The 224343-nt window shown below is 35.8% G+C and overlaps 29 protein-coding genes, 1 long non-coding RNA gene, 2 other non-coding genes and 8 pseudogenes across 58 annotated transcripts; 19 read left to right on the top strand and 21 right to left on the bottom strand.

The window, feature by feature from the left end:
* Nucleotides 1-12997: 12997 nt before the first annotated feature.
* Nucleotides 12998-16832, top strand: LOC104719347 (transmembrane 9 superfamily member 4). Its single transcript, XM_010437260.3, has 8 exons — nucleotides 12998-13353; nucleotides 13659-13699; nucleotides 13788-14373; nucleotides 14466-14603; nucleotides 14695-14851; nucleotides 15419-15903; nucleotides 16223-16495; nucleotides 16590-16832. Exons 1-7 carry the CDS (start codon nucleotides 13211-13213, stop codon nucleotides 16440-16442), a joined length of 1770 nt encoding a protein of 589 aa, XP_010435562.2. The 5' UTR covers nucleotides 12998-13210; the 3' UTR covers nucleotides 16443-16495; nucleotides 16590-16832.
* Nucleotides 16833-19882: 3050 nt separating this feature from the next.
* Nucleotides 19883-21818, bottom strand: LOC147936331 (uncharacterized). Its single transcript, XM_087469122.1, is given in 2 exon segments — nucleotides 19883-19973; nucleotides 21200-21818. Coding segments are annotated over 2 exon segments (693 nt in total). The 5' UTR covers nucleotides 21802-21818.
* A 6079-nt stretch (nucleotides 21819-27897) lies between these two features.
* On the top strand, nucleotides 27898-29404 carry LOC147936330 (uncharacterized). The gene is made up of 6 exons (XM_087468688.1): nucleotides 27898-27927; nucleotides 27994-28030; nucleotides 28372-28436; nucleotides 28647-28779; nucleotides 28898-28980; nucleotides 29065-29404. Exons 1-6 carry the CDS (start codon nucleotides 27898-27900, stop codon nucleotides 29245-29247), a joined length of 531 nt encoding a protein of 176 aa, XP_087324814.1. The 3' UTR covers nucleotides 29248-29404.
* Nucleotides 29405-31390: 1986 nt separating this feature from the next.
* LOC104719346 (wax ester synthase/diacylglycerol acyltransferase 1) lies at nucleotides 31391-34063 on the bottom strand. The gene is made up of 7 exons (XM_010437257.2): nucleotides 33710-34063; nucleotides 32920-33492; nucleotides 32754-32820; nucleotides 32393-32484; nucleotides 32088-32297; nucleotides 31859-31996; nucleotides 31391-31718 (listed from the first exon to the last, which is right to left on the bottom strand). The coding sequence occupies exons 1-7, from the start codon at nucleotides 33890-33892 to the stop codon at nucleotides 31548-31550; spliced, it is 1434 nt and encodes a 477-aa protein (XP_010435559.1). The 5' UTR covers nucleotides 33893-34063; the 3' UTR covers nucleotides 31391-31547.
* A 5526-nt stretch (nucleotides 34064-39589) lies between these two features.
* LOC147936329 (uncharacterized) lies at nucleotides 39590-41048 on the top strand (annotated as a pseudogene).
* A 12053-nt stretch (nucleotides 41049-53101) lies between these two features.
* Nucleotides 53102-55629, bottom strand: LOC147936328 (uncharacterized). Its single transcript, XM_087468687.1, has 4 exons — nucleotides 55552-55629; nucleotides 54364-55518; nucleotides 53314-54282; nucleotides 53102-53230 (listed from the first exon to the last, which is right to left on the bottom strand). The coding sequence occupies exons 1-4, from the start codon at nucleotides 55627-55629 to the stop codon at nucleotides 53102-53104; spliced, it is 2331 nt and encodes a 776-aa protein (XP_087324813.1).
* A 1625-nt stretch (nucleotides 55630-57254) lies between these two features.
* LOC147936327 (uncharacterized) lies at nucleotides 57255-58159 on the top strand. Its single transcript, XR_015568036.1, has 2 exons — nucleotides 57255-57684; nucleotides 57771-58159. It is a non-coding gene; the product is annotated as an uncharacterized LOC147936327 (long non-coding RNA).
* Nucleotides 58160-58558: 399 nt separating this feature from the next.
* On the bottom strand, nucleotides 58559-60425 carry LOC104719345 (uncharacterized). Of its 2 annotated transcripts, none has more exons than XM_010437255.3 (7): nucleotides 60277-60425; nucleotides 60074-60188; nucleotides 59936-59972; nucleotides 59550-59623; nucleotides 59357-59450; nucleotides 59150-59232; nucleotides 58559-59063 (listed from the first exon to the last, which is right to left on the bottom strand). In XM_010437255.3, exons 2-7 carry the CDS (start codon nucleotides 60143-60145, stop codon nucleotides 58881-58883), a joined length of 543 nt encoding a protein of 180 aa, XP_010435557.1. In that variant the 5' UTR covers nucleotides 60146-60188; nucleotides 60277-60425; the 3' UTR covers nucleotides 58559-58880. The 2 variants fall into 2 exon arrangements, with proteins under 2 accessions (XP_010435557.1, XP_010435558.1); XM_010437256.3 differs by having other exon boundaries at nucleotides 60287-60425.
* A 4256-nt stretch (nucleotides 60426-64681) lies between these two features.
* LOC104719342 (protein REVEILLE 2) lies at nucleotides 64682-66775 on the top strand. 3 transcript variants are annotated; one of them, XM_087469880.1, is made up of 7 exons: nucleotides 64755-64884; nucleotides 64983-65046; nucleotides 65130-65216; nucleotides 65366-65437; nucleotides 65534-65645; nucleotides 65750-66081; nucleotides 66168-66775. In XM_087469880.1, exons 6-7 carry the CDS (start codon nucleotides 65881-65883, stop codon nucleotides 66546-66548), a joined length of 582 nt encoding a protein of 193 aa, XP_087326006.1. In that variant the 5' UTR covers nucleotides 64755-64884; nucleotides 64983-65046; nucleotides 65130-65216; nucleotides 65366-65437; nucleotides 65534-65645; nucleotides 65750-65880; the 3' UTR covers nucleotides 66549-66775. The 3 variants fall into 3 exon arrangements, with proteins under 3 accessions (XP_087326005.1, XP_087326004.1, XP_087326006.1); XM_087469879.1 differs by lacking the exon at nucleotides 64983-65046 and having other exon boundaries at nucleotides 64682-64884; XM_087469878.1 differs by lacking the exons at nucleotides 64983-65046; nucleotides 65130-65216 and having other exon boundaries at nucleotides 64682-64884.
* Nucleotides 66776-67053: 278 nt separating this feature from the next.
* On the bottom strand, nucleotides 67054-67952 carry LOC104719344 (uncharacterized; annotated as a pseudogene).
* Nucleotides 67953-70024: 2072 nt separating this feature from the next.
* Nucleotides 70025-72523, top strand: LOC104720514 (tocopherol cyclase, chloroplastic-like). The gene is made up of 10 exons (XM_010438406.1): nucleotides 70025-70263; nucleotides 70364-70608; nucleotides 70779-70858; nucleotides 71015-71091; nucleotides 71178-71347; nucleotides 71496-71593; nucleotides 71734-71838; nucleotides 71908-72024; nucleotides 72129-72278; nucleotides 72398-72523. Exons 1-10 carry the CDS (start codon nucleotides 70025-70027, stop codon nucleotides 72521-72523), a joined length of 1407 nt encoding a protein of 468 aa, XP_010436708.1.
* Nucleotides 72524-73263: 740 nt separating this feature from the next.
* On the top strand, nucleotides 73264-77480 carry LOC104719341 (uncharacterized). The gene is made up of 9 exons (XM_010437253.3): nucleotides 73264-73643; nucleotides 73780-73847; nucleotides 73946-74378; nucleotides 74470-74679; nucleotides 74793-75224; nucleotides 75398-75673; nucleotides 75766-76956; nucleotides 77037-77064; nucleotides 77149-77480. The coding sequence occupies exons 1-9, from the start codon at nucleotides 73526-73528 to the stop codon at nucleotides 77270-77272; spliced, it is 2880 nt and encodes a 959-aa protein (XP_010435555.2). The 5' UTR covers nucleotides 73264-73525; the 3' UTR covers nucleotides 77273-77480.
* On the bottom strand, nucleotides 77462-83502 carry LOC104719340 (sucrose synthase 5-like). 4 transcript variants are annotated; one of them, XM_010437251.2, is made up of 13 exons: nucleotides 83165-83502; nucleotides 82274-82428; nucleotides 82011-82194; nucleotides 80730-80848; nucleotides 80323-80635; nucleotides 79782-79955; nucleotides 79555-79671; nucleotides 79276-79442; nucleotides 78965-79189; nucleotides 78199-78765; nucleotides 77963-78101; nucleotides 77787-77872; nucleotides 77462-77693 (listed from the first exon to the last, which is right to left on the bottom strand). In XM_010437251.2, the coding sequence occupies exons 1-13, from the start codon at nucleotides 83381-83383 to the stop codon at nucleotides 77648-77650; spliced, it is 2511 nt and encodes an 836-aa protein (XP_010435553.1). In that variant the 5' UTR covers nucleotides 83384-83502; the 3' UTR covers nucleotides 77462-77647. The 4 variants fall into 4 exon arrangements, with proteins under 4 accessions (XP_010435553.1, XP_010435554.1, XP_019086776.1 ...); XM_010437252.2 differs by having other exon boundaries at nucleotides 77462-77690; XM_019231231.2 differs by lacking the exons at nucleotides 82011-82194; nucleotides 82274-82428; nucleotides 83165-83502 and adding an exon at nucleotides 81072-81702.
* Nucleotides 83503-84257: 755 nt separating this feature from the next.
* LOC104719339 (large ribosomal subunit protein uL6) lies at nucleotides 84258-86052 on the top strand. 8 transcript variants are annotated; one of them, XM_087468351.1, is made up of 6 exons: nucleotides 84521-84669; nucleotides 84836-84909; nucleotides 85017-85073; nucleotides 85229-85359; nucleotides 85577-85668; nucleotides 85851-86052. In XM_087468351.1, the coding sequence occupies exons 3-6, from the start codon at nucleotides 85042-85044 to the stop codon at nucleotides 85935-85937; spliced, it is 342 nt and encodes a 113-aa protein (XP_087324477.1). In that variant the 5' UTR covers nucleotides 84521-84669; nucleotides 84836-84909; nucleotides 85017-85041; the 3' UTR covers nucleotides 85938-86052. The 8 variants fall into 8 exon arrangements, with proteins under 8 accessions (XP_010435552.1, XP_087324482.1, XP_087324483.1 ...); XM_087468354.1 differs by having other exon boundaries at nucleotides 84537-84669; nucleotides 85264-85359; XM_087468352.1 differs by having other exon boundaries at nucleotides 84566-84669; nucleotides 84821-84909.
* A 1406-nt stretch (nucleotides 86053-87458) lies between these two features.
* Nucleotides 87459-91676, top strand: LOC147936326 (uncharacterized). The gene has a single exon (XM_087468350.1). The coding sequence runs from the start codon at nucleotides 88387-88389 to the stop codon at nucleotides 90253-90255; it is 1869 nt and encodes a 622-aa protein (XP_087324476.1). The 5' UTR covers nucleotides 87459-88386; the 3' UTR covers nucleotides 90256-91676.
* Nucleotides 91677-94291: 2615 nt separating this feature from the next.
* On the top strand, nucleotides 94292-94392 carry LOC147936325 (small nucleolar RNA Z103). Its single transcript, XR_015569682.1, has one exon. It is a non-coding gene; the product is annotated as a small nucleolar RNA Z103 (small nucleolar RNA).
* A 70-nt stretch (nucleotides 94393-94462) lies between these two features.
* Nucleotides 94463-94560, top strand: LOC147936324 (small nucleolar RNA Z103). Its single transcript, XR_015569680.1, has one exon. It is a non-coding gene; the product is annotated as a small nucleolar RNA Z103 (small nucleolar RNA).
* A 175-nt stretch (nucleotides 94561-94735) lies between these two features.
* Nucleotides 94736-96312, bottom strand: LOC104719337 (uncharacterized). The gene is made up of 4 exons (XM_010437248.2): nucleotides 96017-96312; nucleotides 95793-95868; nucleotides 95511-95683; nucleotides 94736-94960 (listed from the first exon to the last, which is right to left on the bottom strand). Exons 1-4 carry the CDS (start codon nucleotides 96127-96129, stop codon nucleotides 94879-94881), a joined length of 444 nt encoding a protein of 147 aa, XP_010435550.1. The 5' UTR covers nucleotides 96130-96312; the 3' UTR covers nucleotides 94736-94878.
* Nucleotides 96313-96568: 256 nt separating this feature from the next.
* Nucleotides 96569-98449, top strand: LOC147936323 (uncharacterized). Its single transcript, XM_087467923.1, has 3 exons — nucleotides 96569-96713; nucleotides 96813-97711; nucleotides 97845-98449. Exons 2-3 carry the CDS (start codon nucleotides 96824-96826, stop codon nucleotides 98286-98288), a joined length of 1332 nt encoding a protein of 443 aa, XP_087324049.1. The 5' UTR covers nucleotides 96569-96713; nucleotides 96813-96823; the 3' UTR covers nucleotides 98289-98449.
* Nucleotides 98450-100759: 2310 nt separating this feature from the next.
* LOC104720513 (glutathione S-transferase T3-like) lies at nucleotides 100760-101686 on the top strand (annotated as a pseudogene).
* A 1883-nt stretch (nucleotides 101687-103569) lies between these two features.
* Nucleotides 103570-106764, bottom strand: LOC104720512 (putative ATP-dependent helicase C29A10.10c). Of its 4 annotated transcripts, XM_087470745.1 has the most exons (6): nucleotides 106562-106678; nucleotides 105966-106478; nucleotides 105604-105893; nucleotides 105228-105531; nucleotides 104261-105116; nucleotides 103691-104172 (listed from the first exon to the last, which is right to left on the bottom strand). In XM_087470745.1, the coding sequence occupies exons 1-6, from the start codon at nucleotides 106676-106678 to the stop codon at nucleotides 103691-103693; spliced, it is 2562 nt and encodes an 853-aa protein (XP_087326871.1). The 4 variants fall into 4 exon arrangements, with proteins under 4 accessions (XP_087326868.1, XP_087326871.1, XP_087326869.1 ...); XM_087470743.1 differs by having other exon boundaries at nucleotides 104261-105531; XM_087470746.1 differs by lacking the exon at nucleotides 106562-106678 and having other exon boundaries at nucleotides 104261-105182; nucleotides 105276-105531; nucleotides 105966-106061.
* Nucleotides 106765-107681: 917 nt separating this feature from the next.
* LOC104719336 (putative helicase MAGATAMA 3) lies at nucleotides 107682-110942 on the bottom strand. Of its 6 annotated transcripts, none has more exons than XM_087468345.1 (6): nucleotides 110658-110910; nucleotides 110029-110550; nucleotides 109336-109938; nucleotides 108709-109245; nucleotides 108292-108616; nucleotides 107682-108208 (listed from the first exon to the last, which is right to left on the bottom strand). In XM_087468345.1, the coding sequence occupies exons 1-6, from the start codon at nucleotides 110775-110777 to the stop codon at nucleotides 107727-107729; spliced, it is 2589 nt and encodes an 862-aa protein (XP_087324471.1). In that variant the 5' UTR covers nucleotides 110778-110910; the 3' UTR covers nucleotides 107682-107726. The 6 variants fall into 6 exon arrangements, with proteins under 6 accessions (XP_087324471.1, XP_087324472.1, XP_087324473.1 ...); XM_087468346.1 differs by having other exon boundaries at nucleotides 108709-109278; nucleotides 109393-109938; XM_087468347.1 differs by having other exon boundaries at nucleotides 108709-109302; nucleotides 109393-109893; nucleotides 110029-110544.
* A 2277-nt stretch (nucleotides 110943-113219) lies between these two features.
* Nucleotides 113220-114536, bottom strand: LOC147936322 (uncharacterized). Its single transcript, XM_087468686.1, has one exon. The coding sequence runs from the start codon at nucleotides 114534-114536 to the stop codon at nucleotides 113220-113222; it is 1317 nt and encodes a 438-aa protein (XP_087324812.1).
* A 17-nt stretch (nucleotides 114537-114553) lies between these two features.
* Nucleotides 114554-117878, bottom strand: LOC104720511 (uncharacterized). Its single transcript, XM_087468685.1, has 4 exons — nucleotides 117320-117878; nucleotides 116861-117166; nucleotides 115923-116185; nucleotides 114554-115660 (listed from the first exon to the last, which is right to left on the bottom strand). The coding sequence occupies exons 1-4, from the start codon at nucleotides 117876-117878 to the stop codon at nucleotides 114554-114556; spliced, it is 2235 nt and encodes a 744-aa protein (XP_087324811.1).
* A 4149-nt stretch (nucleotides 117879-122027) lies between these two features.
* Nucleotides 122028-123873, bottom strand: LOC147936321 (uncharacterized). Its single transcript, XM_087468684.1, has 9 exons — nucleotides 123678-123873; nucleotides 123502-123607; nucleotides 123293-123417; nucleotides 123080-123161; nucleotides 122872-122989; nucleotides 122633-122778; nucleotides 122444-122550; nucleotides 122194-122357; nucleotides 122028-122120 (listed from the first exon to the last, which is right to left on the bottom strand). The coding sequence occupies exons 1-9, from the start codon at nucleotides 123871-123873 to the stop codon at nucleotides 122028-122030; spliced, it is 1137 nt and encodes a 378-aa protein (XP_087324810.1).
* A 1904-nt stretch (nucleotides 123874-125777) lies between these two features.
* On the bottom strand, nucleotides 125778-126311 carry LOC109126977 (uncharacterized). Its single transcript, XM_019230998.2, has 2 exons — nucleotides 126027-126311; nucleotides 125778-125943 (listed from the first exon to the last, which is right to left on the bottom strand). The coding sequence occupies exons 1-2, from the start codon at nucleotides 126233-126235 to the stop codon at nucleotides 125874-125876; spliced, it is 279 nt and encodes a 92-aa protein (XP_019086543.1). The 5' UTR covers nucleotides 126236-126311; the 3' UTR covers nucleotides 125778-125873.
* A 1260-nt stretch (nucleotides 126312-127571) lies between these two features.
* On the top strand, nucleotides 127572-130628 carry LOC104720510 (cation/H(+) antiporter 24). The gene is made up of 2 exons (XM_010438401.2): nucleotides 127572-128067; nucleotides 128164-130628. Exons 1-2 carry the CDS (start codon nucleotides 127768-127770, stop codon nucleotides 130444-130446), a joined length of 2583 nt encoding a protein of 860 aa, XP_010436703.2. The 5' UTR covers nucleotides 127572-127767; the 3' UTR covers nucleotides 130447-130628.
* A 52-nt stretch (nucleotides 130629-130680) lies between these two features.
* On the top strand, nucleotides 130681-131651 carry LOC104719334 (SWR1 complex subunit 6-like). Its single transcript, XM_010437244.3, has 4 exons — nucleotides 130681-130898; nucleotides 130992-131097; nucleotides 131179-131285; nucleotides 131367-131651. The coding sequence occupies exons 1-4, from the start codon at nucleotides 130683-130685 to the stop codon at nucleotides 131568-131570; spliced, it is 633 nt and encodes a 210-aa protein (XP_010435546.2). The 5' UTR covers nucleotides 130681-130682; the 3' UTR covers nucleotides 131571-131651.
* A 560-nt stretch (nucleotides 131652-132211) lies between these two features.
* Nucleotides 132212-136769, top strand: LOC104719335 (helicase sen1). Its single transcript, XM_010437245.3, has 6 exons — nucleotides 132212-132332; nucleotides 132430-132516; nucleotides 133567-133685; nucleotides 133772-134284; nucleotides 134478-135897; nucleotides 135976-136769. Exons 3-6 carry the CDS (start codon nucleotides 133596-133598, stop codon nucleotides 136413-136415), a joined length of 2463 nt encoding a protein of 820 aa, XP_010435547.1. The 5' UTR covers nucleotides 132212-132332; nucleotides 132430-132516; nucleotides 133567-133595; the 3' UTR covers nucleotides 136416-136769.
* Nucleotides 136770-140808: 4039 nt separating this feature from the next.
* Nucleotides 140809-142098, top strand: LOC104720508 (protein ANTAGONIST OF LIKE HETEROCHROMATIN PROTEIN 1-like; annotated as a pseudogene).
* Nucleotides 142099-143890: 1792 nt separating this feature from the next.
* Nucleotides 143891-145832, bottom strand: LOC104720507 (putative glucan endo-1,3-beta-glucosidase BG4; annotated as a pseudogene).
* A 3616-nt stretch (nucleotides 145833-149448) lies between these two features.
* Nucleotides 149449-151612, bottom strand: LOC109126878 (putative disease resistance RPP8-like protein 2 pseudogene; annotated as a pseudogene).
* Nucleotides 151613-152047: 435 nt separating this feature from the next.
* LOC104719333 (auxin response factor 8) lies at nucleotides 152048-157220 on the bottom strand. The gene is made up of 14 exons (XM_010437243.3): nucleotides 156234-157220; nucleotides 156030-156139; nucleotides 155769-155867; nucleotides 155609-155665; nucleotides 155366-155521; nucleotides 155194-155278; nucleotides 154830-154920; nucleotides 154577-154741; nucleotides 154379-154501; nucleotides 154188-154263; nucleotides 153905-154052; nucleotides 152736-153736; nucleotides 152470-152660; nucleotides 152048-152382 (listed from the first exon to the last, which is right to left on the bottom strand). The coding sequence occupies exons 1-14, from the start codon at nucleotides 156274-156276 to the stop codon at nucleotides 152265-152267; spliced, it is 2463 nt and encodes an 820-aa protein (XP_010435545.2). The 5' UTR covers nucleotides 156277-157220; the 3' UTR covers nucleotides 152048-152264.
* Nucleotides 156366-160768, bottom strand: LOC147936320 (uncharacterized). The gene is made up of 6 exons (XM_087468683.1): nucleotides 159421-160768; nucleotides 158571-159371; nucleotides 158359-158483; nucleotides 158185-158247; nucleotides 157516-158112; nucleotides 156366-156434 (listed from the first exon to the last, which is right to left on the bottom strand). The coding sequence occupies exons 1-6, from the start codon at nucleotides 160766-160768 to the stop codon at nucleotides 156366-156368; spliced, it is 3003 nt and encodes a 1000-aa protein (XP_087324809.1).
* Nucleotides 160769-163735: 2967 nt separating this feature from the next.
* LOC147936319 (uncharacterized) lies at nucleotides 163736-165870 on the top strand (annotated as a pseudogene).
* A 2117-nt stretch (nucleotides 165871-167987) lies between these two features.
* Nucleotides 167988-170435, top strand: LOC104719331 (uncharacterized protein At1g65710-like). Its single transcript, XM_087467919.1, has 2 exons — nucleotides 167988-169322; nucleotides 169462-170435. The coding sequence occupies exons 1-2, from the start codon at nucleotides 168237-168239 to the stop codon at nucleotides 170308-170310; spliced, it is 1935 nt and encodes a 644-aa protein (XP_087324045.1). The 5' UTR covers nucleotides 167988-168236; the 3' UTR covers nucleotides 170311-170435.
* Nucleotides 170436-178561: 8126 nt separating this feature from the next.
* LOC104719330 (FBD-associated F-box protein At1g61320-like) lies at nucleotides 178562-180863 on the bottom strand. Its single transcript, XM_087467949.1, has 3 exons — nucleotides 179935-180863; nucleotides 179109-179276; nucleotides 178562-179032 (listed from the first exon to the last, which is right to left on the bottom strand). The coding sequence occupies exons 1-3, from the start codon at nucleotides 180817-180819 to the stop codon at nucleotides 178730-178732; spliced, it is 1356 nt and encodes a 451-aa protein (XP_087324075.1). The 5' UTR covers nucleotides 180820-180863; the 3' UTR covers nucleotides 178562-178729.
* Nucleotides 180864-182180: 1317 nt separating this feature from the next.
* LOC104720506 (syntaxin-125-like) lies at nucleotides 182181-185752 on the bottom strand (annotated as a pseudogene).
* A 2068-nt stretch (nucleotides 185753-187820) lies between these two features.
* Nucleotides 187821-190700, bottom strand: LOC104719329 (ATP binding / protein kinase). Its single transcript, XM_087470360.1, has 6 exons — nucleotides 190001-190700; nucleotides 189267-189887; nucleotides 189022-189132; nucleotides 188732-188897; nucleotides 188444-188652; nucleotides 187821-188340 (listed from the first exon to the last, which is right to left on the bottom strand). Exons 3-5 carry the CDS (start codon nucleotides 189068-189070, stop codon nucleotides 188619-188621), a joined length of 249 nt encoding a protein of 82 aa, XP_087326486.1. The 5' UTR covers nucleotides 189071-189132; nucleotides 189267-189887; nucleotides 190001-190700; the 3' UTR covers nucleotides 187821-188340; nucleotides 188444-188618.
* A 4058-nt stretch (nucleotides 190701-194758) lies between these two features.
* Nucleotides 194759-197554, bottom strand: LOC104719328 (putative glycosyltransferase At3g07620). 6 transcript variants are annotated; one of them, XR_015569288.1, is made up of 5 exons: nucleotides 196572-197554; nucleotides 196338-196468; nucleotides 195758-196103; nucleotides 195328-195667; nucleotides 194759-195222 (listed from the first exon to the last, which is right to left on the bottom strand). XR_015569288.1 is itself a non-coding variant. In XM_010437237.3 (5 exons), exons 1-5 carry the CDS (start codon nucleotides 197085-197087, stop codon nucleotides 194880-194882), a joined length of 1665 nt encoding a protein of 554 aa, XP_010435539.1. In that variant the 5' UTR covers nucleotides 197088-197554; the 3' UTR covers nucleotides 194759-194879. The 6 variants fall into 6 exon arrangements, 4 of the variants coding, with proteins under 4 accessions (XP_010435539.1, XP_087326839.1, XP_010435540.1 ...); XR_015569289.1 differs by having other exon boundaries at nucleotides 194759-195107; XM_010437237.3 differs by having other exon boundaries at nucleotides 195328-195656.
* Nucleotides 197555-224343: the final 26789 nt, after the last annotated feature.

The raw sequence follows: 224343 nt of genomic DNA, 5'->3' as shown, positions 1-224343 counted from the left end.
TTTTGCATGGTAAATGTTATACAAAATTTTAGACACTCTTTACTTTAAAATTTACATACTCAAAATAACATATAAACAACAACAACAAAATTCACAATATTTACTTTTAACATATGAACATTTTCATTTTTACCCTCTTTTACACAATTACAATATGTTAAATTAATTTTTAGAATTTTTTTTAAGGTTTTGGTTCTCTATTTTACATTTAGGATATATTTAGGAAATATTTAGATTTTGAATTAACATATAAACAACAACAAAAATTCACTATATTTACTTTTAACATATGAACATTTTCATTTTTAACCTCTTTTACACAATTACAATATGTTAAATTAACTTTTAGAAATTTTTTTAAGGTTTGGGTTCTATATTTTACATTTAGGATATATTTAGGAAATATGTAAAACAATATTTAGATATTGAATTAACATATAAACAACAATAAAAAAAATTCACAATATTTACTTTTAACATATGAACATTTTCATTTTTACCCTCTTTTACACAATTACAATATGTTAAATTAACTTTTAGAATTTTTTTTAAGTTTTGGGTTCTCTATTTTACATATAAGATATATTTAAAAAATATATAAAAAATATTTAGATATTGGATAGAATATTTTTAAATAATAAAAAACCATAAATGATTGAATATAATAATTTCTTTTTTTTTATTTTTTTTATTTTAGAATTTTTTTTTGGTCAACGTCGGAGTCAACACCGGTCTTCACCGGAATTAATCAATCAGTGTACCAGATTGTATGTCTATGGTGTTGAATACATAACGTCATATAATTCATGTATGTGTCCATGTAATACATATACTTGATGTAGTTGAGTATACAATAATAGACTTTTAATCTAAATAATAAAAGTTCAATATAATACTCTGTTTCGCTAATGAATGTGATGTGACATGTTAGAATTGGCGTAACACCTTTCGTTTAACTTGTTTTATTTAATACTAAAATATTGTATGTGTAGACAACCTGTAAAATAAAACTATATAATCATATTTTTGTAATTTCAAATCGCCCTACCACTTGACCCGCGAGAATTTAAATTTTGTTTTAGGAATTAACAAAATATTTTAAATATTTGTTAAACAGTATTTTAATTATGTGATACTAATTTCTTTATTAAGTATTTTAGGCTCTTTCAGTTGAGTTTCTAATTCTAGATTTTTGTCAAAGGATTGGACTAATATGTAAGAGATAAGCGCATTTAAAATATTTAATCATGTTTCATTCTACATTACAGACGGTTATGAACTGAATTCATAAAATATTAAAATCTATTGTTTTTTTTTTAAATGAATGAGTATACATACCTACGTAAAATGATGTGTGAGTTTTTTTGCAGGACCTTCACTTCCCCTGTAGGGTATCACATCTCTAATGCGATAAGAAGAATATGAAAAATGAGGTAACTGCTCGGTGATCTGAAGGGATGACTGAAGAGTGATATTTTAATGACTTTAAATAAAGTAGAAAATGAAGGATTCTAAGAGTTTGTTAAAAAGTTTTTTAAAATGTTGCTGATTTGTTTTTCCTAATTTTGTAAAATGTTTTCATAAAATCTTTCACAATATTTCTATTTGATAAAAGAGTTTTCAAGACTTTTGTTATAAAGTAAATGATATAAAATCCTAAACCAATAACATAATATTTGAATTCATTAACAATCCAAGATTTTTTTGTTTTACTTGAATAACATAAAACTTTTAATGACTTTATAAAACTCTTAATCCAATAACACTATATTTATCAAGATTTTAAATAACTTTTTACAAATCTACAACTAATAACACCAAATTTTAAAAAAGTTTTAAAAGATCTTGATTAAATAATAACATATTTTACAAACTTTTAAAGTAATTAAAATTTTCTTTAAATCTCAAACCAATACCCCCTCTTAGATACGATAAACAAATAAGGATTCTTCATTAAAATTGACAATGAATGATACCATAGTTTTAGGCAAGATTAGCATGTTAAGAACTTATGTTATTGTTACGATTGTTTATGATTGAAGATTTAACGCTATTTTGTTAGAAAATACTATATGAAAACCCTATATGTAAAGAATATAATCGAATAAAAAAAGAATATGTCTTTTGATAAGATTTGTAATAACTCATTAGTTTATTCGGTTTATTTTTAGGAAATATTTGATCCATTAGGATCCATGATGGTATCCTAGTTTCACGGGATCAATTGTTTATTAACATTTTTGATATGCTCCTGGATTTTAATATCATATGAAGGCCCAAACAAACATAAGGCCCAACAAACACACGTGAATCCTATCATCAACGCCTAACGATAAAACTCAACACAATATCGCAGATCCGGTCCGTAACGGGTCGGGTAAACGGATAAACACGCGGACCCTCCAGCCAAACGGGCGGATCATTGGTTTCCAGTTTTTTATTACAAAATTACCCTTTTCAATTTTAAATAAGCTTTTCCTTCTTGTAACATTGGATGGCAATTTTAGTAAATAGAGTGATGATTTCGACATTTACACAAACACAAATGTACTACCCTTTTAATTATAAGAAAATGTGATATATGTTAACTAGGATTTAATCTACGATGTAGATTTTAGTTTATTTTTTTTCCTATATAATGAATTAGTTAGTAATTATCATGTTCTGAAATTTTCTGTTTCAATATATATATTTTTCTTTTGGTAAGAGTATACATATACACATTTAATTTTAAAGCTTTACAATTATATATTGTGTAAGATAAAAAAAAGAAGATATATGATTATCGTTTTTGTTTTTGTCGTATTTCCAATCTTTAGTACTTTCAGTCTCTGAACGGTTAGTGTGTTTTTAATAAGTTAGTTTACTTATTTACTAAGTGCATGTTTGTTTTTTCTTTTACAAAACAACTATAGAAGATAATCTATTTAGTTCATTTTTTAATTCAGGAAAATATTAAACTGTAAGCTATGATTGAATTATAATATATTTTTAATTAAATAATTAGTTTTATGGTTAATTTATGTATCATAATACAAAATCTTATGACACAATGTGATTTGTTAGTATTTTTCTTAAGGGCAATTGTCATAAATACCACTAAAATAGGGTTTTATACCAAAAATAACACAATTTAGTTTTTTTTCCAAAAATACTACATAATTGAATTAAAGTTCTAATACTAAAAACTAATTCCTAAATTCTAAATACTAAACCCTACCCCTAAAAACTATACCCTAAAACTAAATGTGTCAACCCAAACCTAAAAAAAAAAAAAAAATCTACATCCTTAAAAATCATTTTTTTTGTGTTTGTGGTAATTTTGGAAAAAAAACTTTTGTGGTATTTTTGGAAAAAAAAAAACTAAAATGTGGTATTTTTGGAAAAAACCTTTTTAGTGGTATTTAAAGGAATTTCTCTTTTCTTAAAGTGTTTATTATTAATCATTATCGATTGAATTTTTGTTTCTTACTTTTTTTTTCTTGTTAAAAATATTTATATAAATATGCTTTCAAGTTTTAAATTTAGTGGTAATTGACTATATTCTGGTTACTTACAAAAACACACATATATATATGGATAAAAAAATCTAAGATTTGATAAAACTACAGTTTTATGAATATTTAATATATTTGTATAAACAAGCCAAATTAAATCAAATAAAAATTATTAAAATTTTCTTACTCAGTCATATTTAGAATCATTTTTTCAACCACCACCAAAAATGTTTAGCCGAGGTGAGAAGTTTATTTCTCACATTTTTTTTATTCACTAAATGAATAAATTATATATGCTCTTAAATTATGAAAACGATATATAGAGATTTTTTATTTATTATGTGAATTATGTATTGATTCAAATGTATGCTAAATACAATCAAATAAATATCTGAAATTCAAATTATTTTTGCAAAATTAGAGGGAGACAATTATAAAATTTCCTTAAATCGAATTGACATTACTTATGATTTCAGTTATTTTTCACATTCAAAAAATTACTTCTCTTTTAATACATAAGATTATCATCGTTTTTTTTTGTAAATTTATTTAGTGTTAATTTCAAAAATTTAACGCATAAAGCAATATTCATATGTACATGTTTTGAACATTATTTTATTATATGTTGCTGTATCTAAAGCAATTGACAACATTAGTTTTTTTTTTTGGGTCCATGTGAATTTAGAGGAGAAAAAACTTCACTAGATTGTTAAATGTTTCGAGAAGAATTTGATTGAAAAGCAAAAAGTTGATTTTAATTTATTATGTAAATTTATTTGTTTTGCCATTTGGTCACAACATTTGGACTAGTACCTCCTAAATGATTGTTCTTAAGGGTGACAATATATATGTTAACAAAGTATATGTTAGCAATTAAATGAAAGACCTTAAACATTCATGAGACAAAACCGTACCAAAATTAAATAAAAACCAAGGTGAAGCCAATATGGAGCTATAAAAACATAGGAAAATTTGATCTATTCGAGCCATAATATTGCATTAGGTTGAAAAAGCTTTTAATGGTATAAATCACATTTAAAATAAAGGGAAAATTTCTTTAAAAACCTCAAATTATTCTTATTTGGACATTTAATACCTGATAGTTTTCGGTTGGAATAAAAATATCTGATGTATTAAACCCGTGTCACGCAAAACTTTATTTTAAAATCGTTGGTGGATTTCAACCCACGACTTAACAGATGTCGATGGTCGTTACGGATTTACTAACGGCTGCTAAAGATTTTTTTTTTTAATGCAAGTAAATCTACCTTCTAAGTTTTTGTTAAACTGATTCCTTGTTTTTAATATCATGGAAATATTCAATTTTTTTTTTTAATGCAAGTAAATCTACCTTCTAAGTTTTTGTTAAACTGATTCCTTGTTTTTAATATCATGGAAATATTCAATTTGTTCACATTACGTATTTGATTATCAAATTAAAACATCAATACCAACAATGTGGGCTTGGACTTTGTAAATTTATAAAATAAAATAAAATAATAATAACTATATGGGAAGGTATCGGTCCAAACAATATGGAGGCCCCAAAAATTGTTAAAACAAAAATATACATTTTAAAAGGTGACGATAATAATATCATACATTTTATGTTATAGTTTTATGAATCTCAATCATATTAATAAATAAAATAATATACTATGACAAGTAAAGCTCACAACAAACTCTAAATAATATAAACAGTCACATATTTAAATTCTAAAAAAGAAATAAAAAAGAAATCAATATGGAAACCTTCATTTTTTTTGCTTTAATGTATTTTTAAACATTTTTATCAATCGTAATAAATAATTAAATTAAATTAAATTAATTAAACAAGTATTTAAATCAAACCAGCATAGTTTAACTATTTCTAGTTGACGGCTATTACTGTTCCGTCATCTTTCATGGTGGTGCAAATAGGAAAGTTAGTTTTAAGGTTTAAAGTGTTAGTGAAACCATTTTTAAGATTTATAGTGTTGGTGAAAAAATCTCAAGCTTGATATGTGTATATTTTATATTTTACCATTTTTAACCACTGTTTATTCCCATCTTTTACATGTTTTATTAGCTCATTTTGTCACTTTCATATAGTTTAAGGTCTGTTTGTGCATTAGACTAGGATTTGCATTGCATCTGCATAGTTTCATGTTTAAGCAGGTGAATTGGACCCAAAGGGGATGGAAATGAAGCATAAGAAGAGGAGAGTGCAATCAGTGAGACAAATGGGAGCTGAATCAAGCTGGAGACCAACTTTTGGAAGCCACTCGACCCCAACACCCGGAAGCACTCGACCGTGTGCTACTCAACAACTCAATCGTGTGCTACTCAACCACTCGACCGTGTGCTGCCGCTGGGCTCAACTGTTTGGAAGAAGAAGAATGGACCACTCGACCCCCCCCCCCACTCGACCGTTTGTGGTCGAGTGCACCTTGGCCGCCTTTCTATTTTGTCTGCTACCCAAATCAGGGCTTCCTTCCCTTCAAGTGCACCTTGGCCGCCTTTCTATTTTGTCTGCTAGCCAAATCAGGGCTTTCTTCCCTCACTATAAGTACTCCCCATACCCCATGGCCGCCAGAGACAAGCAGTTAGGTCAGAAACAATTGTAGCCACCCCAAAAACCTAGTTTTTACCCGTTTTAGGTTTTTAGCTTACTTTATTGTTTATCTACTTTTGTTCTTCATTTTTCTCAAGAATTTCAATACTTTGTAAGCTTCATAACTTTCAGTGTATTGCGAATCTGAGTTTTCTTCTTTATAGTAATTTGTTGTTCATCATCTCATCTATCTTATCATGATAGTTTCATCATTTTCTGGGTTTGAGTTCATCATCATCATGTTCTGTTCATCTGAGTAGTGAGTTAGGATTCTAGGGATGGATTAGGCTGGTTTAGGGTTGTGGTTATTGGAATGGTCAAGCTTGTTTGTTTAGATATCTCTTCTGGGTTAGATATGCTCTATGATGTTCTTATATCTGAGAGGGTAAGAATAGATCTTTAAGCTTCTCTGCATCACACCAATGTTAGGGTTGCTAGATAAGGCTAATCTGGAGATTATCATGCTTGTCCCAAGAGATTGGTTTTGATTTTGGTTTTTCATGGATTTCACGGTGGTTTACTCGGGCTCTTTGAGCGTAATCTATACTTACTATTTATGGAAATTGGATTTTAGATCCGATCGGAAAAGGGGAAAGTCTGGCGGTGTGGGGTATAGCGATTTTCTTGATCGCATCTTGATCATATCGTGGATCCTCAGTTATGTGATATATTCTATGTTATTTATAGAAACGGAAAGCTAATTGGTTGTCACTCTGATTGGGTTATTCCCCAAATTAGTTTTTTCGATCTAATGGTGGATTTTGGTTTCCATTGGTCTCGGCTTTCGTATGTTTGTCCAAATCGGGATATTGATGGTAAATGGATTTGGCATCATTTGCGGGATCTGATTGTTGGTACCTTGATTGTGAGGATTGATCCGATTGCTTTGCGGATCATGATGGTCTCGGTGTATAAATGGACATCTCTCATAGTTGAGCAACTCCATCACATACATCACTACTTCTTATCTTTTGTCTCCTCTGGGTTTTGGCTTCTCTCTTCTTGTGTTACAACGTTTGTTGAGTGTCTCTTTGCGATGTCTCAAAGTATGGTTTTGGGTCCAGTCTCGGCCTCAAGTGGTGCTCCTCCCGTTGTGGTGAAGCGTAAGGTCAAGATACCGTATTTCGATAATACGGCCTTGATTGAGGGTTACTCTAAAACGATCATTGGAAGACGTATGAATCCACGTTCACAAGACATGAAGATGCTCTTGTTCATGTTTCCAAGAATCTGGCATATGGAGGGCAAAGTTGTTGGAAAATGTGGGATGAGCTGTGATGTTGAGTGCGCGCTCTGCAGTTTTTTGGTAAATACCATTAACCATGTCCTCTTTCAATGTCCTCTAGTGAGGTAGGTTTGGGCTTTGTCTCCCTTTCCAACAATGCTGGACGACTTCCCATTTGAGTCCATCTTTGCAAATATGGACTTCTTATTTTGGCGGGTCCAGCAGTCCCATATCTGGGATATGTATCCATGGATCTTGCGGTATCTTTAGAAGGCTCAAAATCCACTTGCGATTTTGCGTTTAGCGGAGGAAGAATCTAAGACTTTGTCTCGGGCACAGATGGACGAAGTGGTGGATACATCCTCTGTTGTACCACGAGCAACGTTTGGTTACGGACGTATTCTGGAGTTTGATAAGCCTCTCATAGGTTATGTTTGTATTGTAAATGGATCTTGGAAAGCCAGTGACCCTTTTGCTGGGCGTGGCTGGTATTGCACTTCTTCGATGGGGGAGGCTCCCATTATGGGGGCTGCTAATTTCCGCCGTAGTATCTTGCCTCTCCATGCAGAGATGGAAGCGCTTATCTGGGCGATGCGTTGTATGATTGGCGCGGATTACCAGGAAGTTCTTTTTCTTACTGAGTACTCTGACCTGGTGAAGATGGTGTCTTCGCCCTCCGAGTGGCCAGCTTTCAAGGCGTACTAATAAGAGATTGAAGCTAACAAAGAGGAGTTTAGTTCTTTTTCCATCGATTTAGTTCCCGCTTCGGTCAGCCTCGCATCAAGTTACTTTTGTAAACAATGTTCATTTTCATTGGCTCGTTTGAGCTAATCGTTTCCCATTGTTGTTAAAAAAAAATGTATAGACATAGTTGCATATGTTGTTATGGATTCACATTAGACAAAATAGGATAAATACATTGAAGAAAGCCAAAAAATGGTAATTCTTAATCCGTAAATTAAAAATATATGTAAATAGTACAATTTCTATATGTTATAGAGAGATTCCAGTTTTAATATAGTTCATTAACCTTTATTTGATATCATATAGTTCATCTGCCTAGCATGAATATGCAATAAAGTAATAATATCATATTATAAAAATAACATAATATCAACCCAAATTTTTTTTAAGGAGCAAATCCAATACAGTAGAGTTAACTCATAAAATTTCTGGTTTGAAGAAGAGTCAAAAAAAAAAAAAAAAAGAACGATAGTCTTTTAGGCGTGACTTAAATGAAGTTCAACGAATTATTATGTATGTAATTGTTGTAGTTAGATTAATACAAAGTATATTAGGTTTTATAGTTTGCTTGTTGTTGCTATTTTTATAATCGTTCTTAAAATCCATCACTAATTTGATTGAGCAAAAAAAAAAAAACCGGAAGTAAAACATGATTGCAAATCTTTAGAAGAACATTTTATTATTTTGTATTGTTTAACAAACTAGTTTTTTTTTTTGGGTGAGAACAAATTAGTCTTTTTGTAGGCAATTCCTACACTATTTTTAGAAGCAATTTACATGTAACTTCACAAAAACAAAAAGAGTGCAGTGACCTTTCAAATGGGCTTAGTGGAGGACTAGCTTTATTTTGGAAAGACCTGTATGTGGTCGAGGTTTTGCATTCTGATTCGAGAATGATTGATACTAAAATCATTAAGGGAGATCTTATTTTCTTCATCACATTTGTATATGGAGACCATGCTCGCCATCTAAGACAGGAGGTCTGGGAGAGACTAATGCGGATAGGGATTCAACGAGATGAAGCTTGGATGCTCACTGGTGACTTTAATGAGATTATGGACAATTCTGAAAAGCTGGGAGGTCCTAGGAGACCAGAGAGCTCCTTTTATCCATTCCGTACGATGGCAAGAACATGCAGAGTTAAAGAGATTCCAAGCTTTGGGAATCGGTTGTCATGGGGTGGTAGAAGAGACAACGTCTGGGTCCAGTGTAGGTTGGACAGGAGTTTTGGTAATAGTGAGTGGTTTACTCTGTTCTCTCGGGTGAATACTGAATACTTGGATCTCTTGGGTTCTGATCGTAGACCAATTTTCACTAGATTAGTTGGAAATGACACAAGTTACAAGGGGAGGTTTATCTTTGATAAACGCTTGATCAATAAGCCGGAAACTGAGGATATCATCAAAGAACAGTGGAGAGTGGGGAATCGGAGCTCCAGGAGCTCAGTGACAGGGAACTTAGCCAAATGTTGTTGTGCTTTGTCACGTTGGAAACACAGTAATCTGATGAATTCTTCATTGCAGATTCAGTTGCTTAGGAAAGATTTGGAAGATGAATCAACTAAGCTGCACCCTAATTTCCAGAAATTAAGCCAGATAAAATGGGCTTTAGCGGTAGCCTTTCGTGAGGAGGAGGTGTATTGGAGACTTAAGAGTCGAGAATCCTGGCTTCAGGCTGGTGATAAGAATACTGCCTACTTTCATGGCAGTGTCAAGTATAAGAGGTTAAAGAACCGACTGATATCACTGGTTGATAAGAATGGTGCTGAATGTTTTGAGGAGGGCTCTAAAGGTACTGTGGCGGCAAAATATTTTTCTGAGCTTTTTAAAACCTCTAACCCATCTGGATATACTGATCTCTTGGAAGGTATGGAACCACGCGTGACTGAAGATATGAACTCTTTACTAGTGGCTCCAATCACGGATCATGAGATTAAACAGGCGGCTTTTAACATCAAAGGGGATAGTGCTCCGGGTGCTGATGGCTGGACTGGTGCTTTCTTCCGTAAATACTGGGCAATTGTTGGCCAAGATATCACCAAGGAGGTTCAAGGGTTTTTCAACACTGGTTCTTTACCGCAAGACTGGAATCACACTCAGCTGTGTTTGATCCCCAAGAAGCCAAATGCCAACCTTATGTCGGATATGCGACCAATAAGCTTGTGCTCTGTTCTTTATAAGATTGTGTCAAAAGTCCTTTGCACACGTCTCAAACGATGCTTACCGGGTTTAGTCTCAGAAACACAAGGCGCTTTTGTAGTAGGGCGGTTGATATCTGACAACATTCTGATCGCACACGAGATTGTTCATGCTCTCCAGACGAATGCAAAGTTTAATGAGAGTTTCATTGCCATCAAGACAGATATGTCGAAGGCGTACGATAGAGTTGAGTGGGACTTCCTGGAGCACCTTTTCATCAAGATAGGATTCCATAGTCAATGGATTTGTTGGATAATGGTTTGTGTTCGATCTGTTACGTTTTCTGTGCTCATCAATGGGTGTGACTATGGATTCATCAAACCGGGTCGTGGAATCCGACAGGGAGACCCACTTTCTCCTTTCATTTTCATCTTGTGTGAGGAGGCTCTAGTCCATGTGATGCACCGTAGTCAGATTCAAGGATGCTTAACGGGGTTCAGTTTCAATGATTCCTGTCCAGTGATACAACACTTACTTTTTGCTGATGATAGTTTCTTCATTAGTCGAGCCAGTAAAGAGGAGTGTGAGGAGATTATTCACTGTCTTCACCTGTATGGGAAGGCGTCTGGGCAAGTAATCAATTTCACCAAATCTGCAGTCACTTTTGGGAAGAAGACACCTGAGGAGGTTAAGGTGATGGTCAAGCAAACGTTGACTATTTTTGAAGAAGGTGGCACAGGTTCATATTTGGGGTTACCGGAATGTTTCAGTGGATCAAAGCAAGCACTTTTGGGGTTCATCGGTGATAAGTTACAATCTCGTTTTCAAGGATGGTTTGCGAAATCTTTGTCCTTGGGAGGAAAAGAAGTCCTTTTGAAGGCGGTGGCGATGGCACTTCCGGTTTATGCCATGTCATGTTTTAGATTGAGTAAGAACCTTTGCAGGAAGCTCACAAGTGCCATGTGTGAGTTTTGGTGGAGCAATTGTCAGGGGAAGAGGAAGATTGCGTGAGTTGCGTGGAAGAAAATGTGTAAATCCAAATCAGAAGGTGGTTTAGGGATCTTGGGGATTTTAACCAGGCCTTGTTAGCTAAACAAGCATGGAGGATTCTGAATAACCCTGAGTCTCTGATTGGGAGATTCTATAAAAGCATATACTTTCGTAAATCTTCATTTCTTGAATGTGGCTCTGGTTCGAGACCGTCGTACGCGTGGAGAAGCATATTACATGGGCGTGAGTTACTTAAACAATGTTTAATGAAGACCATTGGGGATGGATGTGATACCATGGTTTGGCTGGACAAGTGGGTTTTTGACAAGCATCCCAGAGCACCCTTTAGATCGCAAACCTTTTTTCAAGTCAATTTGCGTGTGTCTGAGCTTCGGATATCTAATCAGTCTCAGTGGGATAGGGAGAAAGTGAAGGCTTTATTCCCCCCGGATGATGCAAATCAATTCTTAGCAATGCCTATCAAGGTTGGAAGCCGGGATCGTCATATATGGCCATATTCTAAGTCGGGCTCCTACTCTGTTAAGAGTGGTTATTGGTTGAAACAAACACTTCCATCAATATACGAACCTACTGATGCAGTTGTGAATCATAGGAATAAGCTCAAAGCGAATGTATGGAAGATAAAGACAACTCCCAAAATTAAAACTTTCTTGTGGCGACTGCTCTCAGGTGCTCTTGCGGTAACTGAACGTCTAGCATCGCGAGGTTGTGGAGGAGATATTCGGTGCCCGAGCTGTGGTTTTCAAGCAGAAACTATATGTCACCTGTTCTTTGACTGTCCGGTAGCTCGTCAAGCCTTCGCTCTGGCAAATGTCCCACTTCCAAATGGTGGTTTCTCCCCGGTAGATGTGGATAAAAACTGGGAACACCTATGGTCTCTGATCCAAAATGATACAATCCCAGAGGAGATACGTTATGCTATACCTTGGTTGCTTTGGGGAATTTGGAAACATCGTAACACTTTGGTCTTTCAAGGGAAACATGGTGATCTTCGACATATGGTGCTCACTGCGCAGGACAACTCTTCTCAATGGTTTGCGGTTCAGGCTCTACCTTCTTATGCAGATCATCCCCGAAGTGTAAGGCAGAGCAAATTGGAGATCAAGTGGTGTAAGCCTCCAATGGGTTTTGTCAAGTGCAATATTGGTTCTTCATGGAGAACAGGATCCAGGTTGTCGGGTGGATCTTGGATCATGAGAGATTCTCAAGGACAAGCACTCTATCATGCTAGAGATGCACTTACAGCTCCAGACTCACGGTTCCTTGCGGCTTTGAGAACCTTCCTGTGGGCAAGTGAAGCGGTCTCAATTCTGCAAATACCTAAGGTAGAGTTTGTCATGGATAATTCTATGGTCAGTGAGGCTGTTAATAATCCGTCGGTTTGGCCTCGGTTTCATCTGATATTGAATGAAATACATATGGCGTTGTCTAAGTTCTCTGCCTGGAGATGTTACTCGGTTGCAACTACTGCCAACAAGGTAGCAATGACGATTGCCACAAGCGTTACAAGAGATGGTCGGTTCCATCCTTATCTTTCACTTGGAGGGCCTTCTTGGCTTCATGATCAAGTGAGGGGTGAGGCGTTATAATGTTGTTGTTTCTCTGTTTATGTTTATGTGTTTTATCTTTTTCTCTGTTCAAACCTTCCCATTTTGGTTCTATTTGAAGATAAAAAAAAAAAAAAAAAAAAACCTTTACTCCTAATTTCCCCATTAATCCCAACAATCTGAGAGTTAAAATATCATTATCGTTAATAAAAATATAGTATATGGAGTAGTATTTTTCTTCTATGAAAAAATATATATAATAAAAGTTGGGGAAATCGAAAATGACAAAAAAGTGGTTTCTACGTTTCAAAAAGTAGGAATTTCATGACTTTGCATTGCGGAGAACCGAAAAAAAATTGAGTCTCAATCTCTCATGATCATAATACACCCAACCGCTTTAAACCTCTGACTCTAATCGCTAATTTCAGTATCTCTCTCCATTAGTACTGCCGGCGATGACGTCGCTTCTTCTGGTCTTCTTCTACATCTTCCTCTTCGGCGTTTCTCCGGTTATCTCCGACGGTTCCGATCACCGTTATAAGGTCAGCGATGATGTTCCTCTTTACGCCAACAAAGTCGGACCGTTTCACAATCCCAGGTCTAATTCTATTTCAGATCTGAGCTTTTGGTTTTCTCAATTTCGTTTTCCAATTGCATGAAATATCTCTCCGTGTTTCTGATTTTGAATTTCCTGAATAAGAACAGTCTCGAGCTTTGATTCGTAATTATTGGACTGTGCATTAGGATTTGGTGTATATGAATGTCCCTGGGGTGTGTTCTGTATCGTTTCAAGCTTTTTGAATTTTAGTAAAATTGGTTTGAATGTTAGTGTAGTCTAAGCCTCTTTTATGTACATCATTACTAACTCTGTTGTGTTAATATATTTTTTTCTACTTGTTGCAGTGAAACATACCGATACTTTGATCTCCCATTCTGTTCATCAGGTATGTATTGATGATAAATTGTGCTTAATTTCATAGGTGAGTTTTTTGTAATTTTATATAGATGAAATGAGGCATATCTTTTTTACAGCTCCTGTTAAGGAAAAGAAGGAAGCTCTTGGGGAAGTTCTCAATGGAGATCGGTTAGTTAGTGCACCCTACAAACTGGAGTTTTTGAATTTCAAGATCTCTGTAGTTGCATGTAGAAAGAGGTTGAGTAGAGAAGACGTTGCTAAGTTTCGTGATGTCATCTTGAAAGACTACTACTTTCAGATGTATTATGATGACTTGCCCATCTGGGGATTCCTTGGAAAAGTTGTCAAGGATGGCAAAACTGACCCATCTGAGTACAAATACTACCTCTTCAATCACCTGCAGTTTGAGATTTTCTATAATCAGGACCGTGTTATTGAAATTGTTGTGAGAACAGACCAGAACTTTCTTGTGGACTTGACTGAGGACAAGGAAGTCGAAGTGGATTTCACATACACAGTTCGATGGAAAGAAACAGAAATTCCATTCGAGAAGAGGATGGAGAAATACTCGCTTGCTTCTTCAATGCCCCACCACTTGGAAATCCACTGGTTCTCTATCATTAACTCATGTGTCACAGTTCTTCTCTTGACTGGTTTCCTTGCCACTATTCTGATGCGAGTCTTGAAGAATGATTTTGTCAAGTAAGATATTAATTAAAGTGCATATCACAATTGAATTTGTGACTTTCAATATGTCTAGTAACTTACCCTGTAGACTTTTGTACTTCATATAGGTATGCTCATGATGAAGAGGCAGCTGATGACCAAGAAGAGACTGGGTGGAAATTGATTCATAGTGATGTATTTAGGTTCCCAAAACACAAATCCCTGCTGGCTGCGGCCCTTGGTTCTGGCACACAACTGTTAACACTGTACGTTTTCACATTGAGTTGTGGTGTTGTTGCTTGTTATAGTGTTTTCTTCTCACTTTGTAACACACACTTTTTTTTTATTTGTATGCAGAGCTGTTTTCATCTTTATGCTTGCGTTAGTTGGTGTCTTTTATCCTTACAACCGTGGAGCATTGTTTACTGCATTGGTGGTCATATATGCACTTACTTCTGGGATTGCCGGATATACTTCTGCTTCTTTCTATTGCCAGCTAGAAGGAACTAAATGGGTAAGTATGGATGCTAGTTTATGGGTTTTTGTTTGTCTTAGGATTTTTTTTCTTATTCGTATCTTCAGTAGTCAGTCAAAAGTCTTACAACGTGGGCGCAATTAGTAAGTGTAGTTTCTGCACATGTGATTAGATGCCTGTCTACAGTGCGTAAGTGATATACTAGGTAAATATAGTAAAACAGTACCGCGGCAATGTGTTTAAGCATTCACCACCAACATTATTTGTTCCTTTACTAACTGTCTTTTATCTGGAAAATATGTGTGTACCAGACTTAGGTAAATATGTGTCTAGTTGAGGTCTGACCTTACATGCAATTAGATGATTAGATTTTGAGTTTTCTAGTTCTTTTTGCATGATGGGTTTTGGCTCACAGTTCTGGACATTCATTTTTAGCATTTTGAAGAACAGCTATGGCCAGTTGCGTTTTATCTTGTTCTCATTTGCAATGGGTTATTTAGTTTTTCTCTGTTATTCATATTACTCCAAATGGTTTTGATGTGAGAATAATAGCATCGACAAAGTGAGTGGTTAAAAAAGCTGATATTGATTGTCTTGTCTTGACAGGTGAGGAATCTTATACTGACGGGAAGCCTCTTCTGTGGACCTCTTTTGCTCACTTTCTCCTTCCTTAATACTGTTGCAATTGCTTACCAAGCCACTGCAGCTTTGCCATTTGGGACAATTGTGGTTATTTTCCTTATATGGGCACTGGTTACTTCACCATTGTTAATACTGGGAGGTATCGCCGGGAAGAACAGAAAATCTGAGTTTCAAGCTCCTTGTCGTACCACAAAATATCCAAGAGAGATCCCACCATTGCGCTGGTACCGGAGAACACTTCCGCAGATTGCTATGGCTGGTTTTTTGCCGTTCAGTGCCATTTACATCGAGCTTTACTACATATTTGCCAGTGTTTGGGGTCACAGAATATACACCATCTATAGTATTCTTTCTATCGTCTTCCTTATTCTCGTTATAGTCACTGCTTTCATCACAGTTGCGTTGACATACTTCCAACTTGCTGCTGAAGACCATGAGTGGTGGTGGAGGTAATGTCGTCTTCTCTATTTCTTTTTCTGATTCCATTATCTATCTTCTTGTATTTTTAGGGAATATATGAATTAAGTTTCCAACTAATTGAAACTACTTCTCTAGAGGTTTTTCGTAACCTTTTAACAAAGACAGATATAGTAGTTAGAACACTTGATTCTTTGAAAATGAGAATCCCGTAAGTCAGTAATTTTTGTTTCATTTTGTCTTTGTGATAGTTTCATAACCCTAATTATAGATCAATGCTTTAGCCTGTTCGTCTATAAATTGTTGATCTTTCTGTGAATCTGACTTTTTTTGTATCTTCTGCATTGAAAGATCATTGCTATGCGGTGGATCAACGGGCTTGTTCATATATGCCTACTGCTTGTATTACTACTATGCACGGTCGGATATGTCAGGGTTCATGCAGACTTCCTTCTTCTTTGGCTACATGGCGTGCATCTGCTACGGATTTTTCCTCATGCTCGGGTCAATCGGATTCCGTGCTTCCCTTCTCTTTGTTCGTCACATTTACCGCTCCATCAAGTGCGAGTAAAACTTGAATATTCTTCACTCCTTCAACGACACCTTCTCTAGTGGTGGTGATAGGTAAGAACATCATATTAATGTTTGGACTTTGACTTGTTGATATCGAAGTTATGGTGCCAATGTTTACTTTTAACCTTATTGATCATTGTAACAGCGATGGTAAAATGCGGCCGAGGGCCATCGATCCGGTGAAGTTGTCTATTTTTGGTTTTGGTACACCTATCATTTTTTTACAGATCTTTCATTGTTTTTTCTCCGTTGGGATGATGTACTTGAGAACGATCGTGAGATAGTAGTAACGAACACTCAAGTTTTTCGTAAATATTTTCTTCTCCATACTAGTTAGTGACTAGTGGGGCTATACTATATCAATACAATAAAAGAAGGATATGTTCCATTTATGGTGTGACACATCAGCTTCCAATTGAAGATGGTGTTGATAGGTTAAATTCTCTAACCAATCAGATTATAATATACTAGAAAAGAGGAAGAGAAAGACGCAAAGAGACTACCTTGGAGATGTTCTAATAAAGAGATAATTATGTGACCTCGCAAAAAAAAAAAGCTGTATATTATTTATTATAATTTTATTGGCTAATGTTGTGTAAACGTATCTTGTCATCAATTACACAATTTATTTATTTATAGATCCACCGGATTGTTTCTCATTTTAATTTTTTGTTTATTTTTAAAAATATTTTATTTTATATTTTCTAAAAGACTAATTTTGTATGTTGTTTGTAATCAAAAATCACTATGAATATAATTTAAGAAAATGATCATTATTTGTTATTATTTGTTGCTGCATATTTTTGTTTATTATCATCACTTTCAAAACCATTGAATGTGTCTTACTGATCTTCTCTCTTGCTCGACATGCATACATCATGAAGTAAAAATATTAATTCACCCATTTTAACGTTCACTGCTTTTTCAGCCAAATGTTTTTAGAAATATATGGTTGGGTTTAGTAGTGTAATAGATGGGAAAAACAATTACTCTGAACCAATTGAGTTTGAACCGCTAGTCTAGTCATAGTGATCCCACCAAAACCTCATAGAGTGGTAGACTAGTAATACTCATTATGTGACCAATTTAAATCTGCAGAGATAGAGAGAGAACCACCTAACTAGATTATTGGACTATAATAACACACGTAAATATTAATATTTTAATGGTTGAGTGAAGAGACATAAAGGAAAAAGTTTTTTAACAATTATACCACGTTCTAAAACCAAACTCAAGGATTCTACCACATATACTAACTTATTTCCAGTAATACCACAAGCATAATTATAGTGAAAGATTAAAACAACCCTCATTATTTATTTCCTTTTATTAAAAAAAAAGAGTTTCGATTTTGTTTTTTTGTTTTGTTTCTTCAACTTTTGTGTCAGACCAATTCCAAAATAAAGTGAACGAACCAACGATTATCTCTTTCTTCTTCCATTAATTGTTTTCATATCTCTCCAAATTCACAAATTGAAACACAAAAAACCTCTTTTCCGGTCATATGTTTTAATTTTTCTTTCTAAAAATTTTATACCCACAGAACCAAAGGAGAACTGGAGCTCTTCTTGCCACCACCATCGTCGGAGCTCTTTTGTCGGACCAACCGGAGCCGCCAGATCGCCTCCTCATATTTATCTCTTGGCCCTTGCCTTTAGTTCTGTCGCTGGTCTTACTTTCACTACCAGATCTGACCATTTGTGGCCGACAAGTCTTCCTCTCCTCCTTGCAAGGCCGATTTGTTTGGAGCACAAGCGAGGATTAAAATTCGGCTTGCTCTTGGACTGGGATTTGACTATCTTTGATCACTTTGATGACGATTCCACCTTACCTTGTGTTGAGGTCTCTGTTAGACTTGTTCTAATATGACATTTGTCTCTTTATAATAGACCAATCATAACTATGTTTGTTTGATAGACGATTTGTATTAGGGGATTCAGCTGATGGACCAATTAAATGCACGAGATTGTCCACTATTAATCTTGTCATGGACAAGTTATTTACAAAAACAATACTTTATTTACTTGAAAGACAAGTTTTACACTTGTCCAAAACCTCCATTTTTCCTCTCTTAATTTTGTCATGCACTAGATGATTCACAAAAAAATTTGTAGACAACTTTTGTATTAACTCGGTGGACCAGTTTTAAACTCGCACAAAGGAGGGACAACTAGTCCTTTATTTATTTATGTCATGAACAATTACTTTAAGCTAATGGACAAATTTGTACTTCTCAAATTGTCTATGAAACACACCTTATCAACAAAACCAAATTTTGTTCACCGTCTTGTGCTATTTTAACAAATGTCGTGGACAATAATTATTTGTCCTTTGGTCCAAAAAGAAGCAGATCTCCATCGTTAATCTTTTCTTTTATTTATTTTTATATTTTTAAATTAATATCATTCTGGATTCCACGTCAAATAAAAAAACACAAAGTTTCTCTCTCTATAGGGATAGTTTCGTCATCTATCAAAAGTTAATTTGTGGTAGTTTAAAATATATATTTCAAAGGTGGTATTTTAGAAAAGTTTTATATAGAATGTGGTAGTTTCCACTAAATTTCTTAGAGGAAATGTGAAGTAACTATTTTGCATGCCAAAGGGATTTCAGCTTTATTGAGAATTCAGCTTTATGCATGCTGTCAATCAATAGAAAGATACAACAATATTGACAAGATGTGAGCAATAATTATAGAGAGTAAGATATCAAGTTCACTAATAACACTAGCCTTCATACATAGCTTCTACCCCCCACTCCTTTGATGCTTCAGTTATTATGAAATGATTTCTGTTTTTACTTCGTACGCATGCCAGTTTTCTTCACTCAGAATTCAGCTTTCTTGAGATATCATGGTGGTTGGTGGTTGAACCAATGAAAAAATTGGTGTGTTTATTAGAGTATTAGCTTCCCAATGGATGATTGGATACATTAGATTTTCCAGTCGACCTATATAGTCAATATAGTAAATGAAATAGTAATTTATTACTAACCCATCTCGCTATATTTTAGCTTTATTGAGAATTCAAATTTATGCATGATGCCAATCCATAGAAATATACAACAATAAAGGGAAGATGTGAGCAATAATTATAGAGAGGAAGATATCGAATTTTCGGTCTCCTCTTCAATAACACTAGTTTTTGTACGTAGGTTTTGAGTAAGTGCAGATCATGCTAGAAAAGTGCAGATTATGCTGATTGAGCAGTCCATATTATATGCTTGAATGGTAAAAACATAACAAACAGTGTAAATCATATATTAAACTGTAAATTATTTAAAAAAACACTAAATTCAGCAAATTTATTTAAACAAATGATAAAATTATTGTAAAATGAACATTTTTTTTTAATATAGGTTATTTTCTAAAGAATTTCACAATTTGAAAACAATAAACACAAATTATCCAAATGCAACACAAATAAAACTTAGAATAGTTTAATGAAAAGTATTTTGATTTGTCCATAACATATCTGTAATATTTTCTCTAATGTTTGTCATTTGATCTCCATCAGCTATTGATATGCTCAAATTAAAACCCTAGAGCTACTCTCTCAAATTAATAGATCACTATAGTACTTAGGGGTCGAATCCACAGAGACTCAAGATCAAACACAATAATTTATAGAGTTTTATGATTATGCTAAACAAGTTAATTTAAAATTAAAATTAAAGCAATGCAAAATACTAAATGTGTTGTAAATTCAAAAGATTAAAAAGATAGGTCTAGGGAATTTCTCAGGTAATTATGAATTATCAAATCAATAAATTAATTAGGATTCAAGCAAATAAAATCAGATCTACAACTCTAAACTCTTTTGTAAAATAAATCAGTTCTCACTGCAAATATTATCTAAATTTAAAACTAGAAAATCCAAATTTCTTTGTAAAATTCTATGTTAAAAATCAGCTTTAAAACAGGTTTAGATAAGTTCACAAAATTACTAAATCAAATCTTTTTGCAAGAAATAATTTTGCTCATCAATGGTTTAATCAGGAAAATCAAATATATTCTCATATCAATTTATTTTTCTAGGTTATTAATTCTAGGTGATCAATCAAGAATTAATATGAAGAACAACAAGAGATGATGATCATAAAAGATAATGAACCCTAAAAATAATAGATCTAATAAACCATAAAAACCCTGTAAAAAACCATGAACCTAACAAGCAAACTACTCAGACATGTTTAACGAAACACAAATCATATTCTGAATAAATTGCATTAAGAGATTAAAAGAAGAAGAAAATGAGTTCTTAATCTTCTCTGAAGGAGTCTTGATTCTTCTTTGAAGAGTCTTGATTTTTCTCTCCAAAAGCTCTCTAAAATCTCTCAGGGTTTTCTTTCTCAAAAGTTGCAGGGAAGATAAAACTTAAGAGTTTCTAAAACCTAAACAACACTATATATATGTCATAAAACACATCAGGGACTTGTGTTGCAATTATAGAAAACTTCAGGAAATTTTGTAAAACTTCCAAAACTTGGCTCGTGTGTCGGCTTATATGGGTGTCGACCTCCACCCAAATGGTGTCAGTCGACGCTGTTCCTCTGAAACGATTCCAAATTGATTTTCTCCAGTTAAATGCCCCCAAAATGATCCAAATTACTACATTTCGCTCCACCTGTGCCAAAGTCCTAGATAACCTGTAAAGACTCTAAAACATCCTAAAAAAAATCAAAAGACTCAAAAAGCACACTTATATCATAATTAAAAACCGTAAAAATCATGATATATCAGCTATAGCCATAGTCTCCATGTCACCTTCATCATTCTCTGAATTTGTGTCGCTAATATCAGTATGCTCCATTACTTCATCAAAATATTCATCAAAATAATTAGAAATTCTGATAAAGTTATGTAGTCTCATTGTAGCTATCACCACTCTTTTTTTAACATGAGTGTTATATCTAGGAAACTCACAAATAATCCTCTATTTCTTCTCCTAAACTCCAAATGTGCTCTCAATGACAGAACGTTGTGATGCATGGCAACGATTATATAGTTCTTGTTTGTTTCTAGGAAGACGACCATTGTAGAACTGTGACATATGATACCTAACAACCTCATTCTGTGAAGGTTTATAAGGAGCCAAAAAACTTTGTTTATTTGGATAGCCAGAATCAACTACATAATATTTGTCTACAGGAGACAAAGGAAATTCAGCATCATTATCTTGCGCCATCGTGAGAACTTCTGTATCGTGACATGATCCTGGTGCTCCATTCCAAACATATGTGAACAACATATTTAAATCACATATCACCATTATATTAAACGAGGTTCTATCATGGCGATTCCAATACATTCCTTGGAATTCAGGTTTAACTTTTACACATACATGAACTCCATCCATGGCTCCAACAAATCCACTAAAATATGGCCAATATCTTCAATCCATTTGCAGTCATTTAGGAATTTGATGTAGCTCTTGTCTCGTTGGAGTCTTGATATAATCACAAGCAAGTAACTCAGTTGCTCTAAGGACTTTAAAAAAAAAAAATTGCACTATCTCTTGCGTTCATCCAAATTGCAATCCAACATCTCTTTGAACTTCATTGTGGCCATATATTCGTAAAAACATGGTCACTCCCTCTTTGATGCTTACATTCATTGTAGGTTGTAACCCATAACTCATTTTTAACTTATCACACAATAATCTAAAACCATCAAGTGACATTCTTAGTAACTGAAGACATGCAGCATTGTCTTCTTGGACTTGACGTCATATATTTTTCCATCCTAAACCGTTATCTGTTTGCACTGGACCTCTTTCAAAATATCGATTATAGTATCTCAATGACGGTTGAATTATTAACTCTTCAAATTGTTCAGTTTCCAGATTCCACAACTGAACTCTATCATCGTAGTTTAGATTGTGGGCACCTTGTGATCGCAACTGACATATAAGAAATGTCTGAAAGTTTATAAAGATAACGTAAAACTAAATTAAATTGATGAAAATTATATTATCCAATAATAATTAAAACATAACATAACTTTTAACAACAAAGTACAAATGTTATAAAGTAATACGTTCACCCTAGTCTTCTCTCCTAGGCACAAAGCCCGAGGCAGCCACTTGCTGAAGATATGGTCTTTCCCATCCTCCGATGTCCTCCCACCGCCCACCTTTCTGCTTAATCGGTCCGCTTCTTCTTCCGTCGGTAGATCTACGATGCCGACGAAGCTTGTCTCCATCTCCATGACTCTGGTTCAGCTTTTCCTGCTTTCAATGGGCTCTTTCTGTCCAAGACCACCAGATCTAGCGCTGCGGGTGAGCTGCTTGTCTCCTCCGGACCCGCCAGATCCACCAGATCCACCAGACGACGAGTTTACTTCACCTCGGTCGTTGCCGTTCTGTGGCTCTTGTCTTCCCAAGGAGTTCAATGGAGAGTGGTTCTCCTTCTTTCTTCCTCATGTTTCTCCCCTGAAGGTGCTCATTTATCTCAGTGGGTCTCTTGGTTGGGGCTGGCCCTTTCTCTCGGTTGATGAATCAGTCCTCTTCTCAACCTCTCCAACTGCTTTTCTCCAGCAGTTTGTCCCCTTCTCTTTGCTTAAGGTTGTTCTTCCTCTTGAACCACTTTGTCGCAAGGTTAGAATCACTGTTGTTGGCTCCTTGTCCGCCCATCTTTGGCGGAATTGGTTCATCGGATACTCCTCTGATGTAACCTTGCCTGTTTGTGTCAAGACAAACACCATCTCTGTTGGCTTAGCTTCTGCTGTGTTCCAACGATCTTTGCTCATTGGATACTCCTTCAGCTTCAACCTATTATTGTATGAGGTAGTTCTTTTAACGTCACACTGTATGGTGACTAAATCTGTTCCAGTTGATGTCTATGTATTGATGGCTACTTCTTTCATGGGTGTTCTTGTGATAGTTAGTTTCAATACTTCTCCTGGTGCCCTATCAAGCATTTCCAAGTTTGTGTTTCTATGTTTGATTTATGCTTTAGTTGTTTTATCTTTCAAGTATGCTGTTCGGGAATGTCGGAATATGCTTCATCTTTCTAATTCTAATCTAAGTTTGGGTGATAAAAAAAAAGAGTATAAATGTTATAACTAATCATCAGATCCTGAATCACTTTGCTGAGTTTCATTAAATTTGGTCCTTCTTTATTTCTCCAAATTTTGAATAATCCTCCTCGTCTACGTGATCGTGATGTTTTCCCTCCTGATGCATAATTCGTGAAACCGAATTCTCGTGAAACTCCTCTAAAACCGTTATCAAAAGAGGGTACTTCTATTTCATGTGAAAATCCTTGTTTAGCATTTGTGGTAGTCTCTACTTCTATTCAATGTCAGCTATTTTTACTCTTATGTGGACAAAGTAATAACCAATCAGATTATAACATTAATACATCTCAGTTGTTTTTACTCTTATGTGGACAAAGCAATAGGAGAACGAGAGAGGGAGCGTTTTAATCAATTGCTCAATTTCTTCTTCTTCGTCGTCGTGATGATACCATGGTCCGACTGTGCTGCTGAATGCTCGATTTCTTCTTCTTTTCTATTTCTCTTCTTTTCACTGTGACCTCGAACCCAATGTTCGTAATTATCTATGAGAAGCCATGATTGATCCGGAGCGTGGGGATTTGAAGATATCTCTGAGGTTTTTGCAACTCAATGACTCTGGTGGAGGACGATTTGAAGATGTCGATTGGGGAGGGTTTGAGTAAGAAGCTTCGAGAAATGAACAAGGACCAGATTCTATTAGACAAGTTATGGATGTTTGAATTTTGAATATTTTCTTGATGTTTGGTGTTTGGCTGAATCTGAGATAATTGTGAGATTGAAATTGTGGTTTCTGATTCTACGACGCTATCTTGGGTGTTTAGCTGAATTTTTGTAGATTGGGGATAGGATCTTGTTGGGTTCATACATTAATCGCCATGTGAAAGTACCATAACCTATTGCTTTAGTTTGGTTTGGAGGCTGTTTAATAAACTCGTTATCTTCGATCATATGTTACTCTCATGATGTTATTCTGTTCATTAAAGAATAATAACCTGATGATTTGTTTCTTCTGTATTGTTGATTGGTTTTCTTACATCTGATGATAATTAGGAAATTATTTATTTTCAGGTCATGCTTTCAAAAGAAGAGTTTAATGTAAATGATTTGGTGTTGTCACTGAGAGATAAGATTGAAGACATGTTAGATATTAGTCTTTGTCTCTTGATGATGTTTACACTGCCTATTAATTTTAATCTCATAATCTTAGTGTGCTTAGATTCAGAGTATTGTTCCTATTTTGTTTGGTATCAGTTTTGTTCCTAATTATTGCTTAACTTGCATAATATTGCATTAGACGACTGTTGTGGATTTAGTTGGTCAGTCACATAATGTGATTTGTTTTTTTTCCTTAATTTCTACAGCTAAAGTTTTAGTCTTTTTTAAAAAAATAAATAAATTCTTGAAAATGTTTTTGGCTTTGCCATGTTAACATGAGTTTTGAGAATGCACATTGTTCTCTTCTCGTAATAAAGTTTATTTGAAGTACATTTATATCAGTTCTCGGGCTATTTTAAGATTTGCAATGCTTTGCTAAAAGAGTGCATATGATTTTTAGACAAAAAAATATTTGTTTTCTAATAGGTGAATTACGCAATTGGGGTTTTGTATTACATGTGCGACTATAACAGAGCAACAAGAGAGCAGAAGTGGTGGATCTCATAGAGAGGTACGCAGCTGCTGATTCAGTCAGTGTAAGCTTTAGTAACTTGGCTAAGGCGTTTCTTGACAAGCATGCTCATGCATACACATGAGATTCTTGAATATCATCATTTCACGATGAAGTAGTTGGATTCAGTTTGGAAATACCAAAGATGGCGATTTCGCCAGTTTGGGCCAAAAACGTAAACGGTGCGATGAATGTTTTGAGGATTGGGAAATTATTTTGTTAAAATTATTAAATTTTAAATACATTATATAATTTTCTTAGTTATTTAATTAATTTTTTATATAACATTTTATGTTTCCTCGCAAATTCCTAGCAGAAATATAATTTATTTTCAATCAAAAACATAAATATACTATTTTTAAAATTGTCGCAAATGAATAGTAATAATTGCGAGGGATTTACTAGTCAAACTTTGCGAGGGATATGTTATGGAAAAGTTTTCTCGCAAAATTTGCGAGGAATTTACGAGATTTTTTAATTTGTGAGAAGCGAATTGCGAGGGATGGTTGTTTCTCGCAAATCCCTTGCTATAGGCTATTTGCGAGGGAATTGCTAGGAAATTTTCCTTCGCAAATCGCTTGTTTTCTTGTAGTGGAACCCATGCCAAGTGGTATGAAGATATTAAGAGTTTGGATACATTACATGAAATATTGTCTATGGAGTGCATACAAAATTAAATGTAAATATGTAAGGGATTTACAATATATCTATCTTAACATTTTTGAAATACATTTTTGTGTCATCCTCTCTTATCTATGTATCCAAACTCTTATTTTTGTATCCAACTCTTATCTTTGTATCCAAATTCTCTACAATCCTTACAACCAAACACCATCATTACCATATTTGATAATATTAATTTCCTAAAAACTATCTACCTAACTTAAATCAATATGTTAGACTAAAATATAATTCTCCTTGCACTTTTATTTAATCTTATATTTAATTATTTTAATTACTATTTAATACATAAAGTTAATAAATTTTTAGATTTTTTTCAGCATATGATGTGATTTGAATTTTTATAAACGGATATATATTTTAAAATTTTTCTTAGGATATTTATAACCAAACAAGTATATCTACATCTAGAGCTCGAAATACATTTTTAAAGTACAATAGGGTGCCATCCCTTTTTGGCTTTTTGCCAACTTCGGGTCAGATTTTTAACTAAAATTATAACCGATTCAATTATCCGGATCCTCTTTAAGATTACTGAATATATTGGGCCGGTTTTTAATCTATAGCGTACTTATTTACATTCAATTAATGTCAATTAATGCCCATTGTATCTTAGGAAATATCTAATTTACATGCCGAATTTTTTGGGCTGAGTTTGACAAAAAGAATTGACAACACAAATTCTGTAATCACATCCCTATAATATAGCAACTAATTCAAGATGAACACATCTTAGGAAATATCTAATTTGCGTTTAATAAACGATTACATTTTTACTAAGTTCTTATTAGCTTTAAATGTACACTATTAATCCAATAATATCAATTGAGAATCAAAATAAGAATACAACATATCATTTATTCCTAAATCATAACTAACCAAATCATAAAATGTATATTCTCAACTTGCAAATCAAGAGTTTATACAAAACTTATCTACAACCGTTAACAGTATATATAGATGCAATTCACCATCGACTACAAACACCACAAAACTATTACAATATCATATTAACAAAATAATAGACCCGTGGTGTACCACGGGGTAAAACCTAGTTTATTGTGTAAAACTAATACTCGTATATGTAACGTGTATTTATTAATATATGAATTGGTAATAATGTAGTAAAATAAAAGGAAATTCTCAAAAATAGCACCAAATCAAGTTTCTTTTTCCAAACTTAGCACAACATGTTTGTAATTCCAAAAATAACACCAATTAATTTTTAAAAATTAAATTCTAAATTCAAAATACTAAATCCTACCCCTCAAAACTATACCCTAAATATAAAATTGAGAACCCAAACCTAAAAACAAAATTCTAAAAATTAATTTTAAATATTTTAATGTGTTAAATAATGTTATTTTTGGAAATTTATAGAATATGTGCTATAGTTGTCCATAAAACTTGTTTTAGTGCTATTTTAGGGTATTTCTCTAAAAAAATTAGCGAATTAATTTATATATATTTCATGTTATAAATTGTAAATACTACTATATAAATTTTCAAAATAAAATTGTAATAATAAATTAAATTAAAACATATTATTATTTTGTCGAAATAAACATCTCTTAAATCTATTTTACTGTCAATATTATTTTCCAATTTTAATTTCTCTTTTTTTTTTAAAAAAAAATATATTTTCTCTCTCTCTCTCTCTCTCTCTCTCTCTCCAATTAACAGATCCGATTTCAGTGTAATTTTCTCCATTTGATTAAAAGAGCTGTAAGCTTAAGAGCTCTCTCTCTCTGTCGATCGATATTTGGGATCCCTAGCCTCCAGCAGGTAAGATATATCAGCTGCTTAGCTTTCTCATTTTTCAGACTAAGAGCTCTCTCTCTCTCTCTCTCTCTCTCTCTCGATTTTGATTTTGATTTTTTCGATTGGGCTTCCGATTTGTTTATCCTGAGTTGATTTTGCACTTTTGGATTATTCAGAATATCCGTATTTGGCTTCTGATTATAATGATTGATGATCCACTCACGTTAATATATAGTCTTTGCAGAAGAACAATTCCATAATTCATTCGTCTCTAGTGAGAAGGAATGTTTACAAATAAGGGAAGACAAGAAGAACGTACAGGAAAACATGGACACACAAAGGCTTCAATTTCTACAGGTCTCTGTGAAGAAGCATTGTTGTTGTTGGAGCTGAGTTTTTGTCTTCTTCTATTAAAATTTGCAGGAGCTTGTGAGTCAGTTTCAAATTGCAACTGATCAAGGTAGGCATGCTGTACTAGCTTTGGGTTTTAGTTGTAGACCATAATAAGTAACTGATTCATGTTTTTGTTTGAACATTTAGAAAGTATTGTTGCATAGGACTTGCTTTGGTGCTTTCTTGTGATTAATATATCTGTTGCCATTTGTTTTTAAGGATTGTGTGTGTGTGTGGCTCATATGGAACATTAGGGTACTTAAAATAGAAGATACGGTGGTTTGTGTTAAACATTACTGTATCGGCACATATCGAACGTCAGTCAACAGTGCACATATCATAGAATGTGCAAACCCTAGATATGGGATTGGCAATTTAACTCTTGTTTTGAAATTTTGAGTTATGTAGATTGTCCTACATTATCGATACTTCTGCCTTATGGCAAATTGCTGTCATCACTTTCAAATGCTTCTGTTAGACTATAGATTTAGCTTAGCTAGCCTAATTTAGTATTTCTCTGGTTTTTTTCACTTTAGTTTTGTCAAGTTATTTTGAGACACAATTGTTGTTTTTGCACCTGCAGATACAAAGGAGAAAATTGTAGCAAACTTTGGGTAACTCTCTGAGTATGCTCATGTTCTTCTATCGTTTCCCATGGAGAACCCAAATATCCCCCACTTTAGTCTTCTCACGATGAAAATGTTAATGGTGTACTCGAGCAGCTAAATGTCTTGGAACTATTCATAGACTGTCTAACAGAGCCAAATGAAAAGCTCGTGGAATTTGGAATAGGAGGATTATACAACGCTTGTGCCGGTAAAATGCCTTGAATATACAATTTTACTCTCTGATTCTAAACTGTGTTTTTGTTGTTGTTGCCATAACTGCAATTTACTGATCATCAAACCAAATGCTCTTTTCTCTTCTTGTGCAGACCCGAAAAATGTTGCTACAATTGTCGAGGCTCATGGAATTCCTCTTATAATCAAATGTTTATCAAGTCCTGTGCGGAACACTGTGAGTCCACACGAGTTTCTCGCCTTATTAATGTCTCTCTGGTGTTTAAATGGAAACTCAAAATTGTTTTTTTTCTTCAAATAGGTGAATTACGCACTTGGGGCTTTGTATTACATGTGTGACTATAACAGAGCAACAAGAGAGCAGATCTTGAGAGCAGAAGTGGTGGATCTCATAGAGAGGTACGCAGCAGCTGATTCAGTCAGTGTAAGCTTTAGTAACCTGGCTAAGGCGTTTCTTGACAAGCATGCTCATGCAAACACATGAGATTCTTGAATATTATCTTGTCTATTTTTGGTTATATTAAGTAGTTGGATTTAGCTTGTATAGCAAATGGGCCAAAACACAAACGCTACAATGGATGTGTTGATTTTTGATGTCTTGTGATAATGTAGATGAGTAATATAAAGGCTAAATTGATCCAGTTGGTGGTCGTAGTTCATATTATATGAAAACTTCATAAATTCGAGAACACTTGGCGTTGTTTGGTAAGATCATGGCTAATCCCATTGTCGAAATGGACAGTGAGATCTGTCACAGTTAAATGGGACGGGTCTAATGGTTAAATTAAATTGGTTATCCCACAACTGTCGGACGATTGGGATATGTTTGGGTAGACGCAACCGTCCGCAAACTTCAAATTCTACACTTGCGGAGCTAACTTCAATTAATTTTACCCTTTAATACATGACAAAGAAACATACCCGCCATGTTAATATGAATATACAACACTCATTTATTAAACGGGTATCCCTATATATTAATAGAGAAACATTCTAAAAAAATGATGATGTGTCGTCGCCAGAGAGCTAGAAGCACATTTTAGCAAATAATCCTCATTAATTAAACTAATTACATCTATGCTACTATAAATTTAAATTTAAATTCATTACATAAATTAAAACTTTTTATAGCCATTTAATTTGAATCTATATTACTATTCTTTCAAAAACAACAAAATATTTTTTTTAATTGATAATTATTTATATTTTATTAAAATAAAGTCCATACAAATTTCTCCACCACGTTAAAATTCTTTTCTATATTCAAATAACGGGTGAAATGTATTTTTACACAAAATAATCGCAAATTTGAATAATAATAAAAATTAGTTACATATTTTGTTTTATACAAGCGAATCTTAAATTTCAAATAATAATTTTACTCATAATAATTTTATTTGAATCGATTTATCCGCACTATGTGTGGGTTGTTTACCTAGTGTTGAATTAAAACGAACCCATTTAAACCCATAATTTTTTTTTGTCATAAATGGGTTTAAATGGATTTATTTTAATTCAACATACCCGCCAAAACCGTAGACCCAAGTTTTCCCATCAAAATCGTACAAACGTAATTTCCCGCCAAAAATACAAAATTGTCTTTTGTTATTAAAATTATTTTTTACAAAACAGTTTTCCGCTCAAACCGAGAATCCGAGTTTTTCCATCATTAAAAAAAATTCTCACAAAAATACAAAATTGCATATTAGCACCAAAGTTATATACTTAAATGGGTTTGATGGATTTAAATGGGTCGATGTATGTTTAAATAGGTACAGTTACGTTAAATGGATTTTCAAAACTAAATAGGTTTATACTTAAATAGAATGGATTTAAATAGGATGGATTTATCCATTTTAACATCCCTAACCTTGGGAGAGGAAACTAATGTATACACAACTATGAAAGTTGACCGAGGGAAGGAGCACAAGCGTATACCGCCTAGACTACACGGGAGATTCATGGTGTATCGCAAAACACCCATTTTTCAATGTATTCCAGAATGTGACATGATGTCCAGCAAAGAGGGATGGGATCTTTTTCGATGGAAATAAATGATAAAAGATCAAACTGACTATTATAAGAAGTTAAGAACCATGAACGGAGAAATAATGAGGGATGGGATCCTTTTCCATGGAAAATTGCCTATCCCATTTCTCTCTAATAAATTTTCTCATTGTAATTTGGAAACGTCTTAATGTTTCTATTCATTTCTTGTTGGTTTAATTTCATAACAAAATGCTTAGCCCACAAACTAAAAATCTTGCATCAACAAACGACTAATTTCTTATTTGCGAATTAAAGGAATTTCAATTTTCGGTGTCGCATCATTGAATTTACATAAATGCATATGGGTTTATTTGATTGTATTATGGTTTAAAATTCGTAAAAATAAATAAATAATAACTTTAGTAGTTCAAAGTTTTTACTTTTATCAGTATATTGACGTTTCTGTTATTATGCTATTGAGGCATCATTTTCACAATACCTTTTTAAATTAAAGTTCTTGCCAGATAGATTTTAATTGATTTTAAGCTGAGTTCATGATTGACTTCTAAATTATCTTCAATGATGTGTTTTTTTTGGCGATTTTTTTTTTTTTTGGTTTGCCGACATTTCTCAAAATGTTTCATAAAACATATTAGATCAAACCAAATTAACAAACTTGCACTACATCACATATATATATATATATATTATTTTTTTTACATTTTTTAACTGAAACAGAAAAGTTCATATTTGTTATACATTTCATAGGTTTGATCAAACATCAGGTGATGTTTTTTAAACTTCGCTTTTACGAGATCTTTTCTCTTGCATGGCAGCATATTTGATGATCTTGAGTGCTTCTACCATATCATCACATAGTCTATGTGGATCTGGAATAGTTGTTGTGTCAACAGCTAGATTGATGACAATCTTGTTTACGTAGCTTATGAAATGGATATTGAGAGCCTTAAACATCACAAAAACAAAATAAAAGAAACAATTAGTTAATTTAACTTCATCAAAAGTTTCATAATCTTTTAGAAGAGTAAACAAATGTACTTCATAAAAGGAATGATTTAAGTATATATGAAATCAGTTGTACTTACTTGTGATCCAACTAATGCACTTCCCGCGATATATGAAATCGGATGGTGAAAAAAACTTATTTCTTCATCGGGACCTTTCACATTTGAAAATGCCAAGGATGTGTGACCAAATATCCTCTTTCCAAAATCTTCTACTACCTGTTAATTTCTTACAGTAAAAGAAAAATTAGTTAAATGCATTAAGTTGTATCGAATAGACATTGCTCATATCGGTTTTGTATATTTTCACCTTTCCTCCAAACAATTTCAAGGTGAATTTTATGATTCCATAGAAAATAAACGCTTCGAGAGATATTTTTTTCCTATCCATTGTAGCTTTGGCTCGTCGGATGTACTCCAATGGATCATTCTCGAATTTCACCCACAAAGGAAATATGATAGTTCCTATGAAGTTTCCCCACCTACACTTTGAACCCTTCGCCATCATATCAGCCAAATCCTACATTTTCATATTTTATTAAACTTTACACTTAAAATTAATTAAAATTTTGGTTTTGTATGATTGTATATAACTATGAACATGATGACTATCACCTCTATCCTTGTTGCTGGTCTTAAGTTTATAGCTACAGCACCACGAACACGGAGCTTTTCTAAGATCTCTTTCTTCTCGGCCTTTGATCCATCTGTCAACAATGATCAAATATTAGAAGTATTATTGAGGATGTTCAAATACTATGAATTATGATGTAATTATGGTTTGAGTGATTGAGTACCTCTGGTTTTTAATATTATAGGAAGTGATTACATATCGAAAATAAAATAATTGAAGAAAAAAAATATTATAGGTAATGTGGTGTGTGGATTTTTTTTATGGTAAAAAAAAATAATTGAAAAAAGAAGGTATATGGTAAATGATAGATACTGATAAAAGGAGAAAGGAGTTTGAATTAACCATATTTGCTACTCAAATATCGTGAAAGACCTGCTTGTGTCATTCCAAGAAGAACATCATTCACCTTCTGAAAATTTTTGAATATTATGAAGTTGTTAGATAAAGTGTACGTAAAACTGAAATGAGTGATCAATATATAAAGCAAGATAATAATTACTATACATACCATGTTCATTGTGTCCTTCACAAACTTGACATCATCAAAACTTATTATCCGATTGATAAGCTTCCAAGATTGAAATCCATCACTGGGATTACCCATAATAGGATTTTTGGTATCTTGCATGAAGCATACTGTAAGAATTAACTTGAAAAATTCAACAATAGTGGTGAAGGTGACTCTTATTAAAAACAAAAACCCAACAACCAACCACCAAGCCATGGAATTAACAGGTTTCTTTGTAGCCACGGTACTAGAAATTAGTGCGTCGGGGTCTGATGTTTTTCGTGAACAAGCAAGTAAGAGAGACATAAGAGACATTCCATCACCAACTGAGTGATGTATTTTTGCTATAGCCAAAGATTCTGCTTTTGATGTCTTTACGTTGAGCAAATGAAATTCCCAAAGTGGTTTGGACATGTCCATTGGAATGTTAGCAATTGTTGAAATATAATCTTCTATGAACTGATCAGGATTTTCAATATTGGGATAGTCAAGATCCGGCACAATTATATGATCTTCTACTCGAACTTTAACAGGAATCCACACCGGTTCTCCTTTTCTCTTGTAGTCTATCTCCTGAAAAGGCAAGAAAAATTATGATCCCTAAATAATATACTTGTGATATTTGCATACTAAAGAGATAGAAACAAATTTAATTCTATTAGTCAGTGAAGAATTCTTTATATATATCTTATTCAGTATGTTTATACTTATTATATGTATATACCAAAATTCTAGCTATAGTATATATATAACAAAATGCATGCGTACGTATAGAATATTTATAAATTACCATTTTGCTAGAGAATCTGGGAGCATTGATCAATGAGTTGTTGATGCCTTCAACAAATTTCGATGGGTTGCATCTAATTTTAAACCCAAAACTTATAACAATGAAGAAATTTGGGGAACTTAGCATATGTGACATTGGGCTAAGCGGCTCCATTGGCTCTTCTCTCTCCATATATTTTTCCATTTTTATGGTTTTTTTGTTTATGATTCTCCAACCTTTTGCAGTACTACTTCGATTTTATAGCATTCATATTTTGTCCTTCTGTCTTTTTTTTTATATATTATTATAAGTAGTAAATGAGGTTTGGTATGAGGTTAGGGTTTTGTGGTTGCTACCTTCGTGGGTTCCTTTTATGTAGTTTTTTAAATTAAGTCCTTCCATTTTATTTATAAAAACCATTTGGTTTCTAAATATCATTTCATAATAGCTGTTGTTTTAACAGAAATTGTCTTCATAAACTTCAAATTGATCAACAAATTAGATAGAGAAATAATTAAGTATATGCTGAAATGACCATAATGTAGTGGCCAATAGTAAGTCTTTAATGCATAAGGCACCATCACACCAAGGATCGAGTTTCGTTCTCTACAAATGTAGGAATTAGGCTAATGGGCTGGCATGTTGTGGTCCAATGGTTGACAAAAAAAAATTAGAAGAAAATATATTAAATAAAAATTATATGTGGAAAATAAGAAAACCGAAGAGTATACTACTTGGACATTTTGCTATTACTATTGTACATCAGTAATTATAAAGATAGTAACAGAGGACAAAAATTAGATTGGAGTTGCCTTAAATTTAAAAGAAAAGAAAAAATATGTACTTGTACGTTAACCATTTGCAAGAAATGAAGTCTCTAATAGTTTTAGTCATACACGTACGTGACGTTATGTATGCAGTTTGTCCAACATAAATTTATTAGCAATCGTAGCCCAATAAATTTCTATACAAATCTATCAGATATGTTTTAATTGCCCATTTGATTTTTTTTTTTTTTTTTTTGAAAGTTCAACATATTTTAGAAATCAAAATACACTTTCATGCCAACATGTGGAAGCGTATTAATAGAATGCGATTCCATTAGTACTGTTCGAGCTACATTTATGTTATTTTGGTGTATACTGTTGACATAATTGTTGGTCCCTGGCTACTATAACTTTTTTTTTTTTTAACTATTTGTTGTAGGTAAAGATGCATCCATGAGGATATAACGTTTTTTTAAAAAAAAATGTAATTTATTATATCTAACTACCCACATAATGTATGATGTTGATATAAAACAAAACCCGATATATACTGATTTAAATGGCATACACGTATGAGCTGGCCCCGATTATGACCCATTGAAGAAGTGGACATGTCTGGTGTCGACCTACGCTAAGTCGGTGTCGACTTACGCTAGGTCGGTGTCGACCGATACAGGCACGGCCATTTTGTTGACCGACACTTAACAGGTGTCGATCGATACCACCTTCACAGATACGATTTGCAAGAAGTCGAACGTCGAACCCCTGTTTCGAATCGCCTCTAATTCGTTCCAAACTCTCCCAAATGTTTTAGGAACCTATGGAAACATGAAACCAACCAACCCACACAAGCAAAGCACCACAAACAACAAAGAACAGCCAAAACAAAATGGATCTAAGGCTTAGATCAGCTATGACCAAGCACTCACCTCTTTTGCAGGAAGATTTGGTTGAGAAACGGTGGAAACAACACCTTAAGAAGCTTCTCCTTCGTTCCCAGCAACAACTCTCCCTTCCACAACCACATATATCACCAAAATCACTAAGAACAAGCCAAAATCCTCTCAACTCACAAGTTTTCGCCTTTCTCTCTTTTCTTCTCGCAAGCGGCCACAAAAACACTCTCCAAACCCTCAACTTCGTTGCTTCTCTGCTTATATACTCGGTTTGGACAAACCAATCAAACCAAATCAATCCAAAATTGCGAATTAAAATAACTTGGTCGGACCAGAAGAGCTGGTGTCGATCGACACACCCCTGGTGTCGATCGACACCCATCCCCAAATTCCGCTCGTGGATGTTACAATTATATGGATAATTTTACAATTAATGTTAAAATATTTTAGCTATGTTTGGTTATATGGATAGTATTGGGAATTAATTGTAAAGTTGTTTAGATACATAAATATAATAATGGCATTGTAAATATTTACTAAAACAAATATTTTCTTTAAAATATACTTTAAAAATGTTAATGTAGATGCAAAGTTCATCTCTTCATTTAATGAAAATTCACATATTTATTCAAAAAAACTTGATTTAATTTTTGCGTTATAAAAGAAACTAATTAATGTCCCTACCAAGAAACTTAACAACAAGGCTGAAATTGGGTGGTCTCTACATAACGCACAATGAAAATGCATCCTTAAACATTTTTCAGCTATAGAACCCACAAGTTCACCACTTGAGACAAAGCCGAGAAGAAAAAGAAAAAATAACTTTTTATCTTGGGCTTTGAAACTTTTTGTTAGTTTAAATATAAACAAAACTTAAATTTTTGGCACCTTGGTTTGAACTCCACTTGTTCGTTTTGGTGCTAGATCGTTGTAGCTTTACAGAAAAAACTATTGCACTAAGAATTAATTCTGCTCATGTCTATTTGAATTTAACCAACTCGCTGATCTTTATGATCCAGTTGAATTTGTTTAACATTGATCTCAAGTTCGTATTTATCATTTTTTAATAATTTGATTAATGATCTATACTTTACTAATTAATTAATACTGTATGCTATTGTAGTGTTGGCATGGAGAGAGATAAGTTTCGAGTAGTTGAATGGCATATATAAGACTTAAAAGGGTACAATATCGACCACACAACTCATCTAATTACGAGCCTGCTCAGATCTTTAATTTGGTCCATGAGAAAGATGTGAACGTGTTCACAAATATTTATGAACAATTAATTTGTTGGCAGGAAGGAGATGAATGTTGTACCTACCTACTATATTTAATTTCATACCAAATACTGTTGGTTTCATATAATGTTCTTCTTCATAGAATATGCAACTTAAAACTAAAACTCAAAACTGATTTCCAAAACTTGTGAACGAGTCGGGTAATTGTTACTGACGGCACCCACAATAGATAAGGATAGTTGAAATCGCAGTGAAAAGACTCGAACCTTAGTCTTTTAGATACGTTCTAAATTAAATATGAATGTTGAATATAATTAAGAGTAACTAATTATATAGAGGGAGTAGCTAGGTAGGGTTATAAGAGACTAATTTATATATACATTTATGAAGTACATTTTCGGTTATATCCTTTTAATTTTGCTTATTTAAAATTTTAGTCCCTACAAAATTTCACTAAAAGCAATAAGTAAAATATGGTAAATTGATAAAATAAAAAGCAATAAGCAAATTTCTTTTATATATATGTGTCCCAAAATAAAATAAAAATAGAAAAATCAATCATTAAACTCTACACACTGAAAAATAAACAATCAGTTAAATTAAATAATTATATCAAACAAAACAATAATATAGTATTATTTTAAATAAATAAAAAATAGTATTCTGATTAATTATACATTATACAAACAGTTATAATTCATAATTTTAGTGTTTTATCCTGATAAAATTATAATATTTTAAGAATAATTGTATCACCGCTTAAATATAAAAATATAAAAAATTAAAAATATATAATTTTATTACTAAATTAAATACCGCTAAAATAAAAAAATATTATAAATAAAATTAAATCATTGTCCCCTGGTGTACCACGAGTTAAATACTAGTTGCAGTATAAAAAAGCTGTACATAATTAAATAGATCCATAACATACGTTAATCATAGATATGAGAATATTTTTGATACACCTCAAGATGTAAGGACTTTTATTTTTGATATTTCTTAAGATGTAAGGACTTTAGTCGCGCCAATCATGAAACAAGCCTTTTGAAATTGAGTCCTAGGTAACGATTTTGTCAGTCCATCTGCTAGCTGATCATGGGTTGACATGAGAGACACACAAATTAAAGCACCCACTTGAATGAGATTCTGAATGATGTGAGAGTAAGGTGTTCTTTTATTGATCGCTGCAATAGCGTCTGCGACTGAAAATTAAAGAGGGGGAAGCTGAACGGACGACACAGTTTTTAAAAAAATCAGTCGCTGAGTTTTTTGGAACTGATGACGTGAAAGTAGTTTCTGATCGCTGGTTTTTTTGACGACTCCTAAGTCGCTGTATCCCGCTTCCAGCTTTTTTAATCCCACTTCCATTTTCTCCGGCGTCACCTTTATTACAGTTTTAAATTGTCGTTTTGCTTTCATAATTTTTACGTTCACCATCGTTTTACACAGTCACAGTCGCTATTTCAGCTAAAGAACAAGGCCTAAAGCGATATGCTTTATTCTTAAGTAAAATTCCGGATTGCACAAAGATATGTGACACCAATATTATCACAATATATCATAGTTCACAGGATGTATTTGCAACAAATCGATATTCAGCTTCCATCGGCGATCAAGCAACTCCTTTTTGCTTTTTGGAAGACCAATAGAACGTATTGGTAGAAACAAAGTCATCAGTATCACCTGTCCAAACCGTATCTGAGAAAGCATGAAGAGTCATTGGTGAATCCTTGTAGTTGTGTATAAAAGTACCATGGTTGGATGTTCCAGCAAGGTAACGAAGAGCCCGTTTGGTAGCCTATCAATGGTATGAAGTTGGGCAACGCATAAATTGCAAGAAAAACGTGTGACAACATAAGATATGTCTGATCCGGTAAATGCTAATTGAGGCTCCCTACAACTAAATGATATTGACATAAACTAGTACGTAGGTGAAAGAGCAGTTATAGAGAATTCTAGGACCACAAGCCCAAATTTTTTTTTTTGGATTTGAACTCATGATATCTAAGATGTTTATATTACACTGTTTTTACCACTAGGACAAACAAACTTTTCACTAGAAAGACCGATTATGTAACAATATATTTAACGGCCGCAACCAGCAAGTAGATGCTTCATCCAATATAAGTATAAGTAACATACTCCCAACTTTTGGCATAACATGTTGAATGGTTTATTTAAGCTATAGGTACACTCGATTCTCGATTACCAATTTTACTCGGCTTTCTACTGTTGTTATGAAACATTATTTCATTTTTATGGAGCAAGTGACTTCGGATGATGTATGCAAAGAGTGATAGATCTTTCAAATTCATTATAGTAGAATTTTTTTATATATTTTTAAATTTATAATAGAAATTTATGAAACAATCTCCAAAATGCCCTCGATTGTACAGTACAATCAACGATTTTAACTTTGCTCACGAATGAACTACATATACGGAACGAGTTACACTTATGTAAAGATTTAGTCATAAGTACATCCTAAACTAGCGAAGATGTTTTTAATTGATGTGCTGAATGAGGCGAACGTAGAGAGGCATAGGGTGGGGCACGTGCCCAGGTTGTTTAAAAAAAAAAAATTATGTATGTATTTTTTGTGAGGTCTTGGCTATTGATGGAGAGTCTATAGGTGTTGAGAATGATGTTTATATGATTACCAATTTGCTATATATATACTCCTTTCCTTTCTTTTAAGTTGTCGTTTTAGAGTTAAAATTTTGTTTCATACAGTTGTCATTTAAAATTTTTAATACAGATATGTGATAAAGTTTCTAATTTTATTCCAACTATTTTAATGTTTTGATCAACTAAAAAAATTAAAAAATTATTAATAAAGACTAAAACAAAAATTTTAATATTTTTTTTAATTTGTGTACAAAAACCTTAAACGACGACAAATCGACAAATAAATTGAATCGGAGGAAATATTATATTTCCTTTATTTTATTTTATTGGTCAATATTTCCTTTATTCATATGTTCACAAGTACAAATGGGAGAAAAGGAGGCGACTAGGGTTTTGGGGATACATGAGCAAGATGCGACGATGGAGGATGCTGGTGAGCGAAGTAGGCCTCCGGGAGACCCTCCTGATGGGCAGGGTTCTTGGGTGGCTCGAGTGAGGGGTACGAATATGGGAGGTATGAAGACTCCAGAGGATGTCCTTGATGCTGGTTTTGTCTCGGAGAGGATACGGCTGGAGTTCCCGAATGGGGAGGATGGGGAACCGGTGGTTACGATAGGAATAAAGTGATGGAGGCTATGAATGGGTTGTGGGAAAGGTGTATGATCGTTAAGGTGTTGGGGGTGAATGTTTCGATTGCGGCTTTAAGTTGTAAGCTACGAGAGCTATGGAAGCCGAAGGGAATGATGTATGTTTTGGATCTCTCTCGGCAATTTTCATGATCAGATTTGAGTCGGAGGAGGAGTATGTGGGGGCACTCACTGGAGGGCCATGGCAGACGTTTGGTAGCTACCTTATGGTGCAGGCTTGGTCTCCAGAGTTTGACCCCATGAGGAATGATATTGACACGACGCCGGTGTGGATTCGTTTGTCGAATTTGCCAGTTAACTTTTACCATAACCAAATATTATTGGATATTGCTAAAGGTTTGGGGAACCCCCTCAAGGTCGATGCTACGACACTAAACTTTGAACGGGGATGTTTTGCTCGGGTGTGTGTGGAAGTGAACATGAAGAGATCGCTGAAGGGTACCATTTTAATCAATGGGGAGAGGTACTTCGTTGCATATGAGGGGTTAACTAGCATTTGCTCTGGTTGTGGCTTGTATGGACATATGGTTCACTCCTGTCCGCGTAGGGTTAAGGAGAAGGTTGTCGAGCACCAGTCGCAAGCTATGGTGGTATCAGAGACTATGGGTATGAGGGAAGGCACGCCGACCGGGGGTGAAACGCCGTTGGGGGATGGTTTCACTCCGGTGAGGAGGGCGGGACGTCGTACAGCTATGGGGTCGAATAAGGAAACTTCTACGGGGGTGACCACAAAAGGAAAATCGGATCGTGTGTTAAGGGAACCTCTTAATGGTGGTGGATCTGATAATATCCCTGTGTCGAATAGTTTTGGCATGTTGGAGGAAGATATCGCAATGTTAGAGCTAAGGAAAGCTTCGAGTGAGGGAGGAGGAAATAAGGAAAATATGAATACACTGAATCATATGAAAGATGGGAAGCGTGCGGTACAAGCGAAACCAGTAGTGTTTGGAGCTACTGCCGAGTTGGGACGGAGTGGCCCTCGTGAGGGAAATAAAGGTAAAACAGGTGTTACGGGGAAGGGAGTGAAGAGGATATCACACAAGGCCCATCATAGAATTGTTGGACCAACTCGAGGATTAGTCTTTGGCCCAATTACGGGAGCGGAGGAGTTGTTTGTTAACGGTAACGGCTACGAATGGAATCGGAGCATGTTAGTCGCCCTGGTGTGGGAGTCGTGAGTAAAGATCCTATGGTTTGGGATGATAAGAGTCTGGTTCTCACACCGGTGGAGGGGATGAGCGCTCGCCAATTGAACCACGAACAGGGTTGCCGAGTTCAGTTGTGGCTGGTGGGCAAGGTCCGGTGGAGGTGGAGAAGGGATCAAGGAGTACATAACAGTTCTCCCCGGCTTTTCTGTTGGAATTTTAAAAAGAAATCATGAATTGTCTAATGTGGAATTGTCGGGGGGCGAAGAAACCCAATTTTAGGATATCTATTCGATACCTATTGAAGAAATTTAAGGGGGATGTGTTGGCGGTGTTTGAAACGCATGCTGGTGGGGATCGTGCGGGCCAGATTTGTCGAGGGCTCGGGTTTGATCACAATTTTCGAGTTGATGCAGTAGGTCAGAGTGGAGGTCTTTGGTTGTTGTGGAGGACCGAGGTCAGAGTTGTGGAGGTGGTTGAAACTTCATATCAGTTCATTCAGGCAAAAATTATGAATGGGGAGGAGATCCTCAATTTAATTGTTGTTTACGCTGCTCCGACGGTGAGCAGGAGAAGTGGTTTATGGCAAAATATGACAGAGGTGGTTCGGAGTGTGGTTGGACATGTTGTAATCGGTGGAGACTTTAACTCAATTGTTCGGTTGGACGAAAGAACTGGAGGAAATGGTCGTTTATTGCCAGATTCTTTAGCTTTTGGGGAGTGGATCCATGAGTTGTCTTTAATTGATTTAGGCTTCAGAGGCATCGGTACACTTGGCGACAGGGTCAAGTGGAACAGTCCTTTGTGGCAAAGAGATTGGATCGCATTCTATGTTGTTCTCACTCTCGCTTGAAGTGGCAGGAAGCTAGAGTTACTCACCTGCTTTTCCTTGCATCAGACCACACTCCTTTGTACTTGCAGTTGTCACCTGAGGTCGCTATGGATAGGAGAAGACGTCCTTTCCGCTTTGAAGCAGCTTGGCTGAGTCATCCCGGGTTTAAGGATCTGGTGGATACGTCTTTGAATAGGAGTTTGACGACCCAGGAGGCATTGTGTAGTTTGAGAAGAGTCTTACAAAGATGGAATAAGGAAGTGTTTGGTGAGGTACAACAGCGAAAGGAGAAGTTGGTAGGAGAGATACAAGCGGTACAAGGCTTGATTGAGCAATTCCCTAGTGATGAGCTTCTGGAGAGAGAAACGGTTTTATTAAAAGAGTTTGATGTGGTGTTGGAACATGAAGAGCTCCTTTGGTTCCAGAAGTCAAGGGAAAAATGGGTGGTTCATGGGGACAGAAACACTCAATTTTTTCATGTGTCAACAATTCTTCGACGGCGCAGGAACCGTATTGATATGTTGCGTGATGCTGAGGGAAGGTGGGTCTCTAATGCTAAAGATATTGAGAGGTTAGCTGTGGAGTACTTTCGACGGTTATATTCTCTAGAGGATGTGGAGCAGGAGATTGAGAAGTTAGCAATACTAGGCTTTGCACGGCCGTCATATGATGACAAACTGTTGTTGAGTAAACCTTTAACAAGAGTGGAGGTAGAGTGTGCGATGAGCAGGATGGGGAAGTATAAAGCTCCGGGACCGGATGGTTTCCAACCTGTTTTTTATCAACAATGTTGGGACGTGGTTGGGGAGTCAGTAGTACGGTTTGCATTGGATTTCTTTGAGACAGGTACTTTACCACCAAAGGCTAACGATGCGTTGGTGGAGTTGATTGTCAAAGTGGTGAAGCCCGAAAGAATCACTCAGTTTCGACCGATAAGCTTGTGTAATGTATTGTTCAAGATCATTACCAAGACTATGGTGGGAAGGTTAAAATGTGTTATGTCTAAGTTGATAGGTCTGGCCCAAGCAAGTTTCATTCCAGGCGGGCTTAGTACAGATAACATTGTTGTGGTCCAGGAAGCAGTCCATTCTATGCGTCATAAGAAAGGCACAAAAGGGTGGATGTTGTTGAAGTTTGATTTAGAGAAGGCTTATGATCGAATCATGTGGGATTTTTTAGAGGATAAGCTCAATGCTGCTGGTCTCGAATCAGGTGGGATTTTTTAGAGGATAAGCTCAATGTTGCTGGTCTCTCAAATCTATGGATCCGTTTGATTATGGCTTGTGTATCAGGACCATCAATGAGTTTGCTGATGAATGGAGAGTGTACTGAGTCGTTTAGGCCATTAAGAGGGTTAAGACAGGGAGATCTTTTGTCTCCCTATCTCTTTGTTCTCTATTTGGAAAGGCTCTGTCACTTGGTAGAGGGATCAATCGAGGATAAAAAATGGAAGCCACTCAGTTTTTCAAGAGGGGGTCTGAGGCTCTCGCACATTTGCTTTGCTGACGATTTAATCCTCTTTGCATAAGCGTTTGTCTCGCAGGTTCGTGTGATACGCGGTGTGTTGGAAAGATTTTGCGAAGCTTCAGGGCAGAAGGTGAGTTTGGAAAAATCAAAAATATTTTTCTCTGGGAATGTTTCAAGAGAGTTGCGGTTGCGTGTTAGTGAGGTGAGTGGCATTCAGGCGACAAGGAACCTCGGTAATTATCTAGGCATGCCAATCCTTCAAAAGAGGATAAATAAGGAGACATTTGGGGTGGTTCTTGAGTGTGTTTCTTCGAGGTTATCAGGTTGGAAAGGGCGCCTTCTGAGCTTTGTCGGACGACTTACACTCACCAAAGTTGTTTTATCTTCGATTCCTATCCACTCGATCAGTACAATCAAGTTACTAATGAGCACTTTGAATCAGTTAGATCACGTTTCTCGAGATTTTCTATGGGGGAGCAGTGTGGACCAGCGTAAACAACACTTAGTGGCGTGGGATCGCGTTTGTTTACCGAAAGAAGAGGGTGGGCTTGGCATCAGGAAAGCCTGTGACATGAATAAAGCTCTGTTGCCTAAGATTGGTTGGCGTCTCTTACACGACCAAACGAGTTTGTGGGCTAGGATTGTGCGGAGTAAATATAAAGTGGGGGACATCCATGATATTACTTGGATGAATGTCTGAAGCAACTGGTCTTCTAATTGGAGGAGTGTAGGTATCGGTTTGCGGGAGGTGGTGCTTAAAGGACAAAGGGGGATGGGAGGAATATAAAGTTTTGGACTGGTAAGTGGTTATGGGTGAGACCACTGGTGGATTTGGTACCCGGGGATATTCCAAATGGCATGCAGAACTTGATGGTGAGGGATTTATGGCGAGAGGGAGTGGGTTGGGACATTGCTCGCATCTCACCATATGTTTCAGAGAACCAAATGTAAGAATTGGCAGCGATAGTGGTGGATAATGTTACTGGGGCTCGTGACAGATTGTCTTGGTGTGGGACTGCAGATGGTAAATTTACTGTTAAATCAGCCTATGCTCTGTTGACGAGGGATGATACTCCAAGACAGAATGTGTCATGGTTCTATAAGAGAGTGTGGCGGGTGGCTGTACCGGAAAGGGTGAGAGTATTTTTGTGGCTGGTAGGGAATCAGGTGTTGATGACTAACGAGGAGAGGTTTAGAAGACATTTGTGTGACACGAAGATATGTCAAGTGTGTCATGGCGGGGTGGAGACTGTATTGCATATTCTTCGTGATTGCCCTGCTATGGGCAGGATTATGGACTCGTCTTTTACCAGTGATTCAGGTACAAGCGTTTTTCTCTAAGTCGCTCCTTGAATGGGTATATGCGGGTGTGTGTCAGGAGGACCAGATGGCTGGACTGGGAGCTACTCTCTTTGCTATAGCAGTTTGGTGGGGCTGGAAATGGACGTGTGGGAATATTTTTGGAGAGACTAGGCTTTGGCAGGATCGAGTTCAGTTTGTTAAGGATCAAGCGAAGGAGGTATCTCGTGCTAATGAGAGAGTTGGAGAGGGTATGGCCACTAGGGACAGGGTAGAACAGCAAATACGATGGGTACGACCTCCGAGTGGCTGGGTAACCCGGGTCCAGCGTCTGATGGGGGTGTTCTGAGGGATGAGCAGGGGCATTGGTGCGGTGGCTTCGTCTTAAACATTGGGCGGTGTTCGGCTCCTTTGGCAGAACTATGGGGAGTTTACTATGGTTTATACATTGCTTAGGAGAGGAGGATTACGCTGTTGGAGTTAGAAGTGGATTCGAAGTTGGTGGTTGGTTTCTTAACAGCGGGGATTTGGGAATCTCACCCGCTGTCATTCCTGGTACGGTTGTGTCATGGCTTTCTTACGAGGGACTGGGTAGTATGTATCTCACACGTGTATAGGGAGGCCAATTGTCTTGCTGACGGATTGGCGAACTATGCGTTCTTGTTGCCTTTAGGTTTTCATTCTTTTGATTTGATCCCAATGGAGCTTGTTCCGATTTCTCGGAAGGACGATGATGGTCTGTTACGATGTCGTTTAGTTGCTGTGTAATTTTTTCTTTGGTTCTTAATAAAATGGGGTTTTCCCCCTGTTCTTACCAAAAAAAATATATGTTCACAAGTAGGTTTCTTTCATATAGTTGTCTTTTGTGTTTCACTTTTAAATTATTAAAATAAATCACTACATTCTAATATAGTAATATATATATAAATATAAATATATATAATTTAGTAATTGCTTTTTAGGATTTTTAATATCTTGTAATGTAAATATTTTTTCGTCAAAGTTATGTAACATTTTAGAATCTAAATTTAGTGTGATATATAAAACTAATATATATTTAAAATAGATATATGTATATAAGAGATATAAAAATCAATCAAAATTATATTTATATTATAAAAGTTATGCAATTTTCAGTAACTTTGTAAAAATTAAATTTTACAAATATATTCACTACTCAAAATGTGCCCGTACTAATTTTTCTTTTGGATCCGCCATTGGTGCTAATTTATATTGGCTTGTTAACCAGATAATATTAAGATCTTAGTGTACTGTCTTTCTATGTCCGAGAATCTAATCCTTCTTTATCTTTTTATATTAGTTTTTGTTTCACTAATAGTAAAGAAATATCCTAAAATACCATCCAAATGGTTTTTCTTCCTTAAATACCACACATTTCTGAGCTATGTTGCTTTAAGATTTATCGTTCTGAGATATATGATTCTTTTATATATATCAACATTTTAAATGCTGAGCTCCTAACTGAAATTTCTCAAAATTCTTTTCTCCATGTGTAGTGATATGCTCAAATTTACCCTAGAGCTACTCTCTCAAATTAAGAAGTCACTGTAATACTTAGGGGTCGAATTCCACAGAGACTCAAGATCAAACACAATAAATTATAGAGTTTTGTTATTACGCTAAACAAGATGATTTAAATTAAAAAGGCAATGCAAAATATTAAATCAGAGGTTGTAAATTCAAATGATCAAAAATCTAGGTCCAGGGAATTTCTCAGGAAATTACAAAATATTAAATCAATAAATTAATTAGGATTTAAGCAATTAAAAATCAGATCTAGAACTCTAAACTCTTTTGTAAAATAAATCAGTTCTCACTGCAAATATTATCTAAATTTAAAACCAGAAAATCCAAATCTCTTTGTAAAATTCTAGGTTAAAAATCAACTTTAAAACAGGTTTAGATTGTTCACAAAATCACTAAATCAAATCTCTTTGAAGAAAGTAATTTTGCTCATCAAAAGGTTTTTGTCAGGAAAATCAATTATATTCTCATATCAATCAATAGTCCTAATATCCAAATCCAGATGACTAATCAAAGATCTAGCATTAAGAACAACATATGATGAAGATCTAGAAAGATAAAGAATCCTAAATAAACAGATCTAATAATTCATAAAATCCCTGTGAAAAACCTTGAACCTAACAAGCAAACTACTCAGACATATTCAATGAAGAACAAAACATAATTCTGAATAATAAGCAATTGAAATTAAAAGAGTAAAGAGGGAGTTCAAGAATTCTTCTCTCAAAGTAGTTCAGATCTCTCTCCCAAAAGCTCTCAAAATCTCACAAGATTGTAGAAACACGTCAGGGACTTATGTTGCAAATATGGAAAACTTCGGGCAAGTTTTGTAAAACTTCCAATTTTGAAGTCTTGTGTCGGATCAGCTTGGTGTCGACTGATGCTCCTTTGGTGTCGGTCGATGCTCTTCATAGGATCAGACTCCAAATTGATTTCCTCCGGTTAAATGCTCCAAAACGATCCAAATTGCTTCATTTCGCTCCATCCGTGCCAAAATCATAGATAACCTGTAAAGACTCAAAAACATCCTAGAAAACAAATCAAAAGACTCTAATAGACTCTTTATATCATGGTTAAAACCCACAAAAACCATGATATATCATGTAGGCATAGGGAATTAATACCTTGGTCACATGACTTTCGGTAATATATCAAACGCTGCATCATGTCCAACCAAGTGTGTTTGAGTTCTCCATTTCTGCAATTTCTTATCCAAGTGTTGTTCACATATTCTCATGTTTGTTAACGTCAAGTTTTCGTTAGACTTTTAAGCAAAAATGAAAAGAAGCATGTGATACCCTAACCATTTACAATGTGATAATATATTGATTAATTTGCTATTATTTGGGCTTCTATTAATTTTCAGTTACATATTTTAAATATTTACTTATAATGTTAACCAGTTTTTAGATCTTAAATACTATCTATTTTGACCAAAACAAATACCAAAATATAACTAAATGTGCAACTAACACCCATGGAGACAAAACATGTACTAATTATATTATACTTTACTAAAAATATAAAAAATAGAATTCATAACTGTTTGGATAAAATCAGAAGACAGTTACTACATCAAACTTAACAAAGTACTTTTATAACACATGAACTTTTTAAACAAATTCAGAGATTTTTTTTTACATTACTTTGAGATATGAGCATGGACAGGTTGGAACAAGGAGTTATAGAGCAGATTGAACCTAAGAAGCTTCTGCCGAAAGAAGAAGGCGTTCTTCCAAAAGAGGAGTGTGTAATATCTTCTAAACTTGTTTATTTCTTAGTGAGTCATATCTAAGTTATACTCAATCTTGTAGTCTAAGAGATTCCCATCTCTCTTGGAAGTACAATTCAATCCCCCTTCAAATCCCTTCACCGTCATTGCCATTCATCTATCAATTATGTTGCATCACCAAAGTTCAATCCATTGTTCATCATCATTTCGTCCATCCCACTCCACAACCTAGAAAAGTGAGTCCTTGGGAATAGATCCTCACCCAGGAGCCTATCATGTGGTATCAGAGCCACTTTGTGTCAGGTTGTGTCTAACAAACTCTTCACCTTCCGATTTGTGTTTATTTTGATTTAGGGTTTGTTTTTACTGTTCTTGTTAGATTTGTTGATGAAACTTGTTAGATCTATTATTTATGCATTAGATCTGTAGGAATCTTGTGTTTTTGGAATCTGACCTTTCAACTTCTTCTTTGAACAATCACTTTTGCAAAGAACTTTTCACTTGTTTTCTGTTTTCAACTCTTGCAGAGGCATGGGGGATGAGGAAGAAGAGGAAAACAACTACAACCACTACAACAAGTTGTTGATTGAAGCTCTCACAACTCACTCCAGGTCGTGGGCAAAGAAACCATACTGATGCTGAGGAGTCAGGAAGCTATTACAGTCAATCATCATCTAGAAGGAACAACCACATGAGGAGGAGGCGTGAAAGAGAAGAACCCGTTCTTCCTAAGGATAATTTAGCTGGGCTGAAACTTCGAATTCCCTCTTTCCGAGGAAGTAACAATCCAGAAGAGTATCTGGAATGGGAAAAGAAGATTGAACTTGTGTTCAACTGCCAAGAGTACACAGAGGAGAACAAAGTAAAGGTGGCTCCAACAAAATTTCAGAATTATGCTTTGAGTTGGTGGGATCAGTAGGTTACTACAAGAAGGCGTGTAGGAGATTATCCAATTGAGACATGGACTCAAATGAAAACAATAATGAGGAAGAGATTCGTGCCAAGTCACTATTACAGGGAGCTGCACACCCGCTTGAGAAATTTGGTCCAAGGAAACAGAAGTGTAGAAGAATATTACAAGGAAATGAAGACTTTGATGTTGAGGGCTGATATTCAGGAGGATCAGGAAGCCACAATGTCTAGATTCATGGGAGGCCTGAACGAAGACATCAAAGACAGATTCGAGGTGCAACACTATGTGGAATTAGTGTTACACCCCACTCCCAAATTACACCAAAAAGAAGTACAAACTTACGTAGCTATTCACATTTATCTCCTGACCTGAAGAAGGGAAAAGAGAAAGGGGTGAGAAAAACGAGTTTACTTAGTGAGGAGATCAACTCTGCCCACTGGTCATATAGCAAACACGTTCCAAACATAGACACGACCATTACTTAGCATAGAATCAGAATGTCTAACCATCAAACAATCATCACATCGACGATATGCAACACATAACTCATTTATACTCTTCTTTATCATGCAATCATGCAACTTAAACATCACACTCAGAGCAAGGCCCTTGAGGCACAACTACTCCCACACTTAGAGCAAGGCCCTTATGGCACAACTACTCCCACACTAACATTCTCATTCTCGTTCTCATGCATATGCTTATGCCATTCATAAACTTGTCTTAACATATATCCTTAAACATTAACATCACACTTTCAAGTTACTAACAAGCTAACTTCATCAAGTAATCACAAACCACCCAAAGACTATTCTCGAGCCTATACTTAGCAACTATCGAAGAATATATAAGGAAAGAGGCTGCTGCATAACCGCAAATACCACCCTCACCTGACTCTAAGCTGGCCAGAACTGGAAAGAAAGGCTGAAGCAGCTAGCAACAATCTGAAACTTGCAGCAGAAGAAAAACAGTTCAACACAGATTAGGGTTTCTGAATCCAGAAATTAACCAAGTGTTAGAATCAGTTTTCAGTTTCAACTTGAGGTTTTGGTGGAAGAATTTCGGCGATACCTGAGCAGTTCAAGCCAGTTCGACGGTTTTTACAGATATAAGGGGTGTTAGGAAAGCCACCTGAGCCATCATTATCACCGGAAAAGGTAACCCTTAGCTTTTGCGTTGGTTGCTTGTCGGTCAAGAATCATCTGCTTCTGTCAAAACCCAGAAACCCTAATCTGTGTTGAACTGTTTTTCTTCTGCTGCAAGTTTCAGATTGTTGCTAGCTGCTTCAGCCTTTCTTTCCAGTTCTTGCCAGCTCAGAGTCAGGTGAAGGTGGTGTTTGCGGTTATGCAGCAGCCTCTTTCCTTATATATTCTTCGATAGTTGCTAAGTATAGGCTCGAGAATAGTCTTTGGGTGGTTTGTGATTACTTGATGAAGTTAGCTTGTTAGTAACTTGAAAGTGTGATGTTAATGTTTAAGGATATATGTTAAGACAAGTTTATGAATGGCATAAGCATATGCATGAGAACGAGAATGAGAATGTTAGTGTGGGAGTAGTTGTGCCATAAGGGTCTTGCTCTAAGTGTGGGAGTAGTTGTGCCGCAAGGGCCTTGCTCTGAGTGTGATGTTTAAGTTGCATGATTGCATGATAAAGAAGAGTATAAATGAGTTATGTGTTGCATATCGTCGATGTGATGATTGTTTGTTAGACATTCTGATTCTATGCTAAGTAATGGTCGTGTCTATGTTTGGAACGTGTTTGCTATATGACCAGTGGGCAAAGTTGATCTCCTCACTGAGTAAACTCGTTTTACTCACCCCTTTCTCTTTTCCCTTCTTCAGGCCAGGAGAGAAATGTGAATAGCTACGCAAGTTTGTACTTCTTTTTGGTGTATTTTTGGAGTGGGGTGTAACAGTTAGAAGAGTTGTTGCATAAAGCGATCATGTTTGAGAATCAGTTAAAGAGAAGGAGCTCCAAGTCTGGTTCTGGAACAAGTAAGACTAACTACCAGCGGGAAGAAACAACAGGTTCTCAGAAGGACTTTAGGCTGTATGTCAAACCAAAGGTGGAAGATCTTGACCTAAAGGAAAGGGTAAATCCGTGGTGACGCATTCTGATCTTTTTGAGGCGTTAACCGAGTACATTAAAATCGAGAAGATAAATGCTAAGTCAACATCTCAACCAAAGAAGGACCCTGAACAGATTATCCTTCATGAGAAAAGTCTAAAACCATTGCTTGAACCAAGTGGTGAACCGATGCAATATCAAGAAAAGGAGGATGAGTTCGTAGCTGAGGATGATCATGTTATACATACTGAACCTACAACTCCATCTCAAGCTAAGTGTGATATTTCTTTTATCAAATCTGAATTTGTGCTTGAAAAACTAATGCATTTGGAACCGGAGAAACCGAGTAGCATTATTTCCTTTTTACAGGTTCAGGAAGAAGAATCACTAGAAACAACACAAATGAGTTTGCCATTAATTAGTGATTTGGATCAGATCAACATTGTGTCAAATCCAGTCCCTATACCATATCGTTGTGACTACCCAAGAAAGCACTGTAAGGAAATTGATTTGGTTAGGACAAATCCTAATTATTTTGTGATGATTTCTGCTCAAGATGAAAAACGCTTTGGTTTAGAAAATGTGAAAGAATTTTGTGTTTCAAAATCTGTTTTTGACAAAATGATTCCAACTTTTGAAACATTTGCCCTTGAAAATTTCTTTAAGCCAAAAGGTTTGTTGTTTGAAAAATTTCATGAATTTAACTCTTCTTTGAGAGTTTCTTAATATAACATTCCAGTGGAACTATTTAGAACTAAAACTGAGCATGTAATGGTTAAAACTTTTTCTGAAATAAGAAATTTGCTTGATAAAGAGTTGTGTGATTTTAAACCGTTCATTGAGTATTGTGAACCAACGGTGAAAGATCATGTTTTTGATTTCTCTATTTCAAGTATAATGCACTTGTTTTTTTCCATGATTGCTATGAAATGAACATATTACAAGGAGAAACATAAGTACTTGGGAGAAGAAACATGTTTTGTTCAAATCAAGGAGAAACCACCAGATATATGCCAACAGATGATTTATCATTTTGGAGTTAGAAGTTGGAAGTATCTCAGGAAAACAATTTCGATCGCTCAAGGATGCTCCATTTTAAAACTCCATTTTGATAACAACTACATGAATATCTGTTTGATCTTTTCCTATGTGCCTAAATTGTTTCCTTTTTATTTAGGAGATCTTGCGGAGTATGGAGAAGTAGTTAAAGCTTCCTCAACGCTTAAAGATGCTTTTATCCAAAAGCACACATATATGATTCGTTTGTCTTTGTCAAAAGAGCCAAATACAGATTTTAGAGCAGTCATGAAGCGCATAAGAAAAACTGAAAAAAAAAAAAAAGTGGGAGACAAACGATTTAAGCAACCTGATTTGGATCAAGATGAGCACCAAGATGTTAGCAGCTTCAAACTGATCCAAGAAGAAACCCCAGATCCACTTCCTTTAACCATGATGACCATCAATCATACCCAAGGCATTATCCAGCTAAGTACAAAAGAGCAGCTTCCAGATTTAGCAGTTCTTCCGTCCAAAATCTTTGCGAGAACTGGAACTGGAGATGTTTTGATGCATGATCTTAAATCCAATGGTTGTTTTAGGATGATATTTGAGGTTGGAGAACAACTAATGGTACACTTGAAGAGTAAACAATTTCCAGCTGAAAAGGAGTCAAAACTAGTCCCAAAGATCGATGGACCATTCAAAGTGCACAAGCTGATCAACAACAATGCCTACTCTTTGGATCTACAAGGTAAGTATAATGTAAGTAATACCTTCAATGTTGCTGATCTTAGGGAAAATGGCTATTTAATTCCCCAAGTATTTGCAATTAACACTTTTATTCTCCAACTTACACATTAATTCCTCAATTCGTATTTGACTTAACAATTTTAGACCAGAAATAGTCCACGTTAATTAATTAACAGAGTCGTTAAGAAGTGATTGAAACGTAATGAACCCAGAAAAATCCACAAAAAACTTTCTCCCAAGTTGAAATTTTGGGTTTGTAGGCTATTTACAAAAATTGAGACCAAGATAGATTTCCTGACAATTCAACAACAACTCGAAGCCATGAAGAACACAAAGAACAAAAATCTTTTTCCAGAAACGTTATTAATGTAAGACTTATCTCATAATAAGATTTTGGTATATGAAAAAAATGGAACAAACTGTGAACTGTACATGAAGTCTTAAAAAAACACATAAACAGTCTAAAACATAAACTGCATGGACTAGAGAGAGAACCCAAATCTTCCTTGTGATGATCCACCTTGTGAATCTCTTACTTGAGAAGAGCCTCCTTGTGATGATCCAGCTTGAGAATATTCTTCTTGAGAAGTTCCAACATGAGATGAACCTCCCTAGAATCAAGCATATAATTAGACCACCAAACAATTAAAAAAAATCATCAATCATTTACAAACTACTTAAATATATAAACAACCTGCTCTTTTCTTGGACGACCTCTTGGCCGTTTAGAAGGAGGAGGTGCAGTTGGATTAGGACACCTAGTCTTATTATGTCCTTCTTTTCTACAGTTTGAACATGTTCCAATACGACCATGGCGAGTTAACCTGTACTTATTAGATGAAGACTCATGAGGAGACTTTCTCCTAGCCCGATCATGTGGTCGTCCTCTGTTAAATCTAGCTGGTGGTGGTAGAACAGGCAACCGACCTAACCGTCGCCACAGATTTATGCCTTGGACTGGTTTTATTCCTTTCTCATACAATAAACGCCATCTTGAAGTCAAGTAGTAATCCGAGACATGATCATTAAGATTTAACTTTGTGGTTGTGATGACACACATTGCATGCATACAAGGTATGCCATTCAATTGCCAATAGCCACAACCACAAGTTTTTTTTTCCATATCAACACAACAAACATCAACTCCATACTCAATCTCATGCAAGTTTCCTGTGGTCATGTATCTTTTGCAATCCTTAGCTTTTTGCCTATTTAGTTCAATCTCCCTATCTGCTCTTGGTGTGAACCTCTTCTTCCACCTTTTAGTTATAATTGTCCTCTTTGCATTCCTCTCCATACATTTCCTCCTTACTTCTGTTAAAATATCAAGTAATGGCTTCCTTCTTGATTCCCTCACATTCCTATTGAAAGACTCTAACAGGTTGTTGAGATTATCATTGCAACAAGATCCAAGTTTGAAGAAAGCCCGAGACCATGTTGTTGGTGCAGTGCGTTGTAGTGAGCCATAAGCACCTTGGTTGTACCTCTTTAGTATTTCTAAATTAGTAGCAAAAGATGCGGTTGTATAACTCCTTGCTATTTTCCAAAACATACGCTCAAGCTCAATATCTTTGTTTGTTTTCTTCCAGTTTTCCAAAATGTGTCTAGCACACAATCTATGTTCAGCTTTGGGAATCTCATCATGAACTGCATTTAGCAAACCCTGTCACCACATGTAAACTTTATAAAAAAACATTACAAGTTATCATAAATCTTATAAGTAACAACTTAACAGAAATTTTACATGATGTTTATCTGAAATGATGGTAATGTCAGCTCCATCTTCAAGTGTCAAATCCTTTTTTAGAAGTTTCACAAACCACACCCAATTATCTATATCCTCCACCTCTACCACAGCCCAAGCAATTGGAAATATTCTATTATCACCATCTCTACCAACTGCAGCTAACATTTGACCTTTGATATCCCATTTCATAAATGCAGTATCTAATCCAATAATAGGTCTACATGACTGCTTCCAAGATGTTTTCAATGCTTCAAAACATACATAGAGACGGTAAAATCTTTGCAAGCTACCAGGAACTGGACCAGGAACTGTCTCAATCTCCATAGTTGAACCATCATTAGAGGTACGTATCTCTTCTTGATAATCCCATATTCTAGCAAAATGGGATTCATGGCTTGCCCTTCTTTTAAGTTTCAACAGCTTCTTAGCTCTCCTACACTGATGCACACTAACTATCATATTATACTCTCTTTTGATTTCATCTACCATCTCCTGAGATTTAATCTTAGGGTTCACTTGCAGCCTTTCCTCATACAGTTGTGAAATAGTTCCACTTTTTAACAACTTTGTGTAACCAGATCTTACACAAACATGCTCATTCTGATAGATATTTATCATAAGCTTGTTTTTCCTCTTCTCAAAAGAACAGTACACTTTCCATGGACACTTATCTTCGATGTGTTGTGTGCACTTTGCCCCAAGCCTGTTAGATGATGACTTATACATTCTGATATCGTATTGAGTTTTTAGAGAATACCTGAGGAGTGCATACTTGAATTCATCTGCATTGTTGAATGTCTTATGCAATGCTAAATAATCATCAGGTCGATCTTCATGAGTGAATGGTCTCTCAGCTTCCTCTTCGTCATCATCAGATAATGGATCCGGAATCTTCTCGTCGTCCCAAATGTCATCCCCACTATCATCAGAATCATTACCATTTGTTGCATCTTCACATGCATCAGACCCAAAATGGTCTTCTAAGTTGTTGCAGATTACAACATCGACGAGCTCATCATCTTTTTCCTCTTCATTTCCAGCCAAACATAGATCCACCTCTGTATATCCTCGGTTGTCGTCGATGATAAATGGACAATCATCTTCGTCAACACTTGAATCATGAGATTCTACTCTGTCGTTTTCAACTTCGGCCTCTACTCTCTCGTCTACAACATCGACATCAACTCTCTTCCCTGCAACTTCGGCTACGAATTGGGCTTGTGGTTCTCTTCGAATTTGAAGCTTACGCCTTTTTGTAGTCATGATTTTCTCTTTGAGATATATGAAATCGATCTCAATCTCACTTATCTTAGTTCTTTTAATCGCTTAAGAACCCTAGGTTTATGAGTTCATTAGGTTTTAGTCGAGTTTTTAATGTCTCCGTTAATTAATTAAAGTTGGTTGTTTTCTCGTCTAATATTGTTAAATCAAATATAAATTAAGGGATTAATGTGTTCACGTATAAGTTGGGGAATAAAAGTGTCAATTACAAATACTTGGGGAATAAAATGGTCATTTTCCCGCTGATCTTATCCCTTATTTTGCAGGTGAAACAGATTTGAGGACAAATCCTTTTCAAGTGGGAGAGGATGATATGAGCATGGACAGCTTGGAACAAGGAGTTATAGAGCAGATTGAACCTAAGAAGCTTCTGCCGAAAGAAGAAGGCGTTCTTCCAAAAGAGGAAGACGTTCTGTCCAAAGAAGAAGGAGTTCTTCCAAAAGAGGAAGACGTTCTGCCAAAAGAAGAAGGCGTTCTGCCGGAAGAGGAAGATGTTCTGCCGAAAGAAGAAGGCGTTCTTCCAAAAGAGGAAGACGTTCTGCCAAAAGAAGAAGGCGTTCTGCCGGAAGAGGAAGACGTTCTGCCGAAGGAAGAAGGCGTTCTGCAGGAAGCCTTGTATGTTTCGAACGGTCCCTTGACGAGGTCAAAGACAAAGCTGCTAAGTCAAGTCATCACTACACTTCTACATCAAGTTCAGGACAGTATTGAGTGTGTTTATCCAACCACTCTGGTTGTGATTCAAGCCTCTTAAGAAGGATGCAATGGAGGTGTGTGGACTTGTACTCTTTTCCCTCCTCTTGGTTTTGTCCCACTGGGTTTTCCAAGGGAGGTTTTTAATGAGACAAGCCCACAAACTTATTCCAGAGGCCCATTGTGATCCATTTAATTAGGCTCATTTTCTATCTCTTTTATTCAAACTTTGCATTTAGTGTTTTTGTAATTTCCAAGAGACATTGTATGCTCTTGCATGTCTTTCTTTTCTCCCCTCTTCTCCTTCATCCTTCATCTTCTATATAATCTCCCTGTATTTCTCTTTTGTAACTCATCAAACATTTTAATCAAAAACTTCTTTCTACTTGTTTGATCTGAGGAGTGTGTAATATCTTCTCAACTTGTTTATTTTTTAGTGAGTCATATCTAAGTTATACTCAAGCTTGTAGTCTAAGAGATTCCCATCTCTCTTGGAAGTACAATTCATTCCCCCTTCAAATCCCTTCACCTTCATCGTCATTCATCTATCAATTCCGCTGCATCACCAAAGTTCAATCCATTGTTCATCATCATTTTGTCCATCCCACTCCACAACCTAGCAAAGTGAGTCCTTGGGAATAGATCCTCACCCAGGAGCCTATCACTTTGTCTAAAGTTCACAATTTTCTTTTTTGATTAACAAAAATTTGAATTTAAAAGAAGAATTTCCAAAAAAACAAACATTTTTTAAGAGGAAAAAAAGAAATTGTAAAATATTGGCCAGAAAAGGTATGTGGTTAGTGGTTACCAATTATTGTGTGGACATAGATGATATATAGTTTTGTCATATGGTTTTTGACCTCTTTCATATCTAATATATTGGGTCTTGGAAGCTTTTTGTTTTTAAGCTAATTTCAGTAAACTCGCGCGATATCTAGTAGGTATAAACATTTATGTGTGTTTGCTTTCTATGTCAACATTAGCTCTTCACTGTTGGGCTTTCTTTTTGCAGCACTAATGACGTGTTCGTCAGTGATGTCGTAACCAAGGTCAAGAAACTCTTTGCATTGAGGGAGAAACCTCTAATGCATGGACAGGAGACAGAAGCAGCAACAACAGTATTAGTCAATTCGCTTGATGATGATGACTTATTCTAGTCCCAAACTTCGTTATTACAAGCACTAGATCTTAAAACTGCAGAGCTTGAAGGCTTCACAAAGATTCTAACGGGTCTCGTTTCTCTGAGGCTGAAGGGCAAAACTCATCTTGTGTTCCTCAACTTTAGTTCTACTGAGAATTTGGTCCGATTTCAGCGTTCTGATCGACTCATTCAAATTCTTCGAAAAGGTTTTTCACCAACCCTAATTTTCTTTCTCCATCTCAAGCAACTTTCGTGTTTCACACGACATTCTTTTGGTATTACTACAATACAGGAGCTTGCTTTCAGTCCTCCGGGTGTCATTAGAATAAGAGACTGAAAGCATAAGGCCTCAAGTCCATGACGAAAAAGCAATTATGAAACAAGGCCCATGTGATCTCAGTCCCTCTCGCCAATATAAGAGGACAAAAGCAGAGAGTCTTGCTCTGCAACACAAGGACACAAATGAAAAACCGATGCAGAGGGCAAAGATAGCAAAACCAGCTGGCTCTCCCACAATCGTACTATCTAACTGTTTTGATCCTATCCTATCAGAAGAGAGTAGGTAGATGCTAGAAAAAGTGTCAACACTGGGTATAGATTGTTCCATTGCTAGTATAAGAATAAGCATCTTGTATCCATAGTAAGGCAATCGATGGAAATCCAGTAAAGCATCATTCACTAACTTTCTTCTTTTTCATTTATTCACAGAGCCTTCTTCTTTGGCCTAGCCTTCAAGAAATTGACAGAGGATACAATTTCGGCAGAAACACATGTTTTGAGATGGATTTAGTTGAATACAGGACGCTCATAAAGCACTTCTTCTTTGCTTACAAATGCTTTATATTAAGATGCAATATTTTACGGGTTGGGATGCAGAAAGAGCCACAGTGGTAACTAACGAGTAGTTGAAATGGCACAAATATAAATCAATCAACCACTCAACTTGTTTTATAAACAAGTCTTATATCTTCTTTTGGTCTACGAACTCTTGTGTTGAAAACAATAAATCTATGAACAAATATTAAAATTGGTTGCACGATATGTATAATCTACCTTGCTTCTAGACTATGATAATAAACGTTTAAAAGCTGAAAAAGTTTGATGTTATTAAAAAATAATTGAGGCCTATGAAACTAGTACACAGCCATAAGTGATAAATGTTGACACATTGAATATACAAAAAACGTTTTCATTGGTGTATGAAAAATGTCTCTCCAATTCATTAATTTAACATTTTCATTACTCAACTACATTCCCACTAGACGCAACTAAACACTTTCCCAATCCTCAAAACATTCATCCCACCGTTTGCGTTTTTGGCCCAAACTGGCGAAATCACCATCTTTGGTACTTCTAAACTGAATCCAACTACTTCATCGTGAAAAGATAATATTCAAGAATCTCATGTGTATGCATGAGCATGCTTGTCAAGAAACGCCTTAGCCAAGTTACTAAAGCTTACACTGACTGAATCAGCAGCTGCGTACCTCTCTATGAGATCCACCACTTCCGCTCTCAAAATCTCCTCTCTTGTTGCTCTGTTATAGTCGCACATGTAATACAAAACCCCAATTGCATAATTCACCTATTAGAAAACAAACAATTTTTGAGATTCCATTTTAAACACCAGAAAAAACACATTAATGAGGAAAGAAACTCGTTTGGACTCACAGTGTTCCGTACAGGACTTGATAAACATTTGATTATAAGAGGAATTCCATCAGCCTCGACAATTGTAGCAACATTTTTTGGGTCTGCACAAGAAGAGAAAAGAGCATTTGGTTTGATGATCAGTAAGGTGCAGTTATGGCAACAACAACAACAACAAAAACACAGTTTAGAATCAGAGAGTATATTTGTATCTTCCAGGCTCTTTACCAGCACATGCGTTGCATAATCCTCCTATTCCAAATTCCACAAGCTTTTCATTTGGCTCTGTCAGACAGTCTATGAATAGTTCCAATACATTTAGCTGCTCGAGTAAACCATTAACATTTTCATCATGAAGAGAAGAACAAAGTGCTGGATTGGGTGTTCCATGGCACCATGTTGATAGTGTACTTGAACTTACCTGACGTAAAATAGTGTAGTTGTAAGGGTCATATGCGAAATTCCCCAAGTTTGCTACAATTCTCTCCTTTGTTTCTGCAGGTGCAAAACAGTAATCGTGTTAATATAACTTGACAAAACTAAGTGACAAAGCCAGAGAAGTATTGATAATGTTGGACAAACTACACAACTCCAAAAAAATGCAAAATAAGAGTTAAACTGCTAAATCCTATTGCTAGGTTTGCGCATGCTATGAAGCCTACTATCATATATCCTCATTCATACCTAAGTACCCTAAAAATCCATATGAAGCTGCACAGATTCCTCAAAAATCACAAGAAAGCACTAAAGCCAGTCTTATGCAACAATACTTTCGAAATTTTCAAACAAAAGCATGAATATAGCTACCTTGATCAGTTGCATTCTGAAACTGACTCACAAGCTCCTGTGCAATTAAAAAGAAGAAGTCAAAACTCAGCTTTAACAAAAATGCTACTTTAGATTCATTGGCACAGAGGTTACAATCTCAGAAACATTAAACCAAACCTGTAGAAATTGAAGCCTTGGTGTTCCATTTTTGCCAATACGTTCTTCTTGTCTTTCCTTATTTGTAAACATTCCTTCTCACTCCTTTTATCTTCTCCAATTACAAAATCAAAGCCTACAGAACATCACAAACTATGAGAATCGCAAAGAGAAACAGAATCATATAATACTATGAGAATCTAACAAAACAAATAAATCAGAACCGATTCTAACTTCGAGAGAAACACCGTCCGTTATGGCACCACCACCATGTCGTCTCGAGACACGGTGAAGCAAGCGGCAAAGACTCCGGAGATGCGAGCGGCCGAGAATTATGAGCAAAATTTGTTGGACCCATAACGCTTACAAGATTGGGCCTTCTTAAACTGGCCCAATTCTGACTTATCTAACCTGAGATAATAATAAACCCGTGATTGAAAAGCACATGTCACACATGATATGTTTATTGCATAGTTGTCAACTTGTCATATCGTGTTTACATGGTTCATCATTAATATATATAATTTTGAATGTTTTAAAGTAATATCATATGGTAAAGATATTTTCGTCACAAAATTAGGTTATCTAGTAGCTCAATTAGCATATTTTGTCATGAATTTTCAATCGTTCGATCGGCTTCAATTTTTGAGTTTGACTTCTTTGGATATAAAACAAAGTAAAAAGTATAAAACCCTTTCTCAACGACTTTAGGTTCAATTTACAACACATACCATATACCAGATATTTATTTTTCTTCCCTAAGTTTTAGACTATTGAGAAATATCTCGATTGATAAAAACCCTCTCATCACATGCAATAACTCGATTAAGTAATAATATCTTCTTTATTTTGTCAATGCTTCAGTAATATCTATCGATTTGAATAGAGTCGGTTAATGATTGATATCAAACGTAATCACGTATGTGTTTTCAACAAATTGTTTTTATCAAGGGGAAAAAAAAAAAGCAACAAAAATACATGAACCAAGAACTTCTTAGTGGCCACTACACCAGTATTTTACTGGTAGAATTTTTTTTATAAGAATATTTTAGATCGTAAGATCTGAAATAATAATGTAAAAATACTTTTTTAATAACGATTGATGAAAGAAAAAAAAAGATAAAAGCAAAAAAAACATAAACCCGATAGCTTAAAATACCACCGAACGAGAAACGAGTGGGCAAGAATTATTTGGTAATTAATAAATAATCGAGTGGCGTAAAATTACAAACCAAGCATGATCCCTATCCTTCTTCTTCTCTCTCTCTCTTACCGTAAACTCAACGCCACGTGTCTGACTTTTGGAACATCCCAGAGGACAGCGCTTTTTGTTCTGACTAGACCCAAAAAGTGTAAACAAAAAGCTATGTTTTTTTTTTCTCTCTTTCATTTTGGGACAAATTTTCTAATTTGGATAATTGGTTTTTTTTTGTATGACTTGCAAGATATTTATATTTTACAATTTTTGTCCTTCACATAAAATACCTATTTAATTTTTGGATTGAAGCTGACGGCTACTGAATTTTAAATATCTCTTTCTTCTTTCAGAACAACGCTCGTGTATGTTTCTATTTCGCTACTCGCTTTCTTTGCCACATACTCTTGGTCAAAAAAGAGAGCACTCTAAGAATATATAATTATGATCTGTCATTAAACCTAATTAATCTCATTCCTGATAACTCTTAGGTTCCTAGTCTTTAAGTTTTTGGCTCTAATTATTTATTGCCCTGCTGAAATAAATGAACAATGAAAATGACAGAAATGTACTTCATATGTTTCTTAAAGATTATTACACAAATTAAAAAACAATGATTACTAACTAAAAAAATACATTGTTATTTTTTACTAAAAAAATATTATATAATTATAGACTAATGACTATTCAGATTTTTCAATTTTTTTAATGATTATTTTTTGATGTTTACAAAAATTTAATATCATTTATTAAAAATAGTAGAAAATCAATATTTGTAGAACTTGAAAAAATTACAAAACATGAGACAGAGCTAGTATATAATACATTCAAATGTTTTAGAAATATTCAAACATATATATATATAATCATTTATAATTATCTATAACTGATTCTACTTACTAGTATATCACCTTAATTATGCATATTACCATCAAGATATTGTAACTTTGAACATAAGATTTTTCTTCTTTAAGAGGGAGATATGTCTTATTACTACACTGTAAAAAAAATTAGATATTCAAATCAGAATTTTAATTGATAATGTACTTAAATTGTCGTAAATCATTTTTCAGTTATAATGAGACATTAAATAAGTATAACTAAAACTATATATAATTCATAATCAAACTGTATGTTTAGTAGATAATTTTTGCATAATTTGGTAACGGTGCTCTTTTAAATATTATGGCAAAATCTCGTCCCCCAATTACTTAGATTTTTGGCATGTGTTTACCTTACACATTTACTAGGTAACAACCGCATTTTGTGCGGTATAAAATAATTATTAAATATTTTTACTATAATTTTTACTAGGTAACAACATCAGCATTTTGTGTGAAAATGCTTCTCTTTTAATATATAAGAGATAATTAAAAATCTCGATATTATTAAATTTGGGCTACACAACAAAATTAAATGCCACCAATGATGAAAAACTGAAGTTTGAAAACCGAAAACATTGACCGATTTATATTAGTATTGTTGTTTAATAGCATTCAATGAACTATAGCTTTGATAATCTCTTCAACAAATGTATCTTTTGTTTTCTTAAACATAATTCAACATTTCATTTTTTTTGTTCACAAAAGAAAATAAACACTTGTCCAAAAAAAAAAGAATAAACACTTAAAAGAAAATTATGTGAATCTCCACAAGAATTTTAGCTATTTACTGGCTTATATGTCTTAATTACATAAGTAAAATGGCTAAATTAACCTTAATCAAATATAATTAAAAAGAGTTCCTTCAAACCAAAAAGTTTCTTTGGTTTGAAACTTATTTTTAATCACCATAAACAAATCTACCAAAGAACATCATTCTTGAGGAGCCATCGGTGGTAACGAAGAAGACAAACAGAGAAGCAAGACCATGAAAAACAAATACAAACTAGGTAATAACATGTGCTATTATACAGAGTGAAATTTTTGTTTGATATATTACATTTGTAAATATATTTATTTAGTATAATCTTTATAATATAGACTTATATTGGTTTGAATTCATGAAATTTTAAAATAGTAATCGTTTCATCATAAATTTTAGATTGACATGATAGCGAATCTGGATTAAATGTTACCGAATTAGTAATCGGTTAGATTTTTATCAAAATCTTGAACTATCAAATCAAATAAAAATCGCAAAAATCAAAAATTTCATGAATCAGATGATATAAATAAAATTGTTAACCGGGTCAAACCCGTCCGCTAAGTCATCATGCAATGAGTTTAAATATTTTGAGCCACAAAAACTCTTTGCATCCATCCCTGAAATAGTGAGATCTGCGGATAACCGATGTGCATTTCAATAAATTATTTTTTTAATATATAAAATATATTTAAAACTTAAACTTAATTAATAGTAATGAAATTATGTGATAATTTTTTTAAGAATAACACATTAATTAACTCTAAATATGTTTTTTTCTTAAGATTGTAATTTTGATTAAAATTTGAACTTATTTCTTTAAAAATTATAAAAAATAATATTATGGGAAAAAATAGAATACCATATTCGAATCCAAACTTTAAATATGCACTCCACTTGAGGGGTGGACATTTAAACCGAACCGGACCGAACCAACCGAACTCAAAATGACCCAAACCAAACACAATCCTACACTCCAACCATTCGGTTATGTTTCTTCTCAACCCAAATGGTTCGGTTTGGTTCGGTTTAAAACCGAACCGATCCAATAACCAATGTGTTTCTTAAATTAATTGTTAATATTATTAAAATTATAAACATGTGATCTTATCTATTACCACTTGCATTTTATTTCTATTTTACATTATTTTAAATTTTCTAATAAAATTAACTAAATATAAATATAAATTTAATTATATTTAATATTAGGTATTAATTTTAATTTTCTATCTTTTCTAATTTATTTGATCAATTAACTATTATAAAACCATAATCAATTTTATTTTGTTACAATAATTGATTCTTAAAACCGAATTAAAACTGAACCAAACTAAAACCAAACCAAACCAACCGAACCGAACCAAACATAAACTGACCCGAACATTAACAAAACCGAATAAACCAAACTGAACCGAACCCAAACTGAACCCGAATTTAAACCGAAATGCCCACCCCACTTGATTAATATAAAAAGAAACAAAAATTGGGTAAAGAAGTTAGCGTAAACAACGTTGTTAAACAAGCACGCGTTGGCCACTCGCGAGTTTGGCAAAATGATAATTGAATGAGCTTAGCTTTTCTTCCAAGTGGATAAATTAAATAAATCAAAAAATCTCCGACAAGATTTAACAAAGAACAGATAATAATATCTTCTCCGCAAAGACAAAAAAGCGAAAAGATGAGAAGACAATCCTCCACGTGTCATTAGCATCTTTTAACCTGAGCCACATGATACTAGTTTCTCGAAACACCTCTTTATTAGTATTATTTACGCTTTTTCAACCCAAAATAAACATAAATGCTTACGTGGCTTATCTTCCCCTTGCTCTTTTAAAGTAACCCCTTGACTCTGCTCCTTTCCCTAAATTATTACTATCTTCTCTCTATCTCTCACCAAGCAACTCTCTCTCTCTCCCTCTCTCCGGCGAGAAAACATCTTCAGATCGAATCTTAAACTTTCAAGTCTTCTTCTTCTACAAGCATGGCTATGCAGGTGTGAGATCTTTCTTCTTCTTAAGTTCTTATTCTTATCTTATGCAATCTTGGTTTTTGTCACGATTGTTATATGTTTAAGTCTTGTTTATTGGACAGAGGTTATGGAATCCAGACAGGTTTTAACCTAATATTAGGTTTATTATATCCGAGAGAGAACTAGGTTTTTTTTTGCTGTTCTTATTTCAAGATTAAAAGCTCTATGTATGAGAGAACTTGGAACTGAAGATTATTCGATTGTGGCAGGTTAAAAAATTGTGTTAATAGACCAGGCGATTTGTGGGATATTATGTCCGGTTGTTTACTACTCTTAATGTATTGATGCTTTATTAGGTAAGAGCAAGTTTTTTAATTCCCTAATTATACTACTGGTGGTCTTGACTCTTCTAGATGCGTATTAGTGTTACGATTCTTTGCAAGTTTTAACTTACAAAACATTTGTATTAAGAGACTAATTGTAATTTTTGGATTTGTGATTATAGGAACGTTGTGAGAGTCTATGTGACGGAGGTTCCGATGAGCTTATCTCTTCCACAGATGCCTTTTACCTCAAGGTACTTATTGTTTTTCTTTAATCTCTTTCTTTGCGATTGATTTGGTTTGAGATTTAGAACTTGAGGTTAATTGGGAGTTTTGTTTATTTTTATTAGACAAGGAAGCCTTATACCATCACTAAACAAAGAGAGAAATGGACTGAATCAGAGCATGAAAAGTTTGTTGAAGCTTTGAAACTCTATGGCAGAGCTTGGAGACGAATCGAAGGTGTGTGTGCTTAGCTGACTTTTAAAGAGAGAGTCTAAATGCACATTTCTACTTATTGGGTAGAGTAGAGATCTGACTTTTGTTGATTCTTACTTTGAAAACAGAACATGTTGGTACAAAGACTGCTGTTCAGATTCGAAGCCATGCTCAGAAGTTTTTCTCTAAGGTTGCTCGTGATTTTGGTGTTAGCTCTGAGGCCATTGAGATCCCACCTCCAAGGCCGAAGAGAAAGCCGATGCATCCTTACCCTAGAAAGCTGGTGATTCCAGATGCAAAAGAGATGGCTTATGGTGAGCTAACCGGAGCCAACAAGCTGGTTCAGGATGAAGATGACCGATCTCCAACATCTGTTTTATCAGCTCATGGCTCAGATGGCTTAGGTTCCATTGGTTCAAACTCACCTAACTCGTATTCAGCTGATTACCAACACTCACCGGTATGTTACACGCACACAAGTTCTGATATAGTTTGATAACCGTTTTCTTGTGTAGTCTTGTGTCTGACATTACTAAACTTTGACAGGGGCATGAGTTATCATCTCACACAGAGGAACCACTGTCTCCAGAATCAGAGACCAAACAAAGCCTTAAGCTCTTTGGAAAAACTTTTGTAGTTGGTGATTACAACTCTTCAACTAGCTCTGATGATTCTGAAGATGTCAAGAAGAAGCTAGACTCTGAAACACATGAGTCTGTTCTATGTTCTTCTTCCACTTCTTCTTCGGAAAACATGGAAACAGAAATGACACTTCGGGTATCACCGGAGTTTAAAAGAAGCGAGAGATCGGCTTTCTCTCAGTTGAAATCGTCGGGTACCGAGATGAGAGGGTTCATGCCTTACAAAAAGAGAGTAAAGGTGGAAGAAAACATTGACAATGGGAAAATGTCATATCCTCTGTGGTGAAAACTGTAAATCCTTACTCAAAGTTAGTTGTGTAACTCTTTTGATCTCAACTTCAGTTTCTGTGTATAAATGTCAGAGAATTAGGGAAAGTTGTTTTTTTTCTTGGGTTTAGATTCGTAAGATCACTCCAAAGTTCCATGCCTTCCCATGTAATTTAACCAGTCAGAAATTGAGATCCTTGTACTTACATTTTTATTTGATCAATCAAATCTTCTTGATACTCTTAACTGTTGTGCAATGGTCTCTCTTTCAATGCATTAGTAGTCCCTATTAAAGCTAGCACTTCATCCTAGAGGATAAATCGAATCTTCCTGGTAAGTCTGAACAATCTTCAAGTCTCTGCCACAGCTTTACTTTGTTACAAGAATGAAGCAATTCGATGAGTTCAATAAATAAAAAATGCATACTGAATTACTGATATCAAAGGTTGATACAATACGAAAACAAATTACTTTCATAATCGTTACATAAACATTAAAACAAACCTAACCCTATTTAGGCTAATCTTAGATGTTCTGTTCATACAACTTGCTTATAAAACATAGTAAAAGGTCAATACATGAACCAAATTCAGTAGGAAAGAAAACCTCTAAACCCTAATTCACCCTAATCTTGATCATCCTCCTCGTACGAAACTCTACGACTCAAGGGACACGAATTGTGACGAGCAAGCCACTCAAAAATAAAGTTTTGATGAAACGAATGTAAACACTTAGGCATCTGAATGATACTGTTCTGATGACTCTAATGACGATTCCCACAACTTCTCTAGACATATTGAACACTTCTCATCCAAATCCACGGGTTCCACAGTTTGCTCCTCAAGCAACCTTTGAAACACATCAACCGAAGCACCACTCGACGGAACATAAACAGAGGACAATATAAACCGAATCTCTATAACAACTCTCACGTTTACGGACATGAGAAAAAGGTCTTTGGTCTTTATGATACTGTGCGCACGCGAATACCGACAAAGAGCGATTTCATCAGCCAAATATTGAGAAAAATAAGTATCGCGGTTGAGACGACGACGAAGAAGACGAGAGAGCTTATCTTGATCGAAGCTACGTGGCTTCAGGAGAACACGAGAGACTGGAGTAGGTGGAGTCATGTACGATGCCACGTGCGTTGTTCCAGTAACGTCTTCGAGCAACTCTTCGATCACTTCGTACAGTACTTCGATTTTGATTAGGCTCGTGAACCCTAGAGTTGGAGGTACATTCGACATGGTCGTAGTAACTTGTTGTACTCTCATAGTTTCGGTTTCCATGGTGTAAAAAAAAAAAAACAGAGAATAGTTACGAGACGGACGAGTGGACGACGATGAATTGTCTTGAAGAGTGAGAAGAGACAAGGGAGTGACTAGTGAGATTGGTTTCTTTCAGGTGAGGAGGAGGCTCTGATCTGATTGGAGTATATACAGATAACGTACGTTGCAAACTTGCAATATAATGTGGAACGGTCTGATTAGTTGTTTCATCTTTTATTTATTTAAGTTACTAATTCATGTTTTCCTTTTTTCTTGTTAATCTATCTACAAAACCATGTTTTAGTAGTCTCCACCGTCAATTTGTTTTTAATCCTTCAATCTATAAACTAATCAAATCAAAACAAATCATTAAAGATACTTTAAGTCATTGATTTTTCTTAATCCTTCACTCCTTTTTTTCGTTACTTAAGTCATTGATTTTTCTTAATCCTTCCCTCCTTCTACCATTCATAGATCTCGCCAAAAGACGTAAACAAAAACAGTGGACTATCTAAGCAAATCAAAAAATACATAAACAAAAATAGTGGACTATCTCAAGCTTTGTTCTATTACAAGGGAAAAGAATCTGGGATTTTAAACATAACCAAAAATAGTTGACTATCATAAAAAAGATTTACTCACTTATATTTACAATTATCTATATTAACATTTTTGAAGTACTGTATATTTTGGTTTATGCCTTTTAAGTTTTACTTATTTAATTTTTTTTTACAACATTAACCCTTAAAACAATTTCATAAATAACATTGCAGAGAAACTCAAATACTAAACTTTCTAAAATTGACCAACATTTGTTACATTTATTGCCATAAAATCTTAACAACATCTATACATTTCGATTTTTCCAAAAACAACTCTACCCATTTGTTGGACATGGGTTGCGCCCAATATGTCACTCGGCCCAACAAGACTCATTAATTGTGATTTCGGTCCGACAAAATTGGGAGCAGGTCATTAACATTCCGCAGAGGGTAATCTTGTCATTTCGCGTTGGGAACCCTAGGGAACCCTAGTTCTACATTCGCCTATAAATAGCATCATACATTTATTGAGATGAGGATCCGGACCCCGGGGCAATACCTAGAGAGCAATACTTTGCATCTAAAACTGTTATTGTCTTTTGTATAATCCTTTTTAGCTTCCGAGCTCGTCATTATTGACTTGGTAGTTCTCCTGTGAACTGACGAGCTCGATCTTGGTTCGTGTTAGTGACGACCTCACGATTTCATCGTTAATAAAGAACTAGCTTCATTCTTTCCCCGCAAAATCTTGTTTATTTAGTGTTGTGCTATCCCCAGTACAAACACCATTAAACCAAACAACTCTACCCATTAAAGTTTTAACCCATTAAATCTACGAAGCTATTTTTATGGATGCTAGGATCTCTCTAATTTAAATGATATACAACAGATTTTCCATAACAAAAGTTTACAATATCCATAATTATATTAACATTAATAAATTTCCTAAACCCAAAATCCAATTATAAAATATCACATTAAATATGTTGAAATCCCCCATATAATTTGGTTTATTTTTTATTTTTTGAGGAATTACCAAAAAATTAAAATTCTATTAATTATCATAAAATATATATATTGACATGGAAAAATTATAAACTATAAAATATGCTAATTTGGTAAAACAATTAACATAATTGAACTTGAAAAAAAAAATTATTTGATTACTTTTTTTTACGCAAAAACTTATAGGGAGATAAGTGAAATTATTTTTTTTTAAACACTTTTTTAGATGTGTACCACGAGATATATGTATCACTAAACTATACATATACCACACGGGTTAAAACTTTGAAAACACTACAACAATCCTATACTTTGAATATTTATATCAAATACCTTTAAAATTTTATATTTTTAAAATTAAAAAAATAATAATAAAATAACAAATAAATATAATATAAATTTAAAATTTTTAAAATTAAAAATATTGTCCGGCGGCGGTGCACCGCGGATTAAATTTAAAATAGTTTTAATGGTTTTTTGTTTGTCAGTATCAAAGATTTATGTATTTACATCCACTTTTGTCGAGAACACGTTTTTTGAGAAAGGAAATATATATCGAGATACTCCATTAGTAACAAGTTTGTTATAAATAACATTACGTTTTGGCCACGTAAGTACTTACCAGCACACAATTTCACATTCTTTTGCAGATTTCTTCTGAATCAAGTCTTGGATTAATGGAGATACGGAGCTTGGTTGTTTCGATGAACCCTAATTTATCTTCCTTTGAGCTCCTCTCTCGTTCTGTACCTCCCATCACTCGCTCACTCGTTAGGTTCAAATCAGCTAAACAAGCCCCCCGCACCATTCCTAGGGTTTCGGCGTCGAATAGTGATCAAACTTCTTCAACTGATGTGAAACCTGTTTACGTCCCGACGTCTTCCAATCGGGAGCTCCAGACTCCTCAGTCCTCACTGTGGGTAAATTGAAAATATGAACTTAATAAACTGTTCCTTTCGTGCTTTGCTTGTTAATCAAACAATGTTGTTTTAACTTTTGAAAAAAACAATTTACAGATACCATTTCGATGGATCAGCTGCAAAGTTCTTCGAGGGATGGTATTTCAGAGTTTCAATCCCAGAGAAGAAGGAAGGTTTTTGTTTTATGTATACTGTGGAGAATCCTGCATTCCGGCAGAGGTTGTCACCAGTAGAAGTTGCTCTATATGGACCTAGGTTCACTGGTGTCGGAGCCCAGATTCATGGCGCTAATGATAAGTATCTTTGTCAATACACACATGACTCTCACAACTTCTGGGGAGGTATACTTCTTGCTCCTTTTAAGACATGAATCTTAGTCTTGTTTCAACTTCTAGTACTTATGTTCGTTATTGATCTAAGTCTTTTGTTATATTTTTGGTGCTGGTTCTGTTTTCTTTAACATAAGACTTTAAAGATTCCTTACCTAATCATTTATTTTACTCATGCGTAGATGGACATGAGCTAGTTTTGGGGAATACTTTTAGTGCTGTGCCAGGCGCAACGTCTCCAAACAAGGAGGTTCCACCAGAGGTAGAAACAATCTATCGCTCTTCTCCCGTTGGCTACTCTTTTGTGTCTTTCCGATTATATCCGGCCATCCCCTCAGTGATTTGAATTCTACTTCTACTTGTAGGAAATCTCAAGTTTATATCACTCTTATTATTCACTTGTAATGTTGACATGTAGGAATTTAACAGAAGAGTGTCAGAAGGATTCCAAGCTACCCCGTTTTGGCATCAAGGTCACATTTGCGATGATGGCCGGTAATTATCTGATGCTTTGCACTGCAACTAGATATCACTTTAATTTATTGAAAAGTTTTATGTATTCAATTTACTTGTTTTGGTAGGACTGACTATGCGGAGACTGTGAAATCTGCTCGTTGGGAGTATAGTACTCGTCCTGTTTACGGTTGGGGTGATGTTGGAGCCAAGCAGAAGTCTACAGCAGGATGGCCTGCAGCTTTTCCTGTATTTGAGCCTCATTGGCAGATATGCATGGCAAAAGGCCTTTCCACAGGTTTGACCTTTCCTCTCTTTTATTTTCTTAAGTTAGTAGAAAACTAAGAAAGAAATCATCCACTTGCTTTAATTATTACCCTCTTTTAATCAGCAGCAATTAAACTGTTATTTTAGTTCTTATGATTTTTATCTCTTGGTTTTTGGAGGGTTGATAGAATGGAGTGGTGAAAGGTTTGAGTTCCGTGATGCACCTTCTTATTCAGAGAAGAATTGGGGTATAGGCTTCCCAAGAAAATGGTTTTGGGTAAACAGATCTTATACCTTCTGTTACATTGTCTTGTTCCAGACTTTATGCATCTTGTTGGGCATGTGTATATACCACCCACATGTACTACTACATTTGAACCCTGCTAGATAGCTTTATTTGTCAATGTCTCTTTACAGGTCCAATGTAATGTCTTTGAAAGAGCAAGTGGAGAAGTAGCTTTGACAGCTGGTGGCGGTTTGAGGCAGTTGCCTGGATTGAACACATATGAAAATGCTGCACTGGTATGCCATGAAAGTGAATGAATCTACAATGTTAGAATTAAGCAAACAGCTTACAAAATCTATGTGCAGGTTTGTGTACACTATGATGGGAAATTTTACGAGTTGGTACCGTGGAATGGTGTTGTTAGATGGGAAATGTCTCCTTGGGGTTATTGGTATGTGACTGCAGAGAACGAAACCCATATGGTAAAATTTGTTGTTCTTCCTCAGATTCATTCAGTTTCAGTTTTGACATCATCATATATACCTTATGGCTAGATTCCTGACACTCGATGAATGTCTTGTGGCAGGTGGAACTAGAGGCAAGAACAAATGAACCGGGTACACCTCTGCATGCTCCTACAGGAGAAGTTGGACTAGCTACGGTTTGCAGAGATAGTTGTCACAGTGAACTGAAGTTGCAGATATGGGAACGGCTACATGATGGAAGTAAAGGCAAGGTATATATGCATGCAAAATGGTTAAGAAACCCTTGTAGTTAAAAGTCTTAAGCTAGTCCCAAGGCAGTTAAAACAAGATTAATTATAAACGTTGTTGGTTATGGTTAATAATGATGCAGGTGATACTAGAGACAAAGAGCACAATGGCAGCGGTGGAGATAGGAGGAGGACCATGGTTTGGTCCCTTTCTTCAAGCCACCTGGTCTGTAAACATTGATGAGTATTATAGGAGAGATTTTTTTTAACCAAGTTTTGGAAGAAACATCAAAACACAAATTTGACGTCAATTATGCAAACCAAGCATCATCAATGGACTATAATGTCCACTCATCAATGTAAACTTAGAAATCTTGTAAACAGATCTACATTTTTATGTTGGACTGGATAATCAAATCCATAATGTTTTTGAAATTCAACTCTACAAATGTACTAACTTTTTGTTTTTGATATCAACTCTACAAGGCTATTTCTATACTATCAAACAACTTCATATCAAATATTTGATCATCAAAAAAATATGGCACGAATGTTTTGCCTCTCTACATTGTTGACTCTTTCTATGTCAACTTACTTCAGTGCCTTGTGGTCACAAAGCGTCAATATCACTTGTATGCAGAAGAAACACTGTTTATTTCCAAAAACCAAACCCAACAAAATGCAATACGATAATCTAAAAGTTAATTTGATAAAACTTATTTTGCAAATGAACAAAACCCTCTTTTTAAGCCACATATCTTGCTTTTGTTGTCTCCCTTTTCCAATAACGAAAACAGGACAAGAAAATATGTAGACAAAAAAAATTAGTATTTCTTTTCATAATTTAGTTTGGCCAAGAATTATATAACATGCATTCTCCACTTAAGAATTTTAAAAAGATATATCAGTAATTTTACAAAGAACTTAAAAGGAAAAAAATCATCCACATGTATAATAAAGGTCATGAGATGTCCTAATATTTTTTTTTTTAATTAAAAAAAAAAAAATTGTTTCCCAAAATTCGTAATAATTGTTTTTATTTTTTTTTCCATAATTTATTTTATAAAAATGACCTTTTTTTTTTTTTTTTTGGGTCACCAAATAGCTTTCATTAAATAGAAATAGAGTTTAAACAAAAAAAAAAAAAAAAAAAAAAAAATGACCTCTTTAAATCATAAAACCCTAAACCTTTTTCGATTCTCAGAGTAAACTCTCCATCGTCTTCTTCGCACTCGTCTGCTTCCAATTTCAAGTCTATTTTTCGTATAACAATGACTAATCGCGAAGATACTTCCTCACCGGAGATTCGCTGCGTCTTTGTAGAAACCAACCTCGACACTTGTCTCGCGTTACCCGTACATAAAGATGAAATCATCTCCGATTTCAAAGGTAAAGAACCCAACAAAACAAAACAAATTCATCACTGAATCGGCTTACTCAATCAATCAAATCCCTGGTGATGTTAATTTTCGAATTACCTTATTACTGCGTTTCTCTGATTTGTTTTGGTTCTTGGTTTTAATAGACAAATTACGCAAGGAGCATAAACAAGCTTTCCCAGAAATTGGAGAAATTAATGTTTCTGCGTTGAAGGTATTTTTTTTTTTTTTGTTCATATACGTTTTTTTGTTTGTTGTTGTTAGCAAACAAGTAATTGATTGAGTGGTTTTTTTTTTTTTTTTTATTCTCAGATTCAACGACGAAGAAAGTTTTATCATTTCTCAGAATCTATGAATGTGTATAAGGCTTTTTATGGGATTAGTAAAAACTGGTTTATGTATGTTGATGCTGTAAGAGTTGACAAGGGTGAGGTCCTGACTATAATGGCTGCTGATGATAATCGTTCATTGGTTGACAAGGAGAAGGAGATTGCTAATGGTTCACTACTTGTTGATGGTATGCATACTACGGATTTGGTTCTTTACCAAGGTTTAGAAACCCAAGTAGTTGAGAGGAAGACGAGGAAGAGGAAGATTACAAGTTCGGATGAGAAAACTAGTCGAAAGAAATCCAAGGTTGATCTTATTCAATCTGCTGTTGATACAACCGAGTTATCCAAGGTTGCCTCTCAATCTTGTGTTGTTTCACCAAGAGAAAAGCTAGATGGTGTTCTTATGGGAACAGGTAACCTCTGTTTTGATTGTTATGGAATGTAGTAGTTCTTCAGAGTGTTGGTTCATTTACCTTTGGTTGTGTAATATCTGATGTTCTGTAGACATTGTAAGCGGCGAGAGAAATGGCGTTAGTATGGGAGAGAATCAGCAAACTTCTGATGCGGACAGGCTATTGGAAGAGAAAATTCCCACTGTCAACTCAGAGCTTGTAGATGGGCATACCAGGGGTGAGATGGAGGATGTGCCAGACAATCAAACTGTTAAAGAAGCTCTAGAAAAGCTAGATGATCTTACGGGAGCAATAGAACAAGGTAAATTCCTTTTTTTTTTTTTTTAAACTAAGGTTGAAGTTTGGGATCTTTTATTAGTTGTATGGAGAGATATGGTAGGCTTACCCTTTGATGAAATTTCTGAGTTTCAATAGATACTGAAAAGAGAGGAGATATTGCCGATATAGTCATGATTGACCAAGAGAAGGATCTTCCACCTCCTTCAGAACTTGTAGATGGACAGATTACATCACAAGATGATGAAAGAGGTGAGGGAAGCAGATTGACTCCAAGTGCTGTCGATAATGTTCAAACTGCTGAAATGGTGACTTACGTTGAAAACCAGTTGGAAGCTAGCAGTAGTTTGACAACTGGTCTAGCTGCAGAGAAGAAGAGAAAGCGAACAAAGAGCTCAAAAGATCACATCAATCAGCCTCCTGTTACTGCTGCTACCGCTACTGCTACTGATAATACTACAGCTTCAAGAGAAATTGTGAACGAGATAAATGGACTACCTGGAAATGTAGTACGTGTTGATGCTACTTCTGAATCTTATCCAATCCCGAGAAGAGGAAATCTTGGCAAAGGTAATTTCAGTTCTTCACTGGATTTAGTCATTCTCTGCAATCAGATCTCAGGGAGTTTTTATTATTAACTCATAAATTCATGATGTTATTACTGATTTTTGATTGATTTTTGCTATCCTCTAAGATTACATCGGAAAATTCTATCAACTCATATGATATTATTGTTTGTGTAGAAAATGAGATGGGTGAGAAGATTAATGAAGATGTGGGAAGCGCAAAAGCTAAACCAAGTTCTGTAGATAATATCCAGACCGATAATTTGGTGAGCTACCCAGAAAGTGAGTTGGAGATTAGCAGTGGTTTGACAACCGGTCCAGCTACAAAGAAGAAGAAAAAGCAAAAGAAGTCCTCAAAGGATCGCATCAATAAATCTACTGCTACTTCTGAATCTATTTCAATCTCGAGAGGAGAAAAGCCTGCCGATACTCTTGTAGACGCAATACAAAATGGTAAATTGGTTTCTTGGTCGAGTATAGTTCTTTATAATTATTTGTAACGGGGAGTATCTATTAATTTTCTCATAATTGGTGAATATTTGTAGAAACTGAGATGGGTGACAAATTTGTCAACAAGGTGGGAAGTAGCGAAGCCACACTTATCGATGCTGATAAAATACAAGATGCAAATAATCTAGAAGTTGCTAGTTTGACGAGCACCCCGACTGCCTTGGAGCACATTCCGAAATTTACGGATGAAAACACATCTCGTGAACATGAAGTTTCTATGGAAAAAGGTGAAATAGATGCTGATAAGGCTAAATCCGTGAAGTCTACTAAGAAGAAAAGTTCAAAAAAGGTGAAGACCCCAGCTAAAGAAGACACTCTGGTAGATTCTGGTGCACAGAATGTTGTAGATGGAGAGGGGGCTGAGAATGTTATCAGAAATGTTTTAGATTCTTTGCATCAAAGGAACGAAGTGGAGGAAAATCTAACCAAAAGTGAGAAGAAATCAAGCAAGAGATCGAAGAAGAAAGACTCTTGGAACTTTGTGGAGGAGGTCGAAGTAATAGAGTCTTTGCAGCAAAAGAACGAAGCTGCAGAAAATATTGAAATAAGTGGGAAGAAATCAAGCAAGAAATCAAAAAAGAAAGACTCTTTGAACACTGTGGAGGTTGAGGCCCAAGTACTGTCAGTTGAGGTAAACGATGCTGCTCAGGTTGAGGCTTCTTCCATCGACAGCCCAAAAGACACTGATGCATCATTCACGCCAGCTAAGAAGAATACTGAGAGCAATGCTTCACAGTTGAATAAGATTGTTGAGGCCGACGATACTAATGAGGATATCAACCGTTCCATGCAAACTCTAAAAGAGAACGTTGATATGGGAGACAATTTTGGCTCTAGCCAAAAGGATAATATTGGTGGTGGGGGTAACAAGAAAGATCAAGTGGCTGGTAGAACTAAATCTAAAAAAGAGAAGAAAAGCCTTGATGGTTCCATTGATGGTGCAATGAAACAAAAAGGCGCAGTCAACAAAAAGAAGGAAGCTGTGAAGAAATGCTCTACCCCGGCCACAGTGAACAAGAGTAAGATGAATGTCAACACGAAGAAAGAAGTTGTGAAGAAAAGCTCTAACTCAGTCACAGCGAACAAGAGTAAGACGAATTTCTTTAAGGATGCCGAGATGTCAGAGGATGAATCTAAGACAACTTCGCATGATTCCACTAAATCTCCATCAAATAATTCATCAGATAATGATAGTGATGTAACTTCTTCTATGTTTAGGAAGCAAGGTATTTGATCAGTCCGAATATAACATTGATCACACCTTCTCTCTACCAAATATGCTAATTTTGATTCTTGATATCAACAGGAAACAATCTGGTTGGAGGGACAAATATGTAAGTGACCAGTTAACGACATTATTGTCAATTGTAGATACACATACTATGGTCATAAACCTCTTTGCCCGTCTTGTGAAACAGGTTTTCGGGGAGCCTGCAAGATATCTTAAGAAGCTCAAAAAGTTACAAGGTGGCGAAACTTACAGCTTCTCAATCACAACCCGAAGAATTCGTGGATTTTGTCCCAGATAGCCAATTCAACTAAGTTTTATCTACTATCCATCCTTTTGGATCCAATTTTGACCAAAACCTGAAAAAAGATGCTTAATCTTCCAATCACGGTTTTGCTTTTTCTATGTAATATTGGTACGCTGCTTCTTCTCTGACATTTTATATGTTAATCAGGAGTACTTCAACATGTTAAATCAGTAATCACCTATAATCTTCACGAAGATTGATGGTAAAAAATCAAATATGTTTTGTGTTTGTTTCCTTTTATTTGAATGTGTAATCACACAACTTGGGTGGTTACATATATAATGAAACTATTGTACGATACAAATAGATATAAGAACTGAAACATTAACAGGGTTTGGACACTTCATTAGTTCTGATATGAGATGCACTTTTGGAAGTTAACTTAAGCACCAAACAACCTGAAACTTAATCGTGACTGTGTTCTCCTGCTGTCAAAACAAAACAAAAATAAACAAACAGTTATAACATTAATGTATATGCAATCTGGGGTGTTTCTGAATAATTGTTGCATGTAACTTTACCCTTTAGCTGATGATGGTTTCACCAAAGGCTTTGGAGGAGGAGGCGGAGGCTGAGGTATATCACTCAATATGGGTATAGTTTTCACCTGTTCCAAGCAAAAATATGGTAAAAGAAAACATTTATGTTTCAAATCACACATATATATGAAACCAAAAAAATGACTAAATTATTTTACCAAATTCCGATATTGAAGATTGTAGAAAGAATGGATATATCTTTGCTTTGCTAGTTTCTGATCTTTGTTCAAATGTCTCCAGTAGCTATATGTACTCCCCATGTTTATCACTCTATTTGCATATATTTTCCATGTGTAGCTGCACATATATAATCATAGAATTATAAATATAACTATCTTGTGATGCTTAGAGGCTTAAAGCGTAACCCAAAATAGACAGTTCTATTTATATATACCATTCGTTTATGCGCTGAAGCCCTTCACTCGAAACTCTGTTCCAGTAGTTAGGATCGATATTGCATTTCTCAAAGAAATCAACAATGTTATCGCTTGATTCTTCTCCATTGCTCGGGTCAATGTGGAAACCAGAGACACCATCCACAATAATCTCAGCAGGACCACCTTGGTTTGTTGCAAATGTGACCAAGCCACAGCTCATGGCTTCAATGACAGTAAGACCAAAGGCTTCATAATGCGCAGGCTGCACAAAAGCACCTCTTGTATCTGCGATACATCGGTAGAGTTCACCATTTCTTGTTCTATCTGTTTGAGCTGCGACCCATCTAAACTGACCCTTGAGTTGGTATTTCTCGATCAGAAAATGTATCTTTGTGATCTCTGAGATCTCTTCCCTGTCTTTAGACTTGGTAGGGTCAAAGAATCCTCCAACAATCACAAGGTTGACCAAGCCTCGTAGCCTCTTGTTCTTGGCATACCACTCAGTTAATCCGGTTAAGTTTTTTACAACGTCAAGCCTTGCCATTGAGAAGATGATCGGTTTCTTCTTGTCCATCAAACAACCACTTTTGTTCGTAACAAAAATATCGGTTAGTATTTTGAAATAAACATAGATACCAGTTATATAACATATTATTTTAAATATTATATGTAAACGCAAAGGCATAAATAAACAGTTAACCACTACTTGAAACCGTATAGTAGTATTATGGATATGTAATGACTATGAAAAGTGAAAAAAGGGAATAGAGACGTTAGACGTACATGTGTTCATCATTCTCATTTTGGCTAAACAAGAGTTCTTCAATGGAAGGATAAAGCTTGGTGAATCTCCGGTCTTTCGCGGTAAAAGGGAAGTATATAGAGTCATCCGCGCCGGGAGCTGCGATGTTAAACCTCGGATCAAAGACATTGATGCCGGAGACAACTCTGAATAGCCCTGGAAGTGTGAAGCTCATGTGGCTCTCGTATTGTCCCGCCCTCTCTTTGCTAACATAAATGAACCAAAACCGGATAATGTGAAACTGTCTCGACTGTCATTAAAAATATTGTCTTAATGAAAAGTATTATTTTACCTTCCAGCAATCTCTTGATAAGTGCTTGCTATGATGAAATCAGCAGAGTTCATAGAGATTAAGTCTGCCGTAAATTGAGATGAGAAATGATATTTAGGATCAAACTCTTTCCATTTGAGGTCCGAGTCTTCATATTTAGTCTTCTCCAAGGCATGTGCAATAGTTGCCTAGATTTTTTTATTTCCACTTTCAGTATATATTTTTTTTATATAAATAAAGACTCATAAATAAATGAGTAATATTGGCATAATTTTACCAAATCAAAAGGTAACAAGTAACCTGAGTAATTCCAAGTTTATTGGCCATGAGTGATGCCACCAAGTTTCCATCCGTATAATTTCCGATAATTAGGTCAGGTTTTCCCTCCAAAATATCCAATATTTTTGTTGTTGCATCCTATACTCATATTATTTGCAATTACAAAAATGAAATTTGTATAGAGAGGACAAAAAGAAGAGAAATTTGGTGAAAAAGTAAATTCTGCCATTGTTATGTATGATTTTTACCTTAGTGAATCTTTCTAGGTAAGGGTAGATATCAAAGCGGGAAACCCAACGACGCAAAATCCCATTCTCTGTTACGAATGGAATTCGAAGAATATTCGAATGTTTGGTACCAAAAATGGGCTCCAATTCTTGGTTGCATTTAGTGTTCTTTGAGTCTGGGATTAATCTTGTCACCTAAAATCAGATTCTTGACATCAATATTGCATTAATCAAGGAAACAACTGTGTATATAAATAATATTAAGAAATACTGTACTACAAAAAGTTCTAGTTTGAAAGGACAACAACTGCAAATTTGGATAAAATTCAAAATTAATAAAAGCATGATGGTTATGAAAGATTCGTAAGAATTTAGTGAGAGTTCCCAAGTCGTTTAAATCTTAACCTCCTAAAGGTTGTGGTACTTAAGAGACTAGTTTGCAACATATATATAGGACACCATTCAACTCTTTATTTTATATAACAAAACTAATGTGAATACTTGGGTTTCATGATCAAGACTCAATTTCATGACAAAGAGAAGTAAATCAAAGAGAACTTACAACGAGAATCTGAGGTTTGAAATTAAGGCCTTGAGAGTTGATTCTGTGAAGCAATTCATCTTCAAGGGCCTTCACTTGGTCAAGAATGTAAACAACCTGACCACCAGTATCAGGCAAACCAAGAACATCGGTTTGACCAAAGTAGCCGTGAACCGAGAAGATGACAACGTTAAAGATTCTAGGAATCCTGGCGAAGAATCGATCAATGTTGCGAGGATCAGGGGCTTGAAGAATCTCCGACAAGATTCTCATTGTCTCCTTAACTCTCCCTGCGCTATCTCCCCATCCTTTCTCAAAACCCCATTCCTTAAATCTGTTTTTGAGTTAAGTCAAAATTAAACCGGTCTTTAACCAACCTATCGGTTAGCAATGTAAATAGTTAAGAGAAGAGGTGTTAAAGGGTTAACCTGAGTTCAAAGGCTTGGAAAGATGTGTCCTTAGGCAGTTCCGATAGGAAAACATCTGCCAAGATCAAACTCATCTCAAGCTTTCTAGCTGTGTTTAGAGTCTCATTCATCATAAGCTTCTGAAATTTATATAACAACATTGACTTATATAAGCTTAAGATATAGGCTTCAAATATTTATTTGTGTTTACGTTTGCATTTACCTTTTTTCCAAATGAATCAAGTTTCTTTCTAACAGAATTATTTTCTTAATTAGTGTAAAGTAAATGCAAACACATAAAAATAATTTTCTAATATTAATTGAAGACGAAAAATGTTTAGGGAATTTTAAAAAATGTATTACCACTCAATCCTAAAATTCCTGTTGGTCGTATTATTCTCGCCGTCTAACGATTGAGATATCTGTTATAGTTTTTCAAATTTTCGTTTTTTATTTTTATTTTGTTGATTTGTTTTTAAGCTGCTTCAGTCGGATCTTAAACTTTTGTTTTTTAGTTTTCGTTGTGATGTTGCGATTTGCCCAATGATGCATAAAATTATGTTATAGAGCGGTTGTATTTGAGTAATCTCCGGCATGTTGTTTTTAAAACCTTAGAAAGAAAGCCTTGAGCGCTGTCGCTTCGTAGTCGATGAACATCACACACGCGCACAATCTCAATTCCACCGTTTCATCATCCCACACACTTGTTAGTCGGATGCGAAGCGGTGGCGCTCAGGGTTTCATTTAAGGTTGCTGGGTTTTACTCATTTACTTTAAGCCGTGAATGATCAGATTTATAGCTATGAGATCTGAGGGCTCCTTTATTTTATTTAATACACATGGAGTGCCATTTGGCCGCCCACGTGGCTAGCGATCCGATAGCTAACACGTGGACCCTTGCTCTGTCGGGTATCCAATAGCTAATACGTGGACTCCTACTCTATCGGGGAGCGATATCTGGGTTAACAAAAAAAAAAAAAAAAAAATCCAAAAACACTACATACAATAGATTTACTAAAATTCCTAGTTGGCAAATGGACTAGTAATCATGTATAATAAAACCTGTTTTAGTGTTATTTTAGAGTATTTCTCGTATAAATTTATTTTTTTTGAAAAAAAAGTTTAATGTTTTTGAACCACTTGTTGAGGGTGGTATGTTAGGTCTTCATCCTAATTTTCTAAGAAATATGTGTGGTTTCTGTCTATAATTTTTTTCATGAAAAGCAAACGTAAAAAACGAGAATGTACATAAGGTAAAAGAAAAGTCAAAGAAATAGAGGATTTTATGTGGTTAAAAGTAACCTCTCCTTGATGCTCAAGTGACAATAAGTAGTCCACAAGAGACTGCAGGTTATCGTTTAAATGGCCTCCAAGTTTCGAGGACACAAAACTCAACCCGTTTCCTATTGAAGACGACAACGAAAGCTGAGGCAGAGTGAAATCCAACGCACCAAAATCGACCTCCAATGCGTTTTCATCGTTTGCCCTGTTTATAAACTTCTAGTTAGATCATAATGAGATCACGAAAGCGAAAGTATATTTTGGTAAAGAAAAAGAAGAGAGACCAGTTCTCGTCAAAGAGAAGCTCTTTGAGTTTGAGATATTGCGTGCTTGATAAAGCTTCTACCGAGAGATTGGAAGAGTTAACCTTCACGTATTGCCAATTTCCCGGGTTTCCTCTAACCGCAAATGCCACATTTGGAGGAATTACCACTGCCTCCTGTAGTTTCATTCACATTTACAATGCCAAATTTAGCTCACCAAGTGAATTTTCTTTTCAAACCAATGAACCTTAGAGATCATGCAAAAGTGAATAAAAATATATATAACATGCAAAAGTGAATAAAAGTGAATAAAAATATATATAACATAATATGATGATCATGCAAAAGTGAATAAAAATATATATAACATAACTTTCCATCCAAAATGAAGATAAAAAAAGTTAAGTTTGAATATTGGTATACAGTTGTCTAATGTACAAAATATTCTATGGCTTTTGATTTATATATTAGATTTGTCGTTTAAATCATTTTTAATCTTATACATTTCAGTATATTTATTATTTATCTTAAGATATTGATTATATTGGATGACATGTGAAATTTAATTATTAAAAAAATGTAATTTACATAAAATGAAATAGAAATGGTACTGTTATTCATGATATATCGTACCTTACAAATACTCCTAATTTTGATAATATATATAATTTCATATTATAAGATAGCTAAATAAAAACTTACCTACACAAAGCGTGGATAATAATCATTATAAAATATTCTACCAAAAAAAAATAATCATTTAAAAATATATAATAATTAATTAGACAATATGACCATCTATTGCAAAGTTATTTTGAAACAGAAATCCATAAACCTTCATTCTTCAATACTTTATTAGAAAAATATTCAAGTCGCCATTTGGAAAAAATCTTATAAAACAAATGGTAAGACCTGAGTGAAGCACAAGATCTTGCCAAGATCGCCTTCCATGACTCGCCTTCGTTGCGTTACATCATTGATAACAATCTCCATCTCATCTATCAACTGGTTCAGTTTCATCACCCTCCTGCCTTTCTCTATGTACTTCTCGAGACAACGTTTTATGTTCCCGCGGTTTTGTCCCATCGTTTCTGGGATCCCATTGCCTAACGATCCAGATGTTTTTTCCATAGCGTTACCTACCTTGAGACAAAACACAAGAAGGATAAACTAAACGCGGGTTTTCGCGTTGGTTTTGATTGATTTCGTACGTATTGGCAGCTTTGTCTATACTTTTATAGGAGATCTAAGGTATGAAGATACGACATATCTTTGTGGATATGTTATTGTGTGTGGGTCATATACCTTTCGTTTTAGCAAGGTCATGTTTTGTCCTGCAACTAATTAATTTGGCTTTCGCTTCTTTGTTTGTGTCTTTAGAAGAGAACGATTCAAACCAAAGGCAATGTTACAAATACATTATTTGCCATACGGGACAATTTAGAATTAATTTCTTTTATAATATAATCGTAATTTAGTAAGGGTAAAGAAATTGAAACATCCCATCCAATCTCATTTGCATTGGATGGGATGTTTAAAAGTCATGGTTTATTGACACATATTAATCAATGTGATTAATAAACTAACATAACTGCATAATCAATTTTATGTTTTAAAACATGATTCAACTTATTTCTACAACCAAACTATGGTGTCTGAAGTCTCTCAATAACTTTATGCTAGAAATCGATTTTTCTCAGGTGTCGCAAGAAATATTTCACAACTTTGTCGAATTTTCACATTCGAGAAAAGTGATTCATCAGTTATATATTAGAACTAAAGGCTTGAAAAAAGTATAAACTAATAGTAATTAGTTTATGTATAAAGTAAGGTGGTCATGTAGTTAATCGAGCGAATGTGATACACATAGTTAACGGGCACGAAATCACTTTTGGAGAAGCGGTCTCATCCATGGGAAGTCTTTGATACCAAAGCAAAACCACTCGTTAACGAAACGATTCCTCAATCAAATGAGTCAAGTGTGATAGCTGTGTCACAGGGAATCGTCTCAAAGTCGAACCACGTCTAATTATTATTATTTTTTTTCTTTTTGTCACAGGGGAGTCAAAACCTTAAGTTATACCAAGAAATACAAAATAATAATACATGTATTAGAGCATGGCCATTGCACATCCCACTAGGATGTCTTTTGTTTTTTTATTATTTAAGTGAAAAAAAAATAATGTTTTAATTGTGAATTTTGCCAGATCTGTGTCTCTGCCGAGATCATTTTAGATACTCAGAGACACGGTAACGTGTCAAAATTTCAGTGGCTACGTTTTGTTTTGGTTTCTTTTGTTTTTTTTTTCTCTTTTCTTTATTTGCTCCTCTGTCTGTCGAAACGAAACGACGAAAGCAAATATCGATTTATCAAAATCGACATCTTCTTCTTCTCCGATTCTGCTTACTTCTTCTAGGTAAGAATTTTTTTTTTTTGTATCAACAGTCGAACAAGAATTGTGTTTCGACTTTGGTGTTGAGATTGATTAATTGATTGTCTGCTTTGTGAGGTTTGCTCTGTATTGATACTAATCACTGTGTTTAGTTTGTGTTTGAATTCGATTGAAGTTTTGAAATTGCTAGGGATTTAGTTAGAATGATGGGTTTGTCTCGGTAGCTGATGGGTTTGTCTCTTTCAGAGATGAGCCAAACAAATGGTGTGGTTCTATACTCTTATAATATGCTTTCTTGAAATGGAAATTATCGACACTGCTAAGTTAACTGATTAAGCTTGTTTTATCTGGTTTTCTAATGATCGAATTAGATGGCTCTTCAAGCTACTGAGAGAGATGTTTATGAGTTCTTCTCCAAAGCGGGCAAGGTTAGTGACTTTGTTCTTTTCTACTTTGTTTTTGATTTCTCTTTCTGCTTCTGCTTGTTAAGGCCGTAGAAAGGTTGGCTACTTTGTTTGGGATAGAAACGCTTTGGGTATGTCATATTCTGCATATTCAGGTTGGCTATTATTGTCTTGTTTAGGAGTCGTTTACTAGTTCTACAACAACTTGTGACAGTTGCCAAAAGCACTGAGTTCAAAGACAAAATCAAGAACGTTGGTGCCAGTCTTGTCAAGCAGGTTGCAAATGCTACTAATGATGTTGTTGGTGATGGTAAGTTATTCACTTTGATTGAAAATTCTTGGCTCTTAACTTGATTTCGTGTTCTGTCTTGTTTGGTTCTGCTATTGTGTTGTGTCTTGTTTGGTTCTGCTATTGTGTTGTGTCTTGTTTGGTCTATTGTGTTGTGTCTTGTTTGGTTCTGTTTTTATTAAGTGTTGTTTGGTTCTGTTATTGTTTGTGTTGTTTGGTTCTGCTTTTGTTTGTGTAGTTTGGTTATGTTCTTATTTGGTCAAGGATGAGATCGTTCTTGATGGTAATGACATTGAGCTTGTGTCAAGGTCATGCGCTTTGATCAACCAGGTACGTACTACTCTCTTGTGTGTTAGATAGGTGACATTGTTTTGGGTTGATGCTTGGATTTTGTATTTACATCTACGGAATGGTTCATAAGCTCTGGGCAAGTGTGCATAGTGTTTTGGATATTTTAGGCTTTCAGTGATAGGGAGATTTGTAATTTGATAATGGTTATATTGTATGTGCAGAAATGTCACGTAAAGAAGAAGGATATCAGGAAGTTTCTTGATGGTATCTATGTCAGCGAGAAGAGCAAGATTGTTGAAGAGGAATAGTTTTTATCAATCATCATAGCTCCATTGTCTCTATTTTTGAATGTTAGTTTCTGTGTTATGGATTAATGTTCAGTTTCTGTGTTATGGATTAATCATCATAGCTCCATTTTCTCTATTTTTCAATGTTCAGTTTTGTGTTGAGTTTGGAATCAAGACACCCATATTTAGGGATGACTAATGAGAGGATAAAAACTAAAAACTATGGGATGAAGAGATTAATATTATTTTTAATATTATTAAAAGTTAAAGACACTAATTTGAGGATGTGCAATGGGTTTTTTAATATTATTTTAATATTATAACATACAAAGGTCTTTCAACAAAACAAAAAGTTTTATTCTATATTTAGTAGAGGCCGAGGAAGAGCAAAGGAAGTTCCAAAAGCAGAGATTAAGATGAAGTAAGGGATCTAAAAGTGGCCCATACAAATTCGTTTCCTTTGGTTAAGACAAGCCACTATATATTTTGTTTATTATTTTCAGTTATTTATGCAGCGGCCAAGAGAATAATGATCTTTAGTATTTGAAGCTATCTTGTCGTCGTATGTAAGATCATCTTTAACAGAATTGAAGGATCCTTCTGTGAGAATATTTATGTCTAGAGCTAAAAATAACCAAACTGGTTATTTTGTTTCTTTATGAAACTCTAACTCTCAATATATTTTTAATACAACCATTTGCTTATACTCAATTCTAAAATCAGTATAACTAACTAACCCCATCGAACGTTTTATTAATTTCCAACTGATTGTTAACATTTTTTATTTCCACAAAAGATTGTGGAAAATACATAGCACATAATAATATTGTATGATTGTTGACCAAAAATAAGTTAGATGTATTATTATTATTAGATGAGGACCTGTCCAATGTACAGGTTTAAAGTTTTATAAATGAAATTAAATTTATTAAAATTTGTTGTATCTTGTATATAAATTTTATTTTTGTTATAATACACTGTTTTATATCTATTTACAAATCTTTTATGTATGTTACTATTAAAAATATATTTTTTACAACTAAATGTACTTTTGTATGTTACAAAAATATTCTTTATCACCATCTAGAAACTGTCTATATAAATACATTAAGCCAAGTATATTACTTTCACTTCTGCATAGTTTTTTAATTACTAAAATTGTTGGCTCAAAAAATTTTGAATAAAAAATATATTATATAATATACTAATCAATGATGTATCATCACAATAATGTATGACCACCATGGAGAAAAAATCGGCTCCGCCTTCATCTCTTATGGAGGAACCTTGCGTCCAACCTCCTCCACCATAGAAAGAACTTTGGCTCCGCCTTTCTCCCTTGGAGAGATAACCTTGCTTCCAATCTCCTCCACCTTCCTCCCTTGCGGAGATAACTTTGTGTCCAACCTTCTCTACCATAGGGAGAACCTCGGCTCTGCCCTCTTCCTATGTGGAGAAAATATGTTCACGTCTTTTTGCTATCTCAAAATGGCTTGTAACGACAACCAATGAAAGTAAAAACAATTTTCTAACTTCACAAAAAAATCTTTTGATAGTAACTAATGTTAAATTTCCCAATGTATTCGTGATAGTAACTATGCCAAAGTGAAAGTAAAATAGTTGGCTTAATGTGTTTATAGATAACATAATATACTAATCAATGATGTATATTCACAATAATGTATGACCGCCATGGAAAAAATATCGGCTCCGCCCTCATCCCTCATGGAGAGAACCTTGCATCCAACTTTCTCCATCATGGATAGAACCTTGGCTCCGTCTTCCTCCCTTGCAGAGATAACCTTGCGTCCAACCTCCTCCACCTTCCTTTGTTGGGTAGATAACCTTGTGTCCAACCTTTTCTACCAAAGAGAGAGGCTCTGCCCTCATCATGTGTGGAGAGAAAATGTTCACGTCTTTTTGCTATCTCAAAATAGCTTTCTCCGACGACCAATAAACGTCAAAACCTTTTTCAATCGTCACAAAATCTTTTGATAGTACCTAATGCTAAATTTCTCAATGTATTCGTGGAAGTGTCTTCGACACACCGTGATGTAGCCTCTGTCTCTATAACGCTTCAACCGCCACATTGTTTAGTGAGCCCATGTCTACTCTCAGTCCATGGGCCCACCTTCCCAAGTGGGCCCTACATCTATTCCCGGCTTGTGGACCAACTCATATTCGATGGCCGGTTTGTTACGTCTGGGAGTCTTTAAAAACTTGATTACCGATCTTACAAATCAACAAAAGATATTTTCTTGTGTTTTGTCCTCACTCGCACAATTTCGATAATCACTTCCAGAAAGGTCACCCATCATGAAGTCCTCTCAAGACCCTTGACTGAAAAAACAAGGAATACCAACATGCTTGTATTGCAACTATCCAGACAACACTAAACGCTGACACTGTTTTCGTCACCCTCTTCCCAAATTTCAACGTGGCATTGGAAGACCCTCAAATATATTAGAACATGCAAATTCAGCTGCAAATCACAGGAGCTCCACAAATTGGAAACACGTATGCAGCAACGCTTCACCATCAAATGGCGTATAGAGTCCAAAATCATGCAATGGACTTAAGTCTCCCTAGAGACACTGAAGATGTGCTACTCATACAATTGGAATCCCAGCATAGCCCGTCGTGCATCCATATTCCTAGACATATTCCTAGAGATGAGCTTGTCAAGTTGCTTCCAGAATCATGGGTTACCAATTACGAAAAGCTCCATGAACGTAGCACCCCAATACAATCGGTGGACTCTTCTATTCATAGGAGAAAAGATGGAGCTGTAGAAATTGCTTTTAAGCAACAAGAAGAAAAGTCAAGACCAACAGCATTCTGCACAGAAATCAATATAATTACTCCTTTTGAAGAAGCTCAAACTTTGGAAAACCATCCACGTTTAGATGGTGTTCCAATCTCATCTTTTGATTCGCTGGGAGATCCCATTTACTCTTTTCAATATGAAAAGGGCCACAAATTCTTTGATGTTTGTGATTGCCAACACTGCCACATGAATAGTTCTGATGATGCTGACACCCCAAGGCGAAGGAGAAAAAAGAAAACTACACAACAAACCCTCAAAGAACGATTTGAGTCTGGAGACACACAAGTTGGCCTTCTCGGAGAACCAAGTGGCAAGAATTTTGAATACTATGTATTGTATTCAGGTGGCTCAACTCCCACAACACCTGACAAAAAAGAGGTACAACTAAGTTACATGTTCGAACCTCCATCACAGCAGGATTCACCATTTCCATCCAAAGAGTTTGAAGAAAACAATATAAAACACTCATGGAAAATCCGGAATCCAAATGTTAAGAACCCAAATGGCTCAGTAAAGCAGATCAGCGCCGCAGAAGCAACTTTGAACTGGCAGTCGGAGAACGCCACAACCCAAAACTATCTCCTAAGCCAGATTGACAAAAAGGTAACCATCATGGACATTTCCATAAAAGAACTCACCAAAAAGATAACCTCTCTCCACCAAGAACTTCTCCACCTTGCAACTACTGTCTCCATAAACTCTCCCCTCATGTCCCAAAAAGAGTCTGAGCTAAAGTCCCTTAAAGCTCAGCTAAACTCCTTACAAAACCAACCCAAAACCCAACCTCCAATGCCATATGATCTTTTCACACCATACCCCATCTACACACCACCTTACACAGCCCAAACACAACCTTTATCTTTTTCTCAAGACCCAAGTATTTTCGGAGCATCCTCCTTCTTACCACCAAAAGTTGTTTATGAACAACAGTCTACCAAAAAGAAAAAGCCAATAGAAAAAAGAACAGGGAAGGAAGTCATACTTGAACCACCCAAACCTTTGTCCGAGACATCAAAATCTCAAGATCAACCCGAGACCAGCAAAGCGCAATTCATGGTGGAGCGTGCTAATCCAATCATTGTCTTTCTTGAGAAGGTTGCAAAACGAGAAAAAAGTTTTTCTCAAGAAACTATGATGAAAAAGACGCCAATAAAAGATGAAAATGATGAGGTCATAATCCCACCTTTTATGATGGCCTCACCGGCTGTGGTTGAAGAAGACGTAGAAAGTGAAGGTGGAAACGTATATGAAGAAACTCAAGAAACTGGACGAAACCAGACAGAAGGAAATATGCGGTTTAATACAGAACCACATAAGGGTTTTTCTTTTGATGATATTCCCCCTTCAAAATGGCGCGACAAAGTATATGAGATGCATGCATGGCTAACAGAACAACAACTCAACCCAGGAGCCATTTTGCCTACATCGATTGATAAACTGGTGGCTAAATTCCAAGGACGTCTCAGGCAATGGTGGATAAGCTTAGGCCAATATCGACAATTACAAATCTGACAATCTCCAACAATCGATGCCTTGGTGGGACACATCCACAATGAATTTCTCGGCACATGGGATCATTATACTATCCAAGCCAGAGAAGAGTACCTTAGCATGAGATGCTGCTCCTTCAAGAGGAAGGATCTTGAAAGACATTATGAGCGAATGTCAAAGAGATTTTATGCCCTAAATGGGATATATTACGTCAACCTCAAGCAGACGTACCTGAATTCACTTCTAGAACCACTTGGAAATGAAATGTCAAGGATATTGTCTCTCAAAAATATGCCTCTCAACCAAGCTTCACTTGGAGAAATATATCAAATTTCTCTGGCAGCCCTTGAAAAGCTATGCAACCACCAGAAGTTTTTTAAACAGTTTCAAGAACAAGGAAAGCTTCTAGGAAAAGCATGTGATCGGCCAGAACTCAATATCAAATGCAGAGACAAGAGATGCCATTGTTCTACAAGTCATGGAAAAGAAAAGAGCTACAGAAGCAAGTGGCAGAAGAATTATCCAAAGCTATCTTCTAGAAAGAAATGGAAATTCTTCAGGAAGAAAACTCAAAGAAGTTTCAAAAAATCAGATAGATGTTACATCTGCAAGAAGAAGGGACATTATGCGAAACAGTGTCCTAACAAGAAGAAGAGAGACAACCTCCTTGGCTACTTGGCACAAGTTGAAGATATTGACGACTCAGATATTGAATCCATCTTTTCCCTTGATGATGAACCAACTGATGATACAGTTCTTGCAATGGGTATGGAATTAGAAGATGAAGTTCAGAAGAGGATACTGGAGATGAAAGCGATAGAGACGACCAGTTCATGTTGTTTGACCTCTACACATTCGATTTCTGCAAAGTAGAGCAATCACATCAAGAAGAATTGGTGTATCTAATCCAACCATCTCCAAATGCCAAGATCCACATCTTCCCAAACAAGTATGATAAACCAATACCGGTCATTGCCTATTTTGACGCTGGAGCTGCTTCATCCATCATCAAACCAGACCTCCTCCCAGCCTCACATTGGAATTCATGTTCAGTCGCTTTCAAAGCAGCCAACGGCCAGATATTTCATATCTCTCTTATCAGCAAGCCAATTTACATCCAATTTTTCCCCGGATACATGATTAAATCAAAGGTATATGGTTCTGAACTTCCTGGAAAGGACTTTATATTTGGATTTGACATCCTTCATAGTCTACGGAGAGTTTCGTGGCACCCGAAAGGTCTCAAACACAAAAATCAGTTGCTACCTTGGACAACGGTGTCTCATCTATACCCTATGGAGATGCTTAATCCAATAAAAGAAGAAATTGCAAAGACGTCTTGCGCCACATCTCATTCGGAGTTTCTCACAAAATGCTCATCTCCTTTATGGAAGAATCCAAATTTCTTCATATCCTTAACCTTCAAGAAGAATGAAGATATCAACCCAACTAAAGCAAGTCACCCAGGAATGAACCCAGATCACTACAATCTTGCACTTGAAGAGATCGACCAACTCCAGAAAGAAGACCTCATTGAGAAGACCACTTCACCTTGGGCATGCGAAGCATTCTACGTCAACAAACATGCTGAACAGGTGCGAGGAAAACTCAGATTAGTCATCAACTATCAACCACTCAACCATTTCCTTGCCAATGACAAGTTTCCTTTGCCAAAGAGAGAAGTGTTATTCCAAAAACTCCCGCAAGCACAAATCTTCTCCAAGTTTGACTTAAAAGCAGGATTTTGGCAGCTTGGAATCAAACCAGAGGACAGATCAAAGACGGGATTTTGTGTACCAGATCGTCATTACCACTGGAAAGTCATGCCTTTTGGACTAAAGGTAGCTCCTTCATTATTCCAAAAAGCTATGATCAAGATATTCGAGCCTATCCTCCCAAATGCGCTGGTGTATATCGATGATATTCTGCTATTCTCGCCAGACATAGATTCCCACACTTCATTATTGGCAAAGTTCCACAGTATCGTACAAAAATACGGTATTATGCTATCAGAAAAGAAAATGGTGATCAGAGATTGATTTTCTGGGAATGCACATATCCAAGATAGAATACTACCTCCAACCTCACATTGCCACCCAACTCAATTAGTTTCCAGATGAACGACTATCTTTCAAGCAAGTCCAACAGTTTATGGGGATCGTCAATTATATGTCGGATTTCATTCATGGTCTTGCAAAACAAAGATCGGTTCTCTCTGCTCAACTCAAGAAAGATGCCCCTCCTTAGAGCCAGAAATGCACAGAAGCAGTAAAAGAATTGAAAAAAATTTCCACAACCTTACCAGCACTAAAAATCCCAGCAAAAGGAAAAAGAATTCTGCAGACGGACGCAAGTGATTGCTATTGGGGAGCAATACTCTTAGAAGAAGACGAGAAAGGGAAAAGACATATATGTGGGTATAAAAGTGGAGTCTTTAAAGATAGCGAAAAACACTACCATTCTACTTACAAGGAGATACTCGCTGTCAAAAGAGGAATAGAAAAATTTGAGTTTCATTTGGTGGGCCAACATTTCCTCATCGAGATGGACATGTCATCCTTTCCAAAAATGATTCAGTTCAAGCAGAATGTACTACCACAAGCTCAGTTACTCAGGTGGGCAAGTTAGTTTTCCCAGTGGAAATTCGATGTTAAACACATCAAAGGAAAAGACAACTTCCTCCCAGATTTTCTTTCAAGAACTCAGCGTCAAATCTCGACAATAGTACCCATGATATACACCCTCAGTCCAGACAATCCAACAGAAAATAACCTGCGGAAAAAGATTGCCGATATGCCGCATGGAATAAGAGAATCGTTACTTGACAATGTATTGATCTACAGAGGGATTGAGACACTACATGGTTTCCTAAAGCTTTATATACACCGATATGGTCTTGATCAGGGTCCACTTCTTGGCTTCCCTTACCACCCGGCCTATCCCTTCCTCACCACCATCCATATGAACCCTGCTCATTATGGCCGGTTTCCTATAGAAGCATACCTCCTACTTTGGTACATGGCAGATCTTTACACTATTGCAGTCCTCATCCACAAAAGTCAACTGCTCCAGTACTTGGCGAAATGCATACTGACTAGACGAAATGCGCATTACAAATTACTGTACAAGTGGCTCATATTATTCCATGATGTTACCTGGTGGCAAGAACATGTTCGTGCACAGCCTGAGTTGGATATACTTGTCACGTTCAGGATCACTACAATCCAAGAAGAACAAGACGGGAAAATCATTATCCTAAAGAAATATGATGCGAAAGTTGAGACAAGCTACAATAATGATGCTTTTGCCTCGGGAAACTTCCATCAACGCGCAAAGCAAATTGCATTATTGAATGGATTTAATGAATCTGAAGTTGACCCTAATCTTCTTTGTCCTCACACAGCACACTGGCAAAACACACACGTCTACCCGCTAGGATTCGCTGAAGAAATACAACAAGTGTTAGCAGGCTTTCATGATCAGTACGCATGGCCACAATCAAATCCAGATCATCCGGTCTACAGAGTTGAAGGGAAAAAATACAAGATAAAGCGATACATTCCAGGCCAAAAGATCTACGTCACAGAAGTCGTCTCAGACAGTGAAGAAGACGACAACAGATAAGATAAACGTCGCCTCTCTTTTGGAGACAGGGGGAATAAATAATAAGTGTGTGATATATGATAGTGAAGTATATGGTTATGAGAGAGTTGAATAAATAGAGAGTTGTAAAATAAAGCATAAAAATATTTTAAGGAATATTCTATGTAATATTCCCTAAGACTTGTAATATAAATACTAAGGCTTGGTGAAAAGTTTCATTCAAGCTAAGCTTAAGTGAGTGAGTTTGAGTAATAGTTTTAAGAGTTCTTGTAACCTTTTGAGTGTTTCAATAATAAAGTTTATCCCCTTGTATAAAGATATTTCTTATATACTTACATAATCTTTTTCTAAATACTTGCTAAACACTTACCATTGAACATAATTGATAGTGGTTCTATCTTTTGGTTTTAGTTCGTATTATTTTTTTTTTATATGATTTCATTGGAAGAAGTTTTGGGAGGTGATGATAATTTCCCCAGATGATCAATGTTGATTATACTGAGCGAATTATGTTTCTCTCTGTCAGAGAGATTCCAAGCCTATTTTCTGATCCCTTTCACTCGCTTTAAAAAAAAAAAAAAAAAATCAAAATCGATTTCATAGTTATTTTTTTTCACATGTTAAGATGGAAGTGAGGATTATTTCCCCAGATGATCGAAACTGAACAAACTGAGCGATTGATTTCTCTTTTTAGAGAATATCCAAGCCTTTTTTCTGATCCATCTTTTTAGAACTTTAAAATTTTCAAGAACAATTAAGATTGTATAATTCGCATACATTATGTTCTTGTGATATTTAGTTTAGAAAATCCTGAGTTTGTATGATTAAGATTAATTTAGATACAATGTTATAAGGAATATACTCTCCATAAAGCTTATTGCTCCATGACATAAGCAAATTTAACACAACTTAAACGTGACATTGTATATCGACAAATTCCAAGGTTAGGTGACATTGTAAAACCATTGCAAGGTATATGTTACAAAAATCATAAAATCAAAGTGTGCAGCCACAAACAAGCATTAAACTTACAAAGACAGGCTAGGCTTGGCCGCGAAGCAAGGTGATAGCAAACGAGATTGTGCAAACGGCCAGTCCTAGCATAGCTAAGAAGCCATATTTCCTGCAGAACAGAGGTAGAGAGAGTTTATAAACATGCCTAACTACTAAACTTAGGTTTATTGGAGAATCAAATGCGAATCGTATGAAAACATTCCCCTGTTGAAAATTCTATCTGTAAGTGTCATAACAATTAACTAGAGAGATTCTCTTGTCGGCTAAATAGAAGTTTAAGTTATTCCACAAACTTTAATTTAAGTAACCTTTGAGAACTTGGAAGTGTTTCAGATTCAATGTTTGCATGATGTTGATGTATAAAGACATAAAAGAACTTATCCATCACAGTGAAAAAAACACCTCCTTCAACAGTAACGAAAATTCCAGTAAAACACCAAAAGCAACCAAGTCAATGATCATGTTCGTTGTAACACACAAAGATAACATAAACCAAAGAATCTCACATCTACAAATACTAGCTTTTGCAGTTTTGTTTCCTTCAGTACTGTTTCTACTCTACTCTACTCTATTAGCTTATGTGGGAACCAATCTATTGAGACGATTTAGATAGAACTCGAATGACTTGTTAAAAACATAAAAGAAGATTAAGAGCAAACCCGATAGTGAGACGATTCTTAGGATCACCAGTAGAATAGCCTTTGAAGTAAAAGAATCGGCTAACGTTGTACAGCAAGCCAAGACATGCACAGATACAAGGATGCTTCATCCCACCAAGTATCATAAGTAAGAAATACATTGGCATCATCTCCAATGAGTTCTGATGACCTCTCTGCAACAACCCACAAATTTAGTTTCCAATTAAAAGAACTCATCACATCTCAAAAAAAAAAAAAAAAAAAAAAAAAAAAAATCAAAAGTACTGTAAAATGAATACAAACCTGAACACAGTTGAAGAGCTTAGCATCTTTGTTCTCTGATTCTATTGCATATAATGATGGATAAAACACTTTGTACCTGCGGATTTCAAAATCTCTTGTGATGATTCAACAAACTCAACAAAAATCGAATCGATTTTCACAACAAAAACAAACTCAAACTTTAGAAACAGAGTACGATTCAGATCTAATCGATAGGGAAGGTTATGAAAGAAAAAGAAAAAAACCTCTTGCGAGCTCCGCCAACTTGGAAACTCATCCAGAAATTGAGGAAGCAATACAAAACGACGACGATGACGACGTATCCGTACTCTTTAGGCAAAAACTCGGTGATCGCCATTGATGCGACTTTGCTTTTCTTATGAAGGGAACTGAGAGATCTCCTCGTTTAAAGTTATCTAAAACGACGACTTCGACTGGAGAAGAAGACGAAAGCACCACCAGTCTTAATTGGTTGAAACGATGACGTTTTTAAGAAACTGAGAAAATTCTCGAAAAATTAAATAAAACATCACTTTTTTCCGATTGGAGAAGGTGAAACGGTTGAGTTTTTGAGTAGTATGAAACGGTGACGTTTTGTGAAGTCAGCGTTCCTTTTTAAAAATACAAGTGAAAAGGAAGACCAGCCCTGGTTCCATGTGTAACACACATTGTGTGTTTTCTTCTCTATTTGCTCGTAAAGAAGAAGACGAGAGTGACTTACAGGTTACGACTTGGCTACAGTAACTTTTTTTTTTCCTCGGTTTTATCAACTCTGTATAACCCTTATTGTCTCACTTGTGTAGAACCTATCTCATTTGGGTCTTTTTTTTTTTATATCTTCTCTCTGCTTTTAGGTAATGGTTGCTTCAGAAGGTGAGGAGTTACAATAATTTGGGGTCGTTTTTTTCACCAGCTGGCTGCTTTTACCATACCGTTTTCCAGGTTTTGGTTTGAATAATTTCAGAGTTGAAGAAAAATTATAGAGCTTTTTTTTTTTTTTTGTATGTGTCGTTTCATGTTCTTTGTGGTGGTCATTCTCAGATCGAGAGTTTATGGCGGTGACAAAGAACAACAATAATAGACAGTTACCAATTAGGTTATTTACTCATGGGACAGAGCCGATGCCTAGGAAGAGTTTGAATTACCAATCTCAGAAAGAAAAGATGCTTAAGGTTTCCACAAAACTAGGAGCTGATGCGTTGCTCAACTTGAGGATTTCGTGTCTAGGAGTATTTGTGGGGTTTTACGAAGCTGACTTTGTCTTTTCTGGGAGGATTGTGCAGCACTTGCTTATCCGTCAGCTTGTCGTCCAGGAACCGTACGAAATATGGTGTTTGTTGGGAGACCAACCAGTTAGGTTTTCGCTCAATGAATTCAAACATCTCACAGGACTAAACTGCGAGGAACTCCCACTGGATTATGATGATGATGATGCCGTAATAAACCACCAAAATGAGTTCTGGACGATGCTCAAGTTACCGCCTAACAAAGGTCCAAGTTGGGAAAGCTTGGCTAGGTCGTTGGATGAGTGCAGTGGTTGGTCTGTTGAGGACAGGACTAGGCTTGGATTATTGTGTTTGTTGTATATTTGTGTTTTTGCAAAAGACCGGCGAGTTGGTAGGATTCCAGTTTCAATTGCTAAAAAGGTGCTGAGCAGAGATACATTTGACATGTATCCTTGGGGGAGACTGACGTTTTTGCATCTGATTCGTGCTATCAAATCCGCGGATTTAGACAAATACAGCCTTGTTATGGATGGATTTGTCCAGGTTCTGCAAGTGTGGGGGTACTGGTCGTTCCATCGTTTAGGGGAGACATTTGGTAATAAGAGAGAGTGCGAGGGCGTGGAACTAACAAGATGGAAAGGTGGTAGGCCTAGTAGTACGAAGCCATTTGACTTGGACCAGTTACTATTGGAAGATATGAGAGAATATGGGAAGGTATTAAATTAGTTATTACGTTTATGTTATATTGGTGATTAGTTTTTTTTTTTTATTTTACATTTGTAGTAGTAACATTAGAAGGTATAAATTTACAAGTCGGATGCTTACATTGTATTTGTTTATTTGTTAGGTTCGTGTAACACACTTGCATTATTCGCGTGGAGATTTGATTGTTCCTAAATGGGGAAACGAAGCTCATGATCCTTCGGTTCATTGCATGATTAAAACTGTTCTGAGTCTTGGCGACCGCTTCAAGCCGACAGATTGGTCTCCCGAGGGAATGAAAGTTGGAAATCCTCAACCGAAGAGAAAGGCTTCCGTCAGTCAAAGGTTATGTGACTCTTCTGGAGTTCATGAGGCATGCGGTTCTCAAACTTCGACCACGACCAGAAGGAACCGAGGCAATAATGTTAAACGCAGAAATGTTGCTGGCAACGTGAGTTTGGTAGCAACACAATCTGAGGAATCTAATGACTTGTGGAATTTGTCTCTCAGTTCGTATCGAGCCAAGATAAGAACTGAAGACAATGACATGTCGGTGTGCCATGTTTGTAAGTGCAAGGTTAAATTCTGAACGCCCTGTCTTCTAGAAAAACCAGCTTTGAGCTTTATGTTTTGGAGATCAGAATCATCTCTTATCTCACCTTTCTGTTTAAGATATTTGTAGACGACTCTTTCTTGCATTCCCCTTTAAACCTCTGAACGTAACCTTAATTAGATATGCTTAATTGGATTCTCCGTGGAATTAAGCATACAACTTGTTGTTGTGAGGTTTAAGGCATCACGTAATCTACGTAGCTACCCCACTATTTGTTTGGTTTTGTGCTTAGTTTGTTTATGCGATTTATTCCCTTTTTGCTGTAGTATATATATCAAATGCAATATGTCTGTTCCTCATGTGTGTTTTGTGCGTTAATGAGTTTTTACATCTTTTCTCTTATCGTTTTTAGATTTACTAACCTGAGCTGTTACATATAAAAATGGATTCAAGCGCAGCAGCATCTTGAACATGTAAAGATGTTTTGCTTCTTCAGTTGGCTGTTTTGTGCAGTTGAATCTTGTGAGTTGTGACCAAGTAATCTAATATATTTAAGTAGAAGTCAAGATGCATGACTCACGTTAAACTGCCACAAAATTGACTTCTTTTACCCTTAATTTTTTTTTTTTAAATTATTTTTTATAATCAGTATTTGCCCACACAAAAGTGTGGCTAACTCTCCTAGTTAGGTAATATTCATGCTGGTAACTAGTTACTGTTGTTATTTATAAAGACGTAAAGGTTTAATTTCAATATGATTAAAGGCCACAATGGATACAAAAGTTCCATTTCAAGGTTTCATTTTTATTCCCAAAAGCTGAAAATACATTTTTAAGTGAATTGTAATCTTGAAAAAATATTAGAATTTCAAAAATATAACTTGTATGATACCACTTTCAAAATCATCATTATCTTTTGTCCACTTCAAAAATACTAAAGAGGTGGAAAAAAAATAAATCAGAACAAAAGAAAAATTCTAGGAGAGCCCCTTATATATTATATCCATTTCTGATCTAAGAGACGATACATGTTAGTATTGTATTGGTCGTAAAAAAAATAGAAAAAGGGAAAAAAATTATTTGGATCGCATATCATTTCTTTCTTCTCTCTCTCTCTCTCTCTCTCTTTCTCTCACGATTGCGAAAAAATGAAGATTTGTATTTGGAATCGAAGGGTGTGGAGGAAGAGGAGATTGTGGTCGGAGGAGATGCTCATCATCGTGAATTGATGACTTGGCTGTGTCCCATCGCGATAGATTGAATCGTGAATCGGCTCCGAGAGGCTGTAGGAGAGGCGATTTGGAATCGTGAATCATGAATTGGGAGTCCACTCAATCGAAAGAGATTGAATCAATTGGAAGCATAGGGTAAGTTTCTCAATACAATTAGTAATTGAATCAATCCTGATTAGTGTTTTATAATTAGGGTTTTTTTATTTTGGATCGGAAATTAGGGTTTTTTGATGTTTCTTAGAAAATTATGGTTCTTGGTGATCATGTGTTCCGAATTGATCCTTATGTTTAGTAGATGTTGTCTTTTTAACTCTGGTTATGATGAATTTGAAAAGATTTGGCCATGAATGTCTCGCGATATGCTGATTAAAGTTACTAACTTTATTCAACAGAAGCTATTAGTTGTTTTTGGTGTTGTTATTTGTGTAAGCTAATGATGATCCGTTTTGGTTAAGTTTAGATAGCGTCTGAAGATGGATATGTTATCTAACTGATTTTGTCAAAACAATATCTCTTTCAATATCACTGATTTTGTAATTGTTTCTGTTATTAACACATGATTGTATAATTTAAGAGTACATTGTTCTTGTTCGATTTAGCTTATAGTAATATCATTTGGTATGGTTGACAAATTCGAATTCATTTGGCCATGAATGATTAATTGTATTTCGAATTCGGGCTTCATTAACCGCGGATCTCTCTTTTGTTTTGAGGTTAAATGGACAAACATGGATTGATGATTGATGAGTATAGACTGTGCTACCTCTTCGGCCATGAAGGAAGGTAGTCATCATCCTCAATTTTTTTCATTTATTTGGTGTTAGTTAAAGCTTTTGTTCGTTGGTTGTGATAAATAGATTTAGTACTTGCTAGTGTAGGTATTAGTCTAGTCATTGATGTTAAAGCTTTTGTTTGTTGGTTGTGATAAATAGGTTTAGTACTTGCTAGTGTAGGTACTAGTCTAGTCAGTCATTGATGTTATTGTTTGAAGTTTTGTGTTAGTTGGTTGTGAAGATGTTTAATGTTTGGTTGTTGTAGTTTAGGTAAACACTTAATTTCAAAATTTAAACCAACTAGTTGTAAAAGTAAATATAACCTAAACTTTATAAATTCAAAGTCTTACTCTTCATGGTGAAAAAACAAAACACAACTCCCTCGTCCTTTAGCAATCTCTTGTTTCTCCTTTAACACAAACAAAACACAACTCCTTCGCCCTTTAGCAATCTCTTGTTTATCCTTTAACACAAACAAAACAAAACTCCTTCGCCCTTTGAATATGGATCCAAATGACTACGTGAATCCATATCGTCCCACCTCTGGCTATTTGAATATGTTACAAAGTCAACTTGATACCCAAAACCTCGAATACACTCCTTCTCTAAGTCCATGTTATGAAGCTCCATCTGAACCTGAATCCCCTCAAGAAAACCGCAAGTCAAGGCATGCATGGTTACCAACTGATGATATCATGCTTGTCTCCGCTTGGCTCAACACGAGCAAGGATCCGGTGACTTCAAATGAGCAAAGACGTGGTGCGTTTTGGGGAAGGATTGCAGATTACTTTGCATCCTGTCCAAATGCAAAAGGTCGACCAAAGAGGGAGCCGAGTCATTGTAAGCAGAGGTGGGGGAGGATAAACGACTTGGTGTGCAAGTTCGTTGGTTGTTACGAGACTGCCACAAGAGAGAAGACTAGTGGACAGAATGAAGATGATGTGATCAAGTTAGCACATCAGATATACCTTAATGATCATGGACATAAGTTTACCTTGGAGCATGCATGGCGAGACTTAAGATACGATCAAAAATGGTGTGCTTCCACATCTATTAAAGGAAATGGTGTGAAAAGGGGAAGAGTGGGTATTGATGGGTCTGAATAGGATGCACACCATCCGATTGATGTGGATGAAACATTGTCCTGTCCTCCTGGTGTTAAGGCTGCCAAGGGGAAGTCCAAAAAAAGCTCTAACAGCCAACCAGATGTGGAGGAAGATGACAAAGCTTACTTGGAGTTTCAGTTGGAGCGTGGGTCGAAGATGTATGAGATGAAGCAGAAGGACATCAAATTGAAAGAGAAGGAGTTCGCTATGAAGAAGGAGCATATCAAGCATGTGATGCTTGAAAATCTGATTGCTAAAAAGGATTCACTAACTGAATCAGAAATAGCTCTTAAGGAGAAGCTAATTGATGACATGATGTCATGAGGTTAAATGTTAAAGAATGTAGTGTTTTATTAACTATGTTTGTGTTTTTAGTGTTTCAAATATTTGGTGATAACTTATTTGTATGGTTTTATTAACTATGTTTGTGTTTTTAGTGTTTCAAATATTTGGTGATAACTTATTTGTATGGTTTGTATGGCCATTATTCATTCGTATTGTGGATAAAATCACAAATGAAATTCTATTCTTTCAACAAATAAGAGATGCTATCGGAAGCTTGGGTCTGTCTACATTGCAAAAGTGTACAACAACAATTCGTATGATGACATATGGTTCTGCAGCTGATGCGGTTGACGAATACCTCCGACTTTCTGAAACCATGGCGCTATCATGCTTGGACAATTTTACAGATTCAGTCATAAATTTATTTGGAGATGAGTACTTGAGAAGACCCACACCAGCAGATCTTCAACGACTACTCGACATTGACGAGTTTCGCGGATTTTCCGACATGATATGAAGCATCGATTGTATGCATTGAGAGTGGAAGAATTGTCCCACCACATGGAAATGTCAATACACCCGCGGATCTGGAAAGCCCACAATCGTTTTAGAGGCGGTAGCTTCGTATGATCTATGGATCCGGCATGCTTTCTTTGGACCACCAGGTACATTAAACGATATCAATATTCTTGAGCGATCTCCAGTCTTTGATGATATTTTGCATGGTCGAGCTCCTAAAGTTAAATACAATGTCAACAGACATGAGTATAAATTGGCTTACTATCTGACAGATAGTATTTATCCAAAATGGGCTACTTTTATCCAATCTATTCCACTTCCACAAACACCAAAAGCCTCTTTATTTGCGAGACAACAAGAAGCTGTGCGTAAAGATGTAGAGCGTGCTTTTGGAGTTTTGTAGGCTTGATTTGTCATAGTCGAAAACCCGGCTCTTATTTGGGATAAGGTAAAAATTGGGAAAATAATGAGAGCGTGTATCATACTACACACTATGATAGTAGAGGACGAACAAGATGGGTACACTGTGCTTGATGAAACTGAATTCGCACAATTGGAGTCAAATAGAGCTTCAGAAGTTGACTACACGCTTCCAACAGTCATGCCTTCATGTGTTGCTACTATGCTCAAGATTCGAATGGATGTTCGTGATCGAGAAAAACATAAACGCTTGCAAGATGATTTGGTTGAGAATATTTGGGCAAAATTTGGAGCAAATCAGTACTAAAATTTATCCTTTTCTCCATTTATGAATTGTACTTTTATTGTAATATGTATTAATGTTTTTATTATGTTTTGTATGTTTAAAAATTAATTAAATGTAATATTTTCTATTTTTATAAAATCTTAAATGTTTACACATTTATAACACTTCTATTCTATTTACAATTTTTAAATTTCAAAGAACAATATTTTTAAAAATAAGAGATCCAGAATTAGAACCTACCATTGGAGGAGAAAATTTTAACTAAGAGATCATGGGTTCTTATATTCAAAACAATAAACAATTAATTCATAAAAAAAATCAAACAGTGTTTAACAACCCACTTATAAGAAACCACCGATAATCTTTCCCTTATCGACGACATAAATCACTATCTCAGGTTTCAACATTTTTCCAAAAAAAATCATGTTAATGTATATTTGAACAGTGTTTAACAACCCACTTATAAGAAACCACCAATAATCTTTCCCTCATCCACGACATAAATCACTATCTCAGGTTTCAACATTTTTCCAAAAAAAATCATGTTAATGTATATTTGAAAATGCAGTGATCAGTGAACCATATAAGAGACTTTGCTTGGGTAGAGTGTGCAAAGTAATAACGTATACTTTGCTAGAGAGATTCATAAGCCTATGATCAGAAAAAAAGAATTTAAGAATTGCTGATGAAATAATTATTTTTATTTGTTTTCATATAGAAAGGGAAACCATAAATAAATGCCACAAAAGATCATATATCCAATACAAAGTTTTCATAGAGAAAAAAAAAAACAGAAAACAAGACAAAATAAAAAAAAACTACCAACCATCTCTTCTCCCATAGTCATTCCTAATAGAAAATGATCGAAAACTAGAAGACACATCATCAAGCAAAGCATCACTTATGGCATCACTTAGATTCTTATCATCAGCAGCATTGAAGAAGCATCCACGTGTTCTCGACTCACTTATCAGTTTTGTCCAAATCGAACCACTCAGAGCCAAAGTCATCTCGTTACCAATCACCCATAAACAATGTCTCGCTCGAGTAAGTGCCACATTGGCTCTTTGACGATTATTGAGAAATCCCACGTTCCCTTTAACGTTACTTCTAACAGTAGAGATGATGATGACATCTTCTTCTCCTCCTTGAAACCCATCTACCGATTGAACATTCAAAGTGAAAAGCTGATCTGGTAAGGAACCATACTTATCACCAATTCTATCTTGGATTGCTGTCACTTGTCCCTTGTAAGGTGAAATAACTCCAACACTCATCTTCTGCCTTCTTTGACTTGAAACTGTCTCAAGATTTAAGCAAATTAACCAAAAAATAATAATGAAAAAACAAATTACAAAATCAATAAAAGATGGTGTACGTCTATATACCTTTGAAAAGATTTGATATGATTTCGGAAATGACAGCAACTTCAACCATGTTCTTGGGACTATGTCCATCACCAAACTCTTCTTTTCCACGTCCAACATTTATAAAAGAGAAAGAACCAAACATGTTACCTTGAAGAAACCGCTTTTCGTAATTGCTTTCTTGAACAAATGATGCATCTGTGATTCTCCCATCGTAAAACTCCTTATTAGGGAAACGACTAATGGAAAGATGCATTCGATATTGAACGTTAAGCAAATGTTTGTTATGACCAATCAGAACCAATCTCTCAAACAAGCTTCTTCCGAATTTCGCCTTTTCGCATTCATCATTATGAACCATTGCAGGTAACTGATACTCATCTCCTATTAGGAGCGCATGTCGAAGACCAGGAAGCTGCAATGCAGCAACTGATTCACATTCTTTAAGCTGAGCTGCCTCATCGATCACAAGAAGGTTGACAGAGCCTATCCTCGCCGGATTCATATTTGTTGCACCTGAGGCTGTACAGAAGATTATGTCTGCATTTTGTAGACAAAATTTCCTGATATCTTCAAAGTTTCCTAGGCTAGGAATCCCAAAACATTTTGGAAGTAGACATAGAAACCCAAGAGCATCAACACTGATGAGTCTGTTGAAGCAATTGTATCTGAAACCACCTTTCTTGAAATCATCTCTAGAAGAGTTCTCCATCAAGAAATATCTAACACGGTGAAGAGCTTGGCGGGCTGCTATCATGTTCTTCACATCTCTAGATGAAATGAAAGACTTAGGCAGATGAGTGCACAAGTTAACCATATCAAACCCTAATTCCTCTCTTAAGCCATTAAAGTTCTTCTTCACAAACTCTCCAAATGTAGGAATGTTTACAACTTCTTGCATCCTCGTCTCTTCGACTTCTTCCGTCACACTCTCATCATCTTCCTTCTTCTTTTCAGATCTTTCTTTCTTCCTTTCATCAGCTTCTTTCTTCTTCTTCTTCTTCTTTTCCTCTTCTATCATCTTTGCACGTTCTACTAATTCATGCACATGTTGCTCGTACTTAGCCTCTGTGTTCTCAAGAAAATCTATGATTGACTCCAACCTCTTCTTCCATCCACAAGATGGTGAAAACAATTTACCAAGTTTACTGACGCGATCTTTAAAAAACACATTGAGAAGAGCTCTGTTCTTCTTTATCCCCATTCTTTCGCCGTTTCCAGTAAGAACTATATTCCCCATACCGTAAGTGGTACGTTCTAACGTAGAAGTTCCATAGAACAAAGACGAGAACCTCGATACTACTTCAGCAATAGCTGGATTTGTAGGAGCACACACAATTGTTTCTTTAGATAAAGCCAATAGCCTCGACACAACTGCTACAATAGCTGTGTTTGTAGGAGCACACACAACTGTTTTGCACTTCAGTTTGAGAAGAGCAGAGAGAAGAGTCGCCACCGTCTTTGTTTTGCCAGGACCAGGAGGTCCCCATATCAGTTTCACACTCTTGTTGTGATTACAATTCCTTGTATTAAGGCAACCCAAAATTGCAGCTTCTTGGGAAGAGTTCAGTTTTGCTGAGCGGATTATATCCAAAACACGGTCAAGGTCAGAACCATCAACGTCATTCTCACAAGAAAAGCATTGTTCAGTAGCCTGCAAGACAAGTAAACCCACAAATCACTCCATTGAAGCATAAAATAGAGCTCTGTTATTTATGTTACGTACCGAAGTAGTTTCTTGAAGCACGCTCTGGATTAGAGTGGAATCAGCAGCTTCGTTGTGCAAAGCATTCCAAATCCGAGTGTTTGTGGTTAGAGTCATGAGAAAAACCCCGGAGCGAAACAAACGTTTCTCATCCTTAGATATAGATCTAGAGAAGTGAACAGAGAATTTAAAATTCCCATACACTGAGAATACGTAGCCTAGAAGTAAAGGGTTCAAGTCATCAATTCTTGGCCTTTCCTCTGTCAGACTCAGAGCAATAATATCTCCACACTTTGGCTCATACTTTTCACTTTTGTCGACTGCATCATAATCTTTTAATGTTATGTCATGAAAATCTTGATCGATGATAAATTCGTTTGTCCTTGTCTCCACAGAAAGTATTTGGAAGACAGGAGACTTCGATAGAGATTTGAAGCTAGAGAACAACTCGGTTCGTGTTTCCTCGAGTAAGTGAGGAACAAAACACTGAAAGTATTCATCAACGGAACTAAATCTGTCTGGTATTGTCTTTATCTATTACAAAAATACACCATCTATGAGGAAAATAGGTACCAAAAATAAGAGCTATTAATGAAAAGGTCAAAAGAGATCAAAACCTTTTCCTTGTAGAGATCGTCGTTGAGGATATCTTTGATAGACCAAGAACAGACACTAGCAAACAGACTTGTTTGCTCTTCTTTTGCCAAGAGTCTTCTTCTTTCTTTATTATCCATCAAGTCAACAGCCATAACCAACCTTAGATAGGTTTAGAAATTACCAAAAGGGAAGACAAGCAAAAAAATTTTAAGAGGATTTGTGCAGACGAAGAAGACTATCAGTTTTGTCTACTCATATGGAAGAAGAAGGTGAAAAGTCCAAACAGACTTTGGAAATGAACTCAAATTTAAACATGTTTCCAAGAAATTATTTATTAATGCATGACACTTTGCATTCGTAGAGTGTAGAAAGAGTAAAGATTTATTAAACTGATAGGAAATTTAAATCATTACTTTACTTCTTTTTCCTTTTCGAGAGAAATTAATTCAATTGTGATGTTGATTTTATAGAACATAGCATTCATGGTTAAACTTAATGAATTACTTGATATATCGTCAAGAGAGCTGTAGAAAGGACCTAACTCAAGCAAGTCTGAGATAGTAACAGTCCTTAATCAACCCGTTTCTATCAAGTGGTGAATTCGAATTTCGAATAGTACAATGTTAAAATGTTAGGACCTGGTACGGTTCAGCTAGTATAAGAGAGTGTTATAACGTGGCTTGAGAGAAGCTCATCAGCAAAAACAACAAGCTAGGTTGTCTTTTGTAGATCAAGCTAATGTTTTATTAACCAGAGGTTTCTAATTCCTATATTTGGGGGGTTGAAAAGTAAACACAATCTATATTTTAAGAAGAAGATAGAGCTGATATATTCTTCCATTTGAGATGCCCACAACACATGTATACTAGGGAAGTTTTTTATATCCTAGCTAGTGTACGGTATGAATTTTTATCTCGAGTCTGATCTTGTATTTAAGAGGATATTTTGTCTAGCTAGTCCTCTTAGTAAATTGTCATATAGAAAGAATTTGCTGTTTTCTGCTTTGATGACTTTGAAGATGGAAGAAGAACAAGTCCAAATGGTTCAAAACGACCACGGTTTTTAAACGACAAAAGAAGAACAAGTCGAGTTTTAATATGTGGTGAACTGAAAACCATAAACACCAAAGAACAACATAAATCCGATGCAACGTTTTAATAGGAAAAACAAAACATAGAAAAACATCTACCAAGCATTTCTTCTCCCAAGACCATTCCTGATGGAAAGAGATCCAAAACTCGAAGACACGTTCTCAAGCAAAGCATCATTCATGGCATCGCTTAGGCTCTTCTCATCAGCAGCATCGAAGAAGCAGCCACGTGTTCTCGACTCACTTATCAGTTTAGCCCAAATGGAACCACTCAGAGACAAAGTTTTCTCGTTACCAACCACCCACAAACAGTGCCTTGCACGAGTTAGTGCCACGTTAGCTCTTTGACGGTTGTTGAGAAATCCCACTTTTCCATTACCGTTACTTCGGACGGTAGAGATGATGATAACATCTTCTTCACCACCTTGAAACCCATCTACGGACCGAACATTCAAACTGAATAGCTGACCTGATAAGGAACTGTACTTATTTTTGGTTCTGTCTTGAATTGCTCTGACTTGTCCTTTGTAAGGTGAAACCACTCCAACACTCATCTTCATTCTCCTTTCACTTGATACTATTTAAAAACTTAAGCACATTAATAAAAATAAAAAAGAATACTGAAAAACATATTAATATCGGTAAAAATAAAAATTATACCGTTGTAAAGCTCAGATATGATTTCAGAAATCACAGCAACTTCAACCATGTTTTTAGGACTATGTCCATCACCAAACTCTTCTTCTCCACGTCCAACATTGATAAAAGAGAAAGAACCAAACATGTTTTCTTGAAGAAACCTCTTTTGATAAATGATTTCTTGAACATTCGCAGCATCTTTGATTCTTCCATCATAGAACTCTCTGTTGGGAAACCGACTTATGGAAGGATGCATTCGGTATTGGACATCGAGCAAGTGTTTGCTGTGACCAAGCAAAACCAATCTCTCGAACAAGCTTCTTCCAAATTTCGCCTTTTCACATATCTTCCAACATCAATTAATTTGTGATTAGAAAAAACCATAGTATAAATATAGTTTGAAAATTGAAAGACAATTTATTTAAGATAATAGAGTACCTCGTTGTGAACCATTGCAGGCAACTGAAGCTCATCTCCTATTAAAACAGCATGACGAAGTCCAAAAAGTTGCAAAGCAGCAACTGATTCACATTCTTTAAGCTGAGCCGCCTCATCGACCACAAGAAGGTCGATCGGTCCTGTCCTTATCGGATTCATATCTGCAGCACCTGAGGCTGTGCAGAAAATTATGCTTGCATTCTGTAGACAAAAGTTTTTTGTATCTTTGTTTTCCAGCATATCCGTAACCTCAAAACGTTCAGGAAGTAAACGTAGAGCCTGGAGGCAATCAGAACTGATGAGTCTGTTGAAGCAATCAAATCTGAAACTTCCCTTCTTGAAATCATCTCTAGTAGAGTTCTCATTCAAGAAATATCTGACGCGCTTAAGAGCTAGACGAGCTGCGACCATATTATTCACTTGTCCAGATGAAATGAAAGACTTGGGAAGATGCGTGTACAAATCAACCATATCTTTCTCCAATTCGTCACTGAGGCCATCAAAAGTCTTCTTAACAAACTCCCCAAATGTAAGAATCTTTATGGCTTTCGGCTTCTGTTTAGCAGCTTCCTTTGTTTCTTCAACATCTTGTTTCTTATGGTTAGCTCCTTCTTTATTTTTTTCAGCATCTTCCTTCTTCTTCTTCTTTTTCATTTCTTCTTCTTTTATTCTTTCAGCTTCGACCAGTAGAAGGACATACTGCTCGTACTTGGCCTCCGTATTCTCAAGAAGTTTTATCAGTGAATCTAACCTCTTCTTCCAACCCGAATATGGGGAAAAAAGGTTACCAAGTTTACCAACGCGCTCATCAAGAAACACATCAAGAAGAACATCCTTTTCTTTAATCCCCATTCTGTCGCGGTTCCCAGATAGAACAATGTCCCCCAGCCCGTAAGTAGGGTGTTCTGATGAACAAGTTTCCTTAAATAAGGACATGAGCCTCGACACTACTTCTACAATAGCTGTGTTTGTAGGAGCACACACAACTGTTTTGCAATTTAGCTTGAGAAGGCAAAAGAGCAGAGTTGCCACCGTCTTTGTTTTGCCAGTACCAGGAGGTCCCCAAATCAGCTTCACAGTGTGCTCGTGATAGAAGTTCCTTTTCTCAAGGCAACTCAAGATTGCAGCTTCTTGGGACGAGTTCAATTTCGCAGAACGGATTATATCCAAAACATGGTCAGAAGACTCAGAATCATCAAAACCATTCGCACAAACACACTGCTTAGTTGCCTGCAACGCAAGCAAAACCATAAACCACTCAATGGAAGAATAAAAATATACGCTACAAAGAGAAAACTTATCATGATATATTACACGTACCAGAGTACTTTCCTGAAGAACACTCTTGACAAGAGTTAAATTGGCAGCTTCGTTATGCAAAGCGTTCCAAATTCGAGTGTTTGTTGTTAAATTCATGAGGAAAACTCCAAAATGAAGTGAAGTTTCCCTGAACATACGGTTCATTTCAAGATCTGATATCGATCTAGATGAATGAACAGTGATAAGAAGATCACCATCATAGGATACGTAAGCGAGAAGTAAAGGATTCAATTCATCGATCCGTCTTGGCCTTTCCTTTGTCAGAGCAATAAGATCTCCACCTTTAGGCTGATACTTCGCACCAATACTCAATGCATTAGTTATTTTTATATCATAGAACAAATTGTTTGATGAGCTTCCACTTGAAGTTTTTCTCTCCATAGAAGTTATTTCAAAGACAGGAGCTTTGGATAAAGATTTGAAGCTGGAAAACAACTCGGTCCGTGTTTCCTCAAGTAGATGAGGAACGAAACACTGAAGGTATTCATCAACAGATCTGAACGTGTTTGGTATTGTCTTCATCTGTGACAAAATATACCAGCGGTGAGGAATACAACATAGAGATATACCGTAGTTCAAAGCTATATACAGAAGAAAGGGTGAATAGAGATTAAAAAACAAAAAAAAACCTTGTTCTTGTGGAGATCTCTGTTGAGAATATTTTTGATAGACCAAGAGAACACTCTATTGGCCAGACTTGTTTTCTCGTTCTCGTCCATGACCCTTCGTCTTTCAAGAAGATTGTCCATCAAAGCAACTGCTATAACTAACCTGAGTTACGTTGCAACACGTAACGTGTCTTAGGAGGCAAGAAGAATAGAAATGACAAATAGAGAGTATTTTTTTTATTTTTTTTATTTTTGTAGATAGAGAACTTGAAAAATAAACAGAGACGAAGAAGATAAATCTGGAGTGAACTCATACTATCAGTTTGGTCTACTTAAAAAGGAAGACGAAGGCGAAAGGTCTACTTTCGAAATTTCAACATTTTCCGAGAAATATGTAATGATCAATGAACCGATGAAGTGAAGTGTCATTATTATATTTAAATCATTATTTTTTTTATTTGTTTCTTTCGTTTACGAGAAATTAATTAAATAGTTGATTTTCCAAATGGCATGGGGAAGAAGAAAGGTCGGGACTTTTATAACAAAGCATTGACGGTAGTGTCTACCCGTAACCCGCTTCTAGTCTTAATAACCAAAAAGTAATAAAGGGATATGCCAAAATAAAAATAAAAGAGCACACAGTACTACTAAACAAAAAATTAAATTTATTTATAAGGAACTTATGTCCAGAACCAACTTAAATAGCCTAATCTAATATGCATATTCTTTATCTTTCCCACAATGTGATTCATCCCCTGTCGTGGAGTGTAGATGCAGACTTTTAGTTCTTTGATCTTCCACAACAAGAATTTATATCACCAATAAGCCATCAAATTTTTCAACTCTTTGCATTGTTGATTCTCTCAGATGATTTCTTATTACCATTTCACTCCCCTTGAGAAGAATTCTCTCTCATGTCTTATGAATCAGTGTATAACACTCACTCCCCTTCGACATATCTCCAAATGTTGTTGTCTCATCACTTCTGATTCTTATCTTTCTAAAAAGCCTGCACCTCTCTAACTTTTTTTTTGCATTTTTCTCACAAATTATGCTCAAGAAACTAACCACAACAAAACTTTTATGCTTAAGAATCAAATGTTATAAAGACTGAAAAATATAAAAGATGTATATAATAATGCAATGAGATGAATGAACAGGATATAAAATTATAGAAAAAATGAGATACAAACTTTGTGATGTGATCGCTATTAGCTACGAAGATAATTGGGCAAATAGAGCCAGTTGGGACTTTAAACATGAACTCATATATGACTGTTCCAATATGTAAAACAAATTGATGTTATGATGTGTCCAAGTAACTAAAGTTCTACCTTGAGGTGCAAGCTTTTCGGAGCTCCTAGCCAACCCATCAGATAAATCTTCAAGGCTTAATCTTTGTAACTCTATTTTATTTTTTACTAGGTAAAATCCCACGCGTTACGTGGGTTAGATTGGTTGTAGTAATATTATTTTGTGGATTATATTTTGCTGTATTGTATGTCGTATGATTGTTTATGTTATTATTTTTTCCCCCTGATTTGAAACTAGTTTTGGTTGATTTTCCTGAAAACATGGACCTTTGTTAACCCAGTTCACGGTGGCAACCGCTACGTCTGGGGAGAGACTCACCTCTCAACATCCACTATAATATGCCGGAAAAAGCCTCCGGTGTGGTTTACATTGTAATGATTTTCCTACGAAATAGAAATCATGTAATAAACCTTTACGTAACAGTTTTGGTGTGCCTTGACTTCAAGTAATGGCTGAGGATAATGTAGTAATGTATCCTCCATGTAGTAGTATATCTAGTAGGAGTGTATCCTCAGGAGGAAAACAATACATTGGTACATGTACAAAGTATATAAAGTGAAGTGTCAATATGGGGATATGAGAGTTAAATATGGATTTAAATATGAAGTTAAGTATGACTAGAAAATAATTTTAGGATAAGGATACTTTGGGTGTGCCCCATGTGAAGGATACTTTCTGTGGAGTAATTTTCCCATGCCTTTGATGATCTTCATCTTCATTTGTCTTCCATTGCTTGACATCGTTCCCTATGTTGTTGCTTTGGTCCTCTTTTTAGTTGACAATCTGGGAGAGCTATGTGTTTCATATTTATTGAATTTAAATTTGGTTTTTGGTTATTTTCAGTATAAATACATTATTGTTAGGAATGATACCTCTATTTATTTGTGATGCCTGTTGTCTCTTGATGGTGTGTGTTGTTCAAAGCTAATGTGTATTTTTATCTCCCCCGCCTCTGTTGTCCGTCGAAGCTTCCGAAACAAAATAATAGAGTCTCTATTAAAACAAAGAGTGAAGAGAAGGATTTCATACCAGATGGACAATGTCGTTGGTTTGTAGCTGGGCTCTCTCGTTTTATTTCTTATCTTTAGTCTTCGTGAAGCCTCTTTCTAAAATTACTGTTGGACGGAGCTGCGGATGAACTACGCATTTCTGCAATTATTTCATACGAACTAAGCATGATTTAGCTCGTTTTTTGGTTAAAAAGAGGGAAAGAAGCAGAAGTGTGAAATGCCAACATAGCTTACTTTGTGATTGAGAGGATACCTACTGTCACCTATATGTGGTTGCGTTGTTGAATACTTCTTTGTATACAATGTTTTTAATTGTATGTGTTGCCTCCTCCTCCATGTTAAGGACCTTCAATCCTCCTTCTGATGTTACTCGTGATAGCGTCACATACAATTGTCCATGACTGAAAATGGGTTTTGGTAAATATATGCCAACTTGTTCCAAACTTTGGCCTTGACTTTTATTAATAGTCATTGCGTAGCTCAAACGTAGAGGGAATTGTCGTCTTTTTAATTTGAATGGCCACTTCTGATCAGGTGGAGATAGTATTATCCTTGGGATGACCACCTTGTTACCAACTGTTGTACCAGTTAAGATCTCTGCTTCAATTACTCTAGTTCCCAATCGTGTCACTATTAGCCTGGTTCCATTGCAAATTCCTTCTTTCTGATTCAGATTCCGTATAAGCATAACTGGAGACCCTATTTTTAGTTTCAAACAATGATCTCGCAAACCTGATATTTTGAGGGAGTTCAAAAATTCTGCAGGGTATAGCAGTTCATCTGAGTCGTTTGAATCCCCATCCATCTCTATACTGTTTGCACTCAAATATTCCTTTGCGTCACCTGGGATTTTGTCTTGGAGAAACATATTCAGTTCGTGAGCAGTGTCATTCTTTGGAGTTAGAATCGCCCTCTTTGTAATGTATTCTCGGTCTAGATACGAAGTCTTGAAATCCGGATATACATCAGTCGCTAATTGTGCAATCTGTTTCTCGCCGTTTTGTAGGAGTAGTTTTCCATTAATTTTGATGTCGTCAACCTCATCGTAGCTATCTCTATTTTTTTTTTTTTTTTGGCGCTGTTCTGTCCTCAACTTGAAGTATCCACTGAGCAAATTTAATCTCATCCACTTTAAACGCATATTCAGGGTTAGGCTATAGAACTTACATGAATCCCACATATATGATCTGTTTATTGTTGCTAAGACCGTGTCTTGACGACTGCCTCCTGATATAACGGGTAAGATTTGTCTGAAATCGCCACCAAGTAATACCGTCTTCCCCCCCCTCCCCCCAAAGAGTTTGTGCATTGCTTTGGGATCATCTTCCGCAAGAAGATCCCGCAATGATCTGTCAACCGCCTCAAATGCAAAACGATGAGTCATTGGTGCCTCATCCCAAATGATCAAATCTGTTTTCCTTAACAGTTCAGCAAGCATCGATCCTTTTTTGATTTCACACATAGAATGCTCATGCATGGTTATTGGGATTTTGAACCTTGAGTTGGTTGTGCGCCCTCCTGGGAGAAGCAAAGCTGCAATGCCTGAAAATGCAACGGGCAATACAACCTTTTCCATTGCTCTTAACTTTGTTATTAATGTTGTGTATAAGTACGTCTTACCAGTCCCCCTGGTCCATTAAGGAAGAAGAATCTTCCGTCTCCATTTTCAATGGAGTCCATCACTGCATGGAAGACCAATCTCTGTTCGTCATTCAAACTCACAAATAAACGATCATGCTCTGTTTGTTGTTCGTCTTTGTCGTAACCTTTCTCTTCCATAAGATATGAATTATTCAGCTCTTTCATCAGCTCTTTGTCTGGCATAGGCATGTCTGGGAAATCTGACAGTGTTTTGTCGTGTTGCTGCAGGATTTTCTCAATCTCTAGCAATGTGTAGTTCTTTAGCTGCTCCTCTGTGAGGTGGAGTTTGGTGAGTTTCAGTTTTTGTCGTTGCGTGTGCTCAATATCCTCTGCCATATACAGCCAAGAGTGGTTCCACAAATTCAATGGGCTGCTAACATAACTATAGATTAAGAGTGTGACAAAGAGACTACGCAACTGGCATGGGAAACCCCACTGACGAGTTTCCTCTAATGCTTCTACCCATCCTTTGTCTCCATCAAGCATACCCCTGGCCAAACACGCACCTTTGAAGTCATCGTAAATGATTCCATCGACAGTTAATATATCGTCATAACTTGTTGGTCCTGTGACCGCGCCTAGAAGCAGTCTCAAGTAGTACAGCTCACCTACTGTTGGATGGATGTTGACAATCCTGCCGATGGTGTGACCTTGCTTTCTTCTTGTCCACGTTTTTGGGGTTGTATTCCACACATACCATAGTGGGAATTGAGCATATGTTAATGTACGTGCGAAAGGGTCTGTTTCGTTCATCTTCATCCACTCTGTGAACATGGTTATGTCAATACCAGGCCGTGAGATTACGCTGTCAAGACTTTGGTCTGCACTATATGTAACAGGTTGTTGGTCCCGTAAATGCAAAGTAAGGCGTTGTACGACTGGTTTGCTATAATGAATGTCGAAGGCAAAGATGCGCCACATAGCCTCACATGCTGATAGATAACAGCATTCTTGATACTTTCTTATCTCGTCTATGTCTTCGATATTTTGGTTGCTGCAACCAGCTTCTCCAGTAGTTCCTTTTTTCCTTCCTACAACAATGGTCGCCTTGTCAACTCCCTGGGTTACATATTTGAACAAATACTTTATTGCCTCTGTTTTGCAACACCACTCCACATTGATATGCGCCTTGTACTTTTTAAGCAATGGAAGATTGTGTGGGACAACAAATCGGTTATCTAAGTGTGTACCCCCTTTAGTAATTTAGTTCGTTGAATTACACCGTCGTCGGTAGGTCACAAAACCTTTGTCATCGAACTCTGTTTTATGTGTGTATGGTTTTGCGAATCCTCTCGTGCATAAGCCATTCTCAGTTGCATGCCAAATTTGGATTATCTTTGCCACATGGACCATGCGTCATAAACTGCTCGACCAATTGATAACCTTCAGGATCATTGTTCTCATCTGGGATCTCAGCGGAGATTATTTTGTCTATGTCTGTGTTGGTGGGATTCCTCATATCATCTCTCAGCCACACCAAGATATGCGCATGAGGCAAGCCCCGCTTTTGGAACTCGATGGTGTATACAACTGCAATATGAATTTTAGGAGCATTAGTATTATTATTTCGAACTGGTTTTTGCCCTGTTAAAACATCGTCAAAAGATTGTGTAAACTGCTAGTTGTCTAACTGATTACTTGAGGAATAAAATAAGTAGAATAGTATAACTTTGTTTAATCCATTACTGTAAAGCCTCTAGAAAACATCTATTGGAGGAAATGCAGAGATATTTTATTTGAATTAGTAATGTGTATTTTATTTGAAAGTGTTTTTGAAAGATTGGATGTTAGAAGTATATGAAACTGTGGGAAATTACATTTACACTAACGAGTTAACCAAATCTTAAAACCGTGGTTACCTATATGCAAAAATATTACTGGTTTTTGATCATTTTAAATTTGAAGTAATATTATTGAATAATGTATTCAAAATATTTGGTCAATTAGGTCCTTCATATTAAAAATTAATATGTAAACTAATAATAATAATAATATTACAGATATATATATATATATATTTGTCTTTAAAAAAATTTCCTACAAAATATAAGTGGTGACTCTCTTACTGAGAAAGAGTTGGTATTTGTTTATCCTTATAATTATATTAGTATCAGGTTTGTGTTTCGTTTTATGTTTCTGAGTTTTCTCGTGTAGTTTTAGTCGACAACCCAAATATGTACACCACTACATCGAGAGAAATTGAGGGTTATTTTTCCAGAACTTGTTTAATTGCTATTAATTTTAAAGATAGCTTCTTACTTGATTTGGCCTCGCCGAAGAAATACCCATCCCAAAGATCAGCCACCAGAGCTTCTAACTTCATCTTAAAAACAAGAGATTCAAGATCTGGTCGGTCATTGGGCATAAAATTACCGCAACATTGCAGATGCTCTTTGATTTCTTCCCAATTCGGGTTTGCCGTCATGGTGATGAATAAGTCGGGATTCCCAAATGTTCTACAAATTGCCATCGCGTCTTGGTAATTTTGTGCCATATATCTTGGGCCTCCAGTGAAAGATGAAGGTAGTATTATTCTGCATCCCACTTTAATGGCATCACTATCCCCTATGTCAATAGCATCACATATGTTGTGGTAAACATCAGCCCTTAAGGTTTTCTAGTTTCGTCTGTACTAGCCCATCCTTTCTTGTTCTATTGCAATATATGCGTCAACGGTGTATTGATGGAGAAGACGTCCAGATCTGATGAGAGTGGTACCTTGTAATAATCTTGTTTGTATTTGATAAGCGTAGAACTCTAGCATGGTGACAAATTCCCTTTTGATAGCCTTCCTATGTGTTCTAGATGCATATGGTATATCTGGATGGTAACCATCTTCGCCGTATGGGAACAACAAAGGGTATTGTAGAGCCATGTAAAGTGGATGTAACTCGGTTATTCTTTGAAGGTCATCTGATTGGAGATGGACGATGACATCTCTACCCCCTGTTGTGGAAGATAGATCACCTACAATTAGTCCAGCTATTTCATCGGAGGTTGGCAAATCATATTGCTTCCCACGGTGCCTTTGGGCCACCAATCTTATAGACAACTCCGTAGGTTTGTGAAGCTCGTAACGATCTCTGGCGGCTCTATATATTTTAGTGAGCGCACTTGTGCTGTCAAGCATCTCCATCAATCCAGAAACGGTTTCCTCGTCAAGGGAAGTCGATGATTCCGTTCTGGTGACCGACTTTACTCTGTTCTTCACTTCATTGGCCGTGTCAAAAATATACATCTGAGAATACTTTGGTTCATCGCCTGCTGCAGGTAGCATAGATCCAAGACGGTGGCAGTTTTGGCCATGAACTCTATGTGTATGGACCCGGTTTATTGTTTACGGAGTCGTCAAACTTTGGCTCCCGTAGAGGTATATGCAAACGCTGAGTTAGCCACTCTTATATTCTGGCGGAAATTGGCAGATGTTTTAAGCAGTCTATCTAGGAAATCTGGAGTCTCCTTCACCTTTGGTAAAGACACACGTCCACCATGACAACAAAGGGCGAAGGTTAATTTTCTTTTGTCTTTAGTTTTCGTTGTGCTTTCAGCATGCCACATAAGTGCACCGCAGTGTGGACATTCAACCAAATCGAATGAGGGTGGTAGGCGACGACGCCTTTTAGCTGGTGATGCATGTGTAAGAATATTTAGTTATTTATTTAAAGAATTGGTAAGACTCTGGATTGTTAAATTAAGCTTACATTTTCTCTGGCCATTAGTGATTGCAGGTTTGGGCGCCTGACGTTTCCTGCCTGTTAGCTTGCTACCCTCTGCTGGTTTTTTGCGAGGTTTGAGTGACCGTTGTTTTGAGCCTGATGACTGGCCTAACTCTATTTAGGAGATAAGAACGTGAGGACAAAGCATTGTCAATATGATGCTATTTAACCGAGGTATATGTTAAGGATTACCATATGTTGTTTTCCCACAAGATGATCTCAAATTATCCACATCTTTAATTTTTATGATGTCTGCATTTGTTAGACAAATGGGTTTGCGAATTTAGGTGACGGCTAGATTAGTTAAGCATTGTTTAAGCGAAGTTGATCATTGTTTGAAAGAAGCTTACTTGTAGGGTCTGGTGGAGTTTTGACTGATTTCTGTCTCCGCTTTGGTATCTTACCTAATTCATTCATAGATCAGATATGAAGCTAAGTACTTAAGTGGGAACCATGGAAACATTTTAAAAGCTAAATATGAAGCATACGATTAGTATTTGATTTGGAAGAATTAGTGGTTATTGGTTGTAGTCTCCCCTTTTTATTTTTTTCTGGGCAATGATAATTCTCCTTCTTTTTCGTGCTCTCTTAGCATCCATGAGTGAGACTGACGGAGTGTCTGATTTAATCTGTTTCCCCACCCCTTCCAACTATGATGTTTTTAAGTTTGTCTTTTTATTTTTAGTGTTTTTTTGGTCTCTAAATTTTAAACTTCAAAGGAACTTAGAATTGTAAGATTTTTAGGACAAGGAAATGAGGAAGTAAGTATGATGTAATAGCTGTAAATTTAAATATAGGTGCTGACCCAAAGGTTAATAATGTAACGTATGAGGAAATCATGGTTCCTGAGCATTTTTTTTTTTTGATTACTGATTCAAATTTTGAATCTGCTTACTTGTGGTCGTATGGTTATTAGTAGAGGGGTTTTGAATATTTTAATGACTTTGCCAGTGTATAATTTTTATCAACTAATAAGCGGTCGTTTCTGCGTCTGTTCACTTTTTTTTTCTATAACCTGTTTATTTTACACTTCCAATAGTGTTTTCCTTCTCTGTTGTTTGTCATGTGTTTGGTTTTAATTCTAGATTTTGTAACTCTTTAATTGTTGTCTTGCTTCAGATGCCATTTTGTACAATATATTTTAAATTGATAGTCTATAACTGAGTTCGGTTATTGGTGTTGCCATAATGTATATATAACAAAATATATTATTTTATAGTGCTTTTGTTTTTTGGAGTAATAAAGTGGTATTATTCATGATTTATTATTAAAAAAAGAAATGTAGTAAAGATTAAAGTAATTGTCTTCTACAAATTACAAATTGGGCATGTTGTGATGCAACGTAACCAATTTGCAATACAGTCATGGTGGAATTTGTGATTGCATAGTAGAGTGTTTATGGTACTTTCTCCCTTAAGATCTTCCAGACATATTGAGCATTCCCCCTCTTCTTCTTCTCTCACTTGGGTCTGGGTAGTTTCTAGCTCACCTATTAGCACTTCCACATCTAGCCTTGTTGCTGCATTTGGGTTGTTATCTTCGATCTCGAGGTAAACTTCTATTTGTTGTGTACTTCCCTCTCCAAGTAATACAATTGTTGAGTGTATAAAATCTGTCAAAATATTGGTTAAACTACCTGATGTTGCTGCATCAATATCATGGAATGTGAGGTAGAAGTTGGTGATCTCTTTGAAGTGATTATTAGTGGGATGTAGGATTTGCTCGTGTGTGAACGGGATGATATAGGTGATGTCATTTTCTCCTCGATGTGGCCTTGAGAGTTTGAGATGGAGGTTGTTTCGAGGATTTGTTTGAGTAGGAATTAGAGCAGAGTACATTGCATATAGTATATATTCCATTGGTTCAGTGATTGATATAGTGTGTAAATGTTTTTCTTTTTTTGTATGTGTTGTAAATGGTTTCTATGCTTGGGCTGATGGTTTTTATACTCCTACATACTGCATGTCTCTCATGTTGGTGGTCTGATTTGGTATTTATTTGGGCTTTAATATTGGTATTCAATTCCTTGTTGCCGTTGTGTGTATTTCTCGACCCTTTGGTTTCTTTGTAACAGAATAGTACTTAAATGCCATTATTGTGTAGGTTTAATTGTTGACCTGATTCTTGTCATTAGTGTGTTGTTTGTACAACAGTTTTGCTTCCACCAACGTCTATATTTGGTGTGTTTAAGGGTACTGTTTGAAGAGGTAATCGTTTTTTGAAAATACGAAGTGTCATACTTCGTAATTGTTGACTAAAAGATATTCTTTGAATTTTTAAAACGAGTATTAAATGTATGGGGATGTATTTTAATTGAATAAATAGTGTAAGGCCTCTATATATTTCCTCCAATTTTGGTTTCATTTAAATTTGACCTAAAGGTTTTGACGACTCATATGGCTGATGTTTCTGAGCTTAAACTAACTTTTCAGGTTCCACAGGTGAAGTTATGTTTCTTTGATGGTGATGACAATGGTGATAACGATGGTGATGCATCTATGTTCACAGCTTGGTTAAATTTGAATAGGGTCAACCCAGATGCGAGTACGCTCACATATGAGGAGATTCCAAATCGTTTTACTTGGAACAGGAAAGAGAAGCGATTTATTTCTAGGAGAAGAGGTACTCAAAAAGGGAGGCTTGGACATGTTCCTAGAAATAGAGGGGAGCTGCATTTCTTGAGAATCCTTCTAGGTGTAGTGAGAGGACCTACATGTGATGAAGATTTGAAGAAATATGAAGGTGTTGTTTACCAAACATATAAAGAAGCATGTTGGGCTCGTGGAATCATTGAATAATGTTTCTCCTTCTCTAAAAAGTGAGATTCATGCTTGTATGAGAATACAATTGTTACGTTTCCTCTTCAATACAATAATAAAATTTAATATTTTACCAGTTTCTAAATCATTTGCCAATAGTTACCACTATATATGAGACTTCGAAATGCTTTTTATGGTTAGCTTTTAGTTTTACTCCTGGTGTGTGTTTTTCCTATCCCCGTTTCTCTATTTGCCTGGGTTCTTAGTTCATGTTCTCCGCGGTTCTTTTGGCCTTTCTTTGACAAAATTTTCTAAAAAGGTCTTACCTTTGGATAATGTATGTTGTGTTCTATGTGGGACTAATTTTAAGTTTTTGTATGTTTTTTTTCATGTTGTCTTTGTTTTAAATTGTTGGAACAACTTCTATTATTGTAAAGTTGGATGTCAACTATGTTTTACGAAACAGAAACAAAAGCGACATTCGTAAAATAACAAAGGTAGCAACGAAGGTATCAATAAAGGTGGATTAAATTGAGGAAAAACTTTGAAACAAATGCTGAAATAGATGAAACAGAATATGATCTTGAAAGAGATTGGGAATTTGAAACAAATGCTGAAATAGATAAAATAGAAGATGATGTTTAAAGAGTTTGGGAATTTGAAACAAATGCTGAAATAGATGAAACATAAGATGATGTTTAAAGAGATAGGGACGTGAGTTCCCACATTCATTCTTCAATGAGAGAGTGCTAGACATCATCTTCCAGGGTAGGATTAGATTGTTGGCTACTCAGCAACTTTTTATCAGTCTCTTCAATGACCTTGTTCTTGTTCTTCATGGACGTTTGTGACTAAATTAAATTAGACAGTAGTCAAGGGCTTAAGTTTTATTTTAATGAGGAAACCATCCAAAATATAATTTCTAGACATATGTACATATTTATTTAAAATTCACCTTAGAGGGCGACGCTTCTTTGACGCTTTTGGATTAGTGGGCACTAAAGCAGATGCTTTCCCTTTGGCAGGTCCTGGGGGTGCGGGCCTCTGTAACATAATGAGACATTTAAATTGGGTCCTGAGAAGTTTTTTGGGTATCAGTGAAGAAATAAGATCATACCTTCTTGGCTGGGACTGCTGGAGGTATCTCGATGTGTGCAACAGAGAAACTCTGGTACTTTGCAGAGAAATTGTATTCTCGGACTTTGATGCAGAATACAAAGTTTCTTCCAACTATGTTTTGGATTTCTGTGGGAACTGTTAGGCCACAAGCATCATTGGGAGCTACATTCAGTAATGAAAATATAAGAATTAGGTTATTGGTACTGACAAGGACAGCATTAGTAATTGAAGTCGGCTTACATTTTTGCCAGCCAAGATAGATGCACTTGTTTTGAATAATTTCTTAGCCGGTTCATCAAAAAGTACAAAAGTTGAAGTTTGGCATTCATCGTCAACAATTACTTCTATGCGATAGCTGGGATAAGTAAAAATTGAGAAGAGTGTTATAAGATACATATAGAGGTCCAAAAACATGAGCGAAATAATGTGTTCATTACCGTAGCCGCCCAACAGCCGATACGGAGGCACATGTCCCATTACATCTTAATGTATCACCTGCTGTTTCCATTTTCTTAAAGTAAGTCGTACATGAGACGAAGAACCACCCACTACTTAAAATCAAGTCCACCACCTTCGCCTTACACTAGAACAGTTTTCCCTGGCAGTGTAATTAAATTCAAATAAACTACATTTTCGGGAAACAAAAGGAAGAAAGCATGATGGTAAGTGGGATTACCTTCCCGCTTTGTTCATCAACATAAGCAAGGATTTCAGAGATACTTTGAATCTCGGAAGGAGCAGAAATGGGTCTTGTGTTTTCAATGGTAGGGATTAGATCTTTTTGGTAATAAGGGCTGCATTTTAAAAAGGAAATGCAGTTGTTAGTTTATATGCCAAGTTTTCCATATATTGGAGTTCAACATAGGCACGCAAGATGCTACTACCTCTTACGGAATTCCTCTGTTATGTTGTTCTCTACATTCCAGAAAAATCTGCTCGACGCAGTTGCATTGAGATATAGGTCACCTTAGATATAATAACATTGGGAATAGTGAGTAAGGCCATTCACCTTAGAGGTATAGCTGGCGAATATTAGGGTGAAGGAGTATAACTCATTTTAGATTGTGAATCAAATAAATATAAGGATAGAGACGTACCACGCAAGTTCTTTGGGTTCACACCAGTGACAATTACTACAATAGGCTCTTCTTTTTGGAGCTCCACATCTTCACGGGCCTTAGATGCTTGGTTTTCCCAAACGGAGACATAAGCGGTTTCACCACTACAAAGCAGATGGGATTGAATATTGTATATTGAAACAACGTTAGGTAATGGACGAATATATAGAGAGAACATGGAAACCCACCTATCAAATACACATGTAAGAATAAGGTTCGCAGTAGTCTTAGGTGGGGCTGTGGTTTCGTCTACCTTATCGGCATTCCGAATACATGTGACTTGGGCAACAATATCTAGGGACAAATGAGTGAACGTCATATTAGCCAGTGATATACAAATGTTGAAAATATATGTATGTGGTACCTAGTAAGATCTCCCCTTTTCCAACCAAACTTAGGATGTCCTTGTAGTTTCGAGTGCAGAAATACTCTTCGGAAATAGAGTATTCAGCAGGGTCAAGAGCATCCATTGTGGTGTGGTCGTTGAAAACAACCTTGTATGCATGGTCAGTCAGACGGTAGGAATTTGGTTGCTTTCTGACATCAAAGTTAGTAATCATGAATACGCAACCCTGTTTGAGGGTAGATCTAAACTTATGAAGACGCCATGTGTGGATAGATGCTTGTATAACATTAGCCTAAAATAATGAGATTGTGTTAGAAATAGATAGTAAACAAATGGGAGACATGATATTCTTAAGTTAGAAACAATTCTAAACGCAGGGCTTTTGAAAAGTGAAAGGGTTGTTTATAAATAAATATAACGATAAAAAAGATCTAAAAACTGTACCTCTTCATCCATAAGAAGACACTCCACACTGAGGAGAAAGTTGTTACGTTTGAAATCACGGGCATCCCAGAAATGGAGTAGACGAATGACAATGGTTGGTGTGTCTTTGGACTCATCGATTTCATTCAGCTTGAGATAGGAGAAAGTAAGACTATCTGAAGTAGGATCTTTGGAAGATATTTTAAGATCAGAGAGAGGGTGGTTTGCGTTTTAGTTTTGATGAGGAATGAAATCAAATATATATGAAAAGGGTAAGGCTTTAAGTGGGGGTAGTAATTAGTAAGTTATGGTGGAATCGTAACTGAACGCACAATTAAGGGAAGGCAAAGAATCAGGGATGTAATTAGGAAATCACATCGTTTAGCCGATTTAAACATTATGTCAAGGCATATAATCAGGGTAGAATTAGCTTAAATGGGATGAAAATAGTTATGGACCCAAAATCAATAAAGAAGAGAATAAGAAGACGGTGGTTATGCCATTTAATCATTAAGGAAAGGCATAAAATCAGAGTATATTCAGGGTATAGTTAGGAGGAAAACCGAAGGACTTTAAAATGAAATAGTTGACCAACTTGTCTTGCAGTAAAAGAATAACTCTCTCCAGCGAGTCCAAGAAACCTGCACTGAAATGGGAAGAATCAACTCAATCTCCATGATCTCCTCAGGCCAATTGAGAAGACCTCGAAATGAAGTGTATACAGAAATTCCAAATGGTCAATTTATCAAACTAAATAGGATCAGAGGACAATGAAACGACTTTTAAAAAGAATCAAAAGACGAGATTAACTATCCAACCATATTAAAGAAGTAAAGTTGACATGAATCTAGGGACGTAAATTACTAAACTTTACCTGTCTAAACTTGGAATTACGGAGAGGTGAAAGTTGAGCTTCGGATTAGCGCCATTGACGGAATATGACGCACACAACCGGGAAATTTTGGTAATATAGAATTCGCACCTTAAAATAGGAAGCTAAGACTAATAATTACAAAAAGAGATTAATTGAGTTTAACGGCACCAGGGATCTGCCGGAGACAAACAGACAAGCGGAGAAGAGCGATAAATCCGACGAAGAGGACAATACTGAAATCCGAGTTCCGTCATTAAATTTTTGTGGCCATATTTGGGTTTTAGCCCATTAACAAATGCATAAGATATGTGGTGAACATGTTCTAAAAGAAAGGAGGTTTATAATGTGTGTGACCATATTTAGGTTATAGCCACTATGGAATGCCGATGATATGTGGTGAACATTTACTAAAACAAAGAAGGCTAATAACGTGCCACATGTCAGATGGAGAAAGCTTCTTAAATGGTGTAACCCTACTTTATTATATAAGATTCTAGAATCTAGATTGTTTGGATTATATTCCACTCATTTGTGGCTTTAATTTGAACACAATGAAATTTTAACAAAGATGTTTTTGGTCAAATAGCAATATTACGAACATTCTTTCTGGATAATAATATTGAGTAAATCTGGCATCTAATCTATGAACATATCTATTTCTTTAGGTCTATTTTTTTTAAAAAAAAATTGAGTTTACTTAGCATGTTCCATAGCAAATGCGAAAAATAATTTCATAAATGAATCAATATTATGATACGAAAATGAAAAAACAAAATATATATATATATATATATATACACATAATTGTGATAATTTATGTATTTTTAAAATAGATAATTTTTATTTTATCAATATTTTTATTAGATTTTCAAAATAAACTTAAAACTTCAAAAATGTTAGAGACAATCACAAATTTTCTATGAAAAATTATTTCTATCAGTATCTCCTTCTGTGCGAACTTCTTCGGATGTTGTCCCATGTGAAACTCTATACATGGATATATATCATGAAAATTAGAACAATACGTATAACTTATATATAACTGTAGAAATGTGTGGAGAAAATAATACCGTGAGTAACTATGGGGAGGGTTTGGGCCACCGCATTTGACTTTGCAACGTAAGAAGCAATTACCGTCGTGTTCGTTACAAGGCTTTGAACACTTGCGATAACAGTTAATCCAATCTTTTTTCCAATCATTTATAGTCCCGTTTGCTTCTACTGCCACCACAACAATCACCACCATCATTATAAGTACTATTGCACTCCATTTTGCCATCTCTGATCGTCTTAGAATCCTGCAAAAGTAAACTTTGTTTTGAAAAATAAAATAAGATCTAATGACTCTTCTATTATGTTTAAGAAATCAACCTCTATTTATAATACAATTTGTTTTAATTTTGAGTAGATTCGCTTACTTAATTAGTGTTTGCAGTACTTTAAATTGGTTTAGTCTATTAATTTCCCTCATATTTATGTCCAAGATTTTGTATGTTTTTGCAGAATTAAATTTTATAAATATGAACAGATGTATATTGTTGTAAATGTGGATCCAACCCTTCGTTTTTTTTGGGGGGCAATATATGGATCTATCCCTTGAAGAGTAAATCAAATCTCATGCCAATAAGAAAAAGTACACCAAACTTTAGAGGACATTAATTGATGAATTTCATATGCTTAGTTTTTATTTGTTGGTTAAAAACATTAATAAATTTTTACACTTTGTGAAATGAAAACACTTTGTTTAATTAACCCTTTTCACTAGGGGTGGGCAAAAAAACCGAAAACCGAAAAACCGAAATAAATGGTTTGGTTTGGTTATGGTTAAATCTAAAAATCCGTTTGGTTTTCATTTTAATTAACCATTTGGTTTAGGTTTGGTCCGGTTAAAAACCGTAAAACCGAATAGTTTTTTTGGTTTTTTATAAAAATTTAGGATAATTAGATATAATTACTAATCAATAATATTTTTTCATTATTGAGCTTTAATTATTGATCTCCTATTAATCTATAAAATTACAAAACCTTAACCTAAGTCTCTATTCCCTAACCTATATATATTCATAATTACTTTTATGTTTAGTTTTAGTTATGTATCAACTATTTATTTTTTAAAAGCATGAAATAACCGTTAAAAACCAGAACCAAACCGAAACCGAACCAAACTGTGATACATATGGTTTTTATATGATTTCATTTCTGATGAAACCGAAAAAACCGTAAACCGAAAAAACCGTAAACCGAAAAAATCGAACCGTAACCAAACTGAATTACATATGGTTTCTTTATGGTTCCATTTTTATAAAACCAAAAAAACTGTAAACCAAAAAAACCGAACCAAAACCAAACCGAAAAACCGAACGCCCACCCCTACTTTTCACTTTTATTTTCTTTTTACTTTATAATGATATATTGAATAGTAACCTATATTAACAAAACTAAAAAGAAGAAAAAGAGATGAAAGTATAATTGGTTCTAGCCTTCTAGGATATGTTAAAAGAAAACAAATCCCAGTGGTTCACTTTCGTTGGCTACTTTAATTGTGATAAAAATAGATCGTGACATAGATACCACGAAACATAAGTATTTTATTTCATTAGGAGGGAAAAAAAAACAAATACAGAGAAAAAAAATAAATAAAAATAATGATGAAAAAATTGAAGAGTAAGCGAAAACTAAAAATTGTTCCCGAAATGACGCACGTCCACATCTGTTGAAAAAAAGATACATCAGTCATGGATCTATTGTCTTTCTCTCTATCGATGATATTATCGTTTACGTGAAAAATCTTGATATGAAAGATTAGTTTGCATGGTTAGGCATTTCCCCATCAATGACGTCCAGAGTGTCCTGCCTGCCCATTTTGGGTTCTGGCCGGGTAACTCAACCACTCCCGGAGAAGTCACCAGTCGTGTTTTCTCCCCCAAACTTCCGGTGGTTTGCCGGAAACTTCATAGTAAGCAGCCGTTTGGAATGTTCAAAGGCGAAAATGGCATGAACTACGCATTTTCGACCTTTTTGATTGAAGCAATCATCATCATTTTCTTCATCAAATTCGTTAGCTTCCTCCTTCGACCTTTTCGTCAACCTCGTATAGTCAGTGAGATCATTGTTCGTCACCCATATCTCTTATATTTGCATTTTTTTTATAGTTGAGAAAATCCATTTTGGAGCTAATATTAAAAAAATGGTTTTATGTGTTTGAAGGGTGGAATGATGATAGGACCGTCCTTGTTTGGAGGAAGCAGAAATTTCAATTACTATCTATTCCCACCGATCGCAAACTACATATGCGCAAACATAGGACTATTGGGATTCTTTTACTTCCTCTTCCTCACGGCCGCCAAGACAGACGTCACATCCATTGGGAAGGCACCAAGAAAGCACAAGTACATTGCTGCCATCGGCATTGTCGTGCCCATTATCTGCGTGGGAGCCGCGGGGATGGCCCTGCGAGACCAAATGGATGAAAGCTTGAAGAAGCCTTCGTCCATTGGAGGGATCGTTTTCGCCTTGGCTTTCACCTCTTTCCCTGTTATTTACACCGTTTTGAGAGACATGAACCTTCTCAACTCCGAGGTGGGCAAGTTTGCCATGTCGGTGGCTCTCCTTGGAGACATGGCAGGGGTTTACGTGATTGTTTTTTTTGAAGCCATGACGCATGCTGACGTTGGAGGAGCTTATTCTGTAGTCTGGTTTCTAATATCGGTGATTATCTTCGCCACTTTTATGCTTCTGGTTGTAAGACGAGCCTTTGATTGGATTATCTCCCAAACGCCTGAAGGAACACTTGTGAACCAAAACTACATCGTTATGATTCTCATGGGTGTCCTTGTCTCTTGTTTCCTCACTGACATGTTCGGTCTTGCTATAGCCGTGGGACCAATTTGGCTAGGATTGCTTGTCCCTCATGGTCCACCGTTGAGTTCGACGTTGGCTGTTCGGAGCGAGACCTTTATCTATGAGTTTTTGATGCCTTTCTCTTTTGCTTTGGTGGGACAAGGCACTAATGTCCACTTCATTAGAGATGAGATATGGCCTGACCAGCTCGCTCCTCTCGTCTACATGACCGTTGTCGCCTTCATAACCAAGTTTCTCTCTACCGCTGCCACTGCTCTCTTCTTCAAAGTCCCTGCTAGGGACAGTATCACGCTTGGTTTGATGATGAATTTGAGAGGCCAGATGGATATCTTGGTCTACTTGCATTGGATCGATAAACGTATTGTGGGCTTTCCCGGTTTCACTATCATGGTTTTGCATGCGGTTGTTGTTACGGCTGTAATGACGCCACTCATCAGCTTTCTCTACGATCCCAATCGGCCTTACAGAAGCAGCAAACACCGCACCATCCAGCATACTCCTCACAACACCGAGATGGGACTCGTTCTTGCAGTGTCCGACCATGAAACCTTGTCCGGCTTGATCACCTTCCTCGACTTCGCCTATCCCACTAAAAATAGTCCCTTGTCTATATTGGCAGTCCAGCTGGTGGAACTAACAGGGAGAGCCACGCCGTTATTTATTGACCACGAGCGGGGAAAGGAGGAGGAAGAAGAATACGAGGAGGAAGAGGAAGAGAAAGAGCGTACGCAAAGTGGAAGAGTAGACCAAGTGCAGAGCGCCTTTAAGTTATACCAAGAGAAAAGAGATGAGTGCGTGACGCTACGTGCCTACACCGCTCATGCTCCAAAGCGTCTCATGTACCAAGACATTTGCGAGCTGGCCTTGGCCAAGAAAACCGCTTTCATTCTCTTACCTTATCAAAAAGAGCGTCTTGAAGACGCAGCCCCTACGGAGCTACGTGACTCCGGCATGTTATCCGTAAACGTAGACGTTTTATCACACACACCATGCTCAGTCTGTATCTATTACGACAAGGGACGGCTTAAAAACGCCGTGGTTCGGTTATCCATGGACCTACAACACTCAACAAACTCAAGCCGTTTTAAGCAAGAAACGTACCGTTTCGTGGTTCTGTTTTTAGGAGGAGCTGATAACAGAGAAGCTCTACATCTTGCGGATAGAATGTCGACGAACCCGGACGTAACCTTGACGGTGATCCGATTTTTGTCGTACAACCACGAAGGAGAGGACGAGAGAGAGAAGAAGCTAGACGATGGGGTAGTGACATGGTTTTGGGTCAAGAACGAAAGCAACGAGAGGGTCAGTTACAAGGAGGTTGTAGTCAAGAACGGTGCTGAGACAGTGGCTGCGATCCAGGCAATGAACGTTAACGACTACGATCTATGGATAACCGGGAGAAGAGAAGGGATCAACCCAAAGATTCTAGAAGGGCTAGACACGTGGAGTGAAGACCACCAGCTTGGAGTCATTGGAGACACCGTGGCTGGGAGCGTCTTTGCCTCAGAAGGGTCAGTTTTGGTGGTGCAGCAACAAGTGAGGAACCAAAAAGGTGGTGATGGTTTCTTGAACGGCAAGTTTGATTACAAGAGTTTAGTTTCTCCTTGGTCTCATCATCACTCTCATTAATTAGGTTATTAATTTTTTTGAGGGTTCTTTGTGAATCCAAAACCAATTAATTAGGTTTCTTTAAATTACATTAAATCTGTGTTGTATTGTACTGTATATTCTTGTATCATTGAGATTGTTTTGTTTTTGTAGTTGTAAACTTGTATAATACGACCTAATAATAAAAATTCCAGTATAGAGAAGCAGGCTTTGCACTTTTATTTCGGGCTTTGGAATTTGTTAAAACATAAGGCCCAATGGGCCGATCTGACTATTTTCTAAGAAAATATAACCTAAAAAGAGAGACACCGCCGAATACAACTCTACCGCCGCTGCGCTTCCATCGTCGCCGGAGAACTGATAATTTTTCCGAAATGGAGGAAGAGACGACGAATCGTCGAGTGTCAAATCGGACTCGTAAGGTTGCTACGAAGATGGCGGCAGCTCTTACAAGCAATGACAATCGAACTCAGGTGAGATAAAATCACTTTTTTTTTTTTTTTTTTTTGTTTGGGTTTAGGAAAAAGAAAAATTGAATCATCTTTGTAAAATGGTTGATTGTGTAGGCTGCTATAGCTCGCCTAGAGGCTTTAGAGAACGACAATGGTGCTATTGAAGTGGTAGATGTGAACGATGATGAAGAAGCTTCTCTTGATGAAGACGATGATCTTGGTTAGTAGTTTCACATCTGAAGATATCTCTCTGTGTGAATCTGTAGTTAGTAGTTTAATCTTTGTTTTGTTGGGTTGGTAGGTTACGTACAGAAGAAGCAACACAAAGGATCAAAGCGTAAAACTCGACAAGCTAAAGCTTTAGAAGCTCGTAGAGCTCCTAAATCTTTCCTTGAGCTCTTGCAGGAGGTAACTAAACTAATCACTTTTTTGTTGTTAGTTTTGTAGTTAAGTCATTAGAGTTGTGGTTCTAAGAATCATCTGTTTTAGGCAAATTTGGAATCTTTACCGGCGCATGTGCCGAATTACTTGAAAGCAGCCGTTGGACCTCCGAGCTCGTCTTCTCGTCGCCATTTCTGCTCGGTTTGTGGTTATATTGCTGGATACAATTGTTGTTTATGTGGGATGAGGTTTTGTTCCATTCGTTGCCAAAACATTCACAAGGATACTCGTTGTCAGAAATTTGTTGCATAGGAAAGAGTAAAGATCAATGTAACATATGTTTCGAAATGTATTTGAAACGTCGATCAATCAATATCCTTGTTCTCTCTTAAAGTGGAAATAGCAAAGAGAAGCAGCGTTCTTTCTCTAAAGTGTTGATATGATAAAATATCAAACATGGGACAATTGCTGCTTGAGTGTTTCCGGTAGCTTTCCCTTAGATTTACAGTTCTGAAGAAAATCATGTAGGGCTCTGTTGCACCATGACTGTTTTACGTGCTGTATCCACGATTTCATTGCCTCAATAATGTGATTTCTAACCTCCGATTTCTTCGCTGGATGCAATGAAACTCTCTAGAACCTGTGCCGGTCCTCCTGTTTCGTCTTCATTTTTCTTTAGAGTTGACAGAAACAAGACTTTGTGGAGCAAAGAAGGGTTGCATTGGAGAAATGCTTGCGCAGGCTATGTTCACACTCTGCTCTCAAGAACAATGATGAGTTGAAAGTGTTTCTTCAGGTGCAAGGGAATTTGCCGCTACCAATGAGCACTGATGTGGCCTCTAGGATGTTGGATATTGTGGCTGTTTGGTGACAGCGGAGCCTCCGCCGGTCTAGTGCATGAGGTGATTCAACCTGCAAGAGGAGGTAGGGATTCAAGGAGCTGAGGCAGTCAGTTTTTTTAATGACTGGGATGAATCAAAACCACCCGTTGTTGAAGAAGATGAAGAATTTTTGGAAAAGAAGGAGAAGATGCATAATCTTGAGCTTTAAATTATCAATGCCTCAACGGGTAAGGTAACATTTCATTCTTGTTAGTTGAAATATGCATCATTCTGTCAGTATGTAGTATCCCGCTTGGAACAAACCTTCTGTGGATTCTTTTTGTTGGCAGAATCCCTTGTGAAGGCACATCAAGACATGGGGGAAACCATGGGTGAACTGGGATTAGCATTATTATGCAGCACATTACCATTAGAAGGTAAACCCCTTCCTTATTGCCCTACCAAAATTTGTCCGCGTAGAATGAGTGAAGAATGATAAGGAGATTGTTAAGGTTGAGCACAAAAGTATGTGATTCCATTCTTATTTCAATAGTGTAGAAGAAACCAGCCAATACGATAGAGAGAAGACAAACACATAAAAGAGGAGTGAATGATGTCCATTTTTTGGCATATAACGAAATTACCAATTCCATGTTTGGCACATGATCACATTTCGTAATAATGTGTGCTAAAAAGTGAAAATAATGTGGAGAATTTGAGATGCTTAATCATACACGTATTGGTATTCCATCACAAATTATCTTTCAAATGCATATACAAGCAATAATACAAAGAAAATGTAAACAGTGAAAACAAATTAAAACGAAAGCAAAAAGTACATATATCAAGTTATAGTAAAACTTTAATAAACAATTACACACTAAAATTCTATGATATAAACCTCTAACATTTTTTTTTTTTTAAGTTCTTACATTTGAAAACAAAGATATAAATCTTAGTAGCAAAAAAAAAAATATATAGGATAAAACAAATGTAATCCCCTAATTCTTATTATTTTTTTATTTTTTAAAAGAATAAGAAAATTAAACAGAAACGGATAGGAAAGTGGGAGAAGAGGATGGCAAAAAAAAAAAATGTATCTCTAGCAAACGAAGTGGTATTTCGTTTTCTGTTTCACATTTTTATTTTTTTAAATTGAAAAAGTGCCGTTTTATGTAAATTAGTGAAACAAGAAAAAATAAAAACTCTTCAAATTCTAGCTTAGACCTTTCGACTTCTTCTTCCTTATATAGACCGAGTAAAATAGTACAATGATTCTCCACACTTGTCGTTGTGGTCTCTCTTTACATTTGTTGATTCTCTATTACATCACTCTTCTTGCAACTTCACTTCCTACCTATCACTCTATCTACTTGCCTTGTAAGACGAATCACATCTTTAAAGAGCTATTAACATCACTTGGCTTTTCACTCTTTTTGTTTTTATATACCAATCTTTGGCTTGTTCTTTGTCATATAATATCGCAGGAAAGTAAGTAAGTAAACGTGGAACGATCATGGAAAGAAAGGAGAAAACAAGTCTACTTGATAGGATCTTTTCTTGGTCTATCAAAGATATTCTAAACAAAGATCTCCACAAGCAAAAGGTTTAATTATCTTTTAATAAGCCTTCCTTTGTTGACATGTTTTGATACTCATACCTATAATAATCAATGGTCTATTCTTGTAACAGGTAAAGACTATACCAGACAAGTTTAGTTCCGTTCATGAGTACTTTAAGTGTTTTGTTCCTCATCTACTTGAGGAAACACGAACCGAGTTGTTCTCAAGCTTCAAATCGTTGTCGAAAGCTCCTCTGTTTGAAATAAGTTCCTTGTTGGAGACAAGGAAAAAGGAATCAAGTAGAAGTTCATTAAACAAGTTGTTCTATGACATAACAATTAAGGATGCAGTGAGCAATAGTGGAAAGTATCAGCCAAAATGTGGAGATCTTATTGCTCTGACAAAGGAAAGGCCTAGACGAATCGATGACTTGAATCCTTTACTTCTTGCCTCTATTTCTGTTGATAATTATCCAAATATCTCTGTCATTTTGTCAAGATTAATATCCCCTGATGAGAAAAGTTCACTCGGTTTCGGTGTTTCTCTCATGAATCCAACTACAAACAATCGTATATGGAATGCTTTGCACCATGAAGCTCCCAACTTTGATATCATCCAGAGTGTTCTTCAGCCAACTTCTTTGGTATGTATATACGTAATGGTCTTAATTCTTTTGATGTGGATTCATATCAAAATTATACAAATTTTTCCTCTTTAAATTTTAGTTCTGTTCCTCCAATTTAATTACTTAATTAAGATGATGGATCCACTATAAAGATTTCTTTTTGTCTTTTGTCTTCTGTCTTTTGAGTAAGTGTAGATTTCTTGTATTTCAGGGTATGGAGCAAACTGTTTCTTCTAGAACGTGGGGACAAAATGTTTTGGATATAATCTGTTCAGCGAAATTGAACTCTTCACAAGAGGCTGCAATATTGAGCTGCCTTGAGACAAATCACAAGAAGAGTGTGAATCTAATATGGGGACCTCCTGGTACAGGTAAAACAAAGACGGTTGCTACTCTTCTCCTTGTACTTCTCAATCTAAGGTGGAAAACAGTTGTGTGTGCTCCAACAAACACAGCTATTGTAGAAGTAACATCGAGGCTATTGGCTTTATCGAAGAAATCTTCAGAACACGCAACATATGGGTTGGGGAATATTGTTTTAGCTGGAAGCCACAAAAGATTGGGTATTAATAATAATGATCATCTCCGCATAGTCTTTCTTGATCATCGCATCAGTAAACTTCGTAAACTGTTTTCACCATCTTTTGGGTGGAAGCAGCGTTTGAAGTCAATCATTGGTTTTCTTGAGAACACGGAATCTAAGTACGACAAATATGTCCGTACATTAAAGGATGTTGGAGGGAAGAAGAAAAAAGCTGAAGAGATGAAGAAGAAGAATCAACAAGTTGTAAACATTCCAACATTTGTAGAGTTTGTAAAGAAGAACTTCAATGGACTAAGTGAAAAGATGGAGACAAATATGGTTGATTTGTACACACATATTCCCAATTCTTTCATTTCATCTGAAGATGTGGAGAAAATGATCGCAGCCCGTCAAGCTCTTCAGCGTGTCAGGTATCTCTTGCAGGAGAATTCTTTGAGAGTTGAATCTAAGAAAGGTAGTTTCAAAAGACTTATCCGTGTTGATTGCTGCCTTCAGGCTCTACTTTTGCTTCCCAAAAGTTTTGATAAGTTTCCAAATATTCTGAAGAGCGACGATATAAGGAACTTTTGTCTGCAAAAAGCAGACATAATCATCTGTACAGCATCAGGTGCTGCAGAAATGAATGCAGAAAAGACAGGAAATGTAAAATTTGCTGTAATTGACGAGGCGGCTCAGCTTAAAGAGTGTGACTCAGTTGCTGCACTGCAACTTCAGGGACTGCGCCACGCCATTCTAATAGGAGATGAGTTTCAGTTGCCTGCAATGGTTCACAGTAATGAATGCGAAAAGGCGAAGTTCGGAAGAAGCTTGTTCGAGAGGTTGGTTTTACTCGGTCACAACAAGCATTTGCTTGATATTCAATACCGAATGCATCCTTCTATTAGTCGTTTCCCCAATAAGGAGTTCTATGGTGGGAGAATTAAAGATGCTTCCATTGTTCAAGAAAGCATTCTTCAAGGAAACATGTTTGGTTCATTCTCTTTTATCAATGTTGGACGTGGAAAAGAAGAGTCAGGTGATGGACATAGTCCCAAAAACATGACTGAAGTTGCTGTGATTTCTGAAATTATATCCAGTCTTTTCAAAGGTATATAATCTTTATTGCTTTTGAAGTATTTATTAATCTCGCATTCTTTTTAATTAGTTTTGCTTAATTCTGAAACAGTTTCAAGTGAAAGAAAGATAAAGATGAGTGTTGGATTAATTACACCTTATAAAGGACAAGTCAGAGCAATCCAGGAGAGAATCAGAGATAAGTACAGTTCCTTATCAGGTGAGCTTTTCACTTTGAATGTTCGGTCGGTAGATGGGTTTCAAGGTGGTGAAGAAGATGTTATCATCATCTCCACCGTTAGAAGTAACAGTAACGGGAAGATTGGATTTCTCAGTAACCGTCAAAGAGCCAACGTGGCACTGACTCGAGCAAGGCACTGTTTATGGGTGATCGGAAATGAGACAACACTGGCTCGGAGTGGTTCGATTTGGGCAAAACTGAGAAGGGACTCGAAGAGGCGCAAATGCTTCTATGATGCTATAGATGATAAAGGGTTGAGAGGTGCCATGAATGATGCTTTGCTCTGGACCAAAAAGAAAGGGAGAAGATGAATTCTATGTCATTCTTTAGTGAAGTCCTCTGTTTGCATTCATTACAAGAAATGTGGTTAGTTTAGGAGATCTTTCAGGTAAAGTTGGAGTTGCAGCTTGTCTTTCTGAACCTTCATCTTTGAAGATATGAATGTGATATTACTAGATCCAGTGTTTGGCTTCCATTATGTTTGAGAAAGCATCATTGCAATTTGTGAAACGAATCACCTTTTTGGTTGAATCTAAGTTTTTTCAGACATCCTTCTTGCCTTTTTTGTTCAATGTTAATCCATTTATGGCATCAAGAATGAATGTCTCACATTTGTAAAAGCTTGGTAACATTTGTGATCAATGATATATTGTTCTTCACTTTTAACCCTCTAGATAACACTGACAAATCCACTTGTGTAAACCCCTAGTTTGTTTTATAAGACCATCTCCACTGGTAGTTACTCTCATGATTCTCTTGCAATTGGGCCCCAAAATGTGAATTTAAAAACTATATTTCGGTCCATTTAGCTGAGTATCGATTCTTTGGAAAGCATTTGGAGCAACCTATGAGAAACGATACGTGGCTTAATGGGATTGGATGATACATAAATATAAAAGCTATTTTTTTTTTTATTTCCCCATTTTCTTCTTCCTTTGTTTTCCGACAATCTCTCTCTCTTCTCTGTCGAGACAAACGGCGACTCAAAGGCGATTACTATGGAAACCAAATAATCAGTGGATTCACCTTAAACCATCAGATTTTTCCAGATAAAACTGAAGGGTTTTTGGTTGAGGAAGGCGATGGCCACTCGAATCGGCTTAAACCGGAAGATTTGACGCTTCGGTGACGATCAACCTCCTTCTGCGACAACGGCGGCGGCTTAGTCTTCTGATAGTGTAAAGCAGACGGCGAGATCGACTGAGAGACGAATCGAACAGAGAAGGTTTGTCTTCTCATCTCTTACTTATTGCATGTTGTTAATGTTAGGGTTTAAGATTAATTTCGATTTGATTGTGAGAGTGGTTAATGTTTGATGTTCAATTGGTTTTGATTTTTGTTTGGAGGGTTGACTGGTTTCGGCTAACTCTTAGATATATTCTCTTGGCTAATCTTGGTATTGTGATATTCAGAATCTTTGATATGTTCTTGCTGATTTAGGTGTTGTGATGTTTTGTTCTTCATCAGAGTTTACTCGTAGGAACTCTTTTGGTGGAGAAGACAAAGAGAACGAGACCAAAGCTGTTACATCAAAATCTTCTTGTTTGATAAGGAACCGTCTCTTCATCTTCTAGCTTCCTTGAAATTAGGTTTTTTACTCTAGCTCTGTTCTGATTCGTCTTCTATTGTTGTGTGAAGAAGTATTTTGGAGCAATCGAGATTGATAGAGAAGATGGAAGAACACCGAATCAGCTGAGACCACTTGCTTGTTCCCGTAACATCCTTCATCATCGTCATGGTTCTGCTAGCTGGTCGCAAGGTACTTGTTGTTTCTTATTTGTTTGATAACATATATCAGCTTTCTCAATATCTCTCAGATGAGTACTTTTTGAATGGGATTGATGGAACTTTCTAATGGTTATGCTTCTCGTTTTTTGTTTCAGGAGATACAAAAGTACTAGCTGCAGTTTATGGACCTACAGCAGGAACAATGAAGAACGAAAATGCTGAGAAGGCTTGTTTTGAAGTCATATGGTGTAATAAAACCGGGCAGATTGGTAAGTCGTAAATGCAGTTTTAGTTCAATCATGTCTTGCTGTGGCTTTGTTGCTTGAGTATGTGGTACAAGTGATTCTAGGTTTTTTAGATTTTGATTGACTTTTACATAATCATGTCTTAGGTGTAACTGTTATGGTGTGATATCATGTAACTGTTAGGGCGTGATAATGATGTAACTGTTATGGTGTGATAATGATGTAACTGTTATGGTGTGATAATCATGTAACTGTTATGGTGTCAACATTGAGCTCTACATGATTCTGTAACGACTCTCACATTGCTCACTCTTTGTGCAGGTTAGACTTATTCTTCTTATTTGTCAACACTGAGCTCTACATGATTCTGTAACGACTCTCACATTCTCAGGTTTCGTTCATGGCTTTGCCTAAAACCATCTCACATGGTGATGTTAATCGTGTTGAGGACATCATCAACTTGACATTGGGAGTGGATTCTATTACTTAAGAAGGTATGCTCCTTTCATGTCCCGTATCAACTTGACATTGGGAGTGGATTCTCTTACTTGAAAAAACCGGGCACATTGGGAGTGGATTCTTTTAGATTTTTCCATCGATTTTGTTGGTTTTTTTAATCAAAAGAAATTGATATTTGATTTGAATCTCAGAAGAAAAAAGATTTATTTGAAAAGATTTATTTAAATTGATATTTGATTTGAACCCAAAATGATTGAAATTGAAATTAATCTTGACTTTAAATCCACCTTTTGGAATACTTTTTTTGAAGCCAAAGATTTTCTGAAAAAGCAAAACAAGTGTCTATTCAAAGAGATATACTGAAAAGTATATCTTCTTTGTACTAATAAACACTCTTTAACTTTAAACAAACCTTGACCTCAATATAAACCTTCTATGTTAAACACTAACCTACACCATTACCCTTTTCTCTACAACACAATCAATGGATTCTACTAAGCCTTTAGGTTTTCAACCGCCTCATTTCATGGATCTTTTGAATTCTCAAAAAAACTCAAACGTTTCTGATAATTCTGCACAAACCTCTCAGCCTGTCCAGTTTAGATCTCCATTCTCTTCTCAGCCTATCCAATTTAGCTCTCCATTCTCTTCTCAACCTATTAATCTTAGCTCTCCATATTCTTCTCAACTTATTAATCTTAGCACCCAATCAGAATCTGAAGACTGTATTGAAGTTACAGTGGACGACAATGAAGAAGATGGAGGCAGAAGAAGTAGGAAGAGGTGGAGTGCACATGAGGATATCAACCTCATAAGCGCCTGGTTAAACACAAGCAAGGATCCAGTTGTGAGTAACGAGCAGCGGTTAAATAGTTTATGGGTTAGAGTCGCTGCCTACTACAAATCAAATGGTGGAGGGACCGGTTCAAACGGTCAAGGGGCTAGTCAATGCAAGGCCAGGTGGAGCAAGATAAACCATCAAGTTAACAAGTTTGTTGGATGTTACACACAAGCCAATACTAGAAAGAAGAGTGGGGAATCAGAAGACGATGTGATCAAATTGGCGCATGAGATTTACATGAACGACATTAAAAAACCATTTATTCTAGAGCATTGCTGGAGGGAACTGAAGCATGATCAGAAATGGATCATGGAGGAATGTAGTTACAAGAGGACGAAGCTACAATCAGACGGAACATACTCGTCGAGTCCAGCCAATGATGGAGCTGAAATGAGGCCTCCGGGGGTTAAAGCTGCTAAGAAAAAAAGGGAAGAAACCGACCTCAGTGAGTATTGATGTTGAAGATGGTTTGGTGGGAAATTTAGATCGGATCATAGCAATGAAGGATCAAGAACAAGCAGCTAAGGAGAGACACGCCAAGATGAGATTGCTAGACAGCCTGATTAACAAGGGTGAACTAACACCCACTGAAGTTATACTTAGGGACAAACTGGTTAATCAAATGTTGGCAAACATCTAGGTTATATTATCTTCACTTGTCTTGTTTTAACTCTTTTGTGTTTAATTATTGATGATGTGTTGTGTGATAACTCTTGTTCTTGATCCTTGTTGTGTGATATATGCTGTGTTGTGTTTTAACTCTCTTGTTCTTGATCCTTGTTGTGTTTTAATTATTGATGTTGTGTTGTGTGATATATGATGTGAAGTGATATTTAACTCTTTAACTCTTTTGTGTTTAACTGTTGTTGTCTTTTGTTGCAGGTTTTTGCGGAGACATGAAGATACTTCGATGTCACGTGAAGGGAAACAAGTAGCGAGTGCAATCTCTAAAATAGGCAATCCGTGAATGTTCTTGTCTGTTAGTGTCTTTTAGTATGTCTTTTAGTAGTAGAATCCCGTGAATGTTGCTTCTCTTTCGGATCTGTGTTGTGGTGTTTAGTCCACCTTTTGTAAGGTTTGTAAGACTTTTCAACCCGTGAATGGGTGTTGATTTGGGCGAATGCTTGTATCTCAACCCGTGAATGGGTTTTGTTTTTGTTTGGTTTTGTGTCTAACTAACTCTAGGTCTATATATTGAAGATAACTTCTACTTCATTGTTCTCCATTCTCCGGTTGTTTCTTCTTTCATTTCTCTTCTCTTCATTGCTTCTTCTTTAATATTCAAAAGCAAAAAAAAACAGTACCAAAACACTACCGATTCCAAAACCAAAACAAAAACAAGTTTACTTCTACCTTTACTTCAAAAACAATTTCATTAGTTTATAAACAAAACTTCCCATAAGACACACAACAATCTCAAAGTGTCAAAAAATGTCTAATTGGAGTTCTGATCAAGAAGTTGATGAAATGGTGGAGGAGGAGGTTGATAGTATAGTGGAGGAGATTCAATACCACTACACTCACCCGGAAGTACCAGCAGCTCCAATATTCCATAGAGTGTACATCAATAGAGACCGCGAAGAAGGCCACAACCAGTTGTGGAATGATTATTTTAGTGATAATCCGACATACAACCACGCTATGTTCCGCCGTCGCTTTAGAAAGAACAAATCATTGTTCATTCGTATTGTTGATACTATTGAGAATGGAGTCCCATACTTCAAACAAAGACGAGATGCTACTGGAAGGCTCGCTCTTTCTACACTTCAAAAATGCATAGCAGCTATCCGGATGATGGCATACGGATGTTCGGCATATGCGGTAGATGAATATTTACGATTGGCTGAAACAATCGCCCACAAATTCCTTGAAAAATTTGTAGAGGGAATTATAAATCTTTTTGGAGACGAGTATCTGAGAAGACCTACAGCGGAAGACCTCCAACGATTACTGAATATTGGAGAACATCGCGGTTTCCCCAGAATGGTAGGGAACATCGATTGTATGCATTGGGAGTGGAAGAATTGTCCAACTGCATGGAAAGGACAATATTCACGTGGATCTGGAAAACCGACAATCATACTCGAGGCTGTGGCATCCCAAGATTTATGGATTTGGCACGAATTTTTCGGATCACCAGGTACGTTAAATGATATCAATGTTTTGGACCGCTCACCGGTGTTTGATGATATCCTAGAGGGCCGAGCTCCGAGAGTTACATATGTTGTCAATGGACGGCAATACAATATGGCGTACTACCTCACTGACGGTATCTATCCCAATTGGGCAACTTTCATCCAATCCATTACACTTCCACGTGGCTGAAAAGCAAACCTCTTTGCTCAATATCAAGAAGCATGCCGGAAAGATGTAGAGCGTGCATTTAGAGTCTTGCAAGCTCGATTTGCAATCATGAAGAATCCCACAGTTTTTTGGGATAAAAGAAAAATAGGGAAAATAATGAGAACATGTATCATATTGCATAACATGATAGTCGAAGACGAACGACATAACTACAATTTCTACTATCCATCAAAGTTCCACCACGGAGAAGGAAGCGGAACTTCTCATGTCGATTTATCGTTTTCTACAGATATGGCAACAAATCTAAATAACATGATGGGCAATCGAAATGACGTTCAAGATACACAAATTCATGATCTTTTGAAAAAAGACTTGATTGAGCATATCTGGCAAAAATTTGGTGCAACCCAACAATAAATCTTAATCCAAATTTTGTAAAATATGTTTAATATTTTTAATTTTGTATCTTATGTTTAATATTCCGAATTTTGTAAAATATGTTTAATATTCCGAGTTCTGTAACATTTTATTGTTTTCTGTTTAATGTAATTTAAATAATATAAATAATTTTTTTTATTTATGATAGATTAGTAAAATTTGATAATTAATTAACAAATAATAAAAAAATATATTTAAATGATGAGCAACCTTCATTGGGGTACTCTAGTGGAGGGATGATTTTGGTTAAGTTTTAAGTGGGTTACTTTAATTATTTTAGTATTAATTTTATGATTAATTAATCCTTGAGTAACTTGAGTGGGTTGCTGGAGTAATGATGCTCTAAAGATTTGGTTGGTTTATTTTCCTAAATTAGGTTTTCTTGCTTTGACTAAATCAGAATTTCATTAGTGTTTAAAAAGAATTGATAAGGAGACCAAAGCCTAAAAAGAAGTAGTATCACAAGTTTGATGATGATCAGTCTTTTCTACTAACATAAACTCTTGAATTTTAGAATTAATTTGGGACGCTGGTTTGTATAATATAAAATATTATTATTTTGGGTACATGCAATCTGAAAACGCATATTTGTGGCTAATTCTATATGCTTAAGTACGTGTATAATCGACTTCGAGATTGTGCATAAAGTAAATAAGACACACAAGCTTTGTTAACGGGGTTCGGTTTTTCCTACATCCCCAGGACCTAGTCCAGAACAAATCCACTAGAACAAGATTGTATTTACAATTGCTATTATATCGAATCATTCTTTTCTAGATGAATAAACCATCAAAAGATCTCTCTATCTTATTGATGGGGCGACACCACACATCTTGTGTGTATCTCTTGAGAATATCTTGAAGCGCGCAAGTCTTCATGAAGCACCCTCTTATATCAATTGCCCAACCCCTAGGATTGACAGCTTTCCTATTATACAACAAATAGGAATTGGGAGATTAACAATTGCATAACCCCTAGGATTGACAATTTTCCTATTATACAACAAATAGGAATTTCCTATTATACAACAAATAGGAAAGTTTCTCTCCATGATCCCATCTTGAATCTTCCATTCAAGATGTTCATCCAGCTTAGCAGCCGCCACTTGGCTTGTCCAAGTCGACCCCAAGCTTTTGTACTCAAACTCTTCAACTCAGCTTCTTGTACTACTTCCTGTATTAATGTCGGACTAGTACAAGAACTGCTTCAGACGTTTGATACATCCCGTTGTATTTGATCCTCTTGGCTTGTCGAAGTTGTCTCCAAACTTCTGTATTTCAACTCTTTAACGTAGTCACACAGTTCGGCTTTCTGTATAACTTCAAGTACTACCTCCTGTACTACTTTGGAATTTCACATATGTTCTTACCACAACTGTGTCAAGTAGTGCCTCAACAACTTTGTTAGTTTTGCTCATTGTCTTCACACCATCTATGAGACATTTGTGATGATTCTATCTTGTTATCTCAATACCACATTAGTTGTATGACATCCTGGTTTAGTAGCAATCCCATGACATGTTTCAAACAGCTTATAAAACTCAGTCAACACATACACTTTCACAATCTTATACAAAATGCAAATATAGGACCGATGTAATGCATATGGCAAAGTCTTCTGCTAGATATATAGATGAAAATACAGAGTACGTTTATTTATTAAACCAGCTGAAAGACTGGTTTTAAAATACAACACAGATAGATGTGTTACAAAGTCAACTAAGTTACTCTACGAGATCTCATCATCTCATAGACTTCAGTTGCTTATAACATGTGTATCACTTCGTAAGCTCACTTTAATTCACAAACAACTAGGCATTACTAGTAGTGAATCCGAAAGTTTAAGAAACTTTCACACTTTAAAATAGCTTGTAGATGGGCTTCATATCGCTAGGATTGTACAACCCAAAATTTTGTTCTACTCCGGCCGGTTTCTTATTTTCGTTGAACGTTGTAAATATATATCCGTCCATACCATTGTTGGGCCTCTTAGGCGTCCCTTTACCACTTCTTATATGCTGCACAAAATTTCTGTTGTAGGTACCCGCGATATCCGGTGTGGTTAAACTTCCATTCCCGGCGGATGGCCATCCAGTCTCGGACACCACCATGGGTAAACCTTTCACTCCTTCCTTCTCCATCGCCCACACAAATGCGTCAAAAATGGCATCAAACAAGTTCGAATATCCCAGTTGTCTATCTTGGACCACGACAGTCCTAGCGTTGAAGGTGGCATAGTCGAGACGGATGCTTTTTGGATCATCCGCGTAAGCAAAATAAGGATAAATGTTCACAAGTATGGGCGTCCTTGTTTGGGACAATAGTTGCAGAACGGGAACAAGTTGTTCACGTCCTAAGGAAGTGAACGTTCCGTTAGAAGGTGGGTATGATTGAGCGAGGTTTGTCATGGCCACCACTAGGGATGTTAAAAAGGGTTTATAAACCCAGCCCGGCCCGGCCGTGTACAAGCTCGGCCCTCCAAAAACCAATTTTGAATTTGGACCCTACAAAACTAACACTAACGAGCCTAAACTCGGTCCAGCCCTGACCCTGCAATTATTATTTTGTTTTCTCTTCCTAAGCGTGTTATTTAATTATTGACGAGTTGAGTGATAAACTTTGTAGTGGTCGTGGAATCGAAGCCAGAGCCTTGGACTGTGTCTCTGCTATGCGATTATCTTCTCTGTTTTGGACTTCTTGAAGTTGAATCTAATAAGCCCTTAGATCTCAAGAAAATTCCTTATTCGTTCCCCAATCTCTTCTTTGGATTCGTTCATCTTTCAATCCCTAGTTCCTCCATCACCTCAATTAGAGCGAATTGATTTCTACGAAGATCGTGTGAGTGAATTGATTTTGAGAGGTCCGTCAATGGTGCTTGGGAGTTGGGAGGAAGAAAAAAAATTGCCTAAAAAAAAACCTAGACTAAAACGTCGTCGTTTTCAAATAGAAGATCGAAGAAGAATAAAACAGGGCCAGCTCGAACTTTTGCACAACTCGGCCCTAGACGAGCTCGAAATATTAATAACAAAAATACAGGGTTACGGGTCCAAGATATTTAAACGAGCCGGGCCAACCCTGTAACTTTAAGCCCTTCTTAACATCGCTAGCCACCACGGTGCTTATCGAGATTGTAAGGTTCCTCGACTTGACGAGGTTGGTGAGAGACTGCATGACTGGAAGCACATAAGAACCATATTTTCCAGGGATGACTTCATTACCGACAGTAATGAACGCAATGTTGACGTCGGCTAAATAAGGCTAGATGTTGTTCTTGAACCATTCCCTTACATTTTCTTCGCTGATCTTAAGATGAGCCAATTCCTCGTCCCTAACGCCAACCATGACTTGAAATTCGCGGCGGCCGCGTAAGGCGTTGAGGACCTCAGTGTTTGGGTTGAAGATTCGGATTTTAGTAACTTTTATGGACTTGAAAAGGTTGATAACAGTGGACGGAAGCGGGAAGTTATTTCCGAGGAGGCCGTAGTTCATGCCAATGCTATTTGCTGCGGTCACGAAGCCACTATTGTTGTATTTGACAAACAGCACAATGCACAAGAGGAAGAGCGAGAACAGCTTCGCAGGTGAATTTAGCATGATGATATTTTGGTCTGAAAAATATATTTTATAGAGATTGTACTTCTCTGAAGAAGAAGAAGAATGAACCAAACTTTTTTTTTCTTTCTTTTTCTTTTGTTATGCTGCAAAGTATAAGTTGCATGTGTGGTATATATATATATATGATCATACCTGAGATATGTTTACAGTCTTACTTTTACGCTTATCTTATCACGGCCAGGCTGAAAAATAAAATATAAAATTCTGATATTATATTTATGAATATTATGAACGAAATCTAAGTGACAAAATGAAAGGCTACCAGCTTATTGGCTCTTTGCTTGAATGGCAACTTAAAAGGATTCGATAGTATTATGATGTCACTAGTTTGATACTATTATGATGTCACTAGTCTGATACTATTGTGATGTCACCCGTGTGTAAATCTACTTCATCCCTAGTATAAGAGTTTTCGTAAACTTATCGATCCAATATGAATAATCATTGGTACAAGTTATATATATATATATATATATATATATATCGAAGTTTATATAATATGATGACTAGGTGTACCATTGATTAGTGAGTCATTTTATAAGTCTATATAATACCTCGAAGGCTTTGCAAATGAAATCAATGTAGATCGACTTATGTAAGTTATGTTAGTGTTGTAAGTGTTCAATTTAGTGCTATACATCTTTTTGACTTTGTTAACACTCAAGGTATTGTTAACTTTGCTAACTTTGGGTTGAGAGAAGCGTGCTACTCCGGGCTGGATCATAAATGTTGAAAGAGATCGTATTAAAATTTTGTATTAAATTTTTGTACCAAAACAAGATATTAAAAGTTAAAATTACATTTATATAAAATATATATTGTGGCTCTGAGAAATTCATTCATGTTTGAAATTTCAAAGTTATCTAAGTATGTATGTATAGTTATCAATAATAGAGAGTTGATCTTTCAAACGGGAAGAATACAAATATGTGTTGATATTTTTGTGTGTGGCGAAAACTTTATCGAATATATGTGTTGATATATTGTGTGTGGCTAAAACGCTGTAATTGGGATATACGTATTCATATTTGACAAAGATTCGAAGTTTCTAAAACTAAACGAAGCATATTAGGGGAATTTATCACACAGACAAAAAAAAACACATATAAGGGAGAAGCATGATCATCCAATTGAAACTCTATATTCTTTCTATACGTATAGCTTTCTCATTTATTCAACACAAACATTTACATAAGATGATGTTTTTTTTTCCCTTTTAATTTGATGCTGTAAAAGTATTTTTTTTTTTAAATAAGATGATGTTTTTAACTTTCAAAGTACACTTAATTAGTTACTATTGGTTTGGATGACATTACAAAAAAAACAGCCAAACAGCAAATGCACTATTAGTCGTCTAATAGTCGCTAAATTAGGCTTAACGACTAAATAATGACTACATATTATAGTAGTAATTTGTTAGTCGTTAAAATTAGTAGTCGTAAAAATAATCAACAAATAGCGACTACGTTACGACTAATCTAAACAGTCGTAAAAATAGTCGTAACAAATTCATAAATATTTACGACTAATTGTCGACTAAGTGTACGACTACGAACATTAGGCATAACATAGTCACCAAAGTTAGTGACTAATTTCCGACTATGATTGTATTATATTGTATTTATGTATTTATACAACATTTATACAAATTAGATATATTATTTTATAACAGGGTTTGGGATTTCAGTTTTATAAATTTGGAACTAGAAATTTAGTTCTTAATATATATATATATATATATATATATATAATTGAATTGCTGGTTTCAAGATTTCAATTTACAAAAGTAAGTAGGTTTTAAAAAAATACCTTTTTTTCTAAAGTAAATATGTAAATGGTTTATGGTTTATGAACTAATTTCTATGATCAAGAATTCAAAGTTCAAGATTTAGAGATTTTGAGTTTTGGAGTTTGGTTAAAAGTTCAGGATATAGGGTTTAGGGTTAAGATTTAAGATTTGGGAAAGATTTTCTTATATGTGTTAAAGCTTGGTTTTATGTATATAAAGTAATGGCTATGTTTTGGTTTTATGGTTTATGAATTAATTTCTAAGATTAAAAATTTAAAATTAATGATTTAAGTTTTGGAGTTTGGTTGGGTTAGAGGTTAAATTTTTAAAAATTTTAATTTTCTTAAATCGCATTGATATGCGACTTATTAGCGACCTTTACCATCTGTTACATTTTAGTCGCTAAATTAGCGATTTTTAGTGACTACTTATTTTGGTATGCAATATAGTCAGAAAATAGTCGCTTTCTGGACTATATTAGTGAATCAATACAACAAAAACAAAATGAGCTTTGACACATCAGCTTTCTCGACTTTTCCCATCATGATATATCATTAAAATTAATATCCAATCAAAACATTTCTTTTAGTACACATTATATTTGATTGATCACTAATAAATCAGTATTTGTTCAGCTGTAATATAATGATTAAAAAGAATCAAAATGTTATTAAAGGTTTAACTGGTTTAAACGCAACGGTGCAGTTGTGAGAATCGGCCGGAATACGCGGTTACGATTGCAGGAGTTGTCGTAACCAGACAATTATGATTTTAAACATTTTCAATGACCGAGTTAACTTCTTGAAAATGCGTATGTTTGTTTAGTTGGTCCAAAAAAAATTGGTATGTTTGCAGAAGATTTATGAATGATGGACAAGCTGGTACGACAACGATTAAACAAAAAACTTACCATAAAATAAATGTAATAATATAAACGTAAAAAATATAAAAGCACCAAAAACCTATATTTATGAAAAAAAGATTTCTAATAAAATACTATATGATTGGTGAATAGTTATTAAAAAATTAAACAAGTAAATTTTAGAGTGAAACACAAACAATTATTACAAAATTTGAAGAAGTATTAATGTTTGAGAATGTAACGCCCGACCGCCATCTTTTTGTTGGCCCATATTCACTTTCAGTTCATTTGCCCACGTGTATTTGTGGCCCTCATGTCCATTTTCAGCCTATGAGCCCAATTGTCTTAATAGGTCCATGTCTACTCTTGGTCCATAGGCACACTTATATCCGAAGGTCGATTTGTTACGTTAGAGAGGCTATAAAAACTTGTTTACCAATGCTACAAATCACCGCATGATCGAGGGCAGTAAGCGAACTTGTTTGTTTAATTAAGAAAGGTGAAGTTAAAATAAACCCCGCTAAACTTATGTCCGGACGCGAGGTAATAAGACTATGGCTATATATGGCTTCCAAGTCATAGACAATAAGGAGCTATGAAAGAAAAGATGGTTCAAGCAAAATATTGTTTCAAATCATACAACTAAGGTTTAAAGAAAAAGAGACATGCAACGGATACATATTGTATCTTTTAGTAGATAAAATACGACAAATTACACATCAACACCTTATAAAATCACTCGCAATCGATAGTAGGCAATGATTCTGAATAACCTCGCTTTAAAACTTAAAAAAATGAAAGTTAGAACAATGTATAATTTAGTTGAGTACTTGAGTCTGTCCACGTGACATTTATTCACACTAACGTTATTCTTGAATAAGTAATCCAAGTAGGATGCAAAACCAGCAACAACAAGTAAACTAAACACAATACCGAACTTTTTTGCATGCCTCAGGTTTATTCTCCTCATCTTCGTCAGAGTTAATAAATTCAACACTAGGAATGTATTGTCCTTTGTAGTAATCTTCTCCACCTGGTACCAAATTCTCCGTCCACTCCTTCATTCAAGAAATTGTCAGTTCCTTGAAGGAAGTTATGTATCTAAACCCATACGAAAGCTCTTTTAACTTTTTGCAATCATCAATAGTTATAGCACATAATTTAGGAAATCCGCGTTTTGAGCACACAATTCTCCTCCCAACAAAAGCACCATTTTTAAATACAACAAATTTCAAATGATGCAACTTCTCTACAATCGACATTGGATCCTCCTCCAAGCTGCAAGCAGTTAGTCACATGTGTGCAAGGTTGGGAGGCAGTCGATATATATCAGGAAACCTTGGCATATGCATCGCCAACATCAAATCCTTTAGTTGAATAAAGTCCAGAACGATTTTTCCCCATTGATAATCCACACGAGTTTCTTGCGAATCATCTAAAATAAGAAACTCAAGGTCCCTCAATTCACGGAGAGATGACCACAGAGTTCCAGAAGCACACCCGCCAGTGAAACATAGATAGAGATCCCAGAGCTTAGTCATTTAGAGGAGATCCCTCACACTAATGTGTTTCGTTGAGAAACACCACAATCTCTCCAAGTTCACTATATTACCCAATTCCAAATTTGTATTTTCATGCAATGAACTAGGTAAGTAAAGGAATCTCAATTCGTGCATGTCTTTCAAAACATTTGGCACATGAACTGACTTCCCAACAACATGTAAGTTCAAATATAGCAGAAGCTTTAGATTCCGCAGAGAAGAAGGTAGATGAGATACCTTAGCGTAGACTAAGCTCAAGAATCTCAAGTGGATGAGCTCTCCAATGTTGGAAGGTAGCCTCCCTCCTTCAAACTCAACGTAAGAAAGATCCAACACTCTAAGCAATGGTAAACCCTAGAAGCCTGGAGTTTACCGTTTCCAAAAGTCTTCCCAGCTTATGCCAAAAAGTAAAAGAGATCTGACTTTATTATTGCTTTTATTTCTCAGCATATGAAATGCATTACCACCATGTACCGCGAGTCTGCCAGATCTGTAAGGAGACTAGGAATTGGTGGTTGTGGTGGATATAGGGACTTTAATGATTTGTAGGAAATTCTCTTCTTTGGCTTTAGATAGACATACTTCTATCATCATGTCACACATTTGACAATAACTTATTTTCGTAGTCAAATAGCTTATTTCAGCAATAACCATATTTCTCCTCACTAGCTCCTCTAGGTAGTCTTCTCCACTATCTCGGATGGTTGACCATAGTGTGTTAATATTCCTTCTGCAGCCCAGTAATTAAACAATTTCTCCACATCCATCTCTTAATCGTCATGGCATTGGGCTAGGTAAAGGAAGCAATGCTTTAAATGCATTGGCAAATCCTCATAGCTCAGTGACAGTACCCGGTAAACCAAATTGAGATTGTTGTTATTTAAGCTAGATCCTCCAACGATCTGAGGTATACTCTTTTCCACTCGGGAACTGTATGTTTTCTAGCTCCCAGCACTCTAACAGCTAACCGTAGTCCTCCACAATATGTGACCATTTTCTTACCAATGGCTTCCATTTCTTCATCAACCTTGAATTCTGCACAACATCACAACATAATACCTTCAAATTAAGATGTCAGCCGCAATGTTTTAATCCCATAAGTTTAATCGTTTTATTTCTTGCATTTTGTTTACAAACTTGAAAACCATACAAACAAACATTCGTCCGCTTTAGCTATTTACAAGTCTCGCAAATCTTTAGTGTACCATATGCTACTTGTGGATTCGACCCCGTATATACTGTCTCATGGCTAAGTGTATCGCGTAATTACTCGAGCAATCAACAACTAAACTAAAGCTTCGTTCATGAGCATGCCTGTTGGCATCAACCCACAATCACGAAACCAGGGCTCACAACTCTGGCTCGATTTGGGTAAAACTCACAAATGCTTCTATGTAATGACTCGAAAAGACGTAAATGCTTCTATGATGCTAAAGATGATAAGAGATTGAGAGATGCCATGAGCCCATGAATGATGTTTTGCTCAAAGTTGACAAATCTGATTTGTGTGCGCACGTTTAAGTACCCTCTGTATCAAAAACAAAGGGTGAAGATGAATTCTTGGTACTTAATCTATGTCATTCCTTAATCAAGATCCTCTTGTTTGCATTCATTACAAGATATGTGGTTAGTTTAAGAGATCTTTCAGGTACAGTTGGAGTTGTAGCTTGTTTTTCTGAACCTTCATCTTTGAAGATATGAATATGATATTACTAGATCCAGTTTTTGGTTTCCATTATGTTTGAGAAAGCATCAATGCAATTTGTAAAATGAATCCCCTTTTTGGTTGAATCTCCTTCTTTTCAGACATTCTTCTTGCCTTTTTTGTTCAATGTCAATCCGTTTATGGCATCAAGAATGAATGTCTCACATTTGTAACATTTGCGATCAATGATTGTTCTTTACTCGAACCCTCTAGATAACACTGACAAGCCCACTTGTGTATACCCCTAGTTTGTGTTTTAAAGATTTGGTTGGTTTGTTTCCTAACTTATGTTTTCTTGCTTTGACTAAATCAGAATTTAATCACTACACTTCAACTGAATGTCTCACGAGAAGTGATAGTGGAACGTACAAAACAGAATAATAATACTAGAAAAGCTGAGTTACCTCCTGAGACAGCTAATAAAAGTTCTTATGTTTATGACCAGAGTGTCTGTCTAATACAAAGCTAAAGTACGCCCTAAAGTTTCAGGACCCATACTCACAAATATGATTATGTTTCTTTCTAAAAACGTCAAAACGAGAGAGATGCGAACATGGCATATAAAGATCAGTGGAAGTGAAAACAAAGGCTCCCCCGCATTGTAGCAGGATGGGACCAACACCGAAGCAGCTTTCTAGAGATGGGTGGGGTTTTGCGGGAATGACCCGCCACTGCCTTCGCCTTGATCTCCCATTTGCTGCACATCTTCCGGCGAAAGTATCTTTATGTACCAAACGTTATTCACAAATGACCTGCATACCACACAAGCTTTTTCAAGATCTAATCCCAAATCTAAATCAATGTAAACAAATAGAAGAAAAAGAGTATTTTTTACTTACTCCCACGGGTCATCGCCAAGGAGAAGAATATCATTTTCCTTGTCAACGAATACAAGCTGCCAGCCTGATCTAAGGGGGTCTTCCAACAACCCTTCGATAGCAAACATCTTCCCTAACTCTTCTCGCAGCTCGTGGTAGCTGCTGAATCGGGAGATGTCTAGTGAACGCCCAACCGAACCACTTTTATAAACCTGCAATTTGGGATTTGTAAGCAAATCAGTATTTCTTAGAGACAGCAGAGTCACAGATAAGTCACAGAGAACCACCTTTACAAAGTTCTTGGTTTGGGTAGGCGGATTAATCTGTCCAGCTCCATGCAACAACTCATGAGTTGTGTCTTGCATGCAGCCATATAACGAATTCTGAAACCCTGAATCTGTTAGTGACATAGGGGAAGCTTCAGCATCTCCTGATGAGGAACCAAAGCGGGGAACTGTACTGGGGAGAAAGAGTCCAGAGTCGGGATCAACACCAAAAAGAGAGGGATTCTGAGGGTTTAGGTTGGGGTTCCCAGGTTCTAGAGCAAGACTTTTCCCAGGATAGGATTGTGGAAGTGACAACGGTTCAGAAAAAGTGTTGGATGCTTTTGGAGACCAACCCTCTGTTGCTAACTGTTCAGGCAGTACAGACTGACCGGTTATTGAGAAATTCAAAAGATTGCTGCCATCACCAGAAGCAGGAGAAGCAGAGTTCTGTTGCATCGGAGTAGGAGATGTTGCAAATTTGTTGCTTGAGTCGGTAAAATCTGACTTCATGAACGAGGGTGAAGGCATTTCCGAGTGCTGCCACTGCTGAAGATGACCATTTTGCATTTTGAAAGCATTAAGATACGCATTTTGGTCTGCTTGCTGTAGCTGCTGTCCAGTTGGGTGGTTACTAACTTCTTCTCGCATACTCTGCTGCGGAATATTCTCACTCATAATCTGGGGTTGACCATGCATTGGATGGCGTGATGCTTGTTGCTGCTGCTGCTGAAGCATCAAATCAGAATTGTGGGAAGCTGATTGTTGAAGATACTGGTGATGAGGCTCTTGCAGCTGGACAAACTGCTGTCTTAGAGGATCTCCACCGCCGATGTTCTGCAATCCAGCAGCTAACATTGCTTGGTATTGCTGATTATTATCAGTCCCCATTTGAGTGAGATCCAGCCTTTGTTGCATCCATGGAAACAAACCAACAGACGGATAATTTAGAGGAAGCAAACCTTGCTGTTCTCCACCTCCTCCTCTTAGCCATGTTAGACCACTCCCTAATTCTCCCCTTCCATCTGTAACATCACAATGGTCAACGTTAATAGCTATGAAGAGTAACTACACTTTATCCGAACTAGCAACTAAGTTAAAATAACAAAAAATTGGATATCTGAGTGTAAGAGACTTCCAAACTTGCTACACTAGTACATAACAGTTAGGAGAAGAGCCAAGATGGTAGATACCAGGCAATGATGATGTGCCAGCATGCCAAGGACGTTTTAGCCTGAGTGGAAACAGAGATGGATACATGGGAAAGGTAGTAAGAGGCTCAATCTCCCATAACGAAACCCTTGGCTGTCTCTCCCCTGCAGTCGATTCATCCCAACCAACCTACACCAATAATTCCCAAATCTTCAATGTTAATAGAGTTCCAGTGAAATATATAATTACAACATAACACTAGATCATCAGAATCCTGTGGTGTTTCATGGAATCTTTACGAAGTCACAAGCTTAAAAATGTTACCTTCACAGATCGCCAATGAGAGTTTGGCCAACGGACAGTATCCAGATCACTGATACCAGTTATAGTACCCATGTACCTGGAAAGTTCCCCATGCCACTGTCAGAAAACATGTTAAAGTAATATGTGTAACATTATGATATAAACTTTTGTCAGTTTCAACATTTGCATTTCAAGATACGTGGCATCATCACCTGCGGACGCTAGACTCTTCTGTCTCGAAGAGCATGCGAAAGCGCATTCCAACTGAAATACGCGTGTGGAAAACGGCTTTAATGTACTTGGAAAGTTGTATCACAAACTCAGATGGGCTAGCCCTGAACATGAAGATAATATTAGTAGAATATATTATCAAGAGAAGAAGAGGATGCAGGTTGAAGAGGTGTATTAACCTTGGATGAAAGAAAACAGTAAAACAGCTATTAGTTGCAGAAGCATGTGCAGCAGCAGCAAGGAGTCCAATATGCATGCTATCACTAGATAAAACAGATGATGGTACAATAGTCTGGGGCCGAGTGGCTCGCCGAATTCCCAAAAAGAGTTGATTCTTTTCATTCCTGGAAACAAGTAATAGGGTTAGCAATATGTGCAATGCAACATAATATGGTTACAAATATAAGTAAACGTACAACAAAAGAAATAAACCTGATGAAAATGACAGAATCCCCAGCTACTAGTCGCTTAGCACTGACAAAGACACTCCACCCAGTAGTTAGGAGATGTCGTTTGGGCTGTCCTGCATAATCACACCGAAACCATGTAAGTAATTGCTATTACAAACGAAACACGAAGAAGGATTCAAATCAAGAACACAGAGCATCCATAGTTACTTCGACTTAACCAAACAATAGTAGTTAAAATAACAGCAGAATGCGGCTGCAGGACATGCTTAACAGCCAAATTATTTTTACACTGGCGATTACAGTCATCGAAGTAGTAACAACCAGATAGAACAAATATATGCTATTAAAGGGATCATCAACTCACACCAAGGAAAGGTTAAACCTACCCCGAAAGATATGCCTAAACTTCCATTCAACATCATGGAGGTCCCTTGCAATCAGTTCTTGAGCTGGTGGCTGCAGCGTGTAATCCTGAAACATTGAAGAGACAAGATATCAGAGGAATACATATAGCAAGTAACAACTTTTAGCAAGTAAGTTAAAGAAAAAGTATTATACCAGTGGGGGAAAAACTTTCTCAGCAGCACGTCTAGGAACAGAGAACCCTCCATGAGTACTGGTATCACTAGCTGTGAGTGTCTTGCAGAAATAGTTGCTAGGTTGCTTGCTCGGGATCCCTAACTCAATTGGTACAAATGTTTCCTTCTGCTCCTCCTATAACAACACCAATTTAAAAAGTTTATAAATCAGCTATTCACAAACTAGAGTGAACTAAAAACTCGTTATGTATAATGTATGTACCGGTGTCAATGGCTGAAGTGTCATTTGAGCATAAACTTCATCCGTCTCCACATCTGCCTGAAAAGTAGAAACGAAACCCATACTCACAAAGCATATCATCCCAAAAACTACTTTAAAAGTAAATTGAAGTTTGGAAAAGGACAGGGAACTAACTACGCACATGCATTGTAACATTATGGAGCTGGCATATCAATTGTGGTGGTAGGCTTGGGTAATTGGGTATGTGACCATCAACTTCCTTATTAGTTGTAGCAGCTACCTACAAGTACACTTCAATTTAAATGGAAATGCCCAAATATAAAACAAGTGAAAAATAAAAAAATAAAGCTTCCATACTCACTCCCTTCAAACAACACTTTCACACAAAAAAACACCAATCTTTAAACCAAAAGAAGTATGAAGAAGAAGAAGAAGAAGGAACCTGTTCACTGTGACCCTGTGGAAAGTAAACAACACGACTACCAGATGATGGAAGAGAGACCAATGGTCCAGCACAAGCATGCCACAGCTCAGAATTCAGACATTTCTCTCCTGTTACAAAACACACAAACTAAGAAAAACTTGTCCTGGACAGTAACAAAAAAAAAGAATTGAAATCAGAGACTAAAGAGAAGAAACAAAACACCTTCATGACCCTGTTGACCCAATCCAGATGACGACAGCTTCATGTCTAATTCAACTTTCAGAAAACCAAAGTCACAAACTTTCGAAAACCCTAATTTTCCGTACAATCTATTAAAATAAAAAAATCTAATCTTCACTTCCAGCTACTACAGTAGCTATAGCTCTTTAGCTCCGGAAGCACAAACTCGTCTTTCTCCATCTCCTTTTCTCAAAAACCCCCAAAAATCCACTCACCATAAATAAAAAAGCTCAGAGAAAGCCTTGAATCAAACCCTTAACCACAAGAAACCCCATTTCTTCAGACCTTTTCATCATCAAACCATGAACAAACTCTCAAAACTCTTAATAAACTACGCATTGAGCAGCAGCAACATCACTCACAAAAGAAAGCTGTAAACTTTCCAAGTTAAGACTAAGCAAACCCCTTTCTTCTTTGAGATCTTTGTTTAAAGAAATAAAAGAACAAATCTTTCTTGAACTTGGTTTCTCCTCTCGTGTGGTAAAAAAAAAAAGAAAGAGAGAAATTAAATCTCTTGAAGCAGTTCCATCACTGTCCAAGAGAGACACTTTGGCTTTCAAAACAGAAGAGAGAGAAAAAGATATGTGTCAGAGAGAGAGAGAGAGAGAGAGTGCGTGGGGGTGAAATGAAAGAGAGTAAGTGGTTTTGCCTCTTCTTATAAGAGACCCGACCCGTATTCGACTCGGATAAGACCCGGATTCGACACAGAGTGGAGAGAAGAAGAAAGATGAAGACGAAGAGAGAGAGTGAGAGAGAGCGTGAGAGAGAGGTCCTACTAACGAGAATTATGAGAGGTGGTGTCAGTACCAGAGTCACTTCTTTTTAACCGTTGGATTTGACTCTTGAGATCTCGACCGTTGAAAAAATAATAATTGTTTTCAAATTAATTTTTTTTGGGGGTCTTGGATTCGATGAAAAGGACAATGAATTATATAGTATATGAAGAGAGAGAGAGTGAGTGAGATAATAGAGTTGTCATAAATGTTAGCGTTGTTTATTTAAATATATTTATTTATTTTCTGTATTCATTCATGAAAGAAACACCAAAAACTCCCATAATTTGTTTTGAATTTTTTTTTTTTTTTCAACTTAACTTTAATTAAAATGAAATTTCTCTATTGGTTACCTAAACAGCAGAAAAAGTGTTTACAAAAATTGTATTTGATAATAATAATCTAGAAAAACGAGCTAAGCAATCAGTCTTCTCATTAATTGTCCTTGGGATTTTGGAAAGAATAAAAGAAGACAAGGAGATACTAAGCACCTGTAACTCATCAAGAAGTGTTGAGAAAGTCGGCCACTCCTTCGGAGCTTGCACCATCGAAAGTAACTCTGCAGAATCCGTCTCGAACCTCCGGCAATCAATCCCTCTGGAAATGATACACTCTATCGCCCATAACAATGCTTCTAGCTCTGAATAGAGAGGGGATGCACTCCGACGTTGACATCTGGCGCCCATAACCAAAGTCTGATTCTCACCATCACCACACCACCATCCTAAACCTGAATGTGTTTTTGTAGCTTTCCACGAACCATCAACTTGACAATGAATTATCAACTCCAGATCATGCGAGGAATCCGTCATAACAGAATCAATCCTTGGAGCTAATTGGGCTTCCTCCCACCACAATTGTTCACGTAAAGCCTGATTAATGATATCTATTGGCTCTGATTGTATCCCTTGGAAAACTTTTTTATTCCTATCCTTCCATAAGAACCAGACCAGCCACGGTATCGAACTATGAGTAACGCCTAAAGCCATAGGGATTAAACTTTTGCCATATATGAAATCCAAATTTGAATAAATCGAACCAGATAGGAGCTTGTTTGTGTCTGAGCCATCAAAAATCCTCTCCCAAATCTGGCGGGAATGAAAACACTCAAATAAAGTATGATTAATAGACTCTTCCTCTAAGTCACATCGTTTACATACCGTATCACAATTAACTCCCCGAGAGGCTAATCGCACCATCACCGGAAGAGAGCCCAATGCGATCTGCTAGAAAAAGTGTTTGATTTTAGGCGGTACCTGAAGATCCCAAGCCTTTGCCTTCAAGTCATATAAGTTGGGACCATAATCAATTTCAGTCTTCATAGCTTAAGCTACCTTATAACCTGACTTAACCGAGTATCGACCAGATTGTATATAATGCCACACCAAACGATCTGGTCTAAGAGATTTGCTAATAGGCAAAGTCAGAATAACTTGAATATCCTCCGGATCCATATATTCTTGAAGGATAGGTAAATGCCATTATTTAGTCCGTTGATTAATCAAATGGTTTACCACTAGATTTGGGTGTAGAAGCCATCTCCTACCATTTTCAGGTCGAGGATGTTGACCAGGGAACCAGGGATCACGCCAAACTGAAATGTTGAACCCTGACCAAATTGTCCAACGGGCACCTTTTTCCACTAAACTTTTAGTTGAGTAAATACTTCTCCACCCAAAAGAGGGAGAGTAAGTTTTTTTTGCCATCAACGGGTGTTTATTCCTGAAATATCGTCCTCTAAAAACTTGATCAAATAAGGAATTCGGAAACTGAATTAAACGCCAATATTGTTTAGCCAATAAAGCATCATTAAAAGTCTCCAAATCCCGAAAACCCAAACCTCCTTCAGCTTTATCTTTACACATTTTATCCCAAGCCACCCAGTGAAGCCCCCGATCTTTCCCATCAAAACTCCACCAGAAATTTGAAATTGCACTCGTCAATTTGGTTGTTAACCCTTGAGGGAGCTTGAAGCAAGACATAACATGCGTGGGAAGGGCCAAAGCCACCGACTTTAATAGAACTTCCTTCCCACCCTTAGATAAAAATTTTGGTGTCCAACCATTCACCCGATCATTCAACCTATCTCGAACGTAACCGAAGACTTGAACTCTCGATCTGCCGAGATTCTCTGGAATTCCCAAATAGGAACCCATACCCCCTTCCTTCGAGATTCCCATGACAGATTTTACCCTGTCCTTGACCTCTAAAGACACTTTTTTACCAAACATAATAGAGGATTTTTCTAAATTTACCTCCTGGCCGGATGCTTTACCATAGTTGCCTATAATATCCATAACCATTGAACATTGTTCTTCATCCGCTTTACAAAAGAACAGACTATCATCTGCAAACAGCAAGTGAGAAATAGGGGGAATCTGGAGCAATCTAAATACCCGAGATCTTTTCCTCCCTCTCAGCCTTTTTGATATTCGCTATTAACACCTCAGTACAAAGAATAAACAGATAAAGGGATAAAGGATCCCCCTGTCGCAGACCCCGTTTTGGCGATATGGAGCCACGGGGTTGACCATTAATCAACACTTGGTAGGATACCAAACTCACACACCACATTATCCAAGTGATCCATATGGAATCAAAACCTAGCCTTATGAGGACTGCCTTCAAAAAATCCCATTCAACTCGGTCATAAGCCTTACTCATATCCGTTTTGGAAGCCAAAAATTCCGAACTGCACATCATATTGGTCTGTAAACCATGAAACATCTCTTGTGCCACCAAAATATTATCTGTGATTAACCGACCAGAAACAAAGGCCGATTGTGTTTCAGAAATAATCGAGGGCAGAATCTTTTTTAACCGGAAACAAAGAATCTTCGATATGATCTTATAACTCACATTACACAAACTAATAGGCCTGAATTCTGCCATCCTTTTAGGCACTTCAACCTTTTGAATCAGACAAAAATTAGTTTCATTAATTCGGGGATCAAACTTCCCAGTCCGAAAGAAATCCCTAACCAGGGAAACTAGATCTCCTTTAAGATGAGGCCAGAACCTCTGAAAGAAAAGTGCGGTCATTCCATCCGGTCCTGGAGTCTTCTCTGGGTGCATAGCAAATAAGGCCTTACGAACTTCCATCTCTGAGATATCCTTAGTTAGCTCCCCATTCATACTCTCTGTAACAAAAGGATTGACCGCTTGTACCATCTCTGAAATACCAAACACATCCGATTGTGCAAAAAGACTATTGAAATAGTCTGACGCAATCCTCTCCATACCCGCACTCGATTCATCCCAAACATCCTCTGAATCAAACAGCCCTACAATCTTATTCCTAACCCTCCTCTGTTTAGTAGAAGCATGAAAAAAACTAGTATTCTTATCTCCAACCCGCAACCAAAATTTACGACTTTTCTGTTGCCAATATAATTCCTCATCATAATATGCATCTTTTAACTTCTTCTCAATAATGTGAATTTCCGCTTGCGAAATAGAGTCATCTCTTTTAGCTTCCTCTAAAGTCATCTTTAGTGAAGATATAAGAGTTTTACTATTAGGAACATTATGCTTTCTCCACCATGAAATAGAATTCCTACAATTTTTGATCTTCTCCACAAACATCGGTGTCCTAAAGTTTTTGGTACGATTCCATCCCGATTCTACGGCCCCAGAAAACCCCTCTTTCCCCATCCAACGCTTATCAAAACGAAATTGACGGAAGCGCCGACCTTCGTATCTTGCACATGAGGCTAAGATAGGGCGATGATCAGAACCTAACATATCCAGATAATCCACTCGCGAACAAGGAAAAAGCGTATGCCAATCTTCGTTCCCTAGAGCGCGATCCAACCTACACCGGACCACCTGGTTATTACAGCGATTACCTCGCCAGGAAAGTAAATTCCGATAACATACCACACTCACGGATCATAGAGATAAAGTTCTTACCACTCTTATTCACCCCCTCTTAATTAACCAATCAAAATACAACAAACTACCATGTCATATCATATTTATAAAATAAATCAAAATGAAAATAAAAAGACAAAATAAGTTAAGAAAACCAATTCTGTAGATTTTTTATTAAGGAAAGTATGCTAGTTTAAGTTTATAAAATAATGATTAGAGTTTAGATTTTACAATTAAACTAAATTATATGTTGGTTTGGGTTTACAAAAATGTGGTTAGGGTTTAGTTTTTACAATTAAACAAAATTATATGTCGGTTTGGGTTTACAAAAAAATGGTTAGCGTTTAAGGTTTAGATTTTACAATTAAACGAAATTATATGTCGGTTTGGGTTTACAAAAGAGTGGTTAGAGTTTAGGGTTTAGATTTTACAACAAAACGGTATGGGTTTATAAAAAGATGGTTAGGGTTTAGATTTTAAAATTAAGCAAAATTATATGTCGGTTTGTGTTTAGATATTATAATTTAAAATTATAATATAATATTTAGAATTAATAATTTTAAAATTAATTGATATACAAAAATTGTTTTTTTAATCAATAATTTGTTTTCTTAACTAGTAGAAGGTGAATAAGAAAGGTTCTAAGGCTAAATGCGAAAATGGTCCATTTATTTTTTAAGTGGGATTTCAAATTAGCTATATTTAATTTAAAAATCTAAATATTTTTGTTGGATACTTTATAGGTTGATCTTCCGTTGAAAATATGGTCAAAGGTTATCTATTATTAATATAGTAGTATATTAACCTAGAAAAAATCATTAGCAAGAGACGCCTAACATTTTTCTTATTTTTTGTCACTAAATTTGTTAAGACTGTTGTGATTGGAATATTGTAAAGACTAGAAAAATGACCGGAAACAGAGTTTACAAATTCCAACGAACTCCAAAATTTCAAGAAACGTATAGCGTAATTGCATGGGAGACATAAGATAACAAACAAATTAACAAAATAGGTAAATTATTTAAGGATTATGGTCCCAATTTATTGTTTGCTAAAAAATCTACTATAGGAGAATATATTATTTTGTAAATGCAAACCATTTGAGCTGGTAAAATCTTATTCACTTTCTGCGGATGAAGAAGCACCACACCAGCTCAAGCTCTAGTTAAAAAAAAAAAAAAGAACAAAACGTGTTAAAAAGTCGGTTTTGGTACATCTATTTATTTATATACGGAGTGATCCCTAAATTTCAGCTTGTGATGCCCATGAGGCCATGACCATCATTAAGTCAGGTTTATATCTTCGGCCCATTTTTACTGTCAATACTGTCTAATTGACCCATATTCAAACATGGAATATGAAGTTGTTCAATGACTACATTGGTCCGAAATGATGTTGTAGTGAATGATTCAAAAAATGCCAATTCCAAATATAGCATTTGGAATTATTCAAGTTCTCGTTTGTGATTTATCACTTTAATTTTTTTGCTTAGATTAGTGATGGTGTCGCACTTACCTGAACATAAAAAGAATTAAACAATAATCAAGCGGCACAACACCACAACACTTTCTCTAACAACAACGCTCAAGAACTCACTCTCTTTCTGCTTCTCACCCAAAGGCCAAAGCCAAGACAAACTCTTCTCTTTTCTCTCCCACTTGATCTCACAAGGATCCAAAACTCTTTTTTCTCTTGCTTTAGAGAAACGACTAGGGCGTCGATCTTTTTTATACGAGAGTCTAGGTTGTTCTTCCAAAATCCATTAAACCTGATGCGATTGAAAACTAAACCACAACTCTAAAAGCTCGATCAAGGGTGCAAACCAAGGATTGTCCCAGATTCTTTTGTTTCCACCATTACCAATGAGTACCCGTAACACTTGTGGCAATAGTTGATCACATTAGTCATATGTCATTTTCCTATTTTTTTAAATCTTCATTTGTTTTAAATGTTTTTTTTTTATGAAAATATCTAGAAAAATGATAAAAGATGAAATAAACTTGAATTGCTCAACTTAATTTATTTCTTCATGGTGCCTTGTAACTTTCAATTTTTCTTCACTGTGCATTGTAAATTACCAATGTGTTGAGTATAAATCAATGGTTGCATTTTAAAAAAAAGTTGCATTTCTTCATTCTAGATATATGTCTTTTACTAAAAATTGTTTATATTCAAATATTCACAGCTTTTGAAGTCTATATATTTCTTCTCTTTGTAGAAATTTCTTAACTTTTGTTTTTGACACAAATGTTTTTGTGTTATAATGATGAATCAAAAGAATTTGAAATTCAATATTTATTGCCAGTCTCCATTCCGTAAATTATTCATTGACATACATCATATTAAATTTAAAGAAATATCATTAATTCTTGATCTTTTGACGAATCATTGTAACTTTTATTGATATATATATATATATATATATATAAATCGTTGTAGCCTTTATTTTAATAACTTTGTTATATTTGATATCTATACTATAGCATATTGCCAGGCGATTAGCGTGAGGCGTTTCTTTACTTTTGTTCCTTGGGGTGCTTGCGTGTGACCTAAAGTGTCATCCCAGGAGTTGGTTGGTTGGATCGGACATCTCAATGTAATGGGAGACCAAATAGACCAAGCGAAATTGCAGTTAAAGAAGAGGTGATCTCAACTTTTCGGGAAAGAGTTACAGAGCAGACATGATGGATCCGTTTGGAGACCCCAACGAAAAATCTGATCTCAAGTAGGGCAGCGAGTTAATACCAAAAGCCAAGTACGGAAGTTGGGTTTGGACATACCACGAGATATCCAAACTACTTTACGCCATGAGACCAAGGGAAAAGGAGCTCTAAGCAGATGGTACACTCGACCCGTAGAATAGTGAGGTAAGTTTGACCTTCAAGTTCCCGCTCATAGTAATCTTCATGATCCGTAAGATTCAAAGTAGTGAAAAAGGTGAGTAAAGAAACCTGGTTATCGGTTCTAGCATGTGGAAGTAACCATTGACCTTGTCGATTTAGTTGATGCAGGGTAGCATTCTGCATAATACCCAACCTTGCATTGAGTCTCTAGCAGAGGAAATGAACTCCAAGATTTTACAAAAAGGAGACCAATTATCTGACAAATTAAACCTGCAGGTAAAACCATTCCTAAATCGCAATTTTATCCAATTAATTAAACATCTCTCCTCGTATCTTCAACAACTTATTAGCTAGCCAAGAGTAATTCTGTCTTTGTTTCATTGTCCATAAGTTATTTAATGATCCTCTTAAGAAGTGAAGTTTAAACCAAGTCACCCAAACTGAACCTGACTGGAAAAATATAAGCCAGATGAGCTTGATGGTACATGCTTTATTTCAGTAAGTCGAATTCCCAGCCTTCCTTGATCCTTCGGTTTAGTAACAGTTTCCCAAAATATTTTAGCCTTCTTAGACCATCTACACTGGTAGATTCTCACACAGTTTCTCATTTATTAAAAATAAATAAATAATAATAATAAAAGAAGAGAGAAGGTGAGAAAATTGAGGAGAGATGTGAGAAACGATTCTTCATTCAGCAACTATAGAACTGTTTCTCGGACACATGTCACATTTCTAGTAGTTAATTTTTTTTCTGATTTAATCTTTAAATAAATAATCATATTATTACTACTAATAAAAGAAACATTTTGAGCCCTCTTAGAGTGTCCACCTCACCCAAATGAAAAGCATTATCAAGAAGCCACGTAAGCAGTTTTCAGATCTAATTCTCTATTCCTCTAATTTGTCTTGAATGCTAAACGACTAAAAAACGACCTATTGGGCCTATACGACTATACCAAAAATAAAAACGAAATATGTATATTGGCCTTATAGGTCAACTTAAGCTTATTGGGCTTATGGACACATTATTTACGATGACTGAGAGAAGAAGGAAGTTTTTGCAATCATCATCATCATCTCCAAAACTGTTCGCCTTCTTCTACGCTAGAACTCTATTCTAAGCCATTAATAGCCACCATCTCAAATCTGCTCACCTTCCCACTTCCAGATCCTGCACTAAAGAACCATCGTTTCAACTAAATATACTTCATTGCCAACTCTCCATACACTTAAATGGCCACTACAATTCAATCATTAACTACTCTTCCCATACCCTAATAAAATTGGGACCTCCCTAATCGAACAATCACCACCACAACTTTGTCATACCACCTTCAAAACCATCCATAGCATCAACATATATCTCCATCCCTGCAAAAAAAAATTAGCAACAAAACATTCGACGCCCTTGAAGGCTCTTTATGCAAAGAACATGTTCTATTCAGGTTAATCCACTTCTGGGAGGCGCACAATCACACTCGGGGAAACCTTCTCATTGGTCTAGAACTGTTACTCAGATGAAAAGGTAAGTAAATCCCTATGTCCTTACGCACATCTACCATATTTTTTAAAAACCATATGCTAACTACCACAATTCCCACCAGGCAACAACAATCCAAGCCTTCATACCTGTAAACAGAATCTGTCGTTATGAAGACTCCCTTAAACCTAATTCAATGTACACGATCAACAAATTCATCATAAACTTTTTAAAATTTCCACATCACAAATACGAGATATCTTTCTCCAATCAAACCGAATTGCAAGAAGTTACCAAAGGAGACCACAAAATTGCTTCTCAGAAATTTAGGCTCCGACATTTCATTGATTTTGCAGCCATCGTTGATAGAAACAATGATCTTTATGTTAAGAAAAACTTTATCTTCTTAAACTTATTTTCAATCGTATAATTTAAACAATTACTTCTTAATCTGATTGAAATATGTTGTTCAAATTGTAGATGTCATAGGCCAAATTCGTCTCATCACTGGGGACAACCTACAAGACGCTACTACAAATGTTGAAGCACCAAGTACTGCCAACGGGAAGTCTACGAACTGAATCTTCTTGCACCTCCTCATGAAAGAGTACGGTTTCACATACATACCTATGCCATCAAATCGCACTTGAAGACATTACAATCAAACAAGATGGAGCAGCATAACTAAACTACCAACATATAAGTATTTTCAAATAACTTTAAAAAAAAACATAAATTCCAATATGTTCATAGGTAATCATAAGAGGATAATCTCAATGCAAACAAAAAAAATCAACTCCTATTCGCAGAACATCCAAAAGGAAGTGACATGAATCGTGGAAAGTAGATGGCTGAATAAGAGCTAGAGGTATAGAATCACAAAAGGAAGGAGAGAGAGATATATCGCACATCTTCACAGTCAACCAGACCACACACCAAGTCTACCTACATTTTTCTGTAAACAAAACTAAACAACTTTCTCTTTATTCTCCCATTAGGTGTTCCCTAGACTATCTAAAGCGTGATTAAACAAAAAACCCAACGCATACATACATTTATTCAAATAGCAACATATTCATAATTTCCCAGCCCTCCGAGCTACACTTTCACTATAAATGGTTAAGCTGAAGCATCATAGACACCCAAAAAAAACATAAAACATATTAGGAAAACATTACATTACAGTACGTTGTAGTTAGCCTCCATGTCTCCTCAAAAGGGACCCCATTCATCTTACCTACTAAACTCATACGAACACTACTTCATTCCACTAATCTCAAACACCCAATCCATAACATATAAAATTTCTTCGAAACAGGCGGGTTAAAGAAACCTAAAAAACCGGAAAAAAACCGCACAAAAAAAATAAAAAGTATAACACAAAAATGACATAAGACCAAAGAACGCTAAAAAAATAACAAAAAAACCAAAAAAAAAAACAACGAACAAACAAAAATCAACGGAGCCTTCAATAATACAACAAAATTCAGAGTAATCGAAGGCATGTTTAGTTTCATTCAAACAACCGACACACATGGAGATAATTTATATATAAAACATCCCCATATGAACCAGATTCAACTTCACTGAATCCAAATCTCAAAGGACCAAAATACAAAAAAAAAACCATGCCCGTGAGTATCTCCATTCAATTGAGTCTAGCCGCAATACAGATCTCAGAACACACAAACAAAAAAACCTAAACTCAACAATTTCAACAAAAACAAAAACAAACCCTTAATCAGCTGGAACCTAATACACCTCTAGTCCAAACAAAAGCAAAAATGAAATTATAAACATGACAAAAAAAAAGGAAAAAAGACCTACAGACTATTACAGTTAAAATGTGTTTCGGCCTTTTAATCAACAAAATGTTTAAACAAAAAAAACTCACCATCTATAGACAAAAAAACAACTTTACACTAACCTCAGAACCACAATGATAACCACTATGTAGGACGACATTGGTCTAAATAGCGTTTTTTTCATTTTATCCAACACTTTATTCTATCATTCACACAACTACAAAATCTAAAACCAAAAAAAAAAATTAACTACAATAATCCAAAACATAGAGAAAAAATTCTGATATTAACTAACTCAAATATAAATTAATAAATAAAATATATATATAACATCAAATAACAATCCCTTAAAAAATAATTAAAAAACAAAATATAATCAAAATTTGCGCCTAGCATGGTATAATTCCTACTATTAAAATAATATATATTAAGAAACTCATCTGAGTTTGTTGTCAAAAAAATAAAAACTCATGTGTGTTTAACCGGTGGACATGCCCATATCGGGTGTATCACGTCTCTTTGAATCATTCGTTACTACAAATCATAATAACATAAATTAAAATTATTAACGAGTGCCATTTATCAACCTTTCCAGATTCTTTTCAGAGTCACGACAAAAAATAAAAAACGCATAACATGCATTTAGCCGTTAGAAAATTTTAAACCTGCATAAAACTGAAGTTTATTTAAAAATTCTAAGAAAATGTGATTTCACTTTTGAAAAAAAAGAACAAAACAAAAGTTCCAGAGGACTAATTAGTAAAATATAGTATATATTCATCCACTCATCTGTCTGTCTACCTTCCACAGTTCCACGTATAACGGCTCTCTTTTGCCAACTGTTGAACATTTTCAAATGTCACTTCTCTTTGAACAAATAAACTTTAAAAAGTTTCAATTCACCCCAAAAACTCCACCAAAATTATCAATCTAATCCAAAATTTCGTGCTTCAGTCTCTCATATCGGACCTATACGTAAATAAAGAAAGTAAGTAGTCATATTCAAGATATTAATAACCTAAAGGGACCTGTGTCTGTCTTTAATAACCTTTTTGAAAATAAAGTTTAATCCCTTCTTCAGAATTTGAACTTTTGAATTTTTGTAGCTTCACTCTCTCTCTCTCTCTCTCTCTCTCTCTCTCTCTCATTACTTCAAAAAAGCTCTCTTCATCTTCTTCCCCAATTCGTCTTGCTTCAAATCTCTTCAGCAAATGGGTTGCTGTCTCAGCAAAACTCCTCCTCCTCCACCGGTTAACGTGAAATCACCAGATCCGAACAAACCCGCCGTTGATATTAAACCTCTGAAACTCGAAGCACAAGAGAAGAATCTCAAAGTAGAAGAACCGAAACAGGAGAATGAAGAAGAAGAAGAAGTAGAGATACAAGAAAATAACAAACCGAGGAAAGAAGTGTTTGTTATTAAACATCGGAGAAGCCATGAGAAATCATCGAAGACGACGACGACGACGACGACAGATCCGGAGGATTCTTCGGTTTCCGATGTGAAATCGACCGGTTCGAATCATAATAATCCGGTTGACGTGGATGCGATTTTGATTCAGTGTGGGAGATTGAGCCGGAGCAACTCAGCTGCTGCGAAGACGAGGAGATACTCCGGATCTAAGAGAAGTTTCGATTTCGATCAGAGTGAACGGAGCCGTGACGGTGGTGACGCGGATGCTGAAGACGGCGGTGAAGAAGAAGAAGAAGCTGAGAGGCGGATTCATCGTCAGCGTCACCGTGGTGGTGAATCGCCACGGGAACGGAGGAGACGAACTCCGAGTAGAGAGAGGGATGATTCCAAGAGTTATAGATCGGGGAGTAGAGAGAGAGGAAGTGGTAACGGCGGCGGCGGTGGTGGTGGTAGTAGACGGGTGAGTAGATCTCCGGGAAGAAGATCGGAGATAAACCCTAATCCTAATTCGAGTGGCAATTCTGTGAATTCGAGTAACAACAGTAATAGACCTGGGAAATTTGTATCTGTTCCTGCTACGGATAAGGCTTTAAGCAGCAACAATGGAGGAGGAGACGGATCTGTGAAACGTGTTGCTGTGAAGAGAAATGTTGGGAAAGCGGCGTCTCCGAGGTCACAGTCACCGGCGAGAGCGGCAAGTCAGCCTTCCCCGTCGAAGCTTAGCCGGAAAACTGAGCATTCTCCTTACAGGAGGAACCCATTGGGAGAGATTGATACAAACTCTGTGGCGTTTCCACTCTCTCAAGGTAACACCAATTGCAACAAAAGGATGATGAACAAAGACTGTGACTTGAATAAAGAATCTGTCAATTTTCTGGCTCAGGTATTTGAAATCTAATCTTTAGTATTTGGTATTGTTGGAATGAATCGGAATTGAGAGATTTTGAGTGTTTGTGTGTTTTGTTAAGTTGAGTCCAAATCTATTGTTGGAGTGAATGTTTATGGTGTTTGTGTGTTTTCAGAAGATGAATACGAAAACAGCTACTCAAGGGCCTCTTCGGAGAAGCGCAAGCCCGAGTCGAGTCATCAGAGAGCAGCATGAGACTGTGGAAGAGTGTAAGATTGTGTTGTCATCTGGAACTGAATTGGTCAAGCCTCCTCAAATTATGAGCAGAAGCAGATCATTGAGGAAATCTCGTGATTTCGATTTCAGTCCTGATGCGTTGCTGCTCTCTTCGAACAACATTGACAACAACAATATCAATAGTAACAATGCAACGGCAGGATCGACATTACCCTCTTACACAGCTTTGCTTTTAGAAGATATTCAGAATTTTCACCAGAAGAGTGTGAATGTCAATGCCTTTAGTTCATCTATGTCCAAGGCTTGTTCTATTGTTGACGCAGTTGCAGATCTTAACTCCACTACGAATCAACACCAAAGAACTGAGCTCAGTTTCACATCCGGAGAAGCGAAGAAAGCGGATCTAATGGAGCCAAGTTTCGAGAAGTATGTGACTGTTAAGAGAGGTGGTTCGTCGTTGGAGGAGATGGAAGAGCAAGAATCTTCAGGAAGCAACAGTTTTACCGGAAGCAGCTGCCTGGTGCAGCGACAGGGATACTCATCGTCTTCTTCACGGGAACCGAATTCAGCTGAGTCTACGGATCGAATGAGTATGAGATCATCAAACAAACAAGAACGTGATCGGAGTCCACTTGAGGTGAGTTTTGAGAAACAAGAGTTTGATCCCTTGAAGAAGAATGGTGTTGGAGTTGGACGCAAAAGAGTAGCTGTTGCTGATTCGTCGTCTTCAGGCAAAGGCGTTCTTCAGGCTACAACAACAACTCGTGCTGCTGCAGTTTCAATGTAATAAAATAATGAATTCGTTGTTTCTTCTTCCCTTATTGGTTTGCTAGAGTTTTAGCAACCGGTGTTTGGTTTCTTTTGTAATCATTTGATTATTTCAATCGAAATATTCCTTCTTCATGCTTAAAATTTGGGAGTTTTCAATTATTCGATAGATCTCAAATGCGTCAAACATACAAACACATACATAAAAGCAGACTTTAAAAAAAAGATTTCTGTGAAAACATGTACGGTCTCATTGCCTCAAACATGTACTCTAGATTTTTCTTCCTTTTGCAATTCTCTGCTCTGATGACTGATGATGCCTGAGAACGGTTGGTGTGAAGGATTATATTCAACTCGTACTATAGACCAATGCTAATGCAAGTCAATATATGTTCCCTATCACGTATTTCCATGCTGGAGCCTCTGGTTTCAGTGGGTTTTATGCCTTGTACATCTTCTTTGACTTCGCGGAAAACAATATCACCGCGATAAGTACTGATGATCACGTTGTATTATTATATATATGTAGATTCATATGAGACAGAGACACCTTGCAGTGAGTATACTTACGTAGGTTATAAGATCCTTCCCGAAATCTACCCAATTTTCGAATTCCAAATACTCTTACCACTCAAGATCCCAAGAACGTAACCAACACACGAAACTGTAAACATCTGTCTTAAACGAGATCTGCCCTTCATTAAGAAACTCTGGAGCAATATAGCCTCTGTAAAATCATATAACATTACTACATTAATCACTTAACTTTATTCTTAATGACGCATATGTGACCATGATAAGAAAGAAGAAGAATTCTTTTTATTATCTGAAGAATTACGAAGAGCTCTAGAACATCTCTCTCGATCATCACTCCTCTCTCTCTCTCAACAACCATACGTTGCTGTTACATTCACAATACAATGCCCAATATGTATAATTAGTAAAAGAGAGTTTATATACAAGTATTCATTCTGTGGCATATGACCTTTATACTTGGAGTATCTCTAAGTATTGAAGATACTCTGGTGGAGAAGGAAGGTTCGCTTCTGTGTGTTTTGAGCGGTTGAGATTGCGACACGTGGAGTGATCTGGTCTACTCGCAGCTAACGGAAGTCAATGGTCCAACTTTGTTATATCTTCTTCTTCCTTATTCTTTATCTGTATCGACTCAAGTTTGTTAGTTGTTAGAGAGAGAGTAAGAGAGAGGTGAAACGATTGTAGAGAGAGAAAGCTCAGTTTCGAGCAACTGTTCTAGTGGATTCCGAAGATCTCTCCGGCGAGACGTAGGATCCTACCTAAGGATCCAAACTCGTAAAAGTGATGTGTGTCGTTTTGTTTTCTTGTTCGATCTTTACAAACGAGTGAGTGAGAGAGAGGATTCGTTGGTTCCGATTGAGTTAGATCTAGATTCTCATCGGAGAAAGGAGCAACAAGTGGTATCAGAGCGAGGTTTCGTGTTGGTTTTGTGTAGATCTAGAAGTAAGATGACGAATACAAAGCTCAAGGTCTCGGTCTTCGACGGATCTGGTGATTTCTCTCTGTGGAAGACTCGGATGTTTGCGCATCTCAGGATCCTTGGTTTGAAGGATGTTCTAACAGTTCAGGAGACTCCAGTGGCAGAGACGGAGAAGGAGGAAGCGGATCCGGCAGCTAAGAAAAAGCGGATCGAAGATGAAGAGGCGAGACTTGCTCGCAGTGAGAAAGCTATGGACATAATCTTTCTGAATGTAGGCGACAAGGTTTTAAGAAAGATTGATAAGTGTACATCTGCAGCGGAAGCATGGTCGATGTTAGAGCGTTTATATCTAGTAAAATCTCTACCGAATCGTGTGTATCTTCAACTCAAGGTTTATAACTACAAGATGCAAGATTCAAGAACGCTTGATGAGAACATCGATGAGTTTTTAAAGATGATCTCCGACCTGAGCAACCTTCAGATTCAGGTTCCAGATGAGGTCCAAGCAATCTTGATTTTGAGTTCACTGCCAGTGAAGTATGATATGTTGAAAGAGACACTGAAGTATGGACGTGACAGGATCAAGCTTGAGGATGTTATTAGTGCTTCGAGATTCGGGATGAGTCAGGTATCACTAATTCTGTTGGTGAAGGGCTGTTTACTCGGGGAAAGTTCTCTGCTGGAAGTCGCTCAAGTCAGTTTAATAGTCAAAGTGGTAGCGGTGGATCAAGATTTGATTCAAAGGAAGGAAAGAAGATATGCTGGATATGTGGCAAGGAGGGTCACTTTAAACGACAGTGCTATAAGTGGTTGGAAAGGAACAAGAATCAAGCTCAGTCAGGAGAGGCTGCTCTGGTCAAGGATGATTCCCAAGACCTTGTTGGTTTGATAGCGGCGGAGGTAAATATGGGAGAAAACAGATCAGGACAAAAGGAATGGGTTATGGACACTGGGTGCTCGTTTCACATGACTTCTAGGAAGGAGTTCCTGATAGGTTTCAGAGAAATTAGTTTTGGGAAAGTCAAAATGGCAAATAACTCGTATGCTGAGGTAAGAGGAATCGATGATGTGAAGTTTGAGACTGAAGAAGGTAGGACTCTTATTCTGCATGATGTTAGGTATTTGCCGGATATATCTAGAAATCTGATTTCTATGGGAAGTCTTGAAGAAAAAGGTTGTGAGTTTAAAGGTGGCAATGGAGTGCTAATGGTTGTTAAAGGCTCTACAGTTGTTATGAGGGGTAAAAGAAGGTCATCGCTGTATATTCTTCAGGGGAGTGCTCAAATGTCAGAGGCTTTAGCTTCAGTTGCTGGGAGCTTGGATCAGACGCGTTTGTGGCACAGTCGGATGGGCCATGTCGGTCAACAGACTCTGGATGCATTGGCGAAAAAGGGTTGTTTTGGTGGTTATAAAGTTAATGTTATCAAGTTCTGTGAGGATTGTGTCATAGGAAAAACACAGAGAGCTAAATTTGAGACAGCACAACATGTTACTAAGGAGAAGTTGGACTACATACATTCGGATTTATGGGGTTCTCCTAACTTGCCTCATAGTCTCGGTGGGTGTCAGTACTTCATCAGTTTTATTGATGATTGGTCTCGAAAGGTCTGGGTTTATTTCTTGAAGACTAAAGATGAAGCATTCAACAAGTTTGTTAAGTGGAAAAAATGGTGGAGATCCAGTCAGAAAGAAAAGTGAAACGTCTCAGGACAGACAATGGCCTGGAATTTTGCAATCACAAGTTTGATGAGTTCTGCAAGCTTGAGGGTGTTCTAAGGCATAAAACATGCACTTACACTCCTCAGCAGAATGGAGTAGCAGAAAGGTTAAATAGGACCATCATGAATAAGGTTCGTAGCATGCTTAGTGAGAGTGGGTTGGAGAAGAGGTTCTGGGCCGAGGCTGCATCAACAGTGGTGTTCTTAATCAATCGGTCACCATCATCAGCGATTGAGTTTCAAATTCCAGAGGAGTTGTGGACATCGGTAGTTCCAAGTTTTTCTTTATTAAGAAGGTTTGGTTGTGCGGTGTATGTTCATTCTTTAGAAGGCAAGTTGGATCCTCGTGCAAAGAGAGGAATTTTTGTGGGATATCCTGAGGGTGTGAAGGGTTATCGAGTTTGGTTGCTGGAGGAGGAGAAGTTATGATCAGTCGTAATGTGATCTTTAGAGAAGACATGGTGTAGAAGGATATCATGTCAAAGGATTTTCCAGGTATGTCTTATGTAGATAATGTTTTTGTTACTAACAAAGTGTCTAGTTTTGAGTGCGCAGGTGATAACAGGGATACAACTGACATAAATGAAGGGGAGGTTTCTGAATCTGACAAACGAGACATGACTACATCAAGGGGCCATTTGTTGGCTAGAGACCGTGGGAAGAGGCAAGTTAAGCCACCAGTAAGGCTGCAGGACTACGAAACTAACGAGGAGGTGCTGGATGAGATGCTAAGTGAGGCTTCTGGTTTCGCGTATATGGTCATGGAGGATGGTGGAAGTCCTGAAACAGGATCATTTCTGGAAGCTATTTCTGATCCGGATTGTGATAAATGGCATGAAGCAGTTGAAGAAGAGATGGACTCATTATTGAAGAATGAGATAGAGTGGAAACACAGAAACCGATAGGCTGCAAGTGGGTGTTTAAACGGAAAGCAGGTGTTGTAGGAGTTGAAGGACCAAGGTTTAAGGCGAGGTTGGTCGCAAAGGGGTACTCGCAGAAAGAAGGAATTGATTATCAGGAGATCTTTTCTCCTGTGGTCAAAGATGTGTCCATAAGGTTCGTGCTTTCCATGGTGGCTCATTTTGACATGGAGTTGCAGCAGATGGATGTCAAAACAGCGTTTCTGCACGGCTACCTGGATGAAACGATATACATGGAGCAACCTGAAGGCAATGTTGATAGAAGCAATCCAGACAAGGTGTGCCTTCTAAAAAGGTCTCTATACGGTTTAAAGCAGTCCCCGAGACAGTGGAACAACAGGTTTGATGAGTTCATGCAGCGTAATGAGTTTACTCGAAGCAAACATGACTGCTGTGTTTACTTTAAGGAGCTTACAAGCGGAGACTATATCTACTTGTTGTTATACGTGGACGACATCCTTATAGCTTCCAGAGATAAGAGACAGGTAAAGGAGCTTAAAGCATTATTGAGTTCGGAATTTGAGATGAAAGATCTGGGTGATGTAAAGAAAATCCTGGGAATGGAGATTACAAGGAATCAACTGGAAGGTACTCTTCATATTTCTCAAGAGGGATTTTTTTTTAAAGTTCTGGGGAATTTCAGGATGGATCGGGCTAATCCGGCAGAGACTCCTTTGGGGGCTCATTTCAACCTGAGAGCTGCTACAGACGAGGAGATACAGATGCAAGTGAGTGAGATGAGGAAGGTGCCTTATCAGAGTGCTGTGGGAAGCTTGATGTATTCAATGATTGGTACGCGGCCAGATCTTGCGCATGCGGTTGGACCAGTCTGCAGGTTTATGAGTAAACCTTTAAAGGAGCATTGGCAAGCGGTTAAGTGGATACTCTGGTATATTCGTGGATCACTTCAGAGGAAACTGTGTTACAAGAGTGAAGGAGAGTTTGTTCTACGGGGTTATTGTAATTCGGATTATGCAGCTGACAAGGATAGAAGAAGACCAGTTACTGGTTTGGTCTTTACCTTAGGAGGCAATACTATAAGCTGGAGGTCGTCTCTGCAGAAAGTGGTATCTATCACGTCGACTGAGGCTGAGTACATGGCCTTGACAGAGGCTATGAAAGAAGCAGTGTGGCTTAAAGGCCTGATGAATGAGCTAGGCTTTGAGCAGGAATCTGTTCCAATCTTTTGTGATTCACAAAGCGCAATTGCTTTGGTGAAGAATGCGGTTTATCAAGATAGAACGAAGCATATTGATGTGAAGTTTCACTTTATCAGAGATTTGATCAGTAATGGTGTGGTGCAGGTAGTGAAAATTACATCCGAGTATAATCCGGCTGATATTTTTACCAAGGTTCTACTGGTGGGAAAGTTCCAAGAGGCTTTGGAACTTCTCAGAGTTACAAAGAATTGATTGGGAGCAAGAGCTCCTTCAAACAGCTGAGTGGGTTTACTCAGGAAGATATGAAGTCAGGTGAGTTTTGCCTGGAGCTAATTGCTGTGAACAAGTGTGTTCAGGTACCGGAGAGGGAATCCAAGTCTAAAGCTAGAACAGGGAGTATAAAGGTCAAGGGGAGGTTTTGTGGCATATGACCTTTATACTTGGAATATCTTTAAGTATTGAAGATACTCTGGTGGAGAATGAAGGTTCGCTTCTGTGTGTTTTGAGAGGTTGAGATTGCGACACATGGAGTTTTCTGGTCTACTCGCAGCTAACGGAAGTCAATGGTCCAACTTTGTTATATCTTCGTCTTCCTTATTCTTTATCTGTATCGACTCAAGTTTGTTAGTTGTTAGAGAGAGAGTAAGAGAGAGGTGAAACGATTGTAGAGAGAGAAAACTCTGTTTTGAGCAACTGTTCTAGTGGATTCCGGAGATCTCTCCGGCGAGACGTAGGATCCTACCTAAGGATCCGAACTCGTAAAAGTGATGTGTGTCGTTTCGTTTTCTTGTTCGATCTTTACAAACGAGTGAGTGAGAGAGAGGATTCGTTGGTTCTTATTGAGTTAGATCTAGATTCTCATCGGAGAAAGGAGCAACACATTCGCACGTGTCTCTTCTTGACTCCTTTGATCATCACTCACACGTGTGGTTTTACTCTCCTTGGTATACACATAATACGGCTTATCAGACCAGTAGGGATCAAGACTCACTTGACACGAAACACCTTAGGAGGAAAAAAAAGTACCATCGTCTATATGCTTATGACATCAAATTCTGAAAATCATAAATAGACATTAGCGCTACAAGACACGTCCAAAGGTGCACCATCCCACACCTTTGGAGTCGAACGCAATAAAACTCCAACGGCTTTTTCCCATTTGTGATGAGTGTGAGTGCGTTAGAGATCCTCCAAGGGCCCAAGAGGTTTTCCAGAATGCACCACTTCCTTCCAGGTTATCTCGATACAAGCAGCACCTTAACTTCCCAAATTTGTCCAGACTTCGCATTGAACCTTAACCGGCTAGTTTTTTTTGTTAATTGTTGTAATATGTTCCATACCTTTGTCCAAGCCAGTAAGGAATTCCAATTGTTAAACATCACGTGTGGGAAACTTAGTCTGGGCAGTATCTTGTCCCAAATGACTTGAGTGAAAAGGCAATCAATGAACAAATGATCTTTTAGTCTCGATAGAGACAGAGTAGAGGTTTCAACTTGTAGAAACTTAAAGACTACAAGAAGATAGAAATGACATTGTTTAAAGCTTATCAAGGTTGAGTGATATATCATGGTTTTTGTGGTTTTTAACCATGCTATAAAGAGTGTTTTAGAGTCTTTTGATTTGTTTTCTATGATGTTTTTGTGTCTTTGCAGGTTTTCGAGGACTTTGGCACATAAGGAGCAAAGTGGAGCAATTTGGATCATTCTGGAGCATAAATCTCGAAGAATCAATTTGGACTCGGATCAAAACAAGGGCATCGATCGACACTACTTAAGAGAATCGATCGACACCCTCGTCAGCCGATGAAGAATCACAAATTTGGAAGTTTTACAAAGTTGCCCAAAGTTTTCCATATTTGCAACACAAGTCCCTGACGTGTTTTAGGACATATAAATAGTATTTTTAGGTTTTACAAACCCTTAAGTTATATTCTATTTAGCATAATTAAAAGATTATTAAATCTATTGTGTGAATCTAGAGTCTTTGTGGATTCGATCCCTTAGTACTACAATTGATCTCTTAATTTGAGAGAGTAGCTCAGGGCTAAATTTGAGCATATCATTGAGATCCACATAAATATTAAATGCATGTTTTGGGGTACGTCTCTTAAACTAGACAAAGGGTGTCCAGTCTTTTGTTGTGTCCCTTGGCCTAAGTTTTTCCCATGTTTTGGAAGAGGAGTAGCCCTTGTAAGATTTTCCATCAATAACCCACTCAAAAGAGTCCTCATCTTCTGAATTTGTGGGAATCTGAATTTGGAGGGTCAGAGCTTAATCCAGCCAGTTGCCTTGCATGCAACCGCAACTCTGGTAGAAATAGGGATTTTTAGGCTCATGGAACCTTGATCCCCTGGGTGTTCATTTGTCATGCCAAAAGCAGGCTTTTGCACCATTCGTTACTATACATTTGATGAATTGACTTGCATAATGCCTCAGCTTCAGCAAACACCTAGGAGTATGATACAATAAAAAAAACGTATTGCTCTCACATTAATAAAAGTTATGATAAGTATGTAAAGAACAACCGTTAGTCTCACAATAAACGATCGTATTGCTCCAGTTTCAAAGATACATAAATGAGATAATTTATAAAATGTTATACAAAAGTATTCTAGATCAGTTTTGATATCTTCTACAACGTCTACCCTGGAATTATGCTTTTTTTTTAAAAAAGTATCCACAGTATTTTTGTTTCAGATTTATTACTTGGTTTTAGACACCTCTTATTAATTGAAGTATATTTGAAGCCAGTGGCATGTTATTATAATTAAATAGATTCACTGTTAAACCTATGTAGATGTAATCAGTCAGAGTGAGAGCAAACATTTTTTTTTTTAACTTCATTAAATCGGAACAAAACTTTAATACTCGATAGACCAATTGTTTTTTCCGACATTTCATAAATGACGTTATGATAGATATGAACTCTTTTTAGTGCATGGGTATGAAAAATATGTTAGTTAATCTAAAAGCAATGATACCAATAATCCCAAATAAATTCAAATCTTAAATAAAAGAAAGAGCAACAAGAATTCATATAGAAGATAAACAATAGAGAAACAAAGCCAGTTCAAATCAGAGAGAAGATCAGAAGAAAATAAACACAAATTGTATCTGAGAGCTTTGATGTTTCAAACACATCAATAGAGCTACGATAGTTTGGCATAGCTGGGAACAACCTGAGTTCAAATTTCAGTAACTTTGATTCCAGGAAATATGCTCTTAAGAAAATTTAATTTTGCATAATCTGGTATGAAAGCATTGTACTTTTCGTTTTTAGGTATCACCAACTTCAACTTCACTAGAGATGGTGCGTTCTTGACAATGAACTCTATGATATCAAGCTCATGCGAGAAGCCTTTATATCCAAAAAACGTGGCTTTCTTGAGAAACTCCAAAAGAGACTTGTTGTTAGAGTTATTATGAATTTCATCCTTATGATCACTCTTCCAGAAAGGCAATTGAGGTGCGATAGTGAAATTGTTAATCTGCATATACTAAACACAGCTCATTGGTAGGGGGATAGAGAGATATAGAGAGAGAGAAAAAAAGAGAGAGACGTACATCGATCACAACTTCTTCGAGTCTAGGGCATTCTTTGAGGAATTCAGCGATGTCGAAAAGAGTGCACAACATAAGAGCTTTAAAGGTTATCTTCAATTTTGTTAAGTTCTCAAACTTGAAAAGCAGCTTTTCCAGTTTTCCTCCTCCTGTGTGTTTATAGGTGAGAGCCTACACATATAATATAGGTCACAAACACCATCAAAATCGCTCTAAAAAAGAAATGATCATGAACAAAAAAATGGGGACAAATTGCATTGTCATCTATATATGATGAACATTCTCTATCGATAATCCAAAAGATATACAAATTAATTATACTATAAACTCCAATCACTGTAAGAATTATACATGTAACAAAAAAAAAGTACCTAAAGATTTAGTCAGGAGTAAGATTTAGTGAATATTTATGTCAAAACAAAATGGACTATGTTCTGTTAGTATAAAACTATGACTCTTTTTAAGTCTTTCTTATAGTTGTAGTGAATGAAATCTCATTATACAATAAAAACTAATTAGGAATCTAATAAATGTGCAAATATATAAAGTTGAAAGAAGAAAAAAAATCTAAGTACAAATGAGCATTATTATTATGCTCGAGAAAAACAGAGACCACGGTAGAGAAACCAGCTCTAAGGAAGGTAATACTAAATAATTCATGTAACTAATAATGCTGCTAGAAAACAAAAATAGTATATCTAATTTTTATTTTTGTAAAACAAAATTCAAAAGTAAATTTAATACTAATTAATTATGAATCTAATAAATGTGCGAATATATAAACTTGAAAGAAAAATATACTTATATACTAGATTGAGAAAGAATTTACCTCAAGAAAGATTGTTGTTGTTGCGAGGACAGAAACACTTGTAAAGAAACTCATGTTATTAACCACCATGTCACTTAGATCGTAATAACGTGGACGAAAGTTCCGATTGTAATGGAGGTTTGCGTCTTTAAGTGCATATGTTCTCACAAAGTTAAATGGAATGATATATCCATTGTATTTGTAGATTTCTAAAGAGGGTGCCTCCAAATAGATTTCCCAAAGCCCTCGTATAGAAGACAAAACAAGCGACTTGAATTTCTTGTGCTTCTGAGCTTGGATGCTCAACATATCATCATCCATCCAGCATTGAGTTAGTTCCAATGATTCGAGGTGGAAGCAGTTGCTGAAAATTGCAACTATCGTCTCTTTCTTCACCTCACTTCGCATAACTGAGAGCATCCTCAAGAGCTTTAAACCTGTTATAGAATTGTCTAGTATCTCAAATTTGCATGAGCGCAGCTTCAAATTTTGTAGAGTCTCCGAGTCCGAGAAATTGATCGGGAATTCCATAACTTTTTTGGATTTGGAGAAATCTAGGACGATATCTTTGATATTTTTACCAAGACATGTATTGATCCACGACATGACTTTATCTTCTACCCCAAGATGATTGATAACCAGAACTAATCTATCAATCTCCGATCCTTTGTACTGATTGAATACTTTTTCGATGAATCCAACAACTTCTAACTGACTACGTCTTCTAGAATATATTCCACTGAAATCGAGGTTACGAGATTGTATATCTGTATCCATAAATCTTTTGGACAGACTACGATTTCGTAAAAGAGATTGCACTGGAAGATACATGGAGATGAGGTGCTCCACCAAATCGTCAGGAATTTTCTGAGTAAGTTTTGTGATCTTATTTGAGGATTCTTCCATTTATCTTCTCTTAGAAGGAGAAGTCATGTATTTCACTAGTAATAAGATATGATATATATATATATATATATATATAGATTATATTATAGGAAAGAAATATAGATATATATCATTTTCTTTTGTTTTAGTCAAATCTATATTTCTTTCCTTTTGTCATTTAAGAAATATAATAATTATGTCATATTATCAATTTGAATTTTATAAAATAGACTTGTTTATTTTTAGAAGTAACATAACAATATATTTATTTCTATATATCAATAAATTAATGTGTACAGAAAAAATTTAGAGCTATTTCTTGCCAAGAAAATTAACATTTTCTACAGAAATTGTCTCAATGTTGTTAGCTGTATAAAACTTTATCCATCTATTGTTAGTTTATTACTAACTTGATTCCAATATGTGTCAAAAGAAATTATGATTTTGACAGATAATAATTTGTTATTTTGTAATTTGAACTAATAAATTTGAAATTTGAACTTTATAAAAAAAGACTGGTTTATTTTTAGAAGAAATTTAACAGTGTGTTTTTATGCTAATTAATATATGTATACAAACAAATTTTAGAGCTATTTCTTACTAATAAAATTAATAATTTCTATAGAAATTGTCTGCATGTTAGCTATATAAAATGTTTTCCATATATTATAGGTTTTATTACTAACTTGATTCCAATATGTGTCAAAAAGAATTTATGATTTTGACAGATAATAATTTGAACTAATACATTGTAAATTTGACTTTTCTTTTTAAAAAGAGTGGTTTATACTTAGAAGAAACTTAACATTACGCTTACTTATGATAATTAATTAATTAATGTATACAGAAATAATTTAGAGCTATTTCTTACTAATAAATTAATATTTTCTATAGAAATTGTCTACATGTTAGCTATAAATTTTTTTTCCAGACATTGTAGGTTTTAAAACTAACTTGATTTCAATATGTGTCAAAAAAAATTATGATTTTTACAGATAATAATTTGTAACTTTAGAAGACACTTAACAATGTGTTTACAGAATTTATTAATTAATGTATACGAAACTTTTTAGAGCTATTTCTTACCAATAAAATTAATACTGTGTTCTATTTTATATATATGATGACATTCAATTTCCTCTAATGACATTATTTAGAAATAGCATCAAATTTTTATTGCAAGGTTAAATTTGACTTCGTGGATTTGATATGCATTTTCCCAAGTTTACTACGAAATTCAAAATCCTTCTATTGAAGATTTTTTTTTGTCTTTTTGCATTTTCATAAAGATTTTAAAATAAAAAAGGTACAAAAAAAAAACTAAAATTACCATTGAAATTAAGATGAGACAAATAATTATAGACAAGATTCTATCCAAAAAATCACTTCAGCATGAGCATAATATGAGGTATGACTGGTATGAGCAGCAAAGTGAGAACAACGATGAAAAGAACAATGGCATAACAAGTCCATTTCCTAGAGCTCTTTTGGTACTCTCTTGTATCTTGAAGCTGGTGAGCTCGCCTTCAACACATGGCTTTCTGTGTCATTTAGTTGCTGACCTTGTGCTTCAACCATAGCCGCCATATCTAAGAACACTTGGTGAACCTTTATAAGATTCTTCTCTATATCTTTCACTTCGTCATGTCTCTCTTGAATCTCTGATATGGTGTCTAATATTGAGCCTCTCCCTTGTTCTTGTATTGCTTTTTGGAGAAAATTCTTTCTTTCGCTGCTCAAAATCAATTTCTCAATTGTTTGTTCGTCTTCCTTTTCTCCTGTTATTGTGAAACATCTGCAACAATTCCAATGTTGGTACGTCGACAAATCAAACTTCTATTTTAAGTACAAGAATCTAGGGGGAGAATGGAGAAATATCATATTCACCTGCGTTCTACGGTTTCTTTAATACTCATCGTTCATCCGTACGACCAGACCTTGAAAACTATCCATCAAGTCCTTAAGCTTTTTCCCTAGTCTACTAACAACAGACGATTGTAAAATAGGAAGATGTAAAACTTATATACAAAGTGAACAACACAACCCACTCCAGAAAGATCTGAATTCAGATCAAAGGAAATCATACAAATCAAAATGAACCACATATAAGAAGAATCTAAATCCATGTATGAAGGATATTTAGACCTAAACGAACAACCGCTAAAGAAGAAAAAAATGCTTTGTTTGAGAGAGCCACTTGGATTTAGATAAGACTTAACAAAAATAACCATCGCCAAACCAAATGAATAAACACAAACACGCTGCAAGATGAAATAGAAATGCAAAAGATACAAGCTTGGCATTTTGATCTAAATAAATCAAAACCCAAACTTAAAATCCAATAAAAAAATACAAATGAACAACACAAACACACACATTAGAGGAAGAAGAAAGAGAAAGCAATAGTAAGATGACGCGATGATTATTGTTATTCGCAGTGAAGAATCCCAATCCTGAGTAATGGATCTTAGACAAGGAACCGCCGCTAAAGTAGAAGAAAAAAATGAAAGAATGTGTTAGTAACATTTTTTGGAAAGCAATACAATAATTATGGGCCAAGGAGTAACATACCAATGTGTACTCATTGTGGGAAAATGGGACACACGATTCAAACCTGTTTGAAGGTTCATGGCTATCCACTTGGTTTCAAGTATCCGGGTTAGGATACTCCAGGACAAGGAACAAATGTTAACAGACCTTCTTTTATGCCTCATGGTCAGGCTAGTCAGACTATGAAGTCGATTTTATAATCAAGGTCAGTCTACTAATCATAATTTTGTTCCAAGGCATGGTGTACCACAACAAAGGACAATTGCAAAAATTCATGTTGATAATAATGAAGGAGTGCCATACTATCCTCCTGCTCTTGTTAATGTTGTAAACTTGGACATGAGTCAGCTAACTCAAATTCAAGCTCAAGATTTGATCAATCAATTGTATTGTTTTCAAGTTACATAACATATGGTCAATCAACTCTCTCGTGTCCAGATTTCAGAAATTTAATAGCCTAAAGTTTCTTCTTCTCCAATTACACAGCTCCTCAATCGTCTTCTCATACTGTCTTTAATATCTCTTCTAATCTTAGATACGACTATAGTAATCTCACATATCAATATCATTGTCTATTCTCTCTTCATAGTGTTTTGCTTAGTGTTTCTTGGATTATTGATAGTGGGGAAACTAGTCATGTTTGTGGTGATCTATCCAAATTTAAAGAAATTTTTTTAGTCTCTAGCGTTACAGTAGCCTTACCTAATGGAACTAGAGTCTCTATTAATCATACTGGAACCATTTATCTATCTAATTCATTAATTCTTTACAATGTTTTACATGTTCCATCTTTTCATTTTAATTTCATCAGTGTTAGTACTTTGTTGCACGGTAATCAATGCTCTGATCACTTTTATCCTACATCATGTTTCTTACAGGAGTCTTCTCATGGATGGATGATTGAGAGTGCTAGTCTTTTTCACAATCTTTACATCTTGAATGAACACTCCCTTTCTACAACTGTTAAGTCTCATGTCATTAATCATAATTCGGGATCCTTGATGAATGAAGGGATCATCTGGCATCAACGCCTTGGTCATCCTTCGAATGCCAACTTACATCTTATGTCTGGCAATCTTTCAATTAATAAAACAAGTGTCTCTAGTCTAGATCAACCCACTAACAAATTTACACAAAATCACCCTTCAACTAGAGAATCCCTATCAAGATTGCTTAATCATTAAAACAATATTCTTTTAAACAATTAATTATTATTTATCAATTGTTAATAAGTTATTAAATAATCCAAAATAATAAAACAATTTTTCAATTACTTATATTACTTTAAAAAGAAAAAAATAGTTTACATAATTCAGAAATATTAAACATATTTTTCAAAATCGAAAAACAAAAACGAACATAATTTGTTATACAGAAAACAGGTACACGAAAAGAAATGAACTCGGTTCTATTGTTGGGTTGCACCAAATGTTTGCCAGATATGCTCAACCAAGTCTTTTTTCAAACGTTCATGCATTTTTGTATCACAAACGTCATTTCGAATGCCCATATTATTAGTGAGATTCGTTGGCCTATCTATAGAAAATGATAAATCCACATGAGAAGTTGCTTCCTTCTCCCTGTTAGAACTCCGATAGATCGTAGAAGTTGTATTCATGTCATTCTTCTTCCACTATCATGTTATGCAATATGATACATGCTCGCATTATCTTGCATATTTTTTCTTTATCTCAAAAAAGCACGTGATTATTCATGATTGCAAATCGAGCTTGTAAGACTCCATGCATGCTATACATCTTTTCGGCATGATTCTTGACATTGAGCGAAGAGTTGTGCAGTGCAACTGATTGGATGAAAGTTCCCCATTTTAAGATAGATACCGTCAATGAGGTAGTACGCCATTTTGTATTGTCGTCCATTGAAACCGTAGGTAACTCTTGGAGCTCGACCCTCTAGTATATCATCAAACACTGATGAACGGTCCAAAACATTGATATCATTTAATGTACCTAGGGGTCTGAAAAATGCGTGCCAAATCCATAAATCTTGCAAAGCCACAACCTCTAGTAAGATTGTCGGTTTCCAGGTCCTCGTGAATATTGTCCTTCCCATGTCATGGGACAATTCTTCTACTCCCATTGCATACAATCTATGCTTCCTACCATTCCGGAAAAACCACAATGTTCTCCAATATTCAGTAATCGTTGGAGGTCTTTCGTTGTAGGCCTTTTGAGGTGCTCATCTCCAAAAATGTTTTAAACTCTTTCTACAAATTCTTCAAGACATTTGTGTGCAGTGGTTTTAGTGAGTCGTAGATATTCATCCACCGTATCTGCCGCACACCCGTATGCCATCATACGAACAGCTGTCGTACAGTTTTGAAGTACGGTAATACCGAACCTTCGAGTTGCACCTTGTCTTTGTTTGAAGTACGAGACTCCATTCTTGATACTATTAAAAATACCCAAGATTAACGGTTTATTCATTATGAAGCGACGACGGAAGTAAAATCATCATTTCATAACCAAATGTGGCCTCCTTCCTAGTCTCTATTAATGTGCACTCTTCTGAATACTGGAGCTAGTGGCTCTTCTGTATGAGTGCATTGATACTAAATCTCCTCCACTACATTGTCAACTTCCTCGTTCACCATTTCATCAACTTCTTGATCAAAACTCCAATTTGACATCTTGATGAAAATTTTATGGGGGTTTTATGATAGAAATTTTGAGAATTTATTGTGGGATTAAGGCTTATTGGTATTGGGTTTTGAAAATTTTATTTTTGATTACTGAGATTACTTCAAGTCTACACACTGTAAGAGAGAGAAAACAAGGTTAGGGTCTTACAAAAGGGGAATAAGGGATGATAATGAGAGGAATGAGTACAATATGTGTTCAATATATAGAACAAGAAATACATAGATACTCAACATTTTATACATACTACTTGACACTAAAAACAACACCAATTCACATACTCAACATTACACTTGGAACAAAGGCAGATCTACCTTCACTAGACAACAACCAATTTACGGATACAACATGTCACTTGGAACAAAGGCAGCTTCACCTCCACTAGACAACAAGACAGCTACATATGTCTCTTGGACTCAACAACCTGAAATAAAAACATTTGATCTGAGCGTTAATACAATTTACAACAAATGTGAAATTAATACAGTTTGCAACAAAACCTGATCAATAAAGTAAACCTAGCAATCATTATATAACATTATGACCTAAACAGAACAAAACATATATCAAATAATATAATCATAACCTAAGTGTGTGTCAACATTTGCTCAGTTAGCTTGTCTCTGAGTGTGACTTGAACTGGTGTAAGGTCAGCCTTGTTAATAAGACTGTCTAGCACTCTCATTCTGCCTTGCCTATCTTTAGCCTCATGTTCCTTATTCTTCATGGCTATAATCCTATATAGCTTAACCGCAAAACCATCCTCACCATCATTACTCACTGCAGGTTTCTTTCCTTTTTTCTTGGAAGCTTAAACACCCGGAGGCCTCATCTCAGCTCCATCATTCATTGAACTAGATGAGTATGCTCCTTCTGCATTAAGCTTACTACTCTTAGAGCTAGAGTCTTCAGTATTCCATTTCTGATCATGCTTGAGTTCCCTCCAGCAATTCCCTAGAGTAAATGGCTTCTTCATGTCATTCTTGTAAAGATGATGTGCCACAGTCATGCCATCATCTTCAATTTCTCCACTCTTCTGTTTTGCACTTACTTGTGTGTAACACCCAACAAACTTGTTCCATTGGTGGTTTATCTTGTTCCACCTAGCCTTACATTGCATAGTCCCTCTAGTATTTGTACTGGATGCTCCTTCACTTGCATGAAAATAGTCTGCAACCCTCTTCCAGAAGCAATCTATCCTCTGCTCATTACTCACTACTGGGTATTTGCTGGTATTTATCCAGGCACTTAAGAGATTCACATCCTCGTGGGAACTTCACCTCTTCCTAATTCTTCTAGCTCCCTCTTCTTCATTCTCATCTAAACTAAACTCAATATAGTCTTCAGGGACATATGGGGTGCTAAAGGAGACATGCTGAGAAGAGAATGGAAAGCTATATTGGACAGGGTGAGAAGGGAATGGGGTGCTAAACTGATCAGGCTGAAAGATTTTTGTGGAATTAGGAACAAGAGGACTATCAAAAGTGTTAGAGTCCCGTTGAGAATTCAACAGATCTAAAAAAGTATGAGGAGGAAAACTATAAGGGTTTCTAGAACTTATTTCCCTTGTTTTAGAGAATGGGTTAAGTTAACGGTTAAGGTTAGGCACTTGTTCAGGGTTTATATTTGGTTAAAACTCTGAGATAGTTAAACAAACATGTATTTTTTAATGTTGGTAGAGATAGTTAAAAAAAGTTTTTACGTTTGTAATGAGTGTTTATAGAAGAGATATACACTTTCAGTATATCACTAGGAGTAGACAACTCAAACAATGTGATTTACTTATATTTCAAATTGTTTATATCTTACAAGAAAACCAATCATTACTTATATATCTAAGTATATCAAATTGTTTAATCGTACAAGGAAACCAATCATTATTGTCTTACATTATTGAATATAATGTGCAGAACCTCGAAGCTATAGATGTCTAATAGCAGAACTCTGAAGTTGTAGATGTTTAATCTTCTTAGAGAACATCCCAATCCATGCATGCTCAGGAGCCATATATACCCTCGGTGCGAATATCAAATAATTTCAACCAAAATTAATACAAGATTACAACTATGAATTAAGCATAGTTCCAAAGAATGGTTCTTACAGAGTTGTTACAACCTTGCAAGTATTTTCCTGATATTCAGTTCCCTTATACATCCGAACCAATTCAAAGTATGATATCTTTGGATTCATCTTCTCATCTAGAAGAATGTTGCTAACCTTCAGATCTTGGTGAATTACCTTGAGGCGTGAGTCACGATGGAGATAGTGAATTCCACAGGCAATACCTTGAATGATATCAAATCTCTTTGGCCAATCAATTTCAAGCTTTTTTCTTGAATTTAAGCAAAAATACAGTGTAAAAACAAGTCAGAAAAGAGATTTCCACGTAGAGAAAAACCTGCAGACATTAAGGAATAAGGCAAGAAAGGACTCACCGAAGAGAAAAGTATCAAGGCTTTTGTTAAACATGAACTCGTAATTAATAACTTCTCTTCTCCTTGAATGCAACATCCAAAATCCGAAATAAGTTTTTATGTTGAAGTTTTGAGATGAGTACTATTGTTTTCATGAACTCTTCTTTCCCCTGTCACGAGCTGCTATAAAGCCTTTTTACAGCAATTTATTTCCCATCTTGAAGCTTTCCCTGAAACAGATTGCAGAAGGTCATCTGGAGAGAATAATCAAAGAATAGAAATGAGCAAAGAGGTTAAAAATTCTCTGACCTTATAAGCTGGGCCAAATCCACCTTTTCAAGTTTATTTGTGAGACTGAAATTATTGGTGGTCGTTTGAATGGTCTTTATCTCAAAGAAATTTAAACCTGGGACATCTTGTGGGTTCAGCTCATTCTTCCATGTATCTTGGGAAGCAGCATCCTTTGATCTATTAGCTGAGACAAGAGTATCACAAATGGATAATAAGGTTATTAGTTTGTTACCATTAGCAAGAAAAGGAATACTGTAAATAAACAACAAGAGCTCAATATAGAGATAGCGAAGTCATCAATATGTTACCATTATGTTTTACTCTGTATCTCCAGAAACCAAACATAGCAGAAGCCATTATCACGAAAAGAGAAAGGCTCACAATACTAGCAGTAGTAATCTTGTTACGCTCATTTCCATCTGAGATTTATAAGACGAAAGAAAAATAAACATTACGCCATGCAGCTACTGAAGAGAACACTGTCATTGGAGTGGAAGATAGAGCAATAATTGATGTAGTAGCTCTTTCTTGTTATATTTGAAGTCATACTTACTTGAGAACGTGCAAGACGAATGGAAATAATTTCTCCTCCTGGAGATAACTGCACAGTGTCTATTAGGTCTTGGTTCCACACAGAGCCGGCCGATGGACCAATTCAATGAAGCATCAGCCTGCGGCCCTATATATTATAAGCAAAATTCTGTCTATTTCTCTAAATTGTTTCTTTGGTCTAGTGGTAGAAACAGAGTTATTCATGAGCCACATACAGCCGTTCGAGTAGAGAGTGTGTGCATTTTTGTTTTTTTCCGTTGTTCCATAAACAAAACTCCAAAATAAAATAAAAAAATTCAGCCCACCCTTTCTTTGATTCTGGCCTTAGAAAACTTAGCGAAGGATTTGGTTCCACATTAAGCAACCTATTCCATTGATATAAGCAAAAGCCAAGCAAGAACAACTGTGGAGGCAACTTTGGTGGCATTCTTCAGCGTCCTAAAAGGTTTCAAATTCATACAAGTCTAGAAGCTTTATGTTGGGAACAGTATGGAAACCGTTTGTATCTTTCCCTGTAGATTTTCATGATGGGCGAGCACTCCCAAAGATCAGCAAGAGGAGGCTGTCCTTTTCTACGCGTTAATAGCACGTTACCATGTTTCCAAGCTCCCTCTGGGCCGTCCTAACCAATTAAAAGCAACAAAATTTTGAATCGAGCTTTACATGAGAAAAATTAGAAAGAGAAATAGCAAAATGCTCAAATGCATTAAGTTCTTCAGCGTAGAGTTTACCTACTTTAACAGAGCTAATGGCATGATCAAGAAGTGGAAGCAAATTAGGGTGATTGAACAACGATGAAACATGGATCTCCTCTCTCACCGATTTTAATTGCTCCTTTTTCTGAATTGCTCGCCCGTGGACCTCGCCGTTCCCTTAAAGCCATCACAGTCACCATCTGCCGTCGTTATCGCACTTGAAGATCCAGAGGAATATCGATCGACTGGAAGCTAATCCAAACAAAAATCGGTGTCAGAAACCAAGAACTCTCGAGTTTAAGCCAGAAAAATCAATTGATTCAAGGTGAATCGATTGATTAGGATTTGAGGTGTGAATCGCCGATTCCGTTGAGAGGGAAGAGAGAGAGAGAGAGAGAGAGAGAGAGAGAAACATGTTCGAAAATCTTTCATTTTCGAGTAATAGAATCAATGAAGTATCAAGTAAACATGTTCGAAAATCTTTCATTTTCGAGTATGCATGCAATAGATTCAATATCATTCTTAGCAATTCCTAAGATTAAAAATCTAGAATAATCAGTCGAGATGAAATAGAATCATTGAAACATCAAGTAAACATGTTCGAGAATCTTTCATTTTCGATTATGCATGCAATAGATTCGATATCATTCTTATTAATTCTTAAGATTAAAATCTAGCATGAAATCCTAACAAGCAATATTTGATATGTGCGCTAGCTCGAAAGCATTGCACAAGTTCCCACACAATCTACCACACAACTCACATAAATCGACAACCGTTGTTAGCCCTTGGATCATCGTCAGTTGCTTCTTGATCTGTCGTTGGGTTCTTGGTCGTTGATGCTGACGACCTACATTTTGCATCATATTTTCGTATTGGTTGAATTCTGCCTATTAAATGATGTTTTAATGTAAAATAGATAAATTAAATGAATGTTTTGTGTTTTCTTAACTGGTGTGCCAAAACTTTAAACATCGGTTATATAGAAAAAGAAGAATATATAAAAATCAAAAGTTATGGATTTGAGTGTTTTACTTATCTTTTAGTTAAATTATTTACTTTACAAAGTGTTACAAAGATGTACAAATATGCAGCTTTAAAATTTACCAATCATAAAAGCTTTATTAAAAATTTTACTCTCAGATTTTTTTACAACTTTGATGTACCACTATTTCTTACAGCTTTCTACTATTCCGTAATAGTTTTTTTTTCGAGCTTACCGCTTTTTTGTACACTTTGTATATGTTACTAATCATACCCGATATTTTAGGATTTTTATTTGTATCACAAAACATGAGTTTCTTTAGTATATTTAATGCATTTTTCTTTTTAAAGTCAAATAACTAATTAATGTTTTTACTTTTATAATATATCCATGCAACTGAATGACATGTGTCAGAAAAATCACAAGTAAATAAATACCAAAAGGAGTAAAAAAACAAATGTGACTAACAATAATCCATCATTTATTATTTTCTTAATGTTGGTAAAAATTCTAAAACATCATATTTTATAATACAGAGGAAGTAGTATTTATATTTTAGATTAACATGTTGTTTCAAACATTTTTTCTCTAATATGATTTTGGTGTTTGATACTTTCCATTAAGTTTATAAGGAAAACATCCTATTTCCCCATGAGAACTATTATATCGTACCAGATAGAGCCCATACTATGACTTCGTCTCAGATATCTTTTTACATAGTTTGGACTGTATCTAGTACGATGTAATAGTTCTCATGAGGAAATAGGACATTTTCCTAAGTTTATATATTCTAATTTTATATTAAAAACTGTTTCTTGTTTGCGAAATGTTTCGTTTACGCGTATCTGTTTCCGTTTTCATGTATTCATGCGAAATGTTGTTTTCCGTTTAGTACTCCTTCTGTTTCAATTTAAAAGTTATTTTAGAGGTTTTTCACACATATTAAGAAGATAATTAAAATTTTCTGTTTTAGCCTTTATTGATATATATATATATATATTTTTTCTGTGTATGAATACATATCTATATGTTTACTTTCTTTTAAAATTTGGGTTTAAATTTTATGATTTGTATTTAGATTATCTTACTTTTCCTTGTTTAGGGTTTAGCTATCGGAGTAATTTCCTTTTCCTCCGACTTTGATTCTGAGAACTTGGAGAAATTTCCTTTTCCTCCGACTTTGATTCTGAGAACTTAAACGTTACCTGTCGGGGCTTATGTTTCCCTCTTTTAGATGTTGTATGTCACCTTGATTACACAACTAGTTTAATAATAAACATTTCAGATGATAAAGAAAACTACGATCATATGAGAATCCTTCAATCTCTGAACCTACAAAGACCTACGAAATATATTAAAAGATATATAACATGTCCAAAAAGTATTTTGAAGTTTTTAAATATATGTTAATATACCGTTTATATGCACGGACATCCAAGATCAATATCTGTATGTTTACTTGCTTTGAAAATCGATCAATGTTAATTTGCATATCACAAACACAAATTGTTGAACATACCTGTGGTCAACACCACGTGGTTAGAGAAAGAAACCGTTAATATGACAATGTGAAAAAAAGATCACAAGAGTTTTTGTGATAGCCATGATAATATTTTTTTATCGTATAACGCTAGTAGCTAACCAAAAAAAATATGTTATTCCTTTGGATGTTGAATAAAGACTCCACTTATATATAACACAACTTTCTCAATCTTGAGAAATCTCAATTTAATCAAATTTATTTAATCTTATTAAAGGTTTTTCCCATTTATGCTAAAAAATCTTATTTTGGTCAAAAAGAATGTACATTTATTAATGTCTTTTGATCATACCGTTTGACTATATTTACTGACAATATTATGTATTTTTGTCAAGAAATACATTTGTTCTTCTTTACCAGTAACTCAAATAAATGTTTATAAAATGGTGTCAACCGAACATTGTTTCTCCATAAAACCTAAATTCGACCACGACGATATACAGATCAATCCTTGAATAACTGAGCTCCCAGCCTAAGGGATTTTTTTTCCCTCACTCTAGTCTCCAGTAAACAACCAAACTCAAAATTCAACTCCTCCACCCACTTCTTTATATCTCTCTTTTACCCTTGCTTGCATGCCGATATATCTCTCTTCTGGTATTGACAGCAGAATGTTTCTCAGATTTGAGATAGCCTCGAAAACCCTAGGGGTGTGGACTTCATAACCTCTCGCGCAAATGCAGTACCTATTGAAATGAGAATTTGAACTTCTCAAGAACCAAAACTGTATGGAAACGTATCATTGTAATGGCAAGCTATTGTTTACGGTTTTGGTTTCCTCTATTACACATTATCTAACCGGCTGCTTTTCATGTATTCTCGGTATTGTTTCTTGCTTTCAGGGTCACGAGGCATTGGGCCAAAAATATTCATGTCAGGTTCTTTATTCTACCAAAGCTTCACTAGTATCGAACGGAGATATCCATGCATGCTTCCAGCAAATAATGCAAGAATTTTCCTTTCAGACAGAGCTTTCCTACCTATGTGACTCGGCTGAGCGTATATATGTGACCAGTAAATCTGTATCACTCCCAATTCTGAATGCTTGGCAACAAGCTCTTTAGTCTTTTATATTTATATTTCAATAGTTGACATACACGAAATCTAAACCTTCTCACCACACAGAATCCAAATCGTACTTTGAACATTACCATGTCACAGAAACATCTGAAGCCGTTGTTATCTTTAATCGACGACGAAGATTACGACAATTATTTTCTCGCAGGAGAAGAAGTATTGGTCTTTCTTCAATTCAGGTGACCGTCACGGCTTCCGAGAAGAAGAATGGAGTGGTCCGTGGCTCCGGCAAGGTTCAGCCCTCGAAGATGAAGCGGTACGGTGCCGACTGTGCAGTGAAGGGACCTCAACCGACGTGAACTTGAAGCAAGCGAAAAAAAGATAGCGAAGAAAGTGGAGTGAGGAAGAAGAGATGTCAATTCTAAAAGGAATAATCGACTTCGAAAATGTTACAGGTAAGAGTCCGTTTGACGATGGTCACGGTTTTTACGAGTACCTCAAGAGTTCCATTAGCTTTGAGGTTAATACGAAGCTACACATGGACAAGATTAGGCATTTGGAGAAGAAACATATGAATAAAGGGAAGAACAGTTTTTTAAGTACTCATGATCAGACATGTTTCAAACTGGCCAAGTCTATTTGGGGAGCTTAAGGGAAGTCTACTGATGTTAATTCTAATAAGAAATCAAATAAGATGGGCACTATGAAAGAGGACGATAGGAGTCAAGTGTTTCTTCATGGGGGAGACGTGACAAACTCTGACTGGTTTGAGAAGTCTTTTCTCGTTCGTTCAGTTGAGAGTCTTGGTGTGGACTCCGTGAAAGATAAATGGAGCATAGTACCTATCGAAACTAAGAAGAACTTAAAAAGAAGTTTGAGTTGTTGAAGGCCAATGAACTGGAATGTAAGAAAACTGAAGATATGCTAAAGAGCAAAAAACATGAATGCATGATGCAAAAGACATGTTTGTGGAATGATATTAGGTCTGTGGTGATCACAGAAGGAATATAGATATATAGATATTAGGTCTTTTTTTTTTTTTTTTTCTTTTTTTTTTTTTTAACTTGGGTTTTTAACTTTCTGCTTCTTATGATTATCTGTTTTGGAAATATGAAATATGAAATATGTTGGCATTAAATATATGGTATGAGTTACTGGTTGAAACTTGAAACTAAGAAAGAACAAAGGTGTTTCTTGACAAATTTTGGTGAATGAGTCCAAAGATTTCAGTGATATATCCCTGCAGAACACTAAGGTTTTTAACTTTCTTCTCCTCTGTAATCATTATCGAAAGATCAGCAAAAACCATTAACTGAGTTCAATACAGTTATAAAGGGCTGGTGATAACCACTCTATGCATTCACATAAATGTTGTTTTCACCTAGTTTTAATTCTATGAACTCGGCTGTACCAAATTGAATGCAAAATCATATGGAAAAGATCCAACTTCACCGGTTTCTTGTGCCACAGGAAATGTTGCTGTACCGCTTTGACCCTTGCTTGCATGCCGATATATCTCTCTTCCGGTATAGACAGCAGAATGTTTCTCAGATTTGGGATATCTTTCTCTTCAACAAACACGGCAAACTCCTCCCAGTTCAAAACCTCGAAAAAAGGAGGCACGTAGTTGTCAGCAATGATGACCGGAACACATTCATTCATGATAGCCTCGACAACCCTAGGAGTATGGACTTCATAACCTCTCGCGCATATGCAGTACCTTTTAAAATGAGAATTTGAACTTCTCAAGAACCAAAACCGTATATAAAACGTTTCATTGTAATCGTAAGCTATGGTTTACGGTTTCTGTTACACATTATCTTACCGGCTGCTTTTCATGTATTCTCGGTATTGTTTCTTGCTTTCAGGGTCACGAGGCATTGGACCAAAAATCTTCATGTCAGGTTCTTTATTCTCCCAAAGCTTCACTAGTCTCGGACGGAGATATCCGTGCATGCTTCCAGCAAAGAATGCAAGAATCTTCCTTTCGGACGGAGTTTTTCCACCTAAGTACTCAAGAGGGGACTCGGCTGAGCGTATATATGTGACCGGTAGTGCTGTATCACTCCCGATTCTGAAGCCTTGGGCAACATTTGAGTTACAAAGTGCTCGAACACTGTTCCTCATGGTTTTTTTTGTCAGTTTGTTCCCCTGCTAGTTTCAAACTTCAGAAGCTTTACTCAGCAGATCTTGTATCAAAGAGACTCTCATTGATGTAAAAGACAAAAAGAAAGACAGAAAGAAAATAATAGTACCCAATCATGGCAAGCAACAAGGAAATGATCGGCTCCACCAGTTCGGTTCCAGAACTTGTACTTTCCTGCTATCAAATCGACATATTCCTTTAAATGGTCTGCAAGGCTCCTTGGTGTCTGAAAATCCTGTCCCAGAGAAGACCTAAGAGCTTTTATGCTGATGGGTATGTAGAACAAATGAGCCTTCCCTGGATCTCTTACTATAAACTTCTTGTTGCTTTCCATGAGTTTCATGAACCAACCTTCTGAGGCATAAATCCCTCGAGGTATTGAGTTATGAAATATTGGTTTCTCTCCTTCCTTATACACATACACTTTGAGTTTCCTCTCCATCAAGTCGTAACTCCTAAAATAAGCAACACATAAGAGTCTTTGACATATATCACCACTCTTAATCCAAATACTCCAACATCTCAAATTTAGCTAACCAACAGTCTCTTAAGTCTCTACATTTTACTCTTTTATAATAAATACAAGAAACAGATTAATATTACTAGTGGCGGAAACAATCATTACCAACAAATAGTGTGTCCTAACATTTGCAAAGAAAAACTGAGATTGAATTCATTGTAAGGCTGACCTTTGAAACTTGGAGATATTTCGATAAAGCGAGGCACTAAGTTCAAGAGTGTCATGTACAACAGAGGCTTTCTCAATCTCTGATCTCACAGAGACCATTTCAGAGTCTCGAGCTGATGACCACCGAGGCTTCTACACACAAGAAAAAAAAAAACGAAAATGGAATGTAAGATAAAACCTTTCAACAGTTTATTCTTGAATCAAAAAATGAGAACTCAACAATCAAAATTCTTACAGGAGATTTAAAAGAAGAAAAACTTTGGATCAGCAATGAGTTCATCTGAGATATCGAAACCACAGCCCCTCTTCTCTTGTACCTCCTCACAGACAAACCATTACCATTCCTACTATCTTTACCCATAACCATAACCGAAGTTGGATCTGATTCTGAGCTCTCAACCACCATTTTAGTCTTCCTCAATGATATATTTGGTCTACCAATAACAGATGCATTAAACTCTACCTTCTCTTTACTAATTACAACATCATTTCCTCTACCAAGATCCTTCTTTACAAATTCCTCATCATCAGAGAGATTTATGTAATTCATAACAGAAACTTGAGTGACATTAGAATTGGTTAAGTCAATCACTGAAACCTTAACTGGAGGAGGAGACCAGTAAAAAGAAGGAATACCAAAACACTGAGCAAGCAGAACAACGAAACCAACGGTGACAATGGTTCCCAACAGCAATCTCCGGATGTCGGAATGATGAAATCTCTCCATTCCGGTAATGATTCTAATTCTCATCACCCCAACTCAGGACAAATAATCACATCAAATAAATTGAGTAAGAATTGAGCAAGGACAAGGATACCTCCACTTTGTTCTTGTCTTCTTCAAGATTGAGCTTGAGAAACTAACCCGAAACAAAACGAGACCATTAAAAGGAAACAATCTTGAATGAATCGAAAGTGAAACAATCTTGAATCGAAAGTGAAAGGTCTCTTTAGTGGATGAACCCAAACTAAAGTGAAACAGGTGTTGTGTCTTCTTACTAAAATAGTTTTAATTATTATATTAGAGTAATGTATTGGTGAGACATCACTTATATGCCAATTTAATTAAACTATGTAATAGTCCAAAGATGGTCAATAATGTAACAATAGTCAATTTAACATGTAGTCTATGTTACCTAAAGAAAACCAAACTAGTCTTCAAAATTCAAAACCATAATGTAACATCTTAAAAAATCAAAACACTAGTCCCAAACCGTCAAACTGGTTTAAGTTAAATGGCTTGGATGTTTAGTGAAGAAGACACGTATGTGGCTGGATTTGATGTTTTTTTGTTGTTGTTGAAGTGAACTTAGTCGATGTTCTTAAAAATGGTTCTCGAAACACTGTGATTGGAAATTGCAATAACGTAGATCAGAACGACAACTAGTAGCTTTCCTCACCACTATTACATTTTGGGATTTAATTCTCTTGTGTCCCTATTTCAAGAATTCTTTTCTACACATCCACTTTAATTCTACATACCTTTCTTCTTCAATGAAATCAATGAAATGACGAAACAAGAAGACCGGTTTTGTTTGACTTATCTTGGATTACAATTAATATACTTTTGGTTTATTCTAACTTCAGTTTAAACATGGTTCAGATTAAGTTTCTATTAATCTGAATTTTGAGTTAATTTTGGCCATGAAATGGTTGTTGGTTTTTAAAATGAGTTTTAGATTTTGTTTTTTTGTTTTTTCTTAGTTTTTGATTTTTGATTTTTGATGTAGATTAGTTTTTGCAAAATCTTGAATGGTAACTTAATTAGTTTTTGCAGAATTTTGAATGGTAACTTAATTAGTTTTTGGTTTTTATATATACTTTTTAATAATAAAATTAGAATAAAAATATTTTAGGAAAAAGGAACAGAAAAAAGCCAAGTTGAAAAATCCACAAAATGTGGTTTATGGATTTTAGGAAGGTATTATCAAAATCCTCCAAAATCTGGTTTTCCTAATTTTTTGAAAATCTATTTTTCTTTATAATCGTGAATGGCTTAAAAAAGTGGATTTTGCATTACCAAAACCTAGAAATTAATAGAAAATTAGATGCCATTCAAGGCCTTTGATTGATTTTGGATTAAAATTGGTTTAATTCAAATTTAATGGGATTTGGTTTACTTTTGGCTTTAACTATGGTAACCAATCAAACCCCAGATTTTGAGAGAGATAAATAAGAGATTATAAGTTGAATAAAGAAGATGAATAGTTATTTGTTATTTGCCCTATAAAATTCTAAAGCAAGTTTAGGTATGTCTACTCCCACTTTCGTTACGCTATGGGTTACTCTTAAAATATCCCAAGTCGTTTATATTTTCATGTTGGATTTAGCTGGGTTACTAAAAAACCTAGACTAGACCCAACCTTGAAGGAGAGGCAAAGTTGTTGGTTTAGGTGAAGTTATACAAAAGATTCCCTCATAGGATTGTAGTTAAGTAATAAAGGAATTGTAATTTCTTTGTGGATGTTCAATGCTCTTGGATTCCAACAAAGTTTAATAGATATATGTAGGTGTTGCAACCGTTATATATACGATGGTAACAAGCTCTTATACAACTACTGCTAACAATATGTGGTGTTCACAGATTCTCAAGTTACTCCTACGAAATCTACTACATGTCCCATTCTCTTAGCTATGGCCATTGATACTCCGGTCACTGCTACTGATTCATAAGGTTCTATAACACCCACTAGTCTCTACATATGTTGAGGCTGATCCAGTAACTTCATCAACAATGTTATCACACTTTTGAGTTAGTTCAAACCCAGGACCGGCCCTAGGACTGTTGTGGCCTAAAGCATTTTTTATATGTGATATTTTATAAAAATAAAAAACTACAAAAACTGTCCATTTTTAGGTTCAAAACCATGACAAGAGACTGTTTCCCATACAACAAAACCAACTCACTAAGAAATATTTTTGTAAAGATGTCTACATAACTAGAATATATTATGTGGCCTAAAGCACATGCTTTAGATTCTTTAGGGGTGGGCCGGGCCTGTTCAAACCAAATCAATATCTCTTACTGTTTTGCTAACGACATTGGTAAATGTCTAGTCTCTCCCTAAATTAGATTTATTAGGTTTGCAAGGGACTCTCTTTGGTGGCAACATGTTTTTTGCCTTAGACTCAAGAAATTATTCAAAGTACGAGATAGGTCAGTAAACAGTCAAATCTTGAGTAGGAAAGCCATTTAGGCCGATTCAAAAATCTGAAATCAAATCATTGGACGTTCGTAGATATGTGATATGCTCAAATTAACCCTAGAGCTACTCTCTCAAACAAGAGATCAATGTAATACTTAGGGGTCGAATCCACAAAGACTCAAGATCAAATACAATAAATTATAGAGTTTTTGATATTACGCTATACAGATTAAATTGTATTAAAAACAAAAGAAGACAATGCAAAATATTAAATCAAAGGATTGTGAATTCAGAAAATCAAAAGGTTAGGCTTAGGGGATTTCTCAAGTAATTATGAAGTATTAAATCAATATATTAATTAGGGTTAATGCAATGAAAATCAGATCTAGAACTCTAAATTTTTTGGTAAAATTATTCAGTTCTCACTGCAATTATTATCTAAATTTAAAACCAGAAAATCCAAATCTCTTTGTAAAATTCTAAGTTAAAAATCAGCTTTAAAAACAGGTTTAGATAAGTTCACAAAATCATTGATCTTCGCACTCTTCATCGCCTTGACTCTCAAGAACTTACTTCATATACTTTGTCATTTGAAAAGCATCAACATTCCTTACTCAAATCCCACAATCCTCTGGAATCTCTAGTCTCACCATTGTTATCTCATTACATAAATTAAAGCAAGTACAGGTGAGTCTTACCTTGGTGTATCGATCAGTGGCATATGGACTCTCTTCAGGCCAAGACATTCTTCATACATCTCCTTTCCTCTCCCTTTTCTCACTTCTAATGAGTTGTTTCTCATAACTTTCTCTTCTTGTTTTTTTTTTCTCTTTCAAATCAAAGATGTAAGCGAATACCGGGGTCATTGGTAATTTACCTATCCCTCACTTCCATGCTTTGTGTGATCATTTGATTCAAGAATAGAATAATGAAGTCACATGTAATTTACCTACCTCTCTAAACTGATCAAAATCATCTCATCTTTTATTCTTCCTCTTTTTTTTTTGTTTTTTCTTTTTTTTTTTTTTACTCAAAACACTGAAGGGAAGAGAGAGGGGAAACATACTTTGAAAAATTGCACTGTCTTGTATGGCCTGAAAAAAAAGTTTAGTCCACTGATTTCCAACCCCAAAGTAAGAGATTAAGTCCGGTTAAACTCCTGATAAAAGTTGAGACAACGTTTGTTTAACTAGATATCCTTTGAATAAGGGCTTTCAGGATTGTTGATACAGCTCATAGTCTTTTCCACACTTCAGTTCTGAGGTCAAGCATAGTCAAGAGTCATTAGAGTGTTAGCCAAAGAACAGTAGTCATTAGTTAGAGATCATAATTCCAAAATTTTGAAAAGTTTGACTCAACAAAAACAAAAATCGGTTGTGAGACACTAAAAACCCAAAACTAAGTTACTAGTTAGTACTAACCTCCCCCAGACTTTAACGACACTTTCCCCAGTGTTTTCAAGCAAGGGAAGGGTAAAGAAACAAAAATTGTGTTGAAAAATTTGAATGAAAAGATGAATTTCCTCGGGTTACCCTATGGTGCAGACAGATGCCAGTGTGGTGTCGATCGACACCCTCGACGAACAGTGAATTTGGCCGAAACTCCTTAGTTGCAGTTAGTTGTGTTCTTGTGTTGTTGGATCAATCCTTTTGATGTTAGTTCTGTTAAGAAGCACTCAAACACAAACACAAGTTAAAAGCAACATGATAGATAGATAATTCATAAGTTCACAAAAATTTCAAACACAAACTGACTCAATGCAAGAAGAAAAATGACTCAAAAGGAAAAGAAAAACCTAGAAGTGGGTTGCCTCCCACTGAGCGCTTGTTTTCAGTCATTAGCTGGACTGCGTTGAAGCTCAGGCATCGGGTGGATCAGAACGTGGCAGTGAATGTCTCCCATAGCATGACCTCTTCATCCAAGGTGGTGTATAAGCAGTAGAAGAGTGAGGTCTACCAAGGACATGAGGAATAGGACCAGGGCGGGATTTTGGGATGGGTTTGCTTCTTTTATGTCCTGCAAAATCAACAACAGAAGAAACAAGCGCTCTACGATAATGTTGTGGCTTGGTTAACTGCAAAACAATTTTTGTACCTTTGAAAGCCTTGTTGATGATAAGAGGGGGTTTAGGTGCAGAGGATGTGTACCTTTGCCTTACCTGAGGACTCTGGAGTGTGGAGTGGGGAGGTTTCTGTTTGGGAGCAGTTTTCTTACTTGGAGCATCAGTTGTGGACAAGTGCAGGCTCGAATGTGGAGGGGTGTCGACCGATGCTAATGGAGCATCGATCGATACTGAGCTTGTTGCTCGTGTAGCAGAAACTTTTTCAACATAAAAAGTTTGTCCATCAATAGTAGGAGCTCTCCTCAGCTTATCCATCTCAAAGTTCAGACTCAAACCTTCCACATTCAGTGTTATGTGTCCCTTTTGCACATCTATGATTGCACCAGCTGTTGCCAAGAAAGATCTTCCTAAGATGAGAGGATCACTAGCCTTTTTATCATACTTCAGCACCACAAAGTCAGTGGAAATCATGAAGTTTCCAACCTTAATTGGAATATCCTCTAAAACACCTTCAGGAATTCTTTTGGATCTATCAGCTAAGATAAGAGTAATCTGAGTTGGCTTGAACTCTGTCATCCCTAGTTTCATAGCAACAGAATGTGGCATCAAGTTAATACTAGAGCCTAGATCACAAAGTGAGTGTGCAAACCTTTCTGTTGAGATTGAGCAATCAAATACAAAGCATCCAGGATCTGGTAACTTCTTAGCAATCCTACACTGAATTGTTGCACTCACTCTCTCAGAGACTATCACTTCTTGCTTCTTCTCTTTTCTCCTTTGAACAGGCTGGTTCAACAGAATTGCACTGACATCTTTGGTAAGCAGTGCTCCTTCTTCAGGGCTTAAACCATTTGATACCATTCTCTTCACATACCGCTTAAGTGGTGGTGAAAGCTTTACTACATCAATCAAAGACATCTCAATCACTACCTTGTCCATCATTGCCTTGCATCTAACTTCCTCAAGCTCCTGCTTCTTGGCTTAGGGAAAGGGACCTTAGGCTTGTACACCCTCTCAACAGCTGTTGGAACCTCAGATTTTGCAGTTTGTGGTTCTGTCTGAGAGGGGTGTCGACCGACACTCATGTGGTGTCGACCGACACCATTGTCTGAAGTCGAATTCTCCATCTCAGGTTTGGCCGATTGCCATCCTTCTTCTGCAGTTTGAATTTCTCCATCTTCTTCATCCCTCACTAATATGGCATTGCAAGCATGCTTGGGGTTTGACTCAGTTCTCCCAGGGAGAAATCCCTCTTGCCTCTTGACGGATCCAACTGTTTGAATAACTTGATTCTCTAGCTTCTTGACATGAATGTTTAATGCATCTATCTTCCCATTCAGCTCAGTGTAGACATTGTCGATCTTTCCATTGAATGTCACTGTCATATTCTCCTGTCCCTGAAGAAGATGATCAAGCATGGCCTCTATTCTACTCTCAGAAGAAGTCTTAGGAAGAGGAGACTGATAAGATGAGTTCCCATAGGTTCTTGTATAGCCATTGTTCTGTTGCTGCTTCTGGTAATCTGGGTTAGGAGTGTACCCTGAAAAGTTCCCATTGTAAGGCTTCTTGCTTTGCTGATTACCGAATCTATGACCCTGATTCCCATATACAAAGTTGACATCTGCTTCTTCATTCCCAGACTCAGGTTGTGGCTTAAATGATTCAATTTCGGCAGCAAAGTGAACTGATTTCTTACCAACCAGGAGATTGTGAACTGAATCAAGCTTAGCATTAACAGAAGCTAGCTGGTTTAAATCAAATCCTCCATGCAATCTCTTCCTTTCAGTATCTGCTCTCTTAGTGCTATTGATGGAAACTAAATTCTCAATCAAAACTTCTGCATCTTCTGGAAATCTTGTCTTGAAGTTCCCATGGCTTGCAACATCCAATGCTAGCTGATATTTCCAGTCAATCCCTCTAAAAAAATGCTCAGAAATTGAACCCTTGAGGAACCATGGTGTGGGTAGTCCCTCTGATAAGCTTTGAATCTCACTCAAGCGGCCTTGAAAGCTTCATCTGGTCTTTGCTTGAAAGAGGACAGCTTTACTCTCAACTCATCTGACATTGCATCATCATAAAAGTAGTTGAGGAAGGCTACCTTGACGTCATGCCAATTTGTCAATGATCCAGCTGGTAATTGCTTCAACCACTGAGATGCCTCTCCTGCAAGTGAGTAAGAGAAAAGCTTGCAGAAGATGTAATCCTCAGTCACTCCATTAGCCTTGATACTGGTTACAAGATCCTCAAAATGCTCTATGTGGTCCAAAGGCTTCTCATTGGGCAGGTTAGAGAAAGGTCTCTGCCCAACTAGTTGAAAGTAAGCAGGTTTCAACTCAAAATCATTCCTCTGGAATGGAGGAGGAATAATAGCAGACCGGTTCTCATACACAAGATCAGCCCGATTGTAGTCAGCAATGGTCCTGATCAAGTCTCGGTTGTTCTCCTGTCTTCGAACCGGATTCTGGATGTGGTTTGCAGCTCCACGTCTGTCTGCAGGAAAGGGGTGTCGACCGATACCTTGTTGGTGTCGATCGACACCGTCGGCCTGTTCGTCAACTACCAGAATTTGGTCGTTTCCGACAGCAACTTCAGCAATAATATTCCCTTATGCATCAAGCTTTTGGCCCTGCTCCTTGCACAAGTGGCCCTCTTGATCCCTCAAAGCACCATCCGCATCTGGTCTCAATATGATTGGGTTGACCATCTTGGCTGATTTGGCTGCTTTTGTGTTATCACGCTCTAGTTGTCCTAACTCTTGGTTTGTAAGCTTAACAACTGGACCAATAGGATTCTTCCTGGTGTTAGGCTTAGGCATGTACCTGAAACACACAAGAGAAAATAAACACAAGCGTGTAAGTAGAAAATAAAATGAAAAATTTAGACGAAATACAAAACTCAAATCTAATGGTAGATCAAAGTGTCCCCGGCAACGGCGCCAAAATTTGATATGCTCAAATTAACCCTAGAGCTACTCTCTCAAACAAGAGATCAATGTAGTACTTAGGGGTCGAATCCACAGAGACTCAAGATCAAACACAATAAATTATAGAGTTTTTGATATTACGCTAAACAGATTAAATTGTATTAAAAACAAAAGAAGACAATGCAAAATATTAAATCAAAGGGTGGTGAATTCAGAAAATCAAAATGTTAGGCTTAGGGAATTTCTCAGGTAATTATGAAGTATTAAATCAATATATTAATTATGGTTAATGCAATAAAAATCAGATCCAGAACTCTAAACTTTTTGGTAAAATAATTCAGTTCTCACTGCAATTATTATCTAAATTTAAAACCAGAAAATCCAAATCTCTTTGTAAAATTCTAAGTTAAAAATCAGCTTTAAAAGCAGGTTTAGATAAGTTCACAAAATCACTAATTCAAATCTCTTTGTAAAAAAGTAATTTTGTTCATCAACGGTTTTAATCAGGAAAACAATTATATTCTCATATCAATTAATTTCCATAAGATAATAATTCTAGGTGATCAATCAAGAACTATTGTGAAGAACAACCAAAGATGAAGATCATAAAAGATTAAGAACCCTAAAAATCACAGATCTAATAAATCATAAAAACCCTGTGAAAAACCCTAATCCTAACAAGCAAATTACTCAGACATGTTTAATGAAGAACAAATCATTCTGAATAACATGCAATAGATATTAAAAGTAAAAAGAGGGAGTTTAGAAATCTTCTCTCTACAAAGAATTCAGATCCTTCTCTCTCAAAAGCTCTCAATATCTCTCTTTCAAAAAGCTGCTAGAAAAATAACGTAAGGGTTTTCTAAAACCCAAAAACACTATTGTACAATTGTAAAACTTTGGGTAAAATTGTAAAACTTCCAAATTCTTCTTTCTCTCGTCGGATAAACATAGGTGTCGGCCGATGCTCCTTTGGTGCCGGTCAACGCTGCTACTCTGATCCGAGTCCAAGTTCTTTTCCTTCTGTAAAATGCTCCAAAGTCATCGAAATTGCTCCACTTTGCTCCTTCCGTGCCAAATTCCTAAATAACCCGTAAAGACTCAAAAACAATCCTATTAACAAATGAAAAGACTCAAAAAGCACACTTATATCATGGTTAAAAACCGTAAAAACCATGATATATCAGTATGCAAAGCAAAAGCAGATGTGGTGGTTGGGGTGGTCATATATTATTGTCTAATAGTTAAAACCATTAATACAATACTACATAGATAAAATGTGAAGATGCAACATTTGAACGAGTGGATGTACTACTTCAGATGGACAGCGTACTAGTTCAAGAACATAGTATCAAAATAAGGAAACTAACTATGTTGATTAACAACAAGGAAGGATCCAGAAGCAGGAGGCTTCGCGAGGCTTAGAAGGCACATGGTGCTTCTAGAAGAGTGAAGAGGTTCATGTTTACAATAGGAATGTAAACATGAAGAAAGAGAATAATTTCCTAATCTATAAAGAAAAAGAAAATTGTCTAATACCTATTAGAAATTGAATAGGAAATTTGCTATATGTATAGCATAGACCTAGTTCTATAAAAAGTGTGCTAAAGCTGTTGAAAGTAATAGAGTAAATTGGTCATCTAAACCAATAATAGATTCTGTAAATGGTTCGGTTCAATATAAACCGAATACATGATCTATTGAGTATAATACAAAGTCAAAATGTATTGTCTGGTGGCTAAAGGCTATACACAACAAGAAGGCATTGATTTTGTCGATACTTTTTCTCTTGTGGCAAAGATGACAACAGTCAAGACGCTACATGATGTTGTTGCTGCAAAGAAATGGAGTCTACATCAACTAGATATCTCCAATGCCTTTAAAAACGGAGATCTCAATGAGGAGATCTACATGACCTTACCTCCAGGGTATACACCAAAAGAAGGAGAAGTGTTACCTCCCAATGCTGTTTGCAGATTAAAGAAGTACCTTTATGGACTAAAACAAGCTTCAAGACAGTGGTTTCTAAAGTTTAGTTCCACATTAATGTCTTTGGGGTTCAAGAAGTCACATGCTGATGACACATTGTTCACAAGAACTGTAAATGGTAAATATGTTGTGGTTCTGGTTTATGTAGATGACATTGTTATCGCCAGCAATGATGATGCGGAGGTCATTGTTTTAAAGGAAGAACTACAGAAAGCTTTTAAGCTTAGCGATTGGGGATCATGCAAGGACTCTAGGAGGTCTACTTCTGGATATTTTATGTTTCTTTGCTCGTCTTTGATCTCCTGGAAATCTAAAAAGCAACAAGTGGCTTCTCATTCTTCGGTTGAGTCTGAGTACCGCGCTATGCAGTATGCTGTACGAGAAATCTCCTAGTTGGTGAACTTGCTAAAAGAGTTTTAGGTAATTCAGTTTAAATCTGTTGCCTTCTACTGTGACTTGACTGCAGCGATTCACATTGCTAATAACTCCGTGTTTCACGAGAGAACAAAACACATTGAGGTGGATTGTCACATTGTTCGTGACAGGATTGAAAGTGGTTTGATCAAAACTTTCCACATCACTACCGATCAGCATTTGGCGGATGTGTTTACTAAACCTCTTTATCCAGCTCAGTTCAGATCTCTCATTTCCAAGATGGCTCTTAAGTCTATCTACTTGCCATCTTGAGGGGTAATAATAGATTAAATTGGTTATCTAAACCAATAATAGAGTCTATAAATGGTTCGGTTCAATATAAACCGAATACATGATCTATTGGGTATAAATACAGAGTCAAAATGTATTGTACAGATCAGATTGAATAAATAGAAGAAGATATTTTCTATTTTGATCTGTAACAAATTTTTCTTCTATGAGAAAGGTTTAGCACAAACAAGAGAAAGTTTACCTATCTATTAAGTTTTAGCCTTTTAGAAAAAAAAGAGCTAAGAACTTAGGGAGAGCTTGAGGTTTCTTTAGGGTTCTAAGATTTGTTGTATTATCTTAGAAAAAGAGTTTTTGAGAGAATATAAAATTATTTAGAACAAAACATGTAAACAAATGTTCTATTAATAAAAAGAGAGTTCAAAGAAACCATTGCTTTATTGCGTTAATTGATACAAATCAATAGTTATCGCATTTACAAAATGAACTAATATTGTATGATAATGTTTTAAATTATACTATTGTAATGCCTCAACACTATTTCTTAGTTGACTCTATTTCCACTATTAGTCCATAGATCTAGTTCACTTAGTGGGCTCTACATCCGCTCTTGGTCCGTAGGTCCATCCATATCCGACGGTCGGTTTGCTACGTCCGACAGATCTAAAAGACTGAGCCTAAAAATCAAGACATGATTTTTTATGTGTTTTGTCATCACTCGCACAGTTCCGACAATCGCTTCCCAAAAAGTCATCCATATTAAAACTATTTTAGCAAAATCACACTTAACTATTGAATTCTCTCAAGATCTTTCACCAAAAAAATAAATATAGTTTGCTCACATAGATGACCAAATTAATTATTTTAAATCTTTATGCATCCTGAAACCAAACCAGGGTGTTACAACTATGAAACAAAATTAAGTTGATACTAAATCATTTGATACAATACATTATTATCATGTAGTTACAAAAACATTACTATTATCTTTATTATCATCTAGTTACAAAAACATTACTATTATCTTTAGGAAAAAGTACATTACTTTCCTTTATTCCAAGATAACACGCGTTCCAACGTTGTATTAGCCTTTCTTGCAAAGTATATTCCATCGATTCTAGCAGCCCATATGCGTAGCTGACCACATCGAGGAATAAGTCTTGGTCCTGCTTTGTATACTTCAACGTCAAATGAATACTCCATGTTAGTCCCTTGCCTTAAAATACAATTCCATCTTGTTAAATTGGGTATTTCATCATGGAATTTTATGGTAAATGGAGGGGCCAGAAAGCCTAATTTTTTCACGCCTAGATCATCATCTTTGGAATAACAATGATATTCGAGAATACGATCAGGAGCGAGTGCGTTAATAATTTCCACACGATTTTTTACACAAGCTTGATTTAGCACAAAATACGAAATAGTAAGTAAAAGAAAAAATATGAGATGATTCATTTTTGGATCTATTGGAGACTTTGGAGTAATAACATCATCAACATAAAGTTTTTATAATTATCTTGTGTTGAAGAAGACGTTTTTTTTCCTTTGATTTTTACTCTATAACCTTTTTACGGCTGTGTTTAGTTTAAACCTTTAAGCTACTTCTGGACGTAAATATGAAATAATTAAACCTTTTATGGTGTTTACTGTTTAGTTAAACCTTCTATATAATAACGATTTTTTCTTAGAAAACAAAATTGATTGTAACCTCAGTCAAAGTTTTCAATAAAATAGTCAAAGATAGTTTTGAATCAGTCAAAGTATCCAATAAAATAAACAGCCAAAGTAATTATTATTTGACTTTCTTAAAACTGAAGACTGGTTTGGTTTGATTACTTTGGATTAAAATTTGTATAATTTTGGTTCAATTTTGTTGGTTATTAAATTCAGTTTAAATATGGTTCAGATTACGTTCCTTGATCTGATTTTGAGTTGCTTTTGATTGATTTTATTTAAAATTTGTTTAATTTAATTTTAATTTGATTTGATTAATATTGGGTTTAAGCATGGTTTAGTAAATTATAATTCAAATTGGTTTGATTAAGTTAGGATGTGATTCAGTTTAGTTAAATGATTTTAATTCTTAGTCAATTATTTAAATGGTTGTCAAAAAAAAAAATCAATTAGAACAATAATGTTATGAAGGGGGGAAATCCGGTCCTATTGATGTGTATGACAATTTGGGGTTATAAAATATATTTGAGATTAAATGTTCTCGTGAAGATGATATTTATGTGTATTTTGTAATCGTATTTCTCTGATTTTTCATTTGGTTAAAATTGGCCATGTCGAAAGAATTTTATTTTACTGGATGGGCCTATTTGTTTTTTAGTATTGGATTTTTTTGTTTACTATGTTTTTTCGTTTTTTGTTTTGTTATCAATTGAAAGTATCCCTAGGATTCGGTTTATTCCGTTTGGTTATTTCGATTTTCGGTTTATTTTAATTTTGAAAATATCATCAAACCTAACCAAAATTAAATTTGTTTTGTTTTATTTGGTTTTTGGTTAATCTACGGTTTGTAAGGATTTTAACCAAATTTAACAGATTTTTCATTTGTTAATAAAATTTTGTCTTCCTTTTGTTTTTAAAATGACTATTGTGCTTGTTATGAGAACAAAAAAATTTGGACCAGTAATACTTTAAAACTGAGCTTAAATATAAAATTACGCCTATTAGTAAACGAAAAATATTAAAAAACTAGATTTGGAATTTTGTGAGCAACCAATAGAAGAGCTTCCTCTGACTAATCGATGAGCTGGAGGCACACCGGGGACAAAACCGTAGGCGTACCTCACGTGCCCGTTTCTTTATTCTTTCTTTCTTCTTCATCCATTCTTCCTCCGTTTCCAGCTTTCAGCTTTCTCTTTGTTTGGGTTGCAATTTTTGATGTAGTTGTTTATGGATTTGATTGTCGAGGATTCGTTATTAGTTTTGGGAAGTCAGTTGACGGAATCCAATTCTGTTCGTGGTGTGGGTGTTGACTAAGTGAGGTTTCGATTTCTTAGCTTGCGAAATCTGTAATTTTTTTTTGTTGATGAAGCTTGAGAGATTTCTTGGATGAAGAAGGGAAGTAAAGATTTTGGAGTGTTTGTCCGTTATTTGTAAATTGGTACTTGTCGCAGCAATGGGGAACTTGTAAGTATTTGATTGTTGGTTTGAAAATTGATTAAACCTGAGGGGATTATCATGACTGGTTGTTTTGTTGTGTGAGGATCAGTTAATGGAAAATAGATTGTTGAATAAGATTTAACGGTTTAATGAGGAAAATTGTTAAAACTGAAATTTTTTTGTTTACAAAATAGTTAGCTTTCTCGGTCCCTTCTTTGATCTACGTACCTTTCTTCTCTCCTAGATCTTCTTGTTAACCTTCTTTGATTTGGAACAACAGAAAACATGATTAGTTGAATATTTGATTATTTGTGTTAAATAAATGATCTGGTTGATTCGACTAACAAATGGTTGATTTTTTACCCGCATATGTGGATGCTGATAATCATGTTTTGTAAATGTGTGTCTCTTGGTTTCATTTTGTAACATCCGCGAACAAAAACTCTGCGTTTTGGGGATGAATGTCGATGGACACCAAGAGTGGTGTCGGTCGACACCACTTATTTCTGGTTCGACCGGATTGAGTTTTTGATCGATTCAGTTCGGTTTGGTTTATGGAAACCATTGAACCGAGTATTAAAGGATGAAAATCGACCTAGGTCGTATTTTTTTGTTGTTTATGCCGCTTGAGAGAGAGAGAAAGAAGAGAAAACAGTTTCTAAAGGTTCCTCAGAGAGTTTGTGAGATTTCAAGGTGTTTTTGGTGAGATCTTGCTGTGGGAGTGAAGATCCAGGGCTAGGAACGTGTTAGAAGGTTGCTGGGAGTGTATGATTCGTTGCTGTTGGTCTGAATCTTCCTGTAAAGAGGTGAGTGCATGACCATGGCTAATCTAAGCCTTTGATTTCCTTGTTCTTGCTTGTTTGTTGTTGGCTTGTGTGTTTTTCTTGTTGGGATTGGTTGCTACAGGTTCCTATGGGCGTTTTTGGCTCAGGTTTTGAGTATTGGACGATTTGGAAGAGGTTAGGAAGCGAGATTCGACTCTCAGCTTCGAGCGGATCGTGGTTGCAGAGGGAGTGTCGATCGACACCACATGGTGTCGGTCGACACCAGCAAAACGACATCGATCGAAACTGTGGGGTAGTGTCGGTCGACACCAATGCCAGTGTTGGTCGACACTTGGCTGGTATCGGTCGACACCTCCCTTCCAGCGTAATGATGTTTGTTTTCCTGGTTTGTATCTTTTGTTTGTTGTTTGTTGGAACATTGGAATCACTGTTGCTTGTGTGTATAGCCCAATAGATGGGAGGATTGCCTCGCTGAGTGTTTATCAAATACTCATGCATCTCAATTTGTGTTTGTGGTGCAGGTAAAGGCAAAGTGTGATCGTGAAATCAATGCGATGAAGAGGAGGATGTTCTAGGGACTCGATTGGTTGTTGTCTGGCATTGATAGGTTGCTAGAGTTGGGTCATTAAAACATTGTTAGGATTGTTGGTTCTATGTTTCCCTGTTGTTTGGTTATTGAAATTGATATACTTGATTATTGGTTATTAATTATTGGATAATTTGTTGGTTATTGGTATTAGTATTATTTCCGCTGTTTGGTTTAATTGTGGTTAGAAGACTAGTGGATATGTGACCACTAGTTATAGAGTATTTATTTATATTATATATTATTATTATTATTATTATTATTTAATTAAAAAAAAACGGGTCGAGTCCTTTCACATTTGCCACCATGTTCATATGCGTAACAATACAGAAGTAGTAGTTAGTTTCTACTGTTATAGTGTCAAATATAATAGTCAGCAGAAGATTCATTGCTGTTTTTTTTTGTGTTTGGTAAGAGTACGAATGAAGTGATAATAAAAACATTCTGCAATTGGACCTTGACGAAAAAAAATCTCAGAGAAGCAGAATCATTAAATTCTTTGCTCTGTTCTGGATTTCTGGAAGAAGAAAAAGTCAAGTTGATTTCTGGAGAGATGAAATTAAAAACATGATAATCCAGTCAATCCTACAAATTCGGGTAATTACCAAAGAAAAAAAGACCATAACCGAGACAAAATCCAGAGCAAGATATTTGGGAAGAAGGAACCCAGAAGAAGGACTTGCACTGCATGGGAGAGAAGTAGAATCATTAATCAGATGTTTCCAGGAGAGATGATCTGGAAGATGACGACGACGTCTTTTCAGCTTTCTGATTTAATTTTTCAGCATTCTCAATCTGTTGAAATGGGCTTATATCAATTGAAATGAAAACAAATATATTATTTGGTATCAACTGAACTTAAATCAATTATATAATTTGGGCTTATATAAAGCCCAACGAATTTGTTAAATTTTGTTGCTGATGTGGAGCTCTAGAGAGAAAACTCTGCTATTATATGTATATGATTTGAGTGTATTGGTGATACATTACTACAATAATAGTCAATTTAACATAGCGAAAAGGATAATTATCACTAGTCTTCAGAGTTCTATTAAACATCTTAAAATGTCTCAAACGTTGCACAAAAGAAAAAGTCTCGAAATTGTTTAAATTTATTTTTTCCTAGATCGGTATCAAGTTAGATGGCTTGGATGTTTCATAATCATAAGTGGATGAAAAAGTATAAGAAGACACATTTTTTGAAGAATGTGTGTTATTTTATACATGTGGCTGGATTTGATGTTTTTAGTTGTTGTTGTTGATGTTGATGATGAAGTGATGAACTTAATTGATGTTCTTAAAAATGGTCCTCGAAACACTGGCACAAATTGCAACAACCTAAATCAGAATAATAACTCGTAGCTTTCCTCACTGCTCTTACATTTTCTAATAGCACTGTTGATCAAGATACTTAATATGCTCAAATTTATCCGACAATTATTCTCTCAAATTAATAGATCATTGTAATATATATGGTTTAATTCCACAAGGATTCTCATTTACACAATAAATTATTAAATTTTAAACTAAGCTAAACAAGAAAGATTGAATTAAAATTAAGAAAGCAAAATAAAGCAAATGTTAATTCAATACTTAGGGTTTAGGAAATTCAGAATTGCAGAACCAGTTCTTAAACTTAAATCATAACAGTTAAATTAACCAGATCTCGCTAAGAAAATAATATAAATCTAAAATTAGGATTTCAAATCTCTTTGCAAATCCTAAAGTTTAAACCAACATTAAATTTAGGTTTCATAAGTTCACAAAATCCCAAAACCAAATCTCTTTGAGAATAAATTTTGCTAATCTAATATTATTTCACAAAATCGATAACTATTTATTACATAAGCCTATACAAAACTTCAGAAAACAATTTATTACATAAACAAAATTATGTGCCACATACTGAAGAAGAATATTCTGCGGTAATGTGAAAAAAAAAACAAGCATGAAGAAATGGATTTGACGATATTTCCTTCGGATAAGCCTTACTTTATTATGTTATTAAACATGGTATGTTCCTTTTTCATAAGTCATCTTACTCGAATGTGCTATTTATGCCTTACTAGCATTCTTTGTTTGAAGCTCCACATTACATAGAAAAAACCCGTTGCTTTTGGAAAAAGTTTTATGAGATTTTGACAATTTGATACCAATTAGTATGTATCGGTGTGCTTGTTTGTATCATAAAATGTGGCTTGCTACTGTCTCACACCAAAAAAGTCGTTGGAGATCTTCACAATAAGTGCTTCATATGTGATTATGCGATCCCATATAAGTTCAGGACTGTAAATTTTTATCAAAACATAATCAACAATTTTGATTGTTAGATAGAGAAGGTTGGGCATGATATGCATGGTTTTTTTTCACTTCAATCTTTTATCTCTCAAAAGACCACATGACTAGTGCAAGTGAAAAGTTAATCGGTAATAGCATTTTAGGATTGATTCCACAAAAAAAGAGTTGTTGTCTAGAGAATCCTTAGGAAGAGATTTAAGGTTAGGATTAATTAAAAAGAGGGTTTTGTTGTTATCATGGTAGCAAGCAAATAAAAAAAAGAAAGCAATTAAAACATATGTAAAATAAATAAGAGAGGCGTTGGGCATTGAAGGGGATCAGAGGGGATTGATGATATATCTATCTAGGAACAAGTGAGGGCTGCTAGTCGTGGTTTCTTCTCTTATGGTAGTCTCTAGGTTTCTCCAATGATTGCACACACTAAACCCTAAGTCTTTAAACCCTAAGGCCTAGATGAGTATTTATAGGGTTTGGTTCTCTTAAAGTTTTTAAGGGAAAATACGTCTTTTTGTTGAGTGCATGGAAATAGGCGGCTTAGAAGAATTTGTGAGCTGTTGTGATGGTCTGGATCGGGCAGCGATGAAGGTTGCTGATCGGACTGTCATTAAAATCCACTTGGCTTCAAGCTTGTCTTCTCGTTGCTTTGTGATAGGTCTTGGTAAATCGAGAATATATTTGAAATGGCAGAAGATAAAAACTTTATTTTACTTAGAGGACAAATATGACTCTTCCAGCTTTCCATAGACATCAAGCTCGTCAAATGTGAGTTTTGCAAGTTCTCCAAAAGTGTCTTCTCAATATATCCTGAAATGTATTTTTCTTATCTTTTGGTCTTTTTTGCTCTAGAACCTGCAAAAGTTTCTTGAAACCTAAAATACTTGCTAATAGAAATTATTGAAATCATATCAAAATTTTCCTAAAATGCATAATAAAATTATAGGTAAAATAGATATAGTATTATCAGGGCGTACCCGGAAAAACACCGTGAATGAACTACATCTTCTTCGCACGAATAATTACGCCTCCGTGGAGAAGAATGAATGGATACATCGCAGTTCGATTATAGGCAGAACGAAGGATCCATATTTTCCTCCAAAATACGATAGTATCGCAATCTTAGGTTCCTGGATCCCAAATCCAATATTGGAGAGACCCAGACTAGAGTCACAACCTCTATGATGACGAAAGCGACACATTTCGAAGATGAAACGACAGACGCCATTCGAAAATGGAAAGAAGCCGACACCATAACCTTTGGACTCTGGCCATATTAGATTTGGAATTATATACTTTCTCAGTGGAAGAGAAAGAGAGAGCAAAAATGGAATGATAATATCAAACTCATCGATTGATTAGTGATTATGAATCCTCTGTACCCAAAAGCCATTAACCGAAAAAGCAGAAGCCGTCTCATATTTATCATTCACTCCAAGATTATGGTACACAACCTATACCAAAAAGATAATAAACTCAAGATCTGAGAAAGGATTGGCGCTGACGAAATGAGAAAGACGATGACTTGGGATTCTCTAAATTCCAATAGTATTGACGTAATCTATATAGAAAGGAAGAAAATTAAGAAATTAAGAAAAGAAAACAATCGACCGATGCCAGAGAGGTCGGCGCTGGCCGGATACAGTGGAAGATCAGAGGTTTTGTTGAGCTGTCTTGGGGAATCGCATGTGTTCGAGAGAAAGAAGACATGTTTTGGTTGAAAAAAAAAGACTCGTTTTTTTCTCCTTTTCACTAGATTTTTTAAAAATATCTATGCATAATTTATAATTAATTTAATAATAATTTATAATTAATTTAATAATATATGACTATTTGAATTTAATAATATATTTTTTTATTAAATGAATTTTTATAAATGATAAAATATTTATTATTTTTTTAACTTCGTGCTTTAGGCAAAAAAATCATATATAATCTATACTAATAAAAAATAGAATCTATAAGTTTTTAAAGACGTACATCTAGAATTTTAAAAATCCAATTGTGATTAAACATGTCACTAATTAACATTTTTTAAAATCTCAAGAATTTTCTATATTAAGAATTATTTTAAACAACCAATCAGGATTTGACATGTCATTCATTAACAGTTTTTAAATTTACAGAATTTTTTAGAAAAAGAAAAATTTTAAATTTATGAAAATAAAGTACTATGCACAATATCCCACATCGGCTAGAAAATTTTTAGACAATGGTTCAGAACCAGTATAAATAAGATTAATATGCTTCCAACAACGAATGAGCAGGAAAGCTTGATTTATCAAGCGTCCAAGTTTAAAAGTTTTATTCGGTTTGATCCGGTTTTTTATCTGATCAAATTAAAACTTTAAAAAGTTACAAAAAAATAATATAATATTTAAAATTTTAGAAGTTTAAATATTATAAATACTTTTTAAAAGGTTCAAATTTTATATTTCGAAACCTTTTAAAAGTTTAAAGTAGTATAAATATTGATGTAAAACATAAATTATCTTATTTCTCTATGTTTGTGCTTTTTATTTCTTATGAGCTATAAAACATATTTTTGCGTATGATTTATAGATGAGTTGATATTCTTTCATTAATTTTTTATTTTTGGGTCTAAGGAAGAACGATTGACATCGCAAGACCTCGATTTAATGTTTGAGTCAAGTTTTGGGGTTTAAAGAAGAAAGATGGACGACAAACACATATATTTTATTGTCTATACATAGTCATCACTAGGATTATGGTTGTCACAGTTACGGTTTATTAACCATTAGTTATGGTTAGAAATTTTGTTTAACCTTAACCATAACCGTTTAATAAATGGTTAAACAGTTACATTTAAATACAGTTCTGGTTCAAGCGGTTACGGTTATATACGGTTACAGTTATTTGATAATATGATATGGTTGATATTATTTGATGATATAATATAATTGATATTATTTATTTATAATTAATATGTTCTTATAGTGTACTCATATTTCTATATATCATATGATTCATATTAAATAAATAATTATTAGTATATTTTATTATGTTTTTAAAATATATTATAAACCAAGTAAGGATTTTGGTTTGAGAAGTTTCTAAACGTATGGATCTAAAACCAAATAAGTATATGGATGAAATTATCAATAATTGGGTGCTTATGAGAAAAGAAATGATTTTGTTATTGGAGTTTGATGGTTTAACAAGTTGTGTGGTAGTCTAAAAAAAACGTTTTTCAGTGGAAGAATGTGAAGAAGCTGACGAGGAAGAAGAAGAAAAAGAGTATAACAAAGAACCAGAAAGTAAAAGTAACGATGACAATTACCACAAAATTTGACAACGAAAATGACAAGAAATAATATGAAGTATATGAAAACATTAAATAAAAAACATGAAAACATTGGTGGTAGCGATCAATTAAATATGAAAACGAGTTAAATTCATGATTATAAAATTGTTTCGTTTTTCTGGTAGTCAAGGAAATGGTTTAGGATAGGTGAGGTCATCAGTTTGATTTGCCTCACCTGGACGTCGAGTTAAATTCATGATTTTTTTATTAGATTTGATTTTATAACACAACTGAGTTTTATATTTTCAAAAATTATGTATATGAAATTTCATTTTTTTCTTTAATACTAATTTAAATTTTTTTTATAAGATAATATTTTATTATCGTCATCAGTCATATATAATTTTCATCAAAATATATCAAATAAACGCGTGGGTTCAAAACCTAGTGAGACATAAGAGAATATTATTTAGCTTTCTTAAACAACGGTTTGTTTGACTTATTTTGGATTACAATTAGTATAATTTTGGTTCAATCTATTGATTTATTCTATATTCAGTAAACATGGTTCATATTACGTTTCTTATTAGTCTAAGTCTAATTTTAGGTTAATTTTGGATTAAGATTGGTTTAATTCAAATTTAATGGGATTTGGTTCATTTACTTTTGATTTAACTATGGTTTATTAACTACTAGATGAGGACCCCCGATGTGCGGATTTAAAGTTCTATAAATTAAATTAAATTTAATAAAAATATATGAATTTTTTTTGTACGTTATTTATAAATTTTATTTTTTCTTATAATATATTGTATATTTAGGTGTACATAAAAATATACTTCCATTTACAAATCTTTTATGTATGTTATTATTAAAAGTGTATTTTTAACACCTAAATATACTTTATGTTAAAAATATATTCTTTATCACCACCTAGAAAATGTCTATATGAACATATTAAGCCAACTATTTTACTTTCACTTCTGTATAGTTTTTTAGTTACTAAAATCGATGGCTCAAAAAACATTTTGAATAAAAAATATATTACATAATATACTAATCAACGATGTATCATCACAATGATGTATGACCACCATAGAGAAAACTTCGGCTCCGCTCTCATCCCTTATAGAGAGAACCTTGCTTCCATCGTCCTCCATTATGGAGAGAACCTTGACTCTGCCTTCCTCCCTTGCATCCAACCTCCTCCACCTTTCTTCCTTGGGGAGATAACCTTGTGTTCAATCTTCTCCACCATAGAGAGAACCTCGGCTTTGCCCTCCTCCTGTGTGAAAAGAACATGTTCATGTCTTTTTGCTATCTCAAAATGGCTTGCTACAACAACCAATGAAAGTAAAAACTTTTTTCTAACGTCACAAAATATTTTTATTGTAACTAATGTTAAGTTTCCCAATGTATTCGTTGAAGTATCTTTAACATACCATGATGTAACTCTGTCTCTATAACTCCTCAACCGCCACCTTGCTTAGTGAACTCGTATCCACTCTCAGTCCATGAGCTCACTTAGGAAAGTGGACCCTACATCTATTGGACCCGCCCATATTTGATTGCCGGTTTGTTATGTTTGGGAGGCTATAAAAACTTCTTTACCGACCCTATAAATCAACAAATGATATTTTCCTGTGTTTTGTCCTCATTCGCACAGTTTCGAAAATCACTTCCAGGAAGGTCACCCATCATCAAGTTCCTTGAGGATCCTTGACCGAAAAAATAAGTGCATTTTGGGGACATAAGTAGCCAAAACAATTCTTTTAAATCTTTCCGCAAACCAGGGTGTCATAGTCTTTGAGCTCCTATGGAACTATCAACAACGATTTATGTTTTTCCATTCTATCTATCTATGTTTGTTGTAAGCTTGTGCTTGATTAGCCAATTTTATTCATCCATTAGGTTGATGATCTTCTACTTGTTATCTCCCTTTAGGATTGAATGAATAATGGTAACAATTATGTTTGCAAAAAAAAAAAGGGTTTATGACCAACCAATCAATGTTGAGAAATTAGAAAAAAAATAATTTGACATAATTACATAAACAATACAAAATTATAAGCATGGGAATATATGAATCTCAAATACTTCAAAAATGAAAATATAAATTAAATAAAATAAAGTATTAAGAAAAGAAGACGCATATATTAATCTTTTTGGGGTCAACATATTAATCTTACCTATTTCAAACTGAAAAAGGAGAAAGTAGGAGAAAATTTTGGTTTAAAAAAAATATGAAAAAATTACCTTGCCATTGAAAAAACATTCCTGATTAAACGAAGTTGAAAGCGGTGTTTTTGAATAAATTATTTAAAGATGAGACAGTCTATGTTTATATTGAAGTGAGTATTTACAAAATTTAGAATTAATGTTTAACTGTATATTTTCTTTAATCCATTTTTCTATTTTTTGTAGAATTAATAACGTAAATTAAAAATAATTAAATAATATTATAATTTCGAATTTTATGATATATATATATATAATCTCCTTATAATTATTTTAAAAAACTTTGTATTTGTTTTTATAAATTTCTGTAGTTTTTGATAATTATTTTTTTACATTATTAATAAGTTTTTAAACAAAATATTTTATTTTTGTTGTAATCAAATTTCTCCTATTAAATATTAACTTTTATATATGTCAAAATCTAATATTGATAACTTGACACATGTCAAAATCTTAACTAACTTTCAAAACTCAATTTTATATAAGAAGATTATTCAAATTGGTAACTGAAGTTGGTAACCAGTCACAACCCATGAGATATTGACAAATAAGAGATATAAGATCAATAAAGAAGATCAATACTTATTTGTTTTTATCCTGTGGATACCTAAATCAACTTTAGATATGTCTGATGTCACTTTCGTTACAAAGTGGGGTACTCTAAAAAGACACCAAGTCATTTAAATTTTCATCTTGAATTTAGCTTGGTTGCTTTTGGGCTAGGGGAACGGGTTTTTATTTAAAATCCTAGACTAGACCCGACCTTGATGGGAGAGGCAAAGTTGTAGGTTTAGGTGGAGTTATACGAAAGGTTCCCTCATAGGATTGCAATTAGGTAACAAAAAGGAATTATTTCTTTGGTGGATGTTAAATGCTCTTGGATTTCATCAAAATGTAATAGATATAGCATATAGGTAGATATGGCATAAAGGATCAAGTATGTCTTGATGAGACCACAATTGTTAGTGTTGTAACTGTTAAGAAACGATTGTAAAAAACTTTGATACAACTATTGCTAACAATGTAGTGTTCACAAATTCTCAAGTTTTTTTTTTTGGTTATTTTTCCAACGAAATCTACTACCTGACTCATTGTCTTAGCTCTGGCCATTAATACTCTAGTCACTTCTATTGATGCATAAGGTGCTATAACATCCACTAGTCTCTACATGTACTTAGGCTTCTCCAGTAACTTCATCAACAATGTCTTCACCTATTTTTGAGTTAGTTCAAACCAAATCTGTATGTCTTACTGTTTTGTTCTTACGTCTTTGGTAAACTGTCTCTTCTCTCCCTAAATTAGATTTATTAATTTAGTGGCAACAGGTTTTCCACCTTAGACTCAAGAGATTATTCACGGTACAAGATTGGTCAGTTGTCTGTCAACTCTCGAGTAGGAAATCCAATTACACCTAGTCAAAAAGGACAAAAAAGCATTGGGCTATAGTAGGTATGCAAATTTAAGGGGATGTGGTGGTCACATATTGTCTTATAGTTTTAAAAAATTAATACAATATTACATAGATATCAAATGAACTAAAATTGTATTATCACTAAGGAGGCTTCTGCTACAATACGAGATTATATATATATACATTTATATATATATTTTTGGAGACATTTATGAAATAAATCCTGAAGTTCATACCTATTTCGAAGGAATGCCATTGACATTTATTATCCAAAAATCAAAAAAAACAAAAAATACTAACAATAATTAGTCGTTAAATGAGAAACAAATTAAATGGCATGTTCTCCATATATTCTGCGACATATTCGAGAAAATAACATTGCCTAAATCATCATCAAAATTAAAAAATCTTAACTTATCTCAGGCGGAGCTTTTATTTAGGTACAATATATATTTTATCTTTCTCGCCCCTATATCCTTCTTCTAATAATCTAATTTATCATTATCATCTACAATGGAGATAAAACATAAATGGCTTCATCACAATTCCAAAGGCTTAATGCAGTTTTTTTAATGGGTTAAGCAGAAAAACACGACAACTTACCAGAGAATTCGAGGGCTTCAAGATGATTAACCGATAAGATATGTATGTGCTTCACATTGACAAGAATGGCATCAGGTTAATAAAATTTTCAATTTTTATCCCATTTCTATTTATTTTTGATATGTTAAGATTTTTCAAATAACGTTCAGTTTATTTTTACGTGCATATGAACAACCTACAGGCAGGTGAAAGTGAAGGGGTTTCTCAATTTATGTTTTGATTGAGGTTAGTAATTTGATTCATTTCTCTACTCTATATGTAATATCCGCGAACCAAATAGTAAAATTTGGGAATGGGTGTCGATCGACACCAGGGGGTGTTGGTCGACACCAGCTTTTTCTGGTTCGACCAGATTGTTTTAATTCGCGATTTTTGGGTTGGTTTGGTTTAGTTGGGTCGCCTAAACCATGTATTTAAAGGAAAGGACGACCCAAATCGAGGGTTTTTATTGTTTTGTCGCCATTGAGTGAGAAAAGAGAGAAAAAGGAGAGAAAGCCTTGGAGAGTGTTTCTGTGAGAATTTGGGTTTGTTCTTGGTGTTTTTGGAGAGATCTGTGGCTGTAGAAGGGAGAACTGTTGCTGGGAACAAAGGAAAAGCTTCTTGAGGCGTTGTTTCCACCGTTTCTCAACCCAATCTTTATGTAAAAGAGGTGAGTGCTTGACCATGGCTGATCTAAGCCTGAGATCTCTGCTGTTTTGGCTGTTCTTTGTTGTTGTGGTGTTCTGCTTGTGTGGGTTGGTTGTTTTCGTGTTCCCATAGGTTCCTGAGAAGTTTGGGGCGATTTGGAATCAGATTGGAACGGATGTTCTTCATTCAGCTTCGTACAAATCGTGTCTGCGAAGGCGGTATTGATCGAACCCAGTTAAGTGTCGGTCTGACACCATGTTCGTTGAGTGTCGGTCGACACCGACTTAGCGTCGATCGACACCAGTGACATGTTAGTGTTGGTCGACACCGACCTAGCGTCGGTCGACACTAGTGACGTGTTAGCGTCGGTCAACACAGACCTAGCGTCGGTTGACACCAGTCTTAGCCGAGTCTTGTTTTTTCTGGTTTGATGTATTGTTTGTTGGCTTTAATAATAAAATCTCAGTTGCTTGTGTGTATAGCCCAATAGATGGGAGGATGGCCTCACTGAGTGTTTATGACAATATTCATGCCTCTCAATTTGTGTTTGTGGTGCAAGTAAAGGCAAAGTGTGATCGTGGAATCAAAGCGATGAGGAGGAGGATGTTCTAAAAGCTTGATTGATTGTGGTCTAGCTATTGTTAAGTTGCTAGATTGAGTTGATAGAACGTTGTAGGATGTAGGAATTGTTATTTGATTGTTTTGGTTATTGGATGGTTTCACTGTTGAATTTTATTTGCTTACTGGAATTGTTTTGATTATGCGCTATTGATGTTTGTTGTTAGGTTGCTAGTGGGTATGAGACCACTAGAGACCGATGATTTCACTATAAACTGATGATTTCTCTAGACAACATGAATTATGTATGTATTTGTCATTTTTTGTGCTAAATTTGTAGGGTATAGACATATGTGTATGTATTCACTGTATCTTTTTTTTTTTGTGAAACTTTGTGTTGGTATCTCAATCGATTATGGCTAGAAAAAAACTTTGTGATTCTCTCTCGATATGGTGATATCGAAATAAGGATGTGTGCCAAGATCACAATAGATTAAAGGTGTTTTCCTTTCGTTCTTTTTTTCGCAGGATTGTTGTTGGAATCAAGTGTAAAGACGGGATTGTAATGGTTTGATTCTTCCTCTTTGCTACTTTTGATTTTTTTAATCATACTTTGTGAATGATAGATCATACAACGCCCTTTTAAAGGGATACCTAGATTATGGATAACAAGTGCAAGAAGAGAGAATTTATAATCTGATGAGATTGAAAAATACAGAATCGAAAAAATACGCTAGCGTTCCTAGTAAAGCTTGACTATATCCTGACTTCCTGAGCTTTTTGAGTGGAACATGGTTCTGCCTGTACGTTTGCTTTGTTGTTGAGGCTTTACTAATTTGGATACTATGCACATGTTTCTGTTTTGGCAGGTATCTTTCGCAGTTACTTGCGGAGCGTCATAAGCTTATTCCATTCTTGCATGTGCTTCCACACGCATATCGGTTACTAAACCAAGGTGAGCGTTGTTGTTTGTGTTGTTTATAATCTATATTCATTCCTTGCTTCAGAACTATTAAGCTCATATAGTTGATGAACACTTAAATTGCTGTTAAGAGATACATATATAATAAGTAGTAGCTAGCAGTTAGAGGTAATATAAAAAGTGGGTTATCGTCTAATCTTACAACCCACATAGAGACTAATGTTAGAGTACTAGAACACGAAATTACAAATTCTGTATTCTTATAGTGACTGAATTCATTCTATTTAACTATAGAGTAAGAGCAAAAAAACTTTTCTTTGCCAACTCAATTAACTATGTTGTCTCTCCATTCATTGGTGTCCTGCTTACTACATTTGTTCACTAATTCTAACTGGTGCGTCTTACTCTTAGAAATTGACAGATTTGCAACAGAAATTTTGCGGTGCACCGCATTTGGAGAATGCCACAGTTTTTAGTCAGAGTGAGCTAACCTGAACGGATGGGCGTCACAGTATCCGTCATAAGCTAACAATTAACATAACTCTTTTTGTCTAATACAATTACTACTGCGATAGATTATTTATTTTATTGACTTTAGTTACCCTGACGTAATTATATTGGTTTCATAATTATGGTGAAAGTTTGCTTTGTCTTTGAGACTTTACTAATTACATACTAAAGTGTTAGATATACTATTAGCTATAAATTTTTTTAAAAAAACAGTGTATTTCTCCACGTATCCTATTCTTAGTGAACTCTCTCTATGAAATCTCTCATGGTACACACACAAAAAAATCGCTAAATAATATAGAATTATAGCGGATAT

Source organism: Camelina sativa, chromosome 10 (genome assembly GCF_030686135.1).
Source record: "Camelina sativa cultivar CO46 ecotype springtype chromosome 10, ASM3068613v1".
NCBI lineage: Eukaryota > Viridiplantae > Streptophyta > Magnoliopsida > Brassicales > Brassicaceae > Camelina > Camelina sativa.
The sequence above is the reverse complement of the archived record's forward strand: the minus strand, read 5'-3'. Positions and strand labels throughout refer to the sequence as shown.

Excerpts from the sequence above, each read along its gene's own strand:
- LOC104719347 (XM_010437260.3), top strand. The coding sequence starts at position 13,211 with ATGACGTCGCTTCTTCTGGTCTTCTTCTACATCTTCCTCTTCGGCGTT. Across the intron at positions 13,354-13,658 it reads GGACCGTTTCACAATCCCAG|TGAAACATACCGATACTTTG; the intron begins GTCTAATTCTAT and ends TACTTGTTGCAG. Across the intron at positions 13,700-13,787 it reads TCTCCCATTCTGTTCATCAG|CTCCTGTTAAGGAAAAGAAG; the intron begins GTATGTATTGAT and ends TCTTTTTTACAG.
- LOC147936330 (XM_087468688.1), top strand. The coding sequence starts at position 27,898 with ATGGACACACAAAGGCTTCAATTTCTACAG. Across the intron at positions 28,780-28,897 it reads ATTATACAACGCTTGTGCCG|ACCCGAAAAATGTTGCTACA; the intron begins GTAAAATGCCTT and ends CTTCTTGTGCAG. Across the intron at positions 28,981-29,064 it reads CAAGTCCTGTGCGGAACACT|GTGAATTACGCACTTGGGGC; the intron begins GTGAGTCCACAC and ends TTCTTCAAATAG.
- LOC104719346 (XM_010437257.2), bottom strand. The coding sequence starts at position 33,892 with ATGGAAAAATATATGGAGAGAGAAGAGCCAATGGAGCCGCTTAGCCCA. Across the intron at positions 32,821-32,919 it reads TGAAGGACACAATGAACATG|AAGGTGAATGATGTTCTTCT; the intron begins GTATGTATAGTA and ends AAAAATTTTCAG. Across the intron at positions 32,485-32,753 it reads ATATTTGAGTAGCAAATATG|ATGGATCAAAGGCCGAGAAG; the intron begins GTTAATTCAAAC and ends CATTGTTGACAG.
- LOC147936328 (XM_087468687.1), bottom strand. The coding sequence starts at position 55,629 with ATGACTACAAAAAGGCGTAAGCTTCAAATTCGAAGAGAACCACAAGCC. Across the intron at positions 54,283-54,363 it reads TCATTTCAGATAAACATCAT|GGTTTGCTAAATGCAGTTCA; the intron begins GTAAAATTTCTG and ends ATGTGGTGACAG. Across the intron at positions 53,231-53,313 it reads GTCGTCCAAGAAAAGAGCAG|GGAGGTTCATCTCATGTTGG; the intron begins GTTGTTTATATA and ends GCTTGATTCTAG.
- LOC104719345 (XM_010437255.3), bottom strand. The coding sequence starts at position 60,145 with ATGTTTACAAATAAGGAAAGACAAGAAGAACGTATTGGCAAAAATGGA. Across the intron at positions 59,973-60,073 it reads CAAGGCTTCAATTTCTACAG|GAGCTTGTGAGTCAGTTTCA; the intron begins GTTTGGTTTAAT and ends TTAATTGCACAG. Across the intron at positions 59,624-59,935 it reads TCAGAATGCAACTGATCAAG|AAACAAAGGAGAGAATTGTA; the intron begins GTAGCTATATTC and ends TTGCACCTGCAG.
- LOC104719342 (XM_087469878.1), top strand. Across the intron at positions 65,438-65,533 it reads CAGATGCCTTTTACCTCAAG|ACAAGGAAGCCTTATACCAT; the intron begins GTACTTATTGTT and ends TATTTTTATTAG. Across the intron at positions 66,082-66,167 it reads CTGATTACCAACACTCACCG|GGGCATGAGTTATCATCTCA; the intron begins GTATGTTACACG and ends AAACTTTGACAG.
- LOC104720514 (XM_010438406.1), top strand. The coding sequence starts at position 70,025 with ATGGAGATACGGAGCTTGGTTGTTTCGATGAACCCTAATTTATCTTCC. Across the intron at positions 70,609-70,778 it reads CTCTCACAACTTCTGGGGAG|ATGGACATGAGCTAGTTTTG; the intron begins GTATACTTCTTG and ends ACTCATGCGTAG. Across the intron at positions 70,859-71,014 it reads ACAAGGAGGTTCCACCAGAG|GAATTTAACAGAAGAGTGTC; the intron begins GTAGAAACAATC and ends GTTGACATGTAG.
- LOC104719341 (XM_010437253.3), top strand. The coding sequence starts at position 73,526 with ATGACTAATCGCGAAGATACTTCCTCACCGGAGATTCGCTGCGTCTTT. Across the intron at positions 74,680-74,792 it reads TACGGGAGCAATAGAACAAG|ATACTGAAAAGAGAGGAGAT; the intron begins GTAAATTCCTTT and ends GAGTTTCAATAG. Across the intron at positions 75,674-75,765 it reads TGTAGACGCAATACAAAATG|AAACTGAGATGGGTGACAAA; the intron begins GTAAATTGGTTT and ends GAATATTTGTAG.
- LOC104719340 (XM_010437251.2), bottom strand. The coding sequence starts at position 83,383 with ATGGAAAAAACATCTGGATCGTTAGGCAATGGGATCCCAGAAACGATG. Across the intron at positions 80,849-82,010 it reads CACTTGAGCATCAAGGAGAG|AAGCTTATGATGAATGAGAC; the intron begins GTTACTTTTAAC and ends TATAAATTTCAG. Across the intron at positions 77,873-77,962 it reads ATCTTCAATATCGGAATTTG|GTGAAAACTATACCCATATT; the intron begins GTAAAATAATTT and ends TGCTTGGAACAG.
- LOC104719339 (XM_010437250.3), top strand. The coding sequence starts at position 85,042 with ATGTTTATGAGTTCTTCTCCAAAGCGGGCAAG. Across the intron at positions 85,074-85,228 it reads TCTTCTCCAAAGCGGGCAAG|GAGTCGTTTACTAGTTCTAC; the intron begins GTTAGTGACTTT and ends TGTCTTGTTTAG. Across the intron at positions 85,360-85,576 it reads TAATGATGTTGTTGGTGATG|TTTGGTTATGTTCTTATTTG; the intron begins GTAAGTTATTCA and ends TTGTTTGTGTAG.
- LOC147936326 (XM_087468350.1), top strand. The coding sequence starts at position 88,387 with ATGCAAATTCAGCTGCAAATCACAGGAGCTCCACAAATTGGAAACACG.
- LOC104719337 (XM_010437248.2), bottom strand. The coding sequence starts at position 96,129 with ATGGCGATCACCGAGTTTTTGCCTAAAGAGTACGGATACGTCGTCATC. Across the intron at positions 95,684-95,792 it reads AGCTCTTCAACTGTGTTCAG|AGAGGTCATCAGAACTCATT; the intron begins GTTTGTATTCAT and ends GGGTTGTTGCAG. Across the intron at positions 94,961-95,510 it reads AAGAATCGTCTCACTATCGG|GAAATATGGCTTCTTAGCTA; the intron begins GTTTGCTCTTAA and ends TCTGTTCTGCAG.
- LOC147936323 (XM_087467923.1), top strand. The coding sequence starts at position 96,824 with ATGGCGGTGACAAAGAACAACAATAATAGACAGTTACCAATTAGGTTA. Across the intron at positions 97,712-97,844 it reads ATATGAGAGAATATGGGAAG|GTTCGTGTAACACACTTGCA; the intron begins GTATTAAATTAG and ends TTTATTTGTTAG.
- LOC104720512 (XM_087470742.1), bottom strand. The coding sequence starts at position 106,693 with ATGGCTGTTGACTTGATGGATAATAAAGAAAGAAGAAGACTCTTGGCA. Across the intron at positions 105,894-105,965 it reads TGCTTCAAGAAACTACTTCG|GCTACTGAACAATGCTTTTC; the intron begins GTACGTAACATA and ends CTTGTCTTGCAG. Across the intron at positions 104,173-104,260 it reads CATATCAAATCTTTTCAAAG|TTTCAAGTCAAAGAAGGCAG; the intron begins GTATATAGACGT and ends ATCTTGAGACAG.
- LOC104719336 (XM_087468344.1), bottom strand. The coding sequence starts at position 110,777 with ATGGACAATCTTCTTGAAAGACGAAGGGTCATGGACGAGAACGAGAAA. Across the intron at positions 109,939-110,028 it reads TTCTTCAGGAAAGTACTCTG|GCAACTAAGCAGTGTGTTTG; the intron begins GTACGTGTAATA and ends CTTGCGTTGCAG. Across the intron at positions 108,209-108,291 it reads CATATCTGAGCTTTACAACG|TATCAAGTGAAAGGAGAATG; the intron begins GTATAATTTTTA and ends GTTTTTAAATAG.
- LOC147936322 (XM_087468686.1), bottom strand. The coding sequence starts at position 114,536 with ATGGAAAAGGTTGTATTGCCCGTTGCATTTTCAGGCATTGCAGCTTTG.
- LOC104720511 (XM_087468685.1), bottom strand. The coding sequence starts at position 117,878 with ATGCTACCTGCAGCAGGCGATGAACCAAAGTATTCTCAGATGTATATT. Across the intron at positions 116,186-116,860 it reads CTTCGGCGAGGCCAAATCAA|GGCAAAAACCAGTTCGAAAT; the intron begins GTAAGAAGCTAT and ends ATGTTTTAACAG. Across the intron at positions 115,661-115,922 it reads GCAAAGATAATCCAAATTTG|GGAGTTGACAAGGCGACCAT; the intron begins GCATGCAACTGA and ends TATGTAACCCAG.
- LOC147936321 (XM_087468684.1), bottom strand. The coding sequence starts at position 123,873 with ATGATTACTAACTTTGATGTCAGAAAGCAACCAAATTCCTACCGTCTG. Across the intron at positions 122,779-122,871 it reads TTGATGAACAAAGCGGGAAG|TGTAAGGCGAAGGTGGTGGA; the intron begins GTAATCCCACTT and ends AAACTGTTCTAG. Across the intron at positions 122,121-122,193 it reads CAGCAGTCCCAGCCAAGAAG|AGGCCCGCACCCCCAGGACC; the intron begins GTATGATCTTAT and ends ATTATGTTACAG.
- LOC109126977 (XM_019230998.2), bottom strand. The coding sequence starts at position 126,235 with ATGGCAAAATGGAGTGCAATAGTACTTATAATGATGGTGGTGATTGTT. Across the intron at positions 125,944-126,026 it reads CCTCCCCATAGTTACTCACG|AGTTTCACATGGGACAACAT; the intron begins GTATTATTTTCT and ends ATCCATGTATAG.
- LOC104720510 (XM_010438401.2), top strand. The coding sequence starts at position 127,768 with ATGGTTAGGCATTTCCCCATCAATGACGTCCAGAGTGTCCTGCCTGCC. Across the intron at positions 128,068-128,163 it reads GTATAGTCAGTGAGATCATT|GGTGGAATGATGATAGGACC; the intron begins GTTCGTCACCCA and ends ATGTGTTTGAAG.
- LOC104719334 (XM_010437244.3), top strand. The coding sequence starts at position 130,683 with ATGGGCCGATCTGACTATTTTCTAAGAAAATATAACCTAAAAAGAGAG. Across the intron at positions 130,899-130,991 it reads GCAATGACAATCGAACTCAG|GCTGCTATAGCTCGCCTAGA; the intron begins GTGAGATAAAAT and ends TTGATTGTGTAG. Across the intron at positions 131,286-131,366 it reads TCCTTGAGCTCTTGCAGGAG|GCAAATTTGGAATCTTTACC; the intron begins GTAACTAAACTA and ends CATCTGTTTTAG.
- LOC104719335 (XM_010437245.3), top strand. The coding sequence starts at position 133,596 with ATGGAAAGAAAGGAGAAAACAAGTCTACTTGATAGGATCTTTTCTTGG. Across the intron at positions 134,285-134,477 it reads TTCTTCAGCCAACTTCTTTG|GGTATGGAGCAAACTGTTTC; the intron begins GTATGTATATAC and ends CTTGTATTTCAG. Across the intron at positions 135,898-135,975 it reads TATATCCAGTCTTTTCAAAG|TTTCAAGTGAAAGAAAGATA; the intron begins GTATATAATCTT and ends ATTCTGAAACAG.
- LOC104719333 (XM_010437243.3), bottom strand. The coding sequence starts at position 156,276 with ATGAAGCTGTCGTCATCTGGATTGGGTCAACAGGGTCATGAAG. Across the intron at positions 155,279-155,365 it reads AGAAAGTTTTTCCCCCACTG|GATTACACGCTGCAGCCACC; the intron begins GTATAATACTTT and ends TCAATGTTTCAG. Across the intron at positions 152,661-152,735 it reads AAACCAAGAACTTTGTAAAG|GTTTATAAAAGTGGTTCGGT; the intron begins GTGGTTCTCTGT and ends CCCAAATTGCAG.
- LOC147936320 (XM_087468683.1), bottom strand. The coding sequence starts at position 160,768 with ATGTTAGGTTCTGATCATCGCCCTATCTTAGCCTCATGTGCAAGATAC. Across the intron at positions 159,372-159,420 it reads GAGGGAGGAAAAGATCTCGG|ATGATAGTCTGTTCTTTTGT; the intron begins GTATTTAGATTG and ends TGCTGTTTGCAG. Across the intron at positions 158,248-158,358 it reads CGGTTAAGTCAGGTTATAAG|ATCGCATTGGGCTCTCTTCC; the intron begins GTAGCTTAAGCT and ends TTTTTCTAGCAG.
- LOC104719331 (XM_087467919.1), top strand. The coding sequence starts at position 168,237 with ATGGGTTGCTGTCTCAGCAAAACTCCTCCTCCTCCACCGGTTAACGTG. Across the intron at positions 169,323-169,461 it reads CTGTCAATTTTCTGGCTCAG|AAGATGAATACGAAAACAGC; the intron begins GTATTTGAAATC and ends GTGTGTTTTCAG.
- LOC104719330 (XM_087467949.1), bottom strand. The coding sequence starts at position 180,819 with ATGGAAGAATCCTCAAATAAGATCACAAAACTTACTCAGAAAATTCCT. Across the intron at positions 179,277-179,934 it reads CAACAACAATCTTTCTTGAG|GCTCTCACCTATAAACACAC; the intron begins GTAAATTCTTTC and ends TTATATGTGTAG. Across the intron at positions 179,033-179,108 it reads TCGAAGAAGTTGTGATCGAT|ATTAACAATTTCACTATCGC; the intron begins GTACGTCTCTCT and ends TAGTATATGCAG.
- LOC104719329 (XM_087470360.1), bottom strand. The coding sequence starts at position 189,070 with ATGGCTTCTGCTATGTTTGGTTTCTGGAGATACAGAGTAAAACATAAT. Across the intron at positions 188,898-189,021 it reads ATACAGAGTAAAACATAATG|CTAATAGATCAAAGGATGCT; the intron begins GTAACATATTGA and ends CTCTTGTCTCAG. Across the intron at positions 188,653-188,731 it reads GATTTGGCCCAGCTTATAAG|GGAAAGCTTCAAGATGGGAA; the intron begins GTCAGAGAATTT and ends AATCTGTTTCAG.
- LOC104719328 (XM_010437237.3), bottom strand. The coding sequence starts at position 197,087 with ATGAGAATTAGAATCATTACCGGAATGGAGAGATTTCATCATTCCGAC. Across the intron at positions 196,104-196,337 it reads AATATCTCCAAGTTTCAAAG|GAGTTACGACTTGATGGAGA; the intron begins GTCAGCCTTACA and ends TGCTTATTTTAG. Across the intron at positions 195,657-195,757 it reads TTGTTGCTTGCCATGATTGG|CAGGGGAACAAACTGACAAA; the intron begins GTACTATTATTT and ends GTTTGAAACTAG.